Consider the following 288,358-nt stretch of genomic DNA (forward strand, 5'->3'; position numbering starts at 1 on the left):
GAAGACCTCTTGCTTAGCAACTAACTGAATTTCTGGTTGGACATTTGGTTGGGTTTCCTTCCTTTTCCTTGTCTTAGGCTTCGTTGGAGCACTTTTTCCTTCACTAGGTCCAGCCTTTCCTTGTTGAATTTCCCCTTCTTCAGCTTGGGCCTGTGAAGATCCTTCTGTGGCCTCATTGTAGGAATCTAGACTTCCCATTAACTGGTAGCTCATGTGGACATTTTCCCCTTCAATGCCTTCATATGTCGATCAACCCACTGCTTGGTGAACTTCAGAACCGGCCTCACTAAAATGTCTAAGTCATCTACGTCAGGTTCTGACCAATCTGGCAACTGGATAGGCTGGTCCTTGACCTTTTCGCACTCTAGCTGCATTACGTTTGTATCATCTTTCACTTGATCTGGGACTTGTACTATTTCATCAATCCTAATCATGTCGAGGGGCAATCTGCAAAACATTTTTTTTCTAACCTCAAGGTCGTTCTTGGCACCTGCCCAATAATCTTCCAGGTGAAACTTGTGGACAAATTTTAATCTAGCAACCTTCTTGATTTTACGATATGGACCGTAGTGAGATTTGGATTTATAGAATGCCAAGCAGTAGAATGCCAATTCCTCTATTGCTTTTTCAGCTGCTGCCAGGTTCGGGCACACTTCCACATAATCACAGAGGACAATAGGGAATTCAATAGACAACTTTCTTTTCTTCTTTTGAATTTGGTCGTAGGCCGTCAATTGCCTGATAAGCTCCAACAACACCAATTTATTGAATGGATACCTCGGTAATTTATCTGGCTAGTACAAGAGTCCTTGCGTGCTGATATAAGTGAACTTTGGAAACTGTAGGAACATGGCCCCAAATTTATGTACCAAAGCCTTGACTTCTGGCGACACTCTCTTGTGAAGCTCATTCTACATAAATTTAGTTAGGTAGATAGTAAAAGTGTCATTTACTAGTTTGAAAGAACTGGTGTTATATAGGTGTAGCTGAGGATAGCATTCATAAACTTTCAACTGTGCTGGCACATATCCCATGGGCCTCTTTCCCGACAAGCCATCAAAGCCACCCATCTTTGTAAGTGAATAAATCACGTAAGAACTCATATAGAAGGATTGGGTCTTCTTCTCCTTCAAATCTTCCACCTGCTCATGCACATAATGGCTGATTAATCTAGCACAATCCACTATTACATTGACATTCATGACTTCGCCAATGTAGAAAAACATCTATGTTTCAAAATTTATGATATGTGGACACCCCATAATTCTACTCAACATCATCTTCAAGTCCACATACTCTTGCTTGAATTCGAAAATGGGGAGTGTCTTAGGCATTTTAGAAATGTGTGGTCTAGGTCTGCATCCAATTCTTGTTGATAACTTCAACGCATCTGTCAGGACCTGTATCATATACTGTCGTAGCTCCATTCCTAGTCTTGTAGGTCATGGAATGATGTGATGGAATCCCAAAGGTTTCACCAATAACCTCTAGAGTCAAGTTGGCGCAATCCAAGATCAACTCCGGACATTGAATAGATGGAGGGAACTCGTTGCTGCAACAATTCCACTTTTAACAATCTTGGCAACGATAGGTGATGGATTATGTCCAGCTATCCCAAACATCCTAATATGGGAAGCAACCAAGTTGAATGTTCCTAGATTTGTGTCATTGATTTTTTTCCACCTGGACACCATCTTGGATTCCAGAAGGAATCCCTTCATTTCTGCTTTTATATGTGCCTACCTGGTAATAGTTACTACTTTGCTTGATTCAACCATTTCTCCGTGAACTAAGCTTTTTGAAAGGAATGAAAATTCTTCAAGTCTGACTTTGTGCACTTTCTCTCCAACTTTTACTTTCTTCAAATTTGCACGTGAGAAATGAATTGTACTTGCATGTTTATATAGGATTTCTCCAACATGCTGCTAAGTTGGCAAGGATCAAATTTGGCATTTGTTTTTAATGACGTGTCATACTTTCCTCTCCAAGATGCCATGCAAATGGGTTCTGCCTTCATAGTTGAGTTCCAAAATGGAATTTTCCTTTAATGCCCTGAGTTGTGCGTCATAATTTGGAATATTCTTTCTTCTTGTCTTGCCCACTCGCCAATTTTCCATTTTTTTAATTTTGGAGGAATTTTTGAAAGATAGACTTAAGATTCTTATTATCCATCCACTTGGCAGAAAACCCTAGGAGAGAGAAACTTTTGGTTTATGAAGAATTTTCTTGAAGTTTTGACTTTTCCATGATCCAGAGGAATTTTTTTTATCAATTTCGCACATGTCCTATTTTTTTAGGAACTTTCCAAAATTAGGGTTCTAGGGTCTGGGATAGAAAATTCTCTCAGGAATCCAAATATGATTTTTTTAATTTAAAATTCTGATGAATTCTGATGCTCGAAAATGGATTTTTTAAAAACTTTCCCAAGGGGATTTTCCTGTTCAATTCATCCTTGACCTTCAATTTTCCCTGCCTTAAAATTTTTTCTTCTTTTGTCTTGGGCATGAAATTCATATTTTGAAGGAAATTCCACTTTCTTCATGTTTTCCATGGCACCATTACTCTCCTTGGACGCCATTTTGCCATGGTCAAGGAATTCCTCCTTGGCCTACTTTTTCCTTGCTCCCTCTTTTTTGGCGCTCCTTCCTTGACCTGGGCACCAAATGCCTATAGTGGAGGAATTTTGAGTTTTTGAACTTTCCCTTGTCACCTCCTGTTTAGTGCCCACTCAACCACCTTGGGCGTTAATTGCTTGGTATGGAGGAATTTCATGCTTATGGGGGAATTCTATCATTTCCCTTGTCCAACACCTTGCTTTCTCCTTTGGTGCCAAACATACCTTGTGGCGGATTTTGACTTTGAAGACCCTTTCCCTGTTCCCCTCCATTTGGCCCCCCATGCCTGATTTGGGCGCAAAAGTACCATAGTGGGGGAATTTTCAACATTTTGAGTTTTTCCATGCCTTGTTGATTTTGGCGGCCAACTCCTGATTTGGGCGCCATATTGCCTTGAGGAAGGAATTTGCATTTTGAACTTTTTTCCTTGATCCCTCTCTCCCAGCGCCCTTCACTCCTTCTTGGGCACCAAAACACCTTAGGGAAGGAATTTCCACATTTTTGTTGCTTTCCATGTCCACCTCTATTTGGCGCCCTTACTTGGTCTTGGGCGCCATATTGCTAGTGCCAAGGAATTTTCCACTTTTTGAGTTTTCCACGACACTTCCATTCCAACGCCCATACTTAACCTTGGGCACTAGAATACCTACATGGAGGAATTTGACTTGCTTCTTTCTAGATTGAGTTGATTTTGATCATTTCCGGATTAGGTGCTATATTTGGATTTGAAGTGCTTTGTTGCGCTAGACTTAGAAGGTTTTTCATGCTTTCCAGTTCTGGAATGTGAACCCACACTTAGCCAATTTTTTGATCCATTTAGCCTGCTTTTTTGACTTTTTCGGATTTAGGATTGTTCAGAAATGCTTAGTCTTCGGTGTCTTACTGTGATGACCCTGCCAAAGTAGACTTCCTAAAAATAGAAAATGCTTCAAAATGTTAGGATTGGGGCAAAACAAAACGTAGGGACATTTACTTAAAATAGTAAGTTTGATTTTTTGGCAAAATTAGACCAATCTGGGAGATAGTGAAATCCCTAAAAAATAGGAACTTTTAAAAAATAGAAAGTTTCTCAGAATTCGCTCAAATTTAATGTGTAGGTTCCTTGAAGGGTTCTGATTCCAATGCAACACTAAGTTTTTCCAAAACCCTAAAGGAAAGGCCTCAAATTCAAATCTGAAGGTCAAAACGCTAGAATAGACAAAACAAGCTCCAGACTTAACCAAATTTGCTCAAACAAGCTGCAGACTTAATCAAATTGACCCCCAAACACTTGCAAACTCAGAGGACTAATGAGACCACTATGAAAAGATCCTCAAAACCAAAACCAAAAGACTGAGAGGGCCTAAAAAGTAGGGGGGTCTCCATTTGGAATGAGATGATGTGTGATTAGGTCACAACAAGTAGGTCATTATTACATTATTATTGATGTGGTGTATGAGACCAACCATAGATCAATGATGTTCTACTATGTGTTGTAGCAAACTATTGTCATGTTAGTTTTGTCATACACTATACCATATTTAGGGGTTTGAGGTGTGAGAGAAGGGGATGAGATGGGATAGGTTGGAGAAAGGCATGTTAGTACCTATTTATTGGATATTAAGTTTTCTACCATACCATAAGGAAAGGATGATCTAGGGCCCAAAGTTAGAAACTTGGGCTTAAGAATTCAGATGTTATGGTACATGCAGAAGCTTCTTAATAGAATTAAATTGAACTAGTTCAGAGATATGAGACTAAATAGAGAATCTATTCTCTTCAACTATTTGCTCTGTATGTGGCATAAACTAGGTGTAGACATCTAAAAATGGTCAACGCTTGCGGAGTCATACTTTAACATTTGCGCATTGCCTTATTTTAGTGTTCTTGCGTCGCATTGACATTTTTTCTATGTTGCGCACTTGGTTTTTATCATTTGTGAGCATCGAGTCCTTCTGCATTCTTCATTTTTCTCGCTTTTGAATTAGGTCTTGTCGATAGCAATCTTCAGTCATGATTTTGGTCGATCTTTGTCAGTCACGTCATTTTTGCAATCGATACGTCATCGATCCTTGTCCTTAGCAATCTCGTCATTTTTCGTCATTTTTGCAATCGATTTGTCATCGATCCTTGTCCTTAGCAATCTCGTCATTTTGCAATCGATTCGTCATCGATCCTTGTCCTTGTCAGTCACGTCATTTTTGCGATCGATACGTCATCGATCCTTGTCCTTAGCAATCTCGTCATTTTGCGATCGATTCGTCATCGATCCTCGTCCTTGTCAATCTTGTCATTTTGCGATCGATTCATCATCGATCCTCGTCCTTTTCAATCATGTCAATTTGGATCGATTAGTCATTGTTCCTCGTCAATTGGTGCCTATCAATTTGATCTCCTTGTCAATCTTGGTCAATTTGTCATTGATTTTTGTCAACCAATTTTAATCATTTATCAACATTGGTCCATTGTTAGTCAGAATCATGATCGAACCTGCATTAGTTTCTTGTTGTCTTGACCTAATTCCTTGTCCTCTTATTTCTAGGGTTTTATGATTTGTCCATTTAATCCTTTTCTTATTCTTTGTGGGTTAAATAAATCTATTTATTTAGTCCTAGGTCTCTTTCATGAATTAATTAATAGATGAAAACCTATTAATTAATTCACCTAATTTCTATTTCATCTTTTTCTTCAATTTTCTAATTTGCTAATTTCTCCTAATTTCTAATTTCTATTTCTATTTCAATCTTGTCATAATTTGTCATGCATTTTGCATAGCAACTTGTCATAATTTGTCATACTCCTTGCATAGCAACTTGTCATTTGTCATAATGTTGCCATTCTTGATTTGAATTTCCTTTCAAATATCTTCATGCTAATCTTGTTCTCTCTCCAATTTGTCTATAAATTGGATGAGTTTCATCAATCAAAGGATGAATCAATCACATTTTCAGAATCAATCACATTTTCGAGTAGCCTTATGCTGCAAATTTCATCTTTCAACTTGCTTTCTACTTGCATTTTTCACTTGTAGGTGAGATCAACATCAAATTTGAAGGTGAAAGAAGAACAATGGAGCCACATGAAGGAGATATCTGCATTGGGTTGCTTTGATTTCATGCAATTTGAATATCTTGTCTTTATGTTTTCATTGATTGGATTAGGATTATTTCATTGCAGTTTTAGGTTTTGTGATTTGTCCTAATTTGATATTGCTTTGATGTTTTCTCAATTTCCTAATTTACACTAGGAAAGGTGTATGGTTGTTCATCTTCTGCTCGAATAAGTTCTTGTAAATTTGTAAACAATGTTATAGATATATGTATATATGGCTTGTAAAGATTCATTTAATGAAGATTAAAAGTTGTTGGGAAGTTGAATTGTTTATTGGATTAGCATCTCATTGCCTCGATGGTTGTGAAGTGCTATTGGTTGCTACCATGTTCTTGATGTGGCTGCAAATTACGTGGCGTACCACAAGCCTCATTGGTGCCACCTTTGAAAGTTGCTTCTGTCATTTGACCAAAAGACTACAAATGGATACTTATGTGATGCAATGAATGGGGTTTGAACTGGACATTGCGGTCTTGTCAAAAACGTATATTGGACCCTATTGGAACTAAGGTAGAAATTCAAGGTTGTTTGGTTAAGGCCTCTTTGTTGTAGAAGTCTGCAAAATGTGTTGTGTTAGTGCTAGAGTATGTGTAGCTTTCATTGGAGAGTTGATATTGGTCTTTATGTTTTGTATAGATGTTTTGGGGTGCTACATACATAAAAAGTAGCTCCACATGAATATTACTTAGGTGTAACCTTAAGTACCTTGTTTGGCAAATCCTCTTGGATCAATTGCCCTTCCTTGTGAAGCAGTAGTCTTGATTATGTTGAGTCTAGGACACGTGTATAGCTTTGGCTTTAAATGGGAATTGACCCATTTTAACAACTTTGTAAGGCATAGAACAATTTTGGGTAAACACAAGTTCCATAATTTGATGTCTTTGTTGCAATAGTATGTTCTTTAAGTGGAGGTGAGATGTGGAATGTTGAGTGTGCATAGATTTATGGAACAACCTTCTTTAGAGCTGTAGTAGGTGTTTAGCATGAATTCACTTTTAGAATCTAGTACTTCGTGTTGCCTTTGTCACAACTATAACGTGATGGTTTGCATGGTACATACACATATGACTATGCATATAAGGATGATCAGAGAGTATTTTACCACTTTTCAAACTATTTCTTGAAAATGATAATCTCTAAGGTAACATTGGAGGGTTACTTTATACCTTGTGTGTTGTAGGAATTGAACCATCCCAGTTTATAGGACTAGGGTTGAGGATGGGACATGGTAGCTTCAATCTCTCATAGTTGTAAAGAGATTAGATTTTTTATCATCGTTAATGTTGAACTCCAGTGGTTGCCCATTCACCCACATCTGATAGGAATACACACTTTAGTTCTTTAGGTACAAGGTTTGTTGCTTGTGCAGTATTGACCCATATGTTGGGTTTTGTGTCAATTTGATCATCTAGATGAGTTATGATGTATGCAATGTTTATTAACATAATTAAAGAGAAATGAGACAGAGAGATATGGAGCTAAATAGAGAATATATGTTGTTCAATCATATGTTTTCACATACCCTTGGGAAAGATGTGTGTTTGTCCATACTTTTCTTGGATCAATTCCTATTGAATGTTCAAATCACTATGCCATAAAGAGTTTACAAATATTGATGCCATGAAGACCAAAAGTCATTGGGAAGCTGAATTGTCTCCTTGAGAAGTGGAACCATTTCTTTGATTACCTCCTCAACGCCCCAACAATTGTCGAGTACAATCAATTTCTAACATGTTCTTGATGAGTTGAGTAATGACTTGGTTGACATATTACAAGCCTCATAGGTGCCACCTTGGTTGCCACATCAATTGTTTTGTTTGAAGATTGCATTATGATGCTCATGATGATACAATAAGTAGGTTTGTGAATTACATGTGGTTTTCCTACAAGTTTTATTGAACCTTGTTGGCGTTGTGGTAAAAATTGTATGTTGTTTTATTAGGACATGTTTTCAACATAAGTTCTTATGTCCACAAAGTCTATGTTGTTGTTGGAACATGTGCAACATTTGCTAGAAAGTGGATATGGTTATGTGTTTCCTAGAGCATATGAGAAGTGCTTTGGTGTATTGTAGCCCTCAAAAGTAGCTCCACAATTACTACAAGCCATGAGGACAACTTAGGTTTTACAATAAATATTGTGTTTGCATACTCCTTTTGGATTAAGGGAAGAGAGTAGACTTATTTGTGGAGTGTGTTTAAGAATATAATATACACAATGCAATATACAATTTCATAGACGAAAATCTTACTCATATACTAGTCATGCAAAATATCAAAATGAAAGAAATGTGTAATAAATGTACCACATAGGATGCATGCTGAATAAGCTCATGACTATTGATACTTTTTTTGCAAAATCAAACCAAAACACATCATTTTCTACAATAGAATAAGACTCTAATTGCCTAGGAGAAGACATATTATCCACATAAAAGAGTAAATTTAAGGCTAAGACACACTACTTTGGGGATAACAAAAATAACTAGGGGAAACTTGGACATTCCTCGAGGCCAACATCATTTTGAAATTATAATAATTGCTAAAGGGACCCCTCATGGAAAGTGGAGAGTTTCCAAATAAAAAGTAAATATAGGAATAAAATGTACTAGATTTGGGGATACCATAAACAACTAAGGGAAACTTGGACATTCCTCTAGGTTAACATCATGTTGAAATTATAGAAATTGTTAAAAGGGCCCCTCATGGAAATTGGAACATATTTGTTGTAATGTGTTGGAAATTAGGGTTTCAACACATTAATTGATAAAGCCACTAATTAATGACATTAGGTTTGCACAATCCATAGTTCTATTTAATGTTGCTTCTAGGTTAGATTGTGTGAAAATTTTTGCATCAACATTTTGAATCACACTACGTAATCCATCATTAGAATGAAGAATGCTACAGGAGAAGAAATGAATATTCTTTTTAATCTCCTGGTCTGTAACAATATCCATTTCTTCTCCTCTAGCATTCTTCATCTTGATGATGGATCATGCAGTGTGATTTGAAACGTTGATGCAAAAAAATTCACACAATCTAACCCAGAAGCAACATTGAACAAAGCCACTAATATTTATGGGATCACCACAAAACATTAAGTGAAGGGAATTTAACTTGATTGATCCAACCCTAAAAGGTTTGAATTTAGATCAAGTTAATTCTCCCATTGTTAGAGTTGAAATTGAATTGCAATTAGGGTTGACTTGCAATGCTAGATCTAGGACAAACAATGGGAAATTGACATAAAACAATAATAACAAAATGTTCCAAATATCATACAGAGATGTAAACCTAGATCTAAGGAGAGAAAATAGAATAAAACTTGTGACTGAAAGCTCGATCAAAATTTTCGAGACCGAGGGGAGGAGGTCGCCCTAGTCCTCCAAATATTGAGGGTAGATAGACTAGATGTTTTTCAGATCAGGATTACACTCAAAATCCATTGTCAGAAGGTCATAAAAAATCTCAAGATCGAGGGGAGCCAATGGTCTTTGTCCTCCACTTTTTGCGCCTTAAAAAGCCGAGGTTGATTTTCGTCATCCACTCTATTGGATTCCTTGCCCGTAGCTCCCGAGACAATTCCCTGCACACAGAAAGAAGGAAATAGGTTTGGTTGATGGGGGTTTGTCTTAGGTCAAACCTCAGTTTTGGAGTTAACCTTGAATTGAATTGATAATTGAAATCAAATTGAATTGACATAGAATGCTCTCCTTTTGAGGGAGAGGCTAGATCTAATTTGAAAATTCTTGAACTTGATACCTTAATGAATTTTGCTTAAATCTTCATGCAAAGGTTTAGGATGTAATGTATAATATCTTCATAGAAGGTTGATCATGGATGCTTAAACATGAATGCTTGATCTTGACCTTCTCCTTCAATGCTTGATGGATACTTGAATGCTTGCTCATATAGACTTGAATTGATCTTGCTAGAGTGCAATTGATAACATACTTATGATTTTATTTCTCTTTTCTAGTTACCAAATGAGGGGGTTAGGATTCCTTTTATACCTAACCATGCATTAAATGTTTGAATTTTTGGAGCAAGTCGACGTAAAGCCAAATTTCTTGCTCGCAACAAGTGCATTGTAAGGTCCCACTTTGGGTCATGATTGGGAGGACTGGGGTGGTCAGGGCACTTTGGTCGTGATCTTGGACTAGGGCACCCGAAAAATCTTGGTTTTGTCAATCAACACTCAAAATGATACAAGAGTTGGGTCATGTATTGAAAATGCAAATTTCAAGATGGTACGAGTACCTTCAAAGCAGACATTGAGCACCGAAGGCTCGAATGCCAAGGTGAAGACTGGGCAAGGACAAAATTGTATAGGGATACAATTTATAAGCTATATTTTATTTATTAACATTTTTGTGGATTAGCTATGTTTAGGATAACTTTGCTTAAATTCTTGGTTTTTTTAGATAGGATTTGAAATTTGTTTGTTTTACAAAATTAAGTTGTCATCCTTCTCTTATAGTAAGTCAATTTTTTTTTATTTTTATTTTTTAAAACTATGCATGGAAAACATTTTAACATGACTGGTGATGCTGACACGACACGCCCTCTGGCTCCACGTGAACGCTTTTTGACCCGGAGCTATGAATCGCTGAGGCCACAAACGGGGGACCTCATCCCCACACTTCACTTGCTCAAATCCGCGAGCACAATGGCCCAGTGAAGGCACAAGGCCTTGCGAGCACAATGGCCCAGCAGGGATTTGAACCTTGGTGGCTGCTTCACCAATGAAATGTTTAAACCGCAACACTACATGTCAGAAGATAGTCAATTTTTTTATTAGTAAGAAGGGATTATTTAGATTTTCCCCACACTTGTGGAGGTCACAAAGAGGACCCCATTCCCTTAAACATATTCAACTTAGATACACTTAAACACCTTTTTTAAACTAAGAAGCCATAATGGAATTCCAAAGCCACCACTTGGATTTCCATCTTAAGATGTCACATTGGGGATTTGAACATTGATCTCCATCTTGAGAACCTTATGGCCTTGCCATTGAACACAACTCCATTGACCTAGTTGTAGTTTCATAAATTATATTTTTATACAATATCATACTCACTTGGGCCTCACTTAAGCGTTTTGCCTTCTATGCCTTAATTTTGGCTATCACACCGGTGCCAAATATGTGATCCTCGTCTTCTACTTTAATTCCTAGACCTTTTTTCAACCTAGATGGACTAGTCAAGGGTACCTAGCAACCTTGCCTAGTCGAGAAGGGCTCATTTTTTAACCCTCTAACAATTTAAACAAAATGAGCAAGAAATGATTTCCGATGTTGGCCTTCTTTGTGATTTTCAATACGTTTCATGAGGTTAGGTATAAAAGAAAGTCTTATCCCCTCATTTGAAATATCTCTCCACAAGTTTTCCAATTCAAATCCTCAAGTGTAATTCAAATTGAAGTGAGCAAGCAATCAAGCATCATTAATAGAGCATTTAAGGAGAGGTAAAGTATTCAAATTTGAAGCATCCAAGATGGCATCCATGATCAAGTTCTTATGAAGACATCCATGAATTCCTACATGACAACATCAACCTTTTATGAAGGCTTTAAGGAAAAGGAGATTGATAAAGAAGGTATAACATTTCAATTCAACATTATATTTCCAAATTCAACACTTCTCTATTTCAATTCATCATAAAGGTTAATTCCAAACCCGAGGTTTGACCTAGGCAAACCCCTATCAACCCAACAACATGTTCCCCTCTTATGTGTGCAAGTGAGAAATTCTAGAGAGGATGAATACATATCCAAAAAGAGTAGATTGAGATACACAAAACTAGATTTTAAGGAAGTGAAAAACTTGGGTTAAGGTTGCCTAGCAATAGTAACTGATACTTTTTTGATAAAATTTTAGGGAGATACACATGGCAACATCCTAATTCTAAAAGTGCTTCTAATATCTACATCTGACACCTTCACCTAGCAACATTGACTTGCATCTTTTAGCACAATTTTCAAATACAAGTTCCTCTCTACTTCCCATTTCTAGATCTATACTTGATGTCTGCATATCTATTGTAAAATTATTTGTTTATGCTAATCATTGCCAATTTTACATCAGTAACCCTACTTCTTGCATTTATATCATTTCATATCCAATTACAACTTTCAACTCAAATAATGTGAGTAAAATTTAGTTTGTGCCCAACCCTTCCCAATAGGTTTGAGGTTGAGCTTATTGGATCGTATTCACCTTAATGTAATTTGTTGAATTTGAGTTTGATTCCTAGCTTATATATTTAGACTAGTGAACCCTCATTTTTCCTATAACATTGTTTGGTGAACTTGATATGTATATATATATGCTCAGATATGATTGTTGTTGCATATTTTTTTTATATTTAGAAGCATTCATTGTTCAAATCTATCATTTATATAGTGTATTTTGCTTAATTAAGTGATTAACTAATCATTCTATTGCAAAATTTATTGTTCAAGTTTTTTGCTTACATTATCAATTGTATGAGAGGCATTGTGAGTACAAATATATTTCATTTGGTTTTCCCTATTTGTGTATGAGTTTCATTAACCTTTGCCCCAAATCCAATATCCCGATGAGAAGAAGCTTTAGACTAATGACTTCCCAAAGTTTAAATACTAAGGGTATTGAGCCTGAGTTGACTAACCTATTGTACCTTGCCAAACTGCCTGGATACCCCGTCCGATAAGTGTTTATCCAAAATGTATGCAATCCTCCCAATAAGATACCTATTGTGGAAACAAAAAGGCAACTCCTTGTCATCCTTTATCCACGCCTCACAATCTAAGTATGGCCTCCATATGACGTTGTCAATGTTTTTTCTTTGACTCTCCTTCAGTACTCTAACTTCCCAATCTATGGATGGGAAGTGATCATGCCATACATATGTACATAAGCCTTCTTGTGAGCCATGAATCTAAAATGGATAGGCCTAGTAATTGCTATATGCTTGTAAACCCACACCTGTAGTAATGTCATTCCACACCCAAGACTGGAGGCACTGAGGTATACAAACTGATACAACTCATGGTATAAGTGCACTAGTACACATTGTCCTCAAGCAAACCTGGTCCTCTCTGTCAAGAGCATCTCTAGTGCTCTCCCCTATCCAACAACTAGTCCGCGAGTAGCCCTGTTAGGACACAAGAACCCACTAATCACCCCTCCCACCACTGTAACCAATGTTTGTCTACTGGAGTGCATAACCTCCCAGCTCAAGTGTCCTCCCCTTATCTCTGTCTCTACGTCTATAAAGACTCATTGTAAGGCATCTACATCTCCTTCTCGATCATAGACCACTAACCCCTTGGTGATATGAATCCTCAGAATCTGGTAAACATCCTCTAAAGTGACAAACATCTCACTCGTCAACAAATGAAATGAGTAGGTCTCAAAGTACAATCTCTCTACCAAAGTAGTCGGTAACCCTGTATTCGCCCAGATCTCAGGCATGTATATAATGTGTTTCAACCCCATGGCCTCGATTGCCACATGATCCTCAACAATCATGTTTGGTCGTAGCTATTGTGTCACTGGGAATCTCTCTCGTTATTGTATCTATCCTAGATACTCCTATAATCAATAAAATTAGTTGTGTCAATTCTACTAGTACTCATATCTATCACATAGTTGTGCTTATCCTATCCCAACCCAGTGGTACTTATGTTTATCACATGGTACCACTCATCGGGCTCTATCCTAGTGCTTATGTTTATCACATGGTGTTGCATCCTAGTGTATATGTTTATCACATTGCCTTATTTTGCTAGAGCACTCGTCCAATTTTATCAATTCGATGACTTGGCCGCTATCATCTTAGCATCTTACTTGCCTAGGGGGCACCTGTTTGAGTGCATCCTCTCAACAATTTATCTAATTGGCAATGCATGTCTATCACATGGTTGCTGATTCCAACCCTAATCCTATCTTGTGCTAGCTGGGCCACCTTTCTAAGTGTATCCTCTCAACAACTTGTCTAATTGACAGAGAATGTCGACCACGTAAGTCATTTTTTACCTTCATGGACATAGGCGCAATTTTATTTATCATAGGCGTGTCTTAATTATATAGACATGGTTTTACCTTACTTGAACACATTTTCATAATGTAGACGTGACATTGTTATGCACACATGCACCCCTTTGCCTCGATGTGGATTTAGAACATAGACACGACCCTAAGACACATACGCGCACAAACATTATGCATACACGATTTCATTTGTAGATGTGTGCATACATGACCTAGACATGCTTGCGCATTGCAAATGTGCCCTTTCATAACACAGACGTGTTTTTGCACCTAAGTACTAATTTCACATTTTTGCTAAACCTACCTATCTAGCCTAATGTGTCATAAATGCAAAATGACTGAGCAAGGTTCGAGTACATACTAGCTCGCCCATGTCTATTGGCCACTTGAATCGTTAGACGCTATTGAATCGATGTAATTTGACTACCATGATCTCCCGATTGCTAACTGCTCTCTAAACTCTCTAAGTGCTTTGTGCTCTCTAACTGTTGTGGATGCAAATGAGGATTTTCTCCCTCATGGCCTATACATATAGGCTTTGTAACCCTAGTTCACTGTGTCAGTCTCTTGCTACCCATTGATCCCTTTTGAGTTAGTTTTTCACTTGCGTGACCTTGTCACCCTATCCTTAACCTTTCTAGCCTTTCTTTTGTTTCGAGAGATTTCCTGCATCTTTTTTGTAGTTTTCATATCACTACCGTCCTAGGGGAACTTTGTATCAGTTCATCTTATCTTCTTTGAGCCAATGCGACAAGCTGGATTGTCTCAAAGAGGGTCAAAATGTAGACACCTAAAATTGTCCTAGCCTAATTAAATAAATATTTTTATTTATTTTATTATTTTATCCTAAGCCTTATATAAATTAAATAGATTATTTATTTATTTAATTAATTAATTTATCCTTTTCTAGCCTTTTCTTATTTAAATAAATATTTTTATTTATTTAAATTATCCTTTCCCTAAATTAAATAAATATTTTATTTATTTAATTGGTCCCATTTCCTCATTAATTAAATGAATCTTTATTTATTTAATTAATTCATTATCTTTTTCCCTCCATGACACTTGTCATTTAGCTCTTCATTTTATCCTTAACTACCCCCTTTCATATTTTATTATTTTCCTTACCTATCCTTTAATCCTAGCCGACAATTTATCATTTCAACTCTTAATCCTATCCATCCATTTCTTAAGGTGTCTTCTATATAAGAGGATACTCTCATCCTTATCAACCGTAACTAACTAATGTGTCTATTAAGCTTTCAAGCGATCAAGCGACTTTACAACCACAATCTGTTCTTTGTTGAGCTGTTGAGAACAATACAAAAAACTGAGAGAAAATATAACAAACAAGATCAATGGAGTTAGGAAACAATGGAGATCAAACCCTACTAAGCATGTGAATTGTATAATCTTTCTATTTTGTTGTGATTTGCATGTTTTAGGTTCTTCATTCGTGTATGGTGGATTTTTGACTGTAGAACTAGAGTTTTATGCAGTTGGATCTTTTATGGTTTTGCAATAGTTTTGATCTTCCAAAATTTCATTTTATACAAGAATAAGGATAACTGAACAAAGCATGTTGTTTGTAAGGAAATCCTACAAAATACAACAATAAAATAAGGAACAAGGAGGCTGCATATATTCTCCCCTTAAGATGTGAACATAGGACAAGATTGATGTCTTAAGGTAGAAAGAAAACACAACAAGGGTAAACACCTTCATCACCAAGGAGATATCCTTTAAGAAACAATGTACATACATTCCAAGCTAAAAAGAGGGCATAGCTCTTTTGAAGCAACTAAGAGATAGTTGTAGAAGAGATATCTTGCAATAGGTGTAAAGGGGATCCTTTTGAGGGATGCATGATGAAAGAAGGATGAAATCTTTATCCAAAGATATCTACCTCCTAAGAGGAGATCTTTAACAATAATATCATCTTTGACTAAGGAGAGGAAAGGAAAATAAGGATGCACTTTTCAACAACAACGAGAAATCATTTAGAAAAAAAACACTTTAAAGCAAGGAAAAGGTCCTAAACCAAGGATGTACACCTACAAGAAAAAGTAAAATCCATATAAAGGACAAAAAATTTTATACAACAATTTTTTTATATATAAAAGATGTTCACTAAAGAAAAAGTGAATCCTTAAGAAGAGATAAGATTTAAACACTGTCCTTGCCCCCCAAGCATGGAGACAAGGATAACTAGGCTATTATGTTGCTAGGAAAGTATGATTTTGGGCAACTTTTTCATGGTTGAATATTCATTCCAGGGTGATGATTCCTTTGGGAATGGTGTTCATTATCCCTTCAACTTCTAATTTTTCAGGCTTGTGTTCTTCATCATCTATCACTTGAGCCTTGAATATGTCACTTCACATGATGAATTATAAGATGTTTTGATCATCATTAAAGACTTGAAATCTTGTTACATTGTCAAGCACTATGAGAACTAGTTGATAGTACTAGTTTGAGTCTTCCATAGGCTCTACGGAACTAGTCGATATTTCCAATGAATCAACCACACTATTCTTTTGGTGTGGGATTTATTTGATGTTGAAAGAATCAAAATATTTAGTCAAATCCCACATAGTTTTGGAATGTACCCAACTACTTGTCATGGCAAGCATATTGGCTTCTTATTGGCCTTATGACCAGTCCACAATCTCCTACAAACAATAATTTTACCCTTTTCTTATGTGCAACTAGGGGACCATGTATCAGGGCCTCGTAATCCGTCATGTTGTTTGTGCAAGTGAAATGGAGTCTATAAGCAACAAAAAAATATTTTCCCTCGTGGTTAATCAGTTCCTCCCCAACCAACCTTGTCTAATTTTAGATTCATCGAACCATAGCCTCCATATCCCTTCATCCTTATCACTTTAGGATTTGAATTTTTCTTTTTTCTTGGTGTACTAGGACTATGGTCCTTCTCTTTTGGGCTTATTAAATTGGTTGGAATCAACCATGACTTCCTTTTGAGGTTGTATCTCAAGTTGTTCATTGCTTGGTTCAATCAAGGTTGGAGTCTTTTGGACCTTCTTTATACATAACCTATTCAATCGTTGTGGTTGGTTCTCTTAACTCCTGTGTGTGAATATGTTCTTCACACTCATCTTGAGATAATTGAGTCTTTACTCTTGCCAAGACATCTTGGCAAGTTGCACATGTGTTAACTTATAATATTCATGATGGTGTATGTGACAACATCTAAGGAGTAATAAGATGGAAGGATCTATTGATCATCCAAGGCGCCTTAGATTATTTCTCATTAATTCTTTCAAGGCTTCATCTCAAGGATTAAACTCTTGCAAGCCCATGACTAGACTACCTTTTGAATTATTACCGTCCTTGTGACCAAATTTTGAAATCTAATCCAGCTTATATACACCCATATCTATATTTAGAAAGGCTCTATCATTCAGAGCATTATACTCCATAATCATGTGTTTGAGCTTGGGATCTGCATCTATTTTGATCAAATTACTGAATCCCTTCCATGGTAGCCATAACTAATTAAAATCGGTTGAAATTCATCCCATCAAATGCTTTGTCCATTCTTGACTCAACAACATTTCATATAACTTGATGATACCCACCATATGGATATCAATGTATTCTTGTATTCTTGGGTTTTCCACAAGTTGAATATTGACATTCTTCAAGACTCCAATCACTTTCACTTATTGATTTATTGACTTGGATAACAACTTAGTTGGAATTATACGGGGTCAATCCTAATTTTTGACAAATTGAATATGACATCACATTACTTGAAGTTCTAGAATCTATCAAACAATTGTGCAAGATTTTACAAAACATTCATAGACTCAACAAAAATAGGGGTAGTTTTGTGTTATTTTTTAAGATCATTCGTATTGCTTTAGCTACATTGATGCTTAAAGTATTCCCACATTGTGTGGCAATAGTCGTGTTTCCTTTTGGATGTTCCAAGGATTTGATTAAATCCTCTCTTTATGTAGGACAACTTTGCAACACGTAATACATTGACATATTTGCCTTCATTATTTTTAATTCCTCAACCACACTGTACTTCTCATGTGCTACAACTCTTGCTCTGATAGTTGAAGTGAATTCTTGGTTAGAATAATTTCCAATGGGTTCCTTTGGTGGTGTGGGATTTTTACTAGCATGAGGATCAGGTGATGCCAAGTTAGCTCCTAGTGGAATGCCATCTGTTAAAGGTTCTTTTCAACTCCTCAAGTTATCATTGTTTCTATTTGACTTCTAAAAAGCCCACACTTCTGCATACTCTAGTTCATTATCCTTTTGGAAAGAAAATACATATTCTTCATCTTCAAACCCAGGACTTGGACTCATCTCACCCATGAACACATAGAAGTCCAACATCATTACATTCATAGGTTTTGAAGAAGTTTTTTGATTGGGCTACCTAATTACTAAAGCCTTTTGCATTTCCATACAATTGACTTCTAACTAATGAAATTTTTCATGGAACCTACACCTTTGTTTCAAGATTTACATAAGAAAATTCACACATTTTAGTGTTTTCCCATTTGTGTGGAATGCTCCCATTTTTAGCCTAGTACTCCACTTTCTATTTGGTCATCATTGTCTAAAAATTTTATTCCCAAGGTTTTGATTGTTCAAGTTATATCTTGGAGAGAGATAGGATGAACTAGGTCTAGAGTTGTAAGCACTTTGTTGTTGGTTTGAACTAGGAGTCAACCTCAACTTGGTTAGGTCACTTCTCACTTGAGAGAGTGTCTTCTTGACTTCTTTTAGTTTAGAGGATAACTACATTCCTTTCTATTTATCATGATTGATTTATTGTTGAAAAATGTATCTTTAGGTAGCTCGTGACTTGGATATGTGATCATTGGTGGAGGTGTTGATTGAGCAGATGGTATGGAGATCAATAATGGTGTATGGTTTGATATGGTATTGTTGATTACTAGAATTTAATTTCTTATTCTGGGAACACCAAATGATTCTATAGCTCTAAAGTTACCTTCACCTTATGGATCCATTTGTTGAGTAATAGTCACGACTTGTTTGTACACCTATTGCAAAGTACTATATGTTGGCTTTGGAATTTTTTTTTATAAATAGTGAATTAATTGGATCCAAGGCTCTAAAATATACATAGATTATAGATGTCTCTAGCATGATATATTGTATGACTAGCTTCTTGAACATTTTGTGGAATCGATGGTTAATGATTGTCACTAGATCATTTGATTCTTTATTACTCGTGACAAATTGATGATATAAAAGAGTTAGATTAATGTAAATCTTAAATCTGCCTAAGAATTTGCCTTGCAGATCTTTTCATGAAGTAAGTAAACCATGGGGCAAGTTTAGGTACCAAGTATAAGCAAACACACCCAAAGAGTAAGGAACAAATCTGCATAATACATCTTGGTGGGCAATCTCTTTATGGTTATAGATTTCTTTGACTATTTTCATATGTTCCTCAACAGTTAGGGACTCTTTGTATATGAATTTGGGACAAATATTTTTAGTATTTTTAGGCAATTCATGTATGGGATGTTTTAAGTTGAATGGTGAGTTCTCATCGTTCATAAATAAATCCATTGGGACATTTAGCTAAGCAATGTTCAGTGTGGCTTGAGTTGGGTTCCCAGGAGTGATCAGGATTTGATGGTCTGGTTGAACCAGAGGTGCAGATGATGTCTGACCTTTAGATTTTCCTTTGTCACTCCTTGGTTTATGGTGATGACAGATTTCTATGAACTCTCCTTTTTTTTGGAGTCAATCATAGGATACTCCTACTCAAGAGAGAAAGACAATATATTTTTTAACTTGATTATGTTAAGTGTGCCTTCCTTCTAGTACCAATTCTATTGACCATGGTATTAGCATGGACAACAACATGAAATTTAAGGACAAATCTCCTCTCTTGAAAAGTAAGAGTTCACTTCAAGGTTACTTGTGGCTAGGTCATAGCCATGTGAAATAAGTCAATTGGAACATATGATTTTTTATGCAAATGGCATTTGCTAGTTACACCTAATTTTCAGTTGGATTTGGAAATTCATTATAAAATCTTTCTCTCTTAGATGACGATTATTTTTGGGGATTTTCAATTAAAACATCAGCAACAATGAATCTAAGAAATGAAATGCTTTTACTCTAACATGGAATATGAAAGAAATAACAAAAGAGATGGTGTTACAAGAGATGAATGAATCAAATCTTAAACCATATTGACAATGATAACCATCACATTCATTTGTTGCAATAGATGATTAAGATGAATCTCATAAACTACAGATGCATAAACTAGAAATCTACAATTCATACATACATAACACAGTCATCAAAGAAGAGTTACACAAATTTATAATTTTTATAATTCATTAAATATAACAAGGCCATACACATGCACACATGTGAGATGAATTCCCATTAAATGCGTTTGAAGTAAGATTCAACTAGGTTATAAGATAGAACAAAACAAACATGAAATTGCCAATATCAAAGTGGAATTGTTTGGAGAATTACAAAATGTTTTGAAACTGTTTTTAAATAAAAATTCACGACATTCAATAGAAAATTTAACAATAAAATTGAAGTATAGTATCAACATAGCAACTTTTTAAAACCCTAATAGTGTAAAAAAAAAAGTTTATATGGATTTTGTAACTCAAAATGTGAACCCATAGCTAGGGCTTAATGGCACAATTATCGAAAGTTTATGAACTTAACTAGAATAAAAATTGAAATAAGCTAAACTAGATCTAATTTCTAACTGGTGTTAATTGACATTATTTCTCATGCAAGAGGTATGCAACTTTATTTTCTATCAAAATTATCAAAACGTGGCCCTATTTTAATGACAATGACTAAAGCTAAAGTGCAGGATCTCCTTGTGTAACTTTTTAAAGAGAAATTTGAGCCCAAACTACTAGATTTTTTCAATCTATGTAAGCAAGAGCCAAGTGTGACTTGAACACTTGTGCTATTTTTAGAGTTTTTAACAACCTACAAGACTTTGTTTATTACTGAAAACATGTAACTTGATAGCTACTGCAAGTGAGTCATGACCTCTGTGAATGCATCATTGAAGGATTTGATAACTGCATTTAATTCCTCCAAGTCTATAGTTTTAGTATATTTGAGCTTGACTGACTAACTCTTCCCAAATTTCCTTAACATTTTATTCATATATTCAAACTAGGGAAGTTTTGCTTGCATATTCCCCAATTCCTTTTTGATTACCGTCATATGATCAATGCTATCCTTAGTGCATTTTTTATATAAACTACCTTTAATTCCTACACATTGTCTTCAACATCTCCCAATTTGGCTTCTATCTCCTAGAATATGCATGAGAGTGAAGATACACACTCTTCCACTCTCTACAAAATTATATTAGAAACTTCATAGTTCTCTTTTATTCCATCCTTGGCATTCTTGTATGTCATGATTACTATCTTGATAGATTTTATCCATTTATAGGGCATCCTTCTATTGGACATATCTAGTAATTCTTCCTTGATTAGCTTATCTTTGTCAATGGCCTTGATTATACAAAGTATGGGAAGGCAATCCTCCCACACGAGGATGCTTTCCTCTTATAATGGAGTGGAAATGGGGTTCACTAGTCTAAACATGCAAATTAGGAATCAAACCAAATCCCACCAATTAAATTGGAGAACAACCAATAGGACCAACTACAAATCCTTGTGGGAGCTAAGCATAATGGTTGATTGTTCTCTTTTTTATTTCATTGATTGAATAAGATAGATGTAAAGAACTAGGCTAAATAGTGCAAAATTGTCAATGCACAACACAAGTAGACAAATGCAAATCTAGAAATGAATTGAGATATATAGAATAGGAAAGGGGATACAGAGAGGAACCTATGATAAAAATCTAAGCTCAAACTACCTAGACACTATAGTTGGGTACCTGGTGTAGGGGCACTTAGAAAATTTTGGTAACTTTGTTTCCAGGATGTTGGAATCATGTTTTTAGTTTTGTAATAAGGCCAAGAGGCCATTAAGTGTGTGCTCAAATGAATGTAATGGCCCTAAGAGTCTTTGTTTGACCAATGTTGGCTTGCGAGCTCTTAAGGGTGCCAGGTAGAGCACTTAATAGGATAAGTTGTTTGTGAGTAATGTAGGTTGGTTGATGTTGTTTTGAGATTATTAAGGTCATATGAGTCATTTGAAAGTGACCAAGTTTGGGTTTGAGCAAATTTGCTCACCTATGCAACAAATTGCAAAAGTTGCTCATAACAACTTTGCAACGTTTTCATACACCAATGACTAGTTGCTTATGAGTGTGTGTAACTACTCAAAGGCCAGTGTAAGGCTTGGAAAGACCGATGATAAATGGTTGTTGTTGTTGTTGTTGAAGGACTGAAGCAAATATACAAGTTTTGGTTTCCCATTTGGTGTGTTCTTTCGAGTTTTTGTTGTTCTTTGAAAGTTTGTACAGCCTATACGAATTGACACTTCCAAAATAGGGTCATGGATTGTTAAACTGGTGTCTTACCTTCATTTTTTTTTGATTTGGAATCTTGAAGTGTTGTAGTTTGTGAATAATCTTCATTTTGTTGCAGGCAGGTTCAAAGGCCCTAAAAACCAGGGATTTGAGAGTAAAATGGCTCCAACCTAATGTCCCAGGGTGGATATCTTCTTTGAAACCTTGTGGAATGTTAGGTTGCTATGTATACTATGTTTTCTTTTTGGTTTTGAGATAGGGGAAGTTGAACCAAAGATGTGCCACCATACCCTAGGCTTGGCACGTTGAGTTGGCAAGCACTAGGAATCATGGATAACATGCCCTAATTGGGTGAATCTGGTGGGTGGAGGTGAAGTACGATTGGATTGGAATACCATGTGGAGGTACAAAAATTCAATCAACATCACTTCACAAAGGCAATCAGACTGGTGAAGGAGTTTTGACCAATCCATACTTTCTAGGTCTGGGAAGGGGCAATTAGGCCTAATTAACCGGTAAGGGTTAGATATGTTAATGGCAAAACACACCTCTGGTTTTGAGATATTGTAAGTTAACCCCAAAAGGGTGTCTGGAATGTAAAAGAGTTCATAGGGTTGTTAAGGAAGTTTAGTAGATAAATGCATAATACCTCATTGACAGGGCTACTGAAATTAGGTCTCCAAATAGGCCTAAAAGTGCAGTTTGTTTGTAAAACACCAAACCGGTAAGTGTCAAAGCTCTAGAGTAAGGAATAGGGTTGGGAATCCTTCCAAAATCATCCATCCTAATGTGTGTAGTGTGGGGAATGAAGATCCTTTGGTAGAGGGGTTGAACTCTTTGGTTGAGTGTGAAAGGGAGTGGGAAAACAAGGTCTCCTAACCAAGAAAATGGAACTCACAAAACAACAAGTGTTTATCCTAGCCTAAGGACCTTGGGAAGGCCAAAGAGGGTAAGTCTTGCAGACCCTTGGAGGGTGTGAGGTGTAGAATCATTGGATGGTTCTTGTGTAGCTTGGAGGAGATACATAGGTAGGGTAGCACAAACCGGTGAGAGAAAAATCACTCTACATCAACACCCTATTCTTGAAAGCTCTTCAAGTGCAAGACACGAGTCTATCTTGTCTAAAAAACCTTTAAGCCACCTTCTAGTCAAACCTTATGTTGAAACACCTAGACTATGGGATTAGGCACCCTAGTCTAGGTGGACAAAGGAACTAGGTGCCCTACTCCAAGTAGATAGAGGTTCTAGTAATCAATGCCCATCTATTTTCTAATGAAATTTACAAAGACTCTCGTTTTGGGCCTTGAACACTTCTATATCTTCAGATTGAACCTATAACATGTTCTTGAACCTTCAAATGCAAAAAAAGAGAAGGAAAACGGTATTGAGTTATATAGGGTCTTTTTTCTAATTAATATTAAAGAAAATTTACAGGAAAAATTTAAACTTGTACCCATGCAAGGAGAAGCCAAGAAAAAACATTCCCAAGGCCCCTATCTAGAGAGCCATCTTCTTGACCCAAAAAGTAAGATTAAGAAATACATCAAGAAGCCACTAGATAGTATCAAGGGCCATACAAAGATATAAACTACGAACAACAAAAGCATTCCAAAGTAGTGCCCAATCTCCAACCAAAAAACCTACCCAAAATTAGAGCATTCAAGAGAAAATAGAAATTCTTAAGAGCTTGCATAACCACTAGGTTCAGGGTCATCCCTAGGATGCACCATTAAAATTAATTCCAACTCAATATAATAGAACAACTGAGAAGCAAGTTCGTAGCAACAAAATTGTCACATGCTCCCTCCAATTCTTCCATAGGGATCTCATCCCAAAGATAGTCCATCACCAACAAAGTATCTTCAAAGTGATTCCCAAATAAGCCATCTCATCTGTGCATCTTGGAGGATGTCCATAATGTTTATCAAAAAATAAGATTCTAGTTCTGTGTAGAAAGCATGTGAATGTTCCACAAGCATTGTTTGCCTCAAATTGGAAAAATCACTACCTCAACATGTTCATCAACTAGTTCAAAGACTATGCTTAATTTAGAAGAGTTGTAATTTGATGGATCAAACCATTCCCAATTGCATAGTAGGAGTTGCACTCTCGAAAAATATGCCATAATTTACAAGAAATATTGTACCTTTTGGCTAGATTGGAGGAGATAAAATTTATTTATCCTGAATCAAGTCCTAAGCCACCACCATCTATAACAATGAATACCCCACAAAAAATTAAAAATAAAGTTAGTGAAATAAATGCTAGGATAAATAAACATTCACAATAACTTGGAAACAACCCACAAGTGGTACTTCACACACATGAACTGAGCTCGAACATCGGGAGCTAGGACATGGGAAAATCATTACAGTGCAACTTTCAAAAGAAGGCGAACAAACCTCTGATTAAGTGACCACCAATCCCAATAGAGCAATAATGCTTTTTCTTAAAAAAGAGGTATGAGAATGTCATGCCCCCACTTCTTTTTTAACATTGGCCTCATTAGCAAGCACATCTGTGCAACTATTATCATCTAAAAAATAATCTGAAACTTGAAATTCATCTAATAGTGTCAATAAGAAATGGAAGCCATTTGCCAATAATTTCATGCAACAATAGAATTATTTATCACAACTTGAATTGTTATCATGAAATCATCTTCCATCTAGAGTCTTTTGAAGCTAAAATCTAGAGCCATAGACATACCCAATCTAAGTTTAGAGAAATTTGCCACATGATTCGAATTGGGAGGAAGGCACTTGCAAGCTTCCCTTAACAAAATTTTAGTATTATCCCTAAAAATAATACTACCACTCGAGTTGTCAGGGTTCCCTTGGGGTGCACCATCAAAATTCAATTTTATCCATGACCGAGGAGGAGGAACCCATCTAATTTGAGAACAAGTGGAAGACTTGTCTTGTGTAGGTTGGAAGCCCATATGTGGAGAGGGTTTTAAAGCCTTCCATACATTCAAAATCTTCAAATCCCAGGAAGAAAATATTCTTCTTTTATTACGGTTCTTAATGACATATGGCATTGCAACCTCTGAGATGGTCTTTTCAATAGATGAAATTACCTTGCAAATTGAGGAGGTCTTTTTTCTTGAGATCCTGTTATTTCTCTCAAGACATGAGTTCCAAATTAAGATGGAGGGGCTTAGCTCCCAAAGACAAGCATAAGTTGAAACTCTATATAATAAAGGCAACTATTGAAATTGACTTAAAAATATTATGAAGGGGGGCATACAAATCCAACTTTAACTTCAACCAAAGCTAACAAATTTGTGCAACATTGTAGTTTAATAGAAGGTGGTCAGTCGATTCATAGGCTTTCCCACAAAGAACACATAGAAATCGATGTATTATACCCATTCTGTCTAACCTCATCCCAATGAGGATTTTGTCCTTAACTACAAACCAAGAAAAACTTCTTACATGAGGGAACCCAAAACAACTTTAAAGGCCAATTCTCATCACCTTCCCTTGCAATTAAAAACTCATACTCCTACTTCACATTATATTGACCTAAACAAGCCTTGGTCCACCTATTCTTATCCTCCATTACTAAATATGTAACTATCCATTTAGCTAATTATAATTTCAAAGAGATTTTCATGTGGGCAAGAACCAAAAGGAATTCAAAAGATTTGCAACTCACCTTGTAGGAGATTACATCACCAATGATTGACAAGTAATTTTTGACCTTAGTTCCTAATAGAATCTTAAGGATACATTCAATTAAATACCAATTTTCCAAATAATGCAAAGGTTTATGTTCATTCCAAACATCCTCCCAAAAATGAGATATCTCATCATTGTTAATTACCCAAGTTAAATTTGGTAACAAGATATCCGTACAAGAAACCATAAAGTTGCACATCTTTGAACCTAAAGGAAAATCTCTTAACATGAAAATTCTTTTCCTATCCATGTTGTCCAAATATTTATATCTCAATAATTTTCACCATCTAGAATCTAGGTTATCATATAGTCTCCAAATCACTTTAGCTCCTAAGGCATTGTTCTAAAGAAATAAATGTCTAATTCATATTTGCCAATGATCTTTTGGCAGACAAACCTTCTCCCAAGCCACTAAAGGAATTTTATTTCTACCTTACAAATTAATAGCCCAGAGGAAAGATGATAAAATGTTTTGCAATTCATTAATCTTATCTTCAGGCATTTGGAGGATATCATAATATAAGTTAGGATGGCACTTAATACAAATTTAAACATTACTAGTTTTGCTGCTAATGTGAGTCATCTAAACTTCCACGTCAAAATTATTGAGGAAACAATGTTGATAACCTTGTCCCAAAGTTGATGTTTCTCTTTACCCAAGAAATAAGGCAATCCTAAGTACTTACACAGAAGCTTCTCCAGAGGACAACCCTAGAAACTAGAAATTTTTATCCCGAATTAAAGAAGGAACATAAGGAAGAAAATTTTAGATTTAATCTTGTTAAGTTATTGCCTTGACATGAGAGAATACTCATTCAAAACCTTATGAATAGCAATAGCTTTAGTCAATACTACTTTACAAAATAATAGTGTATGATCTGCAAACAACCAACATGTGAAGGCTTCAAGACAACAAGAAATCTTAATCCCCACCCAAAGAGAAGAGGCATGGCCATCTTTGATATCTCTACTAAGAGATTTCACCATTAGGGTGAAAAGAAAGGGCAATAAAGGATCCCCTTAATAAATGCCTTGTTCGAAACTTGAGTTGTGTTATGTTGTCATTGATTTCAACTTGTGTTGTGTTGTCATTGATGTCACCATGTGTTACAGATGATTGTTGGGTTATGTTGTCATTGAAGCCAACCTATCTTGTGTTGTCATTAATGTAAATATGAGTTGTAAATAGTCCCAAAAATTATGGTCTGATGTTTTTGAGTGGTCTAGTATTGACATTGAGTAAGCATGAGGTGTTTTTAGAGGTTGGTGTAGTAGAAGGTTCAATATGCAGGAAAGAGTAATTAATGTCTCAGTGGAAGAATGTTTTGAATTTTTCATGTATGTGGAGATTACAAATTGTGGTTTTGGATATAATGCCTATGATTTGTGCATAAATTGTACCATCAAGTTTACAGGTCCTCTATTGTTCAAATGGTTGAGTTAGTTGTTGTTTCTAACAATGTAATGTCTGCCAGATCTAGTCCAAAGAATGGTAGTTGGTTATTTGATATGTTCTTTTCATTTTTTAGCTTGGAGGACATGTTTATTTGATTTGTGTAGTGTTTCAGTTCAATTCTCTAGTGATGGTTTAGCTCAGAAGTGAAGCTATGATGTTTTGAGTTTAGTGTTGTCAATTGGTTTGGGTTTTAGCTGATTGAGGTGATGTGTTCTATCTGGATCCCACCTTTTTGGTTTAGACATATTTTGATTGAGTTTTGATGTTGATATGGGTCTCACCATGGCGTGTGTAGATCCACATTGAGTTGTGTGCGTTAGAGAATATTTTTGTGTTGACTAGTTGGCATGCTTCATTATTTATCTAGACGTTTCACTTCGTGTTGACCTTAGAGGATGTGTTACCATTTGTGGTTTATTGAAATAATTTAGAAAGTTTAGGGTATGATATGTTTGGGTCCTCTCTATCTCCTAGAGTGGACCACATTTGATGTTATATATCTAGGTGGCCCGATTTTTGTAATATTGTATATTCTATTTGTGGCCGACCTAGTTTAGGATTTCAGTGAATTATCCTGTATAAGTAGGAGTGCAGATGTATGAGTTGAGTATGGGTCCATGTATGTGAATTGATGTGGAGTAGATGTGACTGATGCACAAGAAGATTTGATATTGCAGATTTGTGAAAGATAGTTCAGATAGTGTTTGTGGTCAGGATTGTTTGCCATAAAATTTGTCGCTTGACATAGTGGTTCAAGGAAAATTTCATGATTAGGAGATCTTACTCATTTCAATTCAGTTATTTGTATTCTCCTACCAGAAGAAGGTGTGTTCCTTTTGAAAGTTTATGCACATTTGGATCTTGCCCTAACGTTATCCATCTTAGTCCTGCAAGTCCTTTTAGGGGTAGTGAGCTCTTTGGCCTTGTGCCTAAATGTATTAATCATTTATTCATATCGTGAGTGTGATTCTCACCATGGTTTTTCCCTATTTAGGGTTTTCCACATTAATCTAGTGTTCATGTGTTTGTTGTGTTGTTTTCTTTCATGTTTCATAATTGTAGTGAAAAGTTAATTTGGTTTACAGTTTAATAGATCATAAGTGAAATGTTTTGAGGTCCAGACTGATACACCCTCCTCTCCCAGTCCTTTAGTGTGTTCAACAATTGGTATTAGAGCCCGATTTCTCTTAGAAGATCTTAACCACTTGAGGAAGATTCATAATGGTGCATGAAGTTAATTTGAAAGCACCAAGATTTGATGGCACAAGTTACTCTTATTAGAAAGAAAGAATGAAATGTCATTTAGAATCTCTATCATCTGGAATATGGGAAAGTATTAAGAATGGGTATAGTGCTCTAGAAAATGGTCCTTAGACTCAAGATGGGGTTAAGGCACATGAGAACAATGTGAAGGCTAAAGTTTCTATTATTAACTATCTAAGTGACACAATATTTTCCAAAGTTGTTGGGTTGAAGTCTACTAAAGAGGTTTGGGAAAAGATGAGTGGTGTATATGAAGGTGATGAGAAGACAAAGCAATCAATTTCATTGGATTTCCACAATCCATGATAATGAAGTAAATAACTTCTGTATTTGATTGTGTGCAAATTTTTAATCATCAAAATTTTGAATCACACTAAGTGATCCCTCATTAGGATGAATGAGAGTTCAAGGAGATGAAAAATGATTTTTCATCTGCTTGAACTCTCATTTATCCTAATGATGGATCACAAAGTGTGATCCAAAATGTTGATGATTAAAAACTTGTACACAATCAAATCTAGAAGCTATTTACTTTAAGACAAAGCAAGCCAAGTTGAAAAATTTGAAGCACAATTTTGAGAACTTGAGAATGTTTGGTGATGAGAACATGGGAAGCTATATACATTGGGTAAATGAGATTGTGAGTGCTATTAAGGGTACTAGTGGTAAAATAGAAGAAAGTGAAGTTGTGAGAAAAGTGATGTTGATGTTGCTTAAATTAAGAAGTATGCTATTAAAGAAATCCATGATATGGGCAAGTACACCTTGGATCAATTGTATTACTCACTCTCTACGTTTGATATTGTTGAGCTAGATGAGCTGCAGAAAGAGAAGAAAGATGTTGCCTTCAAAGCTAGTAGGAAGATTGAAGATGAACTTGAACCGAGCAATGACATGGATGAGTTAGAAGCAAACTTTGTAAGAAGGCTAAAGAAAGGATCCGAAAAGTACAAAGGTAAGTTACCCTTCAAATGTTTCAATTGTGGGTGAATTGGTCTTTGTGCTTCTAGATTTACTTATAAGGAAGAACATGTTAGAAGATCTGATGATGATAAGGGAAGATAAAATCATAGATGGAATAATAGAAATATGAGAATAGATCACAAAGATAAATCTAAGAATAATTTTTGTTCAATGGAGACTCATTCATCTAAAGAGGAAGATGGAAATGATTCAAATAAAGAAGCAAAGTTTCTAGCTATAGAAGAGAAGAGTGATGAAAGATCTAGTAGTTCAGAAGTAATGGAGAATAGTGAAAAACCAACAAATGTGAAGACTGCACTACATGTGAAAGTTAGAGCCTAAGGCATGAATAATTGATCTTGGATGTTCAAATAATATGACAAGAGATAAATGAAAGTTCATTAATCTTGAGAATTATGATGGTGGATCTATAAAATTTGCAGGAGAGGAAGCTGAACCTGTTGGCATTAGATTGTCATTGATGTCAACAATTGAGAAGATGTAGTTGATAGAGATACATAGATGATAAGTGCCACAGAGAACAAGTGTAGCTTGACAGAGAATGTGTAGAGTGATAGCTTCACACCCACTAGACAAAGATGCAAAGACATGCAAAGATTAGATTGGATAGAGATGCAGGATGATGCCCTAAATGAAGGTCAGATTGATAGAGATGCTATTGTCCCAGGTTGGCAGAGGTGAGTCGATCTATTTTTATGTGTGCAAGTTGGACAATTATGAAGTTTGCTTGGTATTGCATTTAAACAAAGAAGGCACATGCCATAAAGTGTGAAAGAACTAGACAAATAGGTCTGACTCAGAAAATGTTCAGTTGCAATAAACATAACACATTGTGTTAGTCACACAAGAAAATATAGAAGACAAGCATGGAGTAAGTTACTGGGTCTTGTAATTGGAAAAAGAAGACATAGGCCATTGAGTTGGTAAGGCATTGTGCAAACTGGTTTGACTTAAAAGAAAATGCAGTTGCACAGTTATACTAACACACTGTGTTAGTCGGACACAGTTACAGGGAGTGTCGGTTGCACATTGTTGCAGGGATAACATAACACACTTTGTTATCGCTATCACCATTTCACGGTAAAATCTCTACATTGACCCAAGGCAAGTACAAGACTGTTGTGGGGGATTTAAATAACACGACGGGTTTGTTGCCCCACCATCCCGCAACAAGAAAGCTTAAGACAAAACACCTCTGCAGGGTATTTTTCACTTATGTCAATAACATGATGGGTTTGTTGCCCCGCCATCCTGTGGCAAGGAAGACCTAAGACAAAAGTCTCTATGGGGTAGTTTCGAGGGATGTAAATAACATGACAGGTTTTCTCCCCTGCCATCTCGCAACATGGAAGTTTGGAGTAAAGCGATCCTGCGAGGTAACATAAGAGTAAAGCAAAAGGCGCCCCCTGCTATCCTGTGGCAACAAAGAGTGAAGTCAAGAAACCTCATGGGGAAACAAAAAGCATAGAAAATGGTGTCCCCTACTATCCCGTGGTGATTATAGCTGAAATGAAATGGGGAAAGAAAAAACGTGAAGCTAATAAGGTCCCTTGCTATCCTGTGCCAAGAAAGACTAAAGAGGGATGAACTTGTGGGGTTAAAAGAACAAGAGGAGATTGAGACCCCCGCTATCTCGCACCAAGGAAATCTAAGGAGAGTAAGGTGCCCTGCTATTCCATCATGAAGAAGACAAGAAAGAAATGGTCTCGCGAGATGATTAAAATGGAAGATTGAGTGCAATCCCGCTAGCTCGCAGGAAGGATGTTTTCGCGAGAGCACATAACTCATGTGTTAGTCGATTTGCAGAACATACGAGCATGCAACCCACGAATCGAATGTGGATTTCTTCTACACATAGACCATTTTGTGAGTAGAGGGAATTGTTGATGGGTCCCACCATCCACCATGAGGGTAAGTGACATGTGAATGCTCTTTGGACAAAATGTTTGACTGGTCTATGGATCTAAGAGCACACGTATCAAAGGAGATTATTTCTCAGTCAAAACAATGAACAAGAAATGGAGGTAATGCTGAACAATGTTGTAGTTAATCGATCATTTCTAGAATGGAGATTGCCTATTAAAGCAAAACCTAACTTCAGAGATAGGTGGGTAAAGAAGGAAGGTAGCATTTAATATGGACGGTTGTAGATTGAAATGATTAGACAAGGTGGATGATTTAGTGGCTCAAGAATATTCCAGTTTGATCACAAAATAAAAAATGGAGTAAGTGTAAACAAAGACGCAATTGATCTATCATTCCCAACATGGGGATTGTGTGCCAAGTCAAGCCAAATAGAAGAGGTTACTGAAATAAGAAGGAAGGCAACATTAAATGTTGATTGCTACTAGACTGAGAAGAACATATAAGAAAGATTATTTAGTGGCTCAAGAAATTGTTTAATTGAATTTTCTTTTTGGAGGGAAAATCTTTGGAGTACATAGTTGACCACTAAGGAAGAAAAGTGGATGTGGGTAGTAGTTGAATGAGTTAGAAAGAGAAGATAAGTGTGTAGGTGAAGAAGCTCTACAAAAAAAAGCAGAGATTTCTGAATAGATGAAAAAGTAGAGGGTCGTGGGTGTGTATAACATGATGCCAATGCAGACATAACACCATAGAAAATATTGTAAACAAAATGTTAAAATATGTAAAGGGGACAAGAAGTATCTGAAACCCACAACAGAGAGTAGATAGAGAAGAAAACATAAGTGAATAGAAGAGACCGAAGACCAAAGAGTGCAAAGCCAAGACATATAACACAATATGTTATTCACACAGAGAGGCAAAAAAGAGAGAACTGAATCAAGCTTAGATCAAAGAGTTGCATGCAGAGATAAGAAGAGGACAAAGAGTAGAGGAAAAATATTGATAGCATAGACCTTAGAGCAGAAGACAAAGATTGTGAGCAAAGAAGAGTTAAGTCAATCTCAAGTGTAGTAGAACAATAGTGAGTTACAAAACTTCATTTTTAACAAGGTGCTTATTTCGCAAGTGTAATTTATTTTTATTGTAATAATCTGAGTTGGTGCTCCTTTGTGTTGGTGCCCATATAACTAGGGGCTGATGCTCTTTTGGGTTGGTCCTCATAAATGTTGTAACCAAAATGTTTTCATTGTGAAGTTGAATTAGAGCAGTAGACTCTAGTAGCATTTCTCATCAAGGTTTTTCTCCACCATGGGTTTTCCTCGTATATCTTGTGTCATGTGTTTTCTATGTGTGTGATTGTGTTTAATATCTCTGATCATAGTTTCCTGACTTATGTTATTAAAGCTTTGATTTTAAAGTAAGTTCAAGTTTTTGTTACCATTGATTCATCCTCTACCCCACCCTCTCAATGGTACATTATGTTCCTTCAGAACCTATTTCTGGTAAAGGTATTTTTTCAATTAATGGTAAGCATAAGACTAATGATGTTTATTATGTTAAGGGTTTGAGATATAATCTCATAAGTGTGAGTTAGATGTGGTGAAAAGGTTATAAGGTCATTCTAGATGTGAAATAAGAAAAGGTAGTTCCAGAAGATTAGTTGCATAAGGTACAAGATCTAATGGCAATGTTTACTATGTGAAGGATAATAATGAAGGAAATTATATCCTTGCACAAGTTTGTGAAGAATGGAATCAGATTGAGGTTATACCAATGACTGAGGCTATCCCCATTACTGTAGAAGAGAAGGATGCTTTGGAAGATAAAATTTGGGTAAAGATGGTAGAAAAAGAGTTGAATTTGATAGAGAAAAGTTGGACACTGGAATCGGTACCTAGTTCGGTAGACAAGAGTGTGGCAGAAGACAAATGGGCATTCGTGAACAAGCTAAATAAATATGGTAAAGAACAGGTCAAGGATGAAGTAAATAAATCTTATCAAAATGCTTTCCCTCAGGTCTGAAACAAGAAGGCTTTTAGGAGGTCTCTTACTCCTACTCAAATTAGGTATTTCCCATTTTTGAATGGTAATTGTTTTTCATGCAATCTGTTTGGACATAGAGCAAGTGAATGTAGAAATTAGAGGAGATCTCACTCATTTATTGGACAATGTTATGCTTGCAACAAGGTTGGTCATAAGCCTAATGAGTGCAAAAGTAGGATGATGTGGAATTTGAATGGTAGGAATGCTCAGTCTTTTAATGAATATTGTTTGTGGTTGACCTAGTTTAGGGTTTTAGTGAATTATCTTGTATAAATTGGAGTGTGGATGTATGAGTTGAGTATGGGATGTATGTGAATTGATGTGGAGTGGATGTGACTAATGTGGAAGTAGATTTGATATTGTATAAGTGTGAAAGACAATTGAGAAGAGAGTTGAGATAATGTTTTTGGTCAGATATGTTTGTCATTTCAATTCATTGGTTGTTTTTCACTTGCTAGAAGAAGGTGTGTTCCTTTTGCCAATTTGTGCACCTTTGTATCTTGCCCTAAGGTTGTGTGCCTTAGTCTTCCAAGTCCTTTTAGGGGTAGTGAGCTCCTTGTCCTTGTGCCTAAATATTGCAATTGTTTTTTCATATTGTGAGCGTGATTCTCATTGTGGTTTTTCTCTTTTTAGAGTTTTCCATGTAAATTTGGTGTTCATGTGTTTGTTGTGTTTTGTGCTTTCATGTTTTGAAATCCCTTTTCTTTCTTTGAACATGTAACTAATAATGCCAAATGAATTGCTTAGATTCCAAATTTAAGGAAACCATTGTTACCTTTTTCTCACTTGTAATTTGATACATGTTGCTTTTTTTTTCCATTTGAATCTTTCAAGTAATTGGATCCTTGGCAACAAATTTACTCATCTCCAACTTTGGGAATAAGTATTGAGATCCATAATTTATGTTGGAATTTAGACCAAAATTGGCTTATTCAACTAATCCATGTTGTTTACTCAAAACATTGAAAGAGAGTGGGTAGTCGGTTTCTCCTTTGGTTGTAAAAAATTATATCATTTGGATAGATGCAACATTGCCCTTTCCTATTGTTTTTTCATTTTATCCTTGAATGATGGTAGATTTCTTCTTTGATTTCAATTTGTATATTTTTTATACTTTATTTTAACTAATGTATATATTTTTGTTTGTTGAAGAACACTTTAGATTTGAAGTTCCACTTGACCCTAACTCTGAATCTATATCTTCTTTATTGGGAGTTTTTCCTAGTGTCCAATAATTCTTGGCTTAACCTATAGCTTGTGGTCCTATGATGATGTTTCTTGATAATATTTGAAAATAACTTGAAAAAAACCATAAGAACATGAATTTTTTTATTGTAACTTGTTTGTATTTAGAATTCACTTTCCTAATAAAATCTACCAAAAAATTGTCAAGTTGTAGTCTTGGGAGTGAATTGGGTGAAACTTTAATTTTGTAACAAGTCCTTCAAATCAGTTTCAAATGATCTCAAATTTGGATTGTAGTAGCTTCTATACATCCTTGGTCAATTTCCTCCATATTTAAAAAAATGCCAAACTCAAAGATATACATACTTCAAAATCTAAGCTGCTAAATTATAAAATCATCTTGTTTCTTATGTTTTATAGGCCAAGATCATGCTCTAATATCGCTCATAATGAAATATCTCGCACAATAAAGGAAATAAACAATTACTATTTAGAAATATAGTATAAATAATTGTATATTTTGTAAGCCACTTTGAGGGGAAAAACCTCCAAAAATTTTCAACAAGAATGTAATTTGCAAAACGTTCTACATATATCATATCTATACATTAGATGCCAACTCAACCAACTAGAATATAAATCCATATGAATGATTATATACATTAATTAAAGGGTATGCCAGTCACAAGTTGGCTACACTTATTCTAGTACAATTAATGGATTAGGGGAATAGCATTCTTTTAGGTCAAACCCCTTGATAGGTTGGATTAATGAGATTGAGAAATATCAAAGACAACATTCATTAACACAAAGATGGCTTATTTACATATGTGATTCTTATGTCTCTTTATAAATCAAATTTCACCCCAATCATTCTTTTTATCCTCCTCAATCTTCTCTTTTCTAGATGATCATTTAATATCATACAAACATGTGCTAAGTTGACTCATAACGACACATAAAAAGGAGTAAGAAAGTGAAAATTTGAATTTGATAATTTGAATTTTGGGGTTCATTCTAGCGCTTTAGATTGATTGGGATCAATCTTGAATTATGTAGAAATGATTTGTAAAGTACGGTGATGATTTCAAGATGGAGAGCAAATGTACAAAAATAAGTATTGGTAGAATGAATCAAAAATATATGAGAATACATGTGATTTGATGAAATAAAGATAGATAAAGATTAAACCATAAACACAACATAATACAAAAATATATCACTTATGAATATGTTATTGTATTATAATATTTGTACCAAAATAAATATAAAATTGAAAAATGACATAAGAGTGCTATTTTTTCTATTAGCAATGTATATTAAGGGTAGGGTCTCATGGAAGGGCTTAAGCATCTATTTTTCAAGAAGAGGTCGTCTCACGAAGACAATTATTTTTCCCTACAGAATTATTTGAAATTTTTTCCTCCATAAGAAGAGCTGTTATTTTTTAGGCTTGCATATTTGAATAGGTGAAAATAGGTAGAACTATAAATTATCCCATTAATTGAAGACCCACTTGTTAAAAATCTAAATTTAAATTTCTCTTAAAATATTAATTTTGAAAATAAAATGAATTTTTAGCCGATAGGCTATATAGCGTGAGGTTTCAGTCCAAACTTGTCTCACGCCGGAATCCATCTTCTTGCTGGTAAATTGGCCAAGAAAACATCTCAGAAATAGCACTATTGAATCACAAAACATGTCTGCTGCCGGTAAACTTCATTGGGAAATAGTATGCAGATCAAATCATATCTCCAAATCATGTACAAGGAAAAATCAAATCCAAATCAAATCGGATTGGTTGTATCCGATCAAATCAAATATTTTGCAATCAATATTTTCATTTAAATTGTTGGCAAAATATTGTCTCCAGCTCACGAATCATATATTTTTAGATTTGCTTTTAGCTTGTTATAAATAGATTGAAGCAGGCCTGGAATTTGACAGACAACTTAAAAAATTAGTAGAACGTATGTATTGACATGCTATTTTTTCTAAAACCATGTAGATGACACTTCAAATTATAAATAAACCGTAAAAAAATATAGTAGGTAATATATATATTAATTTAGAATGTTTATTATAAAAATACAAATTTATTTAGAATATTTTGAAATGGAAGGATGTAGTTGTTTCTAATTTTATAATATTTTAATATGATTTTTTAGAATAGTTCTATTTTTTCATATGAATTTAGAAACTTGTCATAATTGAAATGATAGAATATAATTGATAAAACATTTTAATATGAATTTTTATAATATATTCTATTTTTTTATATATGAATTTAGAAACTTAGTCAATTTAATTTTTTAAATATATTTAATAAGATTGTTATAGAAACTTGTCATAATATATATAATTTTAAAATTTTAATGTTTATTATTACTAGATTAGTAATTATTAATTAATTATCAATTAATGTTAGTATATAATATATATTAGTATATTAATTTAGAAACTTATTTAGTAAATTTAAGATTTTTGCATATATTACTAATTTATCATTCTTTTTTCATTAAGACAATGATTTTCATTTCTTCCCAAGAAAGATGTGCATTGCATTTTGGTGTGGCTTCAATCTTCTACTTTTATATTTTTCTTAAAATGTCAAATGAAAGACATTGAAATGACTAAACCGTTATCAAAAATTCAGGTAGGGGTGACCGTCAAATTCCAGGCCTGGATTGAAGTCGTAGCTATAGGGAGATTAGTTTGGTTTGTCTGCTTTGGTCGGGTTATAATGTTTTTCCTGCAAATTCTGCCAATTTTTTCACATTAGCAGGATGAAAGGATTTGTTCAGAATCTTGAGGCAAGTCACTAACTATGGTTCTAGTGAGTGTTTCTTGCGTGGTTGGAACATTTTTCTATTTAAAATCCTCGACCTTGCCTGGCCGCAGCTTATTCTCTGCCATTTCTTGAGACCACTGCTCACTCTCTCTTTGCTCTATTGCTTCCATCCTTGATAATTTGCACCAAAATTGTAAATGACTGGTAAAATAATAGACTAACATCTCAAGAACATGTAAACGCTTACTTCGAATGGATTCATCTTTGCCAGCAATGTCTGAAACTTCTGGTGCTGAAGGAGAACATGCTGCAGGTGATTGAGTTCAAGAAACTGTTAAAAAGAGGGTCCAACAAAAGTTTTACCGTATGACAGAACAACAAACCAAGAAGTTGCTTGCAATTATGTTTCGTGTATCTCTGTGCCTGTTCCAAAGCTCCAAGTTTGGCACAAGTTGAGAGGATGCTGGCAATGGTCAATAAGGCGGGCTTTACCACTACGCATTGTACTTGATTAAAAAAATTCAAGTATTTTTCAATTCTTATTTTATGCATATCCAGTAGTGACTGCAGTCTATGATGTCTCATCTTGAAAAGATATTGTGAGATAGAATTCATAAGCATTATATATGCTTCCACCATTTGCTTGCAAATCTCTCCTAGTATTCTCAACTACAACTTCTGATAACAGTCGGTTATCAATATTTTCTAATATCCATTCAACAAAAAATACTCCTATTTGGTACATGCTGAGAGGATGTTGGCACAGATTTTCGAGTTTAACTTTAAACTTGCCAATTGCATTTATTTACAGCACTCGAAATTGGCTCCTCTACCTCCAGTGCTTCTTCGCCCGGGCTTTTTCAACAAACTGTTTTGTGCATATCCAGCAACTAGCCTCATGTGGTCGGAGGCTATAGTGGTTGAGTAATTTCGACTTTGCAAATGGGGTCCCAACTAATGCTGATTCCTTTGCACCACAAAAAAAAACATAGAACCTTGGAATGATAAAAACACCACGAAATTGGCACGAAGACGAAGAAGAAAAGTAAGCCCATATTGTAGGGAGTGAGCATGCTATTCACAAAGTGGATTTGTTGAAGAGGGTTTTGAAAGTTTCAAACAAATGCAATCGGCAGGTGTCAAACATCCTCCGTGTCTGTGCGAAATTGGGAGCTTTGGAAGACAGTATGGACATCTGCCAAAGCATAAAGGACCAAAAAAAATAAATTAGATGTTGTAGTCGCAATTGTCATGGTAGCCATGTATAAAGAACAGATAAGGCACTTGGAGTGTTTGACACCATGCCTCTAAGAATGTGGTCAGGGGTTGCAATGATTGCAGGATATGCACACAATGGATTTGCAGAAAAAGCTGAAAAAGCTGTAGAAACTTTCAAGCAAATGCAATCGCGGGTGTAAAGCCAAATTCCACAACCTTTGCAAGCATCCTCCGTGCTTGTGCCAAATTAGGAGCTTTGGAACAGGGTATGGACATTCATCATGCATAATGAAAAGAGGATATTTGTCAGATATGCTCTGGTAGACGCACATCCAAAATATGGAAGAATAGTCCAGGCACGTGAACTGTTTGACGCCATGCCTCAAAGAGATATCATCTTATGGAATTCCATGGTTCCATGGTTCCATGGTTGCAGTATATGCACAAAATGTATTCATTTAAAAGTTGTTCTTATGGAATGTACTGATTGCAAGATATGTACAAAATGGATTTGTTCAAACAGCTTTATAAACTTTTAATTAAATGTAATTGAGCAATGTAAAGGTATACATTGCAATTTATAAATTTTGGTTATTGTCAAACATAAAGATGTTATTAAAATGCTCTTGTATCAAAACTATTGTAATGTAAATTCTTATCATCATTCTTCACAACAAATATTTAGATATCAGAATATATATATAAAACAAACTTTGAACTCAACATTCTTATTTTGAAAATCATGTAAGTTCACTCATATATAACAAGGAGTGCACATAGCATGTCATTTATCGTAAAAAGTTTAGACATGTGATTAATATTGGTTAATGGCACATGGAACTGTAAATATTTAATTTAGATAAACAAGTGTAAAAGTTATATTTGTCACACAAAATTAGAAAATATTGTCCTTCCAATCAACACTATTACAACAACATTTGTAACGAATTTAGTCAGGGATACAATATGTAAATAATTTGTAAACATTTGAAAAAAAAAATCATAAACATTTGTTGTCATAACTAGAGAATTTTTAAATACTTCCATACAAGACATCCCCTCCTATCACCACTTGTCCTATCCAACACTATCATAGTTTTAATCATTGGCGTGTGACAATGATGTTTGTAACACCTTTCCATTATCACTATCATAAAGTATTAATAGCCCACGCTTTGATTGTCACATTAGACTTTGTAGCATACAAGTTAGGTATCTCTTAGTAAATGTATGTAAACTTGAATGATGGCATGATGTGATGCACCTTTAATTGGATGGAGTAATTGAACCAATAAGAGATGTTCAATTCCTCTATACAAAGGAGGAAATTCTATGGAAGATGCCTTCGAAAATTGGACAACCAATTGAATGCCCATGCATGTGCATTATGTGGTATCTTACCTATTTCAAAATAGTTATTAGCTTTCACATTTTTACTATACCAAAAAAATATATGTTGCCAAAATTTAAAAAACCACATATATGCTACCAAATACTACCCAAATGTTTATTATCATAAGCTTTTAGATTTTGAACCTTTGATTAAGATAAGAGACAAAGGCAAGTCCAAGTCAAAGGAAAGGTCCAAAACTATTGGAAAAGGTAGAATTTTAGAACCATGGAGTACAAATATTAATGAAATATTTATTGATTCTTCTAACAAATCCTCAAACAATGATGAAGTTATTAGTGAAACTTTTATTTCTGTCAACATTATTGGAGATGATTCTTTGGTAATTAAATTAGGTGTCTTATTTCATATGAGTCCTTAAAAAGTGTAGTATTTGGAGTGCAAGAAGTGCGATGAGTGCTAGGTTTTCTTTTGTAATAACAACTAACTCAAACAATTTGTTTAGGGAAAGGTAAATATTAGATTTATTATAGTAAGAATGAAGTATCTCTTGCATAAATGACATTAGTCTGCATATCACCTTAAGTGAGAAGATTGGTAAGCTAGTAAAAGGTAACTTGGTTGTTAGAAAAATGAATTTGACATGGAAGTCTCTTTAACTTAAAATCATCTACTCTATGCAATTTATTAAATGTAATTAAGTATACTAAATTATGTATGATATGGAACCATACATTGAGTCATATTGATGAAAAGGATTTAAAAATCTTGATTAATAAATACATGATTAGTGGTATTTAAGATTTTTGTATGCATTTAAAATTTTATAAACATAATGTGTTTGGTAAACACAATACAATTAAATTCTCTTCTAATAATACTTAAGGCGAGATTTTTTCTAGTTGTTTCATATTGATATGATTAGTCTTGTGGATTTGTCATATATATATCAATGATTAATAAAGACAAACATGAAATTATTTTCTTAAGTCCAAGTTTATGGTTTTGTATACATTTAAGAAATTGAATGCACTTATAAAAAAAGATATAAAGAAAAATTAAATTTTAAGTCCAAACAATGGAGTAGAATATTGCTTTGATGAATTAGATGAATTTGATGAATGTGGTAGATGAAAGAATCAACAAAACTTTAATGCATGGAGCTAGAAATATCTTAAAAAAATGTAAAAGAATAAAAATTCGGGATTGAAGTGGTTGTACTGTTGAAGATAAAACATCATATGTAATGTGTCTAGGGAAAAAAACTATCCTTTCACATCCTATGATATTTAGTTGTAAGGCATTTGATTATTCACGTGCTTAAAGAAAATCAAGCTACGATAAATTTTGAATTTGAAAAGTACATTTTCATATAATAATGTGAAGATGTAAAATTGTATAAGATTTTCAAAATACTTTAAATTTGAAATTATGTATTCAAATTATTTTTACATGGAACTAAAATTTGCTCTAGGAAAGTTCTATAGTCAAACAAATCACAAAGCAATAAGATGTATCTTGAGAATAAACAAATGAAAGAAGATAAGTCAAAAAATGAGTATGATCATGGATAAGAGTAGGATGTGAGGATGGAGATGAGGAACATATGAAGCACATATTAGATTCAAATTTTGAATAAGAAGATGAATACTTAGATTCAAATTTTGAATAAGAAGATGAATACAATTCCAAGTCTTATTCACACCAATTATATGGACAAAAATAACCCAATAGATATAGTCCACCAAATTATTGTTATATTTTTATTTTATCTTTTATAAGTGATGAACCAAAATCCATAAAGTAGTCTATCTTCTTTAAAAGAAAACAAATAAGTCTTGAAAAAAAGGTCCTAATGGAACATATGTTAGCTCAAGATGGATCCCCTATTGAGCGGTTGATGTGTGTTTGACAAGAAGCATACACAAGGCACATGAACTGTGTGTTTTATCCTACTAATTTTTTTTGATGACAATCCTAAAAATATAGCAGCAACGAGAAAACAGGCTTGCATATTGTTTTGGTAGGATTGTTTGTTAATAAACTTGATAAATTATATAAAAAAATATTTGCTTTAAATATGATGTGGTTTTTAGTTGTCAACAGGTTGGCACTCCAATTCCAATGGAGGGAGTAGAGTTTGTACTGGAAAGAAACCCATTTTAATAATATATCCTATATCTATCTAACTATATAATCGTGCAAAGAGACAATCCTTAATTCTACAAAGAAACCCATTTTAATAATATAACCTGCATCTATCTAACTACACTCATGTACAAGTAGACAATGCATTACAAGTTGCAAAGCTTATAGTGCTAGCTATTGTTTCAAATATGAAGTGAGTCACGCGCTCCTCTACTAGTTAAAAATATCGTCACATGATTTCTTAGTGAAATAAACAATAAATAATATGTCTCCTAAACATACAAACTTAAATGTTTTTTCTATCGACGTAACCTTTACACCCTCTTTTGGTACAAGTGCTAGTTTAATTTGTTTTTATCATGACATATAATATACCTAGAAATCAAAGATATTTTCTTCATAAGACAACAATACAAAATTCATAAGACTGACAACTTTAAAATATTTTAAAAATATCTCAACACCACCAACACTAGTTTTTTAAAAAGCTGCCCTCCATGCCCACCCCAGCCTAAGTTTTAAATAGGATCTATAAATTCTTGAGAGAACAAGCCATAAATTTAAGCACTACTCTTTATACCTTGCAAGCACGGCCAATTCTGGAAAATATTGTCGACGCTCGTCAACTGTATTTGCATAACTGCAGTGCACAGCGGAGAGAGAAACGTTAAGCGTAAGTAGCAGAAAAAGGGCTTGAGGTTTGGTCCAATAGCACCATGAGCTCTGCAGCACGTTCTTCAGATGCCGCTGAAGCAATGTCAGGTCATTCATTTTACTTATTTATTTACATTTATCAAACAGCTTTTGTATGATTTGTGGGCTGACCAGGTGAAGCTTTTAAAAACAATCTTAGGGCTTAATGTTTTTTTAATTCCCATTGTATTTTCTTTTGTTTATCATAAAAATTTGTATACTCATGGTACAGTGAGAGACAAAGTGAATGCGCTGTTGAACGCCGGACGTGAAGGAAATCTTGAACTTTTCAAAAGTAAGCGAGAATTTTCTGGAAGAATCGTATTTTAACGGCTAGATTATTAAGTAGGAGAAACGGATTTGGCTTTATGGACATTTGCTCTTTACTTTGTTATCGTACTCGTGGACAATTATATTCCCTGAACAGAGTTTCATTTTACACAATTATTTGAAGAACCATTTAACAGAAACCTTTAGAAATTCTAAGGTCAGATGGACTGATTTAGCTCGATGAACATCTGTTCTTTATTATTTTACAGTATTTGTTGACAATTATTTGCAACCCACATAAATTTTTTCCCCAAATTGTTTCGAGAATTAGTAGCAAAATTGTTTTAAAAGCACTAGGAGAAGCTCAGAAGGAAGGTTTAAGCTTTATGAGTACTATCCTGTTATTTATTATAGTATTTGCATACGATTATGTTTGGGAAGACGAGTTCAATTATAAGAATTGAGAAATTTGCACGTTTTCACAGAGAGAGCACAGTTACTTGATGAAGGGCAAGGCCTAGCTGAGACTATAGCTGCAGTGAAAGATGCAAATGGACGCGGTGCATTGCATTTTGCTGCAAGAGATGGGAAAACTGAGATTTGCAAGTATCTGCTGGAAGAGTTAAACTTAACCGTAGATTCGAAGGATGATGATGGTATGTGCATTTAACTGTTCTTTTTTTGCCCTTTTTTGAGTACGGGTTTCTGGATAATAACTGCATAAACTATTTTTGGCAAGCTTTCGCGAGACTTTTTTGATATGTCTCTTCATCAAGAATGATATCAGATGGGATGCCATTTATAGGGAATCTGGAGTTTTCATTTGACAGATGTTAAACAATTGTTTCTTAGTCCTCTTATACAAGGATAGAAGTTGAAATAGGAAGACTACAGCTGTACATTTTTATATTTACCTCAGAAATAGTTGAGAGTTATTTGTCTTTTAAATTGTATTCCAGAGCTCACCTCTACCTAACTCCATAGCCCTAATATGATTTTAAATTTGTTACGATTTGTCCGAGTTTGCCCTGTTCTGCTAAATTCCCAGCTAAACTTCTACGTTTGGCTATCATCATGGCAATTCCTTCATTTTAATGCTGGTTCATGACGTGCTGGACCTGATTTGTGCCTTATTTTTTTGAACTTTTTGCTTCTTCCGTTTCCTACCATTTCTGGAAATTATGCATTGACCGTAGAGTAAGATAGAGATTAAGGGTTTTAAAATTCGAAGGCATTGAAGAAGCATTTCATGTTCACTAAAGGAAAATTTACTACATAAGCTAAGCTTTCTCTGAAAGATTAGTAATATGTTTAATTTTACACCACAGCATTTTGTTTGCTTCCTTGTCTTCATCTTTTGTAATGTATTTTCAATTTTACTGTCTTGATTCGAAGCATATCGTATCACAGAGGAGGTTTTAGCTTATTTCTTCAAGGATAACCCTACTTAATTGGGCCTTCTAGTCCCAATTTCTTTTCTCTGATTTAAAACCACAGCGTTCGTTTTACCCACACTCTTCCGCATACTTTTTTCATTCAACATTGTGGCACTTCTTAGTCCATAGCCTATCAAGAGCCACAAGTAAGAAGTTTAATTATGCTGCCTGATTTTGATTGGCTGATGTTTAATTATTGTGACTCGTTTGGTGGTGCATTTTCAGCCATCTAGTTGGCCCTTTGCCTTTTTTCCTATGCCTCTGTGCCTTTCTAGTGTAGTTTTGTATCTTGTTTGTGAGTACTTTGTTTCTCTCTGCAGTTCTTCTGATTGTCATGATGTGTGTAGTCTTCATCCTGCTGTTTTTGAATTGTTTTCAATATTCCTTTCCTGATCTCATTTGTAGGTTTTCCTTTTCTGTTTCTACCAATCCTGTTGTTAGGAATCTGCTTAGATTTATTGGAAATTCCGAAAAAATAATTTTTTTGTGTAGGCTGAATCTTGATTCTTAAGGCTATAAAATAATTTAGTCCCCTGTTTTGCTCTCTTCCTGCCTCTTGCAGGTCTCATTGACTTATTGTGCTAAATCAATCATTACAGGTCAAAATTCGGAATTTTCTGCCATTCTTCAAATATGAGCCTTACTATGCTGAAAATCATCTTTTGGGGCTATCAGCTTGCAGGTTAGGTTCTCCTGTGGGGGGAGTTTTGGCTATTCAAATCTTGTAAAACCCTATGTGTCTTATTGTCAATCTATCATCTGAACCTTCATGAATGGTGGAATTTATCTCTTGGTTGAGTGAGATAAATCTCCGATTTGCTTGGTTGAAGGAGAGCATCATACTATTGAGGGCATTATTATTTCAGTTCTCATCTTCTACCATCTGAACCTTCATGAATGGTGGAATTTATCTCTTGGTTGAGTGAGATATATCTCTGATTTGCTTGGTTGAAGGAGAGCATCATACTATTGAGGGCATTTATTATTTCAATTTTGACATGCAAACTTAGTTCTAGTTTTTTATTTATCCCCCTTGATTTTGTATTTATATAATCTCCAAAGAAGAATAGAAAAAGACAAGATGGAAGGGTTATGGGATAGGTTCTTACTCATTTTATCTTGTCTAAATTTTGGAAACATATATCATTCAGGTAGATATAGGATATCTCTCCATATTCCACTGTTTTAGATAGAAGAAAAGGAGACTGAAATAATTTTGTTAATCTATCTCAGTTTGGTCAGTTTGGTCAATACCTTCAGACATTTGTATCCTTAGATGTATCACATAAAAGCCCTAGATCTCCAGTTAACCTGTCATTTTTTTTGCATAGGATTTGTTCTCTCCTGCCTTTCACATTCCTTTTCCTCTGTAGTACCCTGACAGTCAGTCCTTGTTTATCTTTCTGTCATCTTGATTTCCATTTTAATCTTTGAGAGTGGGATTGTGTTGGAAAGGGCTTGAGATAGGTGAGTACAGGTTCGTTTCAGCTTACCACTTGCATAATCCATTCAAGTTTTCAACCATTATTTGAATAAACTGTACTGAAGATGTTTTTGCATAGATAAGGAGTCATCTTCAACATGAAGTAATTCTTATTTTATATGCTACTTTTATTTAGTGTGCAACTTTGCAGTATCAGCTGTGGAAATAAATTTACAAGCTAATTATAAAGACTATTAGGACCAAGTATTTTCAAGGTTTTGTTTGGATTTTTGTTTTAAATTAACAAAATTTTCTCTTAAGTTTGATCTAAGGAGATCAACAGATTGTATTGTTTTGAATACCCTTATCCCCAATGGTTAAACAATTCATCAGCATGCTTATAAATTCTATGATCAACACATTTAACTGTAAGTGACGTATGCTTTGTTTTTTATATCTTCATTTGAATAAAATATACACCAAAAAGATGATAAGGGAAGGATTTGTTTGTCTGAGTTAAAACGTTTTTATAATATACAAATTTTCTTATGCATAGGAATGGGATGTTGGATTTATCTATGTATTCCGATTAACTTTTAGTATCAAAAACCGTGAATTAATCTGGCTGCATGTGCAATGATCGTTGATCTAATATGATAAGTGTTTAATGCTTGCCTTTTTTCCATAGGTGAGACTCCTCTTATCCATGCTGCTCGAATGGGACATTTAGATACAGCTAAATACCTTTTGGAGCATGGTGCAGATCCTGCAGCAACTTCCAATCAATTGGGAACCACAGCTTTGCATCATGCAGCAGGGACAGGTTGATCCTTTGCACTTTATCCATCTTTTTCTTCGCTTGAAAGTTGAAACTGTGCTGTTAGTCCAAGACTCCAAGTTCTACTAAATTACTATTACAAATAGTGGATCTCCTAATATGGATACTTTCATTGATAAACTGATTTATTTTCTTGTACTGGAATGCATGTTACCATATATTTTAGTCAAATGTTTTTTTCAACATAACATGAAATATCCTTTGAAGTCCATGCTAGAGTTTGTAGTGAGAATATAAGATTAAATTCTCGAATTTAATTGTGAATAGGATAGGTGATAGTAATACTTCCAAAGGCTTCAAAACAGGATGATGTTTAAGCATCTTGCCTTGTGCATGGGTAGAAGGCAAAATGCAACGCGAACTTTAATGTTGTTTTATGACTTTTAATAAGCTGGGATCTGTGATTTTCCAGATCTTTGTTCAAAGATGTGAGACACATTAGTACCAATCAAAAAGGGACAAGAAGAGTCTTTGTTATTACAATATGTTTTTACAAACCTTAGTTAGACCGATAAGTTAATACATCTTGTCCTTCCCAATAGTGAAACCTTTACTCCTATACATGTGGGATAGACCTTGAGATCAGAGTCTATTGCCACGGCATCATACTTTTGGACCTTTAGGAACCGGCAGTTCTCTTGGTAAACAGGAGTATTCAAGAGGAGGCCAGGGTCTCCACTCTGGGTTTTCGATGTCCAAATGCCAGGCCATTTGTTTAACAGAAAAAATATTCCAATGATCAGAGAGGACTTGGCTATGCATAGTCAAGCACAAAAAACAGTTCTTAAGTCAAACTCTCCTACAAAGAAGGAAATGGATGGTATCTTTAAATGAAAAAAACTGTCTAAGCTGCAACTTTATTTGGAAGAAATGGAAAATAGACTATAGTTACTTAAGGAGAAGGTGCTGATCTGTATATTTGTGAAAGCTTCCTATGAATCCAAAACACCATATACAAGGGTACAAGAAAACTGGAAGCCCTCATACCCTGTAGATCTATTGATGATGCCCAAGGCCCCAAAGGGTACTTCATGGCTATATTCTCAACCATAGTTGAACTACTCGCCAAAACAAAAAACTTGCCAAGGCCTGAAAAAAAAACTCGTGAAAAACTCAGCCACTACTCGGCAAACAACTCAGGAACTCAAAAAATTGCTTAAATTTAATTAGAAATGCATTTTTTTTGCAAAATTCAATGAGAAGATGCATCCAATGAGTCAATAAATGTGAACACAAAAGAAACAAGCTGAGTCTAGATATATTTAAACGCAAAGTGGGTACAAAATCACATCCTCGTGAGGAATGCTGATGGCTGGAAGCAAAATAGTAAATAGTTTTTGTAAAACTAAAAGTAAATACATCATTACAATTACATATTCCTCTTCCCAACTCTAGTAAAAACCAAGGGAGAGGTAGAACTAGAGGGTCTAGTCCTATAAGTCTGCACTAGGCGTGACTGTGTCTCCTCGCTCGGTATGTTTGACTCATGCTGTGGCTCGTCCTCCATCCTAGATGTAGCTTTGCCTCTAGCTTCTCTTGGCATTGGCGATGACTCCTCATCCTCCTCATCCTCCTCAATGTCATCCTGTGTGAAACCAAATCCACCCCCCTCCTCCATAGCCTGCCTCTCCAAATCATTGACGTCATCCTCTGCAAACAATGGAGGCTGCTCCTGTGATGTCCAATCGCTGTAAGGATCTATATCATCCAAATCAATTGGACTAGCTGCTGCTTCCTCTACCTTCCTTATGCGCAACCGAAGATTATATTGCACAAAGACAAGGTCATTGACGTGTTTTTGAGCTAACTTGCTCCTCTTCTTCGTGTGGATGGCCTCAAACAAGCTCCAATTGCGCTCACAATTGGATAAACTACAAGGTTGACATAAGATTTTGAGGGCAATTTTTTATAGATTTGGGGTATCTCCACCCCAACTTTGCCACCAAGCATCGGAGAAATAAAATATTGAAAAGTTAGAAAGCGAAGAGAAAAGTGAAAACATATTTTATCAATTTATCAATTACTTCAGACCCCAAAATCCAAATGACAAATATTATATGTGGGGTTTAAGTGGTTCTTCCTCTCCTTGCTAGCTCTGAAGAGAATAGCTTACCCCTTACTTCCTCATAGTTTTGGAGTTCGGTCACAACGAGGTCTCTCACCTCAACCTCAGGTATCATCCTCTGAATACATGTAGTGAGGTCCTCCATGACCTCTTCATTAGGATCTGAGTAAGAATCCTCGAATTTAAAACGGGGGTTGAGAAAGTACCCTGCTGCATGAATGGGTTGGTGGAGCTGATTGTTCCACTTCCTATCAATAATTTCCCAGATGGGATCAAATTTGAGTCTATCTCTCTTGTAGTAATTTTTTATATACTCCTTGGCCCTATCCATGGCCTCATAAATATACCCCATTGGGGTTTGATCCCCATCTACCAAGCGTAGAATTCTAACCAAGGGTTCAGACACCTACAATTGAAAAATACAAATTACAAAAAGATTAATTAATGAAGTTACAAATTAATAATGAAAGACCTGAATCAAGAATAATTAAAAATTCAAGTTTTGAAGTTACCTTCACAATCTTTGCAGCCTGTTGTGCAAAATGGTTGTCGAAGACTATGCATGCGACACCCTCTCCTTCAACTTTCTTTGAATAAGGTGAGTCTAGCCATGGCTGACTCACAAACATTTGTTTCAAAGAAGTCTATGCACCTGGAATTCTTTGCAACGTTAAGAAAATCGTTGCAAACCTTGTGACACCAGATCTCGCCAAATCTCTCCCTTGAGTGTGCTCTCTCATCAAATGTAGAACCCAAGGGTGATTGTAAATATATTTTGTGATCCTCCTTGCATCTTCCACAACTGGAGTCACCCAATCAAGTTTTTGTATGTCCTCCAAACGAAGGTCAAGGACATGTGCTGCACAAGGTGTGCAAAAAAGAGTGGCGTGCCTATCTTGGAGGATTCTACCTGCTACCACATATGCTGGTGCATTATCTATGATTATTTGCACCACATTCTCTATTCCCACTTCCATGACAATGTGCTCCAACATTCCAGCCAATGTTTCTACATTTTTCACCTTATTGAAGGCATCAACTGATTTCAAGAACACCACATTGTCCTTGCAAGCAACCAAAAAATTAATAATAGTGCGGTTTTTGCCATCTGTCTGCACCCATCGGAAAAAATGGTGCAGCCATATTTTCTCCATTCTTTTCTTTGGTCCTCCATCACTTCTTTTGCCCTATCAACTGCATTTGTGAGCAACCTACAAAAACAAAGTGAAATTAGGTCTTAGTACACAATTTTGATTTAATAAACAAGAAAAACAATTAAAAATGAAATCAAGTGGACTATTTACTAACCTCCCGCCCAAATCTTTGCGAGAAGGGGCCTTGTACCCTTTTCCTGAAACTGTCATTGTGGTAACCAAATTTAGCCAATAAGGACTATCTGCCACATTGAATGGAATGTTGTTGAAGTACCAAAAATCAGCACATGCAATGCCTGTTTTCTCATGTGCCTCCCTATTCCATCCAGTGGCCTCTAATGATGGTTGTGCTCCAGGTGTGTTCCTGGGCATAAAATAACTACCTATAGATTGCATCCCTGATGGTGATGCAGCAAGTACTCTACTAGAGAAAGCAAAAGTGGTGGTTGAGGTGGTGCTGGGTTTGCGGATATGTGGGCCACGATGAGAGCCCACTATGCCCTGAAGTGCTTCTTCTTCTTCAATGTCAACTGAAACACCTTGAGATTCAACTATGGCTGCTCTCATGGCTAGTTTTGTCCTCTCTTTTTGCAATTTTTTCTCTTCCCTAGCTGAAAGTATGCCATTAATGTCTCTTTTTATTTCTTCGGTGGCCCCAGGACATACCCTAGCATCATGCCTATCGATGCCTGCAAGGTGGTCTTGTTGTGACCTTTTCACACATCGCGCCATTGCAAATGGGGAACTCCTACTTTCTAGGCCCTCCCAGTCTTTTGGCTTGCGTTTTTGGGGTCTTTTCGCAACAGTCTTGTCAATCTCTCTGCTTTGCAAGTGTCTGGGGGTCAAATTGATTAAATCTGCTTTTTGTTTGAGCGAATTTGGTGAAGTCTAGGGCCTGTTTGATCAATTTTAGGGTTTCTGCCTTCAATCCTAGATTTTAGGGGGTTTCTTTAAGGGTTTTGGAAAAACTGAATTTAGAACTGGAATCGGGACCCTTCAAGGAACCTCCCAGTAAAATTTGAGCGATTTTTGAGCACTTACTATTTTTAGTAAGTTTCACTGCCACCCGGATTGGTCTAATTTTGCCAAAAATCAAACTTACTATTTTTAGTAAGTGCTTTTCTGACCTATTTTGCCCAAACCTTGACATTTTGAAACACTTACTATTTGGGAAAATCTTTTTTTGGCAGGATCTTCATAGGAAAACACTGAAAGCTGAATATCTCTGAAGACGTTGAAGATTGAACGCTCCTGAAGACCATTTCTAAATCCGGAAGAGTCATAAGGCAGACAAGTTGGATCAAAAAATGGTCAAGTTTGGAACTCCTATTTCAGGAATGGAAAGCCTGAAAAATCATATAAGTCTGGAAATTCACATCAATCCACCAATGTCATCCTGATCCGAAAATGGCTTGAAAATTGACTAAGTCTGAAAACTTGAAAGATCTTCCAAAATCCAGAATTTGCATTATGATTCCTAGGGACCTGAAACCGTTTTAGGTCCCTAGGAATCATAATGCAAATTCTGGAGACTCTCAAACATCTTGACAATATATATGAAATATAACTTAAAAGTATTATACTTAAATGTTATATTTCATATCTATCCTGATGAAGAGAATGAGAAAAAATCATGAAAATCCTTCCCCAAGTCAATTCAGCGCCCAAGTTTGGCCAAGGGTGCCAAACAAAGGAGTCCATGGAGAACGTGGAGAATGTGAAAATCCTTGCCTAGGTGGTTTTAGCGCCCATACTTCACCAAGGGCGCCAAAGTGAAGTTGACACAAAAAGCATGAAAAATTGTGAATTCCACCACTTAGTGAAAATTCTGCCCTATTCCAAGGGAGGGCACCAAAGTGGAATGCTCAAGGAGAATGGAGAAAGTTTAGAATTCCACGCCTAAAGGAGAGTAGCGCCAAAGCCATGATGAAGGCACCAAAGAGGTGGTATCCTGGAAAACCTTCAATGTGATGAAATTCCTTCTTCCTAGCAAAATTCCGCCCTAAGACATGGAAGGGCACCAAAGTGGATGATGCATGGAAAAATGTTGAAGTTAAGAATTCCTTGCCTTAGGGAGAATTGCGCCTATAAGGAAGGTACCAGGGTGCCAAAACTTGATGGTCATGGAAAGCTTTAAAATCACAAAATTCCTTACCTGTGCGGAATCATTGCCCAAGTCCAAAGGCAGGTGCCTAAGTCCAGGGATCAAGGATGAATGCTTCAAGATGAGATTTCCTCCATCAAGGTCAAAATTTCATGCCCAGTCAGGAGGTTGAAGAGAAATTTTTTGAGGCATGGAAATAATGAAATTCCTTCACCAAGCTGGATTCCACGTTCAAGTCAAAGAATGAAGAGAAATTGTCAAGGCATGAAAATCCAAGGGTCAAGGAAGAATGAAAAGTAGAAATCCCCTGGAGATTTTTTTTGAAATTTCCATTTTTAGACACCAAATCTTATCAGAATCCGAAAATTTTTGCAGATTTGGACTCATGGGAGAATTCTCTCTCTCCTCGACCCGGGTTCTAAATTTTAGGAAATTTCCTAAAAAATAGGAGACGTGAAAATTGGTCGAAAATCTCCCTACAAACATGATGAATTCAAAGACCACAAAAATTCCTTCCTCGGGGAAGAATTGTGCCCAAGAAGAAGATATTCCAAGAAAGGTGAAAATGTGGCGCTGTGTCGGAAATTCCTTCCTTCAGGACAAAATTCCAGGAAAGGTGAAAAATTGACTAAGTGTTTGAAATTTCTTCCTTCAGGACAGTTCTTGGAAATCATGAAAATTGGCTAAGGCATGAAGAATTTCCTTCCTCAGGGGTAAGGAACAAATTTCTTTCCAAAGGAGAATTCCTTCACAATATGAATTCTACGTGGGGATGAATTGAAGGTGAAAAAAACAATTTCTAAGGCAAGGAAGAAATCAAGGATGAATTGAACAAGAAATTCCCCCCCTAGGGAAAAATTTAAAAAATCCATTCTCGAGCATCAAGAATCATCCGAATTTGAAAATGATGGTAGATTTGGATTCGTAGGAGAATTCTCTCTCTCCTGGACTTGAAACTCTAATTTGTGGAAAATTCCTAAAAAATAGGAGATGGTGAAAAATCATTAAAAATCTCCTCCAAAGCAAGGAAAGTTAGAGAAACTTCAAGAAAATTCTTCATGGATCAAATTCTTCTCTCTTGAAGTTTTCTCTCTCCAAGGTTTGCTCGCCAAGTGGCAGCCGAGTTAACACACGTTGAATTAATGAAGCATCTCTTTGCATGTAGCCGTCACATTTATGGCAGATTCCTTTTGCATGCAACCGTCACGTTCAAGAGATGATGGTGCATTTATGGCATCATGGGCGATTTTTGCATAAGGGTACATTCATTGCATAGTGGGCACCTTTTGAATGTAATGGTTAATTAATGCTTCATGGGTGCCATTTTTGGAAGGATTGTAATTAATTGTATATGGGCTTTATGGGGTATTTATTGCTGATTCCCACCTTGTTGCATCTTGAGTGGGGAATCTTTTAGGGTGAAACCCTAATTAGGGTTTTGCATGTAATCATGGCCTGAGGCCTATATAAAGGGGTGACCCCCTCATTTGTAAAAGGAGGGAGACTTGTATGAAATTGTTGCGATAAGTTTTGAGATAATAACAGTGAAACATTGTTCTCTGATGGTGTCCACTTAAATTATTTTTTCAAAGCTTGCATGGTTTCACCTTCCTCACTTAGAGTAGAAGTAGTATAGTGCTTTGATTTCAATGGAGAATGTAATGGTGTTTGATGAATTTCCATGGTTCATACTTTTTGCATCTTGCTGATTGTATGTTGCAGTGTAAAGTTAGCTTGAACCCCCTAAATTTGGGCTAAGTTCGATTGTGGATGGTCGTTTGGATTGCGCCGTTTTGGGGTATTCAAATGTACATTCTCGATTTGAAAATCCTTTAGCATCCCCATAAGATTTCACCGGTTCTTGCGAAATCGTGGTTGATCTTGGCGAAGCAGAGCTTGGTTTATTTGGAATTTGTCCACCGAAGCATTAACTGTTGATATCACTGCCCTTAAGAGTAGATTTGGATCCTTCTAAACCCTTTCCCTTTTACTTTCAGTTCATTTTAGTCCGTTCGAAGCAGCAGCATCGTAGAATTGCCATAACTGATGATGGAGTTCCAGCCACAACAAAGAAGTGAAAGAATGATGCAAACGTAAAGCCCCTTGGATTACCAGCAAACACATCAGCCAACTGAGTCATGTTTGTAGCATAAAGGAACCTTGGAGTCAATTGTCTGATCTTCTTGCAATCTTAGCATGCAATTGTACTTTGATCAAGAAAGAGTGAAGTGACCGTTAGGCAACTTTATTCTGTGTTAGACACTGTCATAAAAAACACGTCAACAGGTATTTGAGGTGGTTTATGCTTCCATGAAATATTTTTTGACATTTAATGCAAATCACCGACCTAGGGCCCGGTCCTTCACAGGCATACCTGCAAGCCCTATCTCTATCACCTTTAGGACAGGTGCCTATATATCCAGATGGGCATGGTTCTAGTGGCCAATCATACCTTGAATTTGCTATATTGAATTAATGGTTAACTGTTAACCCACACATACAAAGTGAAAAGACAAAGTTAATATTTTAGTTTAACAAAGCTATTTAAATTAGTTTAAATAATTTGAGACATCATTCAAAGTTAAAAAAATTAAAAATACCATTAGGGTTTAATTTTTTTGAAAAACTAGAGATTCTTCAAAAAAATAGTGAAAAATTCAACAAAATATGTCAAAAATAGTGTTAAATCTTGTTCCGATGACTCTAAATCATTTTCGACTACTTAGGAATGATATTCCATTCATCTAGATGCAACAAAATATAAATAAAATGTTTTAAAAAAACATAGAAAAAAAAAATCCGAAAACCTTCCTGGGAATCTGATTTTTCTTCAAAAACCATCTCAAATCTGCCTCAAATCTGCTTCAAATCGATGGAAATCTGTTTGCAAGTGTTTGGAAGAGTATTTTCCCCCCTCTTACTATAGGAATGACTTACTATGAATAGAAACTTACTAAAAATAGAAATTACTAAAAATAGTAAGTTTGATTTTAGGCAAAATGACGACATTCCGGGACTCAATAAAATCCCTAAAAAATAGGAACTTTCTAAAAATAGAAAGTTGCTCCGTTTTGGCTCAAATTTTACTGGGAGGCTCCTTGAAGGGTCCTGATTCCAGTCGCATGTTTAGTTTCTTCAAAACCCTAACAGAAACCCTTAAAATCTAGGACAAAAGGCAGAAACCCTAAAAAAGGACAACACAGGCCCTAGACTTCACCAGTCTCCCACAAACGAAAAGCCGATTAAATCCAAATGACCCTCAAACATCTGCAAAGCGGAGAGACTGACGAGATTGCTACCAAAACCCACAAAAAACCAAGACCAAACGATCAAAAGGGCCTAAAAGTTAGGGGGTCCCTGTCTGGGATGGGGTGATGTGTGATTAGGTCACAACAGGCAGGTGTCTTTTTATTCAGATGTTTCTTTTGTGATGAAAGACAATTTAAAATTTGAGTTGCTTTGTTCTATATAGGATTGTCAAGTTCATGGATTATCTATGACCTTGTGGCGTCTTTTGTATTTGGAAATTTTTCAGAATAATAAAATCATTTTTCCACCAACTTCGGAATTGTGATTTTAGTTTTATTGTTTTATTATTTGTACTTTCAGAAGTTTGTATATGCAGGTTACAGCACTCAGAATCGCTGGTTTGATCGAAGCTCAAGTTAGATACTTTGTTTCGAATGCCAAAGTGCAGAATCCGTATACCATGTGTTGAATTTTAATAGTAATGGAGTCACCTTATGACAATTCCCAAATGACTTTGAATCTTTTACAGGGGTGTAATCAATCTCATCTTCAATAAGTTGTATAAATCAAACATTTTACTTTCCCAACCTTTTCATATAATTTCCGTGGCGCTTGGTATTAGTAACATTTGGCGTATTATGTCCAAAGTCATGGTGGACCCTCTTTTCTCTTATTATGTTTGAGAAATGTTATTGTGTTATAATCGTATTCTGTGCCTGGCTAAATAGGCTTTAAAGAGTGGCTTCTTTTGTTAGTATCAGACACTCAACACAGGCTCTCTTTCGTTTTCTAAATAATTACTTATTGCAGTTAATTGCCATGCATGTGTCCTATATGCATTAAATAAATGTTTGAAGAGAATGATTTCTTAATATTTGACTCAACATTGTGCACTACACCTGGTTCTGATTGTAATATTTACATAGTGCAGGCTGTGTAGAGTTGATAAATTTATTATTATCAAAGGAGTTGCCGGTAGATACTTCTAGTGATGCTGGTTCACCACTACTATGGGCTGCAGGCAGTGATAGACCAGAAGCAGTGAAAGCATTATTGGACCATGGAGCAAATGTAAGTGACTTATATAATTTATGATGGCTTCTGGATTAAGAGTATACTTTTTAAAGGGGTTTCCATTTAATGAACAATGCCTGCTTATGCTTGTCTGGAAATCAACGTTGGTAGTTTTGAAGAGTATTATATCTATATCATTCATGTCAATTTTTGTATATAAGAATCTACTTTGTGAAGAGCTTTCCATTTAACAAAAAATGTCTGTTTATGCCAATTTAGAAGTTTTTGCTGGGTAATTATTAAGAGGATTTATGTTATTTGTCTATTGACTAGTAAAGTCTTGTTGAAAGAACTTTGTGGTTTTATGACTGGCAATTTGTCAAATGAAGAATACCTTCTCGCTCACTTGCATGATGGTCCTTTGATAAGGAATCTTGTGTGGGTCAACATGTATTTTCTAAGTTAATCCCCTACCATGCTTGGATCCAGGTCTGGTTTGTATTTGCTACTGATATTGGGCAAATTTGCTAGGAGATTATATTAGGTTGCGAACCACTATCGTGCTTGGATCCAGGTCTGGTTTGTATTTGCTACTGATATTGGGCCAATTTGCTAGGAGTTTATATTAGGTTGCATGCAGACGACAATGAGTTTGTCTTTGATGAACCTTGAACCAATGAAGAACCCAACATGCCCCAACAGACGTAGCAGGCAAATCTAAGCCTAAAATTATGTGCCCTGCTTGAACCCTCTTCAAATTATTGTTATGACAAAATATCCTTATGATTTTTGTTTTTGTCTTAGTGTTTTACAAAAGAATAATGACATTAATTTGCTCTTTGCTTCCATCCTCTTATCCCCCAACAGATGATTTGCATTCACAGCATTGAGCAGGGCAGACAAGTGGTGGATGCAGCCTATGCAGCGGCTTTTCATTGACTGAGATTCACCTTTCTCTCCACTCCCATCATCTGCGAACCCCGTCACCATCAGTTTATTTATTTACACTCTACTTGTATGTGTGTTCTCTTTGCAGCAGAACAATGGAAACAAGAGACTATTGAAAGCTGCTAGAGAAATGTGATAAAAGTGTGTCATGACGAACTTTTCTTTTGATCCTCTATTTGATCGTTTAAATTAATATAATATCTATTCATCTATTTTTCCTTCATTTACTTTTAGCTTTCATGAATTAGTAGTAGGCTTTTGTGAGGAAGATCATTTATTTATTTATTCATTGAGGCCGGCCTTTAATGTTAGGTTTAAAAATTTAAATATAGATGTTTCAAGGATATAATGGGAATTTGGATTGAATGAAAGGCCATATATATATGAAGTTTTTGGGTTCTCGAGTTCCAGAACCCAGATCTGTGCCAAATCATCTCGATAGTGGGAGCAGCAACAGTGATGGTAACACCCAGGGAGCGACCTAAAAGCCTTGGGTTCATTGTGGGGATGCTCTTGGGCCACTCCTGAGTGCTCCTGCAAGTGCCAAACAGTCATAGATGCAATTTAAAAAAAAATCACCTTTTTTAAATAGAAAACATAAAAAAGTTAAAAGCAAACACAAAAAAGTTCCCTAAACCTGAAATTCACCCCTCATTTGAAACACAATTTCATGTCTCTCAAACATACCCTTGCTAAGATATTTTTGCATTTTGAAAGGTAGCTGATTTCTTTTGAAGGATGTCAATCACAAGGTGCCAAAGGGGTGAATATAACTTGCAGAAAGGAGATTTAGTCATCTAAGGTAAGTATTTTGACTGTTTCTTTTAGTTTTTTAACAAAATTTTCAAGTTTTTGATGAATTTTTTCAAGTTAAAAAAAAAACAAAACAATTTTTTGGTGAAAAGAAACAAGTTTCAAATTTTTTATACTGTTTTTTGGTGTTTGTTTTTTATAATTTCTAAGAACAATAAATTAAAATTACAATCTATCTGGAATTACCAGTAGTTTAAGTTCAGTGGGTATTAAAACAAACAAACAATTGAAATATGATCAAGCATTTCCTTTATGGGAATATGTTACGATGTTTGATAAACTTCTAGGTGGGGCTTTTATTTGGAATTGTAATGAGTGTGGAGTCCAATTTAAGAGCTCATATAGTTGAGTGAGCTTACTTGTGTGTTATAAGTGGGCATGAGATTAGAATATGTGAAGTGCAAAATAAGAAGGGGTTGCCAAAAGAAAAAATTATAGCATTCATTAAAGAAGAAGAAGCTGATGCTGTGAGGGAAAGAGCAAGATTAAAATCTCATCCTTTAGCAAGTAAAACATATAAACACCTACAAATTCAGTAATGTCCTCCCAACATCCTTTCTTGGGGATGCCTTTTATCCAAGAGGAAGATCCCTCTTTTGCTTCTTGCAAAAGTGGTCAATTGGTTAAGGCATTTTAAATGAAACAAGAAACATTGGAGTGCACATTGCATTTATGCCAATGATCTTCCTTCAACTTGGTGAGTGTAGGTGACAGTTTATCCTATGTTGATAAATAAATATGCTGTTAGCCAAAGTATTAATTATGGAAGTATTATTCGGCTGATGTAATGTTGTCATTTGTTCCCAATGGGTAGTTGTTTTGGGAGTTCCTGGCATTTGGTAATCTTAACCAACTGTTGGATAGTATTTATTTACTCATCGTTGTCTTGAGAACTAGTTATAATTTTGTACACATTGTATATGGTAATGAATGAAATATCCTTCTAAAATGCTCTTCTACTTGGCATTATTACGTTCTATTATTTTATGTTTTGCAATGATCTTTTTGTTTGCTCTACATAGCAATTAATAAGTTCCCTATGGGAGTAAACATTTTGGTGTCATTGTTGATACGAAGTCTGAAGATGTATGCTACAGAGAGATAGCATGGTGATGTAAAGGGCTGACCATTTGAACAAGAAGTATCTGAAACTGATGAAGATGAAAACATGATCAAAGATGAGTTGAACAAGATCTAATATACTTGTGGGAAGCATCCATCAACTAGTACATTCAAAGGGAGGCTCTTCAGCAAGAGGTCCCTAAGAGTGCCATCTGTGATAACCTCATAGTGAATGATGCAGTCGACCATTTGCTTTGAAGGCAACCAAGGTTGTTGGCACATAACTTAATTTCCCTTCGGGATCTTCGGGAGGATAGGGACCAAGAGGAACGTCAGCCTGCAGCCAAACAAGGAGAGAAGACATGCGACAAACAACCAAGAGGAGGGAGAATGATCGGTGAGAAGATCTCTTTGGATCAAAGAGAAAAGTGAACATTGATGGTGGTGTTGATGTGTTTTTTATGCACATGCGAACACAGAATAAAATACCTAAAGGTACCTTATCCTCTCTTGAATAAAGTCTCCGAATGCTGAAGATGTCGCGAAAAGGATCAATCGGGATGACTTCAAGGTTCTTTGAATGTAGGATCTCTACGTGTGGATAAGCTCTCTGTGGTATGATGTGATTTTGCTAGAATCACAAGGGGACTTACATTTAACGACCTAAACGTCTGTTTTGCTGGAATCACAAGATTTTACTGGCTTAGATTTCGAAAAAAAAAGGAAAAAGGACGAGGGCGAGGAAAGGATCTAATTCTGATACTAAGAATGTAGGAACAATGATTGATCTTTGATGAAATTCTAACTAAGTCTTGTTTTGACATCCCAGGACCATCTCCACAAGGTTAGTGCGATCTTCAGAGGAAAGATTTATGATGTTCAGATCATCACTACAGGCATAGACACCATCAGGCTGATGCATATCAATGAAGAAGCGACAATTGAAGTTAAGCTTAGGCTGAATGATTCCAGTTGACTACACAAGGCAAGTCTGCAATCAACAAACTGCTAGTAGTATGGATATACGAATTTCACCATCAATCAAACACATTTCTTCCACTCATCTAATAACATGAAATCGAATTTGAGAAGTATAAAGACCATGCAAATTGTTGAATCGACCCATAGATTTCACCATTTCTTCAATGAGGTTTTACAAGTCTTTTACAACATCTTGGCAACAATCTTTGCCTTCTCTCTCTGTTCTACTCTAAGTGCTATTCTATCAACTGCCTATCCACTATTTCTAACTATTCACCTTCTAACTACTCTCTATTAGCCTTTACAAAATGAAGAGCTGGGGCTTATATAGTGCCCTTAATACAATTCAATGGCTAAGATCAATTTGAGATCAATGGCCAAGATTCTACAATGAAAACCCTAATTAGGGTTTGTTACAACCAACTTAATTCTGACCAATGAAATAATTGCATTATTTGGACACATGTCTTCTTTGGAATATTCGACCAATGGATAACCGAGGTAGGTACATCAAAGTTTGTGCCACCTTTAATGAGTCAGGTACATTGAATCTGGACATGCTGAGGTGGACCAACCCGACTGGAGGAGTGATGACTAGGATGCCACCTTTAATGATACTTGCAACTTGGTAGATATCCAATTTGATGATGCTGAGAAGCTAGCTTTAATTAATTCATCTGAAACTATCTGCTTCTTCAACGAACCCTTGCTCTGAATTATTTTGTCTTTGATGTGCAGGATGATGATGTACCTCGCCTTGGAACGCTAGATTGGAAGAGGTTATTCCTGATGATGCTGGACTGGAGGAGGTCGTCCTTGTCCTGGCTTGATCTTCTTTGATGAGAGTCTGCCAAGTAGTTGATCCTCCGGGTTTGGGGTCACCATTCGATGCCTCCCTTTGAATGCTTAACTATAAAACCTTGGAAAATGAAGAAAGAAGACCGGATTTTGCTGGGCAAAGGTTGAATTGTGGTCTTCCTTTGGATGAATTACGCCTCAATTAGCCTTCAAAAGCTTCACCTTCTTTAGCCTCCAACATTTAGCAAATTCTGGGATTTAGCCTCCAACTTAGTAAGAAATTCGCTCCTCTAATGTGCTCCTCAAATTTGCATAAGAAGGAATGAATGAATGATTTGAATTTTGAAACAATACTCCTTCCTTATATAGGGCGCTCACCCTAATTCTTGTTGAGGTCGACTTGACAAAAAGGAAATAAAATGAAATAAAACCCCCTTTTTGAAGGATGGCCGACTTGGCAAATAAAGGCAAATAACAAATATTGAGTGCTCAACTTAATTTTTTCATTTTTAAAATTAATTTTAATGCCTCCAAGGTGGATTTTTTATTATTTCAAGGCCTAAAAATTAATTTATTAAATTGCCAATGCCTTAATAAATGCGAATTTAATTTATCCTCCCAAATGTCTTAAATTTGGCAAATTTGGCGAAATTTGGGAATATCAAGGTTTGACCGAGGCTTAGTGAAGTTTTTTCAAGATTTCGCCCTGGAGCCTCTAGAAGGATCAGGAGCGATTTTTTCAATTTAGGTCAAAATTCACCTTAGCTTGATCGTTGAACTCCTTCAAGGCGATCTCCAGGGTCCATTTCCTTCCATCACTGGGTTAGCTCATCAAAACTTGAAGGAAAAAATTGCATTTTAGGGAATTTCGCCTTGGACCCTCTGGAAGGGTCTGGAGCGAAATTCATAATTGGGCTCAAAATTTTCATTTTCTAAAGTTCAAAACCTTTTTAAGGCATTCCAAATAGGTTCTTTCACTGAATTCCAGGCTTAGTTTCATTCAACTTAGGAGGAAAAAGGTGGATTTAGGTTTTTTCGCCCTGGACCCTCTGGAAGGGTCAGAAGCGATTTTCAAGTTTTGAGCATGTTCCTCTATCCTTTCAACTTCAATTCACCTTCAAGGCTAAAAACACACTTCTCCTTGCATGTTCAACCCAAGTTTCACTTGATTTCGCCAGGGAAAATAGGTGTTTGAAGAATTTTCGCCCTGGACCCTCTGGAAGGGTGAGGGGTGAATTTTCTCATTTGGCCTCAATTCCTTCTATTTTCACCTTGTCCCATACTTGCCTTAGCAAAACTCTATAGCAAAGAGTGATTTTGAGAAAATTCGCTCTGGACCCTTTGGAAGGGTCAGGAGCGAAATTTTCATTCTTGACCAAAAATCATCAATTTTCCAACTTGAAACTTCCTTGCAAGGTAGGTTTTCATCTTTCATCATGCTAGGAATAAAGTCTCATGTCCAAGGAAGGCCCAAAATGTGGTTATGAGGAATTTCGCTCTGGACCCTCTGGAAGGGTCAGGAGTGAAATTGCCTTCCTTGTCCAAAATTCATCATTTTGCATGCTTCCAAATCTTTAAATGATGTCCAATCTTCACTCCAAGAGACCCTGCATATCACAATTTAGCCAAAATTAGTGAAAAATGAGCATCAAATAAGATTTTCGCTCTGGACCCTCTGGAAGGGTCAGGAGCGAAATCTTCATTCTAGGCCAAATTGCTCAGTCTTTAAGTTTCAAACCATTCCACAAGACATGGTTAGATCATTTTCAAGGCCACGAACCGGATTGCAAGCTCAAACAAGGTGGCAAATGAAGTTTATGATGAATTTCGCTTTGGACCGTCTGGAAGGGTCAGGAGTGAAATTCCTCTTCCAGGCTAGAATCCATCATTTTTCAAGGTTTTCAAACAATTCCAAAGTCCAAACATGTCCACTTTTCCCTTCAAAATGCCTTGCAAATCAAAATTTGGTCAAATAAGGCAAGAAATGAGTCCTAGGTTGATTTTCGCCTTGGACCCTTTGGAAGGGTCAGGAGCGAAATTCGCTTTGGACCCTTTGGAAGGGTCAGGAGCGAAATTTGACTTTTTGAACTCTCCGTCAGGATCATTTTATGGAATATAACATTTAAGTATAAGAAATACTTTAAGTTATATTCCATATATACTTTCAGGATGTTTGAGAGTGGTTTAGACCTCCAGGAGTTACATTGCAAAATCTAGTTTTTGGAGGATTTTCAGTTTTCCAGACTTAGTCAAATTTCAGGATTAGGACATTCTAGACTTAGCCAAATTTCAGGATCAGGACATTCCAGACTTAGCCAAATTTCAACTTGACCTCACTCAAGCAAAACCTGCTATCCAGGTGATCCCCTCGGCGACACTCAAAAGCTAAAGGCTAACAGACAAAAAGACCTAGAAAACAAACCCTAGAAAGCAAAAAGTAGGGGTCCCCATTTTCAATGGGGCAATGTGTGAAATGGTCACAACAGGTGGTTACGGAGAATCGTTGAGGAATCATAGTCCAACAAGAAGTGTTCGCTGAAGCCATATTTGAGAGAGGCAGAAACCGTTCAGCTATGGAGACACAAAATGTGCGTGGACGGAGTGGGAGAAAATTGTTTACCTACCATTCCCTGATGAGGTAGATGAAGACCTTGCTGGCTAAGCAAACAACTCGTTCGTATAGTCAGTATTGGATGAAGAAGACTCTCGGACTAAGTTCACAGAGAGTAGCTCGTTCATACAGTCGATACGTGATGAAGAGGACAAAGGAAGGAACCTCAAGAATGAGGTTGCTAAATTATTTGAGAACAATCTGCACTGCATCGAGAACCTATCTATAGTAGAACAATCGAGAATACGGGACTTGAGCCAAAGACCTCAGGAAGGAGGGAGTCAAGAAATGAGGAAGGTAATCAAGGTGCGAAGGACACAGATGGTGGACATGTAGAGGGCTCGCACGTGCCTGAGAGTGCAGGTGTAGCATTGGAATGTCAAGAGCAAAATAGTCCAATTTGGTACTTAACACATGGTACATACCGATCGAGAAAGATGGTGACCCTCCCGACAAGTCCAAGTGTTGACAAGCAGAAACTCCCCAAGTTCAGGTGGAATGAATCAGAGGATCTTGTAAGGCATTGTAAGACATGAGAAACTATTTGGTTGGAGAGCGGTCAGATGGGTAAAGACTATTGGTTAAGGTCATTTCCCGCAACGTTACGAGTGGCCATTGACTGGTTCTCAGAATTGGTAGATGAATACAAAATCTTGGGATAGGATGAAGAAGGCATTCCAGGAAAAACTTAAGACTCCTAAGGGATGATAATGAGATTGTTGGTGAAATTTATAACACCAAACAGGGGAAGCATGAAAACGTGCGAGCTTACAATTGTAGGCTCAAGGAGTTATTGGGTAAGATGGAGAACTTGCTAGTTGACGGGTTGAAAAAAAGGTGGTTCATCTGCCTGTCTCTTTGTGTTTTCAATCCATTTTTCCACCTCAACCCATCGATGAACCACCTTTTCTTCAACCCATCGACTAGTAGATGCCGTGACATCCACGAGGACACAAGAGGAGAAGGTAGAAATGAAAGAGTTGATAGATCAAGTAAAGCAATTATCTACAAAGGTTACTCATTTAAGGAATTAGAACAACCAACTCTACAGTATGCATAGAAATTACCAAGGTGGTAACCAAAACTATCAAAGCAATAACCAAAACTACTAGAACAACAATCAGGGTTACCAAAGCAACAATCAGAATAATCAAAGTGGTAACAACCAAGGATATCGTGGCAATAATCACAAACCACCTTCCATCTTCCTGTTTCTTTGTGTTTTCAATCCATTTTTCCACCTCCAAGAGTGTATCTCTCGCTGCCTCATAATGTGAATGTAGTCCACGATCAATTGCAATAGGGGAAATAAGGGTGGGATTCTCACGCCTTATCCCCACATTGTACTCTCTAAGTTTGATATTCTTTGCTTCGTACTTCTCTCTTTTCTCTATTTCTCCATCCAATCTCACACTGATTGCCTTAAGGGTATCACCAACCTCCTGGAATTCCTGCTCTTTTGTAGTACAGCCAAGGGCAATTGAAGTAATCTGGAAATCCATGGGAGTAGCAATGTCCGTCGTCACACCTCCAATAGGAACAACCACCTGCGTAATCCGCTTTCCTGTCTCATCTCTAGCTATGTGTGACAAAATCTCAGCTCTCTTAGGTTCTTTCTCCTTGCTGCTTCTAGCTAAGTATTTATCAATGTCATCAATAGGTTCTGCCTCTATCATTTTCTTACTTTTCTCCATACTCTTCATCAACCAATCAGGAATAGCGGCCATCTCCATACCATCATCAAGATATATCTCTTGATCAAGCCCTCTCAATGCCGAGATAACATCATCATCATCATTGGGATTATCCCTGGTCAAATCGTATACTTTCTTTCCCAAACTAACTTCCAAAAGGACAGTAGGGGATCCTGGCTGATCATCATCTTCATTAGGTGGAGTAGATGTCGCTGTGGCATGTAAATCCTGAATATTCTCTTGTAAAATCACTATGTTGGAACATTGCTCAGTCTCCTTGTTTTGTTCTGGCACTTCAACTTCCTTGATTGATGAGACACCGAGGGGTGGTGAAGGAATGATAGGTGAAGGAATGGTAGTCTTTTGCTTCTTCTTCTTGACCTCCTCAATCTTCTTCCCTCTAGCCTTGACTTCTCCTGGTGACCTCCTCAATCTTCTTCTTTCGCTTGGGAGCTTGACTCTCCTCATCCGCATGAATCCTGAGATCACTGATAGTCCTTTGATCATCCTCAGAAGCGGATTCTTCCTGTTTCATCTTTTCATAAGTGAAGGCTACACTCATATCAACTTATCTGTTCATCTGAATATCTACCCATGCTCGGGAGAAACTCAAGACCTCTCTCATCAATACATTCAAATCTATTTCTTCTGATTCTGACCAATTAGGCAATAAAATCGCCTTCTTCATTTCATTCTCATATTGTGGATGCGTATGATCCTTATCATCTAATACTTGATCAGGAATGAGGAAAGTCCACACTTCCTCATGAAATCCACTGACATTGTGGACCACATTCTTCTCTTTACTGCCTGCTCGTCCATCAGGTTGGCCCAATAATCCTCAATGTCTACCTTGTGGATGAACTTTTCTCCCCTGATCCTTCCAACTTTCTTATCTGGATCAAATCTTTCTCTTTTCTTATATGTTGCAAATCGATAGAATGCAAACTCTTCACTTGTTGTGCTAGCTACTAAGGCGGATTGGCAAACCTCCAATGTCTTCCCCATTGAAAGAGGAAATGACATGCCCGTCCTGTGCTTTTCCTTTTGGATAGAATCAAACTCCAGAAGCTGTCTCACCACTTCCAACAAGATCATTCTGTTAGAAGGATACCTAGGAAGCTTGTAGGGTTCGGATTGAAGTCCATGAATCCTTAGGTATGTGAAAGTGGGAAACTGTATATACCACGATCCATATTTCTCTATCAGCTTTGTTGCCTCCTTAGACAACCTCCTGTGAACTCCACCTTGCAATATTTGCATGATGTACATAGTGAATACATCATTCACTCTCTTATAATCTTCAATTAGATACATGTTCAACTATGGATAACACTCATAACTCTTGAATTGTCCTTGTCCATTCTCAACTTCACCTCTGCATATCAATCCTTTGTAGGTAACAAATTGTGCAAGCATGTACACCAAATAGGAAGTCATGGCGAAGGACCTAGACCGCTCCACATTCCTCAGCTGAAAACCCAGATTGTCACTTATGATTCTAGACCAATTAAGCAACGTTCCTTTCAGACAATCCTGGATGAAATAGAACATCCATCCATCGTATATTGCACCCTGCAACATCCCCATCACTCGGTTAAGCAGGAATAGTAAATCACTATACTCATCTTTGAATTCTGTGCACATGAATGTCTTGGGAGCCTTGGAATGATGAGCCCTAGGATCATTCATCCACTCCTTGTTTACTACGGTCTTGCACACATCCATCTTCTTCTTATATCTGTCTTCATATTCATCCTTAGTTATATCTTTCATGTCTGCTCTACGTGGAATTCCAAACACCTCAGCAATCGCATTCTCAACAAGGTAGTCAATGATGGCACCCTTAGGAGTCTTGATCATTCGGGAGCGAGGATCATAACATTGTGCACACTCGAGGATAAGCTCACTACACTGTATGGATTGTGGGAATCGAACGGTCTGATAAATACCACTCTTCATAATGTTTGCATAAGCTGGGGAAGGAATTTGACTTCCAATTCCGAACATACGTTGTTGCATCTGGCTCATGTTTAGGAAATGCATGTTCGTGTCTGTAATCTCCTTCCATCTTGGATTCTGGATAGAATCTTGTCTCAACTATCCTCTGTTGTTCTCTCCTTTCCTTGAGTCCGAACTTCGACATCGTACCTGTACGAAGCTAGAAGTTAGAACTTCGGAAAATATTCCTGACAAAAATTCTGATTCCCTAATGATTTAGACAAATTTGGGTATGGAAATCAGGAAAATAATCCACATTCTCAATAGATTTTAACAATAGAATGCAAAATGTGACAAGGTTAGGGTATAAAACCCTCACGAAATTTATTAAAATCAATAACTTTCAGACCAAATTCTGAAAACACCTCCTTATACTCAGAAATTTACCAAAATAGAGTGCAAAGGAGTATACGGGATCAAACAATGGCTACAGAAAGGTGTGAAAGGTTATGTTTTCACACAAAACTATGTCTGAAGACACCTTTCGAGGTCAACAATGGCTGCCAGCAAATCTGAAGGCAACCTGCAGCTTCACAAATTAATTTCCAAAAAACATGTTGCAATTACCCAAATGTGCACAAACTTGATGAAAATCGATTTTCCAAGGCAAACATGAGAAAATCTGAGTATGTATGTAGGGCTAGAAATGAAAACTTAGTCTGAAGATAAGTCTGAAAAAATGGAGTTTTCAGACTTACCGATACCCCTAGGAACAAAGATAAACTTAGAAAATGGCCCTGGAATGAAGCAAAAATGCTTCCCAAATGAAATCGCCAAGTTAGGTATGTGGCTGGAAATGACAGTTTTTTGAGGACAGCCCCCCTCCAATGAAGTTTCAGACCTGCTACAACTCTTAAAAGCTCTGAAAATTGACTGAGAACAACTCCAATCAGCCCTTTGGACAAATCGCCTTAGGTGGAATTTGGCTGGGAACAAAATGTATGTCTGAAAATCGATTTTCCAGCCAGCAATGGAGGTCACACAAGTCTGAAAAAATGAAATAAATCTGGTCTGAAAATGTCCGACAGCAATTTCCCTGCAATGACGCCACAAATGGTGAAGAGAATCACCAAAAAATGGAGGTGAAAACCTCCCAAAACAAATTCGCCTAACTCCAAAATGGCGCCACCCAAGGAAAAAAATGATGTTAAATGGTCTTCAATGGCAGCCAAAACAAATTACCCAGCTAGGAAATGGAGGAAAATGCACAAGGAAATCAACCTCAAGTCTCAATGGTGTCAACTTGACACTCAACCAAATTCGCCAGCTGGAGAAAATTTGCCCAAATCAGCAACACACTTGGCAAATATAATAATATTATAGTGCTGGCCTCCTCTTTTTAAACTTGCTTTCACCTTTAACTTTCACCACACAGGCAATGTGGGATAAAACACTTGTACTTATACTTGCCTGGCAACAGTCGATTTGCTTCTAGAAGGTGAAAATTATTAAATGCTCATTGCAAATCATTTATTAATTGTTTCTATTTTTTAAATAATCGTTGCCCTTCGTAAAAACAATTAAATTTGGGGCCCATTTATTTAAAATATTTCAAAAATTGAATCAAAATTGGCCACTTGGGGGAAAATCGATTTTTCTTGGGATAAAAATCATTAAAATTATTAAAATATCCCCTTCAAGGGAAAAGCGCACCATGTAGGGATTATCAAAAAATTCATCAACTTGCACAAAATGGGTCCAAGGGAAAATCGATTTGGGTCTGGAATGAGAATTCCAAGTCAAACTTCGTTATTTAGCATAAAAAACTCCTCTGGGGGAAAATCGACCCCAGTCTGGATAGCAATTTGGACACAAAAATCTTCAACACATTCCCAGTGGAAATTCGCCTAGGGTCTAGAATCATTATCCGCATAAAAGTCCACAAAATCTTGTCACAAAAGGCCTTGGTGGAAAATCGCTTCATGTCAGGAATCGTCATAAAAGTCATCCTCAACTTCATCCACACTCCCAGTGGAAAAATGTGAGCTATTAGGAAAATCTCCAACACTTAAAACAAAATTTCAGTCATCAGGTGGAAAATCGCCCCCAGTATGGATTTTGAATGGTGGAAAATCATGGGTAGTCAGGAATATGAGGGGAAAAGCACCTCTAGTTTGGAATTTTGACTTTTTAACCCTTAGAATATGGATTTTCATCTGGAATATGATGATTTTTTCCATTCAAAACCACTAGGAAACTTCAAAATTCAATAAAACTCTTCTGGACTTGGGCAAATTCACCAAAAATTTGAGCGAAACACAAGGAAACCTATTGGGATAAAGTGCAAAATCAACTTGAATAACTTCTTAGGAGCGAGAAAACAACTCCAAAAGGTCCTAAAATACCTTAGCCATTTAAATCACCGACGAGGACGTTCAAAAACACGTTAACGCTCAAAAGGTCTACACTTAGACAAAATTAGGATCATTTAAAATCTCCACTTTACGTGCTTGATCTGATAATTTCGAAAAACCCTAAATGACAATTAGGCATGATAAAAAATTCGAGACTCGGGCACGAGAAATCAAAATTGCCCACTATGCTGCCAAAACCCTAAATTAAACGACACAGGAAGCAGGAAAGAGGGGGGGTCCCCGTTTGTGATGGGGCGATGTGTGAAAAGGTCACAACAGTAACCAAGGTGCAAAGGACACAGATGGTGGACGTGCAGAGGGCTCGCATGTGTCTGAGAGTGCAGGTGTAGCACTGGAATGTCAAGAGAAAAATAGTCCAATTTGGTAATCAACACATGGTACATACGGGAAAGATGGTGACCCCCTGGATGAGTCCAAGTGTTGACAGGCAGAAACTCCCCAACTTCACGTGGAATGAATCAGAGGATCTTGTAAGGCATTGTAAGACATGTGAAACTATTTGGTTGGCAAGCGGTCAGATGGATAAAGACTATTGGTTAAGGTCGTTTCCTGCAACGCTACGAGTGGCCATTGACTGGTTCTCAGAATTGGTAGATGAATACGAAATCTTGGGATAGGATGAAGAAGGCATTCCAGGAAAAACTTAGACTCCTAAGGGATGATAATGAGATTGTTGCTGAAATTTATAACAACAAACAGGGGAAGCGTGAAAACGTGCGAGCTTACAATCGTAGGCTCAAGGAGTTGTTGGGTAAGATGGAGAACTTGCTAGTCGACGTGTTGAAGAAAAGGTGGTTCATCGAGGGATGAGCACCCTCCTTGAGGAAGAAGATGAAGGTAGTACCTCTACCCTTGTATGCCAATGCTTACGATTGGGCAATGGACATTGAAAGTAAAAATAAAACATCACGGAGAAAGAAGGCAAGCAATGACAAGAATACAGAGGAAGATAGTACAAGCCTTGAGATAGGACATGTTGTGCATAATGAAGGAATTGAAGATAGGACGTGTTGTGCATAATGAAGGAATTGAAGGCTGAGAAAGAAAATCCTAATGAAAGCAAAGAAATGAGGTGCATCGACTGTAAAGGAGGTCACACAAAAATGACTTGTCTAAAGAAATTGTTTTGTGATATCTGCCAGGTATTGGGACATCCATTAAGGAATGCTTGTACAATATAAAAACAAGAAGCACACGAGTACTCTATGCTTAGGGGGAACAAGCAACACCATCAACCACACCACCAAAACCACCTGTCAATTCCAAGGTATTGCTTGGTGGATAGCGCAATAGGTGAGGAAATAATAATTGCTACAATAATAACAATAACAATAGTGGCCCAAGAAGTAGAATCCAGTACAACGCGAAGGGGAGACCAATGATTCAGTGTTGGAAGTGCAATGAATGGGGGTCACTTTGCCCGAGATTGCCGAAGCGGTCAAAATAATTTAAGTGTGTTATGTAAGTGGTGTGGAGCCGTGTTGTGACCATTTCACACATCGCCCCATTAGAATGGGGACCCCCTATTTTTTTTTTTTTTTTCGCTTTTGTTTTGCTTGTTCTTCTCTCTACTTTTAGGGTTTTGAGTGAGTAAGTGGTCTGTCTGGGCTAGGGCTAAACCTTAGGGGTTTCTTTTGGATGTTATTCAAGCTGAGTCCAGTCAAATTTTGAAAGTTGTTAAGCGTCCTCCCTAGGATTGAGATTGTTGAAATAAGGTAAGCCTGTCAGGAGAGTCAGATAGGTCTCTGGTTAAGTCTAGATTCAGGGTTTTTGGGGTAAAATCCAAATTTTGTCTAAGTGTTAGCATTTTGAAGGTGAAATTGTGTGTTCTTGCCTAGGTAAATTTTGATCAAATTTTGGAGGTAAGATGATGCTTGAAACAGAGGAATCGCTCCTGACCCTCTTTTAGGGCCCAGGGCGAAATTCATTCTAAGTGCAATTTCTTGTTTTGAGAAGGCTTGCTAATTGGTTCCTGGCCTTGAAGATGACCTAACTCTGCCTTGTGAAGTGATTGGAGACTTAAATTTTGGATGGATTAGCCAGAAAGGATAAAGTCGCTCCTGTCCCTTGCTGAGGTTCCAGGGCGAAAATGCTATTTAAGGCATATTTGTCACTGACTTTTCTAATTTGTTTTGTGCAGGGTCTCTAGGAGAGATGATTGGACGTGTTTTGATGCTTTTGAAGATTTGAAGGCATGAAAATGATGAATTTTGAAGGTCAAGGGAAAAATCGCTCCTATCCCTTGCTGAAGGCCTAGGGCGAAATCTTGATTTCCCTCATCTTGTAGTGAAAAAGGACCAAGTGTTGAACATGAATGGAAAACAAGTGATTTTCTCCACCCACCTGAAGGAGTTTTAGCTTGAAATGATGAGGGATCTTGTTGGGATCATCAAAATCGCTCCTGACCCTCTCTGAAGGTCCAGGGCGAAAAGAGCTTATTTGAGTCATTGCTGACCTTGTTTGGTCAAATAGAGACATCAGGGGTATGGCGAAGGATAGTATGAGCATAATGAGGTATCTAGATTTGATCAAGGATGAAGAATTGAAGGTGTTCTGCCCAAAAGGTGAAAAGGCGCTCTTGACCCTCATTGAAGGTCCAGAGTGATTTTCTTTATATGTGTCATCTTGTGACCTTTTGGGACATGAGAATTTATTCATAGCATGAAACAAGATAATATCTTCCTTAGCCAAGAAATTTCGAGATGAAAAGTGGAACGATTTGATCATGATGGCAAAAGGCGCTTCTGTCCCTCACTGAAGGTCCGGAGCTTGATTTTCAAATTTGCAATATTCTTGCAGGATCAAAGTGATTTTATGATTGGAAGGGATCAAGGAAAGCATGTTCTATCCGTTGAATATAATTTGTGTGGTCAACTGGAGATATTTAGATTGCTTGAACCTTCAATCATTATTGAACTATTGATATGTATCTTTATGGTAGTATCTATAATTCTCGATGATTTGAAAAATCACTAATCACCTTAGAAGATCGCATCAATTCCAGTAGAGTTGTAATTCCTTGGCAATACTGAAATTGGTAGAATCTTACCAAGTCTAGCCTACATTGAGTCATTCTTAGGATTAGAATTCATCTCTTGCAAACCCTATCTTTTGATCTTTTTTGAGAACCTGTTAGCTTTAGGAAAATCCTGTTCCTATGAATCGAAAACGTAAGGCCCCTTGAAGAAACAACATTTACAATGACCACTGGTGCTTATCCACACGTAGAGATCCTACAACGAAAAACCTTGAAGTCATCCTGATTGATCCTTTTTCGCGATATCTTCAGCATTCAGAGGCTTTACTCAAGAGAGGATAAGGTACCCTTGGGTATTTTATTCTGTGTTTGATAGTGTACAAAATACACGTCAACAAAATTGGCGCTAGAAGGAGGGCAGGGATCCGAGGAATTAAAGGAGCAGTACTATCCAGAAAATTTACCAAAAAAAAATACATTTCAAGCATGATAATGAATCACGATGGTGTTGCCACATGAAGGATTGAGTGAAGTAGTGCAACCTAATTTGGAGATAGGCAACATTGAAGAGGACATCGTTTCAGGATTGAATCACCTAGCATGGAATTTGAAGAGAAGTGAAGCTGAGTATAATAGAGTGAGAATCATCTTGGAGCAAGAAGAAGACAAAGCTGAAGAGCACTAAACAGCTGCCGCTAGAGAACTTCGCAACCAAAGGAACCTGCAGTAATCTCCACAAGACAGATCTTCACGCTGGATCGTATTGGTTCTTTCTCGCTCGAGAAACATCAAAGGATATTGAGGTCGACTCCAGGCGCCAAGAATCTGGATGAACTTCAGTTCACTTCAAGGTCGAAGCGAGTCAAAAGAGAAGATTCTCCAAAGGAATTTGAACCAAGATTAGAAGACGTTCCTGAGTCTTCACAAGCTCCATCTCTTCAAGAACAAGTACAAGCGGCAATTCAAGCAAGTATCCAAGCGATTTCCCAACCAACAAGCCAGGCTAGTTCATCAAGTCTCTTGTCAAGCTTTCAAACTTCGGGAAGCACGATGGCTCACAATGCTCCTCCTCCTCCTCCTACTCATGCGCTTAACGACGCCACTTGGATGATCAACAACCCATCACCATTGGAATTTGCAATCTATCACGACATGCCAAAGAATCCAGAGAATTTCTGTCCCAAGTTCAATGTCAGTGATTTTAATCGTACAACAGAAGATCATATCAAGATGTTCAAAGACCTCCTTCGTAACAGGAGAGTCGAATATGGAGATGTAGCATGTAGGCTTTTTCCCTACTCATTGGGAGAAGAAGCATACTTTTGGTTCATTCACTTACCTACAGGGTCAATCAGGACCTGGGACGCAATTAAGGATGCATTTATTGCCAAGTTTGGTATACCAACCACGCCAGCCGAGCTGTATAGACAATTTGTTGAAATCCGAAGGAGAGAACATGAGCCAATCACCTCTTTCAACAACAGGTTCCACCGCGCATACACAATGTTACGACATCCCTACCTCATTGCTGACCCAAGGGAAATCTATTATGGAGCCCTAGATCATCTCACCGCCATGTTCGTGAGGACACATCCTATCCTGAATGATCTAAACGCAGCATATGCAAAGGCTATTGAAGTCAGTAAGCACATGGGACAGAATATTACTGGGCCGCTACTACATATGGGACCTGCTGCAGCACCAAATCAAATACAAGCAATTAGTATGGCATTGGCCAACCAGGCTCCAGTTATGAACCCTATTCCACAAGCAACATATCCCAGTGTACAACCGCCAAACCAGTTGGTACTTCATCCCGGAGTTGCACTTTCACAAGCCCCACCAGCACAACCTGTGTACCTGCAAAACGCAACAAACTCCTCAAGAACAGAGGAAGAAAAGGATGAAATGAAAGAGTTGATTGAACAAGTCAAGAAGCTGTCAACCGAAGTAACTCATTTAAGAAATCAGAATAATCAACTTCAAAGCATGCAAAGGGTCAACCACGACCAACATACAAACAATCAAAATTTCCAAGGAAATAATAATCAAGGTTTCAGGAACAATTATCAGGGAAATAACAACCAAGGCTTTCAGAGGAGACCATGGAATACTGCTCCTAATAATGGAAACGTGGTGACACTGTTAGACAACCAATCAAGTTCACAAAATCAAGAAAATCATCCTACCAGTAAGGTGTTTCTAGTAGAAGCGGCCTTGTCCAATTGGTGTAGACTCCACAATACAAACCAGCATTTTGAGTTGCAGTGTCCTGAATTCAAAATTGCGGCCGACATATTCCAGCAGGAGATGCGCAACAACGATCCACCTGATAATCCGCCCACGACTGGATATGAAATGGTCCCAACTACGCGGTACGATCAAGCCATGATTGTGGAAAGTTACAAACATTCACCAGAAGAAGATAATCAGGCTCGAAATGGGAGATTTCCACCGAAGTCGGCTAATGGACCTATGGTACCTCTAGGTTCCCAGTTCCCACCTGCATCAGCAAATGAACCTGTTGAAGATTCAGAGTATTATTTTCCACCCTTGAACAACAGTGTCCTAGTCGAGGGGATAAAAGAGGTATTCCACCAGTCCTCAGGAGGTGTGAATCAGAGAGTATATCATAGAAATCAGAGAAATCAGAAACCCCTAACTACATTGATTCCTCCGAACAATTTCTCTACTCCTCCAGATCCACAGGCTAGTAATAATCCAGAGTATCCTCAGCATACACAAGGATATAGGCAAAAGAATATTGCACCTCCCATGGGCGATGAAATGAAAAGATTGGCCACATTGGTGTTGGAAGAACCAAAGAAAATCAAAGTTAGCCTACCACTCTATGAGCTACTCAAAGTCTCAGAAATTAAAGATGCGGTGATTAATAGTCTGAATGGTTCAAGCACAGTAAGGTCAAATACTCAGAATCAGTCCAAAGAGGTGGCTAACAGTGTCCAAGCCAGCATCAATGTGACCCAAGAGGAAGCTGATAACAGAGAGCAATCTGAACAAGACGAATGTATGGTCCAGACCATAGCCTTCCCAACCAAAAAGGAAGATATGTTAGAAGGCAAGGTATTAATCAAAAGAGGCGAGACTAAGAAAGCTCAACCAGCCATCAAAGAAAGCCTCAGCACTAGTCAGATTCTCCTAGAGAGGGGAGTTGTCGTTAAGAAAGATGTGGTCAAGAAAGGAAAATCTCCGAACAAGGCGGATCACTCAAAAGAAGAGAGCCTAGAGAAGAATAATAATCCGAAGATCAATGAAGTAAAACATCAAGAACACAGTGGGGATTCCTCGATCCTTTCCTAAGGAAAAGATGAACCGGCCCCGTTCCTGCTATCAGTCAGAATTTTTGGGAAATTACTACACAATTGCCTATATGATTCAGGAGCTTTCAGTAATGTGATGCCCCTGGCTGTCTGTCAGAGACTAGGAATAACTCCCGCTCCTACCAAAAGAAAAGTCACTCAGCTAGACAAGACAGAAGTTCCAGTCATGGGAGTATTGAACAATATCCACATGCAATTGGCTGCAGACCCAAGGGTTCAAAATTTCATAGACATCAGTCGTAGATATTCCTGATTCATATGGGATGCTTCTGAGTAGAGATTGGTCGCGAAAGTTGAATGGGTATGTGTCAACAGACTTTGCACATATGTGGCTACCCTGGAGAGGAGTCCCAAACCAAATCAAAATCGACAGCACTCCAAGATTGAGACTGATGATAACCGAGTATGGGGAAGATAATGAAGTTCTATTCTTAGAGTCAGATTTAGGGACATACAAACCTAAAGTGGGAGAGGTCCTGATGATACAAAACCGACAATATGGTCAACAAGAGGTGATGGAATCTACAAAAATTGTCGTAGAAAGTGACCAAGGATCCGACCAAGAAGATGATGGAATGTTTGAAAATTTTAGAAAGTTCGTACATAGAAACATACAACAAAGTATGCAACTTGGTAACTTGGCATCCGTCCAAGATCTACTCCTCCCCAACTGGTGTAGGATACATAATGCCGTCCATTCAGAACTATCCTGTGCTTTGTGCCAGATTGCATTAGAACAAGTATACAAAAGAGTCCCGCAGACATTGATTATAGAAGAAATTGAAGGCTCGGGAATGGAAAGCTCCTCAGAAGATGAAACTCTATCCAACACATCAACCGAAAGCCAGGAGGACCAAGGGACGGAAAATCCAAGAAATGCAATATGGACATTAAGGTTCGATGGATCTAAGTCCAAACAAGGATCTGGAGCAGGCTACGAATTAATTAGCCCGACAGGAGAAACTTACCTTGCCGCTCATAGGTTACAATTTCCTTGCACCAACAATGTAGCTAAATATGAATCCTTGATTCATGGGTTATTGCTGGCTATCAAAAAGAAAGCAAAAATATTGCAAGTATTTGGAGATTCAGAAATAGCTATAAGGCAAATTAGAAGGCAGTATGTCTGCCATGACAAAAGGCTGACCAGATACCGAAATCGAGTTTGGGACCTTATTGAAAGTTTTGAGGCCTTCAACATCAAATCTATATATAGGCATCAGAATCAAGTGGCTAATTCCCTTGCACAAGCCGCTAGCTCTTTGATACCATTAGCAATGGAAGGATTGAAGAAGTTCACAGTAGAATTAACCTCAGTGCCTTCAGTCTCAGATAACATCACCAATTTTCAAGTTTTTAAAGATGACAAGCACGTACTGGATTTCTTGACCAACACAGATGTCTTCTTAGCTCAAATCATTGATGAAGAAGAAGTGGAGGGAGCAAAATTGGATGTTGAAGGAGTTTTGAATTTGAAGACAAACGCTATTCCAAAAGGAATGGTGTAGTTAGAAAGAATATTCGATCTTGACAAATTGAAAGAGATGAAAAACCACAGTATGGAAGGAAACATGTGCGACACAATCAATGTAGGTGATGACATACAAGTTAAGAACGTGTTCATTGGAAAGGCCTGCACTGCACCGGAAAGAAATGGAATCTTGAAAAATGTAAGCGATTTCCCAGAAGTCATCGCTTGGAGTTATGAAGATCTCAAGACTTATGACACTGCAATTATCACTCACACAATCCCTTTGAAGCCAGGAAGCAAACCGTTTAGGCAAAGACAAAGGCCAGTTAATCCTTTGCTAGAACCCCTAATATATCAAGAAGTTAAGAAGCTGCTCTCAGCCAAAATTATCTTTCTAGTAAGACATTTGACGTGGGTCGCCAACCTGGTTCCTGTCAGGAAGAAGAATGGAGAGATCAGATTGTGTGTTGATTTCAGAAATCTCAATCGAGCTTCAGAGAAGGACAATTATCCTCTACCATCGCTCGATGAAGTATTACAGATTGTTAACGGGTCACAAATGATGTCTTTTCTGGATGGATATTCAGGTTATAATCAAGTTTTGGTCGAGCCTGAAGATCGACTAAAGACCGCTTTCACTACCAAGTGGGGAACATTTGCATACAAACGAATGCCTTTTGGACTTATCAATGCCGGGGCCACATTCCAAAGGGCCATGGATATCGCCTTCAGGGACTTAATTGGGAAATGCATTATCATATACATGGACGATATCATAGTTTTCTCCAGAAAAAGAGAAGATCATGTGGATGACTTAAGAAGAGTCTTCCAATGGTGCAGAATATATGGTGTTTCTCTCAACCCGAAGAAATGCATATTTGGGGTAACAGAAGGAAAACTTTTAGGACATGTCATTTCAGAAAGAGGAATCTCCATTGATCCTGAAAGAGTAAAAGCTATATCAACCATCAATTTGCCAGCTAGTAAGAAGGAACTAAAATCATTCTTCGGCAAGATCAACTTTGTCCAAAAATTTATCACTGGATTTGCTGAGATAGTTAGACCTTTGAACGAGATGCTGAAGAAGGATGCAAAGATTGAATGGTCGCCATAGGCCAAGAGGGCATTCGAGGAGATAAAGACAACAATCACAGAGGTGCCAATACTGATCAGTCCTGATTACCTCAAACCCTTCTACCTATATTCCTTCGCTTCTGACTACACTTGTGCTGCTATTCTCACCCAGAGGAGTGAAGAGAGGGACGAGAATCCAATTGCATTCATGAGTACCCCGCTGAAAGATGCAGAACTTAGATATCCCAACATTGAAAAACAGGCATATGCACTGGTCAAGGCCATTAAAAAGTTCAGACATTATCTCTTAAGGGCCAAAATTTATGCAATAGTACCAGATGCAGCAGTCAAGACTCTCCTCATGCAAAATGAACTAGGGGAAAGAAGAGGCAAGTGGGTCGCCATTATCCAGGAGTTTGATATCGAAATCCAGCCTATGAAACTTGTTCGGGGACAAGCTTTAGCACAGACACTGGCAATTGACGGGCTCGGATTAATCCAGCAAGTTTATGAATTAGAGGATGTCACTCCTGATGAATGGTACAAAGAAATTGTGACATACCTGCTCAACAACAAGTGCCCTGCTCGCATGACACCCACGCAGAAAAGAGCATTAAGAATAAAGTGTCAACATTATATGCTTCAAGGATCCGTCCTATATCGTAGGAATCACGAAGGAATATATCTAAGGTGTGTTGGCAAAGATGAGGCCAAACAAATAATTGAACATTTCCACTCCAAGTTTGGGACCGGACATGGAGCCAACCTAGCTACAGCTCATCAAATCCTGAGGGCAGGATATTACTGGCCTACACTTTTCAAAGACACATTTAATCATATCAGGACTTGCCACACATGCCAAGTCACCGCTTTCAGAGAAAGGAATCCTGCCATGCCGCTAAATCCAGTGATCGAAGCAAGACCATTTGCCAAATGGGGGATGGATTTTATTGGTGTCATCAATCTTGCATCCTCAGCGCTACACAGGTATATCATCATTGCTACTGATTATTGTACCAGATGGTCGGAGGCTCAAGCTCTCAAGGTATGCACTACTGAGGCTGTAATTAAATTCTTGGAGGAAAATATTATCACAAGATTTGGGTGTCCTTATGCATTGGTTTGCGACAATGGCTCAGCCTTCACATCATTGAGATTTTCAAATTGGGCTTTTGAATATGGAATAACCCTTAAATTTTCATCAAATTATTATCCTCAGGGTAATGGGTTAGTTGAGTCAACTAATAAAAACCTACTCAGTGTCATTGGGAAGCTGCTAGAAAGAAGTCCAAGAGAATGGCACACCCAACTGAGATTTGCCCTCTGGGCAGATAGAATCAGGACCAAGAACGCGTTGGGGATTTCACCTTATTTTCTAGTTTATGGCCAAGACCCGGTTTTCCCCATGCAACTCAGGATCCCGACCTTGAGATTTATCCAGGAATACATGGAAGACACCGATGTTGTCCAAGCTCGATTAACACAGTTATTGAATCTTGAGGAAAAGAGAGATCAAGCGTTGGTGAATTTTGCAAAACATCAAGGAGTTGTGAAAAGATGGTTCGATCGACAAGCTAGAGTCAAGGCATTCCGGATCTCAGATCTTGTCTTATACTGGGATAAAGCACACGAGAAAAGGGGAGAGCATGACAAATTTGATAAGCTTTGGAAAGGCCCTTATCAAATTCCAGAGATTTTGGGAGAAAATGCATTCAGACTGAAGACTTTAACTGGAGAAGACGTCCCATTGCTTGTCAATGGGAGGTATCTCAAACATTACTTCCAGTCCTAGAATGCAAAAGGGCCTTCCCTTGTACATAGTTAGTCTAGTTTGCTTTCGTTTCGTTTGTCTGGTTTGTTTTGTTTTGGTTTGCCTTTTCGCTTTGTTTTGGGTCTTAGTTTAGGTGTCTTGTCTTAGGTTAGTTGGTTTGCCTTGGGGGGTATCCATTTGAAATTGGGTGATTTTGTCATGAAGCACTCTGACTTCTCGCTAGGTTGTTGGTTTCATTTGGGCAATTATGAGGTCTTTTGGAAACGCAAAGAGGTTTCTTTTGATAAAACTTTGAGTCAGGCCGTATTTGCAATGAAGTAAGATTAGCTTATTGAACTCAGATATTTTTGTCCTCCAGTTATTATATCTTCTTACACTTATAATCTCCGAGTCATTGTGGTTTTCAGGCAAAGCTGTGATCGGTGAAAAATCTAAAATCTGGCTTCAGCATCAACGCAATCCTCAAACCCTAGTGAGCTTCACTGCTCACAAGCCAAAAGAATTGATGGAACAAAAAAAGCAATATCAAAATGAGAATGTGAAAATAAAAAATCAAAAGGAAAGAAAATGAGTCGAAAAGGAAAATATCAAATTGGCTAAAGGGAATATGCGGATAACTCCATCGGGGCTATAGATGCCTGGCTGGCAATGGAGTAATGTTCGTGAGCTTGCGGCGATAACCTCGTCGGGACTATGGACGTCTGACTGGCAGCGAGGCTCTATCCAGGATGCTTTTGGGGTTCAGATAAACTACGTAGCTTATCACAGGGGAACCTGGAGGTCATGACTGTCTTGTCGAGGGGAATTAACTCATTTGCACACACATGGGTTACTGTGGACTTGGTACTTTGTCTCAATATGAAGGTCTCTTCTTGTAAGTGTTGTTTAACTCCTTGTTTTATTGAGGGAGGTTTTCTGAGTTTTTCTTCAAGAAAGATTGATTCCCAAATGTTCACAAACATTCTCAATGGTGTCGCCAGATGTTGTGACCATTTCACACATCGCCCCATTAGAATGGGGACCCCCTTTTTTTCTTTTTTTTTCGCTTTTGTTTTGCCTGTTCTTCTCTCTACTTTTAGGGTTTTGAGTGAGTAAGTGGTTTGTTTGGGCTAGGGCTAAACCTTAGGGGTTTCTTTTGGATGTTATTCAAGCTGAGTCCAGTCAAATTTTGAAAGTTGTTAAGCGTCCTCTCTAGGATTGAGATTGTTGAAATAAGGTAAGCCTGTCAGGAGAGTCAGATAGGTCTCTGGTTAAGTCTAGATTCAGGGTTTTTTGGGGTAAAATCCAAATTTTGTCTAAGTGTTAGCATTTTGAAGGTGAAATTGTGTGTTCTTGCCTAGGTAAATTTTGATCAAATTTTGGAGGTAAGATGATGCCCGAAACAGAGGAATCGCTCCTGACCCTCTTTTAGGGCCCAGGGCGAAATTCATTCTAAGTGCAATTTCTTGTTTTGAGAAGGCTTGCTAACTGGTTCCTGGCCTTGAAGATGACCTAACTCTGCCTTGTGAAGTGATTGGAGACTTAAATTTTGGATGGATTAGCCGGAAAGGATAAAGTCGCTCCTGTCCCTTGCTGAGGTTCCAGGGCGAAAATGCTATTTAAGGCATATTTGTCACTGACTTATCTAATTTGTTTTGTGCAGGGTCTCCAGGAGAGATGATTGGACGTGTTTTGATGCTTTTGAAGATTTGAAGGCATGAAAATGATGAATTTTGAAGGTCAAGGGAAAAATCGCTCCTATCCCTTGCTGAAGGCCTAGGGCGAAATCTTGATTTCCCTCATCTTGTAGTGAAAAAGGACCAAGTGTTGAACACGAATGGAAAACAAGTGATTTTCTCCACCCGCCTGAAGGAGTTTTAGCTTGAAATGATGAGGGATCTTGTTGGGATCATCAAAATCGCTCCTGACCCTCTCTAAAGGTCCAGGGCGAAAAGAGCTTATTTGAGTCATTCCTGCCTTGTTTGGTCAAATTGAGACATCAGGGGTATGGCGAAGGATCGTATGAGCATAATGAGGTATCTAGATTTGATCAAGGATGAAGAATTGAAGGTATATTAGATATTAAGGAGATAGTTAGAGCTTTTGCAGAGAAGAAAGTTATTTTGTAGCAAGATTGAGTATTGAAGAAAGAATTTCTAACAATTGTTGTCTATTTTAGCTTTGAGATCAATAAAATATTGAAGTTATGGTGTTTTATTGCAATTCTTGTGGCTATCTTCATGGTTGTTTACTTTCTTGAATCATTCTCAGTCAAAGTAGTATTTAAGTTCGAAGGACTAAGTGTTGGGCTTGATCTTTGGTGGGATTCACGTTCCAAACCACTAGCTTCTTACTGATTGTAAGGACGCTTTGTGTGGTCAACTGGAGATATTTAGATTGCTTGAACCTTCAATCATTATTGAACTATTGATATGTATCTTTATGGTAGTATCTATAATTCTCGATGATTTGAAAAATCACTAATCACCTTAGAAGATCGCATCAATTCCAGTAGAGTTGTAATTCCTTGGCAATACTGAAATTGGTAGAATCTTACCAAGTCTAGCCTACATTGAGTCATTCTTAGGATTAGAATTCATCTCTTACAAACCCTATCTTTTGATCTTTTTTGAGAACCTGTTAGCTTTAGGAAAATCCTGTTCCTACGAATCGAAAACGTAAGGCCCCTTGAAGAAACAACATTTACAATGACCACTGGTGCTTATCCACACGTAGAGATCCTACAACGAAAAACCTTGAAGTCATCCTGATTGATCCTTTTTCGCGATATCTTCAGCATTCAGAGGCTTTACTCAAGAGAGGATAAGGTACCCTTGGGTATGTTATTCTGTGTTTGATAGTGTACAAAATACACGTCAACAAGCCGGGAACAAAGAAGATGTCGATTGCTCAAAGCAGAAATGGGTTAATAGGCTGGCGGTGGAAGAACTAGATGAGGAAGTCTTGGCGATGAGTAGGTTGCAAGCAAAGAAAGCAATGTACCTAGATCCACGTATGGAGGAGAGACTTCACAAAGCCAAAGCTGATGTGGAACAAGCAATGGCGGATGAAAGGAGAGTCTCCAATGAAGCCACCGATACTTCATTATGGTTGGAGCTTGAAAAGAATATAGTATGACATGTGTTGCAAACAAAAATACTTCTAAAGGTAACAAACCTTCTACAAACTATGCCACAATTGAAAATGGCAATTACTAATATAGTCGGTGACAAACTAGTCAGCCAGAAACAATGTAAGCCACAAGAGGAACTGATAGTGACACCATTAGGTAACTTGGTGAGTGATTGGATGTTACTGATGGTGAGCATTTGGAGGAAGCTGATCATTGTCGAGATGGAAATAATGGGGCGGAAGTGGACAAATATTATCGTTGATGAGGGGTCAGGAGTTAATGTGTGGCCAGAGTAAATTTGGAAATGTTTTGTAAAGCCAACACTGTAGGCTCCAACCTTCCACTTGGTGGGTGCTAACCAACATGGCATTAAACCATTGGTGAACTTGATGGCACAAAAGGTAATGATTGGGACGCAATACTTTTTCTTGGACTTTGTAGTCATCCATTGTAGAAGAAGGCGTACAACGCACTTTTCAAGAGAGGCTAGTTGATTACTGCCAAGGCGAACCATAATTGGAAAGGAAATACTCTCTCGATCAAGAGTGAAAGGAGGAAGTACGTTATCGACCTATGTAATTAGAGTCTGAAGATGGAGAGTCAGGTATAGATGGAAGAAGGAAAGGCATGGAACCTAGTGATGAAGGGGTGCTCAAGTTGGAAGACTGCTCTGAAGATAAACGAGTTTCTAATTGAAGCGTATGAAGTCTTCCACCTTGAATGCAACATTCTACAAATTGGGGAGATTGAGGAAGGCGACCAAGGTGTTGAGAGTGCTACCTTCCCCCCAAAGTACGAGGAGTAGGAGGGGGAGTGGGACGGGTTGATGATACATCTGCTCATCACTTTGAAAGGGACAAGATAATAAAATGTAAGGACCCGTTGGTGTGTTTTTTATGCACGCACAACTCACAATAAAATACGTACAGATATCCTATTCTCTCTTGATCAAAATCTTCTATGTGCTAAACAGATGGATTGTGTGATCACAAAGACGACTCCAAGGTTCCGGATTCATGCAAATGTCTCATTTGGTTCGTTGTGATATGTTGGTAATCTCAAGGTGGACTTACACAACTGTTTGAGGAGTGAATCAATCAAAGGATTATGTTGATTGTCGACACTTGTAACTTTCTCTTTTTTTGAAATAATTTTGCAATAAGTTCTTTTCAATCCTACTTTTACTAAGACTTGGAAAAAAAGGACAAAAGGGAGGGTTTAGGAAGATAATTCTAACCCTAAGCTAATCCTATGAACTCTAGAGATGGAAATTGCAAAAGTGGAATTAAAACCAATTCTTGCTTCGCCAAATTCAACAACTACACAAGAACGGTGCTATCTTCTAAGGAATTTAAAAGATTTTCATATCACTCATATTCACCAACATTTTGAACAATAAATATAGCAATAGAAGTTAAGTTTTCATTTACTGGTTTAGGATAACTTTGCAAAATAATGGAAAATTATCCAATTATAAAAAGTATGAACACATCCATTCCACATTAAGCAATTCTATCAAATCCTTCATTCAATCTATCAACTTGAAAATGAAATCCATTCTATTGAGAGCCAAGAAACCATGCTAACTTGGAAAGGAGAGAAAAATTCACCAACAATTGAACAATGAATTGTGTCTTAGCACTTAAGAAGTATCACTAAAACAATTTCTCAGAAATCTCTCCCTTTACAAATGAGAGGAGGGTTTATATAGGCACCCCATTACAAAATAACAACCCAGATTGATCCAAGATCAACGACCAAGATTAAAACACGAAATCGCTAATTAGGGTTTGTTACAATAGTTATCCAAAGTGGTCCATTGAGAAATAAACAACCACCAAATCCAACTTTCTTCTAGAAGCGGGCATCCCTTAGCCTTTCCTTTGGCAGCAAATTCAATGAACCTAGTCATTATGGGGCCAAATCTTCCATTGGGACACTTGGCATAATGTCGACCTTGATTTGCATAAGGTCCATCTTATCAATTTTCGAAAACCATCCCCAATGGACAGAAATGAGGATGCCTTGCCAAAATGTTGCTTCCAGATTGGATTTGCGGAAGTGAAGAAGTTGCTTTGAACTTTGGCCCTCAAGTTCTCTACATCCATCTCTTTGTCTCGAACTATTTCTTGCTCTTTCCTTAACCTTCTTCTTTTCTTGAAGTCTTTGAGGTCCACATGGCCAAGGTTGGTATCTCCAACCCTCTTCCATTCCATCATGATCTTGGACTCCAACTTTGGTTCCTTGTTATTGAACTTCATTTGAGTCTTTCTGAAATCCCTCCTTGATCTGACATCTACCACCTGAAAATCATGAAATTTTTCTAAGTTAAAAACAATAAGGGTGGGTTTGATGTTCATTTCCAGCTTGGAATGCGAGGCTTAATTCTGTTTTGACTTATGAAAATTTAGAAATTGGACTGAAATTCAGCCTCAATCAAGTCTGTTTATGAAATTTTTCCTTAAAAATCAGACTTAATGAAATTCTGAAGATTGTAATCAGACTTAGTAAAATTATGGAAATTGTATTTTGAGTCTGATTTTTTTTTTTGAAATTTTTTGCTTCCAAAACTATAAAAAGCATAAAAAGCAATATTGATCTTAAGTGAAATTCTTGTGCAAGTCTGGAAAATAAGAATTCCAGACTGAAAGAAGGAAATCTTGAAGTGTGAAAGAGATTAAAATTCTGAAAATCTGCCTTCATTCCTTTGTAAACCTGAAAATTTTAATGAAATTCCTCAAACTGTCTTGAATTCAACTTGTCTTGGACCTGCAATTCACTTTGAAATTTGTCTTAAAAGTTTGGAAGAGATTCTCTCGTGAGCTTCAACCTTCAACTTTTGAGAAGCAACTTGTGAGCTGAATGAATGCCAATGCTTATGTTTATAGAGAATTCAACCTTTGTTTTGTTTCACTTTTTCCCTTTTTTGTTTTTGTTTTATGTTTTATTTGAAATGAATTTGGTCATGTTTTAAACCTTAATTCAAACCTTTCGTCTTTCTTTCTCTTTGGTTTATATCCTCAATGTCAATCTTTTTGGCTTCCCTCTAGAAGCTTCTTCCTATGGCGAACTTCATCTTGTTTTTCCACAATTCCATACTTAGGCAAATTTCTGAATTTTTCTCTTTTCAATGTATCAACACAGCCATTATTTTGAGTTTTTCTTCCCAAAGTACTAACACTTAGCTACTTTTTTTCACCTATCTTTTCCTTGGGCGGACTCGGTGTTCAATTGGCAACTTTTCCATCTTGGAGCCGACTTGCTAAGGATTTGGAAATTTTCTCCTTACACATAGTAAGGCAGACTTGCTAAGAGACAAGAAATTTTATGCTTTGGAGGGGGGACTTCATCTAGGAATAGGAAATTTGTGCTATCCTTGGGTGGACTTCATGATAGAAAGGAAATTTTATGCTTGTAGAAGGGCAGACTTGACCTTGTTTGAGAATTTTCCTCACTTACCTTGGGCAAACTTCACTCGTAGTCGAGGATTTCATCACCATGCCAAAACACTTAACCAAATTTCTGATTTACTCCCCAAGGTATCAACACTTAGTCAATTTTATGATCTTTTCTTTTATACTTAGGCAAATTTCCATGTGCTTTCAACTTCTCACTTTAATTCACCTTAACATTCAACAATACTTGGGCTTATTTTATCTTTGCTTTTACCCTTACTTTAATCCTCTTTTCTTCAACACTTAGGTGAATTCTTTTTGATTCCAACCTGTAAAGTGGAAAATTGGATCCTAGTGACTCCCCACCTAGGAGAGAGAAAGGAAGCCACTAGGATGATTTTCACTTGGGAGGAACTTTACATTCAAAAGAGGGGTTGAATCCACTAGATCCAAATCCGAGGGAAACAAGGATGTGAATTCTGAGTGGATTGCAAGCGGTTGAAGTGTGATTTACCCTCTTTTGTAAATGAGAAAGTTGACTTGTTGACTATACGGAAAAGAGAGAGGAAATGAGTGAAATGAGGAGCTACCAATTCGGGATCGTGTTGTAACTTTGGATCTGAGCTAATTAGATTGATATGGATCTGCCCTACAAATTTGGAGAAAAGTCGTCGGGACCGTGGCGTGAATGTACATGGTCCTCCACAAAATCCGCGAAACGAAAAGGGTTCTTCCGTCTCTGCAAATGAAGCCCAAACCTGCAATTACAGCTGTGCACCTGCAACCTACACACAAAAAAGAGAGGGAGAATGGTTGTGGATAGGGGTTTGCCTCAGTCAAACCCTAGTTGAGGAACCAACCTTGAAAGAAAGTAATTGCAAATGCTTGAATGTAAACAATGGAAATGTATACCTTGTAGATCTTCAACTTGTTGATGATGATCACTTTGCTTCTTGAATGTAACCACAAATGTTGTATGAAATGGCATGCAACATGACAAAACCCTAACACATACACATGCTTGCCAATGAATGTTGTAATGTTGCTCCAATGGATTAATGAAGAAGACTTGAATGCTTGAATGCGTGATGATGACCTTGAAATCTTGTATCTTCTCCTTATGCTTCTTATCCCTTATCATCTGTCCATGAATGAGGGAATTGAATTCCTTTTTATACATGCCTCAAGGATTAATTTTCAAACACCGAAGGACGATAAGGAGGAATTGCAAACCCCGAAGACAAATTGCGCATAGGAGACTGGGCAGACCTGACATAGGGCCACCCTATGGGGTGGGGACAAGGGCGCCACGCCCCTGTCCTGGCCCATCCCTGGACAGGATATAGAGCAACCACAGGTCTTGAAGGAGAAAGGGTGAAGGGATGAAAATGCAGAAATAAGTCTCAGTTAGGAAGGAGATGCTGTCACTGAGGTGAGGACCTAAAATGTGGTTAAAATTGCAGGAGGCGCAATTTTATGACACTACATTTAGCCCCCACTTTAGCGGGAGTATGGGTTAAGCCACTACTGCCGGTAAAGTAGAAGAAAAGGAATGATGAAGATGAGGGACGTGGAGCAATACCACAAGGAGCATAAGACATCACTAATATTGAGGAGCAAACAACCCCCAATCTTAGGGTCTCAACTCACGCCAACATACACAAGAGAACACCAAACAAAAAGGCACAAGACACACAAAAACAAAGACAAAGCTCAAAAAGACACACGACAAGAACAATACACAAGACGACAAACGAATCAGGACACAAAGACCAATGCCAGCAAAGCTAACATCATCCATGAACTATCAATAGTAAATTTATGAGTTCATGAGAGGAAGAAGAGAGAGAACATGAATACACACTTTGGTGATCCATGAGAAGATAGGCGAAGAAGAAAGAAACCATGGACGTCTCGCCCCTAAAACTAGGTGATCCATGGAGAGAAGGACATGGAAAATCTTGCCCCTAGAGCCTATCTAGGTGATCCATGTAAAGAGAGAGAGTGAGAACGCTGTTAGTTCCCCTCATGCGCGTGTGTGCAAGTGAGGTTTGAAGCACCTCATAGGAGTCTATGCTCGAGTATGCTACAACCTGTATAGAATGTATAGTACAAGTGTCAAGAAAGGTGTGACATCCCGCTCTAAGAGTCTGTGCTTTGGTTCCGAGAATAATCACCCCACATAAAAGAAAAGTGGCGTCATTTGGCTCTAAGAGTCTGTGCTCTAGTTCCGAGAATGACCCACTATACAAGAAAAGTGACGACATCTTGCTCTAAGAGGTTTCCCTCTGGTTCCAAGAATGTCTCACTATATAAAAAAAGAAGTGAAGACATCTCGCTCTAAGAGACTGTGCTCTGGTTCCGAGAATGACCTACCGTACAAAAAAAAGAAGTGAAGACATCTCGCTCTAAGAGACCATGCTCTGGTTCCGAGAATGACCCACTATACAAAAAGTGACGAAATCTTGCTCTAAGAGGCTTCCCTCTGGTTCCAAGAATGTCTAACAAGGATACATAACTTTAGCACAAACAAGATATCCGCTATGCAACAATGTCATAAATCCAAGCAAGAGAGGGAATACTCTTCAAGCAAGGATAAGATAGTTGAAAAGAGATATCTTGCTGTAAGTGTAAAGGAGATCCTTGGAGGAGAAGAGATCTTTGTTCAAAAGACATCTACCCCCAAGAGGAGTTGTCTTAGACAAATATAACATCTTCTAGAACAAGAAAAGGAAAGAACAAGAATGCAATCCTTCCTCCTATTTCTAGGTGAAAGGGATTCTTGATGAGGGATGACTCACTTTTAGCCCCCAAAGGGATGGGTGAATTTATCATAGATGTACATTACCAAGTGTAAAAGATGTCGTAGTCAAGAACTAACACCTCTTGTATAAGAGAGAATCCTTGAGTGAACAACAACAATTCGACACAAGGAATGACATCAAGTAATAGAACTCGCACCATCCACTTAATAGTAAAAAGTGGATCCCTAGAGAAAGAGAGAGAGAAGGATCATTGCCCCCCAATCTAAGGGACAACGAGAAGAGCTTACACAATCTACTAGAGAGAGATTTAAACATAAGAAAATGTGCAATGATCTTACACGAACTCATGCAAGAAAAGACATTAGTAAATGTAAAATACATGTCTTAGGAAGTGGTAATCTTCGAAAGGAAAAAAAGCATCATATATTCCCCAAGGGGGATTAATCATAAAAGCATACCATTGTAAGAAATGATAATCACATATGAAAAATGCAACCCCTACAAGAAATAATGATAAATGAGAAAGAAAGAAAGGGAAAGGAGTGAAAATCCTTGCCCCCCAAGTGAGGAGAACAAGGTGAGGAGAACAAGGAGAAACATTACATATTTTCTGATGGCGATTAGTTTCAAGTGATATGCCATCCCAGTGGAACAAATTCTTTCAAAGAAGGGATACACACTTCTCAAGAGATCATTCCCTGCTAAAGGGCATATCATACTTGTGAATAATTGAAACCATAGAAGAGGTAAGCTTTCCAAGAAAATGAAGGAAAGAGAAGAAGTGCAGTACTCATTAAAAGATGCCCCTCTCCAAGCAAAGAGGGAAACTAAAGAACAATTATATGCTCACATAAGAATAACCATATGCAAGAAAAGAGATCTAATAATGAATAATGCACAAAGATAGAGATAAATGTATAGAAAGAAGAAGAAAAATGGATTTCATGTTGCTGCCCCAAAGTATGTCAAAGTGAAACAATACCACCACTAACGATAAAGAGCTCCCGTTAAATGGGCTAATTATGCCATAGGGTGAAGAGCAACATGAAGGGAAAAGAAGTGCTAAGGCACAATGTTTTTACCAAGAAATACAACTAGATCTGTTGTGAGACAAATGTTTGCAAGATCATATTGCAGTTGAACAAATTTCTTAAATGCATAACATTTTCCAAGAGAATGTAAATATGAATCATGAAAAATGCAATATTCAATACCTTTCATTTGCTTAAGATTTTTGTTTTTATTTTGAGGAGGAAAGGAAATGTTCTTTTCATATTTCAACCTCCAATAGATTCTTGCAGCTAATCTGTCAGGATGGTAAATATCGTCTTGCCATGAAAGAGAGGGTTTGTTAGAAGAAGTTTAATTATCCACAATTCTAATTTTGCCACTATCTATGCTAGCCTGAATAGATTTTTGAAAGTCAGGGCAATCATTAGCATTATGGTCATGGGTTTGATGAAATGAACAAAAAGGATGCTTGGAAGAAGAGGCATTCTTGCGAGCTCTCTTGATTTGTTGCTTTTGAAGGTAATCTTGAAAGTTTGAAGCCTAAGGAATTCGTCCATAGAAAGAGGTGTACCACTTCCTAGGCCTCTTGTAGTAGTTTGTGTAGGAGGGTTTATAGGGACACGAATTCCATGCTCAAATTTCCCAATTTCTTGTCCTTTAAAACCTTGTTTTGTAATTATATGAAAGCCACAACTATAAGAATGTTGCAATTGACTAGATGGAGGAATATGATCATGAATTTCTTTGAAATCTGACGTGTAAGGAGGCAGAAAAGGATTTGTAGATGAAGGAGGAGTATCATGTGAAATGACAATCTCTTTGCCTTTATCAAGCTTATCCTTTTTGGAAGATTGTGGAAGAACATCATCATCTAAAAGCTCATTTCTAGTGATTTCTATGCGAGGGAAAAGGTCATGAATAAAATGCATGACATCATCCCCCCTGCATTGACTTTGATGTTGAAGATAGGTCTTAGGAGAATAAGAAGGATCTAAAGATGTAAGAATGTTGATGTTGTCATATTGCCCCCCTTGCTCAAGGGTATGTGTAGAAGAAAAAGATGGATCCATATTACTTTCCAATGCTTGCTCTCTTGTAGAAAGATCATTGGGTAAAGCATTAGATCTTATTTCTTTCAAACAAGATACCCTAAGAGAGGTACAAGGGTTAGGATCTTTAGATTTAGGATCTACAAAAGCTTTAAGGTGATTAACATAGGAAATGTATTTTGTTAACAACATCACCATAATGCAACATAAATGATACGTGAAAGCTTCGATATCTAACTGAAAAGAAAATAATTTGGAAACCCTAACAGCACAATATGACCAAGTGCTATGAAGAAAGAGAAGCAACAGGAAATGGAAGAAACTCTTATCCGACACATGATAAATATATGCAAAAATTAATGTAATCACACGCGAAAGAGCAAGTAAATCCAATTTATTAATTGCCATTAGAAGTCTCTCAAGTGAAATCTGAATTCACTGGAAAAGCAAATCTAAAATTAGGACCTTTTTATGAAAATTAATTTGAAGATGTGAATTTGATGAATTTTGAAGTTGTGTTCGACCTTAGAGAGTGTTAAAATTGACAAAGTACGCCGATTTTCTGGATTTGAGCAGAAAAATACAGTCAATTTTGTCTCCAAAAATGTCGGGAAAAAAGCCAAGGACCATGGCAGGAACGCACATGGTCCGACCAACTTTTGTCGAAATTTTTCAGGGATGATAGAGATTATGAGTTTAATGCGGAATCCAAAAAAAGCAGCCGATTTGGAGATGTCTAGATCCGTCAAATTTGCAGTCAAAGGTCGAAAATAGAAGAATCTTAAAACTTAGGGTTTTATGATTTAACCACTGAATTTTCAGAATAAAGAGATAGATTTGAATTGTAATTTTGAAATAGAAATTAGATCTGTAACAAGCAATTAAAATTTTACACCTCCCAAGCTTAATTTTCTCAAAACGAAAAATTAGGGTTTTTATGCAATTTACCTCTAAAATTTGCAAATAGATCAAACTTGAAAATGAAAATTTGAAATTAAAATTGCAATTAATCAGATCTAAGAATGAGAAATCAAAATTAATGTGTAAGACGTCGGGTTCACCAAAATGTAAAGTGGAAAATTGGATCCTAGTGACTCCCCACCTAGGAGAGAGAAAGGAAGCCACTAGGATGATTTTCACTTGGGAGGAACTTTACATTCAAAAGATGGGTTGAATCCACTAGATCCAAATCCGAGGGAAACAAGGATGAGAATTCTGAGTGGATTGCAAGCAGTTGAAGTGTGATTTACCCTCTTTTGTAAATGAGAAAGTTGACTTGTTGACTATGTGGAAAAGAGAGAGGAAATGAGTGAAATGAGGAGCTACCAATTTGGGATCGCACCTTAACTTCTGATCTGAGTTAATTAGACTGATACGGATCTGCCCTGCAAGTTTGGAGAAAAGTCGTTGGGACCGTGGCAGGAATGTACATGGTCCTCCACAAAATCCGCGAAACAAAAAGGGTTCTTCCGTCTCTGCAAATGAAGCCCAAACCTACAATTACAGCTGCGCCCCTGCAACCTACACACAAAAAAGAGAGGGAGAATGGTTGTGGATAGGGGTTTGCCTCAGTCAAACCCCGGTTGAGGAATCAACCTTGAAAGAAAGTAATTGCAAATGCTTGAATTTAAACAATGGAAATGTATACCTTGTAGATCTGCTACTTGTTGATGATGATTTCTTTGCTTCAGGAATGTAACCACAAATGTTGTATGAAATGGCATGTAACATGACAAAACCCTAACACATACACATGCTTGCAAATGAATGTTGTAATGTTGCTCCAATGGATGAATGAAGAAGACTAAAATGCTTGAATGCTTAATGATGACCTTGAAATCTTGTATCTTCTCCTTATGCTTCTTATCCCTTATCATCTGTCCATGAATGAGGGAATTGAATTCCTTTTTATACATGCCTCAAGGACTAATTTTCAACGACCGAAGGCCGACAAGGAGGAATTGCAAACCACGAAGACAAATTGTGCATAGGAGACCAAGCAGACTTGACATAGGGCTACCCTAAGGGGCGGAGACAAGGGCTCCATGCCCCTGTCCTAGGGGGACAGGGGCGCCACGCCCTTGTCCTGCCCTATTTTGGGCCTCGGACAAGATATAGAGCAGCCACAGGTCTTGAAGGAGAAAGGGTGAAGGGATGAAAATGCAGAAATAAGTCTCGGTTATGAAGGAGATGCTGTCACTGAGGTAAGGACCTAAAATGTGGTTAAAATTGCGGGAGGCGCAATTTTATGACACTACACAACCGTTGCCTTTTTGCACCTATACTTGGCCAAATTTGAATTTTCCCCTCCTTGGGCGAACTTCACACCTGGTTAGGAATTGATACCATACATGGTAGGGCTGACTTTGCTAATGGTTGAGGAATTTTTCATGTGTGTTGGGCTGACTTTGCATGTGCTCAACGAACTTTTCAAGCATGGGCGACTTGGTCATTGATCAAGGAATTTCTTCATGGACGAGTGATCTTTATGATTTGAACAATGAAATTTCTCAATCTTGACTCCAGACACAACCGTTTTCTCGTGATCTTCAACTAACCTTTCTGGAAATTATCTTCTGGATTTTAAAGTTTGTCCTTGATGAATTCTCCTGATTTAACATCTTTCTTGAGTCAACGACCACCTGCGTTCTCGAAAAAAGAAAAAAGCAACTTTCTAATTTTAGAAAAAACAGACCGAAAAAGTAGGTTCTCGGATTGGGCCCAAACTGCCAAAAACAAAACTTTCAAAATTTAGAAAAAAGCAAAAAAGCAAAATTTCCTAAATGTAGGAAGTTGTCAGAACTAATCCCCAAAAGTTGCGTTTTTACTCCTTTGACCTATGTGAGCGCATTCATAGCATCATAAAGTCCATTTGACCACTTTTCCTCCTCATTGATTATAGTGACTCCAAATTTTGAAAAACTTGACTCATTTGCAGAGGCGAGATACTGGAGACAAAACCCTAAGATGCCAAAATACTACCCTAAAAAGCAATAAACAAGGGGGTCCCCATTTGCAATGGGGCGATGTGTGTAAATGTCACTACAGGACTTGAGTGTAAAGAAGCTAAATCTTGGTGATTGAGACAACTTGAAGGTCATCTTGGTTGGTGACGAATGGGACCTCGTACTAAAGGCAACTGCATTCAAGATATTCATGGAATATAAAGATACCTTCACCTGGACATATAAGGACTTGAAGGGGATACCACCAGAGCTTTGTGTACACAAAATCCCTTTCGTACCGGCTGCACAACTTGTTCAAAAGAGACCCTATAGAATGAACAAAAAGATGCCGCCAAGGTACATGAAGAAATTGAGAAAATGTTGGATGTAGGAATAATTTTCAAGCCAGAAACGAGCAAGTTGGTCTCGCCGATTGTAATATCGCTCAAGGAGGCAAACCAAATAAAGACCTATGTGGACTTAAGGTGCCTGAATGTAGTCACAATCAAAAATCGATTCTCGATACCATTCATTGATACCATATTGGAGGAGGTTATGGGCCATGAGATATATTCCTTTATGGACGTATTCCTAGGTTACAGCCAGATAAGTGTCGTCGAGGAGGACAAATTGAAGACTACCTTCATATTGGAAGATGGGGTGTATGCATATGAAAGAATGCCATTCGACTTGTGCAACGCCTCGGCTACCTTGCAACACATCATCTTACACATCTTTGACAAGATGTCGGTGGGAAACTTCAAAGCATTCTTGGATGACTTGTCGATACATAGTGGGCATAATATTCACCTAACTACACTAAGAGAATACATGGAGAGGTGTTGAATGGGAAGGCTAGCGCTGAACCCTACAAAGTGCGGATTTATGATGCCCCAAGGCAAGCTGCTTGGCCACATAGTTTGCAAGGCAGGATTGAAGACTGACTCAGATAATGTAGGAGTCATCATACAAATGAAGGCACCGGAGAACATAACATGGGAGAAATCCTTCCTTGGGCATGTTGGCTACTACCGAGGATTTATAAAGAACTTTGCCCATATCTTGTACTCCTTGACATGTTGACGAGAAAGGGACAACCATTCATGTGGGGGGATGAGCAAGACAAAGCTTTTATAGATTTCAAGTTGAGATTGATCAGTGCACCTATCTTGGCATACTCGGATAGGAGCAAGGAGTTCCATGTGCACTTGGATGCCTCCAACTATGCAATTGGGACTGCATTGGTGCAAGTAGGTTTACAAGGGTTGGACCATCCGTTATTCTTTGCCAGTCGCCTACTCTCAAAGGCTTGAAGGAATTATAGTACAACTAAGAGAGAGGCACTGTTGGAGTGGGATATGGTTAAAATTGCCTCAGAGAACATATCTTTCTTATACTCCATTCCTCTTAACTCACATTATGACTCCCTACACAGAGAATCCATAGGTGATTCCCTTTTTGAAAGGATATTTGTATATTGATCATTGCCTTCCTAGCTAATTGTATTTTTGAGAATCAAGGCTATCTGCTGAAATTTCTTGACAAGGAGCTCCATGGCATGAACCATCAACGTAGAGACCGATTGAGAGGATCCATAGTTTCTCTCTCTGTAGAAGCAAGAGTATTTGTCAAATTGTTATAAGGGATAGATTCATAAGTCTCTTTAGCACCCAAGGGGGAGGGTTTTATTAAAAATTCCTCTAAAAATTCTGGGGCTAAATCTTTGCAAATGAGAGCATATGAGGGCTCACTTTGAGATTTTTTCTGACCAAATCCTATAAGGATTGCTAATCCGTTTTGAGAAATGTTTCTTAGTATGTTTGACCTAACAATGAAAGCATTTGGGTTGGTATCCTTCCACCTCCACCTTCTGTTTCTCTGTTTCCAGACCTCTTTGTCTATAAGAAGATTGACAAACTCAAGAATAGGTTTGAATAAATCTAATTGACACAAATAAACACACTAAGGCCCAAATGAATTTCTTCAACATTATCATATAGATCAATTTTTTTTATCAAGCATTGAAGCTATCCAATCTACCATGAATGGATCAAAATTAGGCTACCACTCCTGGAGGAATAGATCAACACTTCTCATATCCATGGACCTACAGAAAAGAATAATATAGATTGCTTGTCTGGGTTGTTAGCATTGCATTATGTGTTGTCATTGATGTCAAATCCTTTGGGTCCAGATTAAGTCCGGATGTGTTATGATGAGCAGGAATGTTCAATTTAGGCATGTTGTGCGGTTGAAGGTTTTTTAGTTTCACCGGATGTGTTTGGTATCTCGGAAGATGTTTTTCTGTATTATCTTTGGGTCCGGCGTGATCTGGAGCTCGAGGCCTTAGATCGGATATTGAGGATGCATAGTGTGCGGATGCGTTTTAGGTGTAGCTTTGGTGATGTATGTAGCGTGTTGATATGTTCAAGGAGGAACAATGTGATATGGTCCACTTTTCATTCCTTGCCACCATCAAAATGTTTAGTGGAGACCTATTTTAGATCTTTGTCTCAGCCGACATTGAGAATTATGATTTCCAGAGAGTATATATAGAATTTTGATTTGATGATTTCATATATGGCTTTTTGTGCTGAAGACATGCGAGATTGAAGGAATCTAGTGATTATGTGAGTAGTGTTGTGAGATATTTACCGGAAGCAATTCCTGCAGTACAGATTGTGTTTGTCTTGTGGTGGATTCTCTTTGTCTTTCTTTCTTCTTCGGCAGTGAGCCCATATGTAGTAAGCATATTGGCAGGGAGCCTTTCAGGGCAGTGAGCCCACCAGCAGTGAGCACATTGGCAGTGAGCCACCCATTGTAAAAATCACCTTAACCGGTGTTTATATATTGAGAATTAGCATTCGCCGTGGTTTTTCCCTTCTTGGGTTTTCCACGTAAATTCTGGTGTTTCCTATGTCTAATCTGAATTCTTGCATGTGTTTCCTAATTTTTTTAATTCTGCTTCATATTTCAGATCTGTGCATCAAGGTTAAAAAGTTAAAATTTGCTGTCAACTGATTCACCCCCCCTCTCATTTGCCTGGATATTCAACATGGGTAGATGACAAAAAACTGTTTGGGAGGGTCCTAATAGAAAAATCACCTCCCTAATACTCTTGGATCAAGCCTTCGAACAGTTCAAGTGTTGGTTAAAATCCTACGAATCTTCTAGTGGCCTTAACTCCTCGAATTCCAAGGTTTTAGCTCCATTGTCAGTGTCTACCAAGTCCACCTTAACCAGTCTCTACTTCTAGAGAAAGGTAATTGAAGCATTGAAATCTCACAATTGCAATTACCTAAGGGTATTGAGTTGGCTCCATATGCTAGCGGATTGTAGCCTCCTACATTGGAGAAAGGAACATTTCCCTCAACACAAAGGTTTTGTAGGGATTCAATCTAAGGATTGTGAACCACATTGATTGGCAAAGGAGCTCTGGCATTTCTCCCTAGCACCAAACCAATCCTCTGCTGACGTGTGAAAAACTGCCCTTATCTTTGTCTTTGCTAATTCCTACTGAACGATATTTTGCTCCTTCTTTGACTTCTGTTTGCTTGCCATCATTTTTCAACTCAAAACATAATTGTATATCTTATATCAATGTGTTTACAAAAATAACAAATGATAGTGATATCTGTATCTGAATGATGGATCATAGAGTGTGATCTGAGATGTTTATGTAAAAGAATTGCTACAGTTTTCTCCAAAAACTTGACTTTAAGTCTACTTTAATGAAAATTAAATGTTGCTAATAAGAAACAATCTTTTGTTTTTTGCTAAGTCACTGGGTTGTGGACGGATACAGATATGGGTATGGATTCACAGGTACAGCATTTTTTTTCCCTTGGGTATGGGTGCAGGTACGTCCATACATACATATATATATATTATGATATATAGAATACTATAATATAATATATAGAATGCTATAATATAATATATATTATAGTATAATTTAATATATTATAATATTATTATATATGTGAATTTATGAAAAATTTAAAATTAATAAATAAAAATATCATATTCTACTAAATATTTTTAAGGATAAATGAGGGCAATCGAATAAACATATTGAATAAAAAATCATTTAATAACAAAAGAGAAGGATATTAAATTATTTAAAATTAAAACAAAAGACTTCAAATAAAAACAAAACATTATCTTATCGTGACTTCGCGGGATTCATAACAACTCCTCGGGCTAGCTGAAAAACACCAGATCAACATGTCGGATTCTGCAGTGATCAACACGTCACCCAAAGAATTGAACAAGCTAGCCAGAAAACACCGAAAAACTGTCTTTTAAAAACTATATTACCTGAGCCCTAGCTGTACAATTTTTTTTTTCGCGAATGGTGACTTTTTTTTTTAGCAATTTCCAACGATGTACTCAAATGAACCTGCAATGAACCCAAGGCCGGATCGGACCCGGCTCCGATTTTGGGCCTCCTAGGAAGAAACCGCTAACTTAGGTTTTTTGTAGCCAACTTTTTAAGATTCAGGAATATTTTATAACTAATTACAAATTTTAACAACTTAAGAGGTTGAACTAAAGAAATTACATAGAACCTAAACATGGATATGTATGTGGTATATAAAATTGACTTCTATAATTTGTCCCTCGTTAATTTCTCTCATTTTTAACTTAGAATGATCAAACAAAATGGACTAGCTTTGGTTTCCAGATCTTTCTATCTATAATTGTTTAATGATAGACAAATCTGCTTTTTTGATAATTTTATATAGTGTTTTGAAAAGACACATTTTTGATGTATTATGGGGATAGCATGCAGAACTGAGGCTATGTGTCTGTAGTTAAGTTTATCCTTTGGTATAAAAGATAAGATTTTTAACTAAAAGTCTAAAACAGTCATATGTGGAATCTTTGCTTGCAAAGTAATTTCAAGTCAACCTTTTGGTAATTCTGATTGAATTTTTTCCTGGGTAATTTGTATCATCTTCACGGGTTAGGATATACTATGACTTAAAATTTTGTGTAGTCTGGCATAGTGGAGTTGATCTAGTTGACAGATTTGTTCATAGAATGCAACTATTGCAGTGGTTTGTTTTCTGACCTCATTCTTTTGACTATAAATTGCAATGTTCAGCTCTGTGTGGATTAACTGATTGTACTTGCTTTGGAGTGCAGCCAAATGCAGAGACAGATGATAATGTCACTGCATTATTATCAGCAGTAGCTGCCGGTTCACTTGATTGTGTTGAACTTCTTGTGAAGGTACATATGTTTCTTGTTTTGTATTTCTCTTCCTCAAAGTAATTCAGCGAGTCATATCTCTATCCCCAAAAGTAAAACTATGGAAGTTCTTGGATTTTGAAATCAGAATAGGGAGTTAAGGTGGGTTAAGGATATTTTTAAGCTTTCATACTTGGGATGTTAAATTAAAGTAAGTTGTCAAGACTGGAGCACACAATTATACTGAGAGAGAAAGGGGGGTGGGGGAGGGAATCAATATTATACATTCTTTAACTTTTTCTTTTCAACTTAATAATCACAATAATATTAATTACACAATATCATTTACATAAAATGCAACAATTACACAAGTAGAACACATGATTTATGTGGAAATCCTTATAGGTGAAAACCACAACAAAAATATTGCTTATATGTGAATCTCTATTACAATCTCTGTAGGCACCAACCCACAGGAGACATCAATCTCCTCAATTCGTAGGCACCAACCTCCACAACTAAGCACCAACTTAGTGAGAGACACCCATCTTTCGTTTAGGAAGTACTGACTTCCAAATCAAAGTTCCACCTTGAATGTTGTTTCTTCAATGGATGATGGACAATTACAAACTCCTTCACAAAGAATGTCTTCTTCAGTGACAAACTCTTTCTATGCCTTCATAAAATCTTCTTCCTATTCACTCTATAACTGCCTGTTCTTGAATCTTTTATCTCATTAATCATAACAAGTATGACCACATATGCTTGGATGATATATAACTCTAGGATATTGTCTATAACTCTATAACAAGTATGATCACATATGCTTGGATTCACTCTATAACTGTCTTTTTTACTAATCTCTGCTTCTTTGTTATTGAATCACCGCCTTATTAATGATATTCTTTATTGTTCAGGTGCATATATAACAAATCGCTGCTTATTTTGTCTTATTCAATATTTGCCTTATTCACCTTTTGTCCTTTATGCCTTTTTTTAACTTGAGTACAGACAAGAGAAGTTGGCCAGGTAAAGAATAAGATTGTCATTAATAAGTTTGTTGCTCCTTGTCTTCTCTAATCACTGCCCCTTACATCCATTCTTAGCAATCTAGAATATTATATAGGTATTATCTATCTGTAATATTATATACTCTTTCAACTGCTGTCCTTTATGCCTTTTTTTGACTTGAGTACAGACAAGAGAAGTTGGCCAGGTAAAGAGTAAGATTGTCATTAATAAGTTTGCTGCTCCTGGTCTTCTCTAATCGCTGCCCCTTACATCCATTCTTAGCAACCTAGAATATTATATAGGTATTATCTATCTTTAATATTATATATTCTCTTTTAACTGCTATATTATATATTATTATTTATCATCATAGAAGCATCATTATTGACTTTGTCCTCTTCATCGACTTCTGAATGATCTTCTTAATCATTTCCAAATTCATCATTTGCATTGGGATTATCTTGGACAACAAATTCATTTTGGCCCTTTTGACATCAAAGACAAATAATCTACCAATCTTCTTTGACATCAATGACAAAATCCAATGATCATGTCTATTCACTTTGACATCAATGTCAACTTCCAACAAAGACGTGTGGTGGTTGTGATAATCTATTAATTACTAAAATACTTGAAACAAACAACAAAAGATAATTTCTGTTTTAGATGGTAAAATTTCTTTCAGCATGTGGGCATGCATCAGACTTATAATATGATGAATCTAGTGAAACTGCAATGGCAATGTTAAATGCTTTGAGAAGTAAAACAAATTGTCCCAAGTTGATTAACTTTCTGGCATGGCTGTTGTTGCTTGAGCATTCTTAATCACTTAATATCAATGTTGATATTGAGGCTTATGTACTTGGTTGTTATATTTTTCTTTGAGAGATTTGTCTGTTTACTATTTCTTTTTTTTTGGTTTCTATTTTTCATTTTATGCCTTGCTTCTGTTGAAGTCAAAATCTTTAGTATATGGGAAATATTACTAATTCTAGATTTCCTATATTGGTTACTTGTAAGTTTATTTTATTGTTCATGTTGATGGTTGTGCAGAGAGGTGCCAATGTCAATGTTACTGCAGGTGGAGCGACACCCTTGCATATTGCAGCAGACAATGGAAATGAAAAAATGATAACCTGCTTGCTTGAGGCTGGAGCCAATGCGGATGCTAGAGATGATGTAATATTCTTGGCTACACGAAAATGTTTGCAAATATTCTGGTTGTTTTAATTAGTGCTGGGTGCAAAATACAATGATTATAAAATGGGAAATGTGGAATCCATCTGTTTAATATTCCTTTTGTTTAGATGTGGAAGAGCTGAATACAAAAAGAAAAACAGTAAGAGTTATCAAGGACTCAAGCACATATGCTGTATATAGAATAAAAAATAATAAGAAGAGGCCCTGAAAATGAGATTTTTGCATCTATCTTTATTAGATGTGGTAAGTGGCTCATTGTTTTGAAACTGGGTTTTAGCATTTCCCCCAACTGAATAAAAAATGAGGAACACATAATTAGATCCTATTACTTTGAACTCTTACTGAGATTGATGCCCAAAGGAGCAAATTAGTACCTCTTTTTATTAGCTAAATATTGAGTATTATAACAGCTTATCAGAATAAGGAACTAATGAAAATATTCATTTGAAAGGACCCCAGAAGCGCTGTTTTCTCTTGAAGCTAATAAAGATTCTATATCTCATGGTTCCTCAGCTCAATTTTATTAGTTTCAACTTCTTTTGATAAATAATCAAACTAGGTCTGAAAAATAGTGCATTCGGAAAAGAACTGTGTAATATTTTTTTGGGGTGAACCATTTGGATTGTACTCTACCATTAGGATGAAAACTGCTAAAATAGCTCAATATTTGGAACAGCCAATGCCAAAGAAACTCTGCTATAAAAAAATAAAAAAGGAAAAAAAGTTAAATGCATGACCTTAATTAAAACTGAAGCTACCTACCCAGCAATTATTAAATACTACCTTAATTTGTTTTTAACCTGAATATAGAAAAGATAATAGAAAAATCGACAAAATACATCAGCCAGATAAATCTGCACATTGAGAATAGTCTCTAATGTTCAACGACATACCATACCAAAACCTCTGTACTGACAGGAGCAGGGCCTAACTGCCCAATAACTGATCCCACATAAAGAAAAAAAGCTTACTAAACCAAAATCCACCACCCTGGAGCTGCCATGCAAACAAACATGGCTAAACTGGAATAAAAGGGAGGCTTATCCTATGTCACAAGGTTCGAGCTTGAGTTTGTGTTTGGCAACAATGAAATTTGGCAAGGAGAAAACATTCGAAAAAAAAATCGTTGGTAATTAAATTAAATTTAGATTTGTAAAATTTATATATTAATAATTAGAAATCTAAATTAAATATTCTAAAATATTAAAATTTTAATTCATTAAATTAAAATTTTAAAAATAAAATAAAAAAAGAAAGTAAAACATTAAAATAAAATAGTATTTTTTTTGCTTGGTATTAAAATAAAAGTATTATTAAATATATGATATAATGTTTTTTAATATAGACCAATTATAAATTGTAAGTTTATTATTACAAAATAAACAATAGAAAACCCTAAATGGACTTAACTATTGTGCACTATGCAGATGGAGATGAAGGTGAACTAGAAGGTTTGCGGGCAAAGGTTGCAACATGTTGGGCTCACAACTCACCTTCAAAACCTTAAACGTCACTCAGTTTGATTACGACATTGTTTTGTTGAATGTTTTACACACGGTTATAATTGCAGGCGCTTGGGTCTGGCTCTTCATAGCAACACCTTGTGTCTGCTAACCACACCGCCCCTGCCCGAACAGGGCAGCTGACCTAACCACACTGGCTTCGTCCTGCTCTTTGCTTGTGTGTAAACAATTCTCCCACTGTTGTTGTTTGGATCAGAGCTCTTAGCTATCATGGAATTGAAGGAATTGGGTGTATTTACTAGCAAAAATTAAAAAAATTTAACATACAATTTTTTTTTTTTAAAACACATTTTAATAAAAAACCTTTGCTCATTTACCATATGAATTTGAAGGCGAATTTTCACAAATTTCATACACTTTTTTATAAATTCATTGAATTTCAAACTTTGCTGAAGATTTGGCGAATCCTCTGACATAGGCCTTATCCATATATGTGATTTGCAGATGGCACCAAAACTATCCCTAGGGGTGTAGTTTTTTCACAGCACGCCTATTTCCTTTTTGTACCTTAACATCAGCACCGGTGGGAACTGGAACACCAGGCTTTAAGAAAGATTGTTCACTAGGCTGTTTCAAGCTATCCTTTGAAATAGCAGAAATAATAAAGAAATGGAAAATCTTCGAACACCCATCTTAGTGGATTACCTGCAATTTTCCTACATGCATTGCTTTGTGTTACTCCAACACATAGATAACACAAGATTTTGGAGTCTGAATAACTAGAGCTGCATGCACAGCTACAACTTAGATAAATAATGACACCAACAGAAAGCTTGACAATACTCTCTGTTTTCAATTCAATTAAGGAAATGTAAACACATTGATTCACAAGTACATAAAACTCAGATTGAACAATAATTTTTGCAGCATGAGCATAGCATCAAGTATCATTAACCATATCTTGTGCATACGACACTTATTTATAAGATTATTATGTTTGGGATTGAGGATAAACATGAAATAATCTCAAAAAATAAGTCTTTAAAGCTAACTCTGAAGAAAAAAGCTATAAATAAAGTATTTAGATAAAAGCTGACGAAAAATAAGAGATTTGAAATATGTCCCAAAAATAGATACTATGGTTGAATCGGTTCTAAAAATAGAACTAGCTAAAAAGAGCTAGGCTAAAAGCTCCTTTCAATGCTTTTGACCTGGTAGACTCCCTAAAGAAACTTGAAATTGATGACTCATAATGAACTGAATCTAATAGCCCTAGATATCAAAGATGAAACACACGGCTTTTGTGTTGATTAACACTTGCTGAAAAGTACAGCATGCTAGAACATAATATTATCGTGGATCATGCCTTTATAGCATTTATATATCATTTTAATATAAGATTATGACACCTTATGCTTATTATATGCTTTATAAAACATATACCATTTAGTAATTAATAATTTACAAATTATAGTATTTAATAGGTGTGGCAAATACTTTATTTTCCCACCTCTTCTATTATTTAGGAGTTTCTCTCTTTTTGAGGAGTCATTCAGTTTTCAGAGATCATAGTAAATTTTATCACTATGCATAAAGGTATTATTGGGCATGTGGAAGTGAATTTTCTTAACCTTAGTCAATTAATTTATAGACATAAATGTAAGTGTTTCATAATGCAATGATGTTTATGTTTGACTTGTGTGAATATTGTTGTCATTGATGTCAAACTAGCTATCTGGTTTGGACCAGACAGTGTGTGCAGTTCTGTGTTATCCGGATTGGTCCGGATACTATGCGTAGTTCTTAGTTATGGACAAATATTGTATGCAGATTGTATGTGTAACCTTTTTTAGTTATGAGCTGGTGATGTTCGTTTTGGTATAGCTACTAGTTGTAATAAGATGGAGTTGTTATAATGGAGTGATATCTGGAAGATCCTCATCTCCGGAATTCCGTATTGTGCTTGCTCTGGTCCCGGTATCAGTTACATGTCTCAGTATCGGCTATTTTGGTCATGATAGTTGTAGACAGTTGTGGAATTGGAGAGCAAAGGTCTAAATCTATGGACAAAATTCCCTTAGTTTGATGATGTGGAGGTTATCAGAGTAATTCTTAGTCGCATGTGGGATGTCAGCATCGTATTGGATAAACCCTATCCAATCTCGAGGGAGGTTATATCTGTGATCACCGGTTTGTGCAACAATGGAGAGGTTCTTGCAAAGAAGTCAATCAAGAATAGAAGTCAATCAAGAATAGAGAGGTGGAAGCCCTAACCGGCGTGAAGGGTGATCAACAAGCATTGATCATTAACACTATCACAAACCTTGTGGTGAGGTATGTTGCGTACGATATTTCTTATAAAATCTATTTCAGGAATAGGGAAGGTGCCACTTCGGCAATTGCAGTATATATGGTACATATGTTGGTAATGGAAAACAAATCATTCGACTTGTGTGAATTGTTGAGAGTGTTATTTCTTGAAAATGTTAAAATGTCAAAAGAGCAGAATTATTAGTTCCGGTTTGGTTCATTGTTGTTTTGCTTAGTCATGTATTGTTTGGGATCACTTCTGACAAAAGAAGATGTCATATGGGGGAATCTGGGGTCTCGGTTTCAAGACAAATATTTAGATATTTGAACAGTTTAAATAATAAAGAAGCTTGTGATTCATACTTTAAATTTTTTCTAGGACAAGTGGACTGTTGGACCGGTATACCTTGTTTTTGGTTTCGGAGGCTCTTCCTCTGGAAAGAAGAAGAGAAAGCAGTCAGTTTCTGGTAGTGGTTCGATGTCAAATAAAAGCATGAAGGATCTGATAGAAGAAGATATTGTTGTGATTAATGATCCGGAGTCTCTTGTAGCTGGAGGAGATTTAGCTGTTGTAGAGAAGGAAGATGGGGAATTAGATGATGAATCTAATTTGCTTGAATTAGTGGACAACATGGATGTAATCAAGAAAATAGGTGTGATGTGGTTGACTTCAGTAGAGTCAGATAGAATTGAAAGTGTTCTGTTAATTATTTGATCCGGAATAACATAAGCATTGAAGACACCAGTAACTTGCTCCTAGAATCCCTGAATGTTCTTAAGGAGAAGCTATCTGAGCAATCTGTTGAGGCTGGAGTATTTGAGGAAAAAGGTTTTGATATGCAGAATCTGTTAAGTGATTGTGATGATGCGAAGAAAGTCTTATCAGCATGTATTGAGGAATTGAGGAGCTGTATCTGCAATGCTATAGTAGAGTCTACAGGTACTGTATCTCTTGGCTGGCAGCTATAGTGAAGCACACAAGAAACATTGATGCTATTGAAGATGAATTGACAACTTTAGGCAAATCTTTTGATTTTTTGGATGATAAGGATGGTGGGCAGAGGAAAAGAATCAACTTTTCTCAAGCTGAAATCCTATTCTTGCAGAGGCAGAAAGAAAACTTTGTGAATATGTTTTTGAAGGTGAAGGAGATTGTTGAGGCTAAATTGTAGCATTTTTCAGCATTGCTTGAAAGTGTAGCTGAGTATGAGCAGAACCCATCTGCTTCAGACAGTTTTTCTCATGCAGTTGATCTATTGGTAGAATGTAGAAGCTTTTCAGTAAGCATCAAATTGGTGACAAGTTCTTGGGGAGTTCTTCTGGAACTAAAGGAGAAATACAAGCTTATATTTTCAAAGAAGAGCAGCTGAAGGTCCTTTTTGGCATAGTATTCAGGTTTTGACAATTTTTGCAAGTTGTGTATATATTGTGTCTTTTCTTTCTTTTCTTTTTCTTCAAAGGCAATCTTTGTCCTTGATGTCAAAAGGCGAAGAAAGGAATGCGGTTTTTGGATTTAAGGAGTTGCATGAGTAAGGGGGAGTTGAGTCATATGCAGATATGTTTTGGATATGTTTTGCCATCAATGACAAAGGGGGAGATTGTTAGACTTGTGTGAATATTGTTGTCATTGATTTCAAACTAGCTATTTGGTTTGGACCGGACAATGTGTGCAGTTCTGTGTTATACGAATTGGTCCGGATACTATGTGCAATCGATATGTGTAGTTCTTTGTTATGGATAGATATTGTATAACCTTTTTTAGTTATGAGCTGGTGATGTGCGTTTTGGTATAGCTACTGGTTGTAATAAGATTGAGTTGTTATAATGGAGTGATATTCGAAAGATCCTCATCTCTGAAATTTCGTATTGTGCTTGCTCTGGTCCCACTATTAGTTACATGTCTCGGTATCAGCTATTTTGGTCATGACAGTTGCTGAGGCACTCTTGGTATGTGTGGAATCTGTATTTTGGAGATTGGAGACATTATGCTTATAATGGGTTAGTATCTATGGGTCCGGATGACCTTGTCCCATTTCGGTAATCATGGTATATGCATCGGTCAATGGATTATGCAAAAGGAAGCATGTTGATATCTTGCAGAGGCCAACTTGGTCAAGGTTTTATTCGATAACATGTTGAGCTAGGTCGACACATTATCCCGGTATATATATGGCAGCGTGTGATGTGATATGAGCAATGAATGTGAGAGAGATCAAGGAAGTATATGGTGTAGAGACATAGCAGCGAAGATAACAGAGAAGTAGAGTGTGAAGTGTGAGTTGCGGATAGCGAAGACAGAGTCAGAGTACAACTAGTGTTGCAATGTTGCAGTAGTCCTTCACCGGACCTGCTGCAAGACAGTTGTACAAAGATCTTTAACCGGATCTGCTGTAGAGTTTGCAAATTGTGATTTGAGCTTAATCTTGGAACTAATCTCATACATTATGAGATGCAATCTCTTTCAGTTCAATCTTTTCTTTTGCAGTGAGCATACTGACTGTAAGACGTTGTTGTAACTTTTGCAGTGAGAATTCCGACAGTGAGCCGTTTTTGTATTAAGGCAATGAGCCATCTGGCAGTGAGCCACACCTCTGGAAAACTCTATATAACTAGTTATAGTCTCTTGAGAGTTAACCCTCTCCGTGGTTTTTCCCATTTGGGCTTTCCACGTATAAAATCCGGTGTTCCTTGTGTGGCTGTGATTTTCATGATTACTCTGCATTTACTATTTCATGTGTGTAGTGCATAATTGATGAATCTGATCCTTATCAGCAGAAGGTTTAAGTTTGGTAAAAGTTTTTTTAAGTCTGTGGGAATACTGATTCACCCCCCCTCTCAGTATTCCAGTCCCTTCAACCAATCCAAGAGTTTAATGGTTTTTTTGTGCCTAGGAAGGCTTTCCCCATGTACATATGTATTGTATTCTATAATGTTTGGGCATCATGTAGTTCTTCTCATTTATATTATAGTTTATTTGTAATGATTAATAAACTAATATCCTAATTTTTGACATGGTATTAGAGTCTGTAAGGACTATTTTAATAGGTGCTTATGTCTACTGAATATCATTAGCCTATTTGTGCAAGTAAGAAACAAATGTAGAAGAAGAGTCCCATCACCTTGATTGACAAAAAATAAATATATTTACACACACACACACACACACACACACACACACACACAGATCTTAAAATAAATTGTACTTCTTGAAGAGAGATGAAATAATACAACCCTAGAGAGAGATGTTCTAAAGTTCTTAAAATGAAATTGTACTTCTTGAAGAGAGATGAAATAATACAACCTTAGATATGAAAGGGTATGTCTCAAATATCTTTACCAGGAATTGTTCTAGAATGGAGTGCCAAGTATGGTGCCATAGAATGTGCACACAAATGTTGACAATGATGGAGTGTTCATCATTATGTTTGTTGACAATTTTCTAGAGAAAATCTTTGTAGCTTTCATAGGTCTCTATCGTTGCAAAGCAGTAGGAATTTCTTTGCTTTGTGATGTTGGAGAAGAAGAGAGGTGAGTGAGGTGTGTTTCTATATGCAGAAAGGAAAGGAAACCAACAATGAAGTTAAATACATGCTTGGCATGTCATTAAGATCTTTAAAAAAGGTAAAGATTGTTTTGAAGGATGTTGTCAAGAGAGAGTTTAATGTAATGTGTTGTGGAGGATTGGTAGAGTTGCAATAGATTAAATGTGATGTCCCCTTTATGAATCTGAGACAATTAGCTTGCAGAATCACTTGCAAGAGACTTCTTTCCCTAGATTCTTAATTAATACTTAAACAATAATAATCAAAGCTACTTGATTGCAAAAATGATAGTTTATGATACCACTTTATTAAAGACTGTTCTATGAAATATTATTAATACCACTTATATTCTGATATTACAAGATGTATACAAGCATCACTGCCTTTCTGGTACTTAGCATGTGCAAGATGATCTTGATGAACTATATCTGATCCGCAACTGTGTCTGATTGGGTGTTGATGATAATGCAAGTTGAAAATATCTGAATGCCATAATACCCTGATTGACTAACTTCAATTGCCTTATATATCTTGGAATACCGAAAGGATAGGTTGTATTCCAAGACGTGTCTTATGCCTCTCCACAATCACCTTTCTTCATAACATCAATTTGTTAGGCAAATCGTACTCTTCAAGAATTATTGATTTATTATACCAATCGTAACTTTCTCTAATTACTGGCACTTAACTTTTTTTGATCGTATTCTTTAGAGCATGTCCATTAGTCAAATACTCTTTATCGCACCGCTTGATGTCATTATCGGCGAATCACCTAATTAATCAATTATTCTTTTTGATTATCGCTGTCAATATACTCACGCGATGTAGACATGGGACAAATCGAATATCTACTGGGTGCCATACTCTTATGGTTGCGTTGTTGTAGATGAAGGTGATCGGCATATGAATGGTGTTGCTTCATAAAGTTCTGTCACCGTTTGTCGTTTTGTTAGCATTGTGTCCATCATTGGAAGAATAACAATAAACTTAATTTGCTGTTAACATCCATGCTGTCATCTAGCCCAATGTCATGCTTAATTGATTAGTCAACTGTCTTCTGAAACCTCCTTTACACCTAATGGGTCGATCCTTCAATTTCCTTGTTGAGTTCATCTAAGTGATTGGGTTATTCTAGACATACTACCTTTATGAGTTGATTGCATCTTCTTTTGGTCTCCATATATGGATCAGTCTTGAATGGGTACATGACATTAAACTAAATAATTATTTGTTCAAATCTGTCGTTTGAGGGAACATGGCAAACATGGGAATCAAGCATGGAGACCTGACAAATTAAAATGATAAAAATATTTGAGGTAAGTGTCAATAATCCATGGCCGATTGGTGAATTGAATTAAGGAAACAAAGTCTAAATACATGCAATGCTTTGCATCAATCCCTCACTAAAATTATGTGGATTGGTTAATGTGTTCATATGACATGTATGCGGTATATTCGTCAATGCACGTCTTGCAATGGGTAATCTTTAATATTTGATGTTGGTATTAAAAGTCCACATGGGGTGGAGTTTCTCTCATCTTTCTTGGTTGTTCATTAAGTTCAACGAATCATATAAGTATTAGGCCATTTATGATGATTATTTTATTTGAGCAAAGAGACTATGTTAAGGGTTTTGTGAATTCTTTCAAGCCTAAAAAATAAGCCTCTCCACAAACAATTCCTTCGGGTGCATATATTAAAAAAATCTAGCTTACTTGTTTCAAAGTTTCAGTAGAAGTCACAACTTTAAGCATTTCCAGCAAACCCTACGGTGTTGTAGAAAGTCCAAAACAAAAACTTAAAAGAATTAGATTCAAAGTTAGACTAATGCAATAGAAGCTAAAAGCTTCTAAAGAAAGCAAACTATGATAGCCTGCAACTTATTGATGTTTATGCTAGATTCTAATGTAAAATACAAATAATATTCCTATAACAAAATGACTTTGAAGGCACTATTCCCAAATTGCTTGGTATGGGCACAATTCACATTGAAATTGAATTCTCTAACATCTAGTTTAGTTCAAATTCCAGTGAGAGTTTGGTTTATACTGCCACGAGGTGACAAATAGGCCTTTAAGTAATCTGGATTCTGACACCATCCCTTGCTGTGGCAACATGGAGGTAACCTGCAAGATTGTGGAAACTAGCATTGCTGATTGTGGGGTCATCCTTGGAGTCAAAATTCTCTATTTTAAAGTTACTTAGTTTGGTGGTGCCAAGTAACTTTTGGTTAATTACTGCCAATAATCATGTCAGTTTCCAGGACCACTACCTAACCGTCAGGTAATAGGAAATTGGAATTTTGAACCAACTTTTTGTATGTGTTTTTTTAAGGTGTGTTATTAGACGAATTATTCTAGTATAGGATGTTCTAAATTACACATAGGCCTTGGAACAAAGTGTTTGTTAGGAAAAATAAACTGTGAACTTCGATTCTATAACATTCCCAAATTATAACATGCATTCACATAAGTATTATATCAAGGTTTTCTAGTCAAAAGCAGTAAGTAATACTCACATACATATCTTAAATATAATAGTTTTGACTCAAATAATTAAATATAAAACTAATTATATAAACTAAATATAAAATTAATTACATAAATTAAATATAATATTCAATTTGATTTTTGATAATAAAATATGTTCTTGAAAGTATTTTTAAAAAAAATATCTATTTTATTACAGAATGAATATGCTAGTATAGATAGCTTGCATATATCTATCTAAAAAGCCCAAAAATATTAATTTGGAGCTCATTTATTTTATGTGTTATTTTATTTTATTTTAGAATTATTTTATTTACTACATGCACCATAACATTTTTTTAAAGAATTTTCTTTTTGTTTTGAAAAATTGTTTTTTAGTAATAAACTTGTTTTACTTCTGGATGTAACATGTAATTTTATTTTATTTTTGTATTGAGGAGATTTGAACTCAGCACCCATCTAGGTGCCTACAACATGACTATGCCACTTCACCAAGTGCCCTTTGGCAGTAATTTTAATTACGGAGAAGCTAGCATTCATTATTATGGTAAATTTTTAGTTTTTTTTTGCTGTGAAAAGTATAGTAAGTATTATATACTTACATATTAAATAGTTTTATATTAAAATATACTAAATTTTTTTTGATGACTTTATGTTTAAAACGAAATCTTTGCTTTAGTTAGTGTTTCTTTCTTTCATTTGTTCTTTCTTAGTCTCGACATCAGATGCTTCTCTTCCTTGCTAGTAGTGTTGGTTATGCCTCTTAACATTGTAATAGTATTGAATTAAATGCAAGAAATGAGTATATAGGTATATCTAGTTCTAGAATTTATGATAAGTACTAATGTTGAATGCCTTTGGGATTATAATGCTAACATAGGCATCTATTCTAAAATTATAAATAGAGGTGAATTCAAGTGGATTTCACTTAAATTATTTATGATAATGCTGATCTAATTCCTTTTGTGCCATTTTGAATTGAAGTGCACCTTAATTATTCCTCTGTATTGTTAGGATTAAGGTGCTATTTTAAATTGGAATGCTATGCATATTTTGTGTCTTCAACACTCTTGGAAGGTGTTATTGGAGGCCTAGGGTGTAATTGGAGACATCTGTAATTTCAATTCCCCTAGATTCTTGGCATTTGTTGTCATATGCATTCATGAAGGAGGTGGACCACAACAGTGGCAGTTACGGTTGATTTTGAGGTCATCTAAGGCACTTTCCCATTCCTAGGTGTTAGAGGAAGAAGTGGAGAATCTATATTTTTTTATGATGGATGGGCTTGCATGAGTTAGTGAATTCCAAAATGGAGTGCTAGAATTGAGGATGTGAGCAATCAAGGAGTTATTGGTCAACAATGTGTTTGTGGTTATATTTTTTTTCAGCCTCAATGATTGAGCCCATGTGACTGAAGATTCTCTCCAATGCTGGTGGAGTTTTTCCATGATACCATTGTTTTGATAAAACCGTTTGTGGTTTTGGCCTCTCTCCTTCCATATATTTTGTAGGTACGAGACTGGTTTTTTGATCATTGTTCATAGATACATAGGTGCTGTCAAAGTGTAGAGTGTAAGTGTGTTGACATTGTATTATATGCATTGAAGATTAATACACTTGTCCTCTTTCTTTAGTGGTTTGTTTTTTCTGAAAGTGTTTCTTCATATAAATTCTATTTATACATGGTTTTCTGTTTTGATTGTTACTGCTGATTTATGCATCTTCATATATTCTTTTATCATAATCTTGGATGAAGGAACATATTTCAGGTTTGTATACACTTTTTAGAAGATTTTATTGTAGTAGTTTCATCTTGTTTCTCAAGATTTGGTATTATAGTTAATGGTCATGTATAGAGGGGGATGCTTTTCTGTTAAGTGTTGAAGGTTTTTTTGGCTTCAATGGGAGCTTTTGCATTGTGTGGTATTGCCAATTTGTGTGGGATTGAAAACTATGGGTTCTACCTAGCGGTACTAGATATGAGATTTGGAGGTTAAAGGTGGAAGATCTTGATGAAAGAGATTAGTGGGTGTTGGTTGCAAATGAAACAAAGACGTCCAGAATATTTTGATGAAAATTGTTCGAAGTTGGACAAAAGGGCATGGGGAATCATTTAGTTGTGCCTTGTGGTTTTCATCACCTTGAATGTCTTCTCAGAAACCAGTGAATACAAGCTATGGAAGAGGATATGTGATATTTACCAAACTAAAAGTCCAACAAATAAATTGTATCTCAAAAATGGGTTATATTCTTCGAAAATTGAAGATGTTGATTTACATGTAGATCATTTGAATACTATGCTTTCTACCCGAATCTTGGGAAAATTCAATTGTTGCCATTAATGGTGGTGGCGTAGAGATCAAATTGGATAGTCTCATTGCTACTTTGCTTTCAAATGAGATGAGAAGAAAATCCATGAATGATGGTTAAAAGGATGCCTTGCATGTTCAAGGAAACCTCAATGAAAAATGAGGTTTTTGAAGGGGATAAGAAGGATAGATCGAAATCAAAAGGATTGTTTGAAAATCCCAAGGAAGAATAGAGTAAATTGTTGCAATTGTGGGAAGAGAGGGCATGTGAAGGAATGCATAAACAAAAAGAATTCTTTTGATGATAGTGATAATGATGCTTTATTTATCTCCACTAACATTGTTAGTGATGATGCTTGGTTCTATTCAGGTTGCTCCTACCATATGACTCTAAAGAGTAGTTTTTGACTTATACAGCTTATGATGGAGGAGAGTTTTTCCTTGAAGACAATTGTACCAAGTAGATTGCTGGAAAGCGAAAGGTACAATTGTGTTCTAGTGATGGAAGGGTTAAAACTCTTGATAATGTATTGTATGTTCCAAGAACTACAAGAAACTTACTTTTTGTATCCAACTTGAATGATTTTTGTGTCCATGTGACATTTGGCAAGTGTGGTTGTAGGTTGGTGTGATGTCCCCATCAAATTAATACCATTTGGTGGTATTAATTGTGAATAAAATGAACTTTCCTTATTTTATATTAGTTCGAATGTTGACTAATATATTATAATAAGAGCTTGTTGGTAAACAGATTTGTTGCTTTAAGAAACTTTCTTGAAAAACTTTGTTTTGCCCTGTAATTAGCAACAAAGCTTTCACAACAGTTGAAGAATCACAAGAAATGGTAATTCTTCTCTACGTTTGAGAGGGGCAGCTCCCTCGTATAATGGGGGTATTTGGATTTTTCAAAAATTTAAAGAACGAACAATAAAGAAAGATTGAACGCTATATAAGGTATGAATCTAGATTAAAATAAATTCCATATAATCAAGTTTGAGATACCACAACTTGAAATAAACTTCTTCACATTCAATGTTAAAGGGAAAGCATTAGGTAATCATCAATTAAACATAAGAACATTGATAATAACCCATGAGAATAAGTTGAACACACATCCAAATTGATCTCTATTGCTTAATTGCTTGAATAACACTATCCAAGTCTCTTATACAAAGCTTGTGAAAAAGTGGAATCCCCTACATTGAATAATAACGAGGTATATATAGGTGAAGTAGTAACCACCTGAGGTAACTACCCTAACCACCTTTATAACTACTTTATAACTTGCTCAACTACTTGAAATAACTTCCTCAACTTTGGGAAAAATAACTACTTAGAATAACTACCCAAAATGAGAACTTAGGATAACTACCTCATATGAAAAGAGCCAAGATTATCTTTTATTACAATACAGAAATAGAGATGAGAGAAAGGAAACTCGATCATGAGAGTTATTTACAAAGAAAGACAAAAACATGATGCGAGTAACACAACAAAAATGAAGACTATACAAAATGCAACTCTGCACTTATTCTAAGCTAACTCCTTGCGCTGTCGATGAGGTTGTCGCTTCTGTAGGCACATTATGTTGTCCAGGTCCTTTGTCTCTGAAGATTCTGAAAATTCGGATGGCTGAAGTGACAGATTTTCCTTTGGGAATTAGGATGTTGGCTATCCTCATTTTCCATGTCTTCAAGTTTCTATGAATGCCACTTAGTTTTGTCACCATGCTGAGTATCTGAGACATAGAGACTCTCGAGGAAGAGTAAATATCAATCAATTTTTCCATGGTATTTTCATTGAAGTTTGTCCTATTTAAAAGCTGCTGATCTACCATGTTCTGGAAGCTATTCTGTAACACCTGCAAATCTTCCATCAATGTCACATCTGGGAAAAGAGCAGTGAGTTGTCCTTGGAGTTTGGTGCACACTTGATCACATGAAAGCATGAGCTTTTCTAACTCCGATGAAACTTGATCTATGATCACTAGTTTCCAGTTAATGCTTTCTATCCATATTTCTAGATAATCTTTTTCACTACTGGGCAGGATTTTCTCAGTTGCAAGGGTGTCCATTCCAATTTCTATCATTTGTTTGAAATCATTCACAATTTCCTTCCAAGCTGTTTCCTCTTTCTTGACATTCTTCAAGTCTTTCTTAATAGTATTTTTCTTTATTAAGGCCTCATCATGGATAGATTTTGCTTGGACTAGGAAATCACATGCAAGAGTTTTGACCTTTTCTACCCAACCTTCAATTACCTTTCCATAGGCTTGGTACTTTTGAAGATTATCCATAACATTCTTTTCAATTACTCCTTCTGGTGTCAATGTAATTGGCTGGCGATCTACACTTAGTGGCATAGTGGAGGTATCAACTACGGATTTCAAGTAAGAAGACAAAGTGTGCACTTGTTGTTTCAATTGATCCTTGGATTGCTTATCCTTTTCACTTCTCTCCACCATTCTGGCTGCCATCACATTAAAGTTCTGAATATCAGACTCATGAGAAGAAGGTCCCATATCAATCTTTGTCACAACAAAGTCCGCAGAGGTGGCCTCATTTGTATCCTTCTCAGATATGGGTTGAGCAATCTCTAAGCACATATTCCTTGAATTTGGATTAGTCTTTAGATGCTTTGAGTTTCTTCGGTTTTTCAGCTCTTCCAAAGAGATCAGATATGCTACTAAATTCAAGTACCACTAGCTTTTCTACCTTCCTCTTCTTCAATAGACTTTGTTCTAACCATGGGAAAGAAGAATTTTCTGTAGACTCTTGGATGATTTCTTGTCTTGCTACCATTATTGTTGTCACCTCCCTGATTTCTTCAAATTGATCGCTTGGATTGCTTGGAAATGATGAATCCATGAATAAAGTATTTTGTTGTGCTTCTTGTCGTAGGGATTCAATAGGAATTGAGGGAGATATGGAATGCATTCCATCATCAAATCTTGTGTCATCCAGAATTTCCACTGGAACTTGATCCTTTTCTTGATTCGCAATAGAATCTTCTTCTATGCCTTTTGCTCTAGATTTCTTTCTCTTTTGTCGAGGTTCATCACCACATGTGTTCTAAAGATTGTTCCTCCTTGGAGGGTCTTCATCTCCATCACTTCCTTGAGTATTCTGGTAAGGAGTATCCCTAGCTGGAGTATGGGAAGAATGCAGTGACGTAGAGCTCTCAAGCTGACTTCCTTTCCTTGTTGGAGTTTCCTTTGTAGGTCTGGTAGCAGTCATTTGAGTAATCTTCTTCTTAATCCAGGCTTCAGAATTCTTGATTACAAAACTTGTTCTTTCTCTGACATCTCTCATTTCCGGATCTGCCCAATTCAAACTGGGAAGTGGTTGGGACTGGACTTGCTCAAAATAGATAGGATCAATCAAATCAGATCCATCATCTTCAATGCCTTCTATGGTCCAATCCATCTTGAAATCTTTCATTTGCTTCAAAGTTAACCTTGTCCAATCTCTTTTTCTAACCTCGAACTCATCTTCGCAGTCCTCGCAAAAGTCTTCGAGATTAGGAAAATGAAAATAGCTAGGATCTAACTTTAAGTTGTTCTTGACATAATCCTTACTATCAAAAGGAAACCTCATCTGATATGGATACAAGTTGACCTTGGATAAAGCTTTTTCTGTCTCATCTGCTCTTGAACTTGACTCACATCTATAGTGCCCAAGACAAATGGGAAAGGGTACCCCTTTATTCTTTCTATCTCTACATTTCTTTTGAACGGAAACCAATTGCCGACAAAGCTCAACTAAAATGAGCTTATCATCAACATATCTGGGTAGCTTGTGTGGATAACCTTCAAATCCTCCTACTCGAAGATAGGTAAATCTCGGAAACTGGATGAAGAAACTTCCATATTTCTTTATCAATTTAGCGGCTTCCTTTGATATTCTGGTGGCAATGTCTCCTTGTAATAACCTTACTGCCCACATTGTGAAAGCATCATTCACCCGCCTGAAATACACAAAGCTTTCCTCAAGTTGCAATTGCTTGTAATAATGGTAAACTTGAGTTTCTTGATTTAGGACACCATTAGTACTTAACCCTGGCCATGACCTCAAATTAGCAATAGCATATATCAAGTAAGAGATCATATGGAAGCGTTGACTTGTTTTGAAGTGCACTAACTGGTCATGTATGCAGTTGCTGATGAGATGGCCCCAGTCAATGAATTGCTTACCGACAGAGATGACTGTTATGAAGAGGTACATCCACATTTCGAACTCAGTGGAATCAGGACTTCCTGTCACTCTATGGAGTAAGATAATCAAGTAACAAATCTCTTTGATGAAAAGAGAACGATGGAGTGTTTTTGGAAGCTGAGTCTGTCCTCCTCGTGGTGCAACCATCCATTCTTTAGCCAGATTGTTGAGGCATTTGCTTCTATTATCGCTGAAGTATTTATAAGCTTTTTGCTTATCGATGTGAGTGAACTTTTCGTTATATGGCAAACGAAGAATAATAGCTATTGAAATTCCATCAAGTTTGGCCATTAAGGATCCATCTGCAGCTCTTATCTCTCTTGCATTTGGATTATATCTTTTTGAGCATTCTGTCATCAAATCTGTACATTGAATTGCTATGGGAAAACATGCTGCTTCAATCAAGCCGCTTCCTGCCACTCTACAGGACAACTTTGATTTGTCGCCTTCCATGAAGAACTTTTTAATTTCCTGCAAATTAATATGCCCAATCTTGGTATCATGAACCTCTGGAATCATAGTGGTGATTATCGGAGCGTACTCATACTCTTGAGCCTTGTATTTCATGATGGTATTTTTGCAGATTCTTTCATATGAAAAAGTTTACAACCTTTAGCCTTTATACTTCAGTGTATCAGCATGTTCACGAGAAAATAAGAATATCTGAGGTGAGAATTGGTTTCTCAGGGCAGAATACCTTTATGCTTCTATATTCGGCATACAACACTACAAAATTCAAACTACAATGCTTCGTACAAAAGGGGTTTTATGCCTTCATATGTTTATTTCTTGGAATCTTTCTGTCAAAAGGAAAATCTCATGTATGTAGAATATTCTACATCATTTTCATTTTGATTGCAAACTTCTGCTAAACCGCTTGCCTACTTTCCACAATCATGACATTCTATACACAGTCTGTACCTTGTCTCTATACTGCCATACTTGTATTTCCTTGATTTTGAAACCAACTAAATAAATATGCTACACATATTGCAACTTGAAGGCTTCGGTGATGTGTTCAATAAATTATCCCAACCCCATATATTGTCTGGTTTGTATACAAGCAGGCTGACAAGACTATAATCAAAACTCTAATCTTTATGCTTTCATATAGCCACTTCCAAGACTTGAATTTTGCACCGGTGGAGAGAATATTGGCCTTTCATGCTCAGAACCTGGCTCAATAATGATCGTATTTCTTTGAAATATTTGAACAAATCCCTCAACGCACTGTTATAAAGCCTTCATATCTACATGTAGTAGTGAGGACGCTAAGGAAGGTGGCGTATTGCTATTCACAGCTATCCATGAGATAGTATCCTTTCTGGGAAACTCTGGAACATTTGATGACTCCATTCATTGCTGCGTACTTCTTGTGCATCATCGATACATTCTGCAAGCCTTTCGTTTCTCCATATCCACGAGGAGGGATAGTAGACTTTAACTCTGGATTTTACGTCTTCCACCAAGCCAGAGGATTCATGCAATGCTCTCGCAGTTATCTCAGCTGCAAATAATATGTAAATAGTCATGCACAACATACATTCTCCTGTCTTGCATATCATCGATAATCTGCAGAATACACCTCGAAACGCAATATTTCATCTTTAATATTTGCAAGTGCAAGTAGAGTTAGGGGGCACGATAGCATGCATATCTATCGGCATGCAAAGCAAATGGCGGAAGTAGTTAGAAAACCGATTTTGCTATCTTTCATAAGCCACGTGGTGTATTCAATCCGCTAGATGGACGTTCAAGGGGAAGGCGTTGTCTTTTGAAATACTCACATCTTGCCGATGAGAATAGAGAGGATGAAATGTTTGGTAACTTGTTAAAGTTGGCCAACTCACCGATGAAGAAGTTGTCAATATTTAAACCTTGCCTGATTATCTGAAGAAACATATCGGTCACTTATGTTATTCACCAACTTAGCGGTAACAATCAACTCACTTTTTGAACTTGGTGGATATGGGCGCTTTGATTATTCTACTAACCTGCCGCTAATACTTGGTCAACTGCCAGCTTAGACCGTTGATGATCATGTTTTACTTTAAACTCTTTGAAAATGCCAATAGCAATCCAAGACAATACAATATTATCATTCATTTATTGGCAATTCGAGGGATCATTTAACTTAAAGTTTAGAAGTCAACATGTTACTTTGAATCATATCCTTTACTTTGAAAATGTTCATAGGATTGCAAATACAAATACAAAGAGTTTCTCGATTTTCTCAAAAACATGATTTGTGACCCTTCAACATCATAGCGTGAAGTACAATTATGACTTTTAAAGCTTGGGCGAACTTTGGGAATTCACGTATATTCCTTTTTTTACGAATACATCCAAATATGTGACGAACCATTCACACTAAAGTGACCCGTTTTTACATGGAAACGAAGAAGAATTATAGTTGTCAAATTTACAATTAGGATCAACAGAGCTCAATATTTGATTTTTCAATAAAGATTAAAAATTAAATATTAGTTTTGATTAATTATTTTGCCTAACTATTATTTGATTATTTAATCTTGCGGGAGTTGGCTTTCCTACAGGAATTTTACTCGCTATTTGTCTTTTAAATAAGGATTGGCAAATAAGGAGATGCATCAGATTTTATTAAAACCCAGACTTGGAAGTGAAGGTTGATTATCTGCGTGATATCAACACTTGATGAATAAATTCCTTTCACCAACCATTAAGTGGCCTATTGGAACCGAAATGATGAGCAAGGAGTCATATATTAGCGCGAGTATTGGAAGGAAATTGCAAAGACGTGTGTATCTTACACACCGGTCGAGAGAAAGATTAGCGATATTGGTGGAGGTAGATACGGGTAAATACTGCATGTAGGCTACATCCCTCTCCCTGCGTGCAATGTTTGAGGACTCCTGCAGAACACGAACACCGTGGCCATGCAAGGTGTATGTGCTATTCATTCATTTGCAGAAAACGGTGAGAACTGGCCTATTGGTGGAGGCTATGTAAGCAAAGGAGTGGAGTCGAGCGCCGTGGAGTGCTACGATGGTGTGAGTCTCAGAATGTACACACTTTATGCCATGATGGGATGTGATTTCCAAATGCAGAGGAGACGACACAATCGACTTGTGTGCCGTGGCTAAGAGGCCCGATATCGGGATATAACACCAATCACTTGAGGATTGCAAACAACACACAGTGACCTCGACGGGTGTACAGGCCAGCATTTGGTTGACTATTCCGTAAGGATAAGTGGAATCAAAGTTCGGGAGGAAGCAGTGGAACGTTGGCATGGCAGGAGTCTTTCACATTGCCAACCAGTGAGCTTACGATGACGTTTCCGGAGGACCACAACGGCAAGTTTACACTATCAACACTGCGAACTAACAGGTGCACCATGAAATACTTAATCATATGATATTGAATGTGTATAATGACTGTTCAATCAATGCTATGTCGAATAACAAGCATGAGGGTTAATTTGGGACTGCACGGGTTATACTAATGAGTGAAATTCATAGGCATTTCAATAATCAACTGGTTAAATTAAATAAGACTTCTTTGCATAATTTGGACATACACATTTATTTGTAGTCAGTTCCTAGTAAGGAATTTTACAGTGGTATTAAAGCTTTTGAATCCTGCCAGCCTGTAGGGTGATTGGAAATTTATGAAAACTTAATACACAGTTGAGTATGCACCAGGGAAATTATAATTTCCGAAGTACTAGGGCTCGTCAAAATAGATTTCAAAACTCTCCTTTAGCACAGAGTAGTTCATCTATTCCGTTTGAAATTGAGGATAGCCACACCGAAACTGACGTGGAATTTATTTTTGAACCCAACATGGGAGAACGGGATAACAATAGGGACCTATTGGCTGCATTAATCAGAAGTCAGCAAGATATGCAAGATAATGTTAACAGAATGTCCAACTTGATGACCCAATTTATGGCTAATAATATAAACCAGCACCAAAATAATGGAAGACAGAATAATCAACATCAAAATAATGGGGGAAACAATGAGGGTAGAGATGAACAGTCTGTCAATAATCAGCTAGAAAGAACTGGAACAGCTAGACCTTTTATGCCTACATTTACCACTAGAAACCAGCCACCTGCAAATGAACCTACAATAAGAGAAATACAAGAAGAAATACATCAGGATTGGTTAGGTTCTAGAGAAGAATTCAGATCAACAATGACATTTAGAGAATATTTAGATGTCCGAATGAAACATAGGCCAAGAGGATAGCGAGGAAACGACAATGAATTGCAAAGGAAAATTGGGAAAATGTCCATTCCTTATTTTGATGGAACAGGTAAAACAATTGCCCGGGCATGGGTGCAAAAATTAGACACATACTTCCAATTAAACCCTATGTTGGAAGATGAGGCAATTAAATATGTTGCATTACATCTTGAAGGTGTAGCACATGAATGGTGGCATCATGGGCAAGTAACCTTGGGTCATAATTTGATAAGTACTTATGTTGAGTTCACTGAGAAACTTATTGACCGGTTTGATTCTAAAGATCCTGAATTACATCTTAAAGATTTGACTCAGCTTAAGCAAACTAGAACTGTTGAACAATATATTTCTGAATTTGAAAAATTGGCAGTTTTGGTTATTGAAATTTCAGAAAGACACAAGATTGTAATATTTATAGATGGATTGTCTGATTCCCTCAAAGGTTGGGTTAAGTCCTTAAACCCTCTTACCTTACAAACAACTGTCAAAAGAGCAAGAGAATTAGAACCATCTTCAAAAGGAAAAATTCTTAATAAAGGACCACCACCTAAACCAAAAAAAGATAAACAACCTTTCAATAAAGATAACTTCGCTAAAAACAAGTTAGATAAAGAAGAAAGGGAAGAACTCAGAAGGAAAAAACTATGTTTCAGTTGTAGAGAAGCATGGCAGCTTGGACATAGATGTTTAGGGAAGGGGAAAATTCATTATATCGAAGTTATGTCTGACAGTGAGGATGAAGAGAATGTTGATCCTAACATAGAACAAGCATCACAGAACACAGAGTCAGAAACAGGTACTAAACAAGGAGGAGGAGTAATAGCATCTATGACAGAAACTCCACATTATAATATTTTCAGAGTTAGAGGGGTTTTGAATGGACAACGTGTGATTGTTATGCTTGATAGTGGTTCTACTCATAATTTATAGATGCATCACTTGTGGAAAGACGTGATTTGCAGACTGAAAAACATGAGGGATTTGGTGTTAGAGTAGCAGGTGGAACTAATTTATCTAGTACTCATAAAGTCCCTAAATCGAATATTACTCTTGGCAAGTACACTGTTACTGATGATTTTTATGTGATCGATTTGGCTGACACTAATGTTGTCTTGGGTATACAGTGGATGGAAACATTAGATGAATATACACAGAGTTTTAAAAGATTGGAATTTTCTTTTAAAATTGATGATAAGAAGGTAGTCCTGTAATGTCCCCACTTTAACAGTTGACCAAGTGTATGTGCGTTAGCCTAGCTCTACATGGTCCCGAGGGCTAACGAAGGGTTTAATGGGATCCTGGAGTGTTTTGGCCTAGTCATTTCCGGTTTGGGCTAAAACGGAGTTGATTTACTTAGTTTCAGGCATACTTACTAGTTTTAGTAAGTCAACAGGACACAACGGAGGCTAGCTTTGGTGATTGGATTTGATACTCCTCGGCGAGAGCTTTCCGACGAGCTATCACTCGCGCTATTCGGAGTCTGATTGCTAATATATTTTAATGCCTGAAGTGTTATTAAAGTTGTTAATGCATAATAGCTTCGGTAAGATAAATGATTGAATGAGAGATAAATGAAGTCTCTCATTCAATCATTTATCATATCGATAACTATGATAAAACCATCAAGCAATTAATTCATCCTTGATAGCCATTCTATATTTGCATATGGGCAATCTATTGATAATCACACTACGTATCTTCCTCATGTTCATCTATCTAATGAATCCTATATTTAGATGAATATCAATTAAACATAAATAATGGTGACACCGATTAATATATACCGAATTGAATATATATTATATCGGGTTACATCTAATATTATATCGGAGTGCATATAATATATATCGGGTTGCATATAAGGTATATCGGAATGCATATCGGATGGCAATGTATTAGTCACCGATAGTTATCGGTGTGTTAGTCTACACCGATAGTTATCGGTTGTCAAGGCTAACACATCGATAACTATCGGCTGTTAGCATTGACAGCCACCGATATACTATCGGTTGTTAGCGTTGGGTTAATACACCGATGAACTTCGGTTATAATCACTGATTGGCATTTACCGTAACATGCTTTTGTTAGTATAAACAAAAAGGTATGATCAAGTAATGTCTTGATCGGTCATGATCGATCAAGGCATTGCTTGACCGTGCCTCCTTTGTCATATACTTATAGTAAGTGGCATTCTTGAGATAGGACATAGAAAATATTAAATCCTCCTCTCATCTGCCACAAGCAAGAAGATAGTTAGATATATACAATAAAAAATTAGATAATAGAATTATAACTTGCATATTGAATGTAAATTGAACATCATTTACAAAAGTAACATTTAATTTAATTGTAAAATATTAAAGTGTTACTTGAATATTTATTTTATGGTGATGTGTGCAAATGAAAGGGGCACCCAAGGGAGACAAGTGAATATTTTAATATGTTTTATATTGCACATCTTTTATCCCACATTGCTCAAGTGAGTTGGGTCGACTCTTGGAGAAAGAATAAAAGGAAGCTTTTGTGGCTTCATTCGGAGGTTGAATATGAGAAGAAATTGATTTGTGATTTGCAGATCCCGTCTTGGCATTAGGGGACATCTATCCTCTCCTGTGACATTCTAGACGTCATTCCTTTGGGGTTTGGCCTTTGGAATCCATTGCTATCAGCTTCATTAGCAGGCAGATTGGGTGCATCTCCAGCTACAGGTAGATTTGGTGTTTTTGCTCATACCTTCTTCACTTCTTGTCCAATGCTTATGCCATTCTGAAGGGATGATTTTATGAAGATACTGGACTGATTGAAGACTAATTAATACTGTAGCAGCAATGTAGCGCAACACTATTCACGTTACTGTAGCACGACACTATTCAGGCCACTGTAGCGCGACACTATTCATGTTACTGTAGCATGACACTATTCATGTTACTGTAGCAGCAAGATGGGAAGTCATTGTTGGAACATTATGTCAAAAATGCTAGAGTATTTAGTGAGTTGAAACAATCTGCTATGTATTTGATTTTATTAATTTTGGAAATAATATCATATCAGCAGTAGTTCAATCTTCATGTTGCATATTATTGTAATTTCCTGCTAGTTCATGTTATGTGATTTTAAATCTATGCAAAGACTTAAAAACAAACAAGCTTTTCATTTTCGAAGCCATAAAGGGGTTTAAACATTAAACGGAGAAATAAGGAGTTGGATGCAAACTGTTTGACTAAATTCCTATCAACAGGTGGTTTAGTTTTTGGGCATTCTAGGGTGTCCATTACAAGGCCTTCGTGGTATGTCTAACAGTAGTCCCATGATCGTTAGTGCTAAAAGAATGGAGGCTATTTTCAGACATGGAGATGTGGCATGGTCAACACAATGTCTAATCTCCAACAAGGTATCAGGGTTTGCATCTAAATCTTATCAAGATGATTTGTTAAAAGTATTAGATTCACATCATTTGGTCTTTAGTGATATTCCTCTAGGAGTTCCACCTGATAGAGGATTTGAACATACTATTGAATTAGAAGAAGGTGCTAAACCAGTTATCACTACTCCTTAGAGACACCCTAAAACATTCAAGGATGAAATAGAAAAGGCAATTAAGGAATTGTTGGATATGGGGCATATCAGACCTAGTTCTAGTCCTTTTGCATCATCTGTAGTGTTGGTAAAAAACAAGGATGGAACTCTTCGTATGTGTATTGATTACAGAGCTCTTAACAAGAAAACAATAAAAAACAGGTATCCAATTCCTCGAATTGATGAATTGTTAGATGAATTGCATGGTGCTGTTTATTTTTCTAAAATTGATTTGAGATTAGGGTATCATCAAATTAAGTTAAGAGAACAAGATATTCATAAAACTGCTTTGCGCTATCATTATGGTCATTATGAATTCTTGGTTATGCCGTTTGGTCTAACAAATGCTCCGGCAACATTTTAGTCCTGTATGAATCATATCTTTAACAAACAGTTAAGGAAATTTTTGCTAGTGTTCTTTGGTGATATATTGATTTATAGCAAAACTTGGGAAGAGCATTTGGAACATATTGACATAGTTCTTGGTATTAAGGAATCTCAATCACTATATGCAAAGGCTTCTAAATGTGAATTTGGAATGATTGAAATTTTGTATTTAGGGCATATGATCAGTGCAACAGGGGTACAGGTTCATCAAGAAAAGATAAGAGCCATTTTGGATTGGCCACCACCACGAAATCTTATAGAATTAAGAGGATTCTTTGGTTTATGTAGTTATTACAGGAGGTTTGTCAGAGGTTTTTCACAGCTTGGGGCACCCTTGACAGATCTTACCAAAAAGGGGGCATTCCGATGGACTTAGAAAGCTCAACAGGTATTTGAGAAACTTAAAGAGGTAATGAGTTCTTGCCGAGTACTTGCTCTTCCAGATTTTAATCAGCCTTTTGTGTTGGAATGTGATTCTTCTAGTGATGGAATAGGAGCAGTTTTAATGCAAAACAAACATCCTATAGTTTATGAAAGCAGGAAACTTAATAACCTTGAGAAATTGTATTCTATCTATGATAAATAAATGTTGGCAATCATGCATGCATTGACAAAATTTAGACAATATTTGGTTGGTAGTAGATTTGTAGTGAAAATTGACCATAACAGTTTGAGATATTTCTTGGGACAAAAAGATTTAAATGACAGGCAACAGAATTGGATCAGTAAGATCCAAGCTTATAATTTTGAGATTGAATATGTAAAGGGTAAAAATAATGTTGTTGCAGATGCTTTGTCTAGAAGACCTGAAATCAATGCGTTATATGTAGTAACAGCTGATTGGAAATCTTTATTGCTGGTTGAATATTCAAAGGATTCTTTTGCATGTGATTTGCTAGATGGTAATATACAAGATGATAAATATAAAGTTGTTAATGATGTTATCTATTACAAGGCCAGGATTTATTTAATTCCAGGATCAAAGTTGAAAGAAAAAATCCTCCAATCTATGCATGATATTCCTGTAGTAGGGCATCTTGGATACTTCAAAACGTATCGACAGATAGGAGAAAGGTTCACTTGGAAAGGATTAAAAAACGATGTCCTACACTATGTCAAGGAATGCACCACTTGCCAACAAAATAAAGCAGAGCAAACTTATCTTGCAGGTTTACTACAACCACTACCTATACCAGATCAGAAATGGGAAAGTATATCAATGGATTTCATCATCGGTTTACCGAGATCCCAAGGTAAAGATTGTATTTTTGTTGTGGTTAATAGATTAACTAAATTTGCACACTTCTTTTCTATCACTACAAAATTTACAGCAGTTCAGATTGCAGAGTTATTCTTCAGAGAGATTTTCCGTTTACATGGTTTACCAAAGACTATAATCAGTGATAGAGATAGCAGATTTTTGAGTATATTTCGGGGGGAGCTTTTCAGATTGACAAGTACAGAGTTGAATCATAGTACCAGTTATCATCCGCAAACTGATGGACAAACGAAAATAGTGAACAAGTGGATCGAAGGTTACCTTCGTAACTATGTAGCCGGTCATCAGAAGGATTGGGTTCGTTAGTTATATTTGGGTGAATATTGCTATAATACTACCTTTCATATGTCAATTGGTATGTCTCCTTTCAAAGCATTATATGGCTATGATGTACTCTCTTTTCTTGACCTTGCTTTTGAGCAGAGTAATGTACCTAAATCTCGTGATTGGCTTCAAGAAAGCCAAGACATTTTGTCAGCTCTCAAGGAGAATTTGCAATGTGCTCAGAATCAACAAAAAATCTATGCAGATAAAAAGCGAGTTGAACGCCATTTCGAAGTGGGAGATTTGGTATTTCTCAGGTTGCAACCTTATCGACAATCTTCTCTCAAACGTGGTGGGTCTGAAAAATTAAAACCTCGGTTTTATGGCCCATATCAAGTAGTTCTGAAGGTTGGTGCAATAGCCTATGAACTTGATTTACCAGTGGATAGCAAGATACACAATGTATTTCATTTATCTCGTCTCAAGAAAGCTTTGGGGCAGCAGGTGTCAGTTTCAGAAGATTTACCTCCTTTGAATGATGAAGGGACTGAAATATCCTAGACTTCGATATTGCTTCAACTCTGATATGGGTTTTCAGTTTTGCTCATATTTTGTTTCATCATAATATAATATTGTGACATGCAAACATATAAATTGAACATGCAAGATCAACAATACAGATTTTCAAGAAAATCAATCAATGTAATATAGAGAATCTAAATAAGCCAATGGTATTCTTTGATATAGAAAAGTATTACTGTTTACAAACACATGCTGCTGTTACCAATCAAAAGATGCCTAATGCCATCAAGTAACACGTACTCGAAATGCCTCCGTACATAAAATAACAAACCCTCTGAAAATCTGCAAGATAGATCATCGAATCTCCATGAAATCTGGTCAATGATGTGCAACTGTGAATCCTGAGATGAATTCACCAAGTGGGCTGATCTAGGTTTTCGTCCAAACTGCCAAAACCTCGAGGGTTTCCGTCCTAGGGTTTACTGAACTTGCAAGCTAATCTCTCAAGGAAAAGTTTCTTTCAAAATAACAAGTCAAGAATGAGTCCTCATTGCACTTTTTTCTCCTTTTATAATACTTTTCCTTTTCGAAAGTAATACTTTATTTTATTTCTCTTTTAATTTACTTTTCCCCTCAAAAGTGACTTTATATAATTTGTCATTGACATTATTATAAAGTCACTTTATAAAATAAAGTATGTCCAGCTGCTAATTAATTAAATTTAAATAATCCCATAGGACTTAGGACTATTTAACATTTAATTAATTAATTATCACTCTAAGAAAAAGGGGACATTATAGTTGGTGAGAGGAAAATTGGTGGTTGTTAAAGAATTTCAGATCGGAAATTTGTTTAGGTTGAATGCTTCCATATTTTGCAACTTTGCCAATGTGATTGGCATGTATGTAGCCACACTAATGTTAGGGTCACATAAGTGAAAAAGGTCTTAGGACCATTATAAATAAAAAAAACAAATCATGGTTTTTTTGGTTCTATTGGATAGTATTTTGTCTAGATCTAGATAAGATTCGTTGATTAAGCATCATTTTAGAGGTTGTCACATATTGTCTTATATTGATTAAGCATCATAATGGAGGAGAAATAAATTATATTCTTGTCCATGGATGACCAAAAGCAGGTCAGTAGGACTCGAGATCAACAACCTATATAAAGTTCTAGGAAGTGAAACCTATAAAAGCCCCGCAAAGGGGAAGAACAAAAGCAAAGAAATACAAAACAAAAAGGGATCATCGACAGAAGTGGTCAAGAAATTAGTACATCTAATCAAGAATGGGGGAACAAGAACTCCAAAAGACCAAATGCTGTGTAAAACTGGAGATCATCAAGTGATAATGGCTGGACTTGAAATGGTGAAGTCATCGGTGCCATCATTGATCATTGTGAAGGGACTGATACAAAATCTAGAGGTAATCCAATCTAAACATGTATGGTAGATGGCAAATATTCTGTGGGGCTGAAGATAGGAGACTGTTGCTGTATAAATAAACCAGATTTATTTAGAAATATTGAGACATGGACCAGCTAGGACTCGAACCTAGGACCTACCATACGCTGCTGGAGTGTATTCTCAGCATCTTGACAAAACTCTTTAAATACTTCTGATGTGTATTCCCTACCATTGTCAATCCGAAGAGTTTTGATTTTCCTACTAGAGTGATTTTCAGTAATAGATTTGAACTCTTTAAATTTCCTAAGAATATCTTCAGATTCTTTACTTTTAAGGAAATAAATCCAAGTTTTCCTAGAAAAATCGTCTACAAAGATTACATAGTATAATGCGTTTCCTAGTGATGGTTCAGACATAGGCCCACATATGTTAGAGTGAACTAGTTCTAGTACTCCTTTAGTTTTTCTAGAACTGCAAGGAAAAGAGCTTTTAGTGTTTTTCCCTAGTGCACATCCTTTACAAACATTTGAATGAATTGAATTTAGTTTAGGTAGTCTTGTGACTAATTTCTCCATAGAGGGTAGAGCACGAAAATGTAGGTGCTTGTTGACGTGTATTTTGTACACTATCAAACACAGAATAAAATACCTAAAGGTACCTTATCCTCTCTTGAGTAAAGCTTCTGATTGCTGAAGATATCGCGAAAAAGGATCAATCAGGATGACTCCAAGGTTCTTCGTTGTAGGATCTCTACGTGTGGATAAGCTCTCTGTGGTATGATGTGATTTGCTGGAATCACAAGGGGACTTACATTTGATGATTGAACGTCTGATCTGCTTTGAATATTGCTGGAATATAGGCTCTTACTAGCTTTGATTTGAAAAAAAGGAAAAAAAGAGGAGGGTGAGGAAAGGATCTAATTCTAATACTAAGAATGTAGGAGCAATGAATGATCTTTGATGAAATTCTAACTAAATCTTGTTTTGACATCCCAGGACCATCTCCACAAGGTTAGTGCGATCTTCGAAGGAAAGCTTTATGATGTTCAAATCATCACTGCAGGCATAGACACCATCAGGCTGATGCATATCAATGAAGAAGCGACAATTGAAGTTAAGCTTAAGCTGAATGATTCCAGTTGACTACACAAGGCAAGTCTGCAATCAACAAACTGCTAGTAGTATGGATATACGAATTCCACCATCAATCAAGCACATTTCTTCCACTCGTCTAATAACATGAAATCAAATACGAGAAGTATAGAGACCATGCAAATTGTCGAATCGACCCATAAATTTCACCATTTCTTCAATGAAGTTACAAGTCTTTTACAACAACATCTTGGCAACAATCTTTGCCTTCTCTCTCTACTCTACTCTAATTGCTATTCTATCAACTAGCTAATCACCTTCTAACTACTCTCTATCTGTCTTCTAACTGCTTCCAACTATTCTCTAACTGCTTTTACAAAATGAAATGCCAGGGCTTATATAGTGCCCTCAATACAATTCGATGGCTTAGATCAATTCGAGATCAATGGCCAAGATTTTACAATGAAAACCCTAATTAGGGTTTGTTACAACCATTACATAACATTTAATGCTTGACCAATGAAATAATTGTATTGCTTGGACACATGTCCTGTCTGGAAAAATCGACCAATGGATAGTCGGGGTAGGTACATCGGAGTTTGTGTCACCTTCCATGAGTTATGTACAGTGAATCTGGACGTGCTGAGGTGGACCACACTGACTGGAGAAGTGATGACTAGGATGCCACCTCGTCTGACACCTGTAACTTGGTAGATATTCAACTTGGTGTTGTTGAGAAGCTAGCTTTAATTAATTCTTCTGGAACTATCTGCTTCTTCAACGAACCCTTGCTCTAACTTCTTTCGTCTTTGATGTGCAGGACGATTGATGTACCTCGCCTTGGAATGCTGGATTGGAGAAGTCGCCCTTGATGATGCTAGGCTGGATCGAAGAAGGTCGTCCTTGTCCTTGCTTGATCGTCCTTGATCTGGCTTGATTTTCCTTGAGGAGAGTCTTCCGACTTGTAGATCTTTCGAGCTTGGGAGTCGCCATCTTGATACCTACACAACATTTCACAATTAATAATATATCTTGAAGTGTAGAAAGGAAGATTCAAGATTCTAATTTAGGAAACTTCATGATAAATCTTGAGTTATCATTTCCTAATTTAGGATTTTCACAGCAAAATTTAAATCTTCAAAAATGGTGCATTACGCCATACCTCCACTTGGGAATTAATTCTAAAAAATGATGCAAAAATAGGAGAATTCGCTAGGCAAAATGTAGATCAAGACTCCCTTTAGCAAAATGCGCCCCCTTTAGTCTTCACAAGCATCAACTCCACCACCTTTGGTCTTCAACACTTGAGGAAAATTCGCTCCAAATAGGCCAGCTTTCGAACTTCTTCTTTGCCCTCCAAATCGCACTTGAAATAATGAGTGAATGATTTGGATAATAAAAAAAAACACACCCCAAATATATAGAGCGCTCACCATTTCATTTCCCATAGGCCGACTTGACAAAATAAGCCAAAAAATAAAATATAAAAAACACTAAGAAGAAGGCCGACTTGATAAATAAAGACAAAATAATGCCTTGTGCGCTCAACTTTTAATTTTTTATTTCACAAAAATTAATTTTAAATGCCTTTATAATAGAAATTCGATTTTTTGAGGCCCAAAATTAATTTATTAAATGCCAATTTAATTAATTTTTTCAAATATTTTGAAGTTGATGATTTTGGCATTTCATGCGATTTGGAGGATATTAACGCCCAAGTAGAAAATAGTGAATGCCAATAACTTCGCTTTGGTCCCCTGGAGAGGGACAGGAGCGCCTTTTCACTTTTGTCCTCAATCCTTCATTTTTTAATTGCCAATTCACGTTGTGGGGCTAGCAATGATCCCTTTCGTCCCTTCAGTGCATGTTCAACTCGTTTTTTGCAAGGCAAAATTGATGTTGTAGAGATTTTCGCCCTGGTCCTTGAGTGAGGGACAAGAGCGCTTTTTGCATTTGGCCTAGGATCATCAAGTTTTTGGAGTCAAACCTTTGTTCATCATGATTTAGAAGACCTTTCCAATCTTGCTCAACTTTGCCTTAGCATAATCTCGGAGGGAAATTGTTGATTTTATAAAAATCGCCTTGGTCCTTTGGAGAGGGACAGGAGCGCCTTTTGCATCCATTGTGCAAATTCTTGATCATATCAACCTCAAGGCATTTTAAACATCATTTCAAATTCGCGCCTTGGCTTAGATTTGTCCAAACTTGGCGAGAAGGACTGGATATTAGGCTTTTCGCCCTGGTCCCTTGGAGAGGGACAGGAGCGATTTTGCAAATCCAAGCTTATCCGTCCTTTGTTAGCCTTCCAAATTATATGCAATGGATAAATCATGTTTTCCTTGGTCTCTTCAAATCATAAAATTGTCTTGATCTTGCAAGAACAGTGCAAATTTGAAATTCAAGCTCCGGTCCTTCAGTGAGGGACAGGAGCGAATTTTGTCTTCTAGGCCAAAATGCTTCACTTTTCACCATGAAATGTCTTGGCTAAGGAAGATATCATCTTGTTACACGCCATGAATAAGAGTTCAAGTCTAAGAAAGGTCTAAAAATGTGTATATAAGGAAAATCGCTCTGGTCCCTTGGTGAGGGACAGGAGCGCTTTTACCTTTGTAGACAAAAACTCCATCATTTCATTGTCTTTGATCAAGTCTGGATGCTCTATCATGCTCATTTCGTCCTTCACCATGCCTTTGATGTTCCAATTTGACCAAACAAGGTCAGGAATGACTCAAATAAGTCTTTTCGCCCTGGTCCCTTGGTGAGGGACATGAGCGCTTTGCCTTGGTCCCTTGGAGAGGGACAGGAGCGAAATTCGCTCTGGATCCTCAGTGAAGGACAGGAGCGAAATTTGACTTTTTGAACTCTCTATCAGGATAATTTTTATGGAATATAACATTTAAGTATAAGTGACATTTGACTTTAAGTTATATTCCATATATACTTTCAGGATGTTTGAGAGTGGTTTCAGACCTTCAGGAGTTATATTGCAAAATCTAGTTTTTTGAAGTTTTTCAGTTTCCAGACTTAGTCAAATTTCAGGATCAGGACTTTCAGACTTAGCCAAATTTCAGGATCAGGACTTTCAGACTTAGCCAGATTTTCAGGATCAGGACTTCACTCTTGCAGGACCTGCTATCCTATTGATCTCCCCGGCAGCACTCAAAAATGCAAAAGCCAACTGACAAAACCCTAAAAGACCTTAAAAAAACAAACCCTAAAAAGCAAAAAAAAACATGGGTCCCCATTTGCAATGGGGCGATGTGTGAAAACGTCACAACAGTGCCCTAGTCTTCTATGCCAAATTTCTGCTTGATCTATGACTTCATGAAGTAAGGTTTGATTTGGCTCATTACACAATTCATATAGGTGCCCTTGTTTGTAACCAATCACTTGTGCTCTTTTGGAGGTGGCTGTTTTACCTTTCCTTCTATGAATGAGACTCTATATCTGTCGTCCTCAAGTGTAGAGATAGAGACTAAGTTCCTTTTGATGCTGTTGTGACCATTTCACACATCGCCCCATTGCAAATGGGGACCCCTGCTTTTTGCTTTCTAGGGTTTTGTTTTTTAGGTCTTTTAGGGTTTTGTCTGTTAGCCTTTAGCTTTTGAGTGTCGCCAAGGGGATCACCTAGATAACAGGTTCGGCTTGAGTGAGGTCAAGTTGGTGAGTGATGAAGTCTGGAATGTCCTAATCCTGAAATTTGGCTAGGTCTGGAATGTCCTGATCCTGAAATTTGGCTAAGTCTGGAATGTCTTGATCCTGAAATTTGACTAAGTCTGGAAAACTGAAAATCCTCCAAAAACTAGATTTTGCAATATAACTCCTGGAGGTCTGAAACCACTCTCAAACATCCTGAAAGTATATATGGAATATAACTTAAAGCACTTATACTTAAATGTTATATTCCATAAAATGATCTTGACGAAGAGTTCAAAAAGTCAAATTTCGTTCCTGACCCTTCCAGAGGGTCCAGAGCGAAATTCCTCATAACCACATTTTTGGCCTTCCTTGGACATGAGACTTTATTCCTAGCATGATGAAAGATGAAAACCTACCTTGCAAAGAAGTTTCAAGTTGGAAAAATGATGATTTTTGGTCAAGAATGAAAATTTCGCTCCTGACCCTTCCAATGGGTCCAGAGTGAATTTTCTCAAAATCACTCGTTGCTATCAAGTTTTGCTAAGGCAAGTATGGGACAAAGTGAAAATAGAAGGAATTGAGCCCAAATGAGAAAATTTGCTCTTGACCCTTCCAGAGGGTCCAGGGCGAAAATTCTTCAAACACCTATTTTCCCTGGCGAAATCAAGTAAAACTTGGGTTGAACATGCAAGGAGAAGTGTGTTTTTAGCCTTGAAGGTGAATTGAAGTTGAAAGGATAGAGGAACATGCTCAAAACTTGAAAATCGCTCCTGACCCTTCCAGAGGGTCCAGTGCGAAAATCCTAAAACCTATCTTTTCCTCCAAAGTTTGAACAAGGCCAAGCTTAGACATGGGTGTAAAATGACATTTGAATTGCCTTGAAGTTGGGTTGGATTGCTAAGGATGCAAATTTTGATGCCCAAAGGGAAATTCGCTCCTGACCCTTCCAAAGGGTCCAGGGCGAAATTTCCAAATCCTCCTATTTTCCTTGCATTTCAAGATGAGATTTTGGTTTTTATGAATTGAAGGAGGGTAAGGCAAGATGTTTTATGCCATGGAAGTGATTTGAAGATGAAAGGATTGGAAAATAAGCGTAAAACCTAAAAATCGCTCCTGACCCTTCCAGAGGGGCCAGGGCGAAAATCTCAAAATCCCCTATTTTGTCTTGCAGGAACGAACCAAGCTTGGATGGAGTGAAAGAAGAAGACCTTTGCCTAGCCTTGAGGGGTGGATTCAAGAAAAGTTGATGAAGGAGTAAGCCCAACCAAGGAAAATCGCTCCTGACCCTTCCAAAGGGTCCAGGGCGAAAAATCCTAAATCCACTTTTTTCTCCAAGTTTTGAATGAGACTAAGCCTGGACTACAGTGAAAAAACCTATTTGGGATGCCTTGAAGGGGGTGTGAACTTTGAAAAATGAGAATTTTGAGCTCAGGAGAGAATTTCGCTCCTGACCCTTACAAAGGGTCCAGAGCGAAATTCCCAAAAATGCAATGTTTCCTTCAAATTTTTGATGAGGTAGCCCATTGATATAGGTGAATGAACCCTGGAGATCGCCTTGAAGGAGTTTAATGATCAAACTAAGGTGAAATTTTGGCCTAAAATTGAAAATCGCTCCTGACCCTTCCAGAGGGTTCAGGGCGAAATCTTGAAGAAACTTCACTAAGCCTCAAACAAACCTTCATATTCCCAAATTTCGCCAAATTTGCCAAATTTAAAACATTTGGAAAGATTGAATTAAATGCGCATTAATTAAGGCATTTTTAATTTAATAAATTAATTTTTTGGGCCTTGAAATAAATAAAAAATCCACCTTTGGGCCTTGAAATTAAATTTTAAAATTAAAAAAATAAAAGGTGAGCGCTCAAGAGTATTTATTTGCTTTTACAAGCAAGTCGGCCTCCTTTTAGGTGAGATTTTATCTTATTTTATTACTAAAAACCTAGGTTGGCCTCATGGTTAATTAGGGTGAGCGCCCTATATAAGAGAGGGGTGTTGTAGCAAATGCAAATCATTCATTCATCCTTCTAAGTGCGAAATTGAGGAGCAATTTGAAGAGTGAATCCTAGCTGAGTTGGAGGCGAATTTCTTGATAAGTTGGAGGATAATTTCCAGAATTTGCTAAGTGTTTGGAGGCTAGTGGAAAGTGAAGCTCTTTTGAAGGCTAATGGAGGCGTAATTCATCCAAAGGAAGACCACAATTCAACCCTTGTCCAGCAAAATCCGGTCTTCTTTCTTCATTTTCCAAGCTTTTATAGTTAAGCATTCAAGGGAAGGTATGAAGAATCAAATTGTTTGGAATTCTTATTCAAGATTTGTTTTTCATAGGTCTAAGTCTTGAAAATCCAATTTTCATTCATAATTAATTTGGAAATTTAGAATTTCTGGATTTATCATGTCTTTTTCAAATTAATATCTTAAGTTATACACTTGAAAGGTCTTAAATTTCATGCTTTAAGGTATGATGCTCAAGGACTAATTTTTAGTTTTTGTGTAGGTTTCAAATAACCACCCAAAGCCGGAGGATCTTTTACTTAGCAGACTCTCAATGAAGAAGATCGGGCAACGACAAGGGCGACCTCCTCCCGTCTAGCATTGACAAGGATGGCCTTCTTCGGTCAAGCATCATCAGGAATAACCTCTTCCAATCCAGCATTCCAAGGCGAGGTACATCATCATCCTGCACATCAAAGACAAAAGAAGTCAAAGCAAGGGTTCATTGAAGAAGCAGATAGTTTCAAATGAATTAATTAAAGCTAACTTCTCAGCATCATCGAATTGGATATCTACCAAGTTGCAAGTATCAGACAAGGCGGCATCCTAGTCATCACTCCTCCAGTTGGATTGGTCCACCTCAGCGTGTCCAGATTCAATGCACCTGACTCATGGGAGATGGCACAAACTTCGATGTACCTACCCCGGTTATCCATTGGTCGAATATTCCAGAGAAGACATGGGTCCAAATAATGCAATTATTTCATTGGTCAGAATTAAGTTGGTTGTAACAAACCCTAATTAGGGTTTTCATTGTAGAATCTTGGCCATTGATCTCAAATTGATCTTAGCCATTGAATTGTATTAAGGGCACTATATAAACCCCGACTCTTCATTTTGTAAAGGCTAATAGAGAGTAGTTAGAAGGTGAATAGTTAGAAATAGTGGATAGGCAGTTGATAGAATAACACTTAGAGTAGAATAGAGAGAGAAGGCAAAGATTGTTGCCAAGATGTTGTAAAAGACTTGTAAAACCTCATTGAAGAAATGGTGAAATCTATGGGTCGATTCAACAATTTGCATGGTCTTTATACTTCTCAAATTCGATTTCATGTTATTAGATGAGTGGAAGAAATGTGTTTGATTGATGGTGAAATTCGTATATCCATACTACTAGCAGTTTGTTGATTGCAGACTTGCCTTGTGTAGTCAACTGGAATCATTCAGCCTAAGCTTAACTTCAATTGTCGCTTCTTCATTGATATGCATCAGCCTGATGGTGTCTATGCCTGTAGTGATGATCTGAACATCATAAATCTTTCCTCTGAAGATCGCACTAACCTTGTGGAGATGGTCCTGGGATGTCAAAACAAGACTTAGTTAGAATTTCATCAAAGATCAATCATTGTTCCTACATTCTTAGTATCAGAATTAGATCCTTTCCTCGCCCTCGTCCTTTTTCCTTTTTTTTTCGAAATCTAAGCCAGTAAAATCTTGTGATTCCAGCAAAACAGACGTTTAGGTCGTTAAATGTAAGTCCCCTTGTGATTCTAGCAAAATCACATCATACCACAGAGAGCTTATCCACACGTAGAGATCCTACATTCAAAGAACCTTGAAGTCATCCCGATTGATACTTTTCGCGACATCTTCAGCATTCGGAGACTTTATTCAAGAGAGGATAAGGTACCTTTAGGTATTTTATTCTGTGTTCGCATGTGCATAAAAAACACATCAACAGATGCTTGGTACAAATAGTACCCTGGTGAGTTGGATTGAGATTCCAGACTTCAGTCTGATTGTACATGTCTCGACACCTTTAAAGGATGTGCAAAGTCATCTCCTATTGTTACCTCTTCATTTGATCCCTTTTCCATTGAGTCTAGTAATTCTCTGAATCCGGTGACATGTCTTTACGATCCACTGTCTATCACCCAAGTGTTAGACTTGTTTGAAGCTTGACTTGATAGTGCTGAATGTAATACAAACTTCTCAGATTCAAGTCCAGTGTTCCTCTCTACTTTGGTGAATGATGCCTGCTGTTTTACTTTGTCAGGACAATTAAATGACATATGTCCGTACTGATCACATCTATGACATTGGATTTTTGACATGTCTTTCTTATGAAAGCTTTTCCCATGATGGGATTTTCTCTTCTTGCCTTTCTTACGGGAGTCGGTATTCAGAATGTGGAGGTCCTCATCTTTAGTTTTGTGATTTCCCCCTTTCATTTGCCTTGATTCTTCAAGGAGACAGTCATCCCTTAGTCGATCAAATTCTATGAATTTATCCCTTGCATTTATGCCTTGTTTGAATGATTCCCAGGATTCAGGTAATCCGTCTAGGGTAATCATTGATAGTTCTTGCTTCTCGACATGATAATCAAGTTTTTTTAGTTGATCTCTGAGTGAACCTATCCTCATGAAGTATGGGTTTATTGTTTTACCTTTATTTATACTTATGTGGTTCAACTGTCTTTTTAGAGCTAGGGTTTTGCTCGAATTGTTTATTTCATACGTCCTTTCAAGGGTTTTGAACATTTCATATGCGTTGTAATATTTTAATATGAGTGGTATTATGTGATCCCTTACTGCATCTATCATGATTGTTACAGCTTTATAATTTTCCTCATTCTATACAGTTTTCTTAGGTTCGAGCTTGTCTTCTTTTATGAATTTGATTACTTTGTTCTCTTTTAACACTATCATAATTCTGACTTTCCAAGCCACATAATTTGCTGCTCCTTTGAGTCTGTCCTTGAATCTCATTGTGTTCGCCATTTTAGAATTCTTCAATTTTGTAAACTTCGCTTTCAGTCTATTTGGATCTTAAGTAGCTAGGCTCTGATACCATGTAAATGTAAATAGACTGTTATTACTTTCTGAGCAATCAAAATTCTGAGACAATTAGTTTAAAGTTTTAGCATGGGATATAAGGAATGTAAAATCGATTTTATTAGTCTTATCGATTTGCCTCTGCAGATGAAAAGCAAACGATTATATATATTACTGATCACAGTATATTGTTTTCTCCTATCGAATATGTTATCAATGGAGAGGGTAGCGCATATATATCTTTTGTTTCATTGGATCGTGCCCCCACAGGGGGTCACGATCCCATGTGGAACCACCTGGTTCCACATAGGGTCGTGACCCCTATGTGGAGCCACGATCCTTCTACACCGGCGATCATTTCCTTTAATAAACTCCACGATGCATTAACTATAGCATAGCAATTAAATTTAGTTAATACTAACTAAATTTAATCTTAAATAAATCGCAAATGATAGACTTAGTTTCTGTGCGCTGATAAAACTAAGGAGATGGATTTATTTTGCTGAGTGTTACGACTTAGACTATAATTAACAAGAAACAAAGGAACTCCCTGAAAGACCACGTCTCGTTCCTGTGTGGGTACAATCTTTGAATGTTCGTGGTCCCAGAAAGGCCCACAGAGCTGCATGTGAGTCTTATTTTTCAGGATTTGGAGTATTTGTTTCATTTCACCATGAAAGAGACTCTGGGTGGGGTTGCTGTTTTTAGCTAGCATCCATTTTGTCCTTTTTTGGTTGGACACAACAGCCTGTTTGTTGTGCTGTGTGCATATTGTTGCCTAATAGTTTTTGTTGGTGTAAATAAATATTCATTTTGGATATTATTACACTTAAGTTAACTTAGGATAATGCGTCTCATCGTAATTTGGAATTGAGACACTTAGGGAAGTGTGCACTTAAGGATAGAGCTTGTAGGAGAAATTCCACCTTTTGTGGTCTTATTTTGCTGTTACACTCCACATTCGGTGGGTCATCCACCTCTTGTGGAATATTATATTATTTCTCCTACCTACCCTTAGTATTTTTTACCTACCCTTGTTTCTCATTGCGCCACATGTCATATTTGTGTGCTCATACATCCATATGGCTTTGCCTATATAAGCAGGCCTCTATTCATTGTATTGGTTAATCCAGTTGATCATTTTTATATTGATGAGAATATAGTTTGTTCTTGTCATTCTATTGTCTCATTATGCTTTTCATTGTGCCCTTGATCTTGGCAAAATCCAACATGGTATCAGAGCTTTTGGGGCTTCATTGATCAGTTTTTGGAGACATCGTGGAAGGCTTCTATTTTCGGATTTGGGGATCTTCATTTTTTGGGGCGTCATACAGTGATTTGGACATCACCGTTGAATCCGGGAGGCCGTTTCCATAAATTTCGACTATAAAGTCGACCTATTTTGGTGAGAAATTTTTTTTCCATTTTGACTAATGTCGTACGGATCTCGAAATTTTTTTTTTCAAAAAAAAGGGATTTCGAAATATTTCAAAAAAAAAAACGAAAAAAAAAACAAGGTTTTGTTTGGGGGTCCGCAGACCCCCCCGTACATAGTACCCGTTGTGCGCAGGATTTGTAGGGCCGCCGTATCTCCGAGCCGACGCAGGTCACCCGTACCTGCAAGCGCCGCCGCCACTGTGCTTGTTGCCCGTGCCTGTAGAGCCGCTGCGAACGCCACGCCACCGCCTCGGGTCCCGGCGCCTTCCCCGCCCATCGGCTCCGGCGGCTCCGGCCATCTCCACCGCCCCGGCGACGCTTCGGTAACCTCCTCCGTCGGCCAAAGACTCCCGGCGCCGCCCAGTCGACCCGACCGCCACGCAGGAGTCCAGTCAGCAAACAGACCCCGCCACGTGGCTCGTAAACAGCCCTCCGTACGCCAGGTCATCACGCCACGTCGACCGTACGGCTTGCCCAGTCAGAGAGCCATGTAGTCGTCCGTACAGTGCCACGTCATCCATACGGTTTGCACAATCACCTGCACAGTCATCTGTCCGTACAGTACGGATGCCCAGTCAGCAGGGAGGCGAAGTTTTCGTGACGGTCATACGACCGTCAAATTTAACATAGTGACTTGCTGACGTCAGCGCCACATCAACGTTTTTTGAAATTTTTTTGACCCCTCTGCATTGGGCTTTTTAGTTTTGCAGTCCAACTTTGGAAGGCCATATCTTGCTCATTTTTGCTCCTTTTTTGGTGCAATTTTTTTTGAAATGGGCTAAAATTTCGTGATCTTCGCAGTGGTGTGGTTATTTTCTGATTTTGGTGCACAGGTTTTTCGGAATTTTCGGATTCTCTCAGCTGTACCTGTCCAATCCTCAATTTTGCAACTTCAAAGGCCTCGTTTGAGCTCATACGACCTCCTTTTCATGTGTCGTTTTTTTTAAAAGTGCTTATTTTTTCGTCTACTTTCAGAATCTATGATCAGATTTTAGAGATTTTGAGTGAAAATTGTACTTTCAGATATTGGTCTTATTTGGTCTATTAGGTACTTGTAAATTGCTTGGATCTTAGTTAGATCTCTTGTATTATCAGTTTGAGACTCTTTTGGCCTTATTAAGGCAGTTGTAAAATTGTAAATCAGAAGTCCACTTTGCCATCTTTTGCAAGTAGCCCATTGTATACGCATTACTTATAAAGTGCCAAATCATCACATTTGGGGGGGGTTCTTTGATTGAGTGAATTTGGGGGGGTGTCTTGTGTGATTGTGCCTCTCTTTGTGCTCTTTCCATTCTTGTTGCAATGAGTCCTAATAAGTTTCCACCATTAACTCCACATAATTATGCATCATGGAAAATTAAAGTATGGAGTAAACTAATGGAAAAGGGTCTCACACACTACATAGATGGAACAATAACAGCACCACCTGATCCTAAGGCTGATCCAAATGCTCAATTAGAATGGCTCACAAAGAATTGCATGGCTCTTGGAACTTTACACAAGTATGTATCAGATGACCTCATTTTCCACATTGAGAATTGTAAAACAATTAAAGAGGCTTGGGATATGTTTCAGAAATTGTATGGACAAGTTGATGAAATCAAAGGCTATCAGATTGATAATGAGCTCACCAACTTAGATACCAAGAATTTTGATACAATCCAAGATTATGTAACCAAAGCAAATGAGTTAAGAGCAAAGCTAAAGGATTGTGGAATTGACAAGAAGGATGCTCAATTGATATTCAACTTGTTGGACAAGCTTGCACCAAAATATGCAGCATTTGTATCTAGCTTCCGAACTCATCGTTTGAGAGTGGGGAGTTCTTATGTTATGCCTTCTTTTGATGCTTTCACAGAAATGTTGATATTGGAACAATCTAAGTTGTTGAACATGGGGTTTCTCAAGTCTTCAAAGTCCAAGGCTTTGGTAGCAAATCAAGGAAATCAAGGAAGTCAAGGCAAAGATTCCAACAAGAAGAAGAAGCAATCCAAGTCTAAACCACACCAGGAAAAAGGACAATCATCCTCTCCATCACAAGGCGATTTTTCATCCTCTTCCAAGAAGGGGACACCACCTAAGAAGGATAAACCAACTTGTGCATATTGCAAAAAGTATGGTCATGATGAGCATCGATGCCACGCAAAGCAAGTTGATGAGTTAACCAATCTTCTCAAGAAAAACAACATCAACTTGCCATCCGCCTACACAAAGAAGGATTCAACTCCTTCCTCTTCCTCACAGTCTAAGGGAAAAGGGCAAGCATTTGTGGCTACAACAGGTTCTTCACAACAATGGATACTTGACTCAGGTGCCTCATATCACATGGTTTCTACAAAGGAGCAGTTTTCTTCATTGGAGCCATCTAAGGTACCTCACATTTACATAGGTGATGACACACAAGTAGAGGTTGAAGGGAAAGGTTCAGTTGACATGGATGATGGAACATTTGAGAATGTTCTCTATGTTCCTAACTTGTCTACCAACCTTCTCTCCATCTACCAAATCACTCACTATGGAAATGGGAAAAAGGTTGAGTTTACACCAGATTCAGTTGTGGTAAAGGAACTTGATGATGATGCCTTGGTAGCAGTGGGACAAGTCAATGACAACTCTAGACTTTATTCATTCTCCCACTTTGTGCCAAGTTCACCTTCTAGGGCCTTGCTTACTCATTCAAATTCAGAAAGTAAGCTATGGCATGAGCGGTTTGGTCACCTCAACTACCGCTATCTTCAGCAGCTCAGCACTAAAGACATGGTCACAGGTCTTCCTCGAATCAGTTTTTCAGAGGGTGTATGTTCAGGTTGTTCCATGGGCAAGCATCCCGAAGAGAAGTTTGATAAAGAGAAAACTTGGAGAGCTTTGGAAGTTCTTCAACTTGTTGACAGTGATGTAGCAGGTCCATTTCCAGCACCTTCATTCAGTAAGGCCCGCTATGTTCTTACCTTCATTGATGACTACTCCCGCTTCACTTGGGTCTACTTTCTCATTCATAAGAGTGAAGTATTTGACAGATTTTAGGACTTCAAGACTCGTGTGGAAAAGCAATCAGGGAAAGTGGTCAAGATTCTTCGCACATATAATGGAAGGGAATATGTGAACAAAAGACTTGAGGATTTTTGTACATTTGAGGGGATTGATCTTCAGCATTCTGTTGGATACACTCCACAGTAGAACGGGGTTGCAGAACGCAAGAATAGAATTCTCAAAGAAATGGCTAGCTGTATGATACATGCACGTTCTCTTGATCCCGCCTTTTGGGCAGAGGCTATCAGTTGTGCCACACACATCCAGAACCGGGTTCCTCACAAAGCTTTGCAAGGTATTACTCCTTTTGAAGCTTGGGCTGGTAGGAAACCGATTGTGAGACATTTCAGAGTCTTTGGGTGTCCAGCATGGGCTCGCATACCTCCATAGAAACGCAAGGCATTGGAACCTCAGAGTCGACCTTGCATATTTGTTGGATATCCTGAGGGTGTTAAGGCATACAGATTGATGGATCCAGAGACACATGAGGTATTCATTGAGAGGAGTGTTCACTTTGAGGAAAGCTCTCCTAGCTTAGCCTCTCTACCTCCTCCACCTTCCTCCATTGTGGATAGTGATGTTAGTAATTCAGATGATGAGACTCCCTCAACTCCGACTCGCAGGGTTCCACCTCCGCAGGGTCCACTTGCAGTTGAGGAGCCTCGTTCTCCACCTCCACCTAGACCTCGTTGTGCTCGATAGACACTTGAGTCCGCGAGTTCTCTTGTTGGGGATCCTTCGGATACACGGAGAACTCGATCACAACATCAGGATCTTCTACATGCATTCATTGCTACCGCTTCCGATCCACAGACATTTAGGGAAGCATCAGGGGTTCCTGAGTGGGACCAAGCTATGGAGGAAGAGTATAGTTCCTTGATGAGGAACAACACATGGTATCTAGTCCATCTCCCTAAGGGGAGAAAGATGGTTCGATGTAAGTGGATCTATCAGACCAAGTTTGCAGCGGACAGTAGTGTGGATAAGTATAAGGCTCGGCTTGTTGCAAAAGGTTTCTCGTAGGTTGCAGGTGTTGACTATACTGAGACCTTTGCACCCGTAGCCAAGATGAACTCCATTCGTTTGACACTTGCTATTGCTGCAGCTCATGGTTGGGCTGTACATCAGATGGATGTGAAGAGTGCTTTTCTTCATGGTGATCTTGTTGAGGAGATTTATATGGAGCAGCCACAGAGTTTCATCCAGGATACTTCCTTGGTTTGCAGACTAAGGAAATCTCTCTATGGCCTTAAGCAGGCCCCCAGGGCTTGGTACGCCAAGATGGATTCCTTTCTTCTCTCCGCCGGGTTCACCAGGTGTCATTCTGATCCGAATGTTTACATTTTGCGATAGGATGACTCTCACTTGATACTTGTGCTCTATTTTGATGACTTGATCATTACAGGGAGTACTTCATCCATCATTAGCAGGGTCAAATCTGCTTTGCATGACAGATTTGCTATGACTGACTTGGGTCTTTTGCACTACTTTCTCGGGATAGAGATTTCACAGTCACCTTCCGGGATCACACTATCGCAGCCCAAGTATGCTCTTGATCTACTTGCACGCTTTCATATGGCTGATTGTAAGCCTGCCCCGACTCCCTTTCTTTCAGGAGTCAAGCTTGAGGCTCAGTGTTCTTCTCCACCAGTTGATGCCACTTTGTATCGTCAGCTTGTGGGTAGTCTCATCTACTTGACTCATACACGCCCTGATATTTCATTTGCAGTTGGCATGGTTTCCCGCTTCATGCAGGAACCACATGAGCTTCATTGGAAAGCCGCCAAACGCATTCTACATTACATCAAGGGTACACATCACTATGGGCTTCACTATGCAGCAGGCACAGGACTTCGCTTGGTTGGTTACACAGACTCCGATTGGGCTGGCGATCTAGTTGATCGTAAGTCTACTTTTGGTTACAGTTTTCACCTTGGTTCGGGCCCCATTTGTTGGCAGAGCAAGAAGCAACATGCTATTGCTCTCTCTTCGACTGAGCCTGAGTATCGAGGCGCTGTTAACGCAGCGACTGAGACCATTTGGCTCCAGCAGATTCTCACAGAGTTTGGTTTCACCACTCCACGGCCGAGAGTTCTACATTGTGACAATCAGAGTGCCATTGCGATCTCGAAGAACCCGGTCCAGCACCAGTGGACCAAACACATCGAGATTCATATGCACTATATTCGAGAGCTCATCCAGGAGTAGGTCATTGATTTGCAGTATTGTCCTACAGCAGAGCACGTTGCTGACATATTCACCAAACCTTTCACCGAGAGTAAGTTCCAGCAGTTGCGCGCTCTCTTGGGGGTGCGGGATGTGTCATTAGGGGGGGTCAACTGACTTCTCCTTCTTCTCTTATGGGGGGGACTTTTTCGTTTTTGAGGTTTTGTCCTTCTTCTTTGAGAGTCTTTTGTACATTCATCTCTCTTTTGGGGGGAAGTTTTTTTCCCATTGGGTTTTCTCCCTTTCTTCGTTTGTGAGAGATTGCATTGCATAGTTTTGCTTGCATTTGCATATTGTACATGGGTACCTATCATGGCCTAGTAGCCGGGACCCATCTTGCATTGTTGACTTGAGTCTTCATTCCCCTAAGTTGCACTTAAGGTGGGGTGTTGGTGTAAATAAATATTCATTTTGGATATTATTACACTTACTTAAGTTAACTTAGGATAATGCATCTCATCGTAATTTGGAATTGAGACACTTATGGAAGTGTGCACTTAAGGATAGAGCTTGTAGGAGAAATTCCACCTTTTGTGGTCTTATTTTGCTGTTACACTCCACATTCGGTGGGTCATCCACCTCTTGTGGAATATTATATTGTTTCTCCTACCTACCCTTCGTATTTCTTACCTACCCTTGTTTCTCATTGAGCCACATGTCATATTTGTGTGCTCATACATCCATATGGCCTTGCCTATATAAGCAGGCCTCTATTCATTGTATTGGTTAATCCAGTTGATCATTTTTATATTGATGAGAATATAGTTTGTTCTTGTCATTCTATTGTCTCTTTTATGCTTTTCATTGTGCCCTTGATCTTGGCAAAATCCAACAGTTTTCAATTATGATCTGTTCTTGGAAGATGAATCATTGATCATCGTCTGGTTGTAGATAGGATTGACTCCTGACTGGAATGGCAAGAAAAAACTGTGGTTAATTTAAGATCTGAGGCTGGGTGGATTGTGTACAGGAGATTGTAAGCGCAGAACAGATTTGGGAATAGTATAATAGATTGTTAGAGCTGAGTAAGGTTTTGACATGAGTTATGCTTATCTTATTGACTGTGTGTGAGGCTGCCATACAATACATAGATTATTTAGGATTAAATCATAAACTTCAAGGTATCTGTTGCATGAAGTTTCATTTTAGTGCTCAAAAAATTAAATATATCATCTCTTACTCCTCTTTAGACCTTGTCTTTCTAAATGAAGAAGAGAATGGGACTCGTGAAGGTTGTAAACTCTCAGATAGATTTTTCGATGGTCTTATTCAACCACTGAATTTTGGTGTTACTTGTTTCTTGTGTCCAAACATATCGCATTCCTAATCATAAATGTGCCCAGGCCATGTGTTATCTTGCTCAACCAGTCTCCATTCATAAATGTGACTGGAAGAAATAAAATTGCTTAAGTAATAGCTATTGTATCTTTATCAAACTCCTAGACTGAACCTTCCATTTGTCTTTGTGATATATAAATGTTTAATCTATGTTACCACTCTGGGTTTGGGTTTTGCGTCTGGCCGGTTTTGTTTTCTGGGTTCAGTACGGGTATTATGTATAAATAAACATATATAAAAATATGTATTATTTGCACAGTGTAAAAATTTAATGTGGAACACAGCTGATGATTGGTAATTCAATGGCAATTGTCAAATGCTAAAGGAAAATCAAAATGGCATGCATTATGCAACATCACATTGCTCTTGAGACAATCAACGACATCAGTGTGTCCATTGGAACCACAGGCAGTGCCAGTGCCACTCCGAGTACTTGCACTATGCAAGCAACTGTATGCATCAGCATTGTGCCCCTCATCCTTGATTGACACTAGAGGAAGTTATTGCTTTCATCTTCTTTTTTTCTTTTTCATTTAAAACAAAACTTTTTTGATTCTAGGCATGTTCTCTCTAGGCCTGCTCAGGGTCCTGTCCCAAGCCTGTGAATTTTGTTTAGGTATGTTTGAAGTTTTGAACACAGCCAAGCTGAATCCATACTCTTGTGGCAAGATGCTAGGCAAACCCAGGCCAGACAAGGACTAACAGAAACCTGCCTGGACCTGTTTCGGTTTCGACCAGGGTTTGCGCAACCTGGTAACAATTTGTTTATTCTATATTTCTCTTGTGGTGGGAGTTGAGGGTTATGCGAGTGTCACTAAGGCTAATTTCCTCAAATCTCAATTTCTTTTTATCATAGAACTCAAAATATGTTATTAGCATTACTTGGGGAAGAGAGCGAGTAATTGTGGCCTAAGAATTTTCCTGTGTGGTTTGGGTTTACTGCTCAACATGGTGGGGAAACCTGCTAATTATCTGATGGAGCTTGCAATATTTTTTGAAATACAGCTGTGTAATTGAAAGTTCCAGATTTTCCTAAATAAGTCCAATTAATTTTTTGAATTTTCAGTTATAAATGGCTCCCAAAAGTTGTGATTAGTGTTTGAAGTTTGATTGTATTGAGAACTGAAGATTGCTGTCTTTTGACATGTTTACTGATGATGTCAACATAATAATAATCTTTGCTGTAATCCATTTTATTTATTTATTTTGATGCCTATGCAGTTTGGCACGAAATAATATAATCAATTTTTGCTATTTTGAATGAATATTTTAAAGTCTTTCTTGAATTTTCAGCTTTTTCAAAAACCAGCTGTGTAATTCAAAATGCCACTTTTTCAGATAACTCCAATGATTTTTTTGAATTTTCAGTTATAAATGGCTATCAAATTTGTCAGTAGCGTTTGATACTTTGATGTTTGTTATTGAATATTAAGAGCTGAAAATCTCCAAGTCTTTTGACCTGTTTACCCATGGCGTCATCATAGTAATAATTTTTTATTTAATTCCGTTTTTTTTTCCATGTCTATGCACTACATCTGGCATGAAATAGTAAAATCAATTACTACTGTTTTGCCAAACATTATGAAGACCTGAACATTCAGATTTTTCAAGAAACAGCTGTGTAATTCAAAATGCCACATTTAAAGATTTTTTCAAATAAGTAAGTTATAACTTTTTTGATTGTTTATACTAGGCTTTCTGAAATATGCTTTTTGTATTCTACTTCTTTGAATTGCATGCTTAATAGTGTCAAGTGCGCCCTTCTAAATCAATTTATTGGTATATTGCAGGAAGATACAACACCTATTCTTGTTTCTGCTAGCAAGGGAAATCGTGTAGCTGTAGAAATCCTTTTCCCTGTAACTTCTCCCAACCCAGCCATACCAGAGTGGACTGTTGATGGACTTCTCTCATATGCACAACATGAAACTGCAAAGCAACAGGTTCTTTGCACTATTGTAATCTCTTTTAAGTATTTTCTAATTTACAAGAATATCAAGTCTATGTTTATGGATATTCTTATTATAATTCGTCTTTTTGCTCTGGATTTAGGTCTTCTAACTTTCAGATTTTTCTTTTGGATTCTGATGTAGGAGCTGCATGAAGGATTTGATCAGGAGTCAAAAGAGGCTAGAGAACCAAAAACAAAAGCTGCAGAGGTTCTCTCTTTATCTGCATAACGTGTTTTAAATTTTTACTCACTTTTAGTTTTTAGTTTTATCTTTGTAAACAGCAGGGGAAACTCACAATCCATACATAAAGGAACATAACTGACAAGACTGACCTTGCAAGTTGATTCGAAGTTGGACCAGACTTGGCACCACGATTCAGCAAAAGACTCAAAAGTTTTAAAAAATCATAGCCCTAGCTATTTTCTTAAAGTAATTTAACTTCATAAATACTTAAAGCAAAACTAATCCTTTCCAACATATGTAGAAACTGGCAAAAGGTAATTACTTACACAATTTCACATCATGAAGAAAATATTTGAGTTCTAAGAGGAACTCCAAGAATTTTGTAGAGTTCATGGTCAATGATTTATAACATTTATGTATGAAGGAATATAAAGGACACACAATCAACATCCAAGAGATGAGCCATTGGGAGGAATGAAACTCGACCGTTTCCTCTTCAGCATCAAACATGTCCTGGAAGATAATTGCAGGGGAATGACTATCAACATGTGTTGCTGTCAATTCATGAAAGTCAGAAAAATCTGTGAAATCTTAAGTCAAATTCCTTTGTCACCCCACACATTTGTCATTTGCTTTCCTCTACTTGTGAGACTTTTGAGAGTTACTTGTCATCTCATTTCTTCACCATATAAGGTTAATAGTGTTGACTTGGTGGTGAGCACCTCCTGCGGGGTTTGCGACATGGCTTAACCGCCTCCCGTGGATCTGGGTGAGTCTGGCGTTTGTAGTGGGCATTGATAGCTCGATCTTTTGGTGCAACGACAAACATACCTACAATTGGTATTAGAGCAGGTACCTTCTGATAAGGCTTAAAAGCTTGAGGGTTGATCCTGTTGGTACACGAAGATGAATGCTTTGGAAGGCCTTGCAACGAACAAAGCTTCCCTATTTGATAAATCTTTGAGTGATGAGATCTTATTCATGGCTATTGAAGAAATTCATACACAAAATCAAGAAGATGAAAGTGATATTGGAGAAGAAGATGGAGAAGTGGATTTAGAGCAAGAATTTATAAGTGCTCTCAATGAAATCAAAAGCCTTAAGAAGAAAAATCTGAGTTTGAAGGTGTAGCTCAAACAAGAAAGTGAAGAAAAATTTATGGTATCACAAGCTCTTGAGGATGCAAACAAGCTTATAGATAACTTGAAAATTCAGATTGAAGAAGATAAGAAGGTTCAAGAGAATCTGACAAATCAAATTAAGATGAAGGAGAAAAGTTGTGATAGATTGGAGGCTGAAATTGTTTCTCTCAAGAAATTTGACAAATCTTTATCACTGCTGAATAATGAGAATATAAATCAGAAAGGCTCTATGTCATTGGATGACATCTTGAGCTTACAAAAGCAATCGTCTGATAAGGGTGGAGTTGGTCTTAAAGAAGGTTAAAGTTTTATCTTTGCAAAAGATGGACAACAGAAGACAAATGCTGGTGGCACAATAAATTTATCATCAAAAGTCAGAAATAATACTTTCAAGAGGCCTCCTATCTTAAGGCAAGGACATATGAACCGGTTCAGTAATTCTTTTTTCCATAGTTATTGTTTTTCTTGCAACTATTTTGGACACAAAGCCATCAATTGTAGAGGTTTTCAAGAAATGATTTCAGTTTTAGGAGTAGGAATTCTTTTATTCCTCCAAGGAACTACAATGTGGTATCCTATAGATGTAATAATCCTGGTCACATTGCAAAAGTTTGTAAAAATGAAATGGCAGATTTTTCTAAACAGAGCAAGAAGGATGAGATTGTGGAAAAGGCAAAGGAGGTTGCTAAGGTTTGGAAGAAGAAAGAGAAGGAAGTGCTAGTGGAATCTCTGATTGTGCAAACAACTCCTCTTCCACTAGATGAAAAAGATATTTGGTACGTGGATAGTGGTTGCTCCAAACATATGAATGGAGATGAAAGTAAGCTTTTGACTGTCAAGAAGTTTAATAGAGGCAAGGTAAGGTTTGGAGGCAATTTTTCTTCAAAGGTAGCAGGTAAAGGTACACTTTTATTGAATGATGGCAAAATAGAGGTTGAGAATGTGTTATTTGTAGAGGGTCTGAAACAAAATTTGCTAAGTGTTAGTCAGCTATGTGATCAAGGTTACAGTTTAACTTTCAGTTCGTATTGTTGTAAGATCAGTAAGGATGTATACACATTGCGAATGCTAATAGGGAAGCAAACAACTTGTATATTCTTGATGATATTAAGAGACAAAACTTGGGAGTGTTTTCACTCCATCACTTAATTGCAGCTTGAACTCAAGGGGAGTTCTTTCATTGTCATATTCTTTCAGCGACATCTCAGTTTTGCAGGATGGTTTCAGCTTTTGCAGGTTGGTTTTGTCATTGATGTCAGAGGGGGTGAAGTGAGTTTGGGGATGTAGTATCTTAGGGGGAGCAGTTTTGTTTTGTTGGGATTCAAAAAGTGGCAGTTGGAGATGGAGTTGCCATCAATGACAAAGGGGGAGATTGTTAGATATTTTGTCATTGATGTCAAGTGGTTTTTGTCAAGCTTGTGGATTACTCAAAGTAATATTGGATTGAGTTTGAAGTGCTTTTCGAGCTACTGTTTATTCATTAAATTTTCTCAATTTTGGTTGAGGTGCTTGAGGTGCCTGGTTGGCTGCTTGAGGTGTCTGGTTCTTAGCTTCACCTAGTTGCATGCTTACTTGTCACTTTGACAGTTGCTGGGTGAAGCTTTATGCCACGTCAGCAACTAAGTTAGAATTATTTGTCATGTCAGCATTGATTTTTCTAAAGAATTGATTTATTTGGATAAGAAAGCCAAGTTTGTTATAAAGTTTCTAGACGGCTTCACAACTTTATGGGAGATGGTTATTTATTATATGCACTCAACGCATATTCTATATCTTGGCTATTTTTAATATATGCTTTCAACGTATATTTATTGTCTTGAACATTGAAACGTTTGAAAGTGTTGGCTTAATCATTTTGCAGCTTTCTTATTTTTTTAATTCTTATCCTTATGCGATGGAAAGAGGGTGTGTAACGCTTTCTGAATATGGAGCGTTTATTTTTGTAACACCTCTTTAGTGAAGGGCGACTTTCTTCCATAAACGAGTGCACACTTATTATTGGCGGACCACTATTTGAATTCGTAAGACATAGAAAGAAGATAAGGTGTATATGTCTATGGCTGAGAAATGTAATATATACCAAAGTTCCCTGACTCGGACTCGACTCGGACTCGGCACGGCCGACTCGACTTGTGACTCGACAATGATTCGGCAAAATAAAAAACCCTTGAAATTTAGAGATTTTTAACGATTTAAAACTTGTTTCACACACCCATTATTGAATAAAGCTTAAAGACACTATAACATCATCAAATAGAAGCTAATTTGATTACATACATAAACATACATCACATGCATAGGAATGTAAATTGTAGCTGAAGGAAATAGAAAACATAGATATATAGAGTTATAAATGTTGTCAAATGTATATAAAATCCATGACATCAAATGTGCCCAAGCATATATGTAATTGTAAACAAAAACAAGTCTATGGCTCAAGCTCTAGCTCATCCTCAGCCTCAGCCTCAGAGTAGTCTGTCTGCCTCCTACAAAGGTGTCTAAGGTAGGTCCTGGATGACTGAGTAGCAATAGTCTCCGCTGATCAACATCAGTTGTGGTTTTGCAGGATCGTGCTCTATTTTCCTCCTCTGCCATGGCCACAGCCTCAGCCTTTCTGTCTGCCATGTCTGACATGCCGCGGCGCGAGTCTTAGAACTTGGACTCGGTGAGTTTTACCATAACTCGCTTGACTCAAGTGAGTTAGGCGAGTTATGAGAAAATCTAGGTGAGTCCGAGTCACGAGTTGTCAAAACTCGCCGAGCTTGGCTCGACTTGCCAACTCGGCAAACTCGACTGACTCGCGGCGAGTTTTGATACTTTGATATATACACAACAGTGATTGAATTTTTTTTTTTTGGAATGCTATTGAGGATTATTTTTGGTGTGTGTGAGTGGTTTTTGGAGGTCACGTTTTTGTTTGGGCTCTTCTATTGTATGAGATTTCAAGTATCGGTTTTGTTGATTTTGAATGTGCCTAGGATGTAAAAAGTTCTTGGTCTATTTTGAGTTGTGCATGCTAGGGTTTTGTGGAAGCCGTTAGATTCTGTGCTCTCTACTGGCTGGCAGTTCGTGTGGCATCAAGTGATATTCAGACATTGCATTAATAATATACAGGGTGTGCGTGAAAACTATTGAACCTCTCGAAATTTGTGGAGAAGAGATATGTGTTTTCAATCAATTTCAGATTCTTTTTAAAACTTTTGGAAAGATATTAAAGTGTGCAAAAGATATTGATTATTACGGAGAATCGTTAAAAAGAAAAAATGGATATATAGCGTGTGTTGAAGGGTTGGACTTTCTAGGTGTGAGAGCTTTCGGTAGTGTTGTGAGGTATTCACACATTGCCCCATTGCAAATGGGGACCCCCACTTTTTCGCTTTCTGGGTTAGTCATCTTAGCTTAGTTTTTAGTTGTGTCCTTGCTATTAGCCTTTGCATTAGGGAGATATAGGTTCTCAAATGGCTAGGAGTTAGGGGGATAGTCTTGCATAAGTGTGAAGTAGGTTCGCAAAGTCTAGATTTCATGAATGAAGAAGGATTAGAAGGTCACTTCATGAACACTCCTCATGTTAAGAACTAAAATTTGCTCTAAGACTTCATGATGTCCATGTCATTATATATTGAAGTCAAGGATGCAAGTGAAAGTGAGCAAGGGAGAATTTAATCGTGATTTGAGATCCACTTCATAACTCAACCTCGAGAGAGATTTCACGTTCAAGGACAGGGGAGTGAATTTCATACTTCCTGAGTTTGCGTTTTGAAGTGAATTTCGAACTTCATGACTTGCCACCTTGGAGCGAATTTCATCAATGAGCATACATGAGCGAGCCTACATGAGTAAAGCTGAAAGAGAGATGAAGGATGTTTGATAGTAATCTCCTTGAATAGATTCAATTCCAAGTGAACTTAATGAGTTGAGCTTTTGGACCGAAATTTATACTTCATGAGTTGCAAGTCTGGAGCGAACTTCTCGACTTCATGTTTTGGAGCGAACTTTATGATTGGAAGAACAAGCAAGCTTAGCAAGCAAGGTGATTGAAATAGGACATCATGTGTACACGCCTTAGAGCGGATTTCAAATGCACTTAATGAGTTACCTTCTTGGATTGAAATTTCCAACTTCATGAGTTGCCTTCTTGGAGCGAATTCTCCAACTTCATGAGTTGCCTTCTTGGAGCGAAATTTTCAAACTTCATGAGTTGCCTTCTTGGAGCGAATTTCCTACTTCCTGAGTTGCCTTCTTGGACAAATTTTTCAACTTAATGAGTTGCCATCTTGGAGCGAATTTCCTACTTCATGAGTTCACCTTTTGGAGCGAACTTCATGAATGAGGAAAATGAAGCGAATTTTGCATTCAAAGCTTCATGAGCGAAAGGGAAGGTAAAGAGATGAAGGAAATTTGGAATCACTTACTTCATGTTCAAGCATTCACAAACAAACTTCATGACTTGACAAGTTGGAACGAATTTCATGTTTGAGACATTTGGAGCCAACTTTACAAAATGAACTTCATGAATCAATGAAATGGAGCGAACTTTATACAAAATGCACTTCATGAGTAAGGGATATGGAGCGAAATTCATGATCAAAGGTAGAAGAGCGAATTCAAGTGTATTTGTACTTCATGAGTTGCCACGTTGGAGCGAATTTCTACAAAGATGAAGATTGGAGCGAATTTCATGAAAGACGAGAACTTAGTAAGCAAGGTGATTGAAACAAGCTTCACGTGCACACCATCTGGAGCAGTCTTCATCTTCAAATATACATAAGCGAATCTCAACTTCATGTTCAAACTTACATGAGCAAATCTCAACCTCATGAATTAGCATGCATGAGCGAATTTCATATTGAGTTTCAGAAACTCAACATGCAAGAGTGAATTTCATGAATGGATAGAGGGGAGCGAACTTCATGTTCTGAGCTGCAAAAGCGAATTTCAAGAATGAAAGTAAATTCAAAGGCAAGAGAAGGGCAACTTAATGAATATCAAGGGTGGAATAAACTTCAAGATCTCCTCCCCACGAGCGTAAAAACAACTTCAAGTGTTGCTTCATGAGGGCAAATTCTCCTTATATGTTTTTATTAAATCTATATATCAACTATATTTGATACTCGCTTGTTTGTTTTGCAGGAGATGAAGCAAGGAACAAGGAGCTGCAAGCAATAGAGCGGGATATCTTCAAGGTTCGTGTTCTATCACATTGACATGGAAAGATCGCATGAGTGCAAAGGAGAAATTATCTACCTACCTCAAGGCACTAGACCATTAAGGAAGGACAACCTACATGATGGAAAGATGTTTTACAATCTTGAATTCCCTTCGGGTACCTTCGGGAATCCAAGAATCGAAGTCAGTACAATGAGGAGCTACATTCAACCAATTGCATCATTCATCAAGTATGTCAAAAAACGAAGGAGGATCAACCAAAGTCATCACTAGACCTACATCAAACATGATTGAAGAAGCAGATAGTTCAAAAGAGTTAATCAAAGTTTGCTTCTCATCATCATCATCACATTGAGCAACTGAATAAACTAAGTATCAAGAGATATCTCTCAACATCCCTTCATGATGATGAATCAAATCAAGTCTGCAAAGTGCAAGATTGAGGTGGCAGCCCAGTCATCCCTTCCACCAATCTGAGAGATCCACATCAGGACGTCCTAATTCAATGAATCAAGCTCATATATGAAGGCACAAACTCCAATGTAACTACCCTCAATATCTGTTGGTCCACATTCTCTGAATGTAATTGGCTAAGAAGAGTTGGTTGTAACAAACCCTAATTAGGGTTTCATTGTAAAATCTTGGCCATTGATCTCAAATTGATCTGAGCCATTGAATTGTATTGAGAGCACTATAAAAGGCTCAAGTCTCTCATTTGTAAAGGTTAATAGTTAATAGTGAATAGCTAGCTAATAGTTAATAGCAATAGAAGAGTAGACAGTTTTGAAGAATAGAATAGCAATTAGAGTAGAGTAGGAAAAGACAGAAATTGTTGCCTAAGTTGTAAATGAACTCCATTTTCATTGAAGTTATGGTGAAGTGTGTTGTTTCTTTACAATGTGCATGGTTTCTTTTTGGATCTTCATGTTAGATGATAAATAAATTAGATTGAATGGAGGAATTTGTTGAATGTATTCATGTGGAATCCACCTAGTCCATACCACTAGCCTCTTATTGATTGTAAGCGTTCCTTGTGTGGTCAACTGGAATGATATGAGCTTAACTCGGAATCGTTTTACATTCATTGCTTATGCATTAACTCGAATGGTGATTGATGTTTGATGGTATTGATTCGAATATCTTTGAAATATCCTTATAAGATTGCACTGAGCTTGTGTCAAATTGTTCAAGTTGATGGTGAGACCTCTCTTAGTAGGATTCCATCTAATCATTCACTCATCTTCCTACATTCTTAGGTTTAGAATAGACTCTCTCAACCCCTCATCTTTTGCCATTTTTTTCAAACTCTAGCTAGTTTAGGATCAAAAAGCATCACCATATTGTAACATCAGATGATCTAAGTTCCAGCAAATCAAGCATTTAGACATTCGAATGTAAGTCCCCTTGTGATACCAACAATCACATCAACCAACGAAGCTTATCCACACGTAGTGACCCTACATTCATTAACCTTGGAGTCTTCTCAAGTGATCCTTAAGCTAATTTTCAACATTTGAGAGATTTTGTTCAAGAGAGGATAAGATACTTTAGGTATTTTATTCTGTGTTCGCATGTGCCTAAAAAACACATCAACATGTAGCTTTGGGAATTTGATTGCTGGGCGAGGCATTGTTTTGAATGAAATGGTTCCTTGTGTAAGTTCAATGGTAAGTGGAAAGACGTGAGATAATATGAACTGAATTTTTGCTGTGGGTGGAAGGTTCCTTAGATAATAATATTCTTTTCTGGATACACGTCTTTGCAGAGTGATAATGTTGTTGGTCTTATTCGATTTCTTTGGAAAACCTGTGTGTTAGCTGTGTATAATATATATACATATATTGAGAGCTTCATCGTGCAATCTTTGAAAGGTGTTGTGAAAATATTTTTATATTATCAGAGTGTGGTACAAGAATATATGTAACCTTTGATGAAGAACTACAGTTGTTTGGTTGGGTGAGAATATGTAGTGAAGTGAATCGTTGGGAGGTATTCGAATGAAGTAAACATATTATCTATTAGTATCATCTCTGTGGAGTTCATAAGTATAAGTGACAATGTGTTCGTAAGAGTGGGATTTGTCTTAAGTTGGTGCTTGAGATGAGGTTGGTGCCTCTGTATACTGGAGTTAGTGCTTCAGTTCTTTAGGGTTGGTGCTCCGTGTTTGTACTTTGGGGTGGTGCTCACTAGTTGAGATTAATAAGAGCCTATTTATGCCATGGTTTTTTACTCGAAAGGGTTTTCCAAGAGAAATTTTGGTGTTTGAATCTCTCTGCTTATTTCTCTTGTTTTATGTTTGTATTTGTGGTTTTAAGGTTTAAAAATCTGCAATACTGATTAACCTGCCCCCTCTCAATATTGCTTGTGTGCTTTTCAATTGGTATCAGAGCCTTGGGTCACGGGTTCGAATCCCAAGAGGTCTCCTTCATTTCGTCGGTGTGGAACCCTTAGTCCGTGGTGAGGGGGAGATTGTTGACTTGGTGGTCAGCACCTCCTTCGAGGTTCGCGACATGGCTTAACTGCCTCCCATGGATTTGGGTAAGTCTGGCGTTTGTAGCGGGCGTTGATAGCTGGAGCTTTTGGCGCAACGACAAACATACCTACAAATAGATGAGTATGCAACCTATTGTTAGTGATCATATAGTTATGTGTTGGTTATGAGTTGTTTTATCTTAGAGTGGGTTGAACTATTTGGGAAAAAATTAAGGAAGGCTTCTTCCTTTATATATGTATTGTTTTCAATAGTTTGATATAGTGAATATAGAAAGCAATATTATATATTAGAATGTTGTGCTTTGAAATTCCTCAAACTTTGAGTAATGATAATATTGGCAAGACTTTGTTTGTTGTCAAGGAGATTGTAGAGGAGGATTTCTTCAAAAGAGGTAGGTTGTCTTTTTCCTACATTCTTTTTACAAATGAGCTAATCATTAGTATAATAAAATCTTTTACTTTATCAACTCTACAATCACAATATCATCAATTGCAGAATATCAATAACAAGAACACAAGATGAACATATGAATTATGTGGAAACCCTTATAGGAGAAAATCACGATGAAATATTGCTTATATAAAATCCCCCTTACAAATTTCGTATTCACCAACCCACAAGAGACACCAATCCCCTCTTAAATGATTTTTAGGCACCAACCCATTGGAGACATCGGTCCCCACAACTAAGAACCGACTTAGCAAGAGACACCAATCTCTTTTGATAGGAGGCACCAACCTCTCTAATATGAGGCACCAACCTTAATCACAACAATGTCTCTGTCTTTGTCAAAAACTGCTCTAAACAATCTGCTCAAATCTTCCTTGAAATTTGTTATAAATCACTTTGAAAGGTCTGCAATAATTCTGCCTTAAATCACCTTCAGAATCTGCTATAAATCCTTCAGAAGTCTGCTCATAAGATCTTCATACATCAGCTCATAAGGTTATCATAAATCTACCCATAGAGTATTCACAAAGCCTTCATAAATCTCTCTATTCTCCTTTATAAATCTGATCAAATATTCTCTCCAATATGCTTCATAACTCTGCTCCAAAATCTTCTCTGCGATCTGCTCCAAATCATCTACAAATCATCTTTAAAAGTCTGCTCTAAGACTGCTCTTAAGTCTGATCCAAATCTGAATTATATTTTGTTAATTGCTTGATGTCTCTACCTCAACTTCATCTTTTATTTATACCCCAATTGTGCATTTTCGCCCAAGAGGTCGGCCTCAAAAGAAAATAATAATTTTAATTTAATTTTACCAAATAGGTCGGCCATTTTTTGCACATATTTAGATTTATTTTAATTCCCCAAGTTTTTATTTTACCAAGGAGGTCGGCCAGCTATTGCACATAAATAAATTGATTTTATTATTAATACATAGGCCGGCCAGCCTGTTGTGACGTTTTCACACATCGCCCCATTGCAAATGGGGACCTATGTTTTTTTTTGCTTTTTAGGGTTTGTTTTCTAGGTCTTTTAGGGTTTTGTTAGTTAGCCTTTGCATTTTGAGTGTCGCCTAGGTGATCAATAGGATAGCAAATTTGGGCTAGGCTTGATGTCCTGATCCTGAAATTTGGCTAGGTCTCGAATGTCCTAATCCTGAATTTGACTAAGTCTGGAAACTGAAAAACCTCAAAAAACTAGATTTTGCAATATAACTCCTGGAGGTCTGAAACCACTCTCAAACATCCTGAAAGTATATATGGAATATAACTTAAAGTATAAGTTCTTATACTTAAATGTTATATTCCATTAAAATTGTCCTGATAGAGAGTTCGAAAAGTCAAATTTCGCTCCTGTCCTTCACTGAGGGTCCAGAGCGAAAAGCGCTCCTGTCCCTCTCCAAGGGTCCAAGGCGAATCGCTCATGTCCCTCACCAAGGGACCAGGGCGATAATACTTATTTGAGCCATTCCTGACCGTGTTTGGACGAATTGAGACATCAAAGGCATGGTGAAGGACGAAATGAGCATGATAGAGCATCCAGACTTGATCAAAAACAATGAAATGATGAGTTTTTGCCTAGAAGGTCAAATTCGCTCCTGTCCCTCACTGAAGGACCAGAGCGATTTTCTTTATATGCACAATTTTAGACCTTTTTTTGGACATTAACTTTTATTCATAGCATGAGGCAGGATGATATCTTCCCTAGCAAAGACATTTCATGGTGAAAAGTGAAGCATTTGGGCCTGGAGGGCAAAAATCGCTCCTGTCCCTCACCGAAGGACCGGAGCTTGAAATCCAAAATTTCCTTGTCCTTGAAAGATTTGAACGATTTGACGACTTGAGGAGAACCAAGGAAGTGCTTTTTACCAGTTGAATATAATTTGAAGGCACAAACATGAGGAAAAATAGACCAAAATGCAAAATCGCTCCTGTCCCTTAGTCAGGGACCAGGGCAAAATCCATTGTAGCTCCTGTCCCTCTCCCAGGGACCAGAGCGAAATTCTTCATAAGGTAAAATTCAGGCAAAAGCAAGCAAGTTTTAAGTTTGAAGGCAAGAAAGGAGGGTGAAACTAGACCGTTGAAGATAAATTTGGAAGTTGGCAAAGTGTAGTTGAGCTTGAAAGTACAAATTCACTCCTGTCCCTCAGGCAGGGACCAGAGCGAAATCTTCATGAAAGCTTAGATTTTGAATGTTGATCACGTTTCAAGTGTCCAAAGGGGACCAAGGGACTTCATTTTACACGATGAAAGCAATGGCAAGTTGATGAAAGCAAGCATGAGCCCAGGACATTGAAGTTCGCTCCTGTCCCTCAGTCAGGGACCAGGGCGATATCCACCATATTTGCCAATTCATTCAAAATTCATGCCAAGTCAAGATTGTACATGGTTGCACAGGGTCTAAGGCGTCTTAAGATGATGATATGCAAAGGTTTCAAACGTCAAAAGACTATCAATTTGAACAAGGAAGCTATATCGCTCCTGTCCCTCATCAAGGGACCAGGGCGATTTTCATTAAATCATTCGTTTTCCTTCAAGATCACGTCAAAGTCAAGGTTCGCAAGATCAAGGATATCATTTGCAAGGTGATGAACAAGGAGTAAAGCTTGAGGGATAGCAAATGTTGGCCAGAGCATGAAGTTCGCTCCTGTCCCTCACCAAGGGACCAGGGCGATATCCACCTTAGAGGGTATTCATCCACCAAATCAAGACGATCAAGCTCGAGTTTTTTTTGGCAAACATGCCAGTCTCAACGTGAGGATGGAGGTTTTGAACATAAAAGGCAAGAGAATCAAGACTAAACATCAAATTCGCTCCTGTCCCTTAGTCAGGGACCAGAGCGATAGGTTTGTGTCCTTACCTCTTCCAAATTTGGCGCTAAAACATTCTTTAGATTTTATTAAATGCTAGGAAAAAATCGATAAATTTGAAATCCAATTAAAGTTAGCATTTAACATTAGCGCATGGGTCTTTATTAATTAATTTTTTGCCTTTTAAAAATCGAGTTTATTTAAAATTATAGGCATTAAAAATATAAATAAAATGGGGCGCTTGATTTAAAATTTGTTTCATTTTACAAAGGTCGGCCTTTAAGTTTATTTTAAATTTGCCTTATTCACCAAAGTCGGCCTAGGGTCAATGTGAAGGTGAGCGCCTATAAAGGGAGGTGTTTATTTCATTTTCAAATCATCATTTTATCCTCTTTCATATGCGATTTTGGAGAAGACAAGGTGCGAAATTATCATCAAAGAGGAATGCGTGTTTGTTTCAAGTAAGGCGAATTTGTTATCTTCAAGACATTGAAGACTCCTCCCCCAAGGTGGCGAATTGCTAAAGTGGACGTTCATTTGGAGAGAGATCACGTTGAAGCCATCAAATTTTGATTTTGCCTAGGCAAATTCCTTGTTTTGCATTCTAGAGTTAGCTCTCAAGTGAGGTATGGCGATATGGATTTATTGTTTTGATTTTGATTGTTGATCGTCATAGCCTTCAAATTTTGAATTGTAATAGCTCAATCGTCGTTTAGGAAATGATAACTCAAGGATTTATTATGAAGTTTCCTAAAAATTAATCTAATCTATGTTACATTTTGCAAAATCATGTTTCTAATTGTGAAATGTTGTGTAGGCATCAAATGGAGATCTTCTCAAGGAAAATCAAGCCAGATCAAGGGCGACCTCCTCCAGCCTAGCATCGACAAGGACGGCCTTCTTTGGACTAACGTCATCAAGGGCGACCTCTTCCAAATCCAGCATTCCAAGGCAAGGTACATCAATCGTCTTGCACATCAAGGACAAAAGGAGTTAGAACAAGAGTTAATTAAAGATAGCCTCTCAACGACATCAAATTGAATATCTAGCAAGCTACAAGTGTCAGATGAGGTGGCATCCCAGTCATCACTCCTCCAGTCAGTGTGGTCCACCTCAGCATGTCCAGATTCAATGTATCTAACTCATGGAAGGTGGCACAAACTTCGATGTACCTACCCCGGCTATTCATTGGTGGAATTTTCCAGAGAGGACATGTGTCCAAGCAATACAATTATTTCATTGGTCAAGCATTAAATGTTATGTAATGGTTGTAACAAACCCTAATTAGGGTTTTCATTGTAAAATATTGGCCATTGATCTCGAATTGATCTAAGCCATCGAATTGTATTGTGGGCACTATATAAGCCCTGGCATTTCATTTGTAAAGGCTAATTAGCAATGAATTAGAGAGAGTTGTAAATAATAGAAAGCAGTTAGTAGATAGAGAGTAGTTAGAAATTGATAGAATAGTAATTAGAGTAGAATAGGAGGACAAGGCAAGAAATTGTTGCCATTGATTGTAAACAAACTCCATTTTCATTGAAGTAATGGTGAAGTGTGTCGTTTCTTGCAATTTGCATGGTTTCTTGTTGAGTCTTCAATCCTAGATGGTAGATGATTAGATGAATGGAGGAAATGCGATTGATTAATGGTGGAATTCGTATATCCATACTACTAGCAGTTTGTTGATTGCAGACTTGCCTTGTGTAGTCAACTGGAATCATTCAGCTTAAGCTCAATTTCAATTTGTCGCTTCTTCATTGATATGCATCAACTTGATGGTGTCTATGCCTGCGGTGATGATTTGAACATCATAAAGCTTCCCTTAGAAGATCGCACTAGCCTTGTGGAGATGGTCCATTGATGTCAAAACAAGACCTAGTTAGAGTTTCATCAAAAATCAAATCATTGCTCCTACATTCTTAGTATTAGGATTAGATCTTCTCTTCGCCCTCATCCTTTTTCCATTTTTTCAAATCTAAGCCAGTAAGAGCCTGTGTTCCAGCAAAGCAAATCGGAAGTTCAATCATCAGATGTAAGTCCCCTTGTGATTCCAGTAAATCACATCATACCGCTGGAGTTTATCCACACGTAGAGACCCTACTAACCAGAACATTGGACTCATCCTAACTGATCCTTCATGCGAATCTTCAGCAGTTAGAGACTTTATTCAAGAGAGGATAAGATGCCTTTAGGTATTTTATTCTGTGTATGATTGTGTACAAAATACACGTCAACACAGCCCTTAAAATTCAAGTACTTATCTTTGAAATAAATATTTTCTAATTAAACCTCCTTTGACATGAATAATAAATCGTCTTGACGTTAATTCCCCTTTGATATCAATGACAACAATATTTCCAAGATATTGGATTGAGCTAAATACTATCCTTCTGCATATTAACCATTGATTAAGTAGGTAATTAATGACATGAATTTGGGGGATATTACAGGTTGGGGTGCTTAGGGCATCCAGGCAATATCCTCATACCTTGCCTGCACTAACAGTCCCATTGCTTGACAACTTTTTCATTGTTTGTGATTACTTGAACAAGGCCCTCGGTGGACTAGATAGCCTTTATGAGGATTTTAACAATGAAGATTGTATCCTTCACTTGCACTTTACAATTAAGTGGCTTTAGAATCATTTATCCTTCTAGAGAATTCTGCAATAACATTTACTAAGTGTCAGCTTTTGCAATTTTTACATTCATCTGAAATGATGGGCATCAGTGTTTCCTGCCAAGAGTGACTAATTGACTTAACCACATTACCTTTTGGCTAAGAATGTGATCGAAACCTTCCCATAATTAGGACTTGTGTATGCTCTTGGGGTTTCAGTGATGCCTCTCACCATCTCTCACCGGTTATGGTGGTCTTACTCGTTTGAATGGAAGCTCTTTTTTGTATAAATGGCAATGCATTGTCTAATCGACTCATCAGCTGTCTACCTTGACTTCTTCTTAAAAGCCCTATCCAGTAGGCCCACTTCTTTTCTTCTCTTGCCAAGAATGACTAATTGATGAGTTTTCTTTCCTAAAGAAGTTTGAGCTGTTTGCAAAAGGGAACGTGAAGGAGCTAGTTGTGAATAAGCTATTCTCAGGTCAGCACCTACAAATGTAGGTAGCCTTTTGTAGGTTTTTCTTTCCAAAGGATGGGTATGGCTTCAAGCTCTTGCAGCCACTGTATCTGCTACCTTACACTTTTTTGTAGTTTCCACAGTTTGGGCTTTAGGAAACCATGTGTTATTTGTTTTAGGACAAGTTTTACAACCACATCCAAGAATATTGCATAAATAAGCTTTAACCCCATTGTGAGGACTCTTGTTTGTATTTTTGCAATGAGAGTATATCTGCATGTCAGATCTTCCATTGGAAATGTGCTTACATTGTTATTTTACTTGAAAGGGGAACAAGGATCAATTCTGTAGGCAGAACTGGCATCTTGGCCTGCCCCTTGGCCCACAATGTTTGAATGTGATATAATTATTAATTCAAGTAAATTTAAAAAATCCTGGAGGTTGTCAGTTGTAACAAATTAATAATTTTAAAAGTTAAAAACTAAAATCCTAGATCCTGCCATTGTTTGATGAGATATAATATCAATTCATATCAAACAGTAAAAAGGGTCAATTCTGAAGGCAGAACTAGCATCTTGGCCTGCCCCTTGCCCCACAATTTTTGAATGTGATATAATTATTAATTGAAGTAAATTTAAAAAATCCTGGACGTTGTCAGCCATTGTTTGATGAGATACAATATCAATGCATATAAAAAAGTAAAAAGAACAAAACCCAGCTTTTCTGGTGTTTCCTGCAACACTGCTTTTTACCTCTATATTTTTCATTTGTAACTGATCGAAAATTTTCAGCCCCAATAACCTAATTTGGTTATTCATGGGCACTGATATAATTTCTTTCTTTCTTGTCCTTGTTGCTGATTAAAATTTAGATGTTATGTGATACTTCTGTAGTTTGTTCCCCGAGGAGAAGCTCAGATATTAGCAACTGCTTGTAGTTTTATAATATCCATTGAATGTGAAATGTAATCAATAATATTTGCCATATCAATGAAATTTTTCTTATTTGAGGTAATGTGCTTTTTCAGGTTTCACCAGAGAATAAGCAGAAGTCTTTGGAGGCAAAATCTAGAGGGGAATATGCATTCAAGAATAAGGATTATTTAATGGCAGTAGATGCATACACACAGGTAATTGTCCTCTTCTGAAGCATGAACCCTGGAAAATAAAAGAAGAAATGAGATCTGAGCAGTTACCATATGTTTTTTAAACAAGGGTTTATATGTATATTTGTAAACGTATAAAATTCAAATCACAACCCAAAATCATATGCTTTAACTTGTAGAAATTTATGATTCGAAATTAAAGAAACATGTGTGAAGAGAAAACTTACTCTTCACAGAGGAGTACATAAATATTTATCGGTCACCTTGCTTAGTGGTGATATAAGATGATTTCAATGACTTTTTTGGCTAGTTTGCAGAGATGATTCGAAAGTATTTCTCTTTCTTCTTTAATGTTCCCTCATTGATTGTAACTAAGTGTAAGAAAATACAATCAAGTCTACATGAAGGAATGGTATTCCATCCTGAAAACTTGTCTTAAGATTATTATGTTGATCAAGGGAGATACACATGGCTGGCAAACTTTTTAGTACATTAGATGCCGTTTAGAGCATTTGTAGCTGTTGGAAAATAACAGGACAAAGGAATGCTGTATTTACAGCTATCTCATAAAGGATGTGGATCTTGAAGGGTGTTCACAAGTACATAGTGCCTGGGACAATTTCAAACAAAAGACTTGGTGTTGGTTCTTTTGTAGTAAGGGATTCAACATAGAAACTTCTTTTTGACAGTGATTTTAAATTTTTAAGCAGAGACGTTTGAAAAGTGTTTATAAAATGCTGAAGGGTAGTTTTTAGGTCACCACCAAGCAAGATACCAATATGCTGAATGTCAAATGAGGTGTACAAAACTACATGCTCCGGACTTGAACTTATGAGCTCCATTTTAGAGTGCAGAAGCCTCTGCCATCAGGCCAAATCAGGTTTTACATAAAATAATGCACTGTTTACAAATATAAGACAACTCATCTCATAAAACATCGAACAAGTTCCATGTATGCTAGGCAAGTATAATCATTAAATGTTTTGGAGCTTGATTGCTTGCTATTTTTTGAAAACAAAGGAAGGTTGCTACATTGGATATGGATGAGCTGCCGAATCAAATAGATATGAATCATGCTACATCACTTTTAGTTGATGGAAGGAAATGCTAACGAATTTTTTTTAAGTTCTGCTTGCAAGCATTCAAATTAGAAGTTCAAGGAACACATATAGGACCTTGGAGTGAAATAGACGGGCATATTATAGTGGAATAGCCAACTTTTTCATATTCAAATTGGCTTTAACTAGAAAAGCCTAGCTTTTGTCATATAGGGAAGCCAAAAGTGGCATTATGCAGAGTTATTCATTGGAAATCATTCTAACATAGTACTCAACCAAAATGGTTTCTTTTTGGTCCATGACATGACTTAAAAAAATTGCAAAAATAATATAACTTGGCACGCATGATACAAATGAACAGAGTTTTTACTTTTGCTATAACCAAGAAAGGATGCAAGATTTGCGACTATATAATTCAAGATTTCATTAGGCTTTTGCAACTGAAGCAACCTAAACACTCAAGATCATCACAGTTTATAGTGGAAAATAATTTTTGAAGTGCTAGAGTCTAAAATCCTGAAGTACTAAAGTCTAAAATCCTGGAGGCTGCTAATGTAACGAGGTAAGAATTTAAAAGTTAAATTCGCACTAAAATGGAGAAGAATTTTGAAGTGCTAAAGCCTAAAAGGGCTTTTGGAAATAGTTTGTGGGCTATTTTTGTTGAATTACTTTATAATTTTCTTACTAATAAATTTATTTGCTCTTATAATGTTATGTTTTCTTTGTATTGATTTCACAAATGGCTCCATTTTCTCTATAATGATTTATGAATTGCTACATTTTTTGAGTTCTTTGTGATGAATGATTGTATTGGTTGTTTTTAGCCCTTCCTACCTCAAAAAGTTAAAACCTTAATTTTTTAAAATGGAGGTATTCAGAAGCTTTATGGATTCATTAACAAATTATTAAAGAAATTAACCTCCACCATATTTTTTTAATTATGCGGCCAACACACATAACAAGGGTTGTACCTTATAAATATATTTGAAAAAATTAAAATATAAAATAAATTATATTACTAACTATATTATACAAGTAATAAATCATTAAATATATGGCTTAGAAAAAAAATATCATTATGAGTAGTATTAACTTATTAAGTTATAAACTATTTAGATATTCAAGTATGTATTAAACTAGCTTACATATATTTCATTTTAATCAAATATATATATATATATATATATATATATATATATATATATATATATATATATATATATATATATATATATATATATATATATATATATATATATATATATATATATATATATAATATGTCGAGATATATCCTTTTCGAGGCACCTATTAGAGTTCGGGGTACATGATAAAAATAGGCGCCTCGAAAAGGATATATCTCGACGTATTGTATATATATTTGATTAAAATGAAATATATGTAAGCTAGTAGCAGTCACAGCAACATGGGCAACAATAAAAAAATTCAAAATAGAACTATATAATACTATACTATTAATGTTTTTTGCATTAATATGTAATATTATTATTGCAATTATTATTATTATTTTCTATTTGTTTGTACTAAAATAAATTATATTATAATATTATTATATTATTATTTAGAGATATATGAAATTTTAAATATCTATTTAGACTATTTTATATAATATATTTGTGTTGCAAGATCAAAGCAAATACTAAAATCTAAGATAATATAAAACTTTATTTAATGATAATATAAAATTTTATTTAATCGCGAGTATTATGGTTATGGTTAGCATTAGGGTTAAGGTTAGTGTTAGGGTTAGGGTTAAGGTTTATATCATGGTTCAAGTTAGATTTATGATTAGGGTCAGCATCATAGTTAGGGTTTGGTTTTGGTTTAGGATTATGGTTAGCTTTAAGGTTTAGGATTATGGTTAGGGTTAGGGTTATGGTTGCAGTTTAATATTAGGGTTAAATTTATGGTTAAGGTTATAGTTTAGTGTCAGGCTTACAATTATATCTGGGGGTATGGTTAGGATTACGATTTGGTTTATGGTTATGTTTTAGATTAGGGTTAAGGTTCGTATTATGGTCAGGGTTAAGGTTTATATTATGGTTAGGGTTATGATTAGGGTTAGGGATTAGGGTTAGGAATATGGTAATAGTTAGGGTGTATATCATGGTTAGGGTTAGCATCATGTTTTGGTTCTGGTATAGGGTTAAGCTTAGGGTTAGGGTTAGAATTATAATTAGGATTAGGGTTAGAGTTAGGGTTAAGATTGCAATGGAAGATAGTATGCGATGATAGCTATAAGAGTTATGGTTTTGGTTAGGATTAGGGTTGTTAGGGTTAGGGTCTAGATTAAAGGGAGTTATAATATTATCGATAAAATAAGTTACAATTGGTTTTAGTTAACGATTAGAGTTATTATTGTAGGATAATGCTTTGGGTAAGGGTTCAAGTTCGATTAGAATCAGTTATTTAATAAATCTTTTTATTAAAATAAATTATATTATAATATTATATATTACATGGAGATATATGATATTTAATATATCTATTTAGACTATTTTTAATAATATATATTTGTTACAAGATCAAAGCAAATACTTAACTCTAAGATATATTAAACTTTATTTAACGACAAGTATTATGGTTATGGTTAGGATTAGGGTTAAGGTTAGTGTTATGGTCGGGGATAAGGTTTACATAATGGTTTGGGTTAGGGTTTATATCATGTTTAGGGTTTGGGTTCTAGTTACGGTTTAATATTAGGGTTAGATTTATGGTTAGGGTCAAGGTTTAGTGTCAGGGTTACAATTATGTAACTTAGTGTTTACATCAAAGGTAGGGTTAAGGTAAGCATAATTACAGTTAGGGTGAGGGTTGGAATTATAATTGGGGGTATGGTTAGGATTAGGATTTGGTTTATGGTTATGTTTTGGATTAGAGTTAATGTTACCATTATGGTCAGGGTTAAGGCTTATATCATGGTTAGGGCTATGATTAGGGTTAGGGTTTGCTTTTGGTTTAGGATTATGGTTAGGGTTAGGGTTTAGTGTTAACCTTAAGTTTATGGTAAGTGTATAGTGTCAGGGTTACGATTACTTTAGGGTTTATATCAAAGTTAGGGTTAGAATTAGGGTTATGGTTCAGTTACATTAAAGTTAGGGTTAAATTAGTATTCAAGTTCAATTAGGATTAGGGTTTGGGCTAGATTAAGGTTAGGAATAGATTAGGATTAAGGTTCAATTTGGGTTAGGGTTAAGTTTAGGGAGGGATTATTGTTAGGGTTAGGGTTTATGATTATGGTTAGGTTAGCATTATGATTAGGGTAAGGAATATGATTTAGGGTTAGGGCTAAGGATTATTGTTAGGGTTAGGGTTAGGTTAGGGTTAGGGCTAAGGAATATTGTTTAATTCTCTACGGTTATAGTGAAGTTTAGGGTTATGTTATGGCTTGGTTTTAATTATGGTAAGATTAGGTTTAGGGTTAATGTTAAGCTAAAATTAGGAATAGGGTTAAGATTGGAGGTAGGGTTTAATTCTAGGTTTTAATTATGGTTAGATTTGAGTTTGACTACATGATTAGGGTTTGATTATGGTTATAGTTAGGTTTTGGTTATGATTAGGGTTATGGTTTGATTATAGTTAAGATTAGGGTTTAATTATGATTTGGGTTAGGGTTTGGTACACTTATGGTTTGCTTATGGTTAGGATTTGATGATGGTTAGATTGGGGTTCAATTAGGTCTAGTTTATGGATATTGTCAAGGTTAGGGTTTAATTATGGTAAGTCTTAACATAAGAGTTCAATTAGGGTTATGATTCAATTACATTATGGTTTGGGTTAAATTAGGATTAAAGTTCAATTAGGGTAATGATTCAATTACATTAGTAGGGTTAAATTAGGATTAAATTTTAATTAGGGTTAGGGTTTGGGTTAGAATTCAATTAGGATTAGAGTCCAATTAGGGTTATAATTTAGTTTAGGGTTATGGTTCAGTTGTTAGATGAGGGTTGAAGTTGTCGGTGTTTTAAAATTATATGGGGTTATAGTTAAGTTTAGTGTTAGGTTATGATTAGGTTTCAATTATGGTAAGATTAGGTTTAGGGTTAATGTTAACCTAAAATTAGGGTTAGGGTTAAGATTGGAGGTAGGGTTTAATTATAGGTTTTTATTACAATTAGATTTGAGTTTGATTATGGTTAGGATAATTTTTTCGTTATGATTAGGGTTAGGGTTTGATTATGATTAGGTTTTGGTATAGTTATGATTTGGTTATGGTTAAGGGTTAATGCTGATTAGATTGGGGTTGAATTAGGTCTCTATTACAGATATTATCAAGGTTAGGGTTTAATTATGGTAATATTTTTATTATAGTTAGGTTTAATATAATACTAAAATTTGTTTAGGGTTAGAATTAGGGTTATGATTCAAATACATTAGGCTTAGGGCTAAATTAGGATTGAAGGCTAATTAGGGTTAGGGTTTGGGCTAGACTTTAATTAAGGAACTACTATTGTAGGATGAATCTCGGGGTTATGGTTACGTTTCAAATATTGTTTGAGTTATAGTTTAATTAACATTATGGTTTAAGCACAATTAGGGTTAAGGATTAATATTAGCTTAGGGTTGAGGATTAATATTAGCTTAGGGTTGGGGTTCAATTAGAGAAAAATCTTAGTTAGGGTTTAATGGGTTATAGTTAATTATAGTTAGGGTTCAATTAGAGAAAAATCTTAGTTAGGGTTTAATGGGTTATAGTTAATTATAGTTAGGGTTTAATTATAGTTAGGCTTAGGATTTGAGTCTAATTAGGGTTAGAATTTGGTTTATTATTCAATTAAATTAGGGTTAGGGTTCAATTTGGTTTAGGGATAGGGTTCAATTTGGTGTATTGTTAGAGTTAAGACTTTTAGATTTTTTTTTACATGTTATAAAATATTTTCTATTTGTAAAATTGAACCTATTTTCATTTACTTCTCAAAAATTCTTTAGTGAAAAGATTGTGTATTTTCTTAAGTAAAAGATTATAATACTTTAGTATATAAATAAATTATTATATATTCTATAAAATAAAATAAAATAATGTTCAAGAAAATTATATTAATTTTAAATTTAATAATTTTAGTTAAATAAAATAACTATTTTATACATATTAAAAAATTCTGGATTAGTATAGATATCTAAAACACTTCTATATAATATATAAGAGCATCCTTCAAATGGATGTCTTTAATAAATTTATATTAATTTTATTATCTTTTATGTGCCACTTTCACCTTTTTTTATTTTGATAAAAAAAATTAAAAATCATTTGTATTTATGATTAAAATCTAATCGTTTCCATGTCACTGGTGTACTATGAGATATGGTTGTTTTATTGCTTGTATTGTTGGCTAAATACATGTCTAGAATTTTGTTAAGGATAAGCATTCTGTTTTTTAGATTTTTCTTCATCCCATCTTTTTCAAACTTTTTAATGTTTTTTTGTTATTTTCTATTGAGTTAAGAGCTATTTAATTTATCTACATTATTTACTTATTATTTATTCATTATTTGATTTTTTTCATATAATTATCTAAAAATAATTCATTATTTTTCACCCATATCCATGATAATAGTGATAATAGATATAGAAACTTGGTTGTAAAGCATGGTTCATAGATGAAAATAGCAATTTAAAACCATTGTTTATGTTCATTTAAAGAAACAACTCTTTGAAAGAAGAAAGTTTCATATAATCATTATTTGATTGTTTTCATATAATTATCTAAAAATAATTTATTATTTTTCACCCATATCCAAGCTTGGAATTTGACAGGCAAAATGGCCGTTTTTTCACTTTTGAACCGTATTTGACAACTTAAAAAATTAGTAGAACCTATGTATTGACATGCTATTTTTTCTAAAACCGTGTAGATGACACTTCAAATTATAAATAAACCGTAAAAAAATATAGTAGGTAATATATATATTAATTTAGAATGTTTATTATAAAAATACAAATTTATTTAGAATATTTTGAAATGGAAGGATTTAGAATATGGAAGGATGTAGTTGTTTCTAATTTTATAATATTTTAATATGATTTTTTAGAATAGTTCTATTTTTTCATATGAATTTAGAAACTTGTCATAATTGAAATGATAGAATATAATTGATAAAACATTTTAATATGAATTTTTACAATATATTCTATTTTTTTATGTATGAATTTAGAAACCTAGTCAATTTAATTTTTTAAATATATTTAATAAGATTGTTATGGAAACTTGTCATAATATATATAATTTTAAAATTTTAATGTTTATTATTACTAGATTAGTAATTATTAATTAATTATCAATTAATGTTAATATATAATATATTAATTTAGAAACTTATTTAGTAAATTTAAGATTTTTGCATATATTACTAATTTATCATTCTTTTTTCATTAAGACAATGATTTTCATTTCTTCCCAAGAAAGATGTGCATTGCATTTTGGTGTGGCTTCAATCTTCTACTTCTATATTTTTTGACAATTAATATTTTTCTTAAAACGTCAAATGAAAGGCATTGAAATGACTAAACCGTCATCAAAAATTCATATGACAGGTAGGGGTGACTGTCAAATTCCAGGCCTGCCCATATCCATGATAATAGGGATAATAGATATAGAAACTTGGTTGTAAAGCATGGTTCATAGATGAAAATAGCAATTTAAAACCATTGTTTATGTTCTTTTAAGGAAACAACTCTTTGAAAGAAGATAGCTACAAACTTGTCTTGGAGACATTCTATCTATTATATTGAGGTTTTTTCCTTATTATTATATTATTTGGGCATTCTTTATATGTAGATTTTTGGAAAAAAAAATGTTACTATATTGATATTTGAAAATATAGAAAGATATTTGTCACAATCTTAATTTATTTTAAGTGGTTAAATTATAGAAACTTTAAGAATAAAACTTATTTTAAATTTTATGGAAAATGTTGTATTCTAGCTTATCAATTAATATCCAAATTGATTATCAATTAAGATCTTTGCTATTGATTATCAAAGAAACAATAGTTTGAAAGTAACATTTCTGATATTGAAGAACAAAAGCTTTGTAATTTATTTAAAAATTAAAACTACCATAAAATTGATCCTCTATACTTTCATTCTTTCATTCAAAATCTTTCATTAAGAAGAGAAATAAATCATTTTTATAGCAGCACAAATTCGTCAAGGTTGTGCCCATTGTAGATCATGTTTCCACCCTATTGCAAGAATTCTAGAGCACAAATTTGAGCTACCATTTAAGAGTAATTCACAGCAACTTGGAATATAATTACATGGTATGCTTAATATGCAATTATAGTATGAAGTATATCAAATTTAAAAAGGAACAACCCCACTGTCAATTCCAAATAGAACTCGATTTTTTCCCTCTCCCCAACAATATTTAATCTTTAATTGTTATTATTTAATATATTATATTAAATTGAATGAATTCAATAATATGAGAGATTTAATGATGTTCTCCAGTAAAAAAGATGAATTATTGTACATGGTAATATAAATACAATGCATGCATACATATTACCTCTTCAATTTTATAAATACAATACATGCATACATATTACCTCTTCAAACAATCTACACAACAAGAAAGCAGATCAATATTTACATGATGAGAAATTGCAGTAGAAGTGCTTCTTCACGCCTGAGAGGTCTCCCAGAGCCCTCGCCGGATCGTGATGGACGCAGCTCTCCTCCGGGCATATGTAAACTCTCTTCCTGATTTCCTTGCTGCTCCTTTGCTTCAATTTCCACGGCAAGTTATGCCCTCGCCTGTGCAGCTGCAAGTTCTGATCTCTCTGGAAACCCTTGTTGCAGATTTCACAGATGAATCTATTCGTGGTCATCAGAGTCCTTGGAGACAGCGCTATTACTTCCGCATCAGGGTCTGCAAAATAAAATCAAGTTTTCCAAAGGTGAACTCAGTCAAAAAAAGATCCAAATTTTTCCAAAGACGAACTAAGTCAACAAAAAAAAAATCTAAATTTTTCCAAAGGCTAGCAGTAATTCGCCCCAAGATACAAACTTTTGTTTTTCTCAAACAAAAATATTTCCTTTTCCTACGAATTTCATCACCGAGTGCATAAACAAAAATATGCAGTAACTAACAGATGACAAAATTCCACAAATTTCCGTAATTTGAATGAAAAAAAAAAAAACAGAAAATTCGGCGACAGCTCGTTTTGAAAAAGAAGATATAAGTTCCATAAAACCTAATAAATCCAAGGAAATTACAGATACATAAACCAGGTACAACATCGCAGCCAGATTTCCACCAAAACCTACTTATAGAGCGTTTCCAAAACAAAACTCACCTTTTTACTGTGCGTTTCACAAAACAAACCCAATTCAAACACTCTGCATATCAAATTTGAAACTTCTGCTTTCTCCAAACAAAAATTTGAAGAATTCAAGTGAAAACTGACCTGTAATCACGAAAAAAGATCTGCTGGGAAGAGGCGTAATCGAGACAAGAGGCGCCCATTTATGCCAATAACATGTTTATTTATTATCTTCACTTCCAAACACACCCGTTCGTGTCCCTTAATTAAAATATAACGTCAGCTTTTATAACGACAGACAATTCGCATTCCATAAGATGTCAGTTATTTTGGTTTCTTTTTCAGTTTTCTTTAGTGTATACACGGATGCCTTCACTCCCGCCTGCTGCCACTGTAGGAACGCCTCTCGGCGTAATAATAATTATGTAATATTTACTAACTATTTAATATATTAATCATATCATAAATAAAATAAATACATATAATTATTGTATTTTATTTTATAATTAAAAATTCTATTAAAATATTTAATATATTATAATATTAATATTATTTTTATTACTACTTACTATTCCTGATAATGGGCTTGGATTAGTTCTATGTGTCACATGGCAGCATCAGAAGAATTGAGGGGAAGGTGGCAGATTCCTCATTATCTTCCAAATTATTGGTTTGAGGCACACACATTGGAAGGGGTTGGGGACACTGTATGCTGCCAGTTTAGGATGGCGCATTAAAATCATTAGTCCCTAGGCACAAGAAATTATTAGTAGATGTGCTGGTTTGTTGATTTAAGCTCAAAGGATATGTTGGAAATATTGTTGCCATTGATGTCAAAGGAGGATCATTATAGATGTTATATGCTAAAGGAGAATTTAACAATAACATGAAATATTTATTGCATTCAAAGTCATAAATTCAACCTTAATGGGCCGACCCATTTAGCCTCATCTTGGCACCTAATTTTTGGCACTCTTATTGGTTAAATCACCCATCATTGTTTTGACTGGCCTTGCATTATGAATGGCCCCCGCCTTGGTGTTTTTTAAAGATTAAAATTATTTCTGTTTTAAATATGTGCCGACCATACATGGGAAGTCACTCTCATCTGGGGGGATTTAAAATAAATATTTTATTTTGCATATGGTCGACCTCCTAGAGTATAAATCACCTCCCTTTGAAGAGGCATGAAGGTGGTCTATATAGAAGATTGTGGGGGTAGATGAAAGCAAGATTTTATTGCAATATCTTTCCATTTACAAGCAGACTTATGAGCAGGTCTGAAGGACTTATAATCAGACTTTGTGAGCAGATGTAAAGGAGATCTATGAGCAGATTCAAAGAAGATTTTCTGAGCAATTTTAAAGTAGATTTATGAGCTTATGCAACAAAGGAGATTTTTGAGCAGATTTATAGCAGATCTACAAGCAGATTTTATGGAGTTTGACATGATTATCAAGCTTTGAAGAATCAATTTTCAAGAAGACAAAAGTTTTGTTCATTTGGAGGTTGGTGCCTCCTAATTGAAGAGATGGCCGGTGCTTAGTGGTGGGGATTGGTGTCTCTAGTGGGTTGGTGCCTATGAAGATTTGTAAAGAGATATTTATTGTTGGTTGGATTTGGACAATAGATCCATGCAGTCATTTTTCTGTGGTTTTTTTCCTAAAAGGATTTCCACTTTCCAACTTTTTTATGGTTATTGAATTTTAAAATAGGTAAAAGTCTATCTTATACTAATTCACCCTCCCTGCCCCCCTCTTAGTATAATTGTGTGCTCATCAATTGGCATCAGAATGGGTTCCTTCAAGAATAGTCCAATTGGTAGAAGGTAGATCTCGAAAGCACACATGGCGAGTCAACAAAGTTTCTCTTCAAATAGAGCCCCATTGTTTGACGGAGCAAACTATGCATTTTGAAGCATAGGGATGCAGACTTATCTAATGTCTCTTGACTTTGACATTTGGCATTTAGTGGTGAATGGATATGTAGCTCCATAAATCCACCGATGGATCCTATTGGAAAGAAGGCTAGTGAAAATGATGTAAAAGTGATGAATGCCATTCTATGTGGCTTATCCAGATCGAAGTTTGTCAAAATAAGCATTGTTTCTTGGGAAAGAAAACTTGGGACAAACTGAAGAACATCTATGAAGGTGACAACATAGTTAAGAAGGCCAAGCTCCAAACCCACAAAAGACAATTCAAGAGCTTGAAGATGAAAGATAAGGAGAACATTGCAGCCTATCTCATTTGCATGAATAAAATCGCTAACATCATCATCATTAATCATGAAAAGATTAAAGATTCCATAATCATGCAAAAGTTGCTAACGTCTCTTCCCTTTGAGATTGGATGCAAAAATTTGTGCTATTGAAGAAATGAAAGATCTAGACAAACTAACTATGGACTAGTTACATGGGATCCTCACAACATATGAGATGAGGACTAAAAAAGAGAAATCATTAAAGCATGAAGCGGCCTTCAAAGCTTCAAAAAAGATGAAGGATAAAGAAGTTGAATCAAGCGATAGCTCCAATGACGAATTTGATGCAATGGAAGCCCACTTCGTGAGAAGAATCAAGAAAGGATTGGACAAATGCAAAGGTAAGTTACCTTTCAAATGTTTCAATTGTGGTAAAATAAGTTATTTTGCTTCTAAGCGTCCACGGGTAGAAGGTGATAAGAGTGATGATGAAGAAGATCATAACATGAAGAAAGGAAGTAGGCGTTATAAATACCAAAAGAGTCACAAAGAAGGTATATATGAAAAGAACTTTTACAAGCACAAGAAAAACCTTTATTCAAAAGAAGATAGAAGCTCATTTGAGGAAAGGGATGAAAGTATCTCTAATAGTGATGGAGAAGACACTCTTTTCATGCTGATAGAAGCAAAGAGTGATGCCTTGGATGATGAAGACAAAGGAAAAGATATGATGGATCAGAAGAGTAAGGACTAGTTGAGATGGATGGAGAAGTGGATCTTGAAGAACTCATTTGTGCCTTAAGTGAAGTCAAGAAGCTCAAGAAAATAAATTGAAACAAAAATCTGCAGAAATATGAAGAAGAGGACTGTGACTCAAAAGTAACAGTGTCACAAAGCCTTGAAAAAGCAAAAAAGATTATTTTCAGCCTAATGATTCAACTTGAAAAGGCAAAAAGGATAGAAGAGGAAGTGAGATTTCAGCTAAAGACAAAGGTAGAAGATTGTGGAAGGCTTGAATCTGAAACTGTTTCCTTGAGAAAAGGAACTAGAAAAGGCAGCTACTGAATTGAATAGAAGCATGAAGTTTGAAAAGAGCATCGAAATACTGGAGGAAATTATCAATGCCCAAAGGTCCACCATTCATCAATACTTGTCTTGACTTTGAGGAAAATCAAAAGAGTACCAAAAATGATTCAAGTTCTAAAGCTACAAAATTACCAAAGAAAACAATGAAGAAAATCCTAAAGGTTGTCCTGATGCACTTAAGAGATCTATCAATAATTACAACACCAAGAAGGAAGTGATATCCTATGGAAGACTAGCATCCCTCACAAGGACAACAAAGACAAATTCGGAAGATTGTTCCCTCCAAGGCAAATCCCATATGACCAGGTTCCAAAACTCCTTTTTTGGTTGTTGCTTTTTCTGCAATCAATTTGGTCATAAAGTAGTGGATTATAGAGTATGTGCAAGTGTTGGATTAATTGTCATTGATGTCAAAGGTGAAGTCAAAGAACTGATTGCTGCCACAAAGCATCATGTTGCTGTAGAAAATTGAAGGCCAAAGGCCACTAATCATCATTGAAAAGAAGGTTGACTATACCATAGCAAAAGTAGGCAATGGAATTAAATTAATATCATTGTTTTATTAATGTTGGCCGACCCTTGTCTAGCGCCCAAGATGAAGGCATTATTTGTTATAAACAAAAGAAAGTTTAATGTATTTAATGGTCCAATCCCCCTTATAGAGCCACCACTTTGTGAAATAAAATAAAATAAAATAATTGTTTTTCAAGAGTGGCTTACCCCTCTTGGATTGGTCACTTCTTTTGGGTGAAGGGGTATTATGGAAGGTATATATGCAAGTTGTGTGGGGGAAGAATGCATTAAGAAATTAATATCTTTCCTATCTAAAATATATTTAAGAGCAGGTCTAAAGCAGAATTAAGAGCAGATCTAAGGCAGATTTATAGCAGATCCTGAAGGTGATTCAATCATTCAAGGCAGATTCAAAGTAGAACTTTCAAGTGATTTAAGACAGATTTATAGCATATCTTGAAGGTGTTTAGGGCAAATTCACAGCAGACATTCCAAGTGATTTAAGGCAGATTTATTATAGATCTTTCAAGGTAATTTATAGCAGATTTAAGACAGACTTTGAAGGAGATTTACTTTCAAGAAGATTTAGACTTTGTTTTGTAGGGGTTGGTGCCTCTTAATAGAAGAGATTGGTGTCTCTTGCTGGGTTGGTGCTCAGTAGTGGGGATTGGTGCTTCCAGTGGGTTGGTACCTACAAAGATAAGCATGGATTGGTGTCTCTAGTAGGTTGGTGCCTACAAAGTTTGTAAGAGAAATTCATATAAGCAATATTTTGCCCATTTTTTTATATTTTAAGTTAATTTTTAATTTTAATTTTAATTTTTAATGTTTCTGAAGGGTTTCCATTTAATTTTGTGTGTTCTTATTTGTTGAAGTTGTATGATTGATATTATTGTGGTCATTAAATCGAAAATGTAAAAGATTTCCTTATGCTAATTCATCCCCCCTCTTAGTTTAAGTGTGTGCTCATCAAGAAGAAATGATTTTGGGTTCTTAAAGATAAGTTACAATGCTTTTGCTCCCTTAATGGATTTCAACATTATATTCTATAAGTGCAACAACTATGGTCACACAACACGTTTTTCTAGAAGTGATTTTTGTGGAATCTCCTAGACAAAAGGAGGAGGATACCTGTGGCAAGCAAGAGGAACCTACAAAAGTTTGGAAAAGGAAGTAAGATAAACAAAAGAAAGAAAAATCTATGCTTGGGCAAACAACCTTTTATGCTCAAAATGAAGGAAATCAATAGTATATTGGCAGTGGTTGTTCGAGTCATCTGACAGGGTACAAGAGAAAGTTTCTTTCTCTGAAGGAAGTGAATGGAGGTATCGTAGAGTTTGGAGATAATGCTACAACAAGGATAACAAGAAAGGGAACTCTTAGTCTTGACAATGGGAAGACAAGGACAATGTTATATTGGTAAAGAGATCCTAGACTAATCAATGTATTAACCTAGGTATATTCTTCTCATATACAACATAGGTGGAATGTGAACAGGCTTGGCTAATCTCCTCAAGGAAGAGCCAAGCTTCTTTGGTCCACTCTCTCTTTTAGGTATGATGTGATGTGGATTATTGAGTGTGTAATTATCTATGCTAAATTGCTAATGATGATCAAATTGAACAAGTTTAATCAAATGTAGATTACACATAACAATAAGATAGAAACAAAAAGCAGATTTGGAAAGGAGATGTATAGAGGAACCTAGTGTTGAAATATAAAGCTGATTGGGTAGGTCTCCAACACTAGGCGTTGTGTGGTGGTGTTGTGCAGATGAGAATTATGACCGGGAGCAGAGCCAATAGAGGTCTGAGCACTTGTTGACTACAACTAAAATCTAGGGTAAAACTCTAAGTTACCGGTTCTTCCCCATTTGGCCTGGGTTCCGGTTCTGGTTCTTGCCTGGTCCTGGTTCTCCCTGGGTTCTCCTTGGGTTCCTCCCGGGTCCTTCCCAGGTGGACCCAAGTCGAACCCAGGAGGACCCGCGTGAACCCAGGCCCATGGTTTCCCAAAAACGGGGCCCACGGGTCAAAAAACAATAAAAAATAATTAAAAAAAAAGACTTTTTAAAATAGTTTTTTTATAATAAAACTCTAATTCGCCCCTTTATGACTTTTTAAAAAAGACTTGAAACTTGAATATTATCCTTTTTGCAAATTATGAATATGATATTAGACTTTAGTTATTAGTTTACTGATTACATTTGTGATATATGAATATTTATTGGCATTGGCAATTAATAATTATGGATTTATGATTTAGGATTTATGATTTATGTATGGAAAGTCACATTGTATATTTTATTTTTGTATGGATTGTATATATTGACCATATATATATATATATGTACGGATGAACTTGTACTCGTACACAAGATTTTTTTTTTTTGCCAAATCCGCGAATCCATACCCAAATCCGAACTCGAACCGATAACTTAGGTAAAACTGAAGGGGCAAAAGTGTTGGGCGCTAGCATCTTTAGGGTTTTTGAAATCGAATGTCCGATGATCTTTTGTCCACTTGCACCTTTTTCGCAATTAGAATCGTTGAGATCTGGGCCTATACACATGAAAGAGGGGAAAAGGTTGGGCTATATATAGGGGCTTGCCTCAGTCAAACCTTGTGTTGGTGTTCCCATCACAACAACTATGATGATGATGATAAGGAGTGTGTACTCTCGGTAGAGTGGAGGCAAAACAAACAAGATGAATGTTGTAATGACAAAGTTGCCTTATATGAAATCATTTCTTGGATCCCACACAAGGTGATGACGAAGTCCTACATTTGTTAATAGATACTATGATAATAACAATAAATAATAAATAATACTCGCACGTAGTTGTGCTTTGATTGTAGGTCTTAGTGTGCTTGATAATGGCTCTCTCAATAATTTGGTAAGATGGATCATGATAATCTTCTTGTAATTGTGTTAGGTTTAGCAAAGGAGAAGGGAGTCACATATATATGCAACTAACATCTTTCCAAAATAACCATTCGGGGCTAGGTTGACAAAAAGGTTGTGTTCCATCATATCACAAGGCCGACATTTGAATTTCAAAATTTCATGCCATTTATTGGGGACACATAGCGCTAGTGTACTCGAGTAATTCATGCTTCAAAGGGCTCAACGATAGGAAATTAACCAAGTTTGCCAAAAAGGACCCGAAACAAGCACATTCAAACATGATCAGACACACATGCCAAAATGAGTGCTAAGCCTACTGTGAAATTGTGAACAACAACAAATTACAACACTACAGATAGAAATTGTCTTATATGTTGAAGGTTTGAAGCATAATCTTCTTAATGTGAGCCAAATGTGTAATCAAGGATACACTATTACTTTTCTTGCTCAAGGTTGTGAGATAAGAAAGACAAGTTTAGGAAACGTTGTTATTGATGCAAATAGAATAACAAACAACCTATACATCCTTAGTGAGATCAAGGGAGAAAAATGCTACATGGACAAATATATGAGAGCTATCTATGGCATAGAATAATGGGCAATATAAACTTTGATAATGTTGTGAATCGATTAGCACCAAACAAGCTGTAAGAGATATGCCAAAGATTAATAAACTCTCAAACACTCTATGCAAGCAATGTTAGCATTGGAAATAAACAAGACCAAGCTACAAATTGAAGGAGTACACAATGACAATGACATTGGAACTTGTTCATACAGATACCTTTGTGGACCATCAAGGACACAAAGTCTACAGAGTGAGTTATTTTATGTTGCATATTGATGATTATTGAAGGATGACATGGGTTGCTTTCTTAAAAGAAAAAATTGAAGCATTCAAGAAGTTCAAAGCTTTCAAAGCCTTGGGTGAAAATGAAACTTGATTAAAAATCAAGTGTTTGAGATGAGATCGAGGAGATGAATTTATTTAAAATGAATTTGAAGACTTTTGTGAGCATCATGGAATAAAAAGACATTTTTCAGCTGCAAGGACTCCACAACAAAATGGAATTGTAGAGAGAAAGAATAGAACAATGCAAGAGATGGCAAGAACAATGTTGAATGAATCTATGGTCCCTGACAAGTTTAGGAAAGAAGCAGTTAACACAACTGTCGACATTCTAAAGAAAGGAAAAATTAGAGTTAATAATAGAAAGACCCCTTATGAACTATGGAAGGGAAAACCAATGTTAATGAAATACTTCAAATTTTTCAGAAGTGCGTGCTGCATAAGAAGAGATGACAAGGATTTGGGAAATTTGACTCCAAATCTGACAAAGGCATCTTCCTTGGTTATTCTTCTAGAAGCAAGGCTATAGATGTCATAATAAAAGGTTGCAAAAGATTGTAGAAAGTGCCAACGTAAGAGTGGATCAAGAAAGACATCAAAGGGAAAGAGTTTAAGGAAATGATCACCTAGAAGACTCAAGCTGCAAGGAAGAAGAAGAAGTTAGAAAGAATTAGGACAAACAAATACAAAGATCCCATCTTGATTTGTTCAAAAATATCAGTCAAAAAATCTTTTTCTTGGTGATAAAGATATTGGGATACACACTAGAAGAAGACTAACAATTGTGTTAGAACATGCAAATTTTTCCTTGCTATCTAAAATAGAGCCTAAAGAATTTGCAGAAGCGAGAGAAGATAAACAATTGATCAATGCAATGGAAGAAGAGTCGAATCAACTTGACAAGAATGAGACATGGGAGGTTGTCCCAAGACCAAAAGATAAAAATGGAATAGTTACCAAGTGGTTCATTACAAATAAGTTGAATGAAGATGGCCAAGTGGTAAGGAACAAAGCAAGGTTAGTTTGTAAGGGATATGCTCAACTTGAAGGTATTGATTTTGAAGAAAGTTTCCCTCTTGTTGTAAGACTAGAAGCTATCAGAATGTTCTTAGCGTTTTCTTCAATCTATCAGAATGTTCTTAGCATTTTCTTGCTTGAAGAACTTTAAAGTCTATCAAATGGATGTCAAGTTAGCCTTTCTCAATGACAATTTAGAGGAAGAAGTATACATTGAACAATCAGAAGGATTTCAATTATAATAAAATGAGGATTATGTGTACAAGTTAAAGAAAGCACTTTATGGGCTAAAGCTTTATGGATATAGCAAGCCCCCAGAGCTTGGTATTCAAGACTTGACAAATATACTCAACAACAAGGCTTCAAAAGAGGAATTGCGGATAGTAATCTCTACATCAAGATTGAAGGTGACAACTAGTTGATTTTGTGGTTTATGTTGATGACATTATCTTTGGAGGTAGCAATAACAAAAATGTGTCAAGAGTTTGCAAGAGACATGTGAAAGGAATTTGAGATGTCTTTGCTTGGTGAGCTATTATTCTTCCTTGGGTTACAAATTTCTCAATCTAACAAAGGAATATTTATCTCCTAAACCAAATTCATCAAGGAAATGATGAAGAAATTCAGAATGCAAGATTGCAAACTGGTTAGCACTCCCATGGTTATAGCTTGTAAATTAATCAAAGATGATGAATCTCTTGAAGCAAATTAGAGATTGTACAGGTCCATGATTGGGAGCCTACTTGTTGATGTGTTTTTTATGCACATAACATTTCAGAATAAAATACCAAAGTAATTTACCCTCTTGAACAAAATCACCTCAGATGCTAAGAATGAGATCAACTAAAATGATTCCAAGGTTTCTACATGTCAGGTCTTGACGAGTGGGTAACTCAATGGTCGATGTGAATTGTTGTGTTCACTTAGGGACTTACGCAAATGTTTGGATTATAATGAATGATGCGGAGTATGTGTGCTGACAACTTAAGATTTATCAATATGGATTTGGATTTTACTTCTTACTAAAAAGGGGGGAAAAGGAATAGGCTTCAGGAAATCTATTCTAAGCCTAGGAATGTAGGAAATGATGAATGGATCTAGTGGAATCAAACCAGGCAAGGTCTCACAATCAGGTATTGACACAAGCTTAGTGCAATCGTGTAAGGTATACTTAAAGATTTTCAGGCTATCACCATCAAACGTTGACACCATCCAAGTTGATGCTTGTCAAAGGACGCGTAATAGTTGAAGTTAAGCTTACTTAAATTCCAATTAACCACACAAGGCGCACTTACTAGCGATAAGAGGCTAGTGGTATGGATTAAGGATTCCACACAAATGAATTCAAGAAATCTTCCACTCAATCTAACATACATGAAAATAAATTCGAAACTAAAATTCTAATCTAACTTGGAGGAACTGAGAACCATGAATGCAAAGCCAACATTTGAAGAGCAAAATCACCAACAATTGAACAATGATTGTGATTCAAATAGCTGCAGCATATACCAACAATTCTACAAAAGCTCTCCCTTACAATTGAGAGACAAGGAGGCATATATAGAGCCTCTTACAAAATGGAGGGCCAAGATTGATCCAAGATCAACAATTGAGATCATGCCAACAAAACCCTAGAATTGCTCCAATTAGGGTTTACATAAAAAATGGTGCCACCAACATATGACCCAATGAAAAGATACCTAGTCATCAAATAGGGAATCTTCTAGAAGATTCCTCCTTGCATCTCTCTCTCCTAGCATACTCCAAGAATCTAACCAATATTGAACCTAACTCCTCCATGGAAATGCTAGGCAAGGTATCCTATTGTAAATCAATCACGTCCAGTGAATCCGAGCAAGCATCCAAAGTGTTCTCCCATTCTGGCATGAGCTTCTCCGAACTATGAACATGAATCAACAAAGAGACCAAGTTGTCTATTTGACTCTTCTTCAAAGAGTCCAACTAGCTAAAATACATAAATTTCATCTTGTCTCTTAATTCAGCTAAGTGTAAACCACTAGCATCACTAACATCAACACCCAATAATTCCTCAATCGAGGCAAGGATCTTCATTTGAATGTCCTGAATCAACCTTTCCATCTCCATACAACTCAACTGGGCGTTCTCATAAGTTGATTTCTTCACGGCCAATAAACAATACCAGCCATGGAAATCATATCTGTCTCCACTGTACACAATGCTCTCGCTGACCAAGGTGGAATTAGGAATCTTCTTCAAAGCCTGGAGGTGTGGAATAGTCTTGTCTTGAATAGGCCGGAATTCTTCCCAAACTCCCTCCAAATACTGGATTTTGAATGCGAGCCCTGTTGTCCTATCATATGCATGGACAAACTAAGTAAGGAAATCGTCTGCCTACTTTCTTGTATTCTCAATCCATTTTTCCAACTTTGAGAGTGTACCTCTCGCTGCCTCATAGTGTGAATGCATTCCATGGTCAACTGCAATAGGGGAAATAAGGGTGGGATCTTCACGCCTTATCCCTGCAATATACTCTCTAAGTTTGATATTCTCTTTTCTGTACCTTTCTTTCTCTGCAATCTCTTTGTCTAAAGTTGCATCGATTGCCTTGAGGTTTTCACCAACCTCTTGAAATTCTTGCTTTTTGGATGTACGACCAAGGGCAACTGAAGTGATCTGGAAATCCATAGGAGTAGCAATGTCTGCTGTCATGCCTGCAATACGAACAACAATCTGTGCAATCCGCATTCCTATCTCATCTCTAGCTATTTGCGACAAAGTCTTCGCTCTCTTGGGCTCTTTCTCCTTAGCACTCCTAGCTAGGTAGTCATCAATGTCGTCAGTGGGTTGTACCTCTATCATTTGTTTACTTTTCTCCATACTTCTCATCAGCCATTCAGGAATAGCGGCCATCTCCATACCATCATCGAGACCTATTTCTCGATCAAGTCCTCTCAATGCCGAGATAACATCATCATTATCATCAAGATTATTCCTGGTCCAATCATATACCTCATTTCCCAAACTAACTGCCAAAAGGACAGTAGGAGATCCCGACTGATCATCATTCTCATTAGGAGGTGTAGATGTCGTTGTGGCATGAAATTCTTGAGTATTCCCTGGTAGTATCACTCTGTTGGAACACTGCTGGGTTTCCTTGTTCTGCTCTGTTACTTCAATCACTTTGATTGATGAGACACTGAGAGGTGGTGAAGGAATGATAGGTGGAGGAATGATAGTCTTCTGTTTCTTCTTCACCTCCTCAATCTTCTTCCCTTTGGACTTGACTTCTCCTGGCGTGTTCTTCCTTCTCTTGGGAGCTTTACTCTCTTCGTCTGCATGAATCCTGACATCACCGATAGTCCTCTGATCATCCTTGGAAGTAGACTCTTTCGACTTCATCCTTTCATAAGTGAAGAGAACACCCATATCAACTAACTTATTCATCTGTATATCTACCCATGCACGGGAGAAACTTAAGACCTCTCTCATTAATACATTCAGGTCAATCTCTTCAGACTCTGAGCAATTAGGCAATAGGATTGCCTTCTTCATTTCACTCTCATGCTGTGGATGTGTATGATCTCTGTCATCTAACACCTGATCAGGAATGAGGAAAAGTCCACACTTCCTCATAAAATCCACTGACATTCTGGACCACATTCTTCTCTTTACTGCTTGCTCGCCTATCAGGTTAGCCCAGTAATCTTCTATGTCAACTTTGTGGATGAACTTCTTTCCCCTGATCCTTCCAACTTTCTTGTCTGGATCGAATCTTTCTCTTTTCTTGTATGTAGCAAATCGATAGAATGCAAGCTCCTCATTCGCAGTGCTGGCGGCTATGGTAGACTGGCAAACCTCTGATATCTTCCCAACTGAAATAGGGAATGTCATGCCTGTCCTGTGCTTCTCTCTCTGAATGACATCGAACTCTAGAAGCTGTCTCACCACTTCCAACAAGATCATTCTGTCAGTCGGATACCTAGGAAGTCTATAGGGTTCAGATTGAAACCCATGAATCCTAAGGTACGTGAAAGTGGGAAACTGGATATACCATGATCCATATTTTTCTATTAACTCTATTGCCTCCCTGGACAATCTTCTGTGGATTCCGCCTTGCAGCATCCGTGTGATGTACATAGTGAATGTATCATTCACTCTCTTATAGTTTTCAATTCTATACATGCTTAGCTGTGGGTAGCACTCATGACTCCTGAATTGTCCTTGCCCATTCCCGACTTCACCTTTGCATATTAATCCTCTGTATGAAACAAACTGTGCAAGCAGGTATACCAGGTAAGAAGTCATGGCGAATGACTTGGACTGCTCTACATTGCTCAGCTGAAAGTCCAGATTGTCACTTATAATCTTAGACCAATTTACTAATGTTCCTCTAAGGCAATCTTGGATGAAGTAGAACATCCATCCATCGAATATTGCTCCCTGCGACATCCCCATCACTCTGTTGAGTAGGAATATCAAATCACTATACTCCTCCTTGAAGTCTACACACATGAGTGTCTTGGGAGCCTTGGAATGATGAGACCTAGGCTCGATCATCCACTCTTTGTTTATCAAATTCTTGCATACACCCATCTTCTTCGTGTATCTTCCTCCATATTCATCCTTGGTCACATTCTTCATGTCTGTTCCGCGTGGAATTCCGAAAACCTCTGCAATAGCATCCTCAACAAGGTAGGCAATGACAATGCCCTTAGGAGTCTTGATCATTCGCGCGAGCGGATCGTAACACCGTGCACACTCTAGGATAAGCTCACTGCACTGTATGGACTGTGGAAATCCAACGGCATGAAGAATACCACTCTTCATAATTTTCGCATATGCTGGGGAAGGAACTTGATCTCCGACTCTGAACATCCGCCGTTGCATCTGGTCGAAGTCTAGGAAATGCATATTTGTATCTGTGATCTCCTTTCATCTGGATGAAATCTTAAGCTTTGGATAAAATCCAGTCTCGAGCATCTTTAATAGTTCTTTCCTTTCCTTATATCCAGACTTCGAAATCACACCTGTACGAAGCTTGAAGTTAGACTTAGGAAAATAAATAATATTCTTAATAAAATTCCCAACTTTCTAAAGATTTTAGCTAATTAGAGCATGGAGTCAGGAAAATAATCCATACACTTGGTAAATTTTGACAATTAGATTCGAAGTGTGACAACGCTAGGGCATGGAAACCCTCTATAAAATTCATTAATACCTCCTTATGCTTAGAAAATATGCAAGCTAAAATGCAAAGGAGTATACCAGATTAATGATGACTAAGGAAAGGTGTGAAAGATTGTGTTTTCACACAAAGTATGTCTGAAGACACCTTCCGCAGTCAACAATGGAGGTCAACAATTTTGAAGACAACCTAAAAATCAGACTTTTAAAACATGTTGTAATCTTAAAAAATGTGCATAAACTCGATAAAAATCAGTTTTAATGATGAAAACAATCATATTCAGGAATGTAAGTGTGACAGGTAAAAAAATAAATTTTTGAGGACAAATCTGAAAATTGATTACTTCAGATTTACTAGCACTTTGCAAAGTAGTTAAAAATCCCTGAAAATGATGGAAAATAGCTAAAGAATCAGCTCCAAGCAAAATTGTCAAAGTGGTTAGGTGGCTGGAAATGAAAATTTTTGAGGACAACCGCCTAACAATGGAGTTTTCAGACCTGCAATAGCGATAAAATGGTCTAAAAAATGCACAGAAAACTCCATAAAACACCTCCAAATGCAAATCGCCTAATTTGGAATTGGTTGGGCAAAGAAAATTGAAGTCTGAAAATTAATGGGCAGCCATTAATGGAGGTCAAATCTGAAGACAAACTTCAGATCTGAAGCGAATCAGCAAGTAGGAACAATGGCAGCCACTAAGCATGAAGAAAATCACCAAAATGTGGCACCAAACCTCTCCAAAACCAAAATCGAAATTTCTCCAACTATAGCGCCATTTTAAAAATTCTGAAAATGTCATTAGTGGCAGCTTGGATCTGCAAGAATGGAGGTCGAACAACAAGCAAAAAATGGAGGAGAAAATCGCCAAGTTTTCCAAACACAAAAATCGTCACCTTTCACCAAAAATCGCCAAGTTTGAAAAAATCGTCAGACTTGGAAAAATCAAAAATCTGGAAATGGTCTTCTATGGCAGCAAGGGAATGGATCATCAAGCTGGGAATAAATGGAGGAGAAAAGAATCCTCAACCCAACACTTCACTTCAGCACTTTGCCAAAATTCACCAATAAGGGAGAAAAATCGCCTTTCATGGAGACACCTAGCAGATTTAATCATAAATAATGCTAGAAAACATCTCTCTTATACTTGCTTTTACCTCACACTTTCACCACACAAGCAATGTGGGATAAAACACTTGCTTAAATACTTGTTTGGTAAAAAACTAACTTGCTTCTAGAAGGTTTAAATATTAAATGATTATTGCAAGTTATTTAATTTTGCTTTTAAAATTTTAAATAATCATTAATCATCATTTAAAAACAATTAAAAATGGGGCTCACTTATTAAATATTTCGATTTAAGTCTAAATTGAGCCTCCAAGGGAAAATCGACTTTAGTTGGGATTAAAAAATCCCTTTAAAAATCATTAAAGTGTCAAAAATTTCCCCACAAGGGAAAATCGACCTTAGCTTGGATAAAAATCCATGCTCAAATTTCATCAAAATGCACATAAAACCCTCCAGGCGAAAATCGATGGCAATCTGGACACAAAATCCACACTCCAAATTCAATTTTCTTGCAAAAAAAATACTTCTTGGTGGAAATTCGACCTTAGTCTGGATGAAAATCTGGACTCAAAACTCATTAAAATATTCTCAGTGGAAAATCGACTTGGGTTTGGACTGAGAGTCTGCACAAAAATCCACACTAACTTGTCACAAAACATCCTGGTGGAAAATCGACCCAGGCATGGAATCATCCTCAACGTTGTCCGCACTATAGTCCGCACTCTAGTCCGCACTCCTGGTGGAAAATAGATAGCAGTTTGGAAAAATCCTGACACTTAGCCAAATTTTAGCACTTCCAAGGGAAAATCGATCCAGGTATGGATAAACAGTGGTGGAAAATAATAGCCAGTATGGATTTCAGGGGAAACCCATGTGTAGTGTGGATTTTGAGTGGGGGAAAAGGGTGGGTAGTCTGGAATATGAGGGGAAAAGCACCTCTAGCATGGAATTTGACCTTCTAACCCTTAGAATATGGATTTCCCTTAGGAATTTGACAATTTAACCACTCAAAATCACTTAGAAACTTCAAATTTAGATCACCAAAATATTGAGCGAAATGCTAGGAAATTATCGGGATAAAGTTCGAAATCAACTTAAATAATACCTTAGGAGCGAGAAAACAACTCCAAAAGGTCTGGGAATACCCTGGCACTTTAAAATCACTGATGCGCGTGTTTAAAAACACGTCAACGCTCAAAAGGTCAACACTTAGACAAAATTTAGGATCATTAAAATATCAACGTCTGCAACTTGATCCTATAATCTCAAAAATCCTAGATGGCACTAGGCATGATCAAAACTCCGAGACTCGGGCACGGGAAACACAAAACTGCCTACTAAGCAGCCAAAACCCTAACCTAACAACACAGAAAGCCGGAAAAGAGGGGGTCCCCGTTAACATTGGGGGGATGTGTGAAAAGGTCACAACACTACTATATGTGATAGCATCAAGGCCCAACATTATGCAAGCAGTAGGCATGGTGGCATATTTTCAAGCAACACCAAAGGTAACTCTTGTGCAATCAGTTAAAATAATATTCAAATATATAGAAGGCGCTTTGGTATTCGAGAAGTAAAAATTTCTCCCTAACAACATATACAAATGCAGATTGGGCAGACAATATTGATGATAGAAAAAGTACAAGTGGAGGAGCATTATTACTTGGTAACAGTCTTGTGTCATGGTTAAACAATAAAAAACCTTTAGTTTGTTCATCTACAATAGAAGTAGAATATATAGCAGTAACATCTTGTTGCACACAAGTTCTTTGGATGAAGTAGACATTGAAGGACATAAAGGTGGAATATGATCATCCTAGCTCCATACTTTGTGACAACACAACTGCAATTAATATTCCAAAAAATCCGGTTATGATCTCAGGGACAAAGCACATTCCTATCAAGTATCAATTATTAAGAGAATAGGTAGCAGAAGAGAATATCAAGATGGAGTACATCACCATAGAGGAACAAGTTGTAGATATTTTCACAAGTCCCCTTTCAGAAGAAACTTTTGAGTATCTCAGGCAGAAGTTGGGAGTGATATCACTCTCATCCAGCCACTAAATTCTTAAAAGGAGCACAAGTTCAGGGGGAGATATTCATTGTATTCTCATCTAGCTCCGAAGACTTCGCCATTGGTGTCTAAGGGGTAGAGTTGTAGAAAGGGGGAACATTACAGTCAAGTGGAGAACTATGTTCATGTTGCATTCATGGATTATTTCATTTTAGGTTTCCATCAATGACAAAGGGGGAGATTGTTGCAAATATTGTTTCCATTAATGTCAAAGGAAGATCATTATAGATATTATATGCCAAGGATGATTTAACAATAACAGGAAATATTTATTGCATTCAAAGTCATAAATTCAACCTTAATGGGTCGACCCATTTAGCCTCATCTTGGCATCCAATTTTTGTCATTATTATTGGGTAAATCACCTATCTTTGTTTTGGCTGACCTTGCATTATGGATTGCCCTTCCCCACCGCTCTGCCCCTTGGTTTTTCTAAAAGATTAAAACTATTTGTTTTAGATATGGGTGGACTAGACATGGGAATTCACCCTCATTTGGGGGATTTAAAACAAATACTTTAATTGACATGGGAATTCACCCTCATTTGGGGGATTTAAAACAAATATTTTAATTTGCATACTGACCTCCTAGAGGATGAATTGCATGCCTTTGATGAGGAATGAAGGTGGTATATATAGAAGTTTTTGGGGGTTAATGAAAGCAAGATTTTAATGCAATAGCTTTCCATATACAAGCAGACTTATGAGCAGATCTAAAGGAATTATGATCATACTTTATGAGAGATCTATCAGCAGATTCAAAGGAGATTTTTGAGCATTTTTAAAGAAAATTTATGAGCAGATGCAAAAGGAGATTAATGAGCAGGTTCAAAGGAGATTTCTGAGTAGTTTTAAAGAAAACTTGGAGCAGATTTATAGCAGATATTGTGATGTAGTTTGACATGATTATCAAGCTTTGAAGAAGCAAACTTCAAGAAGACAAAAATTTTGTTTGTTTGGAGGTTGATGCTTCCTAATAGAAGAGATTGGTGTCTTTAGTGGGTTGTTGCCTATGAAGATTTGTAAAGAGATTTTTATTGTTGGCTAGATTTGGATAGTAGATCCAAGCAACCATTTATTTGTGGTTTTCTACTAAAAGGGTTTCCATGTAAATCTTTTGTCTCTTAGTTGGTAAATCTTGTATGATTGCCTTTTCATGGTTATTTAATTTTATAATAGTTAAAATTTTATCTTATATTGATTCACCCCCTCACTCCCTCAATATAAGTGTGTGTGTGTGCTCATTGAGATGATATGTTGTCTCCGATATAAAAGGCTCAATATCAATGGGTAGCTTGGAGTGTATCTGTTTTCTCACTTCAAAATCATCTTGAGGATTCATCCAAAAGTCCTCCAATTGCCATATGTGTTTGTGTTTCTTCCCAGCAGCTCTGCTTATGTTATTATAAAGATCAAAGTTATCTCTAGGAACAAATGGCGTGATTGAGTAGAGAGATAATTCTTCTTTGACACGGTGAGTTGCTTGTAGAGGGGCAAACTTCTATAGAATCTCCAAGTGAAATGGGGAAAGCAATGCAGAACCCGTGTTTGTGCCTTTGCGCCTCAACATATGCCGCCAACTGCCTTACCACTTCAAGTAACACTACTCTATCTGTCGGATAGCGTGGCAACATGTAAGGTGGGGAAGGGCATCCTTGAATCTTTATGTATGTAAACTCTGGGAACTGAATGAACCGGGCGCCATATTGCTTGACCAATTTCTATGCTTTCGAGGAAAACCTTTGATGAATTCCACCTTGGAGGGTTCTTGTGATATGCATGGTGAAGGCATCATTTACTCTTCTATAATGCTGCTTAGTCGGATGGTGTAACTGCATGTATGATTCACAATCCCTTATTTCTCCAAGTCCTATTCCAGTTACTCCTCTATACGCCAATCCAGCATACTCATAGTTTCTAGCAAGAGAATATATGATATAGGAGCTCATATAGAATGTCTCAGTGTGGATGAGCCTCCTCGATTGTACATCTAGGCTATTGCTGATAATCCTTGCCCAATTGATTATACCCTTCCCATGGGTGATCATCTCTATGAAGAAGAACATCCAATTTTCAAAGTAGAATGCTTGGGAAGCACCCGTGTTTCGGTTGAGCAAGGTGATCAAGTCTCTGACTTCATCTTTGAAATCAACTCTATGTCGTCTTCTGGGCATCTTACTCTTACCAGGTCTACTCTTTAGTAGCCAATATTTGTTGATGATTCCCAAACATGTTTCCAGATCATCTTCAAAGAATGCTTTAGCTCCTTCCGTGCTTCTGTAGATCATGTCTTTTGGCTCAGGTAGGTGGAAAGCTTCACTAATAGCTGTTTCTGATAGGTAGGCAAGCACTCTTCCATTGGGTGCCACTATAGTTCTTGTATGGGAATCATAGTGCTTAGCGCATTCGACCATCAATTCATAACATTGAACGACGGGGGGAAAGCCGGTCGTCTTGATGATTCCACTTTCAATCATCTTCTTGTCTGTTGCTGTAGGCTTGCTTGTATATAGTGAGCTACAAAATTTCTTGATGTCAAACTTTCCAAGATTGGTATCTCCCACATTGCTCCAAGAGGAAGTGATCTTCGTCTCCAGCACTTCACCCTTTTAATCTTCCTTATGAGGGCCTGCCCTATGCCGGCTCCACTAGTCTATGGTGCTGCCATTCTTCACCTAAGAGGGTTGTCTAAGTTAGGGTTATGTGTGAAGAGCATCTAAACTACTGATTCAATGCTTATGAGACCTTAGAAATGACAATAAATGGCTATAATATTGACGGAGATCTGTCCTAAGCTTAAGCAAATCTGTAAATGACTGTTTAAACATCACTAATTCCTTATTTTCAGTATGCTTTCTGCAACTACCTTCTAGATTTATGACATCAAGAGGGTCTAATTTTAATAAAAATGATCAAAATTTTAACATAAATCAGACGACCATACAACTTTTTACCAATCTGCACATCATACTTACCTCTGATTTGGAGGATTCTGGCCTTGAACTGGTGCACCTAATCAAAGAATGTGACTGATGCTGAAGGGAGGTGAACAAATTTGCTTTACATCTGATTTAATTTATTGATCTTATGACTAAATTTGCTGTTCTTCTTTTCAAATTTGCTGCTCTGCTCTTTTGGAGAAGAAATTTGTTTTGTTTGGTTGATCAAATGGCTAATTTTGATTTAGCATTTATAGGCATGCAAGGGAAGAGATGTGTTCTTTCAGTTCTAGGCCGACTTCTCAAGGCTTTTAAAAAATTTATTACCATTTCCTAAGGGGGCCGACTTAGTTGTGATTTAAAGATTTTCCTTTAAAATTTTGAATCTTTGGCACCAAAACACTTATTCATGCCGCTGTTTAGGAATTCAAACATTTGAATGGGCAAAGGAAGGAAGATCGCTCCTATTGGAGGGCAATGGAAGTCAGTTCGCTCTTCTAAGGGAGTAATGGAAGTGGGTTCGCTTTTTAAAGGAGGCAATGGAAATAGGTTTGCTCCTCCAAGAGAGCAATGGAAATAGGTTAGCTCCTCCAAGAGAGCAATGGAAGTGTGATAAAATCGCCATCTCCATCAACTTCTCCATCAGTTCGATCCCTTCACTTGTTTATGTCATGTCGATGAGTAAAGGCAAAGCAGTATTCAAGGTGAAGCATAAGAAATGCTTAAGGTTTCTTCCTCCATTTGCCTAAGCTTATCAACTCTCCTTCAAAGAACGCCTTGCATATACATCAAACCTCTTAGGATGATAAGAAAAATTGTCTACTAGGCCTGATTGCTGGTTAGAAGATCAAAATCATTGCTTAACAAAGGCACTAAACCATACTTCATGAAGAGCAAAGACATTTCGAACCCCTTAGAATGCAAAGGAAGTCATGTTGCTCCACTCAAGTAGCAAAGGAAGTCAGACCACTCCTCTGAGAGGGCAAAGGAAGTAAGTTCTTTCCTCTTGGGGGGAAAAGGAAATGATGCCGCTCCTCCAAGGGGGCAAAGGAAGTGGGATCGCTCCTTCAAGAGAGCAATGGAAATGAGGCCGCTCCTGCTAGAGGGCAAAGAAAATTTTCCTATACTTAGCCAAATTTTGTCCATGCAACTTGCTTTCCAATGAAGTACAATCAAACCTCTTGGATGGTGAGGAAATTTTGTATACTATTTCATCCAAGGGATTCATCTTTCAAACCTCCTTGCTCATCTTGTTCAAATTGACCCTACTTGATACCTTTCATTCAATCTTTCGCCACCACAAGCTTTGATCAATTGGATTGATGATCACATTAACCCTACTCACTCAAATTTGCAAGAGATGAAATACTATATGACTCTAGAGTTCGAAGCAAAGAGGGGGCCCCCATGTTGATGGGGTGATGTTGTGAAATGGTCACAACAAGTTCCAGCTAGGGTTTGGACACAATAATGGAGCCATGTTGCAGGTTGAAGGTTTCTTGGATTTATTTGATATTTCTAGCTTGGGCGACCACTTGTAGGGCATGTTTGGAAATGATTGTAGAATTGGGTATGTGTTGCATGTAATGTTTGTAAATTTCTGAGTAATTGCAGCATCAAATGTGCTATTGTAATAAGTGTCAAAATTCACCATTCCAATAGTAATATACAAGGGTTTACAGTTCCATTATGAAATTTTTGTTATTTCATTTATTGCACATTCTTATCGTTGCATGCACAAGAATATTCAAGATATGAAATAAACACCAAGCATATATCTAAATAAATTCATAAAATCCATCAAAATTCGGACAATAGGATATTTCATGGTGACACCTAGCATTCATCCCCTCCCCATCCTCAAATTTGTGACTAAGACTTGAGTTCTGATTTCGATATAGACCTACCAGTTACATCTTACTGATTGGTGACAACCATATATTTTCAATGTTTTTTCTTGTCATTTTACAGTTGAAACTTGCAGCCTTTGGGCATTTTGTTAAAATTCTTGTATAATATTTATGCACATTGACAATGAAAGCATTTAAATTTTGTTAATTTGTTTCTCAATTCTCATGTGAAATCTCAATTCAAGTCTAATGTTATGTATTAACTTTTAAGCTTCTACAATGTCTCTGATGAATGCTTTATCACTGTTATTGTATGAATATTTGAAATTTCTCTATATTTCAAAAAAATTACCTATTTTTTAGTAGCCGTCCCTTGCCATCCTCTAAAATATGGCCAAAAAGTACCCCCATACCGGAAACACGTCTTGCCATCCCTGTCCTTGAAACATGGGGGAGCATAGACGGTGAGGGAAAGCCCAACTTAATTCAGGCTGAAGGCAATTTTGGCTTCTCATAACTGCTTATTTTCTTTGTTGTTCTCTAAAGTTGTAAGAAAGTTGAATGCCCAATAAAGTCTAAGCAACCTAGACCTTGTAGTTTTGGTGTTTATTATTAATCATATTTCTGTTGTTGAAATCAGAACATGCTTCCTGTTTACACATGTACATGTTTTCCACCATTGATGCTATGGAGCATAGCATGTTCTGATTTCCTTTTCAATCTGTATGTTTCCTACATTTCTCATTGCAGCTTAGAATGATAATGAGAGATCTCATTGTGTAGATGAAACAATAAGGTTTGAATAATTTACTATAACTTGCACCAGGTTCTATTCATTCTCTTTCACAAGAATGAATTGGAATATTTGTTTCTAATTCTATGCTATTCTAAATTTTTAATAAATAATTCTTGTCACTGATTGAGGAAAATGCTGATTGCTTGTTTTAGGCCATTGATTTGGATCCCAACAATGCAACATTGTTGTCAAACAGAGGTCTTTGCTGGATTAGATTGGGACAAGGTGAACAGGCATTAGTTGATGCAAAAGCCTGCAGGGAACTACGTCCTGATTGGTCAAAAGCATGTTACAGGGAAGGAGCAGCATTGCGTCTGTTGCAGGTTTGTGATATGCAGGGTCCTAAAAGAGTTGAAATTTCTTATAATATTCAACAGGATAAATCTTTGCTTCATAATGTTTCAGATTGATGGTTAACAGTTCATTCAGGCTGTATCTTTCTGAATCTCAAATGAACTTTAATCGCATATCTATGTGTCTGTATCTAGGAACATGTCACAAATCAATAATCATAGAGAAAATCCCCATAGAAATTCATATGCACTGCAGATGTGCATGCCTCTGGATTCTTTGCTGTAAACATGATTATTTAGTGCCTCCACTGTTTTTTTAGGGCAGGCCATAGAATAATTGTGAGAAAGAAAAAAAAATTACATTAATCTACAAATGACCAAGCTAGGTCGATGAGACTTTAAATGCACAAAATGTTACAATACGAAGACTATTCAAATGAACTCCAAGGGTAAAAAACTGGAAGTTGATTCTGACCATCTTCTCATTGATGAACTTAGAATCTGCAGTTGTTTTGCATGTCTTAAAAATTCCACGAAACCTTTGTTAGATTGATGAGAATCTGTTTTCCCTGATGTGATAAAGGATTTTAAAAAATTCGATATGAGCTGAATTATTTATTTAGGGATGTGGCAATCAAATTTGTCCTTGGTAAATGTTCTGAGTTTGCTCCTCTATCTAGTCTTAGTACAAAATAATAATGTCTTTCATGCTTTGTATGAGAATTTTATAAATCATTTCATGCTCACTTGAACGCTAAAGATCAACTTCTGTTGGTTTTACATCTGAGTTACCGGGTTTGGCCCCCTGGTACTGGTCCGGTACGGTCCGGGTTCGCGGTTCGGGTCCGGTTCGCCTGTGGTTCGGATAGGGTTCGTGGTTCACAGGCTTGGTTCGAACCAGGGTGAACCCAACAGGACCTAGGGTCGGACCCAAGAGGACCCAAGTCGAACCCAGGGGTCTGACAGCCCAAAAATGGATTTTTTTTTTGCAAAATTTATTTATTTTTGAATTCCACCACATAAAAAATTAAAATGACCCTATGTCTCAAGCCACACACCTATGCATCGTACAACCAAGAGAGAAGCACAAGTCTGTACGAAAGAACAAGTCAAAAAACACAATTCCCGTACGGGAGAATGCACCTTGATCAGAATTTTGACTTCTTTGGCCTTGTTCCTGACGTCTTAAAAAAGTAGAAAATTGATGCACGCCATGGAGTTCCGTGTGGGTTTGAAGGTTGTAATTTGGTGTTGGCGGCGGGGGCGCTGCCCCGGGACCTTGCGAGGGGTGCTGCCCCTCGACCCCACAAGGGGCTCTGCCCCTTGACCCCACTGGGGGCTCTGCCCCTCGACCCTGCAAGGGGCTCTGCCCCTTGACCCTCGCAAGGGGCACTGCCCATTGACCCCGTTGGGGGCGTTGTCCCAAATCCCCATTAGAGAATCCATTTGATGATCAAATTTTAAATTGTTGAAAGTTGAAACAATGATACTTGAATATTTTATCTTTTTGATATTAAACTTGATGTATATGATGCTGTTATGGTATGATCATGATGCTATGATTACAAGTTTATGTTGGTTTTGTTATTTATATGATGCTCTGTGACATGCTAATCTTAATTCATGCTTATAGGCTGCATATATATATAATTTACATGTTTTTGTACTAACGAACCCAAACGAACCCAAACCCCTTTTCAAAATTTTGCCGTACCGGCGTACCGGGTTCTTCGAACCCGAACCGGTGCCCGAACCCGAACTGGTAACTTAGTTTTACATTATTAATGCATGACAATCTATGCTATCATACAAATCTGAATTGTTATTGAAGATTCATTAATTTTATTTGTTTTCTCTTTCAGCGTTTTGATGAAGCTGCAAATGCATTCTATGAAGGAGTGAAGCTTGATCCCGAAAATAAAGAACTTGTTGATGCTTTTAGGTAATCAGGAACACCTTGTTACCATTCGCTTACGTGGACCATGAGATTTTCATTTGTCCTCTTTTTCTCTCTTTATTATTGCAGGATTGGGATATGTGATTAGCATACCAATCTTTAGAAAAATCTATGTAAAAGATATCAAGAGATATCATTTTCAAGGCATGTATTTCATTTAATTCACAAATCCAGTCAAAATTAGGTGCCTTGAGAATGATATCTCTCTATCTTTTATCTCTATCTTTTATATAGATTTTTATAGAGATGGGTTTGGTAGTTTTACTTCAAAACTATTTTATTTACTTAGAGGTAACTCTTGAACTAAAAATAAAATTAAATAATTGTTTTGTTACAACTTTTTTAATATTTGGACATGGTTTCTATGATTTATTGCATTACTATTGAAAAATAAAATAATTTTTAATTTAAATAAAATGATATACTCTTAAATATATCTATCTAAAAACTGCTGAAATATTAGTCTTGAGACTTATTTTACTTTACTTTTGAACTATTTAAGAATTATTTTATTTTATTTACATTCTTCACTTCATTTTATTTGATATTTTTATTTACTAAAGAGTTATTTTAAGTGGCTTATTAAAAAAATGTTGGTCATCTTGCCACTGTAGATATGCCTCTGTGTAATGATTCCCATAAGAAGTCATTGTAATTATATCTGCAAGTCGAAAAAGTGTATTGTATAGGATTCAGTTCTGTTATACTACTGAGCTTCATACTTAATCTTATTTCTGCAATATTTGTGGAAATCTTTAGGTGCATGATTCTTAAGTTTCATTTTACTTCCCTTGGATGAGAAATTCCCTTTTTGTCGCTTTTCCCCAATTTTCATGTATGATGTCCTGTAAGATCTGGCCTATCAAAATAATAACACAAGGGAATTGCTTTATTGCACATCATGTTTTTTCAAGAAAGATACGAGTTTACAAGGCAAGTGAGAGGTCTTGCGCACTGAATTGAACAATTTAAACTAGATATTTTTTTTTCTGAGCATTCCTGTGTTTTCATCTTTGCCCAAGTAGGTTGTTGTTCATGGTTTTTGTATTTTGTATTATTGTCTAATCTTTTTCAACATTGATGACTACCAATAGGGAAGCAGTTGAAGCTGGGAGAAAATTTCATGGAAAAAAGTAATTCAGGATTCTTGTCCTATCATGAGCGTTTGGATGAGACTCACTTTGTAGGTTGATGCTGCAAGGCGAGTCAAAAAAGACTGCACCGTAGGGTGGAGATGCAACTCATTTAATTGTCTTTATCTGCATAAACTGGCCTCGGAGCACCAAGTTAAGGCTGCAATTGGTATCTCAGTGTGTCCTAATGATTGAGGGGATAGCAATTGCTTTCCCATTATTTTTGTAAGGAGCATTTGATCTTGAACTGCAATCAGTATTTTAAATGCCGATGCACTGCTTACACTTTCTTTATTTTCAAGATTTGTAATTTAAGCCAGACTTAATGTTAATGTATTGTAAATTTGTCCTGAACAGAAATCTTGTTATGTATACAACTATCTATTACCCCTCTGTGGTTACTGGCTTCTTATCAGCTTGGACCGGCGCTCTTCCAACACAGGGTTAAGCCACACTTTGATGACTGTTATTCACTGCCTTCTGACTGCTACTATGTTTCCTTCCATGGAATGGCTAAGATTTGAACATGGGACCTACCATTTAACCACTGGAGTGCTACCACTGTGCTACCTGTTCTTTTTGTGGTCCAGAATTTGAATTGTTTGCAACACCCCCTGGCAAGAATTGCTTGGCGCTTTTGGTAAGGATTTGATACCATTTTTTTTTTATTTGCATCAATCAGCTCGTACTCAAACCCAGATTCTCCCATTTGCATGGGAGGGTGCTCTACGACTGAGCTATGGATTCATTGTGGTTACTAGCTCATTATTGTTTGGAAGTGTGGCTCATTCTTTCTTGCATGGAAATTTCTCAAATGATCTTCATCCTGTCATTCTGTCAAGTATGAGAATTAAAAATTGCAAGCTATTGCCCTTCTTGTCTGTATATTGCATTTAGTAGTTCTGACAGATAAATTTGTTTCCAGAATGGAACTATATCTTATTATTTATAGTTCATACATAGAACTGGCCAACTCCTGTTATTATTGTGTAAGAGCTTAGTTGCACTGGTTGGCGGTTTTTCCTAGGATAACATGGTCTTAGTCCCTTTTGTCAAAAACATTTATATTAGGTAGTTTTACGATGTGCAAGCTTCAATCACTTATCGAGTCTTTTTTTTTTTTTTTCCCCTTGGTTTAAAAGGTTAATAAACTTGGGTACGCACATTATTATAGCCTTTAGTGTCCTAACGGCCATCTCCAAACCATGCGGGCTGCTTTAGGGACGATGTTATACACATGACGTGTGAAGCAAATAAGTGGCCTCCAACGCCGTCCAAGGAGTCACTCTGATTTGACTGAAATCTTCTCCACATCATTGCATTTACTCCATCTACTCACAGGCTAAAACTTTATAGTATTTTTTTTAATGTAAAATTTGGAACGATTTTGTCAACTACTCCCACGGCCTATTCATTATGATAGAAGTGTGTGGAAGCATGTAAAATATGTATATATCAGTGATAAATTAAAGAATATATGGTTTTGGGGGCTTTCGTGTGTATGTTTTTCTGTATGCTTTGTTTGCTCTATTTGTTTGTTCTGTTGTAGATTGTTATGACCACTGTATAATGCAATATTGTTGGGTTTTTCACAGATGACAGCATAAGGAAGCTAAGACCAAGGTTCCTAATAACTGGTATTAGAATGTTAGGTTGTTGGAAGGATTGGTGTGTCTGTAGGGTTTCGTTGAGCAGCATGGAGGTCACAACGAGTGACATGGAGAAACTGAATGGAGCCAACTTCGCCCTATGGAAATCACAAATGGAAGATATATTTATCTTAAAGGATCAATACTTGCTGATTCAGAGAATATCAAAAAAATCCTTGTCGATGTCAGACAAAGACTGGAAGAAGCTTTGATAGAAAAGCTATTGCTACAATCCGTTAGTATCTAGCAAAGAATGTTTACTTTAATGTGGCCGGAGAGAAGACAACACAAGGCCTGTGGAAAAAGTTACATGATTAATTTAAGAAAAACATAGCTTTGAATAAGGTTTTCTTAATGAAGAAATTATACAACCTCAAAATGAAGGAGGGTGCTTCAGTAGCAGAGCACTTAAATGAGTTCTCAACATAATCACTAGCCAACTTGCCTTTGATAAAATTGCTCTTGATGATGAGATTAGAGAGAGCCATCCTACAAATGTGTTCCGTGCCGGACACCTGGGAGAACTTGATTGTAGCCATAAGCACTTCTGCACCTGCAAGAACCTTGAAGTTTGATGATGTTAGCAGCAGCTTTATGTATGAGGAGCTGCGACAAAAATCAATTACATAAAACCAAGGAGGAGAAGCCTTAACTATAGCTGATCGTGGTAGAAAAATTGATCGAAACTATCAAGGGTGTTCAAGGTCAAGAGGCAGATCAAAATCGAAAAGAGGCAGGCTGATTTGTTATCATTGTGGAAAGCCAAAACACATGAAAAGAGAACATCGAATCTGGAAGAGAGAACATAAAGATTAAAAATCGGCCTACACAGATAAAAAATCAGCTAGCACAAATGAAGGTGAGACCACTGTTGTCGTTTTAGATAATGAGATTTTATTTACTATTTCAATGGAAGATGCATGTTTATATACCTCTAGTTGTAGCATTGATTGGATTCTCGACTCTGGGGCATCTGACCATGTAAGCCCAAACAAAAAGATAATTTTGTTGTGTATAATCTTGGTAATTATGGTAGAGTGCACTTGGGAAACAATCATTTTTGTAACATTGTTGGAGTGGGAGAAGTCTAGATCAAGACAAAGGATGGACAGGATTTAGGTTAGGCACGTTCCAGAGATGTGCATGAGTCTAATTTCTATAGGATGTTTGGATGATGAAGGTTGCTCCACAAGTATTGGAAAAAGTGGCTGAAAAATTTGTAAAGGGGCATTGCTCATGGCTAGAGAATCCAAGGCAGGAACATTGTATACATTAAGAGCAATAGTAGAGAAATCAGATGTAGCTGCTATTACAAAAGAATAATTCTCAGTAGATTTGTGGCATAAGCGTTTGGGTTGCATGAGCGAGAAGGGCCTTAAAATTCTTTTTGTAAAAAATCTCCTACTAGGGTTGAAATCCTATAATCTTGACCTTTGTGAGCATTACATATATGGTAGGCAATGAAGGGTTTCATTTATTAGAAGTGGTTACGAATGAGAAACAAATTTGTTAGAATTGATACATTCAGATGAATTTGGGCCAGTAAACATTAGGTCATTAGGAGGAGCCTCATACTTTGTCACATTTATAGATGATGCATCTAGGAAGGTTTGGGCCTACCCTATGAAAAACAAAGATGAGGTATTCAAGATATTTTAGAAGTTTCATGTTGCTATTGAAAGAGAGTCTAATAAATTGCTCAAGTGTTTGAGAACAAACAACGATGGAGAATATTGTTCCAATGCATTCAAAGAGTATTGTAATAGGTTTGGCATAAAGCATGAGAAAATTGTACCTCGTACTCAACAAAACAGGACTACAAAAAGAATGAATCACACTATCATGGAGAAGGTGAGAAGTATGTTGTCAAACTTTGCATTGGTAAAACATTTTTGGGTAGAAGCATCAAGGACAACTTTCTACCTCATAAATCGATCTCCTACTACAACTTTGCAGGGTGGCACTCCTGAAGAAGTTTGGACTAGTAAAGAGGTAGATTACTCTCATCTAAAATCTTTGGATGTGAATCATTTGTGCATATTCCCAAAGAACATAGAAGTAAGCTAGATGACAAATCCATCAAGTATATTTTTTTAGGCTATGCGGATAGTGAGTTTGGTGTCATATTCAATGAGTTAAAGATGTTTAAAAAATCTGTAGACAATATGGAGGTCAAGAAAGTTGTTGATAAGTTTGTTGAACAACAATGGGCAACGTATTGAAGAACAAGTTGAACAACAAATTGAAAATGATGGACAAGTACAAGAAGAAATTATACAACAACCATTAAAATAAGTCTAACTTGAAAATACACTACTACAATTGACCCGCAAGTCTACTAGGTCTCACAAGCCTTCACAAAGTATTCACCCTCAAATTATATATATTATTAACTAATGAAGGTGAACTTGATTGTTTTCAGGAAGCTTGTGAAGTTGAGAACAACAAAGAATGAAAGAAAGCAATAATGGAAGAAATAGACTCTTTGTTGGAAATTGAAACTTGGGAGTTGGTAAAGCTTCTAAAAGGAAGAAGAGCCCTACAAAACAAATGGGTGTATAGGATCAAGCATGAGGGAGAAGGGAAAAAGGAAAGATACAAGGCAAGGCTTGTGGTGAAAGGATTTTCTCAAAAGAAAGGTAGAGATTATTGAAATATTCTCAGTTGTTGTAAAGATGTCACCCATTAGAATTATTCTTAGTCTTGCCATTGTGTTGGATTTGGATTGAGAACAATTAGATGTAAAGATAACTTATTTTCATGGCAAACTGGAGGAAGAAATTTATATGGAACAACCAAAAGGTTACAAAATAAAAGGTAAATAAAATTTGGATTGCAAATTGAAGAAAAGTCTTTATGGACTGAAACAGGCACGTCACCAGTGGTATAAGAAATTTGATTCATTCATGTTGGAACACGGTTTTAAAAGGCTAGAAGCTAATCATTGTGTTTATATTAAGAGGTATGACCAAGAAAAGTATATATTATTATTATTGTTGTATGTAGATGACATGTTACTTATTGGACATGATAAAAATATGATTAATCAGTTGAAGAAGGATTTGGCTAAACAATTTGCAATGAAAGATTTGGGTCCAATACGAAAAATACTGGGCATGAAGATCATAAGTGACAAAAAGAAGAAGAGAATATGGCTGACACGAAAAATATATTCAGAAGGTTCTTGACAGGTTCAATATGAAGGATGCCAAGCCAGTTGGTACATCTCTTGCATTCCACTTTAAATTGAGTACTGATTTGTGCCCTTGTGATGACAAGGAGGAAATGGAAAAGATTCCTTATGCTTCAGTTGTTGGTAGCTTGATGTATGTGATGCTATGCACTCAATTGGATATTGCACATTTAGTGGGAGTAGTGAACAAGTTCCTAGTGAATCTGGGCAAACACCATTGGCAAGTAGTGAAGTGGATTTTGAGGTATCTTAAGGGTACTAACCATCATTGTTTATGTAATGGTAAATAATGTTGTTGTGCTTGAAGGTTACATAGATGCAGATATGGCTAGAGATGTGGACACTAGAAAGTCTACCATTGGTTATCTATACACATTTTGAGGTGCAGTTGTTTCTTGGGTACTTAGGTTGCAAGAAAAATGGTAGCTCTCTCCACAACAGAGGCAGAATACATAGCTGCAATCGAAGCGTGCAAAGAAATGTTGTGGATACAACGATTCCTTGGAGAGTTAGGAGTAAAACAAGACAAATACGTGATGTATTGCAACAGTCAGAGTGCCATTCCTTTGGCGAAAAACCCATTATTCCATTCACGAACCGAACACATTGACCTGAGGTACTGTTGGATTAGGCAGGTGTTGGAGGAAGTGTTGGACATTGCTGCTTCTAGGATATGTTGTTGTCATTGATGTCAACATATTCCTATGATTTGCTCTGATGTTTGTAGATTGGGAAGATCTTATGATCTAGTTTGCAGTTTTGTTTTGCAGGGTTCGGTATGTCTTTCGGTATATTTCGGTGTGATCAGATCTTGAGCTGAGATTTTGGGATATTGTTTGGGATGGTTTTGTGTATCTTCATTTTAGATGGTTCGTGATTTGGTGCTCGACAAGTTATCTTTCTTTGTGACAGTTGTTGATTGGTTGTATTCTTGAGTTTCAAATGTTGATCGATGAAGATTTGATAAGTGGTGTTGGGGTAGCTATTATAGATGATTCTAATGTGCTTGTTGGTGTTTCCTAATTGTGTCCTATTTGTTTTGATGATCCGCATTGATCGTTGTGCGAGTTTTTGGTGGTTTTCATGAACCGGTGATGATTTTTCGTGTTATGCAGTATTCCTGGTGGTGTAGCATGCTGCGGTTGATCTTGATGAGATTTTTGGTGGTGTTGCGTGTTTGGAAATTTGAATTAGGTCCATGTTATATCATGTAAATCATTGTATTGGTCCGGTGATCAATCTTTGTATCGTGTGATGTAATTTTGTAATTGTGAGTTGAGGGTTTATCCGACCTTGTTGTCAAGGTTGATGATCTGTATATATAGATGATATTGTCATGTAATTTAGGTGTGGTGGTTGTGTTTGCATTATCAGAGAGTGGTGTATGTGCAAACAATGATTCATCCTTCGGTATTGTGATTGAGCAGAGATTGGTGTTGCAGAGAAGACATTTGTGCTTAATCGGAATTGTAATCAGGCATTTGGAGATGTTATTCCTTCAGTTCATTTCTTTCGGATTGTAGTTTGAATCTTGTTGCAAGTCAGTGAGACTTCCTTGAGGGTTGTAGCCTTCTGGGTCATTGTATTTGAGCAGTGAGCTCTAGGCAGTGTGCTTGAATGCATGTGCATTCCCCATTGTAATATTTTCACATAGTAATGTAGAGTATTATCTTATTGTGAGTAGGTTTCCATCGTGGTTTTTCCCTTAATCGAGTTTTCCATTGGTGTTGTGTGTTGCGCTTTCAAATTGCTTATCTTTACCATTGTTGCAGTTTATCATATCTGTTTTTGTGGTTAAGTTACTAGATCCGGTGAAGATTGAATCATTGCCTACCCCATCCCCACCCTCGCACCCCCCCACCCCACCTCAGTCTTCCTTCTTTGTTGTTGCCAACAGGAAGGACAATTACATTTGCAAAAGATTCGTTCAAATGAAAACCCTGTAGATATGCTCACTAAAACTCTGCCAAGAGAAAGTCATGAGCTATGTGGAGACATGGTAGGCTTGGGGGTGTTTTGATGACTATAGTTTATTTTAGACCCCCTTTCATTGGCTTCAAGTGGGAGAATGTTATACACATGATATGTGAAGCAAATGAAGTGGCCTCCAACGTCATCCAAGGAGTCACTCTATTTCGACTAAAATCTTCTTCACATTATTGCATTTACTCCATCTACTCAGGCTAGAACTTTCCAGTATTTTTTTGTATGTAAAATTTGGAAAGATTTTGTCAACTACTCCCATGGTCTATTCGTTATGATGTGTGGAAGTAGGTAAAATATGTATATATCAGTGATAAATTGAATAATATATAGTTTTTGGAGGTTTTGTGTATTTTTTTCTATATGCTCTGTTTGCTTTGTTTGTTTGTTTGTTCTGTTTTAGATTGTTATGACCATTGCATGATGCAATATTGTTGGGTTTTTTCACAAATGACAACAAAAGGAAGCTAAGACTAGGGTTCCTAACGATATCTTATTATTTATAGGTCATACACACAACTGGCCAACACTACTTATTATTGTGTAACAACTTAGTTGCACCGGTTGGCGTTTTTTCCTAGGATAACATGATCTTAATCCCTTTTGTAAAAAACTTTTTTATTAGGTAGTTTCACGATGTGCAAGTCTTTGTTTGTTTGTTTTTCCTTTGTTTAAAAGGTAAGCTATGCCCCCCAAAAATGAATAATCACTAATTATAGAGTTTACCTTTACTTACCTTTATGCCCTCTTTTTTGCCATACCTAATAAACTTGGGTACGCACATTATTATAGCTTTTTGTGTCCTAATGGCCATCTCCAAACCATGCGGGCTGTTTTAGGGATGATGTAAATGGAAAGAAAATTGGAATATTGGTAGAGAAAACACCAATCAAAGATCAAAGGAAAGGTGTTGGACGGTCATGACGTTTTTCTTAAAATAATGATAATACAAAATGAAACGTTTGAATGAGGTTCAACTCCATGAAATAATTATGAAATTTATTTTTGTGATTGTAGACAACTAAAATTGTCTCGTCCTAATTAAATAAATATTTTATTTATTTAATTATTTTCTTAAGCCTTCTATTAATTAAATAGATTTTTATTTATTTAATTAATTCACTAAGCCTTTTCTAGTTATTCCTTATTTAAATGAATATTTTAATTTATTTAAATTATCTTTTCCCTAAATTAAATAAATATTTTATTTATTTAATGGATCCCACTTTTTCTATTAATTAAATAGATCTTTATTTATTTAATTAATTCACTAGCTTTTCCCCTCCATGACACTTGTCATATATTTTTTGATTTTATCTTAACCACCTTTCTAATATTTTATTATTTTCCCTACCTACTTTAATTCTAGCCGACCATTTTTCCTTTCACCTCTTAATCCTATTCCTCCATTCCTAAGGTGTCTTCTATATTGGAGGATATGTTCATCTTGATCAACCCTAATCCAACAAACTAACTAATCAACGATCAATCAATCTTTATGCGATCAAGCGACTTCACAACCACAATCCATTCTTTGTTGAGCTCTTGTGCACAATACAAAATCTAAGAGCAATCATATCAAACTAGATCAATGGAGATAAGAAACAATGGAGATCAAACCGTAGTAAGTATGTGAATGGTATAATCTTTCTAGTTTGTTGTTATTTGCATATTTTAAGTTCTTCATTGGTGTATGGTGGATTCTTGATTGCAGAACTAGGGTATGTGGTTGGATCTTTGTTGGTTTTATAATAGTTTAATCTTCCAAATTTCACTGCACAGTGACAAAAGTATTTAAGGATCACAAATAAAGATGAATTATAATTATTACGTTGGGAGGCGTATTACATTTGCATATGGATATCAAAACATTTGTAAATAAAAACTAAAAACATTTAATTTGACGTACTTGTGATTGTCAATGAAATGAAATTAAATTAAATAAGAAAGCTATGCATGTTTGATATAGGTCACTATTATTGAAGTGTATGGACACACAATTCCAATATTTAAAAGAAGTGTAGTAAGCTTGAAGTTAATAAGACTACTCCATGCATTTGAATGTATGAATTCATTGTTTGTTTAGAATAGTTTGTTTATGCTTTGTTTAAAACAACGAAGTCTTTGTATTATTATTTTTATATACACTGCTCACAAGGTGAACATTATTCAATCTGGTTTGAGTAAATAGTTTTGTAGGATATTCAACTACATATTGAAAATTGTATTTTGGTTGTAAGCAGAATTCCCTGCATTTCATATGCACGGTGTGCATAGTGAATATTTCTCTTCGTTGGTGAGTTATGAATCTATATTTTGCATGTCTATTAAATTATCATGTAGTATGTTATTTCTTTGACATATTTGTTCTATCTTTGTTATCATTTATGTAGCTAAAACATACTTGATGTTACACTCGCAAAATGATATAATTTGGGCAAAATCTTGAGGTAAGTGACTTGCCATGGTATTGCAATTTGTTTATCAACATATTGATTGTGTTGAGAGGCATATTGTACTCACTTAATGGATTGAAGAATGTCCATCAATAAAAAATCTTTTAATTAAAATTGATGTTTTTCTATAATTGCTATTACTTTTGCTTTTAATTTTTTAGCTCTAATAATACAAGTTGCTCACAATAAGTTTGAAAGTCAGTCAGTTCCAATCACGACCATTATATCGCTTCTATAACTGCAAATGGTTGCCTTGAATTGAATTATATTGAATTAAATCGAATTTCCATGTGATGGACGAGTGTTTTAAGAAGAGAATTGCATATAATTTGTGATGATTTTAATTGTAACATTTTCCTAATTATTGGTTGTGGGACATTACTCCCTTTGCCATGAGACCTTGATTAGATGACAATTTCATTTGAATTGATCTTTAGGTTGATAAGTGTTGATTTGAGCATCCAGGGTTTGGTTCATTACTGTTAGGGAATTCTGGGTGATTTCTGAAGAGAAATAATCCATTTTTTTAAGCATGAGTATTGGAGATTTCAAGGTAGGAGAAATTCAAAGAAAAATGGGTTTAATGAGCATTTTGTATCCTTGATTTAGGTGTTTTAACAACTTCATTTTTGCTATTGTTGGAGCTTTCAAACCTGCTACATCCTATCTGCTAATGATATTCTAGGAAAGCATCAAAAGTATGTGTTTGAATTCTATTCTTGGGCTGTATTGTGTAAGGTTATTCATAAATTAAATTTGCTATAAATACTTTGTAATTTCTAAGCTTTACTTCGGAATTTATACTTGTAAGTTATTGCTAAAATCTTGTTGGTTAATCAATTGATTTAATTGTGTTATAGCACATTTCAACATTTATGATTTAGTTCTTAGAAATAACACATTTGCTAAAAACCCTTGCAAAATTGAACTCATAAACTTGCAAATACAATTTTTTCATTGCAAATACACAAATATAAAAGAATTTAGGAGATTTGCAATTTCCTTTTGATGATAATCAAAGCTGACAAAATTGTTAATTTTGCTCATTCTTTACTCTCAAACACCTCTAAGAAAAGTTGTTTGAAAAATAAAAACACCTGTTTTCTGTCTTTAAAAACTTGATTTTCTTGTGTTGCCAAATTCTTTCATTTTTCTTAATAATTAATGCATTTTATTAATTTATCAAGTTGTCTTCACAACTATAAGCTTTACTTGAAAAAGCAAGTAAATATATATTTTCCCAAGGCCATACGATATGATTGCCATGTGTTTTAATTGCTCGTAAGATTGAATTTATCAATCGATTTAGTAAGAAAAGCTTTAAACTAATGCATCTGATTGTTACCTTTCACAAAATAATGTCCTTTTTTTAATCATTATGAAAATAACAGTTAATAGTAAAGCACGACAAAAGAAAATATTTAGTTTTGTAATTAACTTCAAATTTTAAAAGCTATTTTTCAATTTATGTTTAAAATTATTTTTATGATAAGTAATTTTTAGATTTATATTTAATAACTAATCTTAATTAATTTTATATTTATGAATATTAGATATTTTGAAATTTGATATCTCTCGGCGTATATTACATAATTTTAAAAAATATATATAGGCATGCTAGTTTATAAAGGGGATCAATTGCCATAAAAAAAGGAATTAATAGAGGAAACACAGGTCAAATCTATATCTCATATTTTGTAAATAACAATAATCATATAATTTTATTTCATCTCTTATTGTTGGTGTGGGCTCTTACTATTGGTGTGGCCTCCTCAGACCCCATGGATCCTTCTCCATCTCTTGCTTCTAGTGTGGCCTTCTTTGGCCTTGTGGATTTCACTCGTTGCCCCTGGTTTGATCCACCCTTTGATGGTTAATGGTCACCAGTTTGTTCCAAGTGTTGACAGATCCTTTGAGGCGATATCTCCTCTTGATCCTACTTATAATAATGTTCTTAACAATGGTATTGTTTGGAATGTTGTTAATCGTAGGCAGAAAGGTAGTTATTCATTCTCCCAAACTCTTCCTTCAGTTGTGGGTAAATTTTCTTCCCACCAAGTGGGTTCCTAGCTATATTGCTAGTGTGTTGTTAAAGGTCTGCTTTGCCCTTTGTTTTGTTGACAATGGTTTGTTCGTGACATGTTGTTAGTGGGCTATTCGACTTGAGTTTGTATAGGGTCAACACCCTTGTTTTGTTGCTTTTATAATAAAAAATAATAATCAAATGATGTGGGTTAGGCTATTGAATATATCTCGTGTTTGACAAACTTTTCTTTTGAGACCATTAACAATTCAATTGGTCATTTTTTGAATGTTGACTCTCCAAAGCCATTCTCGAGGATTCTGTTTTGATGGTGGGGGATAGACCTTATACTCATCTACTTGAGCATGATGGTTCCCCTTTCAAATGTAGATGATGTTTTGCCATTGACCATTTGACTTCTGATTGTCCACATTTTCAGTACAAAGGTACCACTATATTGTGGAAAAATGCTCACAACGATCATGACTATTAACGATTCTATTTCTTTAGTTGATATTCCTCTAAGGATGAGTCTTCTTAGGATGGTGGATCATCTCATTTTGTGCCCCTTGTGATGTGCCATGTCCCCAAGTGTCTTTTTCAAGTAGACACAACTTTGAAGAATCTTGCTCCTACAATTTGTTTGGCTCTAATTGGTCAGTTTCATCTAGCTCTTGATTTGGTCATTTAGTTGTTATAATGTCTTGATAGGCGCGTCTCTATTTGGTTGTGCCAACCAATAGGCCCTTTGAGGGGGTGTGCCCTCCTTCCACCCTCCATTAGGTTTGAGGACTTTGAAGATAACAATTTTTGGACAATGTTCAAAGGTGGAAGAAAGGTCATCACAAATTTGTTTCTCAATTGTTACACTAGAGTTAACAATGTGAGCTTGAGTAGGATAGGGTCAAAAACTGTTTAGGTTAGATCTCCGAGTATTTTTTGTGTGTTTGCCAATTTGGTTGTAGCTATGTTTGATTTTGTTCGGTAGCTTGACTATAATTGCATTGTATTTTTTGCATTTGAAAAATTGTCGCGTAGGCTTTCAGTTGTTCTACTTGATGTACAAAGTTTATGGTCTCTTCAAAACCAATTTATCTTAATAAAAAAAAATAGTCATATAATATTATGAGTTGTTCAAGCCAAGGATATGCACATACACATTAGGTGTAAAAATGTATGTCATTGGGTACATATATCACTTACATTTTGTGATTTCAAAAAAGGAGGATAGTCACAAAGAAAGGGAAATTGTTGAGGATATAGAAAAGGAGCTCTTTAATTCTCATTCGCATAGTACTATACTTATGTCTTGACATTTACCCTTCTTGATGTCCTCTAATAAGGAAAACAAGGAGAATTCATGTCAAGAACTATAATGCAAAGATTGCTAAAAATGAATTTAGATAATTGGAGTAAAAAAGATAAGGTGTTGGGCAAGATTCAAAGTTCCCTAAAATGGTTTGGCTTCAAGTTGTATTGACTTGTTGGTTTTGTTGTTATTGTGGGGTCTATCTTCCATCTTTCATCTTTACCCTTACTAGTGATGGGCAATTGTTTTTTTTTTGTTTTGTCAACTCGTGGTTTGTTCCATGTTTGTGTTCCATATGATGCTTGAGTGACTTTGATATACCTTCTTTGGCCTTTGTAAAAGGTTAGGGTCCTTTCAAAAATCCTCTTTCCCTTATATAGCACTAGTTAAAAGTGTTTACACAATAAAAAAAATATTCTCAACACCAACTTTCCTAATCATTTGAATGTTCACAACATTAATATTTGAGAAAACAACAGTTTATAGGTAATTAAACACAAATGGGGGGACATTATTCAATACCTTGTATATTTTAGTGTCGTAAATTGTACTCTTTACATGAGAGCCCAATTTCACACTCTCCTTAGGACTTACTTTAGTTTCCACTACCTTAAGCAATTTTAGGACATTTGTAGGCTTGAATTTTACCCCTAACTCAAGAAGATGTGTCCTATCCTATTTCAAAACTTCAATGATCTCATTTCTATATTTAATCATTGTCAAAATAAAAAAATAGCATCAAATCTAATATCACGGGCCTTGTCTCTTACACCTCACTTTTAGAACCTATTTTGGTGTCTAAATTACCCATTCTAGTCTCTTACCAAAATCTCTTTAAAGTTCAAATATTTTAAGTGTTGGCCTTGACATTACGAAATCCGGTCTTAATTTTTGTTTATTATCATTTTATGTCAGCTTTTTACAAAAGAATAACCTTGTGGCTTATACAAAAGCTAGTAGCTTACCTCATTTGGAGAGACAATCATAATGTAATCCTTATGACAATGAAGCTCTACCAAAATGATCATACATGTTTGCAAGTCTAGAGAATAATCGACAACATCAAGTCTTTAACATTGCTCATTCACCATTACTGCACAGATAATGGAAGCTTCAAGGAATGATGAAGGATAATAAGGAATTACTACTTGATAATTAACTTGTGCATCTTCTCAAGGGTTTGATATGACTTCATGTCACTTGAATTTCTATGTTTTAACCTCAAATCCAATCTTTATTATTCATTTATTATTATTTGCATGATTCATACATTCTTGAGTTGGTTTGGACACCACCTTTTGATTACGTCATCTAGGGTTCACTCTAACCCACTTGAGTAGGGTTCTTGTTTATGTTTATGTACATTATTGTTCACCACAATCTTAGAAACACTTAATGTTTTAGAGGCCACACTCTTATCTTATATCCAACTTGGCTATCCATGAAGGTCAAAACATAATAACGAGGGTTTGACTAAGCTAAGCCCCTATATAGCCACAACTACCTTTTATTCTCTTTATGCTTGTGCAGGTTAAGATTCAACAACAAAGAAGACCACATGGGTGCAATGTAGACTAAGACATGCAATTCCAAATTTTGAATAAGCAAAAACACCTAGATTAAATCACTCAACTCTAGTGTCGAATGCTTGTTGGCTACAATTAAGGGAAACATGCCTATTGGACATGCTAATTACATTTTCTAACCCCTCTGTCAATTTGGACACCCTCATGACTATGACACATAGCTCTAGTGTTTAGCAGTTTTAGGCTCTACTTCTTGTTACGAGTGCACATTTGTATCTATGTTCCATTTTTGTTGCTATTAGGGACTTTCTATGTCTTTGTAATTCTATTTCAACAATTTATGTTGTCTTTTATGCATGCTTCTAAACCTAAGTGGCTCACATCTAAATGAATTAGTTTTCGATGCAACAAAGCAATACAATACAAGTTGCTTGACTATCTTTGACTAGAGTTAGTCAAGTATAACACCTTTGGTCCATTCATATTCCAATGTTTTATGGAAGAGACGTTGGTTTTGGATAAGTTACTAGCTAGATTTGTCCAATATCAAACATTTTTGTGAACACAATCTCTTTTAGACATATTTTAATTCTAAAAAAAGTATAACATTTGATTTGCATGCATTGTTTATGTCTTTTATGGTGTTTGCTTAATTGCGTAAGTGTTGAATGCTTTATCATTTCATTAGATTACATCATTTAAAGGTATTGGTTAAAACAAGTTTTTTTTTCTTTTCTTTAAGTAGAAAACTAAAACTAAAAATAAAATTAACTCGTATCTTGGACAAAGCAAGTTTATTCAACAATGTTGGATCTCTTTTTATAATATTTTCATGCATTTGATGAGTCGTTAAGTAGTGATAATTTTGATATGTTAGATGAAATTCTTGATGACTTCATCTCTATTGATTCATCCTCTAGCTCTTAAACTAGCTTTTTTGTCAAAGGTTGATTAACATGATACATGTTAATGGTTATAAGAATGAACCTGAAAAACCTAATATCATCGTGAACCTTTGTCTTGATGTTCTTTCATCTCAAAATAAACTTGTGATTGTTGTTAAAAGTTGTAAAAATCCAATTAGACATCTGAATTGTTGTTTAAACTTTGCAAAAAATTCAAAGAAACATGATGACCTAACAAATGTCACAACAACCTCATTATAATGCAGTTGTTGACACTTGTAACACTTGAAATAATAAGCACCTTAATTTTATAACATTTTTTTTTTGCTTCTTTTTCTTGCTTCTCAACTTGTGCTTCTTTCTACATCTTGTCTTACTCAACACTTTGGAAAAGGAGTATGATCTCGTTCATAAGCATTGTTCTACTCTGGTTAAGATCTTTCTTTGGGATTTTATTCAAATTTCACCTATATGCCATGAGATGCTCCAAGAAGCCTTGCAGAAGATACTTGTTGCACCTTTTGTGAGACCGAATGATGTAGCAACCTTGTTTGTTATATTCTAGCATGCAACAAAGTCAAATTTTGTGTTTTCACAACATGAGTTACCACTTTTGGAAGTTCAAAATCATTATGTTCCCCTCATGATTATTGTGCTCATTAACAAAACTGGGATAAAAAATACCTTAATTTATAATGGATCCAGTCTTAATGTTTGTAGCATGCATCATATCAATATAGATACCTCTCTCATTAAACACGATTCTCTCTTTCTTTATGACTTTGATATTGGTATATAGTTGTTAGGTGAAATCACATTGCCTATTATGGTAGGTCCTGTGACTTTACCTAGGCCTATCCATGTCATGCTAGATGCTCTCGCATAAAACTTCCTTCCAAGTAAACTGTGGATTCATGCATTGCAAGTAGACCCTTAAATTGTTCAATGCACAATAAAATTCAAATATAATAACAAGATGTACACATTGGAAGGTCGTAAGAACTCACAATATTTTTTATAAATAAAAGTAGGAATTAATCTCCTTTAAATTCTACATTTCCTTCTTCGACTAAAGTGGATACACCATCTCCTATTGATAACAGTCCACATGAGGAGGAACTCTTAGAGGATTATTGGGGGTCACTAGAGTTTACACCTTCCTATGTGGGATAGTTGAAAGCCCCTCCATTAGAATATGAGACTAAAAAGGAAGATTCAAAGGCATCGATGAGGGTTTCAAATTCTTCTAAAAGATATAAGATTAACTTTATAACTACTTCTACTTCAACAAAGTCTTCTAATTCTTCTTCATATGACATTACGACTTATGAGGCCCTACCATCTCTTTCACAAATGGCATCCCTTTATGGTCCTGGTTTACACATCTTATCTAAGAGTGTATATAGAGGTGTAAATGAACATGGAATCAAAATTCCCATAGAACCTTACATGTTTGAAGCTTCGTTTAGTCTTGGTTACAACCATTCAACGCCTACTAAAGCATCCCATCAACCATCTCTCATTGTGAATGTGATATCTACTTCTTCTAAATCTCTTCCTCTAAGTAATCCTCACTTAATTGACATTAGTTCCACTTCTAGCATGCCTTCATTTGACATCTTTTCAACTATGATTTATTGGTTGAATTCATGAGATCTTATGATAACCTTCCTCAACGTTATCATATCACAAATTTCCCTATTGTTTAAATATTGAAGTGAACTTCGGGAAAGAAGCTAAATTAGCAAGATATTTTGGTGTAGTGTCAGAAATTAGACTCCATGTAATTATAAGCTACATAAGCACCTTTTCTTTATGTCGATTGGAGAACTCCTTAACCGCCTTGTCCTTATTGTCCATCTCAATTGCCTCTTTAGCCATCTACTTTGTCCTTTTCTTACCATATGGACTATTTGAATCGTAGACACTAGCACACCACACTCATGTCCCACAAATCTGACAGCCTAAAGGTGGTCGTTTAAGCATTATGCTTGCACATAGAAGATGCTCGTAATGCCTTTGTATGCATCCATCATTATTCACCTTCATACAAGCATGCATATCTTCCCCTTTGAAGCCCAATTTTGCACTCTAGTCACTCATTCAATCTCTCTAGCTATCAATTGGATCACTTTACTGGTTTCTTGCATCTACGCTTGTCTAGAAGCTCACTTTCATTGCATACTCGACTCTCTTACATTGCTACCATTATCGTGCCCCAAGGAAGACCGGTTTCTTCTTCTTCATCATCCAACAAGCTTCTCGCTTTGGGTGTAGAAGGGGAGTTTTCTTCTTCCTCTTTCTTTTACTATCTCCATAGCATATTATCAATTATCTTTGTTGTATCGTTTATCTATTTTCTTTCCATTATCTTTCTATCTATCCATCTTGGTTATTCGTGGAGGTGGAAACAACAAAGCGGGAGTTTGACTATGGCGGGCCTCAAAAACACATCCACAACCTTTTGTCTCTGTTTGCTTTGTGTGCAGGTTACTAAGTTGATTCGAGGAGCTAGTTGGATGCATCAAGCATGGACCAGTTGTGAGGCTTCTTTTTTTTTCTCTTATTATTTCATAGGTAGTCGTACTTTCCATTTCACACTGTTATTTACTTTGTTTCTATCATTTAGGCACATTTCTGTCACAGTCCGTCCTCTGTATGGACTTTGTGACTGTCTGTATGGGACGCCAGTGTGTTGTGTTGTCATCTAAGACCCACGTGTGCGTCCTTAGATAGAGTGTCATAGAGTTGCATCAAAAGACCTCTGTGACGCATTCAATGCCATCTAAGGGGTACCTGACAGTCATACACTTTGTACTGCATCTTGAGTGGAGAGATCAAATAGTGAGTCCCCAACTGGTGTTCACTCGCCTATCAGAGTGGTTCACTTTTTCCCCTCTACACTTGGAAATGGCTCAAGAGATCCCCCATTGTTGGTATGTTTCTAAACATAATAATCTTTTTATAGGAGATACTATTGATGTCATGGTAGATCCAAATAATATTGAAAAAGCGATTAAAATTGGAAAATGCTTAGATGTTGATTAACAACATGAACATTCTTCTCTTTTACATGAATTTCTTGAACTTTTAAATTAGTTGGATGTGCACGGTATTGATCATCAAATTCTGACTCATAATATTATGTTGCATATCAATGCCAAGCCTGCTAAACAAAAAATTCAAAAAATGAATCCCAAGGTTGCATTATTGGTTAAGACTGAGATTGAGAAGCTCTTGGAAGTTCATTTTATTCATCCTATTGACTATTCTCCTTGGATCTCAAACATAGTTGTTGTTGCTAAATCAAAAAATCTTATTGAATTGTGCACTAACTTTAGAGACCTTAACAAACCTTCCTTAAAAGATGACTTTCCCCTTCCAAACATTAACATGATTGTTGTTTGACTATGGACCACGTCTTATTGTCCTTTATGGATGGCTTCTCTGGATACAACCAAATCTTTATGAATCCTCAAAGATCAATATAAAATAAATTTTATAACACCATGAGGAACATTTTGTTCGCTTGTCATGCCGTTTGGATTAAAGAACACTGGTGCAACATATCAAGGTGTTATGACACTTATGTTTCATGACTATATACATAAAATATTACATGATTATGTTGATGTTATTTTGGCCAAATCTATATTGCACAAAGATCAACCCAAAATCCTTTGTCAAATCTTTGATTGCACTTGTAAGTATAACATGCACTTGAATCCTCAAAAATGTGTCTTTGGTGCCGATAGTTGAAAACTATTAGAATTCTTTGTTTTGCATCATGGCATTGAAGTATATATAAATAAAATTTATGTAATATTTAACATGCCAGCTCCTAGAAACATCTCTCAATTAGGTAGCTTACAATGAAAGATTCAGGTTATTCGTTGATTTGTTTCACAACTCTTTAGATTGGACCTTTCCTTTCACTCAATTTCTTAAAAAGGACAGTGCTTTTAAATGGAACATGGATTGTCAAAAATCCTTTAATGATTTAAAATGTTACCTAGCTAATACTCCTATCTTACAACTAGTAGTTTCAAATTGATTTTCCTTTTCTTCATTGTTGCTTCATTTAATTCTCTTGCAACTTTATTATCACAACATGATGATGATAGTAAAGAGTCTGTTGTGTATTATAGGAGCCACACTTTACTCAATTATGAGGTCTGATATATTGTTGTGTGCAACACAATTTGATTTCAAAAGGAATAAAAATAACACTAAAATCACATAAAACAACAACAATCAAGATTAAGATAAAGAGGTAAGAAAATGTATAATTTAAAAAATTAAACAATGCTAAACCTCCCATTGAAAATATTTTCCCAGGATGTTTGATTTGGATGTGTGCTCAATCAAAAAAATTAGCAGGGTGATGACAGTCCAATGCAAAATGAGTGAAAAATGGTTAAGGATTTGGGATGAGATTGTACAGATGGTTGAGATTTTAGATTGAAGACTTATGGTGGAGGATGATGGAGAGGAATAAAAGAATTAAAAATTATTTTTTGCTACTTGAGGGGACAAGCCCATGTGCTTGTGTAAGGGGTCTATGTGCTTGATGTGATGGGAGGAAATGACTTAATTAAAGATTAAGTGTGCACACACGTGTTTATTGGATTGGGTTAGGAGAATATTACAATTAGGATTCAAGTGGAAGAGTTGGAGGATGTGACATGTGAGGATGGTAATTAAATAAATAAGATTATTTATTTAATTGTTTAGAGGAAATGAGACTAAGGATGGGTAAATAATTAAAGGTAATTATTTACCTTGGGTCAGGACTTAGAAAAAATAGAAGAAAGTAGATAATATTAATTAAATAATAGGATATAATTTAATTAATATAAAAAAAGAGGAATCAAATGAAGTAGGGGTAAATTGACCAAACACAAGTGGCCAATTTTGGGTGTCTACGTTTTGCCCCTCTTTGAGGCAGTGTTACAAAGTAGTATCATTTCAAAGAAGATTAAGACATAAAGGTTGGAAGAAAATGGTTATATTGGAGGAGATGCCTCAATCATTCAAAAGAGTGACTAGGAGGAAAGATGATGGGAGCTGAGGATGAGGATGCCCCCTCGAGAGGACATGTGGGTTCAAGATAAAACAAATGTTCTCTCAAAATGAATGAGACGATGCATGCACAATGTATGGATGATCATAGTAGATGTGTCATCAATGTAGTATCCTAGGATGGTGATGTTGATGCTTATGACTAATGAGGGTGTAAGGATGAAAATGATTAATGGATGAACTAACAAGTCTATATTATGCAAGATGAGACTAAATGATAATGGATAGACTAATAAGTCTATATGATTCAAGATGAAATGAGATGATAATTCAACAAAATGATGGATTAGATGCAATGATAATGCAATGACGGGATGGATGAGATGCAAAAACAAAAGAAAATGGAAGATGGATACATGGAAGAGAAAATATGGATGAGGGCTCAAGTAAAATATGGGGGGATAAAAGAAACAAATGGGGGATAGAAAGATATGATGGATGATTGGAAACATGTAGGAAAAATAGATGGGGGAGCTTGAGCATTGTACAATAACTGCTATGTACTGAGCACTTATTTTGATTTAGCATAAGATACTATGCACCAAGGTATGTGGAACTAAGGTGACGTCATATCAAATGCATAGGAGTGACACAACAAAGATAAAGTCTAGTCTAGCATCTCTCAAGGTTGTAGGAAAATTTGGTGCGCATAATGCTAGGTAACCACAAATAGAAGATATGCCCCAACATAACATGAGGATCTATGTGGGAACAACTTGGACACATAAAAAAGATAAAATCAAGAAAAAAAATACAAGACCATGCCACTAGTTTCACCATTCACAACACACCATTATATAAATGATCATGATGATCATAAGGAGGGAAAACTAGAAGGTTCAAGATAAAGATAAATAAAGATCCAAAAGCATAAAAGAAATAAAATCATATAAAGTACCTTTTGTCATAGGGATGATGTTGAGTAGGTTGACACGGTCTAGTATGAGGAAGGATACATCATGCAAAGACCACAAATGGATACTAAACTAGGATTCCTATGATAAGAGAGAAGTCTGACACCTGAAACACAAAGGTGACTAGTAGATGATTGTTGAAGCACCAGCTAGAGAGGGGCACAATATTGATGAGACACAACTAACATACACAAAAGAAACTGGACCTAAGGACAAGTATGTACAAATGATCCTAGATGGAGATGTACGAAAAAATCTATGCACAAGACTTGATTTACAAGATGTACAAGATATAGAAGGGGTTGGGATGATGAAAATGACCCAAAGACAAACATGATGTTGCCCTAGTCAAGTTGAAAATCCAAGATGGATTAATGATGATGGGGTGTTGTGGATGTGGGAACAATATATCCCAAAACAACACAAGGATTGGATTGGTGGTGGATAGGTTGTTGTTGATGTAGAAACAATATATCCCAAAACAATACAAGGATTGGAATGGATGCATCCCAATGATGATGACTAGATTGTGATCAAGGATTGCAACAAGGATATGAACAAGATCAAAGATACAATTGGGAGAGTGGATTTTCATTAGATGTTGGATTGTGAGGAGAATTTGGATTGATGGAATGGATGGCATTAGATTGCATTGGTGTAGCCTAAAACTAAATGTCAATTACAATGGATGTATGAGGTGAATGTATGAGATAGGAGGAGGTTGTGAGAGATGGAGGATAGGATGATAATGATCTCAAGATGGAATCATTGTAAGAAAAGGATTGGAGATGAAGGGATTATGGGTGAAGGAATGGAGGAAATTGGAGATTGAAGGATTATGGATGAAGGGATTTAAGGATTTAGATAAGGGATGGTTGGGATTATGAGGGTTGAGATGGAATCTCCAAGGAATATGTCACAAAGGAATGAGATGCTCCACTCTAGACATTTAATGTGATGAGGAATCATGAGGCATGTGACAGGAGGAATGATAGGATGATAGGATGATTAGGGAGGTAGATGGAAGAGAGTATTATAGGTGGATAAGGACTATAAAGGTATGTGAAAGATTATATGGATGGAAGGAAGGATAGGTGGATAGGAGTTTATATGGATAAAAAGTGTGATGGGGAAATGGATGCCAAGATGTGTACCAAGCATATATAAATCATGGTCTTTATTTTTCCTTAAGAACCAAAAGAAGAATGAGAAAGTGAAATGTATAGAATATGATGGGTATGGTAGGTGGATGAGATAGAGTAGACGATGGATAGATAGCTAGAAGAACTTACCCAATGTGTGGAGAGAAAATGGGTGGATGGATTACACATAATGTCGATTTGTCAAGTTTTTGTCATGGTACTTGTTCAAGGTGCTTATTGACCAATTTTCACTATTGGATGAATTTTTCTCTTTACTTTTTACTTTATTTTTCTCATTTTCTTTTTTTTAATATCTTTTAGATAAGGTATGGATGTAAATGGATAAAGATAATGATGTGAATAAAAATATGGTTGGAGGACTCGAGCATCAAATTCCATAGTGAGGTAATGGGAGCCCATTTAGAGCGATCATTGGATATCGGTACAACCTTATTAGGGTAGATAGATTATGAAAAGGCATGGATTATATGGTTTGATGGGTAATATATGTGGTGTAATGGATGTGGTTTTGGGAAGTGATTGCATGGAATGATGAAATAAGAGTGTCGTGGGAGGATGTTGTCTGGACCAACATTGACACTTATTATGATGGTTGTTGAATGAGTAGAGGAGAGATGGTTGGAGGTTGTGGATATGATGTGGGATTAAGGATAGGGAATTTGGGGACATAGGGACCCAAAATAGTTATAGGAGATGGAGGAGGATATTGAGCATGTGGATTACCAACTTTGGAAGCCATTGAAATTATTTTATTTGGGATATGTTGCTTCTTTCTTCTTTAGGACCCACATAGTTTTTGTTTTTTCTTTGGTGGGCCTTTGAGGCCTTTGGGATGTAGTGCATTATTTGATCAGATTTTATTTGTTTGAGCATGTCCTTTTCAATGGACGTGGAGATCTTTAGATGTTGGTGGATGTCCAATGTTATGCATTTTTATTTGGCATCCAAATTGCTTTTAGTAGCATTATAAGGAGTTTGAGAAGATGCATGAAATGGAGGGAATATAAATGTAGTGATAGAGGTAGGATGTTGGATTGGGTGCATGGGTATGTGCCTTTGTTGATCCTTATTTGGAATTAAAGGAGCACGATATTTGTCATGGCTGATAGGGATATGGGATTGGTGTAAGAGGGGATGAGTGAGATATGATGAAGGATGGAATTTTGGGATACAAAGGCCTAAAATAGATTTATTAGCCGGTGGATATGTGATGATGGTTTTTGGGATATAAGGACCCAAAATGGATTTAGAGAATGAAGGAGGAATAAGTGTGGTTGTTTTGGGTTGATATGATGGAGGAAGGGGAATGACAATAAACGATTTAGAGGAATTATGGGAAGATGTTACTGTGGGTTTGAAAAGATTCTTGGGTTCTGACAAAAGTTATAGCAACATGTTTGGATGAAGTGACTTGGGATATGTAACCAAGACCTTATGATCATGGATTTATTTAACATGGATGGGATCCAAGGTACCTTTCTCATGTAGACCTAAGACTTTATCTTGATAGTTTATTTACTTGAGTTCTAGATTCAAAATAGGATGCTTATTAATTTGGAAAGAAGATGCAAGTCCATTATTTGATGGAGGATGATGTGTGGTGAATATAAGGTGTTCTTCTACTACATTAGAACCACCAAGGATGAATGTTAGTGAACCAAGGGGATAGAGTGATAGTGGTGACATGGTTTAGATTGGAAATGATATATGATTGTGAGATTGATTTGATGGGATGCTATGATCTTGATTTGGGTTGGTGGATTATAATGGATCTTGAGATGATGTAGGTAGAATGGTAGGATCTTTATTTGAGTCCATGGTTATCAACATTCTTTGGAATAAGATCTTGACATGGCGTGATGGGGGATGAGTGGATAGCTTCTTCATATGGAGTGGTTGGAAGGATGCGGGGTTCTTCAATGGGGTTGGAAGTAAGAAGGGTTGATTCATGAGGTTAAATGGATTGGGTTTGGATAATTCTAGAAGGAGAATATAGGGATTGGGGTTGGATGGTGTAAGTGGATGGGATGTTTTCGATAATGTTAGGAGGTGGAAAATGAACAGGATCCATGGTAGGTGTCAGGGCGTTGTCACTAGTGGCCCCACATGATGGAATGGGGTGACATGACTCCACAACTTTAGGAGTTAGATTTTATAATGGTGTCTTTGTGATTAGCCTTTAGAAGATGTTTGGAATGAGAAAATTAATGTATTTTAGACTTAGGTGGATGGTTAGGAGAAATAGAGGATTGGATGTAGATGAAGGATTAAGAATAGGTGGAGGATTGTGAGTATGGAATAGAGATTTGGGATTGGATGGAGGATTGAGGTATGATAAAGTGGTTGGTGGATTGAGATTGGATGGAGTGGATGGTGGATTAGGAATAGTGGGGAGATTATGATGATGTATTGAAGGATTCAGATTAACTGGGGGATAGGATTATGAATTTCAAAATGGATAGGGTATAATGGGATGGTGGATTCATACTAGGGGTGAAGGTGATAGTTTTTTTGTGAAAAAATGTAGGTTGGGATATGACTATGGGATAAGATGGATGCATGGATATTGAATGAGGGGGGTATGTGGGTGTGTTATAGGAGTGAGGTGTGGATGGGGGATAAGTTGGATTTTCCTTGTCAAAGGTATGATAAGGATTACTATTGGGCATGCGTGGAGGCATGATGGGGTATCTTGGATGAAAGATTAGATTTTGGAAGACACTTGGTGCAATCTTACTAGCAATTATGGCATCAAGATGGTCAATTTCATACTCGTCTTGATTAACAATACTCACTAGCATCTAAAAGAGGTGGAGTGGAAGAAAATCTTGGATGGAAAAAATCATCATGTAATAAGATTGTGATATGATGATTAATTAATGAGTTAGATAGAGATGAAGGATGAAGATTGATGACAAATTAAATCTCATAATAGAATTCATAATAAGAACAAACTAGAATGTGAATGAAGCATAGTTTAGGATGGTGATAGACTCTGAAGAAGATGGTAAGAAAATGAGGGTGATGAAAATGACTCATTTATCTTAGGATATGGAGAAAAAAAAAAGACAAATCTATTCAAGTTTTAGAAGTGGATCTCAATAATAAGGAAATTTATGGTCAATAGTGTACTCACAATGCTAATTAATTGTTTGTACTAATGTTCTTGATGAATGTGCCCAAGTATAACACTTTGCACCAAATAGAAATATTTTGATTGAGACTAGTTAAGTTGGTATTGAGTAATATCGTAGGGGCTTCACTAGAAAGGCAATATTATATCACATGCATTCATATTGGGGGGTTTAATATCCCAAAAATGAGGGTACAATATATTGCGTATCGGTGAAATAAGGGGGGTTTTTAATTTAGGCTATGAAAAAATATAATATCTGCCAAAAAATAGGGGGCTTTTAATCCAAGTTGTGTATTGGGAGGGGGTGACAAAAAAGGAGTTTAGGGCAATATTTTTTGAAAATAAGGGGATTATTTAGTATGCCATGAATGCACGTGATATAACCCATGTTCACTAAGTGAAGCCCCTGTAATACATAGCAATTTTCCCAATCCTTTCTAAAAGAAAGAGTGCAAAACATAACCATGTACAAGTGATAGTAGAAGTGATTAATGAAGGACTCATCAATACCCCCAAGTACTACATCCATCATAAGGATACAACTGATAGCTCCACCCCTACACACATAAGAGGAAAAGAGAGGGACTATGTTTCTCCCCTGCCTCCCAATAGTGTATGATCAATTTCTATGGTAGATGCTCAAAACTAAATGTAGGAGATGACTCACTCATCGAACAATGTTCATCCCCTTAGAAAGAAACAAAACAAAAGGTGTATGTATGAAGTCTCTCCAATCCTCAAAGGAATATGTAGGAAGAAATATCACGATGTATGGAGTCTATGAAATCTTCTCAAGTCTTCCCATGTTGAAAATATAAGTCTTCTCTTCCAAATTAGATGTTCTAGGCAACATTGTTGAAAGTGATAATTCGAGATCTACAAAGGATGCATGCAGAACAAGAATCAAAGACTAAAGTGTCTCCTCCAAGATAAATATACCTCTTCTAAATGTTCCAAAGAATCCACACAAATCTCAAACAATGAGGAATGATCATGTAGAGAATGAATAAGAGGGTCAAAGTGTTCCCTCACAACAATTGAAGAAGAATAATCTTCTTCAAAGAGAGGATGAATATCATCAAATATGTCTCCCAAATCTACAAGATATGACTAACAAACATGTCAAAAATACCTATCAAGAAGTCATTTTAAGTAGCCATATCTAGAAGACAATCTATATCCTACTTCATTGAATCAAAAAAATCCATGTCTATCAAAAAATAAGTGTAATATAAAAAATTTGTCCCTTTGTGATTCAACGCGACAAATGGCGCCTTCCTCCATGTCATCGGAGGTCGAGCATCGCCACCTTTGTCCTTTTGTCAACTCGGATCACCCATTCAACTCCAAGAAGGTATTTCACCAACTCCGCCAACCTGTCACCTTTGGGGACTAGGCATGACCCGCTAGCATCCTGCGAATCTGACAGTTCACAGGTGGCCATTTGAGTGTTATGCTTGTGCCTGGTGATGAGTTGAGAAATTTGCATATTTTTATCCTTAGAACTCTTGAGCTTTTGTCATATTTTGATTTACATAATAGTAATGATGTATCGGAAGTTTACTATATGTATTTCAAATGTTAGCCTGAACCTATTAAAACATGTTTTGTCTTTGCCAGTTTATTCCTGCAGCCATGTTATTCATTCCTGTTGCCATGCAGATTGTTTAGGGCAATATTATGTGTGAAATTAATAGATGTCCTGATTAAATAAAATATGTATGTATGTTCTTGTATGTTATTTCTTTTGAAGTGCAGGGAATAAATGATGCTGCGGTGGAGGTTCGCCTATCACGCCGGTTGTAGGAAGAGATATTCAAGAAGATGACTGAAAGATCGAACAACAGAGACGTTGAAAAGCGTAAGGAATGACAAAAGAGAAGCAATCACGCTATACTACTGATGTCTATCTCAAGTGGACATTGATGTTGTAAATACCGCCACAGTATGTTATGACTGTGGTTCGGTTTAGATTCGCATTTTTTTGTAGCTTAACTCCAACTATCTCCTTTCTCGATTAGTTATCCGCCTCTTCTCTTCGGCGTGATCTGTGTTCTCTAAAGTAGATGTTTTCTTTTAAAAATAAGCTCTTTATCTCTTCTCAGAGGTTAGATAGAGAGAGAGAGAGAGAGAAAGAAGAGCAGAGGATTTTTACAAGTGTTTTTGAGTTTCTTTTTATGTCGAATCATGTAATGGCCTCCGAAGAATGATGAATAAAAATATGTTATTTTGAGCACTTAGAGTTGTTTTTGGGAAGCTTGGAATCACTCACCCAAGGGGGACCACTTGGTGAGTGTTCCTGTGCATTTGTTAAGATTAGTTTTCTTTCCTTAGGTGCAGTAGACGTTCTTGCATTGACTATTCCTATAGCCACTAGAAACAGATCCACTGATTGTTCCTGCAGCCAAACCAAAATAGAGTAATTTTTGTTTATCAGCATTGAACTTAGCTAGTATTGGTTGAATGAATTTATGTTAATGCAGAAGTTTTCTTGTAGCCTTTCAATAGTTTCAATTCTTACTTATCAAATGAACGCTAGCTATAGAAATAGTGACTTTACCAAGTGAATGTCCAAGCTTCAGGTTGAGACTTCAACTAGAGTTATTATTCTTATTGTTGGGTTGAACACCTGGAAGGAATCGTAACGCCCCTACATGAACCCACCAACGTCATTTTTTGTCCAGAGCCTATATCTCTCTAGTTTGAGATTATTCTTTCGACACTTTCTCGAACAACATTCATAGCTTACTATACGAAGACCACCATTGTTGTAGCTCTCTAAACAATTTACAACATCATCTCTACGAACACTTTGGAAAGGGGAGTTCATTTATTCTCTTTCCCATTTTTACTTTGTGTATTTCTTCATTTATCATTACTTTCCAATTATCTTTATCATTTTATTTTCCTCGTGGCTTTATCTAGGTTGTCTGTGGCGGTGGAAATACCAAAACGAAGGTTTGACTTAGATAGGCTCCAAAACACAACCCCCAACATTTTCCTTCTTGTTTGTGTGTAGGTTCTCGATCATGAAAGAATATTATTTAACATGAGGCTTCAATCATGTGCCTTTCATGAGATTACTCTATTCCTTCCTCTTGAGTTATTCTTTCATTTCGTGTTTTGCACTATCATTTTGTTTATCCTTTTCCTACAAACCTTTAGTATTTTAATTGTATTTGTCATTCTGGTATGGTTCCAGTGCTCTGTCCATATAGGACGATAGCGCACCGCGTTGGTGTCCCAGCTCTGTGTGCATGTCCCGGGGATAGTGGCTCAACAGAGGAGTTAAACCATCCTCTCTATAATTTAATAATTTATTTTGACTATTTTCATCCCTTGGCTCACCTTAGCGCGAGTTTGAATGAGATATCAGAGGGTGGATTTGTTCTCAAGGATTCATCATCCCTAATGTAGAAAAATTCCTCCATTATATTTTGGTGAACACGATGTGAAATATTTTTATGTTTACATTGTGCATTTACCATTTAAGTGTATTGCATAAATCTAAAAATCTAGGTTTAAAAAAAAAAAAAACATAGTTTGCATCATTGTTCTATCATTTGTATTACTTTTTCCATCCTTCTGAGTATCAAAGTTTGGATGAGATCCTTCGTATCTCTATAGTGTAGTCTCAACGTCGGAAGACTCATCTATGAGATTTATGACCCAGACTGCTATAAGAGTTGTAGTTAGGAGTTCATCTAGATAGAGTTTTCCCCTCTACCGTTATAGTCCTCCTTTGCCAGCACAATGTTTAACGATCAAATTCCTGACCCAAGTGATCTCTTTGCTTCTCATCCCCTTAAATTAATTTTGACAGGGCCCCCCTCTCCACCTGGTTCACAATGCAACTCTTAGAGTAATTCTCCAAGAAATTATACTCCATCTTGCCCTCCTATCGTTGATCATGACTCTACTCTCAATGTTGATTTTGAGCAGATTGACATACTTGAGCATAATTTCAGATACTTTGAGGGTTTCCTAAATCGGGCGAATGTCCTCCCCCAGGCTGGAAATGTCGTCAACACTCTGAGAGACATGTTGATCTCAAACAAGAGAGGCCTGGAGATGTTGAGGGCATTATCTATGATTGTCAGGAATCATGTGCCTTTGGCTGATGCTCCTCCTCAGGATGGCCAGTCCATTACCTTTGGACATCAACTTAGTGTCGGTATTCTTTGTTTGGTAGCGCACATGGTTGATCTCGAGCTTACTATTCCTAGTACTACTACTTCATCCACCCCCTTGGGCTATACGAGTATGTCTAGTGGCTCAAACTTTGCCTCCGCAACAACTCAAATGTCTGCGATTAGCACTAGCACTACATCTATCGATGGCACTGGTCCTTCTGGAGGTTTCAATGGAGGTGGTGGAAGATTTGGTCCACCTCCACCTCCTCTGCCTAGCAATCCAGTCTCATGAAAACCATCCTACAAAACATGGGGTAGTTGTAGTTGCAACTCACAAACCTAGTGTCTACCTCTGGTCAATCATCCATGTCTGCATATTACAAAAAAATTCCCCTTGACATCACCATCTTTAACACTATCCTTCCTACCGCGACTGAGTCATTGAAATTTGATAGGTTTAATGGTGATGGGGACCCTAACATGCACATTGATTCTTTCATAATCATGTGCAACGACTATCATATCCTAGACTTTGTGTTGCTTAAACTATTCTCATGGTCCCTTTAAGTAACCACGTTAGAGTGGTATAGCTCCTTACTAGACCATTCCATTCATACGTTTGATCAGCTCATGGACCTTTTTCTCAAGTTGTTTAAGGCCAACATTGGTAGCAGGGTCACCAACACTAACCTTGTTCATTGAAAGTAGAAGCCCAATGAGAAGATCATAGATTTTATCTTGAGGTATCAATCGATCTCCACTAGAATCCCCTTTTCCCCACTAGTTAGTGATCTGAAGAGGATGTTCATTGGCAATTTGCAGTCGACATTGAGGGAGAAACTATCTCTCAATCGATATCAGAACTTTGCTAACATGTGTTCCACGCTTACAGACTACCTACGCACCATGTCATAGTTCGGGGATTCTACTTCGAACCCTCATGGTGGGTCCTTTGTAGGCACGTCCACAAAAGGATATAGGAAGAATAAGGCTAATGTCATGGTTGTCTCTTTGATAGCTACTAGACAAGGCTTGTAGCAAAATAGAGTCTTCACAAAATTGAATCTATTATTTGAGTATAATGCAGCAGTTATTGAAAGACAATCTAATCACCCTTCTTAAGATTAGACTGTTGTTTGATAGTAGACCTTATCCGCGGTGGTACGATGGATCCAAATTCTTCCATTACTAAAATTGTGTTTGGCCATGCCACTGAGTGATGTTAACGTCCGCAACACATTGTCCAAGACCCATCTCTCCGATTTGCTCACCTCCTACCCAGAAGGAGAAGATATCTAATGTATCTTTATCATTCACTCCTTTGTATGCCTTGTATTATGGAGAGCCTGCTCCTTTGTACATCTCTGCTAAGTTGAACGATCAAAGTGTCACGTGTGTGATGATTGACCCATCGTGTAGAGTCGATGTCATCGTAGAGGAGACTTTATTTGTGAACAGTTGGCATAGACCCACATATGATGAATTCCAGACAACCTTAAGAACACATGATAGTTTTTCTCTCTCTCCTTTGGGTAGAATCACCTTGATGGTCCTCGTATGACCTAAGGCGATATCTTCCAAATTTGTGATCATTCTTAAGTGGGACCTATTCCGAGCTAAGCTAGGCATTCCCTGGTTGATTACCATGGAGGTTTCGTAATTCACAAATGTATCAAGTTTCCCCATGAGGGTTTGGGGTAAGTGCACCAAGATGGTGAACAAAAAGGGGGGTATAAGTGGCCACTTTTTTTTTTCTTTTTTCTGAAAACAGTTAAACCTGAACTTCAAAGAGATATTCGAAGGTCACGCACTCAAAAATAGGAGTTGAGAAAAGAATAAGAATTGTAGTACTCTGAATCTAGTTTCTAAAATATTAAAGTTTTTAAAAATTGGATAAGATTAAGAGGGTCAAACTTCTCTCGCACGAAAAATTGTTCTTGATTTTTTTTGAAAAACATAACATAGCTGTTTTCGTGCGCTGCACAAAATATATAATTAGATTTAGTATTTTGAAAAAACCTTTGTTAGGATGATAGGTAAGATTGAGATCTAGAAGTTGTATATTTCTTTGTAATTTTTCGTTGAGTATTTTTTTTTTAATGATTTTTTGAAGTGACCGCATCTAGAAAATTTGGTACATGTTCATGTGCTAGGCATAACTTGCATCAAAATAATCGAAAATTAATTTATTTTTTTTTAAATTGTATAGAATCTAGTGTAGAACAATAATATGTAATTTATTTTTAATTTGGTCAAATATATAAAAATTTATTACAGAAATGGTAGACGTATGTCTGTGAGGACTGTCAAGGCACTGGTAAAGAAAATTAAAGTTTACTATGCTAATGTTGTCTAAAAATAGAAAAATTTATATGGTTAGAAAGATAAGAAGACGTTTGAGATTATGGTGGTAATTTTAGAGATACCCACTTGATCATTTGTAAACCTGATGATGATGAAGTCGAGAGATCATGTTGGAAGATGAAAAACGTGTAAAGGGACAGAAATGGAGGGAAAATGGGCTTGCAAGTCTTAGGGTCATTTTCCAACCCTCTTACCAAGCCAAAACCCGCACGGGTTCTGATCTGCAAGATAACCCGCTCGGGTTTTGAAAAACAAAAAGTACCATTCATAGTTCTACATAACCCATACAGGTTATGTAAAACTAAAACCATCATTTTGAATTTCCCAAAACCCGTACAGGTTATGAAAAACCAAAATTATGACATCATTTTGAGTGTCACAAAACTCGTACGAGTTATGAAAAACCATTCTTTTGATTTTCACAAAACCAGTACGGGTTATGAAAAACATCATTTTGAGTTTCACAAAACCCGTACGAGTTATGAAGACATCAAAATGTATGCTTGTAAACTTAGCATATACTACACATATGTATAGACATACATATATAATATGTGTTTATGTATGTATATATGCACATCTATAGTTATATATATATATATATATATATATATATATATATATATATATATATATATATATATATATATATATATATATATATATATATATATATATATATATATATATATGTTTGTATACATGCATGTCTCTCTTCTTTTCCTCTCTCTCATCTTCCTTCCCCCATCACCATCTCTGTCTATTTTGAGCCCTAATTATCCTTCTTGAATTCTATATCATCTCTCTTCCCCTCACACTTCTCTCTCTGCCAAGTCTCTCACCCTCTTCTCATTCTGATTCTCTCTCTACCTCATGTCTCTCACCCTCTCCTCCTCCTGTACACACACACTCTCTCTCTCTCTCTCTCTCTCTCTCTCTCTCGTTATCCTATCCTATTATCACCCTCTCCCCCTTATCTCTCTTTCTCTCCCCTACCTATCCCTCTCCCCCCTCTCCCCCCCCTCTCGTTATCTTATCATATTCTCTCTCCTCCTCCCTCTCTCTCTCTCTTATTCTCTCTCTCCCTCTCCCTCTCTTTATCCTATTCTCCCCATCTCCACCCTCTCTCTCTCTCTCTTCTTCTCCCTCTCCCTCTCTCCCAATCTCCTCTCTCTCTCTCCCCCTCTCCTTATCATATTCTCTCCCTCTCTTCTTATTCCCTATTCTCTTTCTTACCCCCTCTCCCCCTGCTCTCTCTCTAACTACCTTTCTCACCCCCTCTCCTTATCCTATTCTCTCCCTTTCTTACTATCCCATTCTCTTTGTCTCTCTCAATCCTATTCTCACCCTCTCTCCCTTCTCTTTCTTTCCCCATCTCTCTCTCTTCCTATCCCCTTCTCTCTCTCCCTCCCCCTCTCCTTATCCTATTCCATCCCTCTCTTCCTACCCCCTACTCTCTCTCTCTCTCTATCCCTCTCTTAATCCTATTATCACCCTCTCTCCCTTCTCTTTCTTTCCCTATCTCTCTCCCTCTCTTCATATCCCCTTCTCTCTCTCTCTCTCAATCCTATTCTCACCTCTCTCCCTTCTCTTTATTTCCCTCTCTCTCCCTCTCTTCCTATCCTCTTCTCTCTTTGTCTCTAACTCTCTCTCCCTCCCCCTCTCCTTATCCTATTTTATCCATCTCTTCCTATCCCCTACTCTTTCTCTCTTTCTAACTCTCTCTCCCTCCCCCTCTCCCTATCATATTCTCTCCCTCTCTTCCTATCCCATTCTCTCTCTCTCTCTCTCTCTCTCTCTCTCTCTCTCTCTCTCCTATTCTCACCCTCTCTCCCTTCTCTTTCTTTCCCTATCTCTCTCCCTCTCTTCCTATCCCCTTGTCTCTTTGTCTCTAACTCTCTCTCCCTCCCCCCCCTCTCTCTCTCTCTCTCCCCCTCCCTCTCTCTCACATATTCTCTCCCTCTCTTTCTATCCCACTCTCTCTCTCTCTCTCTCTCCTATTCTCACCATCTCTCCCTTCTCTTTATTTCCCTATCTCTCTCCCTCTCTCCCTCCCCCCTTGTCTCTAACTCTCTCTCTCCCTCCCCCCTCCCTCTCTCTCTCTCTCTTTATCCTATTCTCACCCTCTCCCTTCTCTTTCTTTCCCTATCTCTCTCCCTCTCTTCCTATCCCCTTCTCTCTGTCTCTAACTCTCTCTCTCTTCCCCCTTCTCTCTCTTTCTTCCTCTCCCTCTCTTATTCCTATTTACACCCTCTCTCTCTCAATCATATTCTCACCATCTCTCCCTTCTCTTTATTTCCCTATCTCTCTCCCTCTCTTCCTATCCCCCTCTTTCTCTATCTCTAACTCTCTCTCTCTCTTCCCCTCTCTCTCTCTCTCAATCCTATTCTCACCCTCTCTCCCTTCTCTTCCTATCCCCTTCTCTCTCTCTCTCTCTCTCCACTTCTTCTTTGGTTCCTAGTTCTACATAACCCATACAGGTTATGCAGAATTAAGGCCAAAAATTCTAGTTTTACATAACCAGTATGGCTTATGAGAAATTTTTCCTCAAAACCCGTTGTTTTTATTATTATTTTTGGCTAGGCTTGGTGTTACCAAGCCTAGCACATTTTTGAATTTCATAGAACACATACGGGTTATGAGAAATTTCATTTTTTTGTTGCATGTGGCCACTTTTTTGTTCACCATTTTGATGCACTTACCTTTTGGTGCATGTCATCCAGGATACTAGATATCGACCCTTTGTAGCTCGTGGGGACTTTTTGCTAGACCATTTTTTGGCTGGCTCCAATGGGACCCATTCTTTTTCGATATTTGGGGATGATGCAAAGCATTGGGGGCATATTTCACCTTCTTCCATGTTGACCCGAATTTTTATTTAATCTTTTTCTTCATGTGCTCTTCTTTAGATCCGAGAACTTTGGCGCTATGTAGATACACCCATCTCGCAATTGTATTGCATATCTCTTCTCACTACTATGGGTTCTAATGCCAAACTACCGGATCCCCCTATCCTCTCACCTTTCATTTATGATGTTGTGGGTATCATTGTGTCACCAGCCAATGGTGTCACTCTGCAGAAACATTGTGTTATGTGGATGTGCCACAATTGCTCTTCTCCTTAGAATGATATGCCTTTCATGCATATAATTCTAAGGGGGGGAATCATATCTGCATTTCTACATAGTATACTTTTATCATTTAATCTCTTGCATTAGCATTACTTGTTGATCACTTTTCCATGTTTGCCTAGGTGGGGGCCAAACCACTCGATCTTTTTTTTGCCTAGATGGGGGCCAAATCATTTGATCTATCTCTTTTGTTTTCCTTGGTAGGGGCCAATCTACTACTTACCAAATCTATCTTTGATCACCCAATCGCATGGCTATCTACCATATCGCTGCCCATGCTGACAAGAACCTATCTATCTTATCACCCTATCGTATGGTCATCCATACTGGCTGATGCTCTGCAAAAAGGATTAGAAAATCTGTTTGATGGCAACACACACAAGAGCATAAGAAACAAACGTTAGTGTTAGCAACAAAAGATTATCCTAAACAGGCATATCAAGAGAGATATTAAGCATGAAATAGAAAGCATACAAACATAGAATAGATAAACTATATTCCTCCAAATGCTAATCAAGATGCTCATAGTTGCTCCTCCCTTGTTCCTCTCCTCTCCAAGTCCCAAATGAGTGTAGCTCTCAACTTTTAGCACTAGCCATGGATGCCATATGGAGATTCAAGATGGTTGAATATGATAAACAAATGCTATGCAAGTGTAGATAGTGATGCTATGAAAAAGCTCTATGCTAATACCAGTATAACAACAATACTCTAATGCTTCCCTCTTTGCTTGAGGAGAAGGGTTCTATTTATAGAAGAAATGGGGAAATGAAGGGTTAAGATTGAATGGTTTAATCAAGGGCCAAGTTTGAAAGTTGGGGATCCATGTGCACAATTGGCACCAATAAAATGGTGACAAGTGTCAACATAGGATTGGGTTGAGAGAAGAGGTTGGAGGCATTAAAGGCCTGAGAAGACCTCATGGTTATCTAGAGGCTAAGGGTCAAGTCCAAATTAAGATTACACACTGGATTAAGAGTTAATCCAAGGATAAACCTTTGTGCAAATGTTTAAGAGATAATCATGGTCAAAGCATTAATGGCCTGATGAGACCTTTGGGTTGGGTAGAGGTTGAGTCAAAACAAATGTTTTAACCATGTGGGAGGGTTTGAGGTAACCATTAATGGTTATTGGAGACTTTGGGGATTAAATGGTTGAAGGTTGAAAGCCTTCAATGGTTATCAAAGACTTTGAGCCATTTAGTGGTTGAAGGTTGAAAGCCTTTAATGGTTATCAAAGACTTTGAGAGTTTGAGAAGTGACTTCCCTTTTGCTTAGGAATGTGACAAAGTTTAGAGAAGAGGTTAGGTTATTTAGAAGTGATTAGAAAATTCTAGAAGGGGTTTAGGCATGCAAGTGGATTTTGTAGGAAAATGTAAGTGGGAGAAATTTTGGTATTTTCAATTAAAATAAAATCATTTATTTCAATTAAATGGTGTAATTTGCATTTGGATAAATATTCAAATAAATATTAATTTATTTAAATGAGAAAAATGAAGATAAAGCATTAAAATGCTTGAAGACTTTGAGGGAAACCATTAAAGTCTTAAGAAGACTTTAAGGGAAGCCATTAAGTTTGAAGACTTTAAAGCCATCAAGTTTGAAGACTTTAAGGGAAACCATTAAAGGCTTAAGAAGACTATAGAAGGAAGCCATCAAGTTTGAAGACTTTAAAACCATCAAGTTTGAAGACTTTAAGGGAAACCATTAAAGGTTTCAAGTGGGTGAGGATAAATAGGATTTTAAATAAATAATTTATTTAAAATAGTTGTGCAACTTGCTTTTGTAGGAAAATACAAGTGGGTGGAGGATAAAGGTGATTTAAATAAATTATTTATTTAAAATAATTGTGCAACTTGCATTTGTAGGAAAATGCAAGTGGGTAGAGGATAAAGGTGATTTAAATAAATGTTAATTTATTTAAATGTGAGAGGTGGGATTTTGGGGGATTTAAATAAATATTAATTTATTTAAATGTGAGAGAAGATTTAATTAAACAAATATGATTTATTTATTTAATTAATGGTCTGAATTTGGTTAAGTGAATTAAATCAAACAAATTGAATAATTTATTTAATTAATAGGAGAAGAGGGTTAAGATGAATTAATTAAATATTAATTTAATTAATTCATTAATTGATGGTTAAATAATCAAATAAATACTAAGTATTCATTTAATTAAGTGGACAGATTTATGTGACTACATTTGCCCCTCTTTGAGACGGTGCAGTTTATCGTGTCATTTCAAAGAAAGAAAAATAGGTGTGAAGAAATGCCCCATAAAATGTAAATTTAATGGGTGGTATGCCCCCTCGAGAGATGGGCCGAATTTTTTTGAAAAAATCGGGTGGTCTCTCGAAAAAGAATGAAAAGTGGAGGGGATGTAGAATAGAAGAATTTAGAACTAATGATGAAAGAATGGGAGAAAATGGAGTGAATATGAAGAAATAACAAGCCAGCGAGTACCCTGAGGTCATGCAAGAGATACATAGCAGATGTAGTGTGGGGTTTGGATTGATGCTATACAATTGATCAAAATTGGTTGGACAATCTGGTGCAATCAGTTTAATTGCCCCAGTCAAGTCAAAGCGTGACAGTTGATGTCAGTTGGTCGCTTGGACATGATAAAGTCTGAGGAAGTGAATCAAAGTGACCTGATGTGACTTAGACAATTGATGTAATTCCCCGATGAAGTCAAGGTATATGAAGCAAAATACTCGTTAAGACGTAGACAATTGATGTAATTGTCTGATGTGATTGTGTTTGATTGGTTGATCAATTGATAGTGTGTGCATGGGATGGATGATTGTGGTGAATCATAGCAGCCCCGTTGAGACTAGGTCATTATGATAAATGTCTGATGTAGTCTAGGATTACCATAATCGATTACCTATTGAGACCCGAAGATACTTGATCAGAGTATCTGTTGATAGTCTAGGTGTGTGGGAGTCGATGTATCTGTGTAGACAGAGTAACTGGCTTAATTTTGTGGATGAGGGAGGATGGGAAGTGATGAAGGGATTAGGATGATGTTGACGATCAAGATAGGGAGGGTGAGGGGGGAATTTGATGTTAGATAGAAGATATGGAGGACTAGGACCGAGTCCTATGGAAGAAGAGGAGTAAAATAGAGTATGCATTATTATGACTATGTATGCATGATATGCAGCTATTATGAATGTATGGATGGGTGGAATGCAACGAAATGCAATATATACAGATGAGATGGAATGACGATCCATGGTGCTTTATTTTTCATCATTGAGCTTTAAAATGTTGTAAGAAAATACAAGCAACTTGACATAAAGATTCAAGATGACCAGAGTATTTCTTACATGGATTTTGATATAGCAAGTTAATACAAGCAACTTGATATAATGGATCAAGTTGACCTAAGTATTGCTTGCAGAACAGATAAGGATTATCTCCTTTCATGCATGACTTGGAACGTCCTCCTTGATCTTAGACTGATCATATCTTGAGACAAGTGCATACCGTACTAAGAGATAAAAACCTTTATCCAATTTGGATGAGGAGGAACCAAAGGAAGAGCATTGTACCTGCAAACAAACAGTATATACATAAAGAATAAAGAATAAGGATCCTTGGTAATGGTTCATGCCCATATGGTCAAGGTATATGCTGTAGTCAGCAAGCCGTAGTGATCTATGACTGCATTTTGCATAAGATCATGTAGCTTGGTGAACTTCCCACATAGACACCATTAGTACATGCCCCAGTACTTCATCGGAAATAATGCGCAAACGATACAAAACAATGCTGAAAGATCCTAATATAAATTACTAGACCATAAATCAACCAAGTATTTGATAGTGTAAACAAAATTTTCTTGTCAAAGAAAACATCATCTTGTCTTTGTTTTGGTAAGGAAGGATACATCCTTGTTGAAGACAGTTTGCGTGTTTGAAATTAACTGTTTGGTTTGATTGATAAGTGGTCATGTGTTTGGAGTATGTCGCAATGTTTGTTTGGGATCTGCTCAAATGGGTATGTACAATGTGTTGCCATGTTTTTGTGTGATTTTTCAATGGTTTTGTCGATGTTTTTGGATTTTGAATTGTTTTGAATGTTTTTGGTATTTTTGCGAGATATTTTTGAATGTTTTTGGGTTTTTGATGATTGTTTGAATGAAGAACTTAATGAATCATAAGACAATGTAGAATCCACTTCCATCAATAGGTTAAAGGCATTGCCCCCAGTTTTAGACATGACTATGAAAAAGCGGGATGCAAGATGTATGGAGTACTATCATAATTGCAGAGGAATAACAAGCCATGTTTTTTGGATGGATGGATGTATGTATGAAGTAGATGTGATCGCAACAAGTCTGAAGGACAATGGAGCCATAGCCTTTACGAGTGGCACCTATTTGCCAGGTTTTCACCACCGTACTTACCCAAGGTGCCACCGGAGTGGTTGTTCACCGTTTGGATGCATGATTTTTCTTTACTTTTTTTGAATGTTTTTGTATTTTCTTCAGGACATTTTTCTGAATGTTTTTGGTATTTTCTGGTATGTAGGGGAGCTTGATGCTCTGTACAGCTTAGGTATAAAACCGTTTGAGGTGCATGCTGTTGATTTGATCTGCAAGCGGTTCTCCTTCTGATGTAGCCAACTGATATGCCCCAGACCCGAACACAGCAGTGACGACATATGGGCCTAGCCAGTTTGATTCAAACTTTCCCTGATGTTCTTGGTTTTGTTGGTTGCGAGGATTCTCTTGTAGAACAAGATCACCTACCTCAAATGTACGAGGTCTAACTCAGTGATTGTAGCTTCTGCTCATGCGCTGCTGATAGGCTTTGAGGTGATTGTATGCAGCTTGTCGTTTCTCATCAAGTAACTCTAAGTCCTGAAGACTTGAGACTCTGTAAGCTTCATCATCAATGAGATTGTGCAAGGAAACCCGTAGTGATGGTATCTCGACCTCAATAGGCAAGATAGCTTCTGCACCATAGACCAATGAATAAGGAGTTGCACCTGTAGGGGTTCGAATGCTAGTTCGATATGCCCATAGTGCTGGATTTAGTTGAACATGCCAATCACGGCCGACATCATTGACTGTCTTCTTTAGGATCCTCAATATGTTTTTATTGGATGCTTCGGCCTGACCATTGCCTTGTGGGTAATAGGGAGTGGAAAAGCGGTGTTGGATATGAAATTTCTCACAAAGTTTACGGACATCCTGATTTTTGAAAGGAAGACCATTATCTGTGATGATGGACATGGGTACACCATACCGGCAGATGATGTAGTTGAGGATGAATGAGGCGATCTGCTTGCCGGTGACTTGGGTAAGTGGAACAGCTTCGATCCACTTTGTGAAATATTCGATGGCGGTAATAATGAATTTATGGCCATTAGATGAAGATGGATGAATCTTACCCACAAGGTCAAGGCCCCATTGACAAAAAGGCCATGGTGTCGTGATTGGTTGTAGTTCCTGAGCTGGTGCATGTATCAGGTCGCCATGAACTTGGCATTTCTTGCACTTCCTGACAAAGTAGTAGGAATCCTTTTCCATAGATGGCCAATAGTATCCATTGCGCAGGAGTTTCTTGGCTAGTGACAGACCACTTGAGTGAGTCCCACAAATTCCTTCATGGACCTCTTCCAAAGCCTTTGTTATCTCACCTTGTTCCAAACATCGAAGGAGAGTACCATCAAGACCGCGTCGGTATAGGGTTTCGGCAATAATGGTATATCGAGCAGTTTGGCGAATGAAGGTTTTACATTGGTTATTTGATTGGTTGGGAGGAAGGGTGTGATCGCGGAGATAGGTGTAGAACTCACCATACCATGGGGATTCAGAACCGACAAGGTGACATATCATCTCAGATTCAGGGATATCATAAGCGGGGATCCAAAGCTGTTCGACCAAGAACTCATAACGTGTTGAATTCTGTGGAAGATCTAGTAGAGATGCGATGGTAGCCATGGCGTCAGTAGCTTGATTCTGATCTCTTGGTATCTACTCAAAAGTGATAGTAGTAAATGATGCCTTTAGATTGTCCACCATTTGCTTATATGGCATGAGTTTATCATCCTTGGTCTGATATTCATCTGTTGCTTGTCGAATGACTAGTTGGGAATCACCATATACTTGTAGTTCTTGTAATTTCCATTGGATGGCTAACCTGAGTCCTGTGATGAAGGCCTCATACTCGGCTATATTGTTTGTGCATGGAAATGTGAGCCTGTAAGACTTCGGGATGCTATCACCTTGAGGTGTGATAAACAAAATGCCTGCCCCCGAGCCGTGCCTAGTGTATGAACCATCAAAATATAGTTTCCATGGTTGTGCTACTGTGATCATGAATATCTCCTCATCTGGAAAATTGGAAATGAGAGGATGATCGCCGATGAGTGGTGCATCGGCCAACTGATCTATAATGACCTGCCCTTTGATAGCTTTACGGTCCACATACTCGATGTCAAATTCACTTAGAATCATCAGCCATTTGGCCAAGCGGCCTGTCAATGCTGCTTTGTTAAGTAAATACTTGAGTGGATCAATCTTTGCAATGAGTTGTACCTTGTGTGTTAACAGATAGTGTCTCAATTTTGTGGCTGCTAAGATTACTGCTAGGCAAGCTCGCTCAATAGGTGTGTAATTGAGTTCATAGCCCACCAGTGTGCGAGAGATGTAGTAAACAACACACTCTTTTCCTTCTGCATTATGTTGTGCCAGTAGTACACCCAATGCTGTACTGGTTGCTGAGATATAGAGTAACAATGGTCTACTTGGATCTGGTGGGATCAGCAATGGTGGATTCATGAGATAGTTTTTAAGTGTCTGAAATGCTTGCTGGCATCGGGCATCCCACTGAAAGCGGATGTTCTTGTGTAGCAGATGTGTAAATGGGTGACACTTATCAGCCAATTGTGCAATGAATCTTCAGATGGATTGAAGTCGTCCTTGTAGGGTCCTTAGCTAACTGATATTCTTTGGAGGTGGCATGTCCATGATTGCCTTAACCTTTGCTTGAGACAATGTATCCTAGAAGCTTCTCGGAGGTTACTCCAAAGACACATTTCTTTGGGTTGAGTCGAACATGGTATTGTTCCAGTCTATCAAAGATTTTATCTAAGATGTGGAGATGCCCTTCTCTGGTGAGTGATTTTGCTAGTAAGTCATCAACATAATCTTCCATCATGGTATGCATCATGTCATGGAAGATGGTGGTCATTGCTCTTTGATAGGTGGCTCCTGCATTCTTTAGACCAAAGGGCATTACATTCCAGCAATATGTGCCCCATGGACATGTGAAGGCTGTCTTATGTTGGTCCTCTGGTGCAATCTTTATTTGATTGTATCCTGAAAAGCCATCCATGAGTGAAAGCATGGCATGTCCTGCTGTCAGATCCACTATGATTTCGATATTTGGTAGGGGGAAGTCATCCTTAGGACATGCCTTATTCAGATCTCTGAAGTCAGTACAAATGCGGATGCCCCCTTTTGGTTTGCTGACAGGAACAATGTTGGATATCCATTCTGCATAATCAATTGGTCTAATGAAACCAACATCTAGGAGTTTCTTGAGTTTTGTTTTGACTAGCACTGCAATCTGGGGATGCATCTTACGAAGCTTCTGCTTGACAGGTTTGGCTCCTTCTGCGACGGTGAGGTGATGCATGACTAAATCAGGATCAAGCCGAGGCATGTCTGCATATGACCATGCGAAGTTGATCTGACGCTTTTGGAAGAACTCTATAAATTTAGGCTGTTCGTCTGGAGTGAGAAGAGATGCCAGATGTATGATATGAGGATTTTCAGGAGTCCCCACATTATACTCTTTGGTTTCCTCGATGAGAATCGTTGATCGTTCCTGTTGTGTACTAGTAGGGAGAATGTCAAACCCTTCATCCTCAGGCACCTTAGAGAGGTTTTCACCATTGGATACGCTCTTTCTTTTTACTTTTCTTGGATCAAACAGTGCCACAGTGTGGTTTTCACTAGAAGATCCATGTTTTATTGTTATATTTTTGCAACTGAAAGGTTTGGCATCCGCCCCGAAGTATGCTGCGCTATTAAGTTCAATGGCGAATCCAGCTTTGTGATCCCCGCTTGGTAGGTTATCCCTTAATTCTAAAAAGTCCATGATGGCCTCATCGTTCTGGAAGAGGTCAAGACATGGGGAATTTGGTTGGTTCCATTCGATGAGTTCAGGGTGGATAATGGGCATTACTTCATCGATTAGGTTAAGTGCATTAGATGTACCAGTGAGGGTTAAGACGTTATGGTGAAGGTCGTTAATGGTACTCTCCCTGTCAGAATCAGGCGTAGGATGAGATGTAGGGTCTGTGGAAGATGTTTCCAGCTCAGGAACCCAAGTGGTCTTTATCTGTGCTTCTCCATAAACAGGGATGTCTTTGCGTGGTGGAGGTAGTGATGTGTCTTCCTCATCTGAAGTGTTAAGCTATACTGAATCAAATTCCCACTCATGTGAGTCGGTCTCTGAATTACTTTCTAGTATCCGATTACTATACCATACTGGGATGTCCTTTGAGTTAAATACTGCAGGTGTGATTAGTTGATGTACCTTTGTAATGATCGGTGCTGCAGGAAGGTCAATGGGGATTAAAGGATCTGGTATGGGGAGTATTGGTAATGTTGACTCAGTGGCTTCTGCTAGAACTACTGGTGTCATAGATGCTGCTGCGGGTGCTGATACAGTTACTGCTGCTAATGGTGCGATTGATGAGATGATGAGTTTGTTTGATGGGATGAGTGGCATTGGTGATAGTTGTGTTGGGGTTTTGAGCCTCAGTGGGGCTGTTGGGATGGTGCTTGAGGGTGCTTTGATTATGAAAGGTGCCCGCTTTGCAGTAGGTGGACAAAATGGTTTGCTGGGTTTTCCTTTGAACTTGAGTTTAGGAAAGATCTCTTTTTCAAAGCCGAGGCCTGTATTACCTTTGGGCTTGAATTTCGGCAGTAGGGGTTCATGTCGTCCTTGTTTGCAATATCCCAAAGCACTTTGATCATCATACCCCATTTTTTGCATAATGAGGAGACCTTTGCCATACTGTTCTATAGGAAGTGTAACTCGTGGTTTATCAGTGGTGATGGGATCTTTATAGATCCATTCCGCCAAGTCCTCATCTTGTGTTTCTTCCTCTTGACTCTTTCCAAGAACGAAAGGTGTCAAAGCACATGCTAGTATGTTTAGTGGTTGCTGGAGTATTTGCTGTGGGTTTACCATGAGTTCTAGGAGAAGTGGGCATTTGTCCCACACAGAAGAGTTGACTCAAGTTGTATTCCCTAGGACCTTCCTCTACTACTTTCATCTTAAGCTTTTCTTGCTTCGGTATAGTGGTGTTTGAACTAGCAAGAGAGGCTGGACTTATATATGATGTGGAGGAAATGGCTTCTCTATTATTAGGAACAGTAATCTCTGGTTGATGGCTGATATTATGGCAAAATGCAAAGGGGTTTGCATCGCCCAAAATTGTGATCTCTACACCATTATGTGGGAACTTGATACATTGATGGTAGGTAGATGGAACGGCTTGCATGGCATGTATCCAAGGTCTTCCTAACAATAGATTGTATGGCAGAGGAAGGTCCAGAACCAGACAAATGATGTGCTTTACCACGGGGCCCACTCGGATTGGTAGTACCACAGCTCCTTTGGATGAACGCTCTGCATCGTCATAGGCTTTGATTGTGATCTTCTTACGAGGATCCACTGATTCTACCGCATAGCCCAATGCTGTGACCAACTGTAGTGTACAAATGTTTAGGCCTGCTCCATTATCTATCAAGACTCGCTTGATCCTATGCTGGTTAATAAATCCTTTGATGTGGAGTGAGGCATTATGAGGTTGCTGGAAGGAAGAGTTGTCACTTTCGGAAAAAGTGAGACAAGGTGAGGACTTTAGATTTCCAACCATGGCTTGAAATTGGTCTGTATTCAGATTTGCAGGGACTGACGCCTCTTGGAGTGCTTGATCCAAGATAGTTTTATGAGATGGCGATAGACGCAAAAGCTCTAAAATGGATATAAGCGCAGGGGTTTTGTCTAATTGTTCCACAAGATTGTACTGCTTTGGGATGGAGGTGGTGCCTTGTGGAGCTACCTTTATGGTAACTTTGCCGCGACGCGTAACAACATTGTAATTTGAGTTGGGATTTTTGAAGGTTATAGTTGCAACTTGTTCATTGGCATCATACAGATGATTTACAGTGTAATTATACGCAGCCTGTGTATAATCAGTGGTATCAGTGCCTCGCCTAGAAGTGGAAGGACCCCTTTGATCTTGTGATGGAAGTGGATTTTTGAACATCAGATGATCGTTATTTGTTGTTTTTGGGTCATGTCCTTCAATTTCAATTTCTCCTCGATCAATAAGATCCTGAATGAGATCTTTCAATCGGTGACAATTACTTGTCTTGTGTCCTCTCCCTTGATGGAATTCACAGTGTTCAGTATCTCTCCACCATGCTGGTTTGACCTGAGACTCATAGTTTGATAGCTTAGGCAGAGTGACCAAATTTTGAGAAATGAGTTGTCGCAATACTGTTTCAATGGGTTCCCCTAAGGGAGTGTATGTGCATTTTTGTTTTTGCTGACAAGGTCTTAGTTCATCGTGAGATGTGATGCAACCTTGATTTGAAGGAACATTTGTGTTGTTTTGAGGTGGAGGATTTTGTCCTACAAACCAAACCACAGGTTGTGCGTTTTGGATAGTCCTGGCATCCACAACCCCATCATTGACGATATTCTTGTTTTTATTCCAGAAGTTTGGTTTATCGTTGTTGAAGCGTGGGCGAGGACCATCTTTTGGTTCATTAAAGATTTTTATGAGTCCTTTCTTGATGAGTGCTCGTTCACATTTTAAACCCTTGGTGATCATATCATTAAAAGAGTCTGTGTCTTTGACATCCAGGTGAAATTCCATTTTTTTGTTTAAGTTGGAAATGAATATTTCCACTAGTTCTCATTCAGGTAACTGAAGAGAACGTCTGCTAGACATTTGACGCCATCGTTGCAGGAATACTGAGAATTGTTCACCTGGTTTTTGTTTAGTGTTGCATAGATCAACCATGGTGATGTCGCGTTCAATGTTATGAGAGTAATGAGCTAGGAACTTTTGGATGAGTTCCTCAAATGTTCTAATGCCTCCTGGTAGTCGAGAAAACCATGATGTGGTTGCTCCTCCCAAGCTTTGGGGAAAAAGGTGCATTAGGTATGTGTCTTCATATGCTACTTCGAGACAAGCGGAATGAAATTCTCGGACATGATCGCGGGGATCCCCCTTTCCTCTATATTTTTCAAATTTGGGTGTTTCGAATCCTCGTGGAAATGGTGGCATGTAAAGATTCCTATCAAAAGGATAGGGACAGATGTCATTGAGTGAGAATTGGTTAGTCTTGACACCACTATGAAGCTGTTGGGCGAGATTCTCGACTTGTTGCCGCAACATCTCCATTTCATTTGGAGGAGGAGGTGGTGGGTTACCTCGAGGAATGTTATATCTGATGGGATCTCTACCTCTTTCCTCTTCATGACGACTTTGTCTTTCTGATGCTTGTCTTAATTGGGCGAGATCAAAGTCAGAGGGGAGTTTGGCTCCTTCTTGAGCGAGTCTTAAGAAGTGAGCATCCGCATTGCTCCTGAGTATTTCGTCAAACAATCTGTTAAAGAAAGGGTTATGCTGAGCCCTTTCTATTGTTGCAGGAGTGGGAGTACTTGGGTTTTCGTCATCTGCATTTCCTCCAAGTTCTTCTTGAAATTCATTGAGATTTTCTTCTTCTTCTTCTTCCCTTTCTATTTCTCGTTGCCTGGACTGTGATCGGGTTTGGGCCATTTTTTTTATAAGCTTTTGTTGAAGTTGTGTGAAAATGATGATGAGTTTTTGTTGAAATGAGAGATTGATGGTTGGTGAATTGTGTTGCACGTGGATCTCTAACACCTTTAAGGTGGATGTAACCGAAATTCCTTCTTTGAATTGCTTGTTTGTTTGATAAGTTTTGATGTGATAAGGTGTAGAGAAATCTGAGATGTGTTACAGATTTAACTACCTAGTAATGAGAGGATTCACTCATGAACTAGTTTTAACCTGCGGAGATGTGTCTCTTAGGATGAGCTTATCCTAGATGTAGAAACAATCTAAAAAGTGATGTGATGTGTTTGATTTCAAGCAATATCTAAAAGAGAACTTGGGACAAGAACCTCTTAATGTTTTGAGAGTTGGGACGGATTGATGATGAAGTGATGATGTATGAGTGAGATGATGGATGAAAATGTTTTCAACTTCAATAAAAACTTTGTGTTATAAATGGGACAAACTCTATCTCTTCCCTTTCGGGTGTTGGTGGTATTTCTCGAGCTATGCTGTATGTGATACAGACGTTTGGGAAGAAGTTGGGATTAATCTTTCCTCCTTGTTTTTTGTGATAACTCAGAGCTCTATATTGCATAAAAGTTCTGCGGTTCAATGATTTGGAATCAAATTCGTTTATTTTGCCTTGAAGATAGAGACACATGTGACGCAAGAAAACTCTATGGGAGACAAAGATTTGTCTATTGATATAGAAGAATTTCCTTCGTTTGATCAAAGCCTTTGAGCTCAATGGTCTTCTTTTCAAGTTGATATTCTGATGACGCTTCTTCTTTCGCAAGATGTGAAGAATGGTTATAAAAGTTGTCTCTTTGTTGTTTGCACTTTGTTTTTGATTTTTTTTTTGGTTGTTTTGACAGATGTTTGTTTGGATGAATACTTTGTTTTTGGGAAGTGATTTTCTAATTTTTCTTTGACAAGAAAACAAAGCAAGCACACAAACACAAGAATGTTGCCTAAAAGGCACAAATGAGTATGGGTCTAGATCAACCCAATCTTTGGACTTGTATATGACCCTTCCTTTAGATGTATTTTAAGGTGTATTTCCAAAGCCTGAAGTCAGCTCAATTTGCACTTGGTCTTTAAAATGAACACACTTCAAACACTTTTTATCCCTAAGGTCAAATGGCCAGTTGTGATAAATTTAGCCCACATCTTGATATTTCTTCGACTTTGGTACTACATACCTTATGAATCCCGCCTTGGCAGGTAAGGATGTGATATACTAAGTCTTGCACGAGCATAACAAATAGATGATCCCTATGATGGGGGAGTCACCACTTTTATCAAGCCACAAGTGACTTTTCAAAAAGCTATGTTTCTACTCAAGGAAATATGTATGGTGAGTATCTTGGGAGCAAAACCATCTATGCTCTTGCACTAAATTATATCACAAATATCCTCAATCAATAGAACGGGTGGGCTATTTACTAAAAGGTGTTTAGTCATGTTCGATGTTTTTGGACATAAGTTCATTTTGCAGTGACTCACTTAAGAGCCTTGTAACTGGTGGTGGGGCCCATTTGTCCTTTCGGCCAGTTACACTGTAGGAACAACTATACCCAAGGCTATAGCTTTCGCTCTCACCTAATTTCTATAGCGGCTCGAAGGATTTACCGCTCGAGGTCGTTCCCAAGAGTATCGATCCCTTGGCAGGCCTCTCTTAAAAAGATAAAATTTTGAGTGTTACTAACACTTTTCTCTTGCACCTAGGACCACGAAAGCCAAGGGAGAGGATAGTGTGTGTTAGAGGTAGGACCACTCGACTGACTTTTTGCATAAGTGTGCCAAGTACGAAAGACACTTCTTTTTAATCCACCATTACAAATGTGATCTAACTATTTGGAGATGTTGCTCCAACAGCCATGGTGTTCTTTTTAACTTCAAAGACAATGTGTTTTGTAACCTAGAATTTGGAAATCCTGGTCAACTTAATGAAAAACACGTTTGCTTGAAGTAAAATTTATTTTTGCAAAAATCAAAACAAGTGGATTGTTCTTTTTATTTGCCCAAAAATTGAAGTGTGGCTTGTGATTTTTAAGTTTGATGTAAGAAAGAAAATTTGTTTTGTTGATTTTATGCACCAAAACAAAATGTATCCCTAACTTGCAATGAAAGCAAAATTTTGAAGTTTGTTATTTTTTTTACTTTGCAATAAAGAAAGATGAATTTTCTTTTTAAGCACCAACAACAAGTTTGAGGTTCATTTTATGCACTCTAAAATAAAATGTGAGGTTTATTTTAACTTGTGCAAGAAGGAAAAATGGATTCTTTTTAACCAACTTTTGTTGAAAGAAAGTAAAAAAGAAACTTTTAAAGCATTTAAACTAACTCCTTCCCCTGCACAAAAAGATTAGAACCTGCATAAAAGACAATTAGTTAGAAAAATCCGCATGTTTTGGTGGGCTTCTACAAGCCTTTTTTTTTTTTGGTTACAAGGTGATTTGTACAACGTTCTGTTACAATAGCGCTAGTCTGCGTTTGAACAGAGGCGCTATTTAACACAAACGCACTAAGAGAAAGGGAAAGACAGAGAAGGGAAAAGCGCTGAAACAAGGTGAATAGCACCAAAACAATGTCAAACACGCCAAAACAATGTCAAAAGCGCAACCTGTGTGACATTTTCAACATTCAAACATGTTATTGGTTAAAAAAAAAAAGTTGATCTTTTTGGTGTTTGGATTCATGTCGGGTTCACCAAATGATGCTCTGCAAAAAGGATTAGAAAATTTGTTTGATGGCAACACACACAAGAGCACAAGAAACAAATGTTAGTGTTAGCAACAAAAGATTATCCTAAACAGGCATATCAAGAGAGATATTAAGCATGAAATAGAAAGCATACAAACATAGAATAGATAAACTATACTCCTCCAAATGCTAATCAAGATGCTCATAGTTGCTCCTCCCTTGTTCCTCTCCTCTCCAAGTCCCAAATGAGTGTAGCTCTCAACTTTTAGCACTAGCCATGGATGCCATATGGAGATTTAAGATGGTTGAATATGATAAACAAATGCTATGCAAGTGTAGATAGTGATGCTATGAAAAAACTCTATGCTAATACCAGTATAACAACAATACTCTAATGCTTCCCTTTTTGCTTGAGGAGAAGGGTTCTATTTATAGAAGAAATGGGGAAATGAAGGGTTAAGATTGAATGGTTTAATCAAGGGCCAAGTTTGAAAGTTGGGGATCCATGTGCACAATTGGCACCAATAAAATGGTGACAAGTGTCAACATAGGATTGAGTTGAGAGAAGAGGTTGGAGGCATTAAAGGCCTGAGAAGACCTCATGGTTATCTAGAGGCTAAGGGTCAAGTCCAAATTAAGATTACACACTGGATTAAGAGTTAATCCAAGGATAAACTTTTGTGCAAATGTTTAAGAGATAATCATGGTCAAAGCATTAATGGCCTGATGAGACCTTTGGGTTGGGTAGAGGTTGAGTCAAAACAAATGTTTTAACCATGTGGGAGGGTTTGAGGTAACCATTAATGGTTATTGGAGACTTTGGGGATTAAGTGGTTGAAGGTTGAAAGCCTTCAATGGCTATCAAAGACTTTGAGCCATTTAGTGGTTGAAGGTTGAAAGCCTTTAATGGTTATCAAAGACTTTGAGGGTTTGAGAAGTGACTTCCCTTTTGCTTAGGAATGTGACAAAGTTTAGAGAAGGGGTTAGGCTATTTAGAAGTGATTAGAAAATTCTAGAAGGGGTTTAGGCATGCAAGTGGGAGAAATTTTGGTATTTTCAATTAAAATAAAATCATTTATTTCAATTAAATGGTGTAATTTGCATTTGGATAAATATTCAAATAAATATTAATTTATTTAAATGAGAAAAATGAAGATAAAGCATTAAAATGCTTGAAGACTTTGAGGGAAACCATTAAAGGCTTGAAGACTTTAAGGAAAACCATTAAAGTCTTAAGAAGACTTTAAGGAAAACCATTAAAGTCTTAAGAAGACTTTAAGGGAAGCCATTAAGTTTGAAGACTTTAAAGCCATCAAGTTTGAAGACTTTAAGGGAAACCATTAAAGACTTAAGAAGACTATAGAAGGAAGCCATCAAGTTTGAAGACTTTAAAGCCATCAAGTTTGAAGACTTTAAGGGAAACCATTAAAGGTTTCAAGTGGGTGAGGATAAATAGGATTTTAAATAAATAATTTATTTAAAATAGTTGTGCAACTTGCTTTTGTAGGAAAATACAAGTGGGTGGAGGATAAAGGTGATTTAAATAAATTATTTATTTAAAATAATTGTGCAACTTGCATTTGTAGGAAAATGCAAGTGGGTAGAGGATAAAGGTGATTTAAATAAATGTTAATTTATTTAAATGTGAGAGGTGGGATTTTGGGGGATTTAAATAAATATTAATTTATTTAAATGTGAGAGAAGATTTAATTAAACAAATATGATTTATTTATTTAATTAATGGTCTGAATTTGGTTAAGTGAATTAAATCAAATAAATTGAATAATTTATTTAATTAATAGGAGAAGAGGGTTAAGATGAATTAATTAAATATTAATTTAATTAATTCATTAATTGATGGTTAAATAATCAAATAAATACTAAGTATTCATTTAATTAAGTGGACAGATTTATGTGACTACACTGGCATATATCTTTCCCTATCATATGGTTATTCATGCTGGCATATCTTATCGCCCTATCAAATGGCTATCTAGCATAATACACTTTTCTATCCATACTAGCGTAATTCATATCACGGCGATCACTTATCTTGTATCTTTTTCGTAACTAGGGGCTTTCCTCCAAAGCGAGGCTCATTTCCATTACACTATGTTATCTATCATTTATCTCTATCTCTATCTTTTATCTTATCATCCAGCATGCTAGTCTACAGCTAGCGTTTTTGTGATGTATCGAGTAATAAATATCTTATCCATACCAGCATATCTTACTACCCTATCATGTGGCTATCTAGCATAAGGCACTTTGCTATCCATAATGGTGTATCTCACATCATGGCGGATGCTTATCTTGTATATTTTCGTAACTAGGGGCTTTCCTCCAAAGCGAGGCTCATTTCTATTACACTATCTTATCTGTCATTTATCTCTATCTCTATCTTTTATCTTATCATCTAAAATGCTAGTCTGCAGCTAACGTGTTTGCGATGTATCGAGTAACAAATATCTATTCCAAATCTCAGCTTCATCTCGTTGGGGGAAACCTCATTTGATCAACAAAAATCTGCCTCCCTATCACAACTCTCTTCTTTATCTTCCTCTACTTTAGCTTCTCATCTCTTGGCAAAGACATGCTTGCTAAAGTGGGGGCAAAATGTAATATCAAAAATCTCTCCCTTTGTGATTCAATGCAACAAATGGAACCTTCCTCCATGTCATCGAAGGTCGGGCATCGCCACCTTTTTCCTTTTGTCCACTCAGATCACCCAGTCAGCTCCAAGCAGGTATTCACCAACTTTACCACCCTGTCACCTTCTGGGACTAGGGTGCAGCGCAGAGACATCCACGGGGCACGCTAGCATCCCGTGAATTTGATAGTTCGTAGGTGGTTGTTTGAGCATTATGCTTGCGCCTGGAAGGAATTGTAATGCCCCTACATGCACCCACCAATGTCGATTTTTCGTCCAAAGCTTGTAGCTCTCCGATTTTAAGGAATTTTGAGTATCTTTTAGCATTTTGAGATTACTTCTTGTAGGTTGGAGCTCTTGATGAGTTTTTGGACAACATTCATAGCTTCCTATACCAAGACCACCATTGTTGTAGCTCTCTAAATAGTTTATAGCATCATCTCTGTGAGCACTTTGGAAATCCATGGAGTTCATTTATTCTCTTTCCCATTTTTACTTTGCATATTTCTCCTTTTATCGTTACTTTCCAATTATATTTATCATTTTATTTTTCCTGTGGCTTTATCTAGGTTGTCTGTGGTGGTGGAAACACCAAAACAGGGGTTTGACTTAGGCAGGCTCCGAAATACAGCCCCCAATATTTTCCTTCTTGTTTGTGTATAGGTTCTCGATCGTGAAAGAAGATTATTTAATGAGAGGCTTCAATCATGGACCTTTTGTGAGCTTACTCTATTCCTTCCCCTTGAGTTATTATTTCATTTCGTGTTTCGCACTATCATTCTGTTTTATCATTTTCCTGCAAATATTTAGTATTTTAATTGTATCTATCATTTTGGTACAGTTTATGTGCTCCATTTGTACAGGACGACAGTGCACTACATTGGTGTCCCAACTTTGTGCACTCGTCTCGAGGACAGTGGCTCAACAGAGCCATCTAGGCATCCTCTCTGTAATTTAATAGTTTAGTTTGACTATTTTCATCCCCTGGCTCACCTTAGCGCCAATTCGAGTGAGGTATCAGAGGGTGGATTTGTTCTCAAGGATTCATCATCCCTCAGGTAGAAAATTTCCTCCATTACAATAAAAATCATCAAAATATATAGTAGATGGAGGAGATGAAATTCAAGGATCAAGAACTAGATCACAAGTAAAAATAGCCAAGTTCAAGTAACCATATATAGCCAAGTTCAAGTAACCATATCTCTCCTCAAAATCAAGGTCCACACTAGAAATGTGACTATCATCCAAAAGATCAAAGCCCTCATCAAGAGAAAAATCTAAAAAAGTATACAATCGAGATGCATGATCAACCACCTTGATAGCAATAATCTCACTACTCTCTGAATCTCTAGTGATAATTGAATAAGTTGTGAATTCCACAATCTTCCCTAGCCCACCATGGGTAATAAATAGATGGAAAGGAGATTGTTTTACAATTGAGGTACACAAAAAAAAATTGAAATTAACATCTCAATATAAATAGATCTCTTCTGAATTACATGCATATTTGTATCATTGCCCATCAGAATAGGTGACATAGCACAAGGCTTAAAAGAAGATAAATTGACTATGAAGAAGCCATATGATGAGATACTACTAAATCTAGAAGCCATCTCCTTGGTCCAAGACCTATAGAAGCACAAAGAAAATATCCTTTATTCTTACCCGATGCACCAAAAAAATATTATTGGCCTTTTTCCTTATTAGAATGTTTTGATTGAAAAGACAATAAGTTGACCCAAAAATTCTAGAAGTTAGATCAATGTGGTCCTCTTTGAAGATTTTTCAATTCATTAATATCCTTATAACAAGAATGTTCTTCATGTCCAAGCTTCTTGCTATATGCATATGTAGGCTTCTCCTTCTTAGATGAATTTCCATTTGAAGATGATTTGTTTTGTGTTTGATTTACTTGTGGGTTGTTATTTGATTTATTCTATTTCTTATTAGATTATTTTTGGTTTTTCACTTGATTACCAACAAATCCTAAGAATGTGATGGCATTTTGAGGACCCATAAAAATAAAATTTTGTTTCTCATGAATTAACAACTCAGAAGAAGCTAAAAAAATGAGGGTGTCATTTATTCAAATCCCATAGTTAGCCTATGAGTATGAAAGATAGACAAAAAAGTATCATATCTAGTACTTAGTTTGTGTAATTCATTATGGACCAACTGGATGCCCTTTTTCTCAATTCCACATTCTTTACATTGTGGTGTTAGATCATTAACCTTTGTGATATAGTCCTAGATGTTGTAAAAGTTATTTGGATTGAGGATAATCAATTTATTATCAATTTGATAGCCTTTGACTTCATATATAGTGGCATACTGTGTTTTCAATTTCTTCCAAGCATCATGAGAGTCTTTACATGAAGCAATTTGAAACATTAGATCTTGTGAAACAAGTCTACAAAGACATCCAAGAGCTTTAGTATGTTGAATCACCCATTTTATCTTTTTCTCATTATTTGTAGGTTTGGGTACCTTTTTTCAACATATTTAGAATATCCAAGCTTTAGTAAGGCATTCTTTGCATGTTGATGCCAAGTTGAATGATTACAAGGTGTTAGCAAAGGAACCTTAAAATGATCTATGAAAATGAAGATCATAAGAAAACATATCAAAAGAATGCACCAAGAATCCCCAAGACATCCTCGATAATATATGATGCTGACACTTTATATTCAATGCAATTATAGGTGCTAGATGCCAACAACAACAAACTATACTTGATCTTAATACATGCAAATGTCAAATTTGGCCACAAGCTCAAAGTATAAATTTTAGACAAAATAAGGTCAATTTGGATCATAGAATTATAAATTAAGAAATTTTTTTGCACCTTTAGTAAATGACAACCAAAAATGCTACCATAGGAACAAGAATGAAGCTTCAAAAGTTTTCAAAATGAGAATTGCTCAGTGATAGCTATGAAAATGTATAATTTCTAAAAATATTAGACACCAAAACTCAAACGTGATTGCACCACTAAGAAGAGCATTAAATTCTACCCTAGCTTAAGAAAAGGAGTTCAAACGACTGAGATATGGTCATTTGAAGTTGAATTGCAAAATCAAAACTGTTGATGGAGAGTGGAGCAAATTTGAGTCACTTATTGATGGTTAGGTGACTATCAAATTGAAGATAGTGTCCCACTGATAGTCATTTGGCTATCAAATTTAAGATAACCGCATGAAAAATTCAAAAAATAGCAATTTTCGGGGCCTTCCAAAATCAATGGAACGCTCTATTTTAACCCAAAATGAGCCTACAATACAAAGACACAAATAAAAAACTTGAAATATTGTATTTTTTATTATCCAAGTCATCATATGATGTAAGAGAAGAGCATACTCAGCATTTCAAGATCCACCAAAATTTGTGCCCTAGAAATAGCTCATTCTTGATTAGCTCCCAAATCTAAGAAGGGGCTTGTTGATCTGAAGCATTGATACAATGTTAGAGTCACTCAAGGACTCAATCTCACAAGATTATTTACAAAAATCAAAGTAACCTTCTACAAGAGAGAATAGAAAGAGCATGAATTTGCAATAATGGATGCAAAATATATTAGATCAATATGATCATTGATATGCATATGCAGTCTATGCAATACAATGCAATACTTTAAAATTTACATATGAGACCTTGTTTATATAGACAAGGTTGAGAGATAGGACTTACTAGGATGATGCCAAGTGTCTTAATCCTATGTCATGTGATAATTAGTGATAGGATAGGAGATCATATGACACCTAAGACCTTCTAGAAGGATTCCTAACTCGCTAAGTAAACTTAACATGTGAACATGTGTGAAGAGGTCCTAACTAGGAGCTATTTAGATAATGTACCTTGTTCACACTACAAAGGGGGAAAATGGATAGGAAACACCCCTATTCACACCAGCAATTTTTGTCAATGGACCCTTTCATCTCTTATGAATTTGTATTTTTAGACTATAGGTAAAATATTTTTACTCATTATTTTTCCACTAACACCCTTAGTGCCTAGAGACGTCTGCAAGAAGTTGAGTCTACTTTCTGGCAAAAAAGAGGAAGTGTTTTCCCTAATTTTCATATTTTGCCACATTTGATCGAAAAATTTGAAGCACTTAGAAATTGAATCTTGTAAAAAGTTAGTAATATGAAATGCACCGCTCAAAGTTTAGTTTCCAAATATGTAATTTAGTTTTATACTCAGATAATAGAAATTGACTTTTAAAAGGGATTTCTAAACACCAATGTTTATAAATGCCTATTTCAAGACCATACCATTCATATGTACGAACACCATTGTTTGCCGTAAATAATTTTTTTTTCAAATCCTTTTGGAAAAAGATCTATAAGATTCTAAAGATTGATGAGGATATTTTTTTGTAATTTTTTTGAATATTTTTCTATATTGATTTTATGTTGGCCCTCATTGTTGATTTAAAAACCCCTTGTGTACAACCACCATAATTTGACCTAAAATTATCATTTTTTGATTTTTTTTCATTTAGAAAAAATATCTGTGTAGTTTAATGACATGTAATTTATTTTTTAAAAATACAAAATATAAAAAGTTATTAAATAAATAAGAAAACTTGATATTTCAAGTTTATGGACCAAATTTAGTACAGATTAATTAAAAAATAGAAAAATAATCAAATCTTTAAAAAAATTATATATTTGGAATCTACACAACATAATCTCTAATGGGCTTTAATTTTGTTTGATTATTGTGTAAAAAAGGGCATCAACCATATGCTAGAATTCAGAATTTTGTTACTCACATAGTCCAACCATGTACTTGTAGGTCCAAGGCTCGGGTTTGGGCATTCCAAGCCTTACCCAACCTGAATCCTGACGCACATAGTGGGGTTGGTTTTTAAATTTTTAATAATGGGTCGAGGGTCCCCATTATTTAAATGTAACGAGTGTCTGTTGTATAAAGTGCATAAATGAGTTTGTAGGATTATTACTTTTAAATACTTTTACGAAACAAGGTCCCATTTTCTAAATAACAGAGCCTCATTTCTTATATAATGGTCCTTGTTTTGTAAATAATGGGGGCCCATTTTTAAATAACAGGGCCCTGTTTTGTGAATTTTTGGCTCGGGCTCTTGAAGCATAACGGGTGCCCATTTTAAAAAAAAATGGGTCCCCATTTTTAACGACATTTTCTTTATAATAAAACTTCTCCCAAATTTGTACTCATAGATCTTTATCCATAATTAAAATATTTTTTAATTATTTAATCAACTTACTAATCATCCTCCCTATCCATATTAATTATGTAATTTTATATTATTTAATTATAATATATCCCATAATTAATTGAGTACCTTGGCAATGATGTTGTAACAAATTTAATAACATAAGATTTACAAGGATGATGAAACTTTAATCCTAAAAAATCCTAAACTACAATGCAATAAAAAGGGAAGAGATTATAGAAATCAAATAAAGAATTGTGAGAATTTGCCAAGATCTAGAGTCCAATTGATAGCACAAATACAAGAGAGAATAAAATATTGATAAGAATAATTTGTATTCTAATCAAGATGCAAAATGCCATCAACTAGCTGAGTTGATTGTTTGATTACATACAATGTAAATGAGCCTTCTTATAAGGGCAAAGAAATATGGATATGTGAGCACACAATCATGACATGTGGCTTAATGAGAAACAAGGGTAGGTGAGGGTAGGTAGGAGTAGGTAAGAGAAATAATAAAATATTCCACAAGATTTGGATCACCCACTAAAGGTGGAATGTAATAACAAGATAAGACCACAAAAGGTGGAATTTTTCCTACATACATCATCCCTATGTGCAAACTTCCTGTTGTGACGTTTTCACACATCGCCCCATTGCAAATGGGGACCCATGTTTTTTTGGCTTTTTAGGGTTTGTTTTCTAGGTCTTTTAGGGTTTTGTTAGTTAGCCTTTGCATTTTGAGTGTCGCCCAGGTGATCACATGGATAAGCAAGTCCAGCTTGAGTGATGTCCTAATCCTGAAATTTGGCTAAGTCTGGAATGTCCTGAAATTTGGCTAAGTCTGGAGTGTCCTGATCCTGAAATTTGACTAAGTCTGGAAACTGAAAAACCTCAAAAAGCTAGATTTTGGAATATAACTCTTGGAGGTCTGAAACCACTCTCAAACATCCTGAAAGTATATATGGAATATAACTTAAAGTATAAGAAAGAAGAAACATAAAAGGAAATGTCACTTATACTTTTTTAGACCTTTTTTGGACATTAACTTTTATTCATAGCCTGAAGCAGGATGATATCTTCCCTAGCAAAGACATTTCATGGTGAAAAGTGAAGCATTTGGGCCTGGAGGACAAAAATCGCTCCTGTCCCTCACTGAAGGACCGGAGCTTGAAATCCAAAATTGCCTTGTCCTTGAAAGATTTGAACGATTTCGCGAATTGAGAAGATCAAAGGAGATACATTTTATCAGTTGAATATAACTTGAAAGCGCAATCATGAGGAAAATTGACCCTAGAAGCAAAATCGCTCCTGTCCCTCTGCCAGGGACCAGGGCGAATTTAAGTGATAGCTCCCGTCCCTCTCTCAAGGACCAGAGTGATTTTCCCTATAAGACAGGTTTTGGGCGAAGATCAAGTAAGTGTTAAGTTTGAGGCAAGCAAAGGAGGCGTAATGAGTCCGTTGAAGATAATTTGAAGATTGCAAAAACGCCAAGTGAAGCCCATATTGTCCTAGGCGCTCCTGTCCCTCTCCAAGGGACCAGAGCGATTTCTTCCTTAGAAAAATTTCTCGCCAAGTCGAAACGAATTTCATGTCAAAGATAAGTGAAAGGGAGCATGACAAGTCCGTTGAAGACAAGTTTGAAGATTGGCAAAGCACAAATGGGCTTATAAATGGAAGTTCGCTCCTGTCCTCCAGTCAAGGACCAGAGCGAAATGTCTAAATGTGCTTAAATGTTGAATGTCACTCCCATTTCATACGTTCAAGAAGGAACAAAGGACATCATTTTACGCCTTGAAGACAATTTGATATCAATATGATGGAAGATTTGCACCATAAACCAAAGTTCGCTCCTGTCCTTCAGTCAAGGACCAGGGCGATATTCATTAGATTGGTCATTTCTTTCAAAAATTACGTCAAGGCGAGGTCGCACAAGGTCGAAAATGCCTTTGAGAAGATGATAAGCAAGGAACCAAACGTCAAAAGGTGACCAACTTGAGCAAAGAGGAAAGTTCGCTCCTATCCTTCAATCAAGGACCAGGGTGATATTCATAAAATCAATCATTCTTTCTAAAGGATCACATCAAATCAAAGTTACACAAGATTGAAAACGTCATTAGAAAGGTGATGAACAAGGAGTTGAGGTTAAAAAATGACAAATTTGAGCTAGAATTCAAAGTTCGCTCCTGTCCCTCTCCTAGGGACCAGAGCGATGTGGTTTGTACCCCTTACATCTTCCATGTTTGGCGCCAACATCATTTTCAAATTACATTAAATCTAAAAATCGATAAAGTTTGAAATATTCAATTAAAATTAGCATTTAAAAATAGCGCATGAAACATTTATTAATTAATTTTGCCTTTTTCAAAAAAATTAATCACGAAGGCATTTTAATTAATTATTAATTTTAATAAAATTGGTGCGCTTGGATTATATTTTATAAAAGTCGGCCTTGATTTTTATTTGAAATTTGTTTTAATTGCCTTATTTTTACAAAGTCGGCCTAGAGGTAAATGAGAGGGTGAGCGCCTATAAAGGAGGGGTGAGTTATTTCATTTTCAAATCATCATTCAAACTTCCTTTGCATGCGATTTGGAGAAGACAAGGAGGAAGTGCGAATTACATTGAGGAAAGGTGCGAAATTTCCATTCAAGGGGAGTGCGAACTTGGTTTGAAGTGGAGCGAATTTGCCATCAAGACGTTGAAGACCCCCCCAAAGGTGGTGAAATTGACAAGGAAGGCGTTCGCTAGAGGAGGATCACATTGAAAGCTTCAAATTTTGATTTTGCCTAGGCGAATTTCCTTATTTTGCATCTTTTTAGAGTTAGTTCTCAAGTGAGGTATGGCGAAAACTTCTTTTGTCTAAATTTTGAGTATTGGTCGTCCTAACCTCAATCTTGAAATTTTGAATTTCCAGTAGCTCAATCATATTTAGGAAATGATAACTCAGAGACTTATCATGAAGTTTCCTAAAATTAATCTTTAATCTAATCTATGTTTATACATTGCAGAATCTATTACTAATTTTGAAATGTTGTGTAGGTACCAAGATGGCGACTCTCAAGGAAAATCAAGCCAGATCAAGGACGGTCTCCTCAAGGACGATCAAGCAAGGATAAGGGTGGCCTCTTCCAATCCAGCATTCCAAGGCGAGGTACATCATCATCTTGCAAATCAAGGACAAAAGGAGTTAGAACAAGAGTTAATTAAAGATAGCCTCTCAATGACATCAAATTGAATATCTAGCAAGCTACAAGTGTCAGATGAGGTGGCATCCTAGTCATCACTCCTCCAGTCAGTGTGGTCCACCTCAGCATGTCCAGATTCAATGTACCTAACTCATGGAAGGTGGCACAAACTCCGATGTACCTACCCCAGCTATCCATTGGTGGAATTTTCTAGAGAGGACATGTGTCCAAGCAATACAATTTTATCATTGGTCAAGCATTAAATGTTATGTAATGGTTGTAACAAACCCTAATTAGGGTTTTCATTGTAAAATCTTGGCCATTGATCTCGAATTGATCTAAGCCATCGAATTGTATTGTGGGCACTATATAAGCCCTGGCATTTCATTTGTAAAGGCTAATTAGCAATAGTTAGAATAGTTAGGAATAGTTGGGAGCAGTTAGAAGATAGAGAGAGAATAGCAATTAGAGTAGAGTAGAGAGAGAAGGCAAAGATTGTTGCCAAGATGTTGTTGTAAAAGACTTGTAACTTCATTGAAGAAATGGTGAAATTTATGGGTCGATTCGACAATTTGCATGGTCTTTATACTTCTCATGTTTGATTTTTTGATTAGATGAGTGGAAGAAATGTGCTTGATTGATGGTGAAATTTGTATATCCATACTACTAGTAGTTTGTTGATTGCAGACTTGCCTTGCGTAGTCAACTGGAATCATTGAGCTTAAGCTTAACTTCAATTGTCGCTTCTTCATCGATATGCATCAACCTGATGGTGTCTATGCCTGCAGTGATGATTTGAACATCATAAAGCTTTCCTTCGAAGATCGCACTAGCCTTGTGGAGATGTTCCTATGATGTCAAAACAAGACTTAGTTAGAATTTCATCAAAGATCATTCATTGCTCTTACATTCTTAGTGTTAGGATTAGATCCTTTCCTCGCCCTCATCTTTTTTCCTTTTTTCAAATCTAAGCTAGTGAAAATCCCATGTTCCAGCAATATTCAAAGCAAATCAGAAGTTCAGGCATCAAATGTAAGTCCCCTTGTGATTCCAGCAAATCACATCATACCACAAAGAGCTTATCCACACGTAGAGACCCTACATACAAGAACCTTGAAGTCATCCTGATTGATCCTTTTTCACGATATCTTCAGCAATCAGAGGCTTTACTCAAGAGAGGATAAGGTACCTTTAGGTATTTTATTCTGTGTTTGATAGTGTAAAAAATACACGTCAACACTTCCCTAAGTGTCTCATATGCAACTACTACAAAATGCATTACCCTAAGTCAACTTAAGTAAGACATAATTATGAGGAATAATTTACACCAACACCTCCCCTTAAGTGCAACTTAGGGGAATGTAGACTCAAGTCAACAATGCAAGATGGGTCTCGGCTACTAGGCCATGTTAGGTACCCATGTACAAATGCAAACACATGCAAACCAATGCAATCTCTCACAAACAGAGAATGAGAGAAAAACCCAATGGGAAAAAACTCCCCCTCAAAAGAGAGATGAAAGCACAAAATGCTCTCAATGAAGAATGAGAAGAACAAAACCTCGTGTGAGGAAAAACACCCCCCAATAAGCGAGAAGAAGAAAGACCATGAATCCCCCCCTCAATGTAGAATCTCCTGCAAGAATGGTCCAATATGGTTGACCAAAATACCTCCCCATATGAAGAAATAGAGCCAATATTGTGCCAAGAATGTCAAAGTGTGAAAAAACTAGGTACCAATGTTGATGAAGAATGACCTATGAATCACTCGCTGCAACATGATAAAGATCAGGCATGGAGATAGACGAATGAGCACCAATGATAGATATACTCAATCCAAATACCTTCTCAACTAGAGAATAAACATCTCACATGAATATTCCTAATCTAAGTACAGAAGGATTACATCAAATAGGTCAACAATGACAAGGTACAAGGAGGTGTGGCACTTTATAATAGTTCGAGTACAACATTGCTCATGCAAGAGAATACAACATGATATAGTGCAAATCTGGAAATTGGAGATGATGCTACCAAAGAGATGCCTTGTAGAATACTGCAGATGAAGATGCCTCTGATTGGGATGATGCCAAGAGATATAAAGGAGCAAACAACCCCCCCCTTGGTTGTCGGTTTGCAAACATGTATGAAAGGTGGATGGAAAAATATGTGTTCCAAATTTTACTTATTACATGAAAATTTTGTTTTTAAAAACTTAATTAACAGTTTAAAAAAAAAACATTTATTAAATGCCATAATGAATTAAAAAAAAAACAAACACCATGTTTTTTAATTTTTTGACATATATAAAAAAAATTAATAAAGAAAAATACATTTTTTTAATTTTTGATATTAAAAACTTTATTAAATATAATAAAGAAAAATATTTTTTTTTGAATTTTAAACATTTAAAATTAAAAGTTGTTAATAAAAAACAACTTAATTTTTTTTTTAAAACATTTAAATAAAAACAAAGTAAAAAGTTTTTTTTTTTGAAAAAGGCAAGTGCTCTGCGGGGCCCACATGGCTACTTGCGACTACTCGAAGGTACTCTGCGGGGTCGCAGTGCCTGCGGTTACCTACAGGTACAGTGTAGTTTCCGCAGTGCATTGCCTACGATGTACCCGCAGTGCTTGCGGCACAAAAAAGCCCCAATAAATATTTTTTTTAAACAATGACCCCCACAAACGAATTTAAAATTTTATTTTTAATTTTCTGAAAAAGTAAAAAAAACTTGAAAATAAATATTAAAAAAATCAAATCTGCAACAATGTTCGTACAACAGCTAGGAGGGGGGATTTTTTCAACTCGAGGTGACGGAGGCCGATTGGGACGAATGAACAGGCAATCTTGGGGGTTTTGTGTCGGCAATTGACACTCTATTGGTTGGTTTTCACTATGTTGTCATTGATGGCAACATGATTTTGTGTTTCATCTTCATGTTTTGATTCTATGGTGTACCGACAGACACTTCACAAATTCTACACTGGCATCAACACTGGTAGGACAAAAAGATTTCTTTGGTCATCGACAATGCATGCCGACATGGTTTAGTAAAGGTTATCGGTATTGGCGGCCGACATATCTTGGATCCGACATTGGCAAATTGATTTTAATGTTTATGCATTTATGTTATATGGTTGACATGTAATTTGATATTGTGTATATATCTTTGTAAGGCGACATAAGGTATGAAAATTTTGTATAGGGTATATAGGACAGTTTGATAGATCATTTTAAAATAATAAAAAAATAGACATGGTGATGGATATGTGAATGTAATATGTTGTGAAATATATCAGAGAGATCATGTATGCGAGGAAATTATTGTAAGGGTTATTCCGGTAAAGCGTTTAGGGATTCAGACCGAAACAGACAGAGCTTAAACCAAAACTGTATTTTGGCATAGAAGATGCTATCTTAATAGTTCACACTTCTCTGGATTGTGGTCTAGAATTTTATGTAGTCGGTGAGGCTCCTATTGTGTTTGAGTAGTGTGCTCTAGGCTGTAAGCCTTCCTGCAAGTGCAGGCCCCTCATATTTTGTAATATCTCTTCATATGGACAATAGATTGATATTGTGGGTCACAAATCCCACTGTGGTTTTTACTCTTTGAGGTTTTCCACATATAAACCTGTGTGTTATGATTCTCATTTATGTGATTGGCTTATTAGTTTTTGATAATAAAGTAGCCAAAACAAGGGGGCTGACTCAGAATAGACAACAAGCCTCAGAGAGCATAACTAGCACACACAGCTACCAAACGACAGTCAGCCAATCCCTATCTTAATCATCAAAAACATAAACCACTAGCAGCTATAGAATAACCCAAGATTGATAACAATCTTGTCCATATAGCAACTTAAACAACATATAACCAAAAAGAAACTAACCTTAAACCATCTATCCATAGAGATAAGCATATTGTTCAGACTATAATAACTAAAGAAAGTAAAAAGAGTCTTAACAAACCTCATATGGCTGATAAAGAAATTAAACTTAACAGGGATCCAGTCGATCCTGAAACTAAAACTATAACAAAAAAGGAAAGCAGCATCCATTAATCATTTTTTCCATCTCCCATGTGCTGGGAGAGCAGCAGCCCGGTCCAATCTTAAGCAAGGAATTCAAATAGTTCCTTCGTGATTGGCTTATTAGTTGCTTTACTTCTTTCAATTCTGTTTATACAGGTATATTGGTTGGTGTATACATGTTTTAAATAAGGCTACAATTTACTATTCCGGTATAACATTGATTCACCACCCCCCCCACCCCCCAACCCATCTCAGTGTTATTGGTTTCCAACATTTTGGGCCTTCTAAGTGCAATGGCGATGATGGATTTGGCCAAAAATGCTCCAAAATTGTAGATCATTTTTGGGACAAGTCACCACCCTCTACCTTCAAACGACTCTAGATTTGGCCTCAGATGTCAGTTTTGGACGAAACAAAAGGTGATTCTAACTTTCTCGAACCTCCTCAATCTAATGGCGACCTCGTATTTGACCCATCAAGCTCCAATAATAACCTGCAATGGAAAGCGTCAAAATGTAAAATCCTTATTTGCACCAAATTTCTCTCAATGGCACTCTAATGGCTTTGATACCAAGTGAGAATTTGCCAAGATCTAGAGTCCAATTGATAACACAAATACAAGAGAGAATAAAATATTGATAAGAATAATATGTATTCTAATCAAGATGCAAAATACCATCAACTTACTGAGTTGATTGTTTGATTACATACAATGTAAATGAGCCTACTTATAAAGGCAAGGCAATATGGATATGTGAGCACACAATCATGACATGTGGCTCAATGAGAAACAAAGGTAGGTGAGGGTAGGTAGGAGAAATAATAAAATATTCCACAAGAGGCGGATCACCCACTGAAGGTGGAATGTAACAACAAGATAAGACCACAAACGGTGGAATTTTTCCTATATACATCATCCCTATGTGCACAATTCCCTAAGTGTCTCATATGCAAACTACTATGAAATACATTACCCTAAGTCAACTTAAGTAAGGTGTAATTATGAGGAATAATTTACACCAACAAGAATAAATAAGCTCACATTGCACAAATACACATTAACAATGAAAGTAGAGCTTAATAGCTCATGATGTAATAATAAATAAAATGATATTCACACCTGAAATTCAACATGAATAGAAACAAGGTCATGAATCATTGGGACAATCCATTTATTCCTATTAAGTTGATTGATCACTTTACAATTTACATAAATATAACTACTCAAGAAACATACATAGAGGATCTCCTATTTAACTATCAAGAAGTTAATATTGAGATAAAAAGAATAGCTCGAAGTATTAGCTTCTAGCCACTGAACTTGAGAATGAAATCTTACATCAAGATCAATAACTTAGCTATAGTCAAGCATCATTTGACTAAAAATGGGCGTGTGTGGTAGTATTTATTGACAACTCCTCTCTCATAAATGTATATTTTCTCCCCAAAAGGAAAAATGGAAATTCATATGCCAGTTGAGGAGGATGTGACATCTCTACAACTTTGGTACCATTAATTTTTCTATTTTGGTTGGAGGGCAGTGTATAGGATTTTTGGTATAGATCCATTAAAATCCATTACACAAGACGACATTGTCTAGCTTTGGGTGGGTGGTATTTCCATCATAGTGTATTATGAAGAATATGAATTGTTGTTTATGAATATTAGACTTGTTATTGTAGATGTTTTTGACTTTGAGAAAGTAATGAGTCTTGCTAAATGGTTTACCATCAAGGGAATTTTATATGCATTTCGTAAGGAACCCATGAATTCATTTTTTTGCAATTTTGGGCAGCTATATTAGAGATTAATGTAATAATGGTCATGTGTCTTATGATCTATCAAATGAGGTTGTTATGGTAGATTATAAGAAGTATCTAGGTGTTTGGAGAAGATAAAATCCCTTGACTCTTGTGAATCTCTAGGAGCATATTGAAGACAAGGAAATGATCTAAAGAAACAAACAAAAATATAAGGAAAAAAAATAAATATTTATACCTGAAATCACCTTGCTCCTTAGATTGATCCAAAGTAAAATGCACCCGTTTCCACTTGATTTTCTCCAAGATGTGAATGAGATTTTTTAAATGGATGTGGATTGATTTCTAAACCAACATAATATTGTTGGCAATTCACACTCATCCGGTGATTTCAAGAGACTTTCGGTGGTTGATTAATTGTTTAGAGTTGTCATTGATGTCAACACTTCATGGTGATTCGATCCGGTAGTCGTGACTTATCTTATCTGGAAGATGGAGGTAACTGATAGATAGTTAACTGGTAGAACATGGTAAACCAAGGTATTTTGGTAATGTGCTGATCTCAAATCATCTCCGATGTTTGCGGTGATTATTTTTGTGATCTCCGTGTTTGGTAAGACCTTTAGGAAATGTGTGGTTGTAATATTTTAATTTGGTCCTATAGTTTGTTCAAGATTGGAGCCGACTTCATCTACATGTTACATCTCTTCAAACCGACTTGAAGGAAATTATTTTTGTGGTGAGATCGGATATATAAGATCATTGTAGTAGTTGATTTTTGGGATGTGATGATGTGTTGAGTGTTTAGTAATTAGTTTTGGTGCGATTGAGCGTAGTTTCTCGTGCACATTTTTCTTTCAGATCAACTAGTAACTGACTGAGACCGGAACAGGGTAAACGATAAAATAGAGAAAGACAGTGATACAAATCCTAACCAGAACTTAATTTTGCATTATTAGATGCTTTCTAAGAGGTCATTTCATTGTAAACTCACTTTGTAATCAAATTGTAAGTCAGTGAGACTTCACTGAAGGTTGTAGCCTTCTGGGCAATTGTAATTGACCAGTGAGCTCTAGGTTGTGAGCCTGAATGCAAGTGCATTCCCCATCTATGTAATATTTATGTACTCCTGGCCATAGTATATGAATATTGTGGGTTCCAGCCCCACCGTGGTTTTTCCCTTTCTAGGTTTCCACTTAAAAAATTTGGTGTTGTGGATTTGTGCTTTATTGTTGCATGTTTATGTTCATATTTGGCATGCATTGTTAGCTGATGGATAAAGAATAAATTTACAATTTTAATTTCTGATAGAACACTAATTCATCCCTTCCCCCTCTTAGTGATCCCTAATTCTAACAATTGGTATCAAAGCCTAGTTCCTCTGAGGAAGCTTGACCTCTTGAGGAAGATCTGGGAGATTGATTCAATGGATACCAGTTTCCAGAGACAACTCAATGTGGCACTTGAGGATCTTGATATTGCTAGAAGTGAGGTCTATACCTTGAGAAGAATTTAAATGCAACTGATGAATTCATTAGTGATCTGAAGGATCAAGCAAGTATTTGTAGAGAAAATAGGAAGGAATTAATGGACAAGTTGAAGGAGAAAGAAGATTAGATAATGGAGTGCCAAGACAAAGCTGATGAAGTTGATAAACTTGAGAGAGAAAATGTTGCTTTGAAGAATGAGATGTAATCCATTGTGATGAGACTGACCAAGGAGATTGAGGACCAGGAGAAGAATGAGAAGAATCTGTCACAATAATTGAAGGAGAGAGTTGATGAATGCTTCAAGCTTACCTATGAGAATGATCAGTTGAAGCTTGAGTTGACACAATCAAAGAATAATGGTCAAGAACTTGAGAGACAGGTTGTTACCTTAAGGGATGAACTTGCTATTGCCAATGAATACAAAGACAAATTCAAAGCCAGTTCAATAAGACGATGAGATGCTGGAAAGTCAAAGACATGGAAAGGATATGTGAGGTCTTGGATATGAGAAAAGTGAATCCTCCGGATCTAGATAAGGCAATGCTAAATTTGATCAAAAGAAGAGCAAGAATCCTCCGATAAGACAACCTAATGCTCATAAATTTAATGGTAGATGTTTTACTTGCAATAAATTTGGTCATATGTAAAGTTCGTGCAAAAGTAGGATGAATAATGGAATGATGAACAATAACAATGTGATGAACAACAATGTTTCTACCTTTACCGGTTAGTATTTCATATGCAATAATTTTGGACACAAGTCAAATGTATGTAGAGCTATGATGAATAAATTTTAAAACAAAAGATGTTATGCATATGGAATGTTTGGACATATCTCTAATCAGTACAGGATGAGACAAAATCAGATGAACTTCAGATTTGGGAAGAATAACGTTGTTTGCAGAGCATGCAACAAAACCGGTCACATTGCAAAGTACTGCAGAAGCAAGAATAGTGCTCTGGTAGACAAGAATAAATCAGATGAGAAGGGTAAAGAAAAAGTTGAAGAGATCAAAGAGAAGCATGAGAAGATGTGGGTGAGAAAGGATGAATCTAACATAGATAATGGATCTATACCTGTATTCAGTGCAGAATCTTCATCCGGTAACTAGGGCTTTTGGCCTTAGGGGGAGGAAAATCAATGAAAATATTGCAAGTACCCCTTGATGAGATCTATAGTCTATGGATTATAGATGGCAGTTGATATCTGGAACTTAGATGGTTGATTGTGGCATCTAGTAGCTGAATAGGGCATTCAGTTGAGTATTTGAGGTGCATTTATTTCAAAGGGAAATTAGGGTTTGCAAGGTTAAAAGAGTGAATATGAGAATCATTATTCACCTTATGAATAGTGATTTCGAGCTATCAAATTTTTTGGGTGATCAAAGTTTCCAAGCGATCTAAGAGAAAAGGACAATCCAGCAAAGCAATCTAGGGCATTCAACAATTGGTCAAGATATTTATTGAAGGACATTAATCTGGGTCTTATTTTATGAGATTCTGCAATGGTGTCTGCATCCTCTGTCTCTACTTCATTGGTGGTCAAAGTGAAGGACAGGACCCATCCTATATTCAAGGAACATCCATACAAGTCCATGGAGGATGACCCGGTAGGTGCATTTTCCTTCATTCCGTACGGTGTTATGCATGTTGATGATATTTGTGTATATATTCACTATGAAATTGAGTAGATTGGGTTGGAAGATATTTTGGATCTATACACAGATAAGATCATGGATGATATCAGCAACCCTAAACCAGAATTTGCACAACTGGTAAGGAAGGGTTTCACCTAATTTGTGAAATTTTCATCTTTCGATGAGAAGGAATAGGTTCGATGTGTGTTGAGCAGGGTTCATGTTGAGTTTATATGGCTGGACAAGCCATACAAGATCACTACAAAAGCAATCAAAGTAGTTACCTATTTACATCACACCGATGAGAAGCCAGGGTTATGGAAGGTTACAAACCCTACCATAAATAAATTAACTGGTACAGAATTTGACAGATGATCAATGAAAATCAGTACCATAAGGGAAGACAATGTTAAGTTTGTTGCTATGGTGATTGGGTATAAGGTGTATTAGTCAAACATATTGAATTTGGTCTCCGACACCACAATTCATGTCGCATACAAGATGGTGAAACGATCACTATGACATGTGTAGTGTATTGTTGGAAGAATTATTGATCAATTTGAAGAAGATTAAACAAGACAAAAATCATGTTTGCAAGTTTGGATCACTGATTATTTGTCTTAACCTATATTTCATGAATCAAATCCTTGGAATCGGTAGAGTCCAGTGGGCTTATGACAGACTGGTGGCACAACAGATCAAGCAAGGATTGGACAGTCTTAGCAATCAAGACAATCAGAATGTTGCTTTGTGGGCCTTTTCAAAACATTTTAGGAGAAGGTGAAGTAGAGAGTGTGAATCCCCAAGGAAATTGTCAAGAAGTATGAGGGGACAATATGTTTTATGGTGAATAAAGATGAATGCTTGATGGAAGCGGTCCAAACCCGTACTATTTGGATAATTCCTATGGGCTATGAGGTGGATGAAGCTACCTTGGAAGCCTATGCACATTATTTTCTCAACTCTCCAGAAGACAACAAGGAGGAGAGATTTGGTACCTACAAAGAAAAGTCAATGGATTTACACTTCAAATTTTCAGAACCGACAAGGAAGAGGAAGGTGGCTAAGATAGTAGAGAATATTCTTGTTAAGGAAGGCCATCTTGAGGAGAAGGTGAGGGTTTCTAGGGCAGAAAGGGATGCAACACAGAAGGAAGAAAAATAGAAATCTACTCCTGTCAAGATAAAGGTAACAAGACCCTTTGCTGCTCTAGTGAAGACACCTACTGCCCAAGCTAAAACCTTCGGTACACCTACAAAGAGAAAAGGTAAACTAAAGAGGAAGCAAAAAGCATAGAGAGAACATGTGGTGGTTACTTCAGTGGAATCAGAAACTGAATTTGATTCTGATGTTCACAAGGCACCTAAGAAGGGACAATTTACTAGGGTAACCTGGAAGCCCCAATCTGGTGATGTGAAGGGTGAGAAGCAAAAGAAGAAAGTAAGATTTGAACCTGAACCAACAGGCCAATCCAAGAAAGGAAAGAAGACAAAGTTTGATCTTTATGAAGCTTTTGAATCTGATAAGATGAAAACTTCAAAAATAGAGTATCACATTATTCCTTCGTTATCAACTCAAGAATTGATTAATGAGATTATAAAGGATGGTAATTTAAAGAATATATCTGTATATTATGTAAATATGGATGATAAAGACCAAAGATAGATAGAAGAAGTAGTAATTTTGTATATGGATGTATTTAGCAAGAAATTAATTGAGTTAGAGAAATATCTACCCAAATATTTGTACAATCTTATTGATTCTAGAAGAAAATCAACAAGTCAGATGGACAGGGAAATAAAGGAAAGTGAGCTAGTTAATCATTTCACTAGTATCACCATAGAATAAATTGATAGATTGATTTCATTGGCTAATAAAAAGGAATTTCAGAGTAAACACGGGATAAACAGTTTGATGATCGGAAGAGTTGAAGAAATAAGGAGAGAGACTAGTGAGATTTGGAAAAAGTTTCTAATTGGGAATCGACTTGTAGATAATGATTCTCAAAATAAAGCCACTTAGCTAGATAACCCTCCAACAGAAACTGTAAATAAAGATGAGGATACACAAGATGGTGGTGATCAACAAGTTTTGGATTATGTTGCTGATGAGGCTACAAGTAATGATGACAAACCAGGAGATGTCATGGATGGTGCACCAAATGGTGACATCGGTGCACAAGAGGCACCCAAGGAAGATAAATCTAAAATTGTTGATGCTGGAAAGAAAGATGAGAGAAAATAGGTTGAACCGAATAAGGACAAGAATAAGGATAAGGGCAAGGGTTTGGAAACTCCGATATTAGTGGAAATTGACACTGCTAAAATTTAGAGCCTAGGGAGTTTTCCTCAGTTCAACATCAATTTTGATAAACCTTTTGCTCAAATGTCTTTGGCTGAGGGGATGATAGTTTCTACTGCTCTTCAGGCGCAAGCCAGTCAAGAGTTAACCTAGTCTGAGTCAAAGGAGAAGAAGCTAATTGAGAAATCGGTGAAATATTTGGGTCAATTGATACCGAAAGTGCAACTTTATGCAAGCACTAGCTCATCCAGTAAGATAAACAATTTGATTGATCATATCTCCAACAAATTTGATTCTTTGTCTAAGGAATCCGCCCGAAAAGCCATGGAGAAGTTTAAGGATGCAAAAACTCAAACATTTTTGCAAATGATAAATAATGATAAGGCACAATTAGATAAGGATTTAATACTGGTTGATGAGGCATTAGGAGAAGGCAGTAAAATATATAAGTCTTGTCTAATTTTGACTAATTTTACAATTGACATAAACAAGCAAATAGAGAACTATAAAATTCAGTTAATTCAAATCTCTTAGGCCTATGATCCCACAATAAATCTAAGCGGAAATATAGAGGGGCAAATTTTGAATATCATTGAGCAAATCAGAAATTTTGAGAAGGAGAAGGAGAGGATAACCCGGCGAATAGGTGAACTCTAGAACCTAATTGGACCTCGGCTGGACACCTTATTGTATCATAAGATGGACTATATACATAGTATGTCTCAGGATACTCCCACAGACATTGCAGCTATAGAATTTCACGAATATGTTTTGAACGGGTTTGTCTCAATTTTGGAGAAGTTGTGGGCATGTTGGAACACTTATCTAGGGTTCCTTAAGTTAGCTTATGCGGATATATTGAAGCATGTATAGAGTTAATCCTCTGGTGAATGTATATATATGTACAATGATTTTGATGGACACCCTATCTTTGGCATTATTGTCAAAGGGGGAGAGATACGGTGAAAAATGTATAGTGGGAGAGAGGAGATGAGGTGAAAAGTGTATAGTGTATTGACCGATTATTTGTATGGAGTGTACAACCCGGTGTATTGTAGACTTATGGATTGTTGATATTAGGGGGAGTCTTGGAACTCTTGTATTATTTTATTCTTTCATCCGGTTGTATAGATTTCAGCACTTAGTCATTTTTCACAGGAGTTGCCATCAATGCCAAAGGGGAAGATTTTTGGCAATTGACACTCATCCGGTGATTTCAAGAGACTTCTGGTGGTTGATTATTTTTTTAGAGTTGTCATTGATGTCAAATCTTTATGTTGATCCGATCTGACATTCGTGACTTATCTCATCTGGAAGATGGAGGTAACTGGTAGATAGTTAACTGATAGAACATGGTAAAACATGGTATTTTGGTCAGAATCATCTTCGGTGTTTGCGGTGTTTGTGGTGATTATTTTTGTGATCTTCATATTTGGTAAGACATTTAGGAAATGTGTGGTTGTAATATTTTAGTCTGGTGCTATAGTGTGTTCGCGATTGGAGCCGACTTCATCTACACATTACATCTCTTGAAGCTGACTTGAAGGAAATTATTTTTGTGGTGAAACCGGATATATAAGATCATTGTAGCGGTTGATTTTTGGGATGTGTTGATGTGTTGAGTGTTTAGCAATCAAATTTAGTGTGATTGAGTGCAGTTTCATGTGCGTATTTTTCTTTCAGATCAACTGGTAACTGACTGAGACCGGAATAGGGTAAATGACAGAACATAGACAATCAATGATACAAAGCCTAATCAGAACTCAATTTTGCATTGTCAGATTCTTTCTAAGAGTTCATTTCATTGTAAAATCACTTTGTAATCAAATTATAAGCCAATGAGACTTCCTTGAAGGTTGTAGCCTTCCGGGCAATTGTAATTGAGCAGTGAGCTCTAGGTAGTGAGCCTGAATGCAAGTGCATTCCCCATCTATGTAATATGTATGTATTCCTGGCTATAGTATATGAATATTGTGGGTTCCAGCCCCATCATGGTTTTTCCCTTTCCTGGTTTCCACGTAAATTTTTTGGTGTTGTGGATTTGTTCTTTTATTGTTGCATGTTTATGTTCATATTTGTTATGCATTGTTAACGGGTGGATAGAGAATAAGTTTGCAGTTTTAATTTCTGGTAGATCACTAATTTACCACCCCTCCCCCTTCTAGTGATCCCTTATTCCAACAAATATATGTATAGTTCAAGGATTTTCATAGCAAAATGGAAGCATAAACTTTGTAGCAAGTAGGTAAATGATAATGGAGGGTTCATGATAATGGATGTGGATTTATTTATAAACTATCATAATCTATGTATAGTTGGAGGATTTTGATAGCAAAATGGTAGCATAAACTTAGTAACAAGTGGGCTCATGATAGTGGATGGTGAAAGCTTCAATTAATAGATTTTTGATGTGAGAAATGGAGGGATGAAAGGTAATTCAAGTATCATGGGCTCACAATTTATGAGAGATTCAAGAAAGAGGAATTAGGCAAGTTTCAAGAGAAAATAAAATGAAAAGGGAGGCTAATATGAGGATTAGAAAAGAAAAGGAGATCTTGGGAGGATTATTTAAAAGAATTTTTATTTTTTCACATATAGAAAGTGGTATCCTCCATCACGGTAATGCACAAAAGATAAGATCTAATCTAAAGAGATGCAATACCAATTGTCACATGAAAGCATAGATCTTGTCTCAAATCCATACCCAAACACAAACACTAAATCTAATAGTAAAAAATATGCTTGAGTAGTTTCCAAGAAATAATCACTATAGATGGAATAGTAAGCACATCTAGTTATTAAAACTAACCATACCTAAACATCAAGATAAACTTGTCATAACAAGTAAAACTTATGCTACAAAAATATCAAACCATAGTCACAAGTCCATGTATGGGTATGTGCGCCAAGATGGTGAACAAAAAGGGGGGTATAAGTGGCCACTTTTTTTCTTTCTGAAAACAGGTAAACCTGAACTTCAAAGAGATATTTGAAGGTCATGCACTAAAAACTAGGAGTTGAGAAAAGAATAAGAATTGTAGTTATTTGAATCTAGTTTCTAAACTACTAAATTTTTTTAAAATTGGATAAGATTAAGAGGGTCAAACCTCTCGCGCATGAAAAATTGTTCTTGATTTTTTCAAAAAAATATAACATAGTTGTTTTCGTGCACTGATATAGTTAGATTTAGTATTTTACGAAACCCTTTGGTAGGATAATAGGTAAGAGTGAGATCTAGAAGTTGTATATTTTTTTGTAATTTCTGTTTATTATTTTATTTTTTATGATTTTTTGAAGTGACCGCATCCTGAAAATTTGGTACCTGTTCGTGTGCTAGGCATAACTTGCATCAAAATAATGGAAAATGCAAACTTATTTTTTTTTAAGTGTATAGAATCTAGTGTAGAACAATAATATGTAATTTATTTTGAATTTGGTAAAGTATATCAAAAGTTATTAAAAAAATGGTAGACATATGTCTGTGAGGACTATCAAGGCAATGGTAAAGAAAATTAAAGTTTACTATGCTAATGTTGTCCAAAAATAGAAAAATTTATAAGGTCAAAAAACAGAGAAAACATGTGAGATTATGGTGGTAATTTTAGAGATACCCACTTGATCATTTGTAAACTTGATGTCGACAAAGTGGAGAAATCATGTTGGAAGATGAAAAAACGTGTAAAGGGACAAAAATGGGGGGAAAATGGGCTTGCAAGCCTTAGGATCGTTTTCCAACCCTCTTACCAAGCCAAAACCTGCACGGGTTTTGAAAAACAAAAAGCACTATTCACAGTTATACATAACCCGCATGGGTTTTGAAGAACAAAAAGCACTATTCACAGTTCTACATAACTTGTATGGGTTATGTAGAACTAAAACCATTATTTTGTGTTTCACAAAACCCGTATGGGTTATGAAGACATAATAATGTATGCTTGTAAACTTAGTATTTACTACGCATATGTATAGACATACACATATAATATGTGTTTATGTATGTATGTATGCATATCTATAGTTATATATACATATATTTATATAGAAATATGTATATACATTTGTATACATGCATGTCTCTCTTCTTTTCCTCTCTCTCTTGTCCTCCTTCCCCCATCACTGTCTCTATCTATTCTAAGCCCTAATTATCCTCCTTGATTTCTATCGCATCTCTCCCCCCCTCACAATTCTCTCTCTATCGAGTCGCTCACCCTTTTCTCCTTCTCGTTCTCTCTCTACCTCATGTCTATCACCTTCTCCTCCTTCTCTCTCTCTCTCTCTCTCTCTCTCTCTCTCTCTCTCTCTCTCTCGTTATCCTATCCTACTCTCACCCTCTCCCCCTTCTCTCTCTTTCTCTCCCCATCCCTCTCCCCCCCCCCTCTCTCTCTCTATCCTATTTTCCCCATCTCTGCCTTCCCTCTCCCTCTCTCCCAATCTCCTCTCTCTCCCCCTCTCTCTCCCTCCCCCTCTCCTTATCCTATTCTCTCCCTCTCTTCCTATCTCCTATTATCTCTTTTACCCCCTCTCCCCCTACTCTCTCTCTCTCTCTCTCTCTCTCTCTCTCTCTCTCTCTCCTTTTACCAATATCCCTCTCTCTCCCTCTCCCCCTCTCCTTTTCCCAATCTCCCTCTCTCTCCCTCTCCCCCTCTCCTTTTCCTAATCTCTCTCTCTCTCTCTCTCTCTCTCTCTCTCTCTCTCTCTCCCTTCTCTCTCTCTCCCTATCTCTCTCCATCTCTTCCTATCGTCTTCTCTCTCTATCTCTAACTCTCTCCCTTCCCCTCTCCTTATCCTATTATATCCCTCTCTTCCTACCCCATACTCTCTCTCTCTCTCTCTCTCTCTCCACTTCCTATTTGGTTCCTAGTTCTACATAACTCGTACAGGTTATGCAAAACTAAGGCCAAAACTTCTAGTTCTGCATAACCCACAAGTTTCTAAAAAATATAATGTTCCTCAAAATCCGTATGGGTTTTGAGGAAATTTTGATTTTTTATTATAAAATGAACTTTTTGTTTTTTTAATTGTTTTTGGCTAGGCTTGGTGTTACCAAGCCTAGCACGTTTTTAAATTTCCAGAACACGCATGGGTTATGAACACCCTCTCTCCCTTCTCTTTCATTCCCCCTCTTTCTCTCTCTCTCTCTCTCCCTTTATCTCTCTCCCCACTTCCTATTTGGTTCCTAGTTCTACATAACTCGTATGGGTTATGCAGAACTAAGGCCAAAACTTCTAGTTCTGCATAACCTGTAGGTTTCTAAAAAGTATAATGTTCCTCAAAACCCGTGAGGAAATTTTGATTTTTAATTATGAAATATAATTTTCCTCAAAAACCCATACTTTTTAATTGTTTTTGGCTAGGCTTGGTGTTATGAAGCCTAGCACATTTTTGAATTTCCAGAACACGTGCAGGTTATGAGAAATTTCATTTGTTTTTGCATGTGGCCACTTTTTTGTTCACCATCTTGCTGCACTTGCCCCTATATACTATATTGCATTATAAATTCATGAATACCCTCAATGCTATAGTATAATGAGATCATTTGACAAAGGGGACATATATAACCTAGAACTCCCATTGCATGGTTAATGTCAAATCGAAAATGATCAAGGATACTAAATATCTAGCAATATAATTCACATAGAAGGTGTAGCTAATATCATGTACTACCAAAGGACATCCAGAATAATATGTAAAACCTACGAATAAAATAATTATAACAAAAATCCCTTACCACTAGTCTCCATAACTTTCCCAAGTTCTCCACAGTGAAAAAATGGAAGACATCAAAGAGCCCCCATGTTGCTACTAAAAAATAATTAAGTAAAATAATAGCACATGACCATAAACATAGTTATTATAATTACTCCACATAAGCCTCAAATCCAATGTCAAACAAACATGAACAATCATGAAAAAACATAGGACTAAAGAGAGGGTTTATAAATAAAAAAACATGTAGCATGTCCTTCTACTAAAACCTCTATATGCTCAAGCTACAAAAAGTATGACCTCCTTCAAAAACCCCATACATAAAAATTCTTATCAACATCCAACTATACACCAACCAAGATATAAGCCTCTCAAACGAAATGTTACATTCCAAAAACCAAGGGAATAAGCCCAAACCAATCATCTACACTCCTCAAATAATATACGTAAAAATACCATCCATATCTCAAGACTCATTCGATCATGAGAAGGAAAAGGAAAACTAAATCATGTCAAATAATTTTTAAATAATATATCTAGAACTAATTTAAATAGCGAGCAAGAATCATTCACATGAGAAAGAAAATCACAAAACAAAATCCATCTTAAAATAAGGGTGGTAATACCTATTAGATGGCTTACCATTGAAAGTACTAAGAGTGGGGAATGATATTGCTCCTTTATGATGACCATGCCACCATGACTCTCTATAAGAATAATTTTCTTAAGATCCATGTTAAACTCACATCCAACCTAGGTGTATACTCCTCAAACTTCTTGTTAAAAACTCTTCAAAGAGTAACCATCTCAACATACAATCTCTAAGAGCAATAAATATCCTAGCCTTATCTAAATATATAATAGATGTATATCTATTCATCTCATGAAAATTAAACTCCAACACGGAACCACAATAATTATAATCTCACTAGAAAAAGGATCATGTCACTCATCAATTAGATTATCCCAAATCACCACCAAAAATCCATTTATTGAATCTCCATGATTTCATGATCTATATCTTCTCAAAATTAGATTGCACATATAAACAAAATATATTTTCTCTTAAGAGCACTTGTATCATGCCAACACTCTAACACATAATCATGGAATAATAACATCCATCCTATTAATAAGGACCATCTATCAAACTAATTGTAGCATCGTAAAATTGTATCCTTATACAATTTGTCCTTACCTAGCCCTCACCTTGGTGTTTCGATCTCCAGTGCTCAATGACTGCCTTAATGTTGCTCCTGCCATCTTGAATTTGTATTTTTAACTCCTTATTCAAACACTATCCCATTTTTATTCCTAAATGATAGGACCCTGAGATGCCCTGGGTGTCTTGGTCCTCCCAATCAAGACCCAAAATAGGACCTCACAACGGTCACTTGATATGGGCGGTAAATTTGGCTCTATGTCAGCCTGCAGTGAAAATTCAAAAAAATAATGCAAATTAGGTATAAAAGGAAGCCTACCCCCTCATTTGGTAACTAGAAATGAGAAAGGAAAATCATAAGTGAGCTCTCAATTAAACTATAGGAAGATCAATTCAAGTTTATGTGAGCAAGCGTTCAAGTATTCATGAATCAAGCATTGAAGGAGAAGGTGAAGTCAAGATCAAGCATCCATGATCAACCTTCTATGAAGACACTCTACATTACATCCTAGGATTTTGCATGAGGATTCAAGCAAACTTCATCAAGGTATTAAGTTCAAGCATTTTTAGATAAGAACTAGCCTTACCCTCAAAAGGAAAGCATTCTATTTTAGTTCAAATCCATTTCAATTATCAATTAAATTCAAGGTTGATTCCTAAACTGAGGTTTGACCTAAGGCAAATCCCCATTAACCAAAACCTATTTCCTTCTTTATGTGTGCAAGGAATTATCTCAAGAGTTGTAGGCAAGGAATCATGCAGTATAGATGGTGACAATTAGACTCAAATTTTGAAGGCAATAAAGCAGAGGACTAGGACTATTGGCTCCCCTTGGTCCAAAGAATTTTTTATGACCTTTCTACAATGGATTTTGTGCATCATCCTGATCCAGAAAGCATCCAGTTTGTCCACCCCAACATTCGGAGGACTAGGGCAACCTGAATCTTCCATCATATGTTCTAATCCTTTTTACCTCATGAAATCTTAGTTTATAGCTTTGAATGACATCTGGAACATTTTTTTAATGTTGTTTTATGTTAGTTTCTCATTGTAAATTGTCCTATATCTAGTATTGCAAATCAACCCTAGTTCAAATTCAGTTTTCAACTCAATTATGGGAAGAATTAACCTAATATGAATTCAGTACTTTTAGGGTTGAACCAATCAATTTTATTTCCCTTCCCTTAATTTTTTGATGTTCCCATGGAAATTAGTAGCTTTACCCATTAAGGTGGTTGAAGCCCTAATTTCACCACCTTATACTAATAAATCATAACCAACACCTCAACCAAAGACTCCACTTGATTCTTCCATGGTACTAAGATATCAACATCTCCAAATCACATGAAGATAACCATCTCCTATAAATAGAAATCAAGATGTTAAATAACTCTCACTACATATAAGCAACACGATCTAACAACTCTTGCACAACACCAACAACCACTATAGAAGATCATTCATCACCAAATTTTGAATCCATGTCATTATAAAAAACTCATGGTACTAAGTCACGATACTATGCAACATATTGTATTATTTTGAGCATTGGTACTAGAGGAAAGGGCCTACAGTTTTGAGAGCCAACACAAATCATGCAACCTAGTCCTTAGATCTAGTTAATAACAATTGAATATGATCAAATAGAAAATAAATTTAGAGTATATAAAAAAATGAATAGATATCATGATACATTTATTTCATCCATAATAATTACACTAAGCTACTAGACATATCAATTAGGACTTGAATCTATAAAAAAATCAAACTAAAAGGTCTCATAATCTAGCATATTAGAATTTACCAAGAACTTGTTCCCAATTTACAAAAGTCATAAACTAGTTGGGCAACATTTATAATGCTATAAATATTTATCACCTTTCCTACATCATAAACAACACATTGTTAGATCCTCATTGATGTGCAACTAGACTTTTGATCTTAGCTACTTGGTTTCACACTTGAAATGAGACTTCTACTTAGATATTTAATTCTACTTTAACCTCTTAGTGGAAGGCTTATTCTTTTACTTGCAACTCAATTGCTCCAATGAGTCTTAACCCCTTAAATTTATATACACAAATATCTAAATGATAACTAAAGGAAATAAACTTATGATCCCAATGCTAAAAAGGATAAATTCTTATCACATGTTTTATAATTTACCATCTTTTTCATTTTTTTTGTGTATTAGAAAGAATTACGCTCTTTGATGCAAAAAAAATAAGAATCACTAAGAATCATCATGACCCCAAATCACCAAACATGTACATGTATATCATGGGAGTGCTACTAATCATCTCCTCTTTTCACTAAAAATTATAGGATGCATTTTGCTTATCCTTCAAAAGAAAGAAACTAACTACAATTTGAATAATTCAATTTTATTGGCATATTCTTCTATGAAGCATGATTTGGACCATTTTGAACCCCGTACAACATGAATTTCCCTTAAACCATCACCTTTGAAATAGGCAAGACCTCTCATACATCAAAAATGTGTTTCCACCCTTTTTATCAACTTTTTATTCACCTGAGACATTAGCTTGTTGAAATTTGATCACTTGGATAGGATCTCATGTACTTTTATTAAATGAATTCAAACTCTTGTTTTCTTACTTAAATCCCTACCATTTATCAAACCTAAAGCCCTATCTCACCTATAATAGTCAAATTATCCCAAGACTACTTAGTTAAATGGTTGTAATAAAATATAAACTACGCTAAGAATATCCTAGGTATCTAGAATCCAAGTTTTAGGGACCTTAAAAGGATTCCTCTATTACTACACACACCACCTACTTGTACTGGTATAATCACTTATACTTGTACTTAAGGACACACAACTAAAAACCTACTCCATATTTCTTTTGTTGACACGACCTGGGGATATGATTAAGGAAAGTCCCTAAATGTGCCTTAAGAACCAAGTTTATCAGTTTCAAACTCATTCAAGTATTGGATCAAGAGAAGAAGGCATTGGAAGGTGGAAATGTTTACATTAGAAAGTACTAAGGGCACAACCACATTTGTACATGACACAAACATGTTGCATTAGATGTCAACATACTAGAAAAGACACTAATAATAAAAAATAGATAAGAACACATAGAAGTAAACATAGACATATTTGGCCCCATCCTTAAAAAAGACATAACAAAACATAAAAAACTTAATTTCAATCTAACAATGTAATCCTATTTCAGCCTTCTTGCAACAATCATATGACAACAAAATCAAACATTCTTCCTAATCCCCTTTCTATTTTGCTTCCTAATCCCCTTTCAATTTGTTACAAAATCTTTATTTTTGGTGATTCAACCTTGATTCTATATTTATTTAATAAATCTACAATTTATTAGATGCTTTCTTTATAAACTAGTTATTTAAACGAATGAACATAATTAGTAATTAGTTAAAAGTAAAACATCTTAAAACACATTTGAGAATGTTTGTGTCGATGATATATAAAAGAGTACAACTTGTGAATCAAGAGAAAATAATCTAGATATAGAGATATGGTAGTTGAAAGAAAAATAGCTTTTAATTAGTGTTTCGAAGGAAGTGGTGGGAAATTTGTGTTACTTTCCTTCCACCTTTGTTAACAATCATATTCATGTAATTAACAATAAAAATTTAGAATTATAATTTCTATTGTTTTTGATTGTTTTGTTATTTAAGATCAAGTTTAACTAAATGTCTTTCTTATAATAAGAATTACAAAGATTTTTATTTGGGTTTGATGTCATGGTATAAATGTAAGTATAAATAAAATTAGAGTTATAAATTGTACAAATTAAATATTTTTAGATATAAACTTTATCGAATATTATTTTATTATAAAATATTTATAAAATGGTTTATTACAATATAGACCAAATTTAGGGATATGACTTCTAACTTCTACATGATCATTGATATTTTTTGTGGATAATGATATAAATTACGATATATCCGAATTCCCTCTTTCAAGAAGACAGAACATATAAATAATATTAAAAAAATATCAACAAATAACTAATATTTTAAAAATTTATTAAATTATTAACTATTTAAATATTATATATATACATATAAAATTTATAATCTTATATTAAAACAATATATAAATGCTATAAAATAATGACCCCTAACACAAACATATGATTGAATATTTATTCTTTGTCAAAATGCAAGATAAGACCTGTCAAATCGTTTCCTTAACTTTAGCTTGTCTTGTAGTTTCTGGGTTTGACTTTGTGCACGACTACTACGAGATTTGTGCATGACTATTGGACCATTTGTCCATAAATAAGTATAGACAAATTTAAGTGCACATTATTGGGGTATCTTTAAGTAGGTATAATGTGTACTTTTCGATCCTTGTGTGCATTAACAACATGCCTCATTACTATTCCGACTACTAATAGACTTGTATTTCAATTTCCAAATACATTAAATATCCATAACTTCAATAGATAATGCCAATCGTTGGAAAGTGCAGGCACATTTTACATCCATAATACATATCAATCTTAAACATCAAGCATGTCCATGAAGCTGCAACAAATTTAGGGTTTTCTAAATGTAGAGAGATATATTGCTAGTTAAAAATTAGTTCAATTCAGGCATGTATGACTATATGAGCTGCACTAAGAGAAATGGATGGGAGGAAAGAAGGATAAGAAGAGAATATATTTCCTCTGCAGATACGATTGGTAAAAACTGAGAATAAAATTAACCTTCGAATCTTTGTTGGTGTATAATTACATTTAAATTATAGATTTTAATTTGGTTCGTTAAATTTGCTCGAATCAGTATGGTTTAAGAAGTTATACAAATACTTTTAAAATGTCTAACGTAATTTAATTGCATTACTTTGATGCATGCTTACATAGTTAGTCGACAGTTTCGGTCAATTTGTTCAAGCAGACTCACTGAGATTATCTTTAAAAAAAAAAAGGTAGACATACAAAACATTTTTAGTTCAATCAAAGGTTCTCTCGATCTAAGCCTACAGATCAGGCACTTAGACATCATGCTTCTAGAAATAATCTTCATACAACAAACAACAAATATATGTCTGATAAATTGCCCAAATTTGGATTTACAGTTCTGTTTATAACCTCATTTACAGTCCTAATTTTGCCCCAATTCAGTAGTTGCGGATAAATTCTGGATTCCAAGATCTCTATCAGAAAATAAAATGAAGTCACGCATCCTCAATACGGAAAATCTGGATTTACAAAATGTAAGAGGATCTCAATTCCCCAGGCCAAGATTTTCCAAAATGAAGCTAAAAATTGTGCAAGGATTACAACAGTATACTTTCACACGGACCCTGGGAGGATCCGTTTTATTTCCTAAATAACTAAGCAATAATCCCTCAAATAAAATCTTGCATACAATCAATCAGCGGCCTATCTGATGATCAAAAGAACATTCAAGAACAAAATCCATTCAATGTCGAAAATCACAGGAAAAGACATGCGAAAATGGCAAGTAATGATCCTATGAAACCCTCGGTTAGGGTTGGAAGAAACGCCATGGAAGCGGCGCCTGTAAGCATGTAAGGAGAGGGCGCCTCTGCTTCCTCTGCACCAAATACTGCGGATATCATCATCGCCATCACCATCACTGCCAAGTAAGTGAAGTTCTGGGCTGCTCCTGCCATCTCTGCTATCTAATTTGTAAATTGCTCAATTTCAGGACAAGAAACCCTGCAATTGTGTGAATGGATTAAGAAGAATGAGTGGAGCTAGGAGAATTTATGCTACATTTTGCCCTCCCTGTCCAACGGACATGGAAGTTAAAAGGAGAATACAAGTGGAAAGAGGTGGTTGTGGGACCATGTCCTGTAAATGTCCCGTTGGAGCTCGGTGACTGTTTGTTAAAGTTTCGAATTTTTATTTTTATTTTATTTTAAAATTGAGGTTCATTTATGGATAAAAATTAAAATTAAAATTTAACTTTTAACTCTAAATTGGCTCTCTCTTTTTTATCAGATAGACATATTTAAGTTATCAATACTAGAGTTTAGTTGCTATTATCATTTGGAAATAATATCATTAAGACATCTGAGGTTCTAGAGCTCGATTAATATTATCATGTTGGAAATATTATTATTATTTAATAAATGTGTCTATTTTTTTAGATAAACATATTTAAGATATTAATACTAGAGTTCAATTGCTCTTACCATTTGAAAATAATATTATTAAGACATTTAATGCTCAATTACTATTACTTTTATTGGAGTAAACTAGAGCTCGATTACTATTACCATATTGGAAATAATATTATTATTTAATATTTATCACAAATTACAATTTCCTGAATTTCCTAATTTTTGTGTGGGATTTGAAAAGTTTTAAAGCATATTGGGGAATGGGATAGAATCCTATATCATTTTCAAGATGTGACTGAAATCTTATTTAGCTATAGGAAAATTATGGGATAAGAAGGTTGCAACTAGTGAGAGCTAAAGGATGAGGACCTGTTTTGAAGGGAATATGAAATTTGACTCTATTGAAGTTGTCTCTAGCAATTAAAGATTGACTTTAAGATTTTCTTGTAGTAGTTGTTGTTGTTGCATGAAGTCTTATGTTTTTTCATTTTAGTTTTTGCATGTTTATTTACCTATTTCATTGATTTTGATGAAAGAGATTGTAGTTTAGATGCATAGTTTGTTAATTGAAAAATAAAAATCAGCTTGTTTACATGAGTTATCTTTGGAGTCACACATTACTATAATATCAAATTTACATGGGTTTGTTAATTGAAAAATAAAAATCAGCTTGTTTACATTCAACTTGTGTAGTTGAAATCGTGAATTTGATTTGAAAGTGGGTTGTGAAGGAGAGTATCCCTTTCTTCATTTATTTAGATATTTACTTCAATTTATTTGTTAATTCCTAATGATGTGTTGAGGTGGGGGAAGTCCCCTTGAGTCGAATCTCCATCCTCAAAGATGAAGTGCATTGCTTACAAGGTGGCATAAAGCTCTAGGCCACATGAAACATGTTGTAGGCCAAGTGTAGAAAACCTCCAAATCAATTATGTTGATAAAATAAACATGAACATGATATCACCCCATGCTCATACAATATACTCTCCCAAATTGTAAGACTTGGAAAATATTTGTAACGAATATAGTCTTCTCTTGTAACCCCCTAGAAATCTATAAATAACACATAGTAAAAAACCAAAAAAATAGTTTAAACAACTTAGTCCCCATACCTCTTATACTATCTTGCATTAGAGTCTCGGGGTTAATTAAAAAGTGAGTATGTTAGTTTATACTCTTAGGCATTCTCATTCTATTGGTGATCACCTTAAAGAATCCTTAACAAAAATTTCTTGTTTACACCCATTAGATTGCCTCAATATCAATACTCTATATAAAAGAAAATCCCCTTGATCTCACTCAATTACCCTACACAAATTTCTACATAATTGTCCATTCAAATTTTCAATTTTAACTTTGCAATCCATTGTTAAATGCCTCAAGTTTAGTGACCGATCTACAAAATCATTGTGACTACCTCATGCTTGGTGACCTATCCATAGACCCCCTTTGTGAGACACCTCCATTCGCTTTCATTCAACATGAAAAAATCCCCTTAATTCATCAAGTTCAAAGATCTACAAATAAATTCATATAGCTTCCTTATATTTTGTGATCTATCTACAAGTCATTAAAAGAACTGCCTCCATTCAATGATTTGTCATAAAAATAGCTTAATCTTTGCTTCTTTCCACTTCTAGGATTCTAACTGCCCACTTCTAATACTCCAAATTCCTCGCTCTCTTATAAATTTTCTTCATTCAATTTTTTTCCACAACCACTTCTTACAAACTACTAATTGATCAATGCACTATTTACAAGCCTCCGTGATCTAGCTAGAACTATTTCCCTTCAATGTAGTCACAAGTAGAGAGTCTGATGAAGAACAAGCCAACTACACATCCAATATAAACAAACACGCACTTATAAAAAGATGCATAGTAAATGACACAAGATATACCCTAAGAAAATCCTCAATGAAAGAAAAAACTAAGTCACCAAAATCCTTCATTAATTATTGAATCCCTAGACACATTATAATCTACCACAAAGGGTCTTCTCACATACATAGCCATAGCCAAATGATTATAACTATATTACACAAATAAATAACTATCACACAAGGATATAAATACACTCATAGCATTAATAACAAAAACATTACTTCTAGTCTTACTGATATAAATACATTCAAGTATATAATAACATCACATAAATCTCACACTTTCTTCTCACATAATTACACTC

At 36.5% G+C, this 288,358-nt stretch overlaps 1 protein-coding gene across 3 annotated transcripts; it reads left to right on the top strand.

The window, feature by feature from the left end:
* The first annotated feature begins 42,706 nt into the window (after positions 1-42,706).
* LOC131026826 (uncharacterized) lies at positions 42,707-202,216 on the top strand. Of its 3 annotated transcripts, XR_009102396.2 has the most exons (14): positions 42,710-42,955; positions 43,119-43,181; positions 43,642-43,812; positions 46,704-46,838; positions 56,357-56,496; positions 99,785-99,871; positions 101,894-102,019; positions 149,632-149,784; positions 149,935-150,000; positions 166,147-166,248; positions 198,186-198,356; positions 200,189-200,268; positions 201,378-201,641; positions 201,774-202,084. XR_009102396.2 is itself a non-coding variant. In XM_057956816.2 (13 exons), exons 1-13 carry the CDS (start codon positions 42,910-42,912, stop codon positions 201,418-201,420), a joined length of 1,383 nt encoding a protein of 460 aa, XP_057812799.2. In that variant the 5' UTR covers positions 42,710-42,909; the 3' UTR covers positions 201,421-202,084. The 3 variants fall into 3 exon arrangements, 2 of the variants coding, with proteins under 2 accessions (XP_057812800.2, XP_057812799.2); XM_057956816.2 differs by having other exon boundaries at positions 201,378-202,084; XM_057956817.2 differs by lacking the exon at positions 198,186-198,356 and having other exon boundaries at positions 42,707-42,955; positions 201,378-202,216.
* The last annotated feature ends 86,142 nt before the right edge of the window (positions 202,217-288,358 follow it).

The sequence above is a fragment of the Cryptomeria japonica genome, chromosome 1 (genome assembly GCF_030272615.1).
Source record: "Cryptomeria japonica chromosome 1, Sugi_1.0, whole genome shotgun sequence".
Taxonomy (NCBI): Eukaryota; Viridiplantae; Streptophyta; class Pinopsida; order Cupressales; family Cupressaceae; genus Cryptomeria; species Cryptomeria japonica.

Bases quoted from the DNA above. Each gene is read 5' to 3' on its own strand.
- LOC131026826 (XM_057956816.2), top strand. From the start codon at position 42,910: ATGAGCTCTGCAGCACGTTCTTCAGATGCCGCTGAAGCAATGTCAG. The intron at 43,813-46,703 runs GTATGTGCATTT...TTTTTTCCATAG, and splicing joins AGATTCGAAGGATGATGATG to GTGAGACTCCTCTTATCCAT. The intron at 200,269-201,377 runs GTAATCAGGAAC...GACTACCAATAG, and splicing joins GAACTTGTTGATGCTTTTAG to GGAAGCAGTTGAAGCTGGGA.